The sequence below is a fragment of the Rhinolophus ferrumequinum genome, chromosome 5 (assembly GCF_004115265.2).
Source record: "Rhinolophus ferrumequinum isolate MPI-CBG mRhiFer1 chromosome 5, mRhiFer1_v1.p, whole genome shotgun sequence".
Lineage (NCBI taxonomy): Eukaryota > Metazoa > Chordata > Mammalia > Chiroptera > Rhinolophidae > Rhinolophus > Rhinolophus ferrumequinum.
In genome coordinates, this window is record NC_046288.1 from 25,750,610 (window position 1) to 26,038,967 (window position 288,358).

The window sequence follows — 288,358 nt, forward strand, 5'->3', positions numbered from 1 at the left end:
TCCTGAATTGTCTTTGATTCATTTGTAAATCTCTGACATTCTTTCTCTGAAGACAACCCATACACAAATTCTAAATACTTGACTTAAAGGTGGGATGCTTTGGGAGAGAAAAAGAGAAAAAAAAAAAAAAAAACAATAGAAAGGGAAAATAGTTTATATTTAAAAAATTCTTTCCATATGGCCATAATTCAAGCAAAAATTACTCAAATTGAGGAAGGGGAAATCAGTACAATGTCTACTTATTTGGTAAAAATGAAACACTTTCCCTATTTATGCTCCTTAGTCTCTTCTACCTAATTTGTGTGACATGGCTAGTTGTCACTAAACCCAGAATATTATTTTTTTGATAGTCTCACCTGACCAACTTAATGTTAGAGAGGTTTAACCTGAACTTCATAGACAGAAGTGAGGAAGTCCGTTATTTAGGATGGGGAAATATTAGCTACACCTATATTTTCTCTCACCATTAACTGAAAATTAATATTCTCCTGCATTATGAATATAGATAACAGAATATAGTAGTATTACTATCTGTGGATTTCTAACAATATAAATTACGGATATAGTCATGTAAGATTATAGTTTATGCAAAACTTAAAATATTAGCATTTATTATAATAGAATTTCATTAGTTATTGAAACCACTACTATAGCTTATTATTTAATACATTAATAAAGAAACAGATATATTACTCTCTCCCACTGATTGCGTCTTAAATATTCAGATAACTAAATTTCAGTATAACTGATTTCCTTTATAATGGCACGTAATTTATTGTCTTCATTTAAAAACATTATTTGGAAAAGGAGCACATAATCTTCACCAGATGGCCAAAGGGATACATAGCACACACACTAAAGTTTACAAACCGATGTGGGACTTTTTGTTGGTGCCAGGTATATTTCTATATTAACATCATTAGGAGGGCAGAATTAGCAGGCCTTTTAGTGATTTGATGTTTTCTGATCCTTGATTTAAAATTTCCATATGTGGAAATTTGATTTAACAAGACAAAAAAATTTCCATATGTGGAAATTTGATTTATATTTATTTGACGAAAAACAAAAAAAGAAATGATGCTTCACTAATAGTCAATGGGTGGAATGGCACGGGCACCCTCATGAGGTTCATGTATTTGACAGTCACTTGTTACAATAGGGAAGAATTCCCAAAGGAAGCCTGTGTAATTATAAAGGGTTGATAATGATGAACTCATTATTCTTTCACTAGCAGAACACTACAATATGTTACAGATTTTATGCTATACTACGTCCCTAATATAGTTAAATATTTTTTTTGGAAAAAATACCTTTAAGTAGTAAATTATATAATAATTTGCAATGTAAGGGGATTGAGTTTAAAGAGAAGTCGCTTAACTTCCATTTTTCCACTCATTTTTCTCATTTTAAAAAGAAATAAGTGTTTCAAATTTGTGGAACTTATCTGTAACAAGTCAGTAGTTTGATATCAAACAAATACATTTAAAAAAGAATAAAGACACAATCTGTCACTTCAACTGTATAAAGGTGGCATTTTATTAAGGGAGAAAAGTGACTGCTATTCTAAGGAAATTTGTCCTATAGAGACAATGGTTTAAAAGAGATGCTTGGAAACGTTTTATCTTTATGTGATTTTTGTTGCCAAAAATGATATGTGCCACCTATATTTGACAGTTTCAAGACTCTGAACCAAGATTTAGAAGCTAAAAACGCTCAAAATTAAAATGTTCAGTGGGTTTTAACTTGTTTGGTAAAAATATAAAATACAACATCATAATTTGAAGAAACTGTCTAGGATCAGAGAAAATGGAAAATTTCTATCTGTATTTCAATAAAAGTATGTATATAATTAGAAAATGAGATTGAAAATTATCATAATAGTTTAATAAGTATAGTCAATGATGTATTTTTCCATTTTTATATGTGGATTTTTATAAGGTATTTTTCTTAGTCTATGATCATTAAAAATATTATAAATAAAATAAACTGAACTTTGCAAAAGGTCCCTAAATTGGTAAACTCCAATTTTAAAAAAATCGTGAACACATTATTTGCTTTCAACAGAAATATTAATTTTAGTGAAAGCAAATATTTTGTATTAATAAAAACATAGATGTTTTATATCACATATATCTTATCTCATTAACTTTCTATGTTTAATGTATTTTACAATATAAATATTCTATTAGTTTGGCGGTATAGGTATACAATTTATTAGAGTTAACAAACATATATTGGCATACAGATTTTTAATTTTTTTCACTGATAAACTGCATAATATCAAGAGTTGTTACATTACTAGAATAAACATGTAAGAATTTCTATGAATGAATAATATTGATTTAATCCTTTGTCAACGGATTTTTTAAAAATTCATTTACTCTTATATTGACTGCTTTTAATATCCTAAGTGGTCATTTGAAAACCATTTCCTCCTGAAGGTCACTTGAAATGGCTTTTACTAGTAAGGCTATCTGTTTCATGTTTCAATTAATTTATGAGCTCTTGTAATTGTGCACATATTCTGGACACTCTATATTCTATGACGTGGAAATATGGTCTCGTAAGTAACTATTTCAGCTACATATGAAGGTTTTATTAACTCTTGTTATTCTCCTATTCTCTCTCCACTATCAATGCCTTAAGGTCTGCTTATTCAGATCTTGTGCTCAAAATACTGCAAGAATCTCCTAAAAAGTCTCCCTAACCCTTGTTCCAGCCTTTTCAACATTGCTGCCAGAATATTTCCCAAAAGTAACACATGCTTGAAACTCTTCAAGGGCTTGCCTCCAGCTTCACAGTAAGATGCTAATTCCTGAGCCTTGTCACAAAGTTCTAGATGGATCGCCTCAGCCTCTTTTACACCACTTGTACCACCATACGTGTGCCCACTTGTCACCACACTATTGCACATGCAGTTTCCTTTGCTGAAAACCTCGTTTTCTCACACCTAACACATTCTTCCTTAATTCTGACATCTCTTCTTATGTATATGACTGATGTTCATCCCTTGTCTATTTCATTTCATTTTGTTAAACATACCTGGTCTGTACTTTCCTTGCTCCCACATCAATGTTTGTCAACTCATTTATCATATTTTAAAATAAGTTATTAATTAACAAGAACACCTAAAAAAAGTCTTTAACAAGAAATTCTAAAATGTGACAATTCCCTGAATTTACTCACAGAACTGGAATGTTAAAAGCTTCTGTGAAATGACATCAAAGATTTTTTTTTTAACTCTGTATTATGCTATCCATTAAAGTTAGAGGAGAGAAAAAGGTACCTGAGAACAAGGACTTAGACTAACTGAAGAATGTGCATGTATTTTTAATATTCAAAAATTTTACCTTTTATTATTTTAACAAAGATAATTGACTATCTTGTGTTTACATGAGAGTCAATATTCTTATTTTTAACTATGAGGTGACATATTAATCACACTCATTAAACAGAATAAAAGCTCCACAAATTAGATAAAATTGTATCAAATTTAAAATAAAATGCAACAGAAAAAGAAGAAAATGCCCTCCATTAAGAAGATAAATTCATACTCTCCATTCAGAATGATTTAACAAATGTAAAATGTTAGTATATTTTTACAATATGGGTGTACTGAAGGAACAAGATTAATAAATTCATTCAGATGGTAATTGGCAAACTAAAATTATTCTTAAAATTTATTCTCATTAAAGCTCTCATATTAAAGCTAAAAGTATCTTCAAAAGTTAGAGTGATATGTGATCCTGCTAAAGTGGCTCTACTTCTGGCCAATTTCAACTTCTAAGTATTTATTTTCAGAATGGAATACATTCCATTCTAAAATGCAATTTCAGTCGAAATGCCAACTTATTTTTTCCACAAATGTTTTCAACTATCATCACATGAAAACTGATTATTCTATAAATAAATATTTCTTGTCAATGGTACTTTTATTATGCATGTGGGTAGGTATTTATTTTTTAAATTAATATTTGTTTACTATAATAAAGATTAAATTGTTTAATGGAAATAAAGCACTTTTAATGTATAATTTCTACTTTGCTTTTTATTCTTGGTTTGAGTCAATGGTGTGTCTATGTATTTCTTTTTCAAAACATTTATTCCCCCTTCCTTTGTCCCATTATGACTGGCCACTTCCTACTGGTTCCCTTTGTGTAGGAGAATTAGCCTTTCTGGTCTCTCAAAGTAAGTTAGCTGACTTGCATTGACCAATGTAACATGAGTGGCAGTGATGTGTGCTAGTTTTCAGTGGAAGTTTTAAAGCCATTGCCTGGTTCTACTATAGCTCTTTTACCCCCAACATGAGGCCAGCATGTCCAGATATGACCTTCAACTTCACATTCATGCTAGAATAAATATCTGTAGCCTACAAAGAATAATACTATGAGAGAAAAATAACCTTTATTATAGAAGGCTATTGAGATATGGGAACTGTTGTTACTGCAACCTAACTTTGTAAACACTGACCAATTCAGGAGGATGCATCAATGGCCTAATTATGGTAGATGTCCCCTAAGAATAATGCCTTCTTAGAATTTTCTTCTCTTCGGCACATTTTATCTTGTACCTTTGGTATATTATGTAACTAATTTATTCTTATATATGGCTCCCCTTACTAGTCTATGGAAGTTCCTTAAGAACAAGATCCATGTTTTATTAATCTCTGTTTCCCTTGTGCCTAGCCTGACCCTCTAACAATAATAATGCCTTATAATTTTTAGTACTTTCTATGTACCAGCTTTGGTACTAACCACTTAATGAACATTATCTCATACAATTATCACAACAATCATATGAGTTAGGTACTAAATGAAGGAACAGAGGCACATAAGCTTTATGCAGCATCCCCAAGTTGATACAGCCAGTCAATGTACAAACAAGATTCATTCAGACTCCAGTTTTGTTTTAAATCACTAAGTCATAGTGTCTCCCCCTTAAGATATATCTCTTAATGACATTATTTCTATAGAACGTGATGTGTAAAAGTAGTGTTATAAAGATGGAGGTAGAACTTAGTGGCTGAAAGATCTGCAGTATGTGAGTTTAAGGAAAAATATGGGAAACAGGTAACAAGGAATAAAGAAATGGAGGGAGGAAGAAAAGGGAGGGAGGGAGGGAGGCAGGCTAGATTACTGAGCTCTTTAGTTTTGTTTCTATCTCTGAGCTTTTGTTGGTGTCCCACTTCTCTCCTTCCCACTCCTACCTGCTCATACTCCCTACCATGTTATTGTCTGGGGTATCACAATGGGGTTCCCAGAGCAGGAATGAGCCAGCAGAAGCCAGCATCCTCAGATGAGAACAAGGAGCATTTCTGGATCTCATGGTCCAGGAGGCCAAGGTGGAGGCTGAGGTTCTGTGCAGGGAGCCCAGATCTAATGTTCTGTGATCACAGAAGCAGGGTTTCAAGCTCTGGTTCCAGACCAGCTCCAACTAAGGCCCCAGAGCTCAGGCTTCAAGGGACAATATCTCATATCACAAAACCTACTTTTAACTTCACCTTTTGAACCTCAATTTCCCTAGCTTTAAAGGGGATATTAATAGTAGCAAGCTTTTTTGCTTTTATAAAATTTAAATGTGGAACATAGCAAACTCTCATTAAATGATCAAATTATATTTGGCTAAATGGCCAAAATATAGTTTGGGTTGGGCCGAAATATAACTAGGGTCTACAAGAAACTCATGTATTTACTCTCTAAGCAATAATTAAACATTTCTTGTCTGAAAAGCCTATGGATTCATCTTTAGTACTCTTTGAAAGTATTGAAAGCATTTCTGGGAAATGCTTAAACGTTATTAGAAAATATTTTTGTAAATATTTTCACAAACCAGGTAGTGGCAGTTTATAGACAAAACTCCTTTTCCTGTATTTCAGAAAACACTATTCAGGCAAATTACTTCATACATTTAGAAACATAGACATTTGAGAACTTTCTTTACATTGTTTTTAAAATTCTTAAGAAAAATCACAAGACATGGAAACAACCAAAATATCCTTTGATAGATGAATGGATAAAGAAATTATGATATATATACACAATGGAATACTATTTGGCGGTAAGATGAAATAGGACCATTTGTGACAACATGGATGGATCTTGAAATTATAATGCTAAGCGAAATAAGTCAGACAGAAAAAGCAGATAACTATATGATTTTACTGATTTGTAGTATATAAACCAAAAACAACAATACAACAAAACGAACAAATAAGAAACAAAAACTCATAGACACAGAAAATAGTTTAATGATTACAAGAGGGTAAAGGGGATAGGTGAGGGTAAACGGGATCAAATATATGGCGATGGAAGGAGAACTGACTCTGGGTGGTGAACACACAATGTAATTTATAGATGATGTAATACAGAATTGTATACCTGAAATCTATAACTTTACTAACAATTGTCACCCCAATAAACTTTAATTTAAAAAAAAGAAAAAGAAAAATCACAAAATTTCCTATAGATTTAAAGATCAGTATCTAAATCTATCAAAGGTAGATTAAAATGTTTTGCACTTTCTAACAACATATATATGTAAATAGAGATTATTGGTGCTAAAAAAAATAAATATGTTATTTGCATTTCATTAATTTTTTTATTTTAATTTAACTAATTTATTTTCTTTGAAACTGACCTATGCATTGCAAGTGTTAAAGGTTTTTCAGTTAGGATGTAATAATTGAAATATATTTAAGTCAGTTTATAAAGATATATCAATAAAATAATGAAGGTAATATCAGGACACACCAAACACATAGGAGGTATTGTATGAATAACTATAAATTAGAAAATACTATCATATGAAATAGAGGAAATGATTAATATATTATTTTATTTTACAGAGTCAATCTTACTAATACCTCTTCTCTAATCCAACTAACCTAATTCACTCTTTTAAGAACACATTTCAGAATCATTTTCCTTGCCCTTGATTCTCAAAATTATTCAAATCTGTCTCATCCTTTTCTTTTCCACCAGAGAAATTAATATAAAATAAATGTGTTTTTCTGTCTCTGTTTCTTCTCAAACCACTTCAGCTTGCAGAAACCACTATTTTAAAATACAACAGTGGCTTGTAAAAGAACTATGAATATCTTTGAAATAGTTTTGAATTGTTCTTCAATCTTCTCCACTTTTCACATATTTGCCTTATATCCTTAAGTAGCGAATGTAGTTTTTGGTAAATAAAGATTGTATTGCCATAGTCTACAGAACACTGGACTACCGTCTGTGATTTTGAATTTCTACACCCCAGTTAGCTATTAACTAATGAATAAGTAAATCACATACTGTGACTATCAATTTTCCATTCTTCAAAATGAATAAATGAATTTGTCTAATAGTCTTCTCAGATCTCTACTGAAAGGAAATGTGTCTTTAAATATTGGCATTGCCTGATTTCATACAAATTCATTTTACAGATACAAGCATTTTTAGTTTAGACCTCCTAAATGGTTATCATTGGCCATTTTTGACCAATATTATGTTTATCAGGAATTAGTCACAAAAATCAATAATAATCATACCTCTGAATCATGAGGTCTGTATATTAGAGTTCCAAATTTTAATAAGTTTGATGAATCATTCTGTCTTCCCTACTAAACTGTGAGTATCTTAAAAGCATAATTCTTGAATAGTTAATCTTTGTAATTTTATAGCACATAAAACAAACTGCCTTGCATGTTAGGGTCTTAAAAGTGTTTATTGAATATAAGAAAAAAAACAATTCACTTAATTGGAACAATGTTTGGGTTTCTGCCTGAATCAGTGCTTTCAGAATAGCTATTCTTTGATCTCAAATAAACGCTTGTTTTGTCTCATTTTCTCTCTTATTTTTATGTTAACATATACTAAAACTAAAACCGAAGAAATCATTTATGTCATCGACTTTTAGGCTTATTTTCATCAGGGAAAGCCAGACTTTACATTTAGAAAAAGAGATGAACTGGAGCATAAAAAGAAAGAAAGAAAAAAAGAGTAAAGGACATAAAAGAATGGAGAAACACAGGTATTACAGGTGGAAGGTGATCTAGTTGACATATGAGATATCCAACATTTCACCTAGCCATAAAAAGATTTACATTTTACATTACCTTAAGTTTATTTTTCCTACTTCTATTGCAAGTTATCGTTCATGTAGATGATGTCCTTATAAAATCACAATCCAAGAATTCACTGCATAATTGGGCAACCCCTTTCCCACCACTGCTGATGTTTTCAATGTGACTGGTACTGGGAGCCTTCACCGCATCGTTGACTCATGTCGCTTGTATGCATGGAGCAGATGTAATCTCAGGTGATCAGGTATCTATTATTCCTGTGAGGAAATATCTGCAACAGGCTATTCATTGTGTTTCAGATCCCAGTTAGTCATTTATAGAAAATCTAACAATACTGTTCATGGACATTCTAATGATCTGTGCATGTGGTTAATTTATGTTTCCTTCCCTGCAACTGAATATAAAGTGGATCAAACTTTTTTTTCCTTCCAACAAATGACCATATACTAGATTTTTTTCTCCTTAAAATGTTATTGGATTTATTTATAAAATCCAGAATTTATATGTATGTGAAAGTCTTAATTCTTATCACATAAAAGCATTTATAAAAATACAGTGTTGAGCTTTATTTAATAAGTAAAAGCAAGCTGCAGTGCCTCTGAAGTTCTTTCTTGAAGTGCTCATAGTTGGTCCTCCTAAGACAAAGTACAAAGGCTGCAAGGACATGCAGCTTACCTTTCCATTTCTGTGTCCTCAGTACACACAAACACGTACACAAAAGTGCTATAGAGGCTTAAGATTATCCAGTGCTGCCTTTCTAGGATTCATTACAGTCTAAAATTAATTTGTGACTAAGAAAAATAGGGCCACCAGTACAGGAATAGAGAAGGGGACTCAAATAATTTATTATCTTTATTTTCAAACATAATCCACCTCAGAAAATGATGGATGGCCTAAGGTTGAGGGAGTCAGGAGTTTGCATAAATCCTCTTAAGCTTTTTCCTCCAATGGCAATGGAGAATATTTAGATAGAAACAGAAAGACCCAGAAAATAAACATGATCTTCACTATTTAGGAATCATAGTTTAAACTATAACCAGTTTTTGGAAGCATCCTCCAAAATTCATCTTTCTAGTTTTCATGGGGAATTTTTTTCCCACTTAATATCCATCATAATGAGTTTTAAAAATAAACACCAATTCATACATATTCATGCTAAAAGCAGAAGGAAAAACAACAACAACAACAACAACAAAATACAGCTTTACTTCCCAGTTAAATCACAACTTGAGTTTCTGGAGTTTTATTTCTTATTCCTCTCTTTTACCTTATCTCAAAGTATACTTCTTAGTATTCCAAAGAACCCCCAAGATTTGCATATTAATCTAATTGTGTGTATTCATGCAATACTTTTCAATTCATGACAAATTATCCATAAGTATTAAAATCAATTTGTGAGGGAAGAGACATTGTGTTCAGAGATACAAAGTGCCAAGCTTCCTGCTCTTCTACATTTTACTGCCACTTAGCTGTCCACAGTGTGGACTTATGAGAAGTGCTAAATTGTTACCTAAGAAGAGACCTACATGTCTGAGACAGGTGTACATAGGAACTTGGTCTTGTAGATCAATGTGCTTTTGGATATATACTTTTTCCTTTTATTATTATTGAAGAGAAATGTAAGACTTTACATACTGAGAGGAGATTGATCCAAATAAGAAGTCACTAAACCTTGAGACAATTGGACGTTATTTTTATCAGTTGCATTATACAACGAGCCACAAAGCTATTTAGCAATAGACGAGCTATTTATGTATTTCCTGGGTGTAATTAATTTTACTAGCCAAAATCAAGAATATTGAATTCTGTGATTTTTAAATTAAAAATTTAACTTGGTTGAATTCAATAGATATATTTATTCAGTTATGTCTCATCAGAGGCATGTTGCTTATTTTCCTTCTGATCTAAGTCATAGAGCTCTCTATACTTTATAGAGACAGAATGTAATATTTTCAGTAAACATAATGGAATCTTACTATTTTTACAGCAACTTATTCGTTTCCCACTAATTCTCTCTGATTGTGAAATCCCAAGGTTCAGTGTACTTCTTGGAAGTCCATCACACTATTTTTATAGTTGAATTTACCAAGGGGAAAAAATTAGTTTGAACAAGTATCTACTGATGCATTTGGAGTCATAATATCAAAATTGGAAAAGGGTATTTTGCAATTAAACATATAAGAGAAAAAAATGTCAAAGTCACCAGTTCTCATATTTATAGCTTTCTCAAAGCTACTTACCATGTTTCCCTGAAAATAAGACCAGGTCTTATATAAAGTTTTGCTCCAAAAGGCGTATTAGGACTTACGTTCAGGGAATGTCATACTGAAAAATCATGCTAGGGCTTATTTTCTCTTTAGGTCTTATTTTTAGGGAAACACAGTATCAGGCACATAACTTTTATCATAGAGGAAGGAGAGAGAAGTTTAAGACAACAATCCTGTTCATAGCTTAATAGTAGAAATGATATCCTGGACAGTACTTTATCGTATTTCCCATCTTCTTGTTAGAAATTTTATAGATTATGGGCTTATGTAATCTACCATACCATGATGGACATACATGATTTTATCCAGTGTAATGTAGTTGACATCATAAAGATAGGAGGTAAAGAGTTGATATGTTTAACCTAAAAGTTCAAGTGAAAAATTTTAAAACACCAGTTGACCTCAAAGGGACTCCAACTATTTAACTTTGTTATTAACAACAACAACAAAAAAGACATTGAGATATATATAAAGAAAATGTAGAGACAATGTAATTAATGGATGGTTATAATACATATATGGGTAATTAAGCTTACTGTGCTTATTTCATTCAAACACCCTATTTTCCAGCTGGTCATGACAAATATCAAATCCTCTTAAAAAATTATCAGTTAATAGCCTACAATTAATATATTTTGCATATGTCCATTCAAGCATGGAATTTAATTTTTGAAATTCAGGATGATAGCCACTTCTTAAGTGCTGGTACTTTTACATATAACTTTTTACTGTGACATTTGCATTACAGCTAAATATTCTGCTCTTGAAGTCAATGAGAGTTCTGTTCACAAATGTGACCACAAGGGGTCTTACTCTGATACTATAGATCTTATTATTAATATTTAGTTATGCGGCCTCTCTCATGCACATTAGAATATGACTTCAGAGTTTGTGAATGGGAGAATAATTATTTACTAAATGTAATACATTGGTTTCAAAAGGTTTGCTTTCCAATTGATGGCTTCATGATGAATATGTCATTAATATAACATGATAATTTATCTTTTTGATGTTGTTAATCTGAAAACCATTAAGGCTATATACAATCTAAATTCAAATTGTTTAACAATGATCCTATGAAGTCTGATGGAAACTTTATGTTACACTAATGAGATTTATATATTAAATCACTTTTTTTTATTTCAAGTGGAGAAGAATAAAATTTTTAATATCTATGTCTGTGAAAGTAAATCCATTTCAATATATATTGTATCACATTTTCATGGCTTTTTAAAAATAATCAACTATGAAGTATTAAAGGAGTATTATAACATGATACTCATCCAATAAACAAGCCCTAGTTATTATTAGAATTATAGTCATTAGAATATGTTCCCCTTGGAAGGTCATGTGATAACCAGAAACATTATTTGACTAATCCAAATTTAAAAAGATATGGAAATTCATACAAATACAATTAGATTTTTTCTAAAGCTACATTTGTTATTGTTGTTGTTTGGAAAGCAGCCAAATGTACAATAAATCAGAATTTTTATATTTTATGTAAATTTTTCAAAGAGACAAATAAAATACATTATGACATAAGCCACAAAATGTAAAATCTAGTTTGTTTGCTTGATTCTGGACTAAAACATACAGGCAAGATCACATGCAAAGTCACATATTCACAAAGCGGAAATCATAAACATACGTTAAATAACACTGTCAAGAATTTAACCCTTAAAGTAAAACTACCAGAATAATTCTAAATTACTTCAACTTAATTGGAAATTAGCACCAATTTCATACACAATTTCATTAAAGAAAGATATCTAGATGATAGCAACATATAAAAACAACAACTGAAATAAAGCTTGCTGGGCTACAGTTAATAGTATAATGACTGATATTCAAGTCCTGCCCTTGAGGAATGTACAGTCTAGAAAGTAAGATAGTTATACATATGAAGCAATGGAAGGAATCGTCTGCCACTAAGAGAAGGAAGAGGAGATAATTAATGTAGGAAAAAGTTCTGTGAAGCTCAGAGCCTTCCATCTCCAGAAACTGAAGTGGTAATAAAAGCTGACATTACAAATGAATGAACTTTTCCACGGTAAATCACTTAAAAGCCCTCCTTTAGTGTTAGAAGTACCATGTTGCTCTTGACAATAGTCGCTTCCCTGAGAAGGTAAAGAAATATTGTTTTTCTGCCACACTGAAAGCACAGATTGTGATATACACCAGAGTGACCGTGGCACATTGAAAGTAAGTTTCAAATGTGTTGACCGGTGTTTTGCCTGTAAGTGGGGAAACTGTTAAATTCCTAGACTTTTAATTTGCCTGCTTCTACATCTGTTCAAAAGAAATGAGACTTGATCTAAGGAAACTTATAAATAATATACGTAAAAGAAATGAGAATGATTGTTAAAGGGATAAGAATTGAATCCCATATTTATTAATACATATTATTGTATAATAAAATATAATAATGCAGACTATCATACTCAAAGGGTCCTTCCCCCAATTACTGTGGTAGAAGATAAGGCATATTAGAGCAAACATTCCTAATGACTTTATATGTTAAATTATGACCTAAAATTAGCAAAAAAACCCCACAGTAATTTGGGTAAAAGATATGGATAAAATGTTACATTATCATTTCTAATGGAATTAATTGTTTTGTTGACCATTTGACATAACCATGGAATAAAAAAATCTGTAGTTTATATTATAAAAAGATTTAAACTTTCAACCTATTACTTTTAATAAAAGTATGTATTCAAGAACCACCCAAGAAGACTTTCTCTTCTAAGGAGCAAAAACAAACAAACAAACAAAACCAAGAACAAAACAAAACAAAAAAAGATACTATTACATGAAATGGACTTTGTAATAAATAAAAATTTACTGTTAACATGATGTTCTTATAATTTTTTTTAACTTTTTGCCGTTTAAAATAAAAAATGACATTTCCAGACAGTTGGTAAAGTCATCCAAAAATGATTTCAGATTCAGTTTTATTGTTTATTTATCTTATCTCCTGCCTGAACTGTAAAGACATAGCACACAAAGTAATATATTTTAGGACAAATGTGAACATCGTGATGTGTACAAATGAAAAAGTGCTTTTGTGAATTCATTAGTGTGCAAACCATTTAAATGTCAGAGTGATCATACAAAACAAAGACTATTGAGATTTGGTTTTGCTTTTTGACCCTATGTCCATACACTGTAATCCAAACATAATTTAAAAAAAAAAAATGCATTCAGAAGACAGTACTCAAAGAAGTAGAAATCAGCACAGTGAAACCTTTTTCTTATTCCTCAATCACCTCACTCAAATAAATCCTGCTAAAACAATTCTGTTTGTTAGTTTTTTCATATAATTTCTTGAAGTTCATTAGCTATCAGTAATTTCCTAAAGAGGGGCTTTGTCTGTGGGATTAGAATGTGCATTATTTTGAGTCACTATTACGCCAGTAATCTTCAAACCTTAACTCTAGGGCAATTAGTTTAAATGGACTCTAATTTCCAGGTAATGCTCCCTTCCAGTGCAAAACAGTATTATTTTTCAAAATTACCTAGTTAACAAGTACTTATTGCCTGCATATTTTAGATTGTACAGAAAACAAACATCACACATCTTCTGATATATGAAGTAGCCTAGCTCTTTTGTTGCTACCATATAACACTTATTATTATGTTTTCTTCGGAAGGTTTGTTCATTTTTCAAATACGCCAAGTTTAATTTCTTTTCTTTTAGGTGTGTTACAATCCAGTAGGAGAAATTATACTCAAGTGGACACTGTAATATTTTTCTGCATATTTAAAAGACAAAAGTAAAAGAAAATATAAAAACTACAACTTTAGAGTAGTTAAATTCTTTTAAAATGACTTACGCTTAATGAATCCATTTGCACAACTACAACAAAGTTGATAATGTAAGGAAATTCAGGAGAGATCACGTCTATATTATCCTAAGTTATATCATTCTGCATAATTGTGCAGTCTATGATATTTAAGAATCCTTCATCATACTGTATATAATTAAGTATAATAAAGTAACTCAGAGCCTAAAAATAATTGCATCTTTTTTATTACTATAAATGTATCATATAATTATTTTTCATTGTTCTCGTTAATTTTAAAGTCTCATTGTAGGACACGTTTACTTTTCAGAATTTATCTTATGTTACACAAATCTTTGAATTTTAAATAAAAGATGCACAGAAAAATTAAGATCTTGCTTCCTTTGACTTTGATTTTAAGTCTCTTTATTATGTACTTAGAAATATTTATTTGCTATATTTTACTTCCTAAGAAATATGGGTGATTATCTATTTTCCTGTCCATTCCACTGGATAGTATCATAAAAATCAGGAGGGATTTCTTAGCATTTTATGGCTACTGACCTTAGAATTTCGAAAGCCTCAATTATTTTTCACAGAAAGTTGATATAGATAAATGGCCAAAGAAGGCCATATTTTTATTTGAAGCATGGAAGATATTTGCTTTATGACAAATACCAACTCTTTAATGACTTACACCTGAAATGTATTTTATAATTTACCTCCTATAAGTACTTTTGCTTCCTTGACTAACTGGTAAAAGTCTCTCTCTCTCTCCCATGCATATATAGGGCAAAAAAAAAAAAAAATGTGTACAAGTGGACACTTTGGTCAACATTGCTCAAGCAGTAGTTCACCATAATCTGAACTGTCTGAATGCTGATGGTAACCACTCTAAGCACCTCTTGCAATTGCAGAAGTTAAATGTGACTTCTATTCATCTTTTGTTGTTGGTATATATTGAGTATTACCATTTTAATACGCTTTTCCTTTCTTAAAATGTGTGTATATTTTTTGGCACCCTCTGTATATATAGTGTATATATATATACACACACACACACACACACATAGGGAGATATAATGTTAAATATGCTATATTTTATAAACATGTTTTTAATAAACATATATTAATGTTTATTATAACATGTTATTTTAATAAATATATTATTAAAGTTCAGTTATTATATTATGTATAATGTAATAAATATATATGATAAATATAAATATTTATAAAATATATATATTTAACATATGTATTTAAAACTTGTTTCCATAAGAGGGTGAAACGTCACTTTTAACACATGTATTCCTTTTGTGAAACACAAAGTTAAAATAAAAAGCTACCTATACGCACATGAGCTACTATTCTGTATCTTTGTTGTACCTAACACTCACAAAATGTATCAAAATAAATTGTTCTTTCCAAAGCTCAGGATACATTTTGTCAAATCAAAATCAAAGTCCATGCAAGCAAACTATTGGAGGCTATTTTCATTTCACCCTCCTTCATTCCTCTTCATGTGTAATCTGCAACCAAATAATTTTTTAAATCATTATTTTGATTAAAGGGTTTCCTCTCTCCCATAATTATTAATAATTGCAAGGCACTTCTCTGTAAATATTTGATTGAAAGAGCTCAATTTTTCTTGAATATGTTTGAACTCTCTTAAAATAATGGTACTCTCTTTAATGTGTTTGAGATGAGTGAATTTTGCCAGATTTAGTAAAGAAAGCACTTAGCCATTTTATAAAAATAAATGTTATTAAGAAGGATAGAGGGGAGAATTTAAAATAAAAAAGTACTGAGGTCTCTCTGCCATTTTTTTTTATTGGTATTCCACTGGTTTTCATATCTACTATTAACAAAGACTTAATAGAATTTTGTTGCTGAATACAATTAAGTGAGAAGTAAAACTTAGAAAGTGAAAGAAAATTTAGGATACAGATAGGGAAAAGAGAACTCTGATTTGAAAGATAAATATCGATAATGGCAGTTTAACATTCTTGTCACTTACTTTGTACTCGGAACTACTCTAAGTATTTATGTGTATTAACTCAAACTTCTCAATAAGTTAATGAGAAGGTAAAATTGTATGCCTATTTTATAGTTAGGTTACTGATGCCAAAAGAGGTTAACTAATTCACTTATGGAAACAAGATTAGAAGTGGTAGAGCTATGACAGGAATTTAACCAGCTCTACTGAATTACCCACACTCTTACACTGAACCACACTGACCACACTGAAGAAATATAGTGTTCATAAAATTAGTAAAAATAATATCTCAAGACAGGAAAAAACTAACTATGGGAAGCAAAAACTGTAATAAAACTGTAAAAACTGTAATAAAACTGTGCAAAATCTGTAATAAAATGAAGAGTAAAAAAGAAAAATAGTTAATAAATGGAACATATATCATTACTGGAACAGTAACATATAAAGCACACATATCTATCTCCCCTGCCTTTCCAATACTGCACAATGTAGACAAATATGTATTAAATAGAGTAAAACCATGATAAACCAATGATGTGCACCCATTAGAACCTTTGACAAAATAGTGGAATACAGAGAGCATATGGAGTACAAGTGATTGATGAGCTGCAGTAGGGAACGACAGGCAAAAGAGGTACAAGGCAAGACTATAATTAAATTTGGAGTTTTCTACCAGATGGGACTTGGCAGGGATTTCAAACTCAGAGTCACAATCTACAACAAACAAAAGTGGAATATAAAGAAATGCTTCAGGTTTTTAATTTAATGGTCATCAATACTTTCTCAGTCCTATCCATACTCCTCATGTAGAGAACACTTGTCAGTGGAGATATTTACCATCAGACATAAAATGTCAGTGAATCTATTGAATCCATAAGGAATATGCATGATCTGCCAATGAGTAGTTAAAGTCTGAGCATCAGGTTTGGCACACCAGATTAAAACCTTCCATTTTCTGTCGTATATGATAAGTAGTTCAGTTTGTCAAGATTTTGACCACTACTTCTAAAATGAAAAGTGTAATTAGACTTGATAATATACCAAAAGCTCATAATTAGTTCAAGAAAACACATAGGAAAAGTAAATCCTTATATTAATCAAGCTAATTATGCACAAATATGAATAGTAAAAAAACCAAAAACTAGCGGTCAACATATGTTTAAGAAAAAAAATGAACAGGAATGAAGCATCGTACTAAAAATAAACAAATTACACCAGAGAAAAGAAATTAAAGAAACAAAAGAGTATTTTAAAATAATCTTTGGCAACTTTGGAAAATGTAAGAAACATTGCTTCAATAAATCAAATTAGGCTGCTACAGGAAAATTGAGAGAACTACAAAGACATTTTAAAATTATGTGTGGAAAATGAAAATTTTAAAATAGGAAATTTGTAGAATGTTGAGCAAAATGTCAAAATAAGAAACAAAATTTAATAAGCATGGATATTCTATTCTAATGATATGTGCAATTGCAAAAAAATACAGAAGAGTAAAGTGGGTAAGAAATGAATAAACAAATGTTAGAGAAAAAACACAGAGAGGAGAAATATTCAAATCAAAAAAGTTAATAGTAACTGCTAACTTTTAATTTTATCTATATTTGAAATAGTGGCCAAAGTTATTAATTTCAGTATAATGAAAATTATACTGAAACATCTATGGAAAGTTTTTCAAAAAATATGACAGAGAAATGGACCAAAATATTTTAAATGTTGAAAATTACAAGATGGGGCAGTAGGTAAATGCTGTGCTCTCTTCCTTCCATGACCATGTCAAAATTACAACTAAACTACAGAACAACCATCTCTGGGAATTGCCTTTTAAGTGTAACTGAACAAAAGTCCTGTTAACAAAGGACATACAGAAGAAGTAATGTGGAGACAGGCAGGAGCGGTGGAGACGCAGTCTGGTTCCACACCCACATATGGCAGTTAAAGATTGGGAGGGATATCAGGAAAGCAAAAATAAAGAAGCATCAAAAAAAAGCAAAAAACAAAATAACCCAATAAGGATAGTTTAAGGGGCCTCTGGGATAACATCAAGCAAACCAGTATTTGTTTCATTGAGATACTAGAAGGAGAAGAGAGAGAACAAGGAATTGAAACCTATTTGAAGAAATAATGATGGAAAACTTCCCTAACCTGGTGAAGGAAACAGACATACAAGCCTGGGCAACACAGAAAACCCCAAATAAGATGAAGCTCAAAGAGGCCCACACCAAGATTCATCGTAATTAAAATGCCAAAGGTTAAAGATAAAGAGAGAATCTTAAAATCAGCAAGAGAAAAACAGTTAGTTACCTACAAGGAACATCCTATATGACAGTCAGCTGACTACTCAACAGAAACTTTGCAGGCCAGAAGGGATTGCCAGGAAATTTTCAAAGTGATGAAAAGCAAGTAACTACCACCAAGATTACTCCACCCAGCAAAGCTATCATTTAGAATCAAAGGACAGATAAAGAGCTTCCCAGACAAGAAAAAGCTAAAGGAGTTCATCAACACCAAACCAGTACTGCAAAAAAAAATATTAAAGGAACTCATTGAAGAAGATGAAGAAGGAGAAGGAAAAGAAGAAAACTATGAACAATAAAATGGAAATAAATATCTATCAACAATTACTTCAAATGTAAATGGATTGAATGTTCTGATTGAAAGACATAAGGTGGCTGAATGGATAAGAAAATAACACCCTGACACATGCTGCCTATAAGAGACTCAGGTCAGATTGAAAGACACACACAGACTGAATGTAAAGGGATGGAAAAAGTGATTTCATGAAAATGGAAATGAAAAAAAAAAGCTGAGGTAACAATACTTATCCCAATCAAAATATACTTTAAAACAAAGGCTATAACAAGAGACAAAGAAAGACCCAGTAATTCCACTTGCGGATATTTATCTGAAGAAATGCAAAATACTAATTCAAAAAGACATATGCAACCAAATGTCAATTACAGCATTTTATACAATAACTATGATATGGAAACAACTTAAGTATTCATCAATAGATTAACAGATTAAAAATAAATGGTACAGGGGGCCAGCCTGGTGGCTCAGGCGGTTAGAGCTCTATGTTCCTAACTCCAAAGGCTGCTGGTTTGATTCCCACATTGGCCAATGGGCTCTCAAACACAAGGTTGACAGTTCAATTCCTCAAGTCATGCAAGGGATGGTGGGCTCTGCCCCCTGCAACTAAGATTGAACACGGCACCTTGAGCTGAGCTGCCGCTGAGCTCCCAGGTGGCTCAGTTGGTTGGAGTGCATCCTCTCAACCACAAGGTTGCCTGTTCGAGTCCCGCAAGGGATGGTGGGCTGCGCCCCCTGCAACTAGCAACGGCAACTGGACCTGGAGCTGTGCTGCACCCTCCACAACTAGGACTGAAAGGACAACAACTTGAAGCTGAACGGCACCCTCCACAACTAAGACTGAAAAGACAACAACTTGAAGCTGAACGGCACCCTCCACAACTGAGATTGAAAGGACAACAACTTGACTTGGGAAAAAAAAGTCCTGGAAGTACACACTGTTCCCCAATAAAGTCCTGTTCCCCTTCCCCAATAAAATCTTTAAAAAATAATAATAAATAAATAAATAAATAAATAAATAAATAAATGGTACAAACATACAATGAAATATTACTCAGCCATAAAAAAGAATGCAATCTTGCCATCTGAAATAACATGGATCAACATAAGGGTTATTTTGCTAGGTGAAATAAGTAAAAACAAGAACAAGACGAATGAACAAACAAAGCAGAAAAAAGCTCATATATACAGAAAACATTTTGAGGTTTACTAAATAGGAGGGGGTTGGGTGAATGAGTGAAAAAGGGGAAGGGAGCTTTTTCACAACGGGTTTGCCGCCAGAACACAGGTGTAGTGAAAACCACCGCTGAATCTAAGCCAAAATGGGAAAGGAAAAGACACACATCAACATCGTCGTCATTGGACATGTAGATTCCGGCAAGTCTACCACTACTGGTTATCTGATCCACAAATGTGGTGGGATCGACAAAAGAACCATTGAAAAATTTGAGAAGGAGGCTGCTGAGATGGGAAAGGGCTCCTTCAAGTATGCCTGGGTCTTGGATAAACTGAAAGCTGAACGAGAGCATGGGATCACCATTGATATCTCCCTGTGGAAATTCGAGACCAGCAAGTATTATTTGACCATCATCGATGCCCCAGGACACAGAGACTTTATCAAAAACATGATTACAGGCACATCTCAGGCTGACTGTGCTGTCCTGATTGTTGCTGCTGGTGCTGGTGAATTCGAAGCAGGTGTCTCCAAGAATGGGCAGACCCATGAGCACGCCCGTCTGGCTTACACACTGGGCGTGAAACAACTGATTGTTGGTGTGAACAAAATGGATTCCACTGAGCCGCCTTACAGCCAGAAGAGATACGAGGAAATCGTTAAGGAAGTCAGCACCTACATTAAGAAAATTGGCTACAACCCTGACACAGTCGCATTTGTGCCAATTTCTGGTTGGAATGGTGACAACATGCTGGAGCCAAGTGCTAACATGCCTGGATTCAAGGGATGGAAAGACACCCGTAAGGATGGCAGTGCCAGTGGAACCACGCTGCTTGAAGCTCTGGATTGCATCCTGCCACCAACTCGTCCAACGGACAAGCCTTTGGGTCTGCCCCTCCAGGATGTCTACAGAATTGGTGGTATTGGCACTGTCCCTGTGGGCCGAGTGGAGACTGGTGTTCTCACACCCGGCATGGTGGTCACCTTGGCTCCAGTCAATGTAACAACTGAAGTAAAGTCTGTTGAAATGCACCATGAAGCTTTGAGTGAAGCTCTTCCTGGGGACAATGTGGGCTTCAGTGTCAAGAATGTGTCTGTCGAAGATGTTCGTCGTGGCAATGTGGCTGGTGACAGCAAAAATGACCCACCAATGGAGGCAGCTGGCTTCACTGCTCAGGTGATTATCCTGAACCATCCAGGCCAAATCAGTGCCGGATATGCACCTGTGCTTGATTGTCACACAGCTCACATTGCTTGCAAATTTGCTGAGCTGAAGGAGAAGATTGATCGTCGTTCAGGGAAAAAGCTGGAAGATGGCCCCAAGTTTTTGAAATCTGGTGATGCTGCCATCGTTGACATGGTTCCTGGCAAACCCATGTGTGTTGAGAGCTTCTCTGACTACCCTCCTCTTGGTCGTTTTGCTGTTCGTGACATGAGACAGACAGTTGCCGTGGGTGTCATCAAAGCAGTGGACAAGAAAGCAGCTGGAGCTGGCAAGGTCACCAAGTCTGCCCAGAAAGCTCAGAAGGCTAAATGAATATTATCCCCTATACCTGCCACCCCAGTCTTAATCAGTGGTAGAAGAACGGTCTCAGAACTGTTTGTCTCAATTGGCCATTTAAGTGTAATAGTAAAAGACTGGTTAATGATTACAATGCATCGTAAAACCTTCAGAAGGAAAGGAGAATGTTTTGTGGACCATTTGCTTTTGTGTGGCAGTTTTTAAGTTATTAGTTTTTAAAATCAGTACTTTTTAATGGAAACAACTTGACCAAAAATCTGTCACAGAATTTTGAGACCCATTAAAACAAAGTTTAATGAGAAAAAAAAAGGGGGGGGAAGGGATTAAGAAGTATAAATTAGTAGCTACAAAATAGTCATGGGGATATAAACAGAGCATGGGAAAAATAGTCAGTAATGTTGTAATAACTACGTATGATGTCAGATGGGTACTAGTATTATCAGGGTGATCACTTCATGAGTTATATAAGTGTCCAAACACTATGTTGTACACTTGAAACTGATATGATAGTGTGTGTCAATTGCAATTAAAAATTAAAGAAAAATATGTAAAACAAGAATTATAACATCCATTGAGGTAGATTTCTCTTTGAACTATAATCATACTAAAAATATGAAATGCATACAAATAAATGTTAAATTTTATATTTCTGTTATGTTATTTAATAAATTTTCTAAATCATACATTTATTATATTGAAGTTTTCAGTATTTAAGTTTGAGGTTAATTAAAGTATACTTTTTAGAGAAAAATGTTATGTTCTGGAATTTTTTAAATTTTTAAATTATTTTCCACTGATATTTCTGAGAATTATAAAATAATTAACCTGGACAGCAAGGTAGATTGTAGGTATGAAATGGCAAAAAAGGATACAGGAAGGTTTCCATGTTGAAGAAAAAAAAATTGTCTCTCAGCAAATGACATCAACACATTTTTATTCCAACATGCAATACATTCCCTGACCTTCTTTAGGTAGCTTGATTTATGATAAATATTCTGTGTCCTCGTGATTCCTGCTAGGTTCATAGGCCTTCTAAAAGAACCAAAGGTATATATTTTAGTACTGATTTACATTAATTTCACTCATGATATAGCATCATGTGACAGGTTGGTACACATCAGTTCTATAATAAAATCAATTTGAGAAAGGGCAGCTGTGTACTATCATTACATTATTTTATATAGATAGATGACATATATATATATAGATATAGATGTAGATATCTCATAGATATTTCATACATGCACCCTACATATATATATTTCATATATATATATATATATATAATACACACACACACACACACAAAGTTGGACAAATAATCTCCCGAACTCATCCTAGAAAAAAATGCTACATACCTCATTTCTTAATATCACTATGGTCACCTTCAAAGTACTCCCTTTGGGAAACTACGTATGCACTGATGCCAGCACCTGGTCCACCCTTCAAAGCAATTTTGGAACTCTTTTTCTAGAATGGCCATCAGAGCTGTCGTCGTATTACACTTGATGTCCTGAATGTCATCAAAATGTCTTCCTTTCAATATTTCCTTTATCTTCGGGTAAAGAAAGAAGTTACTGGGGGCCAGATCACGTGAGTAAGGAGGGTGTTCCAATACAGTTATTTGTTTCCTGGCTAAAAACTCCCTCACAGACAATGCCTGGTGCATTGTTGTGATGCAAGAACCGTGAATTGGTGAAAAGTTCAGGTCGTCTAACTTTTTCACACAGCCTTTTCAGCACTTCCAAATAGTGAACTTGGTTAATTGTTTGTTCAGTTGGTACAAATCCATAATGAATAATCCCTCTGATATCAAAAACAGTTAGCAACATTGTTGCAACAGGTCCGTGAACTTAATTGTCAGACCTCGCATATAGGATATATGTGATATATTATATACAATATTTCCAAGCTTATTACTAGTGCTAGTCTTGCGATTTCCATGTCTAAACACAAACAATATACCAAAAGCACATATTTAAATCCAAAAGAGGAACTTTTTATTCTGTAAGAAATATCTCAAAACCACTTGAAGTGTTTTACAAATTAGTTCTTGTAAAATATAAGATTTCATTAGGTAGAAAGAAAAATTGGCAAAATGGTACTACTCTAGCACCATTTTGGCAATAGCAGTATCAGTAATGCATTATTTGTTTTACAGAAAGTGCTATAAAAATATAGAAGTAAAAGGGACAGTCATTTATTATCTTTCCCTTGAGCAAAGTAGACTAAGTATCTTTCAACATATTTCATCTTTTGGCATTTTCAGTTAATTTATTTACCTAGCACACTTCAGCTTAAAAGCAATATCTGCTTTCTTTCTTGCATTGTTACAATGTTGAGAGGTGAAGCAAAATAAGTATTATAAGGCAATCTACTCATATTTTCTGTATGGCACATGACATATAAAAATTACCTAAAAGTTGGATTGTATAGATAAAATTTCAAGTAAAAGTTCAAAGTTGTGCACATACATAATTGATGTATGTATCCATAGAGTAAAGTAACAAGATTATTCAGTATCTAATCCAGGATTGAAGATATCTGCAATCTTCAATTGTGTGGAGGAAGAAACAAGGGATAAAAAAATTGATTTAACATGCTAAACTCTTTGACACTGAACCATAATAAGAAAACTGAACATCTCTAATTTATACATGTGTAAAAGATACTTCTGAAAATGGACATTTATTAAACAAATATGTATAGACTGTATGCATACTGCCAGGCTATGTTGTAGGTAGAACAGACAAAAATCTCTACCATTATGGACCTTATCTTCTAATTGATGGTAACAGCTTTATATAGTTTATTGGAAGGTAATAAGTGTTTGAGAAGAAAGGAAAACACACAAGGGGAATAGGGAACACAGGCTCAATCTAAGATGTTGGGGGAAATGGCGATATTTAAATGATATGTGAAAAAGACTTTCAAAAGATCATTAAAAAGTCCATGAAAGGAAGCTAACATGCATCCTCTTGTTCAAAGTGTCTTCAAGACTGCCTTCTTCATCCTTTTCAGATATTTTCACAAAAGTCACTTTTTTGGTATGCTTTTCAGATTTGTCATCCTTCTGACCTTTACTCAAGTTTCACCTCCTCAGTGTGGTTTTCCTTGACTCTTATTTAAAATTAAAATGCTCCACACATACATTTAATTCTGCCCTACTCACACCGTTTCCTGAGTATATTTTTCTCCAGGTTTTTCACTATCGGAACAAGTATATATTTTAGTTACTAGTTTACTCACTATTAGTTTGTTATCTGTTTCCCCCATCTAGAATATAAATCCCTGAAGATATGAATTCTTCTTTGCTTTTGTTTTCCACACTACAGTTCTAGCCCTCAGTTATTACTCAGATTTAACAGGGACTCAATAAGTATTTATTGACTGTAATTTAATTAATCAAGTGATCATCCTTGACGCATCCATTCCCTTCACTTTTTATATCTCATCAATTATTATATTTTATTGATTTTCCCTCCTAAATATCTCTTTAGTCTGCACGATACATCTGTCCATTTCTAATGGCATCAAGGCACCCTCATCTTGACTGCTATATCTTCTACTTGGCTCAGTTTCTACCTTTGGCTTTTTCAAATCCATTCTCTTCCCTTTAGCTGGAAAGAACACGGTAAAATGAATGTCTGATAAAGCCATTTCCAGTTTAGAAATTCCTTAATACAGCCCTGTGATTCTGTAAAATAAAGTCCCAAATCCAGTATAATGTGGTTGCGCGAACATCTCCAGCCTCATGTTTTACCATTTCCCATTATTTCCTGATATGGCGGTTATACTACTCTTTCCCAGTTGATCAAACTCACATGGATTTTTTTTTTCCTCTCCCTAGAGTTAGGTACAAAACAAACCCAGCCGTAGAATATATACTCTTGTCTATACCCTACCCCATCCATTGTTTGCTGTTGGATCAATACCCTTTGCTCAGGGAAGGCAGTTTTCCCAAACCCCTAAAACTTCAGTTTGCAATATTGTACAGATCTTTACACTTCTCTTTCATAGCCCTTATCTCACCCTGTAAATACATATTTGAGGGATTCTTTTATTAATCTCTGCCTCCACCACTAGGTTGTATTCTCTGTGAGAATGGACATTGTTTCTGGTATGTTTACTAGGCCGTCCTTGTAACCTTACATACAGTAGATGATAAAAAATAAAACTAGAAAAATAAACAAGCAAAAATGGATGAAAGAAGACACATTATTTTAGAGGCCTCCCAAATACAGTGACTTATAATAAAAGGAAAATGTGATCTAATTGAGAGTGGCAAACTTAGAAATGAATATTCAGCTGAGTCAGTACCTTTGGATGTTGGTTCAATGCATTGATTTAGATAGACTAGCTGAACAAAGCTAAGGCTATTTGAGTAAACCAGAAATAAAGTGTATGAAACTTATGTAGATCTAAACACAAAGAATGTATAAATCCAATTGAGGACCTCTGCGTTTCTGTTATTTTTTTTTTCCTTTTTACATTATGTTTGACATTTTTGAAACTGAGTTTTGTTACAGTTCATTAGGTTATTGCTATGTGCTAATATAATGAGATTGCACTGAGATGCATAACATAACATTTTAGCATGAACAATTGAAATTACAAGGTTTTACAAACGTGTGTTGTGGAGATTGTTTCAGTGTGGCCTGCATGCTGAGTTTGTGAACAGGTAGCTTGTTGTGATGGAGTAAGATGAAATTGGTGCCCAATCATTGGAGAAAGTTGTAATGATGTATGGAATGAAAATTCCCTTCCCTCCCAGTGCAAAGAGAATACAAACCCTCTTTGCAATCATTGCTATGCTATTTTCTTTAACATATCATTCACCTCAAGAGAACACAATGTCCATGGCAAAGCCAAACTTGCAGTTTGTCAGAGGAAGTGAGAAATAAGATTCTTTAAGGGATTTGGGAAAATGAAGAATTGCAAAGTTTCTGATTATAAGAAAGACGTTTTCAACCATATATATATGACCCCTCTTATACAAATACACTCAAATGTCCTCAACACAATGTATAGACACACACACAGGCACATCATAGAAAACAATTTTTTAATCAACTTTTATATTATCCTATTTCTGAGGTTTTAGAAGAAGTAATGATAAGAAGATTCATTCATTCATTTATTCATCAATCATTTAGTGAAAATTGATTATGTGTCATGCACAGCACTCAGCACTGGGGATAAAGAGTGGGCACAACACAAACACTTCTCCTTTACTGAAATTTACATTCAAATTCAGACAATAAGGAGGATAAATAAGGAAAGTAGATAGTGTATTTGCATTAAGTGGTACGGAGAAGAATGAGGTGTAGAGGGAATCAAAAGAGTAGAATGGATGTTTCTATTATACTAGTAAATTAATTGGTCAAGGAAAATCTCACTGAGAAATCCTTCAGAACAGGCCTGAAGACAGCATGAAAGAAAGCCATTTTATGATTTGAGGAACGGGCATTACAAACACAAGAAAAACAACAACAACAAAAAAACAAAAAACAAAAAGTAAAGAAAATAGATATAAGAGTGCCTGGAATATTTGAAAAACACCAATAGATCAGTGTGGGTATGTAAAACAGCATTAGAGAGACGCTCGAAGATGAGGCAGTGCATAGAGACCCATGGGCTGTTGTAACTCTTTCTTTATTCTAAGGGAAATAGGAAGTCATTGAGAGTTTCATGACAAGGAATGACATAGTCGGGGGTATCTGAATAGGATCACTTTTGCTACTTTACTGAAAGGACGCATATTACTCAGCAATTACTGCATTAATCCAGCGCAGAAGTGATAGTTTGCACTAGGAAGATAACAGAAGTCAAGACATTACAAAATTTAAAATGGAATATGGAGACAAATAAACCTAAAGCTACTGCAACTGCATAACATAACCACACTGAAAGAGGAAGAGGATGAGGAGGAAAAGATGGGAAAAGGACTGATCCTTGTAACCTTTAAACAAGGGATTTTTGTAACATATGAGGTGTGATCAAGAAATACGATGAACATTGAAATATATATATATATATATATATATATATATATATTACAGTAAAAGACACATGGTCATTAATCCCTCTCCAAATACTCCCCCTCACTTGGAACACACTAATCCCACCTGTCTTGCCACTTTCTGAAGCAGTTCTGGAAGTCCTCTTCCATGAGTGTCTTTAGTTGCGCTGCTGTGGCTATAAGGACACACTGTAATGTTTTTATTTGACAGAAATTTATGTACCAGAAACGATGTGTGATCAAAAAATACAGTGAATGCTGCTGCTGTGTGCCATTCAACAGAAAGTCAGGGATCTTTAATATGGGAAGTGGTGAATTGAACCTTATTAAGAGTGTGCAACAAGTTTCAACCTGTTTGGTGCAATCCGTAGGGTGTGAGCTATGGTTGAGAGAAAGTGTGTTTGAAAGTGTGCCATAAATCATGGATCACAAACAACATATTGACATGAGTGGGCAAACAGTTTCATCCTCCATCATGGCACACTCCCTGTCACACATCTCTTCTGGGATATGGCAATTTCTGTCAAATAAAAACATTACAGTGTGTCCTTATCCACCTTACTCACCAGATCTGGCACTGTGTGACTTCTGGCTCGTCACTAAAGTCAAAATAAGCAAGAAAGGTAAACAGTTTGAATAAATTCAGGACATTGAGACAGCACAACTAAAGACATTCACGAAAGAGGACTTCCAGAACTGCTTCAGAAAGTGTCTAAAACGATGGGATAAATGTGTTCGAAGTGAGGAGGAGTATTTTGAGGGAGATTAATGGCAGTGTATCTTTTACTGTAACATTTTTTTTAATTTAAACTTCACTGTATTATTTGATCACACCTCATAGTCTCAAACTAATGACAAAAGAAATTAACATGATTAAATGTTAGTTACTAGGTTTCATAAGTTATTCTCTGCAGTAGTTTTAATTAGGAATTCTGAGTCCACATTCCGCACATTTTAGGAATAATGTGATAAGTAAATATATTGAAGATAATATAACAAGAGCCAGGTCTGTCTTTTTTGCAGAGGGTATTACAATAAAAGGGAGGATTTCTAGAATAAATCTTACGATATTGGATTAGAATTGGATGTATGAGTATAAATTTAAAAAAAGATATAGAAATAGATACGTATAAATGTACACACAGATATATCCAAGTTTTGTTTTCTCCCCCCTGTGAGAGGACATAGAAACAACGATACCTCTTGTAGCAATAAGCACTTCTTGTGCATAGATGTTGGTATTAAAATATCACTCTCCACTAAAGAGAACCATGTTTTGTGAAGGAAATGATTCCAAGGCTGAGTAATAAGAAGAAAATGTCAAAAGACTAATGGGAAAAAATGAATGGGCCTCTGCTGAACAAATTGATTTGAACATCAGAATAAATAATGAAAGTGATGTATCATAATATGTAGAATAAAATACAGTAGGTGCCAAAAATGTATACCTATTTTAAGAAAACTATTAAAATTGTAATACTCAATATATACTGATAACAAAAGATGACCACAAGTCACATTTGACTCCTGCAATTACAAGAGGTGCTCAAAGTGGTTACCATCAATGTCCAGACACTTCTGATTACAACAAAGTCCACTTGTATACATTATTTTTGGCATCCTCGGTATTAATCTATTAGCTCACAGTAATAGAAATAAAAAAATTCATTAATGGAGGAAAAGGATAAAGGCGTTTCTTTATAATAGACTTCCAATGAATAAAAACAAGCTATAATTAATTAATCATCATGTGGCAACAATCAAAATTATAACTGATTCACTAGGGAATCATCAATACATACTAAAAATAGCAAATGAAAGTTTAATAAAGAAGAGGGTATTTATATAGTCTAAAAATATGTCCCTACCAATTACTCACTAATTGTGAAGGGAAAAGTAGTAACTTTATAATAGAGAAAACAGAGCATAATCTTAAACCGGTGATCAACAATGTCAGCAATAACAGGATAAACTGACATTATGTATCTCCTTAAATTATGAATTGCTAAATTCACAACATCACTTGTATAGATTTTGTGACTAAAATGAACAACACGAATCTGAGGAAATGTTGAGAGAAATTTTACAAAATAACTGCCCTGTTATTTTGTTATTCTACAAAATAACTGCACTGTGAGAATCAAAACCATGAATGACAAAGAAAGACCAAGTAAGTGTTCCTGATTAAAGGAGACTAAAGTAACCAAGGAAATGCAATGCTATATTTCCTGATTTTAAGGTTATACTGTGGTTATGTCAAAGAATGTCACTGTCCTTAGGAAATACACACTGAATTATTTAGAATTACAGGCATAATGTCTGCAACTTTCAAATAGATAGTGGTTCATTAAGAGAGAGCAAGAGAGAAAATAAATCAAATGGGCCAAATTTTTTTAAGTGGTTGCATTTGTAAAAAGGCCTTACAATGGTTCTACTATGTATTATTCTTATAACTTTTCTGAAGTTTGAAATTAAATAAAAATAAAAAGTTAGAAAGACTTTATTGGAATTGTTTTCTTTTAGGAAGAAATAACATGTTTGTAGCATTGAATCTTCCAATGTACTCTACTTAACTGCTTTTTTTTTCCTTTTTTTTTTTAAATATCTTTGTCATGCAGTCAAGTTCTGTAGTTTTCTAGAAAGAGACCTTGTTCATACCATACAAATTATCTCCTAGCAGTTTTTAGTTGTTAATGCCTTTGTAAATGGATTTTTTCATTATCAAAACTTCATTTTATATTTATTTCCCCCTAAATGTAGCTATTCAACCAAAATATATCTTATTAGTTCTAATAGTTTGTCATTTAGCATTTTTATGAGTATATAATCATATTATCTGAATGCGGAAAAATACTGCTCTATTTTTGTTAGCTTCTTTATATATGAGCAAAACAAAAGATCTGTAATAATCTATTACAGGGGGACTAGGGAAAATTCATGCCACTGGTTATCTTAATTGTGGAAAATCAAATACTTATTATGATCACATATGCACATATATCTAGGTTTTTAAGAAATAGGAGATATAGGTGATCATTGGAATGTCCTAAATGTTTACAGAATTATTGTTATGGTTTCTTTTCCTTAAAAGAAAGTAATATGATAAATATTCTAGCTTTGACATTTTGTATATTTTGTTATAAAATATACGTAAATTTGAGTTACCGTTTTTTTATTTTTAGTACTACTTGGCCATACAGACTTTTTAATTAATAAGATTTATAAATCGTAGCTATTTTATGTAAGATATAAGTCTTAGGACTACATAAGCCAATAGTTATGTAACCAATGTTTCTATTGACACAGCATGGAAGAGATGGACCAGAGGGTAACAGCTCTTGTTCTGATAGAAAGTAACAAGCAGAAGAATCAGAATGAAAACGCCTGAACCTTAATCCAGCTGTGAGACTGCTAGCGTTGGCACACCCCCACTTTGGAAAGAAACCCTGAGGTCTAAACTGTCCCTCTGACAAACATGGTTGGAGTTTCTTGGCAAGATTTTTCTCCCTGATAAAAACATATAAAAATAAAACTATTTTAACCCTTGACACCCTTCTCTACTGCTTATGATTTCTTCATCTTGTAAGGATATCATGTTAAAAGCTACTGCAGCCATGATGGGTCCCTGAATGGAAAGATAAGCCAATTTTGCCACCTGACACTTTTGAATATAATCACCTCCAGATTCAGAAGTGATATAACTAATCCATCATTAGCTAGATTTATTACTACTAGAAGCTGAATGTAAATAAACTGATACTTTTCACAGTAAAGGTGGCAGAGACCAGAAGTAGTGAAATCACAACCAAATAGAGTCACTAACATGGCAGCTACCTCCAGCCACATCTATCCTGAGTAGGAGAATATTAAGACCACGAAAATACCCTTTGCTAGCTCTGGGAAAAATATATGGGGAATAGGATATTAGACAATGGATGCATTTTCTTTTATTGAAATGTTTTGGTTTTGTTTTTCTTTTTTTTTTTTTTTTTTACGTTCAATGAACACTCATTTTGATTTTAAGTGTTTAAGTGCCTGGAATGGAGGGTTCATGTCAATTGATGGAGCTTGATAGATTAAATAATATGCTGTCTTTAATTAATTGTTCTAGCCATATTATGAGGTACCTGCTGAATTCAACCCATTCATAGTTACTGGAAGTTACTGACACTGTTATGAGGAAGAGGAAGGACAAATCTAAGGAGAAATAAAGAAACAAGAATACAGCTATTTTGTGGACTGCGGTATTCTTGTGCCAGTGCAAGCTTAGATTAAGGAAAGGGAAAAGAAAGATACTAGGCTCTACTTTTAAGCAATTATTATATCATTTAATACTTAAACCATTTCTAATATAGACACTACTATTATCTTTTTTTTTTAGATGAGAGAAATCAAGGATTAGAGAAATCATATAAATTGTTTCCGGTCACACAACTAACACATCCTGGAATTGGGGCCAGAAACGTGATCTCCACAATATTACATCTGCAGTCTTAATTGCCATGTTACAAACAATTTACATTTTATGTTTTCTGATTCTTGGAAAGTCCACACAAAATATCTTCCTTGATTCTACTTAATATTGCAGAATTGTCAAATTGAAGAATGTCTTTGATAATATATTTGAGCTGGTCTATTAAATAAGCCTGTTTGAAGTTTTTAGAACTCTACTAACTCTCAGTTACTTTTAGATTTCATGTCTGTGATTCAATAATAAAACCGGTTTATTAGGGCTACAATTTCTTGTTATTCTTTGGAAGAAACAGACAGACAATTTTTTTCTGCTAAATGATTTTGTCTCCAGGCGTAAAATAACTATATACATATGTAGAGAAATAAACAAGGAGACCAGGGCAGAAGATGGAAGTTGTCTTTAGATGAAAATGAACAAACAACTCAAAAGGGATCAGAGATGAGTATCAGAATAATATACATCAATAGATGATATGTTCATAAATGGTATTTTTTTAAAAGAAAAAGTGTTATTGATAAGATTAAATTCACTAAAGAAACAGGTGACCTTTTAGGTTGGCATGCATTTAGTATGAATAATTATGCTAGAGCTAAACTGTTTGATTGGAAGAATATGTATATATAATATTTCATAATTTGATAAACAACACATTTTATGAAAATTATCATACGACCCAAAGTACAGGAAACTAGATTAGATTGTATACACACAAAGATTCTGGATTAAAGGATCCATGAACTATTTCTAAAGGCTCTACAACCTCTGACTTTGGACATAATAGATTCAACTATAAATCAACCATAGAATTCTAAGAGGTAGAGATAGCCCAATCTGTTAAATAACCTGAGCCAAATAGTTGAAAATATTTAATAAAAGTTTGTGTTGATTTAGTGATTCAATATTCAGAAAAACAAAATAGCTAGTCTGGAATTGTTGTGTGTAACAACAAAAATAATTTATGTAATTTAGTTAGAATTTGAATCATGTAAAAAAAGATACGACTGGTTACACTGATTTAATGCAATCTATTTGAAAGAGGCAAAGGGATTTCAAATAAATATAATATCAAAGTATATCGATATTGAGTTTTCTCTGCTTTCTATCCCAGGGACATTGCTCTCACCTGTAAATTGTGCCTTCTTAATTCTCAAATTGGTGGGTCCCTTTTCTTTCCTGTGTAGTCCCAGTAAGTGTGGGCCTGATGAGACATTATGAGTGAGACATGGGAGAGAAGCAAGAGCTATATGAGTACTTTATATGCTTGGAGGTCATTGCAGACAACCAGGTATGCCCACGCAGGTCATGCACATCGTCACTTATCTGCGGAGTAGCAGCGAGGCTTACGGCTTATTAACTTGTGGGCCTCTCTAACTCGTGGGCCTGATGTGTGTTTGGTGCTGTAATGAAAGGAACCACTGTCTCCTGCAAAACACTTACATCCCAGAAATTGGATACTTAAAGGTGGTAAGTGACCGACATGGGTTCCAATCCAACCTTGTAGGTTCCAGCTTGTTCTCTCAGGTTCCAGTTGATATGCATCTTCTCCCAGTCAACGTACCTTTCCTTACTAACTGCCTGATCCTTTGACTCTAAACCCCAGCATCATAAGCAGAAGAAGTAGATTTTCTTAGATAGTTTCACTGGTTTAACTATCTTCCTAATTGTGTAAGGGCACACACATATACACATACACACACACACACACACACATTTTTGCTCTTCTCATTGCAATATTAAGAATATTTGTCTTAATTCTTTATTAATTTTCCAAAAATTCAAATTGCTTGTTTTCAAATCAAAGTCTGTTTTTAATTTGTGCATGCATCATCGTCTGTTATCTTTTGGAGTCTTAATCATGCCTGTTTTTAATTCTCTTTCTTCTAATATAATTATGTGTTTTTTTCACATCATGTTGGATTCTTTCATGGTGAAATTAATATTGCTTATTTATTTGTTTTCTTTTAAACATTTGCTGATTTGTGGTTTTCTGTTACAAATCGTATGTACACTTCCCATATGCCTAATTGAGAACGCTTTTTTTCATCTTGAATGTGAGAGAGAGAGAGAGAGAGAGAGAGAGAGAGAGAGAGAGAGAGAGAGAGAAGAAAAAGGAAAAAAGAAAAAAGGATGGACAGGCTCTGGGCAAGGTATGTGGCTGTCCTGTTTCCGCTGTTATCTGTAGTGTCCACCCTTATTTCAGTCCTGCTTTCTCAGTCACCACTCCAGGCTCTGAGCAAATATTCCGGCTACCTACTGTTCAACAAGGGGTGGCAATGTTGTAGGGCCAGTGTACGCAGTTGACTCAAATTATTTCCTCGTCACACCCCCTTTGTATCAGTCACAGGTCCATCTCTTGATGCTCTTTCTACAACTTCCAGACTTGGAACATAGCTCCTTTCCATACAGGTTTTGGGCTATAGGGTTCTCCTCAATCCTCTGTCAACTACTTTCTTTCTCTTGGGGTGTTCCAGAATTTCTGGACCTTCGATAAAATTCTTTACACTTTTGGTATTTTTGTTTATTCCTTTCTCATTTGTTTTAAGGTAAATGATAAATGTCTGATTCATTCATTACTTTTATACATTTTTGTAATTAATTCATTTATATAACCATCTTACCCAGATTGTGAAATAAATCTTTCTCTCATTTATTTGTGCTTTTCAGTGCTTCTCCAGTGCCTAAATGCATAACAGATACATAGTAAATGTCCATGGAGTCACATGGGAAGTGTCCAAACAAACCCTGGCTGAGTATACAACACAGATATTACGGAAGAGCATTCTAAGCTGGGAGAAGATTTATGTTCCTGATTCCTCAGTGTCCTTTTAATGTTTAAATTATGATTTGACTCACTCTCTGTATTTATCTGCACATATTGCTTGCAACTGTCAAGATAACACCCCCCTTCCTGCTTTCTCTCTTAAACTTCCTGATAATTAAAGAAGAATGTAAATAAAGGAATGCACCCCCAGAACTTTTCATTATTAATGCTCTATAACTAAATTGGAAATCTACTACTGTGCCCCGAGGGAGTGATTAATTTAGCAAACTAGGAGTTTTTATTAAAAAGGAATGTAATGCCTGACAAGTAGTCTATTTATCAGTTATTATGATATTAAAATACTCTAATCATTATGGTGTCTAAATTAAGACTTCATAGCCTAAATATCACTTCATTTTGCTTCTTTTGATTTGGTGGTGTTTTATGAGCTTATTATCTGTGAATGTGTATGCATGTGTACATGTGAGTGGCACACATTCTCACTGATATTTAAAGAAAAATAATGCAGTAAGAAAGCCTTTGCCACAAGTCGTGTTGATCATTCTCCGAATTTAGAAGTGATTATAGAATATATTGGTCCTGAACAGCCAAAAATTTCAGTTATTAGAATTTATAATTTAAGATTTTCTTTTAATAAGAAATTGACTCCAGTAGACCCAAATATGAAAATAAAAATGTTATATCATTAATTTAAATATTACCTCTACTTAGAGATAAACATACTAAAAAAGAAAAAAAGGATATAAATTTCTCAGTGACCATAGCGTTAATTAACTATTCTAATCCTTTAAAATATGCTAAAAATTTCAAGTCCTAGTGAATGCATAAAGCAAATAGTGCAATGTAATCTGAAATGCTTATTTAAATATATTTTTATGAAAATGTTTACCATATTTTAGCTTTACTCTTCCTAGATATTCCACCACCCAATACCATTTGGAGAAATAAGTCAAAAACTATTTCCTTCACATAGTTCTCTCTTTCTCTCTCTCTGCTTTCTCTAAGGAAGGAAACACAATCAATCTGTTTTATGGATTTTTAAGCAACTTTTAAAACATGACCTAAGTAAGAGTGTTTGACTGGGTGGTCTTTCTCAATCTTATTTCTAGAACATTCATTCAAGTTTGAAAATGCTCAGACCTGGGACAAGACAGGTTGCATTTGGAGGAATTATGATCTAGCTTTTCCTTTCTCCATTCCACTCCCATCTATATTAAAAAATAATAATAATAATTTCATAGCTTGGGCTAAAGAAAGAAAGCAATGAGACACCAGAATAGAAATAAGGTCAGCAGAAAGAGACCACTTACTCAGCCTGAAATGCTTTCCGACTCTTTATGGACCCGTTTCCAAGGATCAAATTACTCAGAATCCCCCAAATGAAAGATAAGGCTAGAATACTGAATCAGATCTTAGTGATATAACAGGAAAAATAACCCAACCCTAAAAATTGCCGAAGGAGAACTATACAGAATCAACCAAGATCGCCTAACAACCCAGGGGAGATGGAAACCACTTCCAATTCCCTTCCAGCCCCACATAATGAAAAATCATTTGCATTTCCTTAATTTGTAAGGCTGAATAATATCCCGTTGTATGTCTGTGCAACATATTTTAAAAATCCACTCACCTGTCCATGGACATTAGGTTGTTTATATGTATTGGCCATTGCAAATAATGCTACAATAAACGCAGTAATGTAGATATCTCTTAGAGATCCTGATTTTAATTCTTTGGATATATACCCAGACATAGGATTGCTAGATCATATGGTAATTCTAGTTTTAATTTTTTGAGGAATCTACATACTGTTTTCTACAATGGCTGTATCATTTTACATTCCCACCAACAGTGTATAGTGTTCTAATTTCTCCACATCTGTGCCATCACTTGTTATCTTTTGTTTTATTGATGATGGCCACCCTAACAGGTGTGAGGTGATATCTCATTGTAGTTTTGATTTGCATTTCCCTAATGATTAGTGATGTTGAGCACCTTTTCGTGTACCTGCTGGTCATTTGTCTTTGGTAAAATGTCTATTCAAGTTTTTTGCCTTCCCATATGCAACAACATGGATGCATCTGGAGAACATTATGCTAAATAAAATAAGTCTATTATAGATGGGCAAATACTTTATGAATCCACTTTATATAAGATATCCAAAGTATTCAAATTCATAGAAATTAAGAACAGAATGGTAGTTTCCGGGGACTAGGGAGATGAGGAAATGGGGAGTTGTTCAATGGGTATAAAGTTTCAGTTGTGCAAGATGAATAAGATCTAGAGATCTACTTTACAACACTGTGCATATAGTTAATTCAGTTTTGTCACTAAAAGTTAGGCAGATAGATCTCACGTTAAGTGTTCCTATCATATAAACACGCAAATTAGGGTTGGGGGCACAGGAATCTTTCAGAGAAAATGCATAGATTTATTACCTTGATTATGGTGATATTTTTATAAGTTTATGCACATCTCCTAATTATGCAAATTGTATACATTAAATATGCCCATTTTTCGTATATCAGAAATACCTGAATAAAGATATTTAAAAGAAAAGTCATTTACGGCATGACGAAAAAATTAACTATTACAATAATATGATAACAACTAGCACTTGTTAATGTCTCACAATATTGTATCAGACACAACAATAAACAATTTATGTGTATTAGTAACAATTGTTAGAGAGGCTGTGGAGAAAAAGGAATCCTCATAGACTGTGGGAATGCAGATTGGTGCAGCTGCTATGGAAGGCAGTGTGGAGGTTCCTCAAAAAATTAAAAACAGAATCACCGTATGACCCAGCAATCCCTCTCCTAGGTATCTACCCAAAAAATCTGAAAACATTTATCCATAAAGACACGTGTGCTCCAATGTTCAATGCAGCTTTATTTATGGTGGCCAAGACATGGAAACAACCAAAATGTCCTTTGATAGATGAATGGGTTAAGAAGTTGTGGTATATATACACAATGGAAAACTATTTGGTGGTAAGAAAAGATGAAATAGTACCATTTGTGACAACATGGATGGATCTTGAGATTATAATGCTAAGTGAAATAAGTCAGACAGAAAAAGTTACAGTTGTATTCTGAATCACTTTTATCATACAAAACAGCTACTTGAGACTTTGACCAACCTCTTAAGCTGTCTTTTACTTTAGTTTCCTCTTGTATATTAGGTTGGTGCAAGAGTAACTGTAGTTTAAAAGGTTGAAAATAATCGTGAAAACTGTGATTAACTTTGCACTAACCTGATAAAACGAAGACATAAGACAATTGTCTTCTAAATTGATCTGTGAACATATAAGGTAACGAATGTAAAGTGGATAGTGCTATGATTGACATAGATCATGTAATCAAAAATGGTAGATAACATTACTAAGATTTCCAGTTTCTGAGGGATTGATGAGACTATCAGCCACTTAACTTGCTCTTCTTCTTCAACTCTGATTCTAGCTAGAATCCCAATCTAGCTACATTGACATATGTTTTCTCTTTTAATGTTCACCAGAGGATGAGCATAATGTTGGAAAAGGAGGCAGCTGAGGTTCAGAGAATTTACATGATTAAGCTGAAATGTAAGAGCCTCACCTCCTCTTCTCGTCTGCCCCATTGTACTTCACATTGCTTTCTGGTTCTCACTGCCCTTAGGCCACTCCCCTCCAAAAATGTTCCTCAGCATTCCAAGGCAATCTAGCTAAACAGCTCCCTCCACAGCTGCTGCATTGCTGAAGATGAAGAGAAGCTAAAAACGCAGACCTGGACACTGAAGATCCTAATAGCTACCTCAATTCTTGGCTCTGATTTCATCCTCACTCCTCTTCCCAAGAAAAAGATGAAAAAGCCTTCAGTGACCCAAGATATGCCATTTATCCTTCATTTAGCATGCATTACACTGGGTAACTTAAATGTGGTTATATAGCAGAGCCTGCTACATCAAGTGGGATTTAGTTGGATTGTTTTTCTCTATTTTTTTTTTCTTTTTTAAAACCTGAGACAATATCTAAGCATAGTAAATAAAACTAATTAATTTAAACACACACACACACACACACACACACACACACACACAAGAGGTGGTGCTGGAAGATATTTAACATATTATACACAAGTCCAGAACAAATAAAAAGAAGCAATTTTGAGGTGGTCAAGTGAAAAAGAGAAGCAGCAACTTTGTATATTATTGCCAGATACAGGGCTTCAGAAATAAGCCAAAACGGCTCAATCTTAGGAGCTACTTTTTTAGGTGAAGTTGCAGAGAAGCTGGTTAAAAGTATCCAGACCCATTAGATTCTCTTTACCTTGGGAAGAAGAAAGTAAAACATGAGGGACAGGGGGAGGTAATCTGTAAAGATAATTAATTCTGTAAGAAGGGAGTAGAATACCTTCCTGCCACGGACTGGCAAGGCTGACTCTGCTTCTAGCGTGGGCTTTCTAATATTATAAAGAATATTTTCAAGGAATTCTAAATTCTTCTCACCTTAAGGGTCCCCTGGGTTTATTTCCATCATTAGTTGAAACTGTAAAGCTAAGCCAATGATTCCAGTTATCCTTCCTGCCCTTCTTCTATGGGGTCTATCCTATGAGTAGGAGTTGGTGGTGGTCTGCTTGCATTTCTTTGCTTTCTCGGTCAAAAATTGGGATGAAGTCAAGTGTGACAAGAGCTTTGCATTGAAACTGAACAGGAATTTTAAATTCTATACACATATTGCCATTTCGTGTTTATTTAATGCACAGAAAGTTCAGCATTCAGAAGTAGTATGGGAATAGTATAAGGGTCATACTAATAAACGCTAGTTCTTTTCAGATGCTTGTGTTCAAATGAGACACAAAATCATACTGATAGCATTTTTTTTTTATTTTATGCTGATGCTATTTTGCTTTGTTGAGTGTCTTTCCCTTTTTTTTTTTTTTTTTTTTTTTTTTTTCCCTTCTCTAAGGGCAATGTTTCAGGGAAGAGGAGCATGGATAGCCTCAAAACAAATTAGTGAACATTTGATTGGATACACAGTTGGAATGAAATGAAAGGAAAGTGACTTATTGTGTGTGATTAGATATAAGCAGACAAGTGTGACACACAAAAGTAAGTATGATAGCACTAATGGGAAGAGGGGGGGAAGGATGTCGGGGATAATCAAAAAAGTAAACTTGTTTCTAGCTGAAAATTGAATTATGACCTGAGTATGCAAAGACAGAAAAGATGCTGAACTGGACAGCACTAATAGTACGGCTCCTGTTCTAAATCCATGGATAGCAGCTTATACTGTTTTGTAAACATAGTTTTTAGTTCCCTATGGAATAGACATGGGGAGATGATAGTGCTATTGTATAACTTTTATTTTCACCATAATCATATTGCTTTTTATGAAACATCATTTCTTCTCTCTGGAATACTCTGGAGGAAAGTTGTGCGAAATTACAGTCATCTGTGTTGACTGGGGCAGCAGGAGACACCTGCAACTGTCCATCTTCCACATATCTATTTAATTTTTATGTTACTAGGTAAAATCAACAGTATACACTTCCGTACATAATGAACACTCAATTCTTATCAGTAATGCTACAGATCATTTTCAGCAGGTTTTGGACATTGTGCATTTTTTCATACATTCTAACTTACTGCAAGGCACAGGACGAAAACCAGGTGTGTGTGTGCCTTCACTGAAAGGATGATCAGAGCTTTCATTTTTGTCTCAGTATTCTAATGTCATACGTGTCTAAATATTTTTGCAGGATTTCCGAAAAAACCTGTCACTTATTTAGGAAATAAAATAGGGAGAAAATATTAAAGCAGTGGGTTAAGTGTCAGGGATAAATTTAATTCAAAGTTTGTTGCAAACGTTTCCTCTGCCCCCTCAAAACTGGCGACCTACCTAGTTATATTCTGTTGAATATCACATTCACTATAAGCTTCTTAGTAAATAAGGGTTAGTGTATTCCAAGGGTTTGGTCCATTTCCCCCCAGAATCCTTTTATTTGTACTTTGATTAAATATAATAAACATAATTAATATTCTGGCAGCTTGTGTGGGAGATTGAGTTCTTAGGTTGAGAACAATATCATAGCAAGCAATAATGAGCTCTGTCTCTGGCATGTGAGTTAGAAACACACTCAAAAAGCTCCGGAAGGTGGGCATCTGTGGAAAGTTTTATAAGAGATAAATGTTTTCCTTTACCATGATTCACAGTGATGCTGCTAAACAGAAATGTGCATTTTGCCTAACTGCCAATACAGCTGCAACATTCTATGTGGGATTCTGACTTCAAGTAGATATGTAATGTGTATACCAGACAGACTCCAAATGCATAAACAGCCTCACTGAATTATTTCAAAAGCTTCTTAAGTGACCCTGAAAGCAATTTCAAATCTATGTGAATCAGGGCTTATTGTCTAATGGACCCAAGTGGGTACATCTTCATTGGAACCAGGCTCTCAGATTTAAAAGGGAGTTTTAGAGACACATTAAAGAAATATTTGGGTTTTCCTCATACCCCCAAAAGGGAAATAATTATTAAAAGTCCTTAACACATGATGTCTTTTACATCCATACACCCCTCAAATTAGAGGCATGCTTCTGAAGACCTAAGCTTTGTATCCAAAATAAAACCTATAATTATTCAACAAACAATTTGATGAATATCAATATCTGTTAATAAGACTATCATCAGAACCTGATGGAGGGAATTTTTTCCTGCATATGAACTTTCTCACTACATGCTTACTGCTGTTAATATCAAGGCAAGATGGATATATATACGGTGTTTCCCAGAAAATAAGACTTAGCTAGACCATCAGCTCTAACGCGTCTTTTGGACCAAAAATTAATATAAGACCCGGTCTTGTATCATATTATATTATACCCAGTCTTATATAATATAATGTAAGACCGGGTCTTATATTAATTTTTCCTCCAAAAGACGCATTCGAGTTGATGGTTCGGCTAGGTCTTATTTTCGGGGAAACACAGTAGATGATAGATAGATGATAGATAGATAGATAGATAGATAGATAGATAGATAGATAGATAGATAGATAGATAGATAGATAGATAGATAGATAGATAGATAGATGATGGATAGATAGATTAGATAGATAGATAGATAGATAGATAGATAGATAGATAGATAGATAGATAGATAGATAGATAGATGATGGATAGATAGATTAGATAGATAGATAGATAGATAGATAGATAGATAGATAGATAGATAGATAGATAGATAGATAGATAGATAGATGATGGATAGATAGATAGATGATGGATAGATAGATTAGATAGATAGATAGATAGATAGATAGATAGATAGATAGATAGATAGACCGATAGATACAGACACAATGATCAGAATACTTTGTGCAGCTCCTTCCAGACCTTACTGTATGTGTTTAATACTGCTCAATGGCTACATAGTGGAATAATTACCAGTTACAAGAGACATCATTTTCTTTATCTTTTTTTTTTTGGTACAATAAAGTATAATCACTTTATACACATTATAAAAATTTGGCATTGGGTTTTCACTATGACATCATTTTCTTTTTAACCAATAAAAATGTGTCTTTAAGATTTCCCCATGACACCCTTATATCTATTTCTTTCATTTTACACTGAGAAAATTCACTGCACTTGTTCTTGAATGAAGTGATGGTCTCTCACCTGGCCAACTAATACATTCAGTTTTAAATAAGTTACTTCAGTGGTCTTAGATTACTATTTAACAGTTGTTTTTTTTTAATTTTTGATCTTATTTGAAATTTTATACTCTTTGCAGTTTGTCCACGTGCCTTTCTCTCTTCTCTCTCTCTCTCTCTCTCTCTTTCTTTTCTTCCTTCCTTCCTTCCTTCCTTCCTTCCTTCCTCCCTTCCTTCCTTCCTTCCTTTTTTTTTTTCTTTTACTTTCTGCTAGACAAAGACAGTTTCTATTTTCTCCCTATTTTCCACACACTCACAGTAAGTCACAGAGGCCAACTGAAACCAAATTTTAAGACCAGACTTTGTTTAAACCAGGAAACCGCTACGTGATACTCCTTATACTTTTCACTTTCTTTTACCACCAGCTGTTTTATGATTTTGAGTTTTGCTCATAGTGAATGGACTTTGATTAAACACCATAAATTTCTGCCCAAGCCGACCATGGGACAAGCAGGTATGGGACCTGTAAGTCACTTGTCTTGTTCTGTGCAAATAGCTCCTCAATACAATTTTTGATTAAGGTAATTGAATAGTTTCCCTGAATCCTTGAATTAAAACCCTCATTAAAGGTGTCCTCACTTCCTTCATGGACTTTGTGCATACATATCTGTTTGTATATCTCAAGAAATTCTTTTTTTTTTTTTTTTTTAATTATAAGAACTATGTCTCTTTGACCCACACTGACTAGTGGCTGCCAGGATATTGGCAATGTAAATCCACTTACCTGATCAGAAGACATCCAAGATATACTACATACAATGAAAATGCAACTTTGGTCTCTTTCTTGGGGTTGCATATTTCGAAGCTTTAAATTTCTCCTAGGAACACTTCTGCCTTGTACATGTTTTCTCATTATAAAGCCAAGTCGTGTGCCTATGTTTCTCAATGAAATAACTTCAGAAAACATTACTTTCTGTTGCAACTGTTTTCTCTGGAACTTCTAATTTGACAAAATTGGTGTATTTAAAGGGAGTCTAAAAACAAAGAATAAATTCAAATGCCCACTGGTCAGTCTACCTAGATTGGTATGCGACCTCTGAGCAAACTCCTAACACTATTAGGAAGCTTTGAAAGATTTATTGACTAAAGCAAAAGAGAAAATATCTCTGAATGATCTCTCTGAGGTGTTCTTCTCTTATCCACTACCCCCATCTATCTTTTCTATACTATATCCATACTCCATATAACTCTTCCACAGATTGTACTGAAAGAAACATATTACATAAATTATCACTTCTTCACAATTATAATTTAGAGTCTTTAATTTATTCTACACACTGCCTAAGTTCATCAAGGTAAAGTTGCTTAATTTACAGTAAAAGTAACTCCTAGTTTATTACACAGCTACAATTAAGAACTTCTGAAAATCAAAGATGATAGGAAAATTTTAGACAAAAGTTTAGACTTATATTAGATACCAATGTCCTGGGTTTCCCAGACTTCTCCTAATTGATCTACTTGCTGTATTAATCAGATGGAGACAAACAGACAATGGATGTCAACTGGAATCTAAATAAAAGTCATGAGTAGCCTAAGATTTTTAATACATAAAAATGTCTTATAATAGCTAAAAGGTAGGAGCAAACCCTATTCAGGGTTCTCTTTTCTTAATGGGATATTGAACAAAAATTTAAAACTATAAACAGTATACGAAATTCTGAATGAAATTATGAGGTGTTTTCAAAACCAGAGGACATTAAATCTTTAGGTAATACTTGGATGTCTACCTAGCTGTAGGTAGCCAAAAACATGCCAGAAAGTTCAAAATAATAGAACCAACAATCATACAACTAGTAGATATATGTGTTATATATTATAGGTAATTTGAAAAGCTATGAAAAAAAAAATAGCTTAACCAATCCTCCCACTTGCCCTACAGTTCCTTCTCTATTTAGTACCATGCTGTTTGAAAGAAATATAGCAAAAGCCACAAATGGGAGCCTCATGTGTCATGTTAAACCTTTTGATACCCACATTTTAAAAAATAAATAGAAATAGATAAAATAAAATATAACCATATTTTATTCAGTGTATCCAACATAATTGTATTTCCAATATGTAATCAGTGTAAAATTATTAATTAGAAATCTTCCATTATTTTGTTCTTACTTAGCTCTCAAAATCTAGCATGTATTTTACACTTACTGAACATGTCAGTTAGGATGAGCCACATTGCAAATGCTCAATAGCCCTTGTAGTTGGTGTCTATTGTATTCTGTATTCTGTATTGGATAATTGTTTACTTACCACAGGTCATTTCCTTAAGCCATCAACTAAGAATGAATATAGCTGCTGTGCTACTAAACAAGAATAAATGTGCCATAATATATTCAAACTTTACTACAAAATAAATAAAATACAATAGAAACTGGCAGAAATTATAGAACTATCCTCCAAAACTATATTGTGTAACTTCTCGATGGAATGATTAATAGTGGGAAACTTCAATGCACTTCAATTTGGCAAGTATTAATTGAGTTCCTATGGGATATACAGTATTGATTGATTAATGAATTAATTACTTAATTAAGGAAATATGTCTTGAAGCCCTATTAAGTGGAACGTACTTTTCAGTTGTCAGTATTTAAGCAAAGAGCAAGAGAAATGAAATGCATGCCTATGAGTTTTGGCTACATGGAGGTAGTTATGCCATGGGAATTGAGAGAGAGAGAGAGAAAGGGGGAGGGAGGGAGGGAGAGAGGGAGGGAGGGAGGGAGAGAGAGAGAAAGACATTGCCCAAGCATGCAAGGAGTTACTTGCTATTTAAGGAAGAGTAAAACATGAATTACTATAAGACAGTATGAAATGTCGTAATAAGAGCACACATAAATGAATAGATTGAAAATAAAATGTCAGCTAGATAATAAAGTACAATAAAGGAAAATAAAAGTGGATGATTTGTTAGCTAATGATGTAATGAAAAGGTATAATCTATTTTTTTTTTCCTTTGATTGCTTTTTTTTTTTTAATTTATTGGGGTGACAATTGTTAGTAGAATTACATAGATTTCAGTTGTGCAATTCTGTATCACATCATCCATAAATCACACTGTGTGTTCACCACCCAGAGTCAGCTCCCCTTCCATCACCGTACATTTGATCCCCCTCACCCTCATCCCCCACCCCCCGGTATAATCTATTTTATATAGAGTGATCAGGAGAGGCAATTTTGATAAAAATTAAATAAATGAAGAACGAGTATGTGAATATTTGAGGGAAGGGTTTTCCAAGCCTAGGAAAATGCAATGGACATTCATTCCGAGTACAGAAAATGACACACTTTCCATATTTTAAAAAATTACTTTTATGTATGTATGTATGTATGTATGTATGTATGTATGTATGTATGTATTTTTTTGAGGGAAAGAATAGTTTGCAAAGATGGCTAGGGACCAGATCATTCATGTATACTATGTTAAACTTTGGATTTTTTTTCCTGAATATGATGGAAGCTACTAGAGCATTTTGATAAGAAACTGATGTTATCTTATATTTACATGTCAGAAATAGACAATGGGGAAGAATTCTAAGTTGGGACAATGATAGGACAATATTAAATATTACATTGAATTCAGGGACAGTTGTTTATAGTCTACCTTGGTTATTCACAGAAATATGATATTTGCTTTTCTAGGGTGACGGAGATGATATAATAATGGTTCAGAGTTGAAATACATTTAAAAGGTAGAGAAAATAGGGTACTTTCTAGGGGCTTGATACGGATAGCTTAATCAACAGGAAAGTAAAAGTTTGAAAATCCATAGATACAAAGAAAACATTGAGGCACCAAATCCCAGGCAGAGGAAGCACTATGAAGCTGAGCATGTGGCCAAAGTAGCATCCATACCTAGAGATGAGTACGTAGTCTGGTTGAAATAGCAAAGGAACTTTACAGTATTTGTTTGTGTTTCTAATATTTTTTTTGGTGGAGCCTTTAAGATTTTTTATTTCAAAACTCATGTCATCTGAAAAAAGTGACAATTTAACTTCTTCATTCTCAATTTAGATGCCTTTTGTTTCTTTCTCTTGCCTGACTGCACTGGCTAGAACTTTCAATGCTATGTTGAATAAAGATCATATATTATATTATATATGATATTTCATATATATATGTCATATATATGAAATAAAATAAGAAGTGTTATACCAATAAGTACTGATAATGGAAAAATAAAATGGAATAAAATGGCTAATAGAGTCACTTAAAATAGAGTCAAGCCACTATTAAGAAAGTGGGGTTTATGCCCATCTTGTGGCTCAGTTCTCAGAATTGCTATTAAGTTTCTAAACCTGTTGCTAAACTAAGCTAGAGACTGACTCATAAACACCCTGGAACAACAACTGTGGAATGGACACATATGGACTTTACTTCTTTCCATGTACTTCTCACTTCCCTCGTTTGCATATTGGACTAATCAGTCCTTGTTAACCTAGCCAGCTACCCTTCATTTGCATGAAATAATTACATTTGGTGGTTTATAAACTGCCTTTCTTTGTTCTTTCCAGAGAGCAGTCTGAATTGCTACCTGAATCTGCATCTCTTGGACTGGGATCCTTTAAGAGCCCCCCCCCAAAACTTTTAATTTGTTTTACAGCCTCAAATCTTTGTTGGTTAACACCAGAAAATGTACTACATTATCATAGTACAGAAAAATCAGTGCAAGAGTGCTCAGTGATGGCTGAGATAACACACTTATCAAACAAGGACAAAAAAAAGTTTTCATTACAAATATGGATTGAGTGGAGGAATTATAGGAATCAAGGCAACAGAAGGATAACTAGGCAATAATATGAATAACTTTAAGCCAACCAATAACATTTAATGAATATATAGAGTATACTGCAAGGATAATTCAGAGTTAATATGTCCAAAAGTGTCATTATTTCAAGGTTATGACTATTATAGATCACTTCAAATTCTACACAAATATAGAATGAGATTGGAATATTTACAAAATGACTTCTGAAATTTAAATTGCAATTCCATTGAATTTACAGATCACTTTTTAGACATTTTGCATTTTAATAATTTTTGAGCTCTTCAATCCATACACATGATCTATCTCTCCATTTATTTAAGTGTTCTTTAACTTTTTTCTGTAGCATTATGTAGTTTTTACTATGTAAATATTATGCATTTTTGTAACACATATTTCAAATTATTTTATTTTATTCTATTCTATTTATTTTATTCTATTTTATTCTATTTATTATATTCTATACTTATTATATTTTTATTCTATTTTATTTATTTTATTCTATTTTATTTCATGCAAATGAAGGATAGCTAGCTAGGTTAACAAGGACTGATTAATCCAATATGCACATTGTATTTACAAATTTCATTTTCTAATTACTTATCAAAGGTAGAAACAAAATGTATTATATATACACTATACTTTCTCAATTCACTAATAATTTTAGTATTTTTAAATTAATTATAATTTTCTACATGCAAATCAAGTAACTTGCAAATGAAGTTTTAAATCTCCTTTTCCAAACTTTATGCCTTTAATTTATTTCCTTTCCTTTCCTTTCCATTCCTTTACAATGGTTGTGACCTCCAGGGAAATTCTGATTAGAAGTGGTAAGAGAGGACATTATTGCTTTAACGACTTCTTCCTGATCCTAGGAGAATAATATTCCACATTTTAGTAAATATTATTTTAGCTATAAATTTTTATAGGTACTTTACATATTAAGAAAAGCCTTTCCTATTTATAGTCTTTGGAATTATTTTTATTCATGATTTTTTTTTAATTAAAGTTTATTGGGGTGACAATGGTTACATAGTTACATAGGTTTCAGGTATACAATTCTGTAATACGTTTGCAACATGGATGGATCTTGAGATTATTATGCTAAGTGAAATAAGTCAGAGAGAAAAAGTAGAGAACCACATGATTTCACTGATATGTGGTATATAAAACTGAAAACAACAGAAGAACAAGACAAATGAAATTTTTTATATCATGAATGGTGCTTAAATCTTTCAATAATTTTCATGTGTTGAGATGATCACTTATTTTTTCTTATTAATTAATTATATTACATTAATTGATTTTCAAATGTTAAAACCAACTACTGTTTAAGGAGTAAGTCCCTCTTGGTCATAATATATCACCTTTTATTTATTGCTGAATTCTATTTACTAACATCTTCTTTAAAGTTTTTGAAGCTATGTTTATGAGTTCTGCAACAGATTCAGGCAGCTGTATAAATGAGACTGATCTTTGGGTCATGACCTAGCAATCAAATGTTATTTGAAGTATTTGCAGCAGATAAGGAGGCTGTATGGAAACTTTGACAGGCCTCTAATGGAAAATGAAAGAACAGGCCCTTAGGATATTGGAGCAAAATCATACCATCTATGATAGATAACTATTCTCCATTGAAAAACAATTTCTGTTTGCTAATGGGCTCTGATAGACACTGAACATTTAAACATAATCCACTAAATTATCATGTAGTATGAGCTGTCTTTTATGAATATGGTATTTTGTAACCTAACAAGTTTGAAATTTGGGCATTGCAGCAGTACTCATCGAGTGAAATTCAATACAGAGATGGAATTGAGTTTGAGCAGGTCTTTTTTTTTTTAAGTGCATAATTTGTTAGGTTTGTTTGTTTGTTTATTATTAGTTTCAGGTGTACAAAACAATGTAATAGTTAGACATTTATACCCCTCACAAAGTGATAACCCCCCACCCCCAATCTACTACCCCTCTGACATCACACGCAGCCATTACATTTCCACTGTCTCTATTCCTTATGCTGTACTCCACTTCCTGTGACTATACATATACATATACATATATATATAAGTAATATACATATATATGACATATATATGTATGTATATTACATATATATGTATATGACATATATATATATATATATATATATATATATATATATATATATGGTCATAAGACGTGGAGTACAGTTGTCTTACTAGGGAGACCACTTCATGGATGATGTAGGTGCCTGACCACTGCAGTGTACACCTGAAGCTGAAGCTAAATAATAATGAATGTCAACTATAATTATATGCGTGTATGTGCGTGTGCATGTGTGTGTGTGTGTGTGTGTGTGTGTGTGTGTGTGTGTGTGTGTAGGCACCTACACCATCCCTGAAGTGGTCTCCCTAATAAGACGAGTGTCCATCGGATACCCTACAAAACCTTTACAACAACATTATTGATTATATTCCCCAAATTGTCTTTCGTATCTCCATGGCAATCTGTGGTTACCAATTTTGCTTTCTAATCCCCTCACCTTCTCCCTCATTCCCTCCCTCTTCCCATCTAGCAACTCTTAGTTTTTCTTGTGTATCTGTGAGACTGTTTCTGATTAGTTTGTTCATTTATTCTATCCTTTAGGTTCCACATATATGTGAGATCATATGGTATTTATCTTTCTCCATCTGACTTATTTCACTTAGCGTAATGTTCTCTAGTAGGTCTTGAAGGCACAAATAGCATGAAAAAATGGCTCAGTCTCATGAGCCTCTATTCCCTCTATATTAGCCATTTCTAATTTAACCCAAAAACATATAAAGCCACCTGAGAAAATTATCTATAATGAGTTGACCGAGGGGGAACAAAGAAGGGAGTGGTTTAGGGAAGATTAAGTATGGCTGTATCATAAAATCTGAAACAACTGATGCTGATCATCAAGAGGAAGGGCTGCTACTACAATTTATGCGGCAATGAGAGAGAATTTCTGATTTGCTTATTAGTACTCCTTTGTCCCATGGCATAAATCAATGGGAAACTACAGGAACAAAGGACCATTTATAGTGCAGACTGGGAACAGAGGTTTGGATCACCGATTCAAGAAAATAATCATGACCATTAGTTTGGGTATTCTTTGTTCCTTTAAAATAAGTATGTTCTCTAAATCTAATTATAAATACTCATAGGAACTTAAAATACATCAAATCACTTTGTATCCTGCTGAATTTTTGTGCAGTTTCTTGAAGTGATGACTTCTCTTTTGCTTCAAGTATGTACAAAAATCTTTTGGGTGGTTAATGACCAAATTCAATGAAGATGGAAATAATTGTTTAAAAAAATAAAAATGTGAAAATTTTCTGTAGGGTATGTTGGAGAGCTCACTCAACTTTAGGCACCGAGAAAATAAAAACACATTCTGGATCCTGAGAGCTGTACCTTTCCCCATCCTTAGTACAGAGGATAAAGTATACCATAATATCAAAGGAAAATATTCTAAATATCCCCACTGTTATTATTAGTAATTGAACAGATGTTATTTACTGTTCAAAAAATTTGAACATTCCTTAACCTGACAACTTTGAAGACCAAAGACAGAGAGAGAAAGAACATTCCATGAAGTTAATGTGGTTTCTCCTGAATTAATTTCAGTTTTCTTTTTCTTTTATTTTTAAGTAGATGTGGTAAGATGAATTTTTACTTTTTAGTTTCACACTATTTTGATAGCAAATTTATGTTATGTTTTCATATGCTCATACTTCCAAAATACATGAAAACAAAACACAAATGAAATTGAATTGGAAGATTCTGTCATGACTTACAGAAATATCTACTATTCGTGCAGCCATCTGTTGTGAATGATTCAGCTTTGAGACATATAATGAAACATGAAATCTTGAAGTTAGAAAGTGTGCATTGCTCTAATAAGAGTGCTTCTTGTCTTGTTTTATTTTTGAACTTAAATGTCTCATTTTATTCATTTTTTTTTAATTTGTATATATTATGTAATAGATTGAGGGATAAAGACAGATTAGATTTTTTAGGATACTTTTAGTTAGATTTAGTCATTCATTCCTTTTGTTCATTTTCAGTCTGTTTATGAGTCATCATTTCATTTGCTCATATTTCTATTCCAATTAATATAATTTTTAAAATTGGTAAAGAGGTTTAAATAAAATTATTTTGGAAGTCATAAGTAGCAATGTCCAATATGAAGGACCTACTTAATATTTAATCTATCCCTACTTTCCCATGTCCATTTCTGTTGCTTTCTAAATGTTATGACATACTCAAGGTCAGAAGTAGACTAATCCAGAGAATACTAAATTTTAAGAGGAAACATAAAGTGGTGGAGAAAAGACCAGAGTGAAATTAGACCTAGGTTCTAGGATTGGCTGTGTTTCAACTTAGTTAAATTCTATGTACTTCAATTTCTTATAAGAAAAATTGAGGAAATTGTTATATTCTTAAGCCTCAGCCTTTTTTGTCTCTGAATTTATGTGACTGATTTTGTTTCATCTAGTGGAGATAATCCAGGAATGTGGATATCCAGTGAAAATTTACAAAAATAGCATAAGTGAAGTTTGCACAGGAAAAAAACACCTAGGGTGATTGGCTCAGATTTCTAGCTATTTTAGTTGTCAGGCCTTCAAGTAAATTATAGATATTTCAAATAAAAGCAGTTATTTCCCTGAGAGCCACAGCTGAAGGAAGATGTATCACTTGTGTGTGTGTGTGTGTGTGTGTGTGTGTGTGTGTGTGTATCTGTAAATATTCATAAGACCTTCTTTATTTAAAAAGCTTGCATGCTACACTTTCTTTATTTGGGAAAATTTATAGTTTAGGAGAGTAAAGTGATAGTTGGACCCTTTAAGGATATTGAATTCAGTTTATATATACAAACTAAAATCAAATATTTTAAATGAATTCATTTTAAAGAAAAGGGGGGAAAGTCCTGGTATGTGGGATTTTTAAAAATAGTAAACAGGCATAGTTCAGATATTTTGTTCATATCTATACATATCCTCACTGTACACACCCAAGTAGCTAATGTAGAGGGTAAGTTACGTGAATGGAATGGACATCACTTAACAATACCAGTGGAAAAATCAAGATATCAACATAAACTGAGTATAAGACAAAGCTTTACTAGCAAAGAGAAAAGGTAAATCCATTAGGACAAGTACCATGTTTCCCCGAAAATACGAGCTAACTGGAAAATAAGCCCTAGCATGATTTTTCAGGATGACATCTCCTGAACATAAGCCCTAATGCACATTTTAAAGCAAAAATTAATATAAGACCCAGTCTTATTTTCGGGGAAACATGGTACCTATGACAAGGATAATGTGTTCAATACAGAACAGTTATTATTTTAATGTCATAAATTGTCTTTACCTTCCCCCCCATTTTTAAAAATGAAAACATGATGCTTTATGGCATGACACTTGGACCTCCAGCCACTAGCTTTCTCCTTTAAACATGCTATGGGGCTTTCTGTATTAGTAATACACAACAAATGCTCACATGGGTCATCAGCCAGCTGAAGAGGACTACCTTGGAAACAGTTTCTAATAATTTCATGTAACTTGTCTCTTTATTCGAAGGACTGCATCCTCTTTGTGTAAGTATGTGTGTTCTTTTGAGTACATTAGAGGGAGGTAGGCAGAGAATTGAGATAACAATTCTCTCCCTTCCAAATCTTTACTTTCCCTTTAATGTGATTCCTGGTACATAATTGTGGTATCAAAGACAAAGGGTTCTCTTCATAGACTTTTTCCACTTTGTTCTGGAGTCTAACTAGTGGAGATCAGTATCTTGGAAGTAGATTATGGTTGTTTGGGAAGCACTACAGAAGAAAATAAGTTATCTTTCATAGAGTTGTCATAGTATATTGTTTTAAAATTAAATTATGTACATCATATGATGTACATAGTGTCAATAATGGTAATCCTGGATATAGCATCTTTTCAAGAATTACAGAAACACAAACTATATGGCTTTACAAGAACCTTAAAAATTACATAATAATCTAATTTACCAACGTATCAGAAACTGAAAACATAGAGATCTCTGGTTCTTGTTGAACTGGGAAATATTTGCCGGCAAAATGTCATCTACAAGTGGAATTAAGATTCAATTTTACCATTCTCCTGTAACTTTAGAGTTCTTTTCAGGTTTTGTTTTTTTGTCTTCTTATTGACTATAGACAATAAAAAGTAGATACTGGACTTCACATTGTTCTAACTATACTAGAGTACTATAAAAATCTGTTCTTTGACCATTTTTTGTTCCCCCATTTATAATGCAAATTTATGCAAATAAAGAAAAGAAATTTTAGGTAATTATTGAGAAAACATCACAATTAATAGTATCACAAACATCAATAATTTTATTAACAGATAATACAGTCAAAGTAAACTAAAAATAAATGTTCACATGTGCATAATAATTCATTGCTTATTTTTGAAAGAACTGATATTTCTTTTGTTTTTCTACTTTTTCTGAGATGCACATTACAAATTGATTTCCTCTCTTCAGTTATGTTGGTCTTTTGTAATTAAGTATATGCACAGTGTTTTCGTTAGATTTTTAATGCCTGATTGTAGCTTAATTTTAATGGTCACTGTTCTGGTTGTCACTAATATCTGTGAAATATAAGGAGAACATTTTGCTTAGCAGCAGAAACACTGGTATATTGTCTTATAAAAAGTTCTGTTTTTATAAAACAATATTTGCAGATAAATATCATGCTGCTTTGAAAACATTTATTATTCCAAAGGACCAGCTGCAAAGGAAACTAATCAACATAAATGATTATGATCATTAAACTAATCTGCTTTCTATGGACTTAAGGTAAAAAATAACATTATTAAAATTCCTCATAAGGCCCAAAGTCTACATTTACAATCAACCTATCACCATACTATAATGTTTTTCCTTTTCAGATGTCATTCTAATACTTATCAATATGTATCATTTACAATTCTAATGTCTACACTTATTAGTAATAATACTGTTTTTCTTGGGAAGAATCCAAAAGATATTTTAATAATGCCATTCCCTTAGTTCTTCTATTTTTTTCTGTCCTTTACAATTTTAGAGAACATAAAGTATATTTTAAAGGTAACGGGATTATTTTTTATTGGAAAATTTTACAGGTGAAAATACTGGAAGTGCTGAAATTAGAAATATATACAGACAGAGATGAGAAAGGGAGATAAGAAAAGTTTTTTATTGAGAGATTTAAAAAGGAATTTTATTGTGAAAATCATGTACATGATTTTTCAAGTTTCTATGACAACTAGGCTATATTTTAATTTATATCTAAAATTAAAATAAGTTTCCTCGTAGATAAAGTTTTCCTCATTTACAAAATTTTAGTGCCTACTCTCTCTTAGGCATTTCTTTTTATTTTTTACTTTCTTTCTTTTTCTTTTTTTTTTTTTTTTTTTTAGGGGATAGAGTATTAGCAGTGAATAAAATAGGCAATTATTTTGCTCATTGAGAACTTCTTTTTCCAGGCAGAAAATAAACAGATATATTAGATATCACCATCATAAAAAAAAAAAAAATACATCCCATCAGGATAAGAGCTTTTCAGCGAATAGGCTGCTGTATACTAAGAGGCCATATTAGAGAGTGGTATAAGGGCAGCCTCTCTAAAAAAGTGACACATAATCTGAGACCTGAATGACAACAAGGAGAAAAATGTGAAAATTAGGGAAAAGAGTTTCCAAGCAGATGGGATAGGGTGAAAATGCTATATGACGGCAAAAGTCTTGGCAGTTTCAAGAGAGAGAGGCTAGAGTGGCTGGAGAGTAGACAGCAAAGAGGAGAGAACTGAAGATATACGCAGTTTTAGATCATGGAAGTTTTTTTTGTCTGTTTTTGTTTTTCTTTTTACGGAGAGGAACATAAAGAATTTACTTAAGTTTACAAAAGAAATTCTGAATAAATGGAAAGATAATTCATGTTCATAGAGGAGAAAATTTACATAATTTGAGGTATCTATTCTACCAACATCAATCAATAAATTTCATAAAATCTCAGTGTTTGGGTGACTTGCCTAATAAACTCAAAATTAAAATAAGATAATATATACACAAAATGGCCAAGACAATGCTCAAATAATGAGAAGTGTAATAATAAGAACAAAGAGGAAATTTGTCTCTTCTGGTTAAATACATTACAAAGCTACATACTTAGAAACAAGTGATATTGACAACAAAAAAAATAAATAGTTCACTGGAGTAAAATAAATTCTAGCATGTGTGGAAATGATAGAGATTACTGAGGAAAAAAAAACTATTCTATCATTATAGTGTTTGGAATAGTATTTATTCAGAAAGCAAATCAAGTTATATATTTGCTAGGTACAGTTCATAAAATTGAATTCAATAGGATTGCTAGCTTAACATCTGAATGAAAGTATCATGCATTATAAAAATAAAAATAGTAATTTCCACAGAAGTTTTGGATAAATCCTTTTGATATAATGTAAGACCCATTCACCATAAAAAACACTTGATAAAATAGAATTTGACCATGTATATGAGTGTGTATCTCAATTAATAGAAAGAAAGATGTGTTATGTGTATGTATGCAGGAGCTATATTTAGATAATATATATCTAGCAAATAAACAGGAAACTATTTTTTAAAAAACCTATTACAAACAAGATGATTTAATTGCATATTGCAATTTAGAAAAATTAACATTAAAATTAATATGTGTCATATATAAAAATAACCATTTAGATTATATGACAGAATGAAGATCCAAATTCCAACAGCAACAACATTGCTAAAATATCTTGGCATACAGTTAATAAGAAATAATAAAACCTCTATGACTATGTGAGGTTAAACTTTAAGACTTTAAAACACATGAAGAGACAAAAAAAATTGCAAGACATACTATATTTTTTAGACAAGAAGCCTCACATCCTAAAGATTTTATTTTCTCCTGTCTGTTTATAAAGTTATCATGATCACATTAAAAATAGTTACTTTTGTTTCTTCACCTGAAGCAAAATAAGATGATTATAAAATTTCCGTAGAAATTTAAACAATTATGATAAACCAGGAAAACAATATTTGGGAGTACGTACACCAGAGATTTGCAACATTTTTATAAAGCCTCTGTTATTAAGACCATATAGAATTTGCCTACAAATAGATAGAAAAACTAATAAAACAGAATAAGAAATCCAAAAAGACACCTAAGAGTTATAGAAATTTATTATTCAGTAAAGGTGGCATTTCAAATCATTAGAGAAAATATGGATGATGTAGTAATCGTTAATTAGCTTTTGGAGGAAAAAGTCTATTAGCTATTTTTTTTTTTTTTTTGCAAGGCAAAGCAAAATAAAACATAGGCAAAATGTAAATACCACAAACTGAGTCAAAATGACATGACAAAATAGGTGAAATTATTGAAAGCTACAATATTTAAACTTGGATATCACCAATACAAAAGTCTATGAAAAACTTAAATGGAAATGTACAACAATATAAAATAAAAATGGTTAAAATATATGAATAATCAAGTTTCAGGAATGAAAATTCAAATTAACATAAACATATAATTAGGCACTTAAAATCCTTCATAGAAAGAGAAATACAAATTAAAAATACATTGAAATAACATCCCTTATCTATTAGATTTGCAAAAATCCAATATTTGGTAACACACTTGTTAGCAAGGCTGTGATGATATAGAAAATCTAATACATTGACACAGAATGCAAAATGGTTGTCATCCATAGGGAGGGGAAATTAGCAAACTATAGCACGTTACACATTGTCTATATTACATTGTGACCAAATTTCTAGGACACAATATCAAACATAAACTTTAAATTATGAAATTATGTATCTACAAGATTGTCAATTTTGACAATAATTAAAACTAAAGATTAGATAATCCAAATTTGCATCCATAACGTCTCCATGAGTAACTAATGGTGCAGTAGCACAATCTAGTATTGTGTAGATTTACATAGAAGTGAAGTCATTTCTACGCAAAGTGTAAAATGTTATTGAAAAGCAATCTGAAAAACAAAGAGATGTACTATGTTCATAGATGGAAAAGTGTCATAAATATACCATTTTTTTTCAAAGTACTCTTTAAATTCTGCTCATGTCAATGACAAGCTTAACAAAAGTTTCCATACAATTTGTTAGAACACTGATTCAAAACCTCATAATACTGAGCAAAGTCACAGAATAGATAATAAGATTTTGAAAAAGCAAGCAAGGATGGGGTAATTGCCCTACCAGAAACCAGGGTTCATTATGAATCTATAAAAGTATGACACACAAAGAAACATTTAAAAATGTACCTTGAAAATCCATAGCAAAATAGGAACTTAATATTTTATATGGCACTAAAATAAAAGTAATGTTATTAGGGTAATTGATTTTCCATGTAAAAAAATGAAATAACTACATCATGCCATAGCAAGCAATTATTGATAGAGAACATACTTCAATGAAAAAAAGTTTAAAAGAAAACCTAGGATATGAATCTTTATAACTCTGACAGGAACTGCCTAGGTTTTTCTTCAACAGTACAAAGAATATAAGGTATAGATTAAAATGTTAGGAAGTTGGACTTTCATAAAAAAACAAAACAAAACAAAACCCAGAAACAAAAACCTTGTACAAATAAAGACACCATAAATAAAGTTAGAAGATACCAAAAACTGGAGTAAGACATTTTCTATATCTGTAAAGCAAAATTTTGTATCCAGATTATAAAAATATTAATACAGACTGAGAAAAAAAAAGTGAAAGTTCAGTACAAAGGATAGACTGGCAAACAGATATATATATACTCTTGAAAGAGTTATGAAGATTTTCTATGTTTGCACATTTTTCTTTTAAAAAATATTCAAGAATTTTATATCTCAGCTCCATCTTAACTAAGCACTTGTTTCAGCTTTGGAAAGTCATCAAGGTCTCCTGAATCTTCTCCTTTTTCAATTATCAGTAATTTAGCCAAGAAAGCTTACAACTAACTGTTCAGTAACCTCCATAATGGTGGTTCCAGAAATTTGATCACAAAAATGTAACTCATTCTTATGATCAAAAAAATATATATCTTCCAGGTACGCCATCCAGTGAAAAAAAAATCATTTTGTTTCAGAATGTTCCCAAAGTGCATTCTTTTCTTTTCAGATAAAAAGTAAAAATTTGGCTGCCCTTAGTTGAAACAAAGGCTTTAAGACTGTCCCCCTTTGAGAGTGAAAAGCTTTATGTGTGGTACAAAGAATGTTATATTTTAAAACCGTATCTTGAAAAATGTTTTTAAAATATTATTATTCATAGACTTGCTTCTGCTAATATTGATGATTTTTATAGCTGTTAAAATTTCTTTTAGAGATACTCTAAAAAAATTGTGCGTGATGACTGACTGAAGCAAAGGCAGATGTATTACCAAGTATCATACATCAAAACCATGCATGCACAGGGAAAAGTATGAAACATTTCTTTCCAGTTCTATCATTTTTCTGCAGCTACTGTAACAAATTACAACAAATTTAGTTTTTTAAAACCACAGAAATGTATTCCCTTACAGTTCTAAATACCAAAAGTCTGAAATCAGTGTCACCAGGCCAAAATCAAGGTTTTGGCAGGGCTACACTACCTCCAGAGGCCCTACAGGAGAATTCACATCTTGTCTCTTCCAGCTTCTAGTGGCCTCAGCGTCCCTTGGCCTGTGACTGTGTCGTTCTAATTTTTAAGGCCAGGAACTTCAAATCTCTCTGTTCCATTTTTATGTTGCTTTCTCCTTTGTATGGGTGTCAACTCTTCCTGTGTCTGTCTCTTACAAGGATACTTGTGATTTTATGTTGAGCCCACCCAGATAACCCAAGATAATTTCTCCATCTGTCAATCCTTAAATAATCATACCTTCAAAGACCTCCTCTCCTTTTTTGTTTGTTTGTTTGTTTGTTAGTGATTAGGACACAGTATCTCTGTGGCGGGGTTGAGGTAGGGGTTGGGCTATCATTATTCCATTATTCTGCCTAGCATGACAACCATACTTTTATTTGGGAGAAAAATAAAGAACTTTTCTATTACTTAAATAATAACCTCTTTTTATTTATTTTTTTATTTTTTTTATTTTTTTGGTTTCCAAAAGTGATTCATAATCACAACTTAATTAATTCTTCTTTGATGGATACTACAGGAAAAGAGGTAGGTATTTATTTCTATTTTAGCTTAATCAAGCAAGAGGTTTAGGGTAACAGCTAGGAGGAATTAATTACTGTCTCTTGAAATTATGGGGGGCTCAGTGGACTGTTTTATTACTCTTCTCTGAAAGATCCAAAGAACAAGCAAATGGGAGAGAAAAGTGAAGAAGTGTTTGCTACCAGGTAGAATCATCCAGTACACTCACCTTTTTTAGGGCAGAGAATGAAGAAATAGTTTTTCATAGACAAAATGTATATATAGACATTTTCATAGACAACCATATATACAGGATGGCTGACTGAAGGGACCCTGAAAATAGGGAGATCTTTTGTAATTGGACCCCAAGAACCAGAAACCAAATGACAAGTCTTAAGGACTCAAAAAGGAGAATGCACTCATTTATCTCAACTGTGGTGAGGGAGTTGTCATAGAATTTACAAAAATATCCCTTCAGAGAAAAGAGCCAAATTTCAACAACATTTAAGACCAGGATGTGCAATACCAGCACCTGAAAGCATAAACCAAAAAGGAACTTCTATATCCCTTTAGTTGCTTCCCTCTCCTTCAAACTCCAACCCTGGAAAGGTCAGAATCTGATGGCAGGCAGGAGGAAGAGGAGAAAAAAGAAAAGAACCCAAATAGTTCACAAAAGATAAGCTAATTGCGTAATTAATTTGGCTGGCTTTTATGACACTAAAGAAAAAATGAAGCAATTAACTGCAACAAATTCTTTTCAATTTCTAGTGGGAAAAAAAACACCTCTGTGTGCATAGATGATAAATTAGAAAAAAACTAAAAAACTTGTTCTTAGCTTAAATCGTGAATAAAAGATTGCATTCTGCTAAAAAGCAGTCTTTTTATAGTGGCCAATATATCACATTTGCATAGACTTAACAAGCAATCACTTAAAAATCATCATTTTTAAAAACACACATTATCTTTCACTCTCTACTAGTATTCAATTAATAAAAAATATCACTATCAATATTTTTGCCCAGCCAGTTTTAATCTGTTAAGAAAAATCAGAATTATACAGTTCAGAGGTTGTGGACTAAATTTGAACACTGACACAGGTGAAATTTCCATACAACTAATGTGTATACCATTCAAGATCAGATATATTTATTTTTGATTTCTAAGGGAATGTATTTCATCATCTGTATTTCTAATAAGAGTGTGGCAGTTATTTCACAAATAAGATCTTAGACAAACATGATCAACTGCTTTTCTATCCATACACCATCTCAAGGACATAATTTATTTCCACCAATAACCATGTGAAATAATAGTACAACACATCACGTGTTAACCATCACAAGCCCAGAGGCTCTGGCTATTTAAATTGAGTTGCTCCCCAGCTGCTCACTTGAAATTTCATAAGATATATGCATATCTTATGAAATATATATATGAAATCTCAAAATATGGTTATTTTCGGGTGCTATTTTTTCCTGTGGCACTGTATTATATAGTACAACTTGTGTTTAGCATTTAAGAAGTTGCAGCTACATCCCTTTATCAAAGGCATATTTGTTAGAACATGCATATAAAAGGCTTTGTAAGTGAAGCACAGCTTTGATGTATTTAATAGGATGTAAAGCTGTCATCCTATTTTAATGGGCAATGTTTTATGTGCAGTAGCAGTAATATAATAATGCCTCTTCTGTGTGCTCTTGCCATTAGCACTTTTCCACTCCTTTTTTTTTAGTTAATCTTTAAACTTTAATGTAATCCAAACACATTAACATCTTTTTCTCCCCGTCGGTTCCTGACCAGAAGGAAGAGCTTTGCAATAAACTTTCCTTAACCGAAGGACAGTAACCATACAACTTGATCATCAGTACATTTCCTTCAATTCTGCCTCCCTGTCGGTTCATGCACACTCTTTCTAGCCTTGGAAATGCTTACCAGCACTGAAAGTGTTGGACTGGAGCAATACTGGAGATCAAAGTGAGTTAGAATGAAGAAAATAAACGGGGAATGAATTTAATGCATTGAAGAGCAACAGCATTCTTTTATTCGTTATTAGGCCAAGCTACTTCATATGGCATTGAATTAAAATGAGAAAACAGTGGGTGAACCATCTATGACTTCATACTGGCAGAGTTATTGGCATTATTACAAAAACTCTTTCATTGGTATTATCTCACGAGGTTTTTAAAATTTTTCTCTGATTCACAAGATACAGATTATAATTTTGCTGTATATTTCAGTATGACTTCTAACATTGTCCTTGAAGAGTATGGCATATAGGAATATGTCAAGAAAAGTTAATCAAACTAATGGAAACTACCTGATTGAATTTCCCCAAAGTAGTCTTACCTGGATTGCAGCTAAATATACACACACAGATCAATAACAGCAGTATGGCAGACAAAGCTTGTCTTCAAACAGCAGGAGAAATCTGAATGGTTTAATGGTCTAGAACTCTTAGCTTTAATATATTACATCTTAAATTTAATATTTTCATAATTTTCAGGAGAATTTTGGGTACTTATTTAATTATTTTCATGATATATAAACTGGAAATGCTGAACCCAAATACAATTGGCACGTTCTTCTGTTCAACGCCATCAAATCTTAGGTGACTTGGGGTTTCTGGAACCAGGTAAGTTAATCTAAAATTCTTACAGAAGTTAAACAAGATCTTAGACTTCTGCACTGAGCCTGCTTTAAGGGGACCCAATAACGTACCTAAAAATATCCCAGGACACCTGAATGATTTTGCTGCTCTAGAAGCTTCCTATGTCAGGAGCTTATTAAAGCATAAGGTTACCTTTCAACCTAGTATTTACCTCATGATTTTTCTATTAACTTAAGCTGCTGTTGTTTGTATAAAATTAAGTTGCTAATCAGTATCAACCAAAAGTTTTCTTGATGTAAAATCGAAAGTCAAAAGCTATTTTATCTATATATTATCATACATGAGCTTTAGGGAAGGGATGTCTAAGTTAATTTTGTGTCCATTATATACAATGTATATATTTCTCACATTCACATCTTAGACAGATATATGTGTTTCAAAAAGCAGCTTAAACAAAGAATAAAGATGATGTTGCAGGCTTATTTCTTTTAAAGTACACATCAGAAACTCTTTCACAAGACTAACGTTGGCTTTTAATCAAAAGATATCTCTCCAATGTATTGACCTCATTTCATGGGTTAATCACTTAATTCACTTGTTTCAATATCTTGAGCATAAATTATGTGTGTGTATTGTCTGTGCTATAGTCTCTTATTCAATAATTTGTGGATGCCCTTTGTATTTGTTAATGTTTGGGGGATAAGGGAATTATATTATGTGAATTCTAATCCTGTTACTTTTAGGATATATACTTTTGGGATGGAGAAGGGAAGGGAGAGAGAAAAAGAGAAAGGTTTCCTGAAAAGATTACTTACTGAACATTTGGAAAGACAACATTAAACATTATATAAAAGTTCTGACTTTTATACATAGAAAGTGCTTAACAAAAATACTTGTTTCAGAGAGTAAACATATTGTCCCTTACATCTTATTTCTCATAACACACCTATAATAGAAAGCATTCTTTTAAATGCTAATTCCTAAAATTTTTAATAAATTAAGGAAAAACAATGTTAAATAACAAGGTACATATGAAAGATCAGAAAACATGTAATCTATAAATTAAAACTGATATATATATTAAGTAGACTTAACCCTTTACCTTACTGTTTTGACCATTTCAACAAGGTCAGTAAACACTAAATTATCATCAAATCAAATTCAGTGAAATGAATTTAGCAATATATCACTATGACAAATCAATTCCAAAAATGTTTAAAAATTATAATACATCATGATCAAGAAGGGTTTATTTCAACAATTCAGGTGTGGCTTAACATTCAATAATTAACTAAGGTAATGCACCACATTAAAAGAATTAAAAAGTTATGGTCATTTACATAGATGCAGAAAATGTTTTTGATAAAATTCACCAAATATTCATTATAAAATGTCTCATCAAACTAAGTATAGAAGTAAACTTCCTCAGGCTGATGAAGAAACTATGAGAAATACCTACGGATAACAACTAACTGCATGTTGAAAGACTAGATGTTTTACTCCTCACATTTAAAAAAACCTATGTATGCTTACCTTAAATATTCCCAATAAATAGTCTAAAGGAGATCAAAATCAGTGTCATAAGGCATGTAAAACAGCCTACAAACTGGAAAGCAAGAAGCAATAGAGACTTATTTTTAGACCACCTAATAACCTTAGTAGAAAATCTTAAGGAATTCACAAAAATAGCTATGGAACTAAAGCATGAATAGAGCAAGTTCACAGAATACACAATCATTACATGAGTCGATTTTATTTCTATATGCTAAGCAGTAAACAATTAAAATTTTAAAAATCATTTGCAAAAGTATAAAAAATGAAATGATCAGTGATTAACTTAACAAAGTGTATATAAAACATGTATGCTACAAAACATCATGAAAAGACTTAAGGAAAACTAAATAAAGGAAGAGGTGCTATGTTCATGATCAGAAGATACCATTTAAAAGAGAAAAATTCTTATTAAACTGATCTATCATGCCAATGCAATCCCAATCAAAATCCAGTAAGGTTGCTGTAAAAACAAACTTTCTAAAATTTATGTGGAAATGAAACATTATATGAAATAGCCAATGGGATTTTAAAAAGAAGAACAAATATGGAGGAATAGCAGGACCAGATTTCAAGATTTAGCATACAGCTACAGTAATCAAGTAAATATTGGCATTAACATAAACATGTTGACCAATAGAACAGAAGACAATGTCTAGAAAGAGAACTACACATGGACGGTCAACTAGTTTTTGACAAACATGCCAAAGTAACTCAATAAGTTACTAATAATCTTTTTAACAGATGGTGCTAAGAAGTTGGCTATTTATATTTTCAAAAGGGATATAAATCTTTATACCATACATAACATTTAACATTAAATGGATCACAAACCTAAAAATAAGAGTTTAAATTATACAACTTCTGGAAGAAATCATTTAAAAATTCTGTATGAACTTGGTTTAGGCAAATAATTGGTAGGCCACAAAAAGCAGAAACTATAAAAGACAAAAATGAATAAACAGGATTCCATCAAAATTATAAACTTTTTCTCTTCAAAACTACTCTTAAGAAAATGAAAATGCCAGACACAAATGTATAGGAAATATTTGGGAAACATCTATTTCAAAAAAATTACATCCATAATTTGTTGAGAACTTTATAACTAAAAAATAAGAATACAGACAATCCAGTTTAAACATAGGCAAAAGATTTAAATAGACCTTTTATCAAAGAAGCACATTTATAGACACTCACTATCACTAGTGACTAGGGAATTGCAAATAAAAACTCCAAAGATACCACTACATATCCACTGGGATCACTCAAATTAAGAAGATTGCTGATACCAAGTTGTTGGCAAGGTTTTGGAGTAAAATGAACTCTCAAATATTGACAAAAATGCAATAGTGAAGTTACTTTGGAAAACAGTTTGGCAGTTTCTTAAAAGGTAACATATGAGTACACCTACGATATCATCCAGTGATTCTAATCCTACATATTTAGTCATGAGAAATGAAAACATATGCTTATTCAAAGACTTGCATCTGAAGGTTAACGGCAATTTTATTCATTATAACTCAAACCTGAAAACTACCCATATGTCTATCAACTGGTGAATAGATAAACAAAATATGGTATATTGGTATAATCAAATGCTGTTCAGCAACGAAAAGGAGTAAGCCAGCAATAGATGAGAAGTATGGATGAATTGAAAGCACATTAGGCTAAGTGAAAGAAGGTACAAAAGACTATATATTGTATGGTTCCTCTTATATGACAGTTGGAAAAGGCAAAATTATGACAGAAAGCAATTCAGAGATTGCCAGAGGCAGAGTGTGGTGGGAGGCAATTGATTATAAAAAGGTACAAGGGAACTTTTTTAGGTAATAAAAATATTCTACATCAAATTGTGCTAGTGATAGCAGTACTGTTATATAAAATTGTAAAAACTCAGCAGTGTACAATTAAAATGGGTGAATTTTACTGTACCTAAATCACACCATGATAAAACAGACAAAAATATTATGTGTTAGATAGCAATATATAGGTAATACCCCCTACTCATAGTAGAGAGAATACAATCTTCAAATAAAAGTTTACTTTAAATAAACTGAGCTTAATTAAACACTTACTGTATTATTCTTTTAAAAATGTAGTCTTTTACAAAAACAACTAAAAACTTGATCACCATTGTGTTTCTGGGAAAAGTGTTCTAAAGCCCTTTTGCATTAGTGCCTTATGAGTTTTGTGCTCCCTCTCTGGGATCACACTCCCTCCTGGGATCTGGGCTATCCAGATTCTCTTGGAACTCTGGGATCACTCTGGGTTCTATTATCTCTGATCTCAAGTCATGTTTTCTTAACATTCCATAAAGTGAAACCAGATTGATATTAAGATACTGATAATTCTCAATAGATAAATGTGTCTCCAAGGGCTATCTGCATTCACAAATTTTTAAGTAAGTTATATGTATATAATACATTAAGGTGTACAAAACACTTTCACAAGAATTATCACATTTGATCTTTATAACCCTGTGAAACAAATGGCAAGCTATCACATTATCTTTGTTTCAGAAATGACACAGCAGAGACTCATAAAAGATTACAATACTTTTTTTCTATGAAAACATTGTAGTTTACCTAAACTGATAATATTTCAGTGATTGTCTGCGGCTCTTGTTGAAGAGTGATATTTAGGGGCAATCTGCCAAATGGTTCTAAAATCTCGTTTCATAGACAAACATACATATTCTCTTTTTATAGTTAAGTCAGCCTAAATAATAGATATATATTATCTGACAGTGTTTATGTCAAAGGTCTAAGTTTCAGATATTAATAAAAATTTTACAAATAAATAATGCCTTTATATTAAAAATGAATAGTCTATGATGTTTCCCCATTTCTCCTAAACTCACCAGCACAACAAGATCTCATAAGACGTCTGTAAGATTTAGCAGTTCATAAAGTTATGTCTAAAAAGTTATAGCATATCAAACTATGCTAATTTTATGACTGTGTTCATTTCCTAAGTGACAGATATTACAGAAGTACTGAACAGAATAGACTGTGATTATAACAACAATGATTTTAATGAAAAAAAGGTCAGCAGCTGAATAAAATTGAATAAAAGCACAATGTAAGTGGAGAGAGAGATGCCAGAAGTGATACACCATCTGCCATGAAGATAAATTGTCTAATGATGGGGCCAGACAAGAGAAAGCAGAGTGTTCTGGTCCTGACCCTCCACTGACCTTTCTTATTACCACTCTAAATAAGGCAATATCCAACTGCCACACGACTTTAGTGTTCAATTATAAAAATCAAGTAATTTACCTGACTAGAGTATCACTTCATGCCTGAATCACTCTACAAACTTTACATACAGTCTGCCTTTCCTGAGACTCAACACCCACTAAGGCATTGTGTTTGGGTTTCACTCGGTTTGCAAATGTGCAGAAAAAAAGTTTAAAAAAGTTGTTTCTCAATAACTTCTAGCACTTTTGTTGTTCTTGTTATTCCCTCCACAAAATATATAATGCAGTCCCTCTTTTATAGGATAGCTATTCTAATAGTCAAAGAAAACAGTTCTGTCCAGGCCTCTGTCCATTTTTATCATGTAATGCTAAAGGTTAATGGACTCTTGGTAATAGAATCCAACAACCTTCTTTTTTATTTTTTTAACTAAATTTTATTGAGGTGACAATTGTTAGTAAAATTACATATATTTCAGGTGTACACTTCTATAATACATCATCTATATATATATATATACCACATTGTATGATAACCACCCAGAGTCAGTTCTCCTTCCATCACCATATATTTGATCCCCCTTACCCTCATTTCCCACCCTCTCCCCCCTTACCCTCTGGTAACCACTAAACTACTGTCTGAGTCTATGACTTTTTGTTTCTTCATTTGTTTGTATTGTTCTTTTGTTGTTTTCAGTTTTATATACCACATACCATGTTTCCCTGAAAATAAGACCTAGCCGGAAAATCAGCTCAAATGTGTCTTTTGGAGCAAAAATTAATATAAGACCTGGTATTACATTAATTCTATTCTATTCTATTCTATTGTATAAGACCAGGTCTTATAGTAAAATAAGGTCTGGTCTTATATTAACGTTTGCTCCAAAAGACTCATTAAAGCTGACTGTCCGTCTAGGTCTTATTTTCAGGGATACACAGTATCAGTGAAATAATATAGTTCTCGACTTTTTCTGTCTGACTTATTACACTTAGCACTATATTCTCAAGATCCATCCATGTTGTCTCAAATAGTACTATTCCATCTTTTCTTATGACAGAATAGTATTCCATTGTTTATATATACCACATCTTCTTTATCCAATCATCTATCAAAGGACACTGGTTGTTTCCATGTCTTGGCCACCGTAGATAAAGTTGCAATGAACATTGGAGAACATATGTCTTTACGAATAAATGTTTTAAGATTTTTTGGGTAGGTACCATGGAGAGGGATTGCTGGGTCATATGGTAATTCTATTCTTAATTTTTTGAGGAACCTCCACACTGACTTCCATCTATATATATATCACATGTGGCTGTATGTGGCTGTACCAGTCTGCATTCCCACCAACAGTGTATGAGGGTTCCTTTTTCTCCACAGCCTCTCCAACATTTATTATTATTTGTCTTGTTGATGATAGCCATTCTAACTGGGGTGAGGTGATATTCCATCGTGGTTTTTATTTGCATTTCTCTGATGATTAGTGATGCTGAACATTTTTTCATGTCACTGGCCATTTGTATGTCCTTTTGGAGAAATGTCTATTCAGGTCCTCTGCCCATTTTTTAATTGAATTGTTTGTTTGTTTTGTTGTTGTTGAGTTGTATGAGTTCCTTATGTATTTTGGATATTAGCCCCTTATCACAGGCATTGTTTGCAAAAATCTTCCCCTATTCAGTTGGTTGCCTCTTTATTTTGTTGATGGTTTCTTTTGCTGTGCAGAAGCTTTTAAGTTTGATATACTCCCATTCATTTATATTAGCTTTTACTTCCCTTGCCTTTGGAGTCAAATTCATAAAAGGTTCTTTGAACCCAACGTCCATAAGTTTAGTACCTATGCTTTCTTCTACGCAGTTAATTGTTTCAGATCTTATGTTTAGGTCTTTGATCCATTTTGAATTAATTTTGGTGTATGGTGACAGATAACAGTCTAGTTTCATTCTCCCAGCACCATTTATTTAAGAGGCTGTCTTTTCTCCATTGTATGTTTTTGGTTTCTTTGTCAAAAATTATCGGTCCATATTTATGTGGGTTTATTTCTGGGTTCTCAATTCTATTCCATTGGTCTGTGTGTCTATTTTTCTGTCAATACCATGCTGTTTGATTATTGTTGCTCTGTAGTACAAGCTGAACTCAGGGAGTGCGATACCTCCAACATTGTTCTTTTTTCTTAGAATTGCTTTGGCTATTCAGAGTCTTTTGTGGTTCCATACATATCTGATTATTTTTTGTTCTATTTCTTTAAAAACTGCCATTGGCTGTATGCGATGTCAGAGGGGTAGTAGTTTGGGGGAATGGGGTTATCACTTTGTGAGGGATATAAATAATGAATGTCTAACTATTATATTGTTTTGTACACCTGAAACTAATAAAAAAAAGTAAATAAAATAAAAACAAACAGGGACTCATACAAAAAAAAAAAAAAAAAAAAGAAATGCCATTGGGGTTTTAATGGGGATTGCACTAAATCTGTTTATTGTTTTGGATAATATGGCTATTTTAACTATGTTGATTCTTCCAATCCATGAACACAGAATGTCTTTCCATTTCTTTGTGTCTTCAATGTCTTTTAAAAATGTCTTATAGTCAGTCAGTCATAAGTCTTTCACATCCTTGGTTGTTTATTACTAGGAATTTTATTCTTTTTGTTGTAATTGCAAAACAATTTTTTTTTTTTTTTGTTTTTTTTTTTTTTTTTTTCTTTCTTAGATTTCATTGTTAGTATGTGGGAAATGGCCTTCTCCTTAAACATATTCTTTGGTTTCCCTGGCAGTTGTTCGATCACTATTGGCATTGAATCTAGAAACTTTCTCCTCCCTTGATTTCCGGGACACTATTACCTTCTCCTGCCTCTTATGAAATTGCTGTCTCTCTTCTCTGGCTCCCAAAATAAAGGTAAGCTCAAAGAGTCTCTTTCCCTTTGTTTATAATTTGTTCCAACTCCTATCTCTCTATTACACTGGAAGAAGTATTCTTATTTCTGAAAGCACTGTGTATACTTTGTGGTATTTCATAATATGTATTAATAGCCCAGTCATATTTTCTTAATTCTATTCCGATATTTCACCTACAGCTTGCTGTATGTTTCAATATCAATATACTTTCAAATTTATAAATGTAACATATCAAAAATAGAAAGTATAATTTTCCTTCTTATATACACTCATAAATGACTTCACCAAATTCCTTGTCATCCTGGCTTAAAACCTTGATTTGTTTCTTTCTTTACTTGCTATTTTCAGTGAACTGGTATGTTCTGTAAATCTGATTTCTTCAATACTATGTTTCCCTGAAAATAAGACCGGGTCTTATATTAATTTTTGCTCCAAAAGATGCATTAGGGCTTATGTTCAGGGGATGTCATCCTGAAAAATCATGCTAGGGCTTAATTTCGGTTAGGTCCTATTTTTGGGGAAACATGGTATCTGTTGCAGTTGTACCATCTCTCCATTCTGACAATGGCTTAATGCTACATGTAAACCTCTGTCTCCAATTTTGTTCAGAGTTCCTAAAATATTCTTACTAAAACTCAAATCTTCTCTTGTCATTTTGATACATATATATTTTCAATATTCCATTCATTGCCTACAGGATTCGAAGTAAAGCATACACTGTATGCTATGGCTACAGCCTATGATTTTTTTTTTTTTTTTTTTTTGGCCATTTCACATATAAGCCTTTTGCTCTAATTGAAATTCACCATCCACAGATCCTCTTAAATATTTTTCACTTCCAAATTTCTCTGGCTTCTTTATGGTTCTCTTTTCTGTTTTCTAGAATACTTCCACTTCATTTTCCTTGCATGTACCAAATCTTGCTCCTTTTTCACAAATGTCATCTTCACATTAATGCCTTTTTATATTCCTCAGATAGACCTACCCTTTGAATGCTAATATCCCAAAGTATTTTACTTACAAATATCTTTTGGCTTGGTTACTATTTTTTGATACTTTTGTAAACCTCTTTTACCAAAGTATGGTTCATCTTTTAGTGAGTTTCAGGAACAGACAGTCATTTCTCAACTATGTTTCTATGTTTAAATACACACACAAAAAATGTGATGTCTCTCAATAGACATTTTATGCCCTTATCAAAAAAAAAAAAAAAAAAAGAAAAAAAGAAAAAAAGAAAAAAAGAAAAAAATAAATAAAAAAAGAAAGAAAGAAAGAAAGAAAGAAAGAAAGAAAGAAAAGAAAGAAAAAGAAAGGCAGGAAGGAAGGCAGGAAGGCAGGAAGGCAGGAAGGCAGGAAGGAAGGAAGGAAGGAAGGAAGGAAGGAAGGAAGGAAGGAAGGAAGGAAGAAAACACTAACAAAAATCATGTCCCATGTCATAACATTTAAAGAAATTTCTAGAAGTGCCTATACTTTTGTCACCAGTTTTCAGCCCTTTGTTCTTCTGGAAATCTACTCCCTACTGAGATTAAAATAAACATAACAACCAGTGCAATTCCTAGCCTAGAAGGTATGACTGAACACAGACATTGTCTGGTCTTTCTCTGTGAACCCCATTGAAGTGCTATAAGAGTGCTGAGGATTCGAAAAAATGAGGACGCCGTTAGTTAGATAATATACTTTGAGGAAGAAAATTGGGGAAGAGAGAAATAGATGAGATGGTTTTGATAAATAATCTGAAAAGGGCAAAAAAGAATACAGGCAAGAGAAGGCAGTAGTAAAAGCAGGAGTTGTTTTTCAAAAAGAAGTTTTGGAGAGAATTCTAATGCAGGATCTTCAGAATCACAAAGTGGAATAGGGAAGTGGAACAAAATCCACATGAATAATTGAGGTTCAGCTATAAAGAGAACATTTCCATGTATGCTCCTTAGTCTCCTTCACCTCCCAAATATGCAAAAACCTGGCAACTGTGATGTTTTCATCACAATAAACTTGATTCACAGAATACATTTTAAAAAAGATTTTATAATTAAGGACATAAGAGAATTTAGAGGTATTACAAAGAAGGCATAAGCGTCCTGCCTTATTAAGAATATATCAAGGCTTTTTGAAATTCAAAAAAAAAAAAAAAATTTTAAAACCTGTCCTAGAAAACCTATTTACACACTGTAGCAGGGTGCTTTTACTTTTAATTACCTGAACCTTACCTATTAAAATATTGCCAAAATTATGACCCATTCAAAGAGAAGACACATGAAAGGAGAAACCACAGAAGGCACAAAAGAAACTACACACACATTTTTTTTCCAGTACACAGAACATTTGGAAATTAAAATTGAGACCATATTTCGGAAAGTTGATGAAAAGTGAATAAAAATAAAGAAAACCAGAGGATTAATCTAAACATCCCAAGATTTTAATAATAGGAGTTTCTGAAGGAGAAAACAAATAAAATAGTAGGAGAGAAATTACCAAAGAAGTACAATATCATTCCACAGAACCGAAAACAACATGTTTTCAAGATTAACAGTATCTGCTGAGTGCTCAATTTAATGAATTTAAAAAAGCCTCATGCTGAGACAGAATATAATGAAATTTTGTAGCACTGAGGATATAAAGAAAAGATTCTAAAATCTTCCAGAGAAGAAAACAATCCAAGTTTCATCAAAATATTCAGAATCAGGTGGCCTCAGGCTCCTGAGCTGCAAGACTAATGGCTATGACAGAACAAAGCATTGGGATACTGCCAAGAGGTAATTTTCAAGAAACAATTCTATGCTCAGTCAAAAAGTATGGGGATAAAATATTTAAATTCTAATATGAAAGGTCTTTATACATTTACCATTCATACACTCATTATCAAAAAACAAAAACTACATCCATATTTTAGAAAATACAATAAGATAAAGGAAATTGTGGCAGAATGTTAGTTGCACAATTAATAACTAAACCTCGATTATAATTGAAAGCCCAGATACTAATCTAACGCACATGCTCCAGTTGCCTATTGCTTCATAATAAACCACTCTAAAACTTAATAGCATAAAACAACCATTTTATTAGGCTCATAGAATTTAAGAGCCATTAATTTGAACAAGTCACAGTGAGGGGGTCTTGTCTCTGTTCTATGATTTTGACCCTCTTCGAGGAAGACCCAATAGATGGAGGCTGTTATGACATGGAGGAGTTTCACTCAGATCTGCTGTTTAATGCTGACTTTCACCTGAGACGTCAGCAAGCTCTGTTGCCAGAACACCTGTACATGGCCTTTTAACACAGCCTGGGCTCCCCCACACCATGGTAACTGGGTACAGGAGCAAATGAAACAAAGGAAATGGAAAGGCATTGCACTGCCTTTTATGAGCTAGGTTTGGAACTTATACAATTTTGATTCTGCTGTAATCACGAGCCCTCCCAGGTACAAGGGGAGGGCAATTCTATGGTGTTTATTGATAGAAGGAATGACCAATGATATAAAAGTGAATGCTTTCCTGTAAAATTTTTGGGAGAGTTCCTTTAAGTAAGGACAGTCATTGGGCAAAGGCCATTGTGTTATGCCTTTTTTTCTTGTTCTTCATCAAGTCGAGAATGTGGATATGATGATTAGAGTAATAGCAGCTATTGTAGACCATGAGGCAACCCAAAGATGCATGGGACATCTGCATTCACTTATTTAACAACAACAACAAAATCTAAGCACCTGTAATACACAAAACCCTATTCTAGCATCATACAGACAAAGAGAATTGAGCAAAGGAGTGGCATAATGCATTTGATTTTTTTAAAGAAAAATTTCATTAGATTTTGTGTTGAGCATGGACTGCAGGATGGGAGAAAATGTGCAGGGAGGACAGTTAGTAGAGTATTGGTAGGTGATGATGATGTCTTAAAATTGGAGTTGGTAGTAGTGGAGGTAGCAAGAAGTGTTACACTTTTATATATAGTTTTGAAGGAAAAGCAAAGAGATTTTGTTGAAAAATTGAATGTGGAAATGGGAAAGCAAGAAAAGAGCATACTTCCAGATTTTTAATATAAGTAACTAGGAATAATAGGGTTACTATTTTCTGTAGTGGAGAAGATTGCAGGAGGAACAGGAACATTTCCAACAAGAAAATTCAAACTAGAAAGGATATTTTATGTTAGAAAAGTAATTTGCTAACAAGTTCTATATAAGACCTTTTAAATTTGAAATGCTTATTAGATTTTTGAGAGAGATAACACATTTGTACTTGGGTGTATTAATCAGGATTTCAGAGTTGGAGTTATAAATAAGGAATTCATCACTTACATGTGTTATTTAAATGTAAGGAATACAATAAATTGTTAAGAGAGTGAACGTAGATAGAGTTGATCTCAAGTTATTCCAATGTTCTGAATTTGGGGAAATGAGAGGAACAAGCAAAGAACACTGAAGAAGAACAGCATATAAAGTAGAAATAAATCATTGTATTGTTGAAGTCAAGCAAAGAATGTGTTTCAAGGAGGTAGTAATAATAAACTTCGTGCAACACCAATGATTCCTTAAGAAAGAGGAGTGATGAGAGTTTTCCATTATGTTCTAGTAATGTGAAAAGATTATTCGAGACACTAACAAAAGCAGTTTCAATGAAGTGAAAAGGGCAAAAGCCTGATTAAGATAGATTCAAAAAATTGGATCAACAAGAAAAAAAAATTCAAAAGTTTGCTGTGAAAAGTAACAGAAAAAAGTGATGTGATGAGAATTTTTCTGTAATGGGAAATTGTAAACGGTTTCTATACTGATGGGAATAATGAATAGAAAAATAAAAAGTAATTATGTTGGAGATGGTACAACTATTGGCACAATACATATAAGAATGTTAGCAGTGATGGGATTAATAAAAAAGGGAAGCCAGCCTTGAGAGCTTGAAAACGTCATCCACAGCAACAGGAAGAAGGCTGGGTATGTGTGAAAGTTGTTGAGTAGGTGAGAGTAAATATTGTAGCACTTCTCTTGATTTTTATATCTCTCAGAAAAATAAAAAGTAGGGTCATTAACTGAAAATGATGGAGGAGAAGGTACTGGGGGAGGATTGAGAACAAGAAACAAAGTATGAATTATTCATCTAGGATAATGAAAGAGTGAATGAAGCAGCAAAACATAGTAGAATGGAGGCAGCATCACAGTCCAACTTGAGGTTCATGATCATGGTTTTTAAGTGAGAAAAATCAGAGTGAGTTTTTCTTCACCCTTGTTCAGCATCATGGGTGTTGTCAAAAATGTGAATTTCCCCAGAGTTGGAGTTTTGCCTGTGAGTGTGGTGTGACAAAGTAAAGAGAAATGCAGTGAGTTGAATGTTGAAGTTGGTATGGCAAATGGTCTTGACCAATGTTTGTATCAGTGACCTCCTAGGAGCTTTCTGATATTGATATAGCTGAAAACTTAAACTACATTTCCCAGAGGCCCGTGGATCTAAGTTCCAGATGCAAATTAGGATCTAGAGTAAATCCATTTCTGAGAGAGTTTAGAGCATTCTTCCTACTACTTTTGTCTGTTCTCTGCTGGCAGGTAAGGTTATGGAGTTTGGGGATTTTCAGCAGCAACACTGCAGGATTTAATTAGGGCTGCGAGGAACTTTCAGCAGATATGGTGACCAGACTGTGTCAATGCACCTCCTTAACAAATTTGTATGTGTATCGAGAAGCATGTGGGATAGCCAAAGAGGTGTCCTCATCTTGGATTCCTAAACTTTTGTTCACGGTTAAAAATCACAATTTATATTCTTGAACTATGTAATCCAATATTACCTCAAAATTCCCTTCTTCCTGATTGTAGAAGAGTTAGTAGGTATCCAGTGGATTAGTCAGATACTATTTCAAGTGACAACCACTGCACAGTGGCTGTGTACACTTAGGGTGACATCATATACCAGCTGTCCAGAACAGTTTTGTGTTGCAGACCTTTGTCTTATCATCAGCATCGCAGTTTACTCTCTAAAGTATTCTGATAAAAATAATAAAATTTATAGTTCTTGTAACCCTTTTGAAGCACTAGACAATGTGAATAATGTTTTAATCAATGCCATAAGTCAAGAAGAATTTGAAGATATATTTTAGATATAAAGGGCTCAATAAAAATAAAGTTGACACTGTTGTCCCTATGTTTTTTTTGCAGATTTTGTCCGAATTGATTTTGTAAACCTCTTGAGTAAAAAATAATATAAATGTATGTTCTATATAATTTGTGATGATAAGATAACATTGGCAATTGTTTGGTTGCATGGCAAATTTGAAAACATTTACTATATTTGAGGATGACTTCATTTTGGGATTCTTAGTGGACAAAAGAAGTCATATCAGAAGATCAATACCTTTTTCAGCCTCCCTTGTTGATAGGTGGAGATGAATAATTCAGGCTTCACTGATCAGCTGCATCTACCTAAGACCATTATATCTTAGATGAGTTGAATAAAGAAAGAAACAACTCATGAAATCCATTCCAAGGAGAATGGCAGCTGCTTCAGAGGTTTTCAGAAACACTGGTGACATTACACTAGACAAGACTGGCTTTGGGAACTTCTACCTAACTCCACAGAATATAAATCTGTTTATCTGTCCATTTTAGAGATGCAAATTTCCTTTAGCTTAAAGCAGTCAGAATTGTTTTCTGTTTTAGCAACAGAAAATGATATAACTTTTATGACAACTATACTAAATATCTATGGTAATACTGTTTTCTTATTTCTGTTTTCTAAAAATAAATGAGATAGATTACAAAATGGTCTGACAGAAAAGGGAGAAGAAAATATAGTCAAGGTCAAATTTGAAATTTGGAAACAAATTTTTAAAGAAAGTAACAGAGCATGTAACAGTATAAGACAGTAAATTGTAGTTTAGAGTGGTATATTATTTATTATTCATTGATATCTTTAATTATCAGATACATTTTCCCAACTCCAGACATCTGAAGAAAAGCATGTGTTTATGTATTGATTGGTTAATTGTAACATCTAGTAGGGCAAAGAAGATAAGTTTTTAAATCACATTTCTATTTGAAATTTGAAACTCCTCCACCAATTAGATTTTTTTAAGGATCTGACTCTCTGAACTTCTGTTTCCTTTTCTACTAAGTATTGTAATAATACTCACTGAAGAAAATTAATGAGATGAACTGAGCCATGTTCTTAATCTATATAGTGCCTCATTTGTTAATTTCCCTTCCTCTTGCTTTTTTTCAAAAGCAGATTTTAAGCAATTTTAATTTAACAACAAATCTGAGAGTTATTCTGGTTTCATTTTAAATGCTAATTAAAGTTTTGTATTCACAATTAACATCATATTAATATTTTATTTTGATGACACTAGAGTCAGCCTGAGTCATTACCTCTATGTTTCAACTTGTCAGGATAAAATTTAAAATTTTAAATAGGTGTAATATTTCAATTATATAATTTGTTTATTTGTTCATTTATCTTTACTCAAACAATGTTTCTTGTTATCATCCTTTATAAATAAACTTATGTTCTACTGACTTCAGCAATATATTCATTAAGCAATTTAATGTCTGTTTTTCCCAAATCAACTATCTATTTCTGTTAATGAATTCAGTATCTTTTTTTCAAATTTGATTGACTCAATTGCAAAACCCAGTTTTTGTCATGTCCAAAATCATAGATTGGTCAGTTTTGAAACTCGGAAATTTTTATTATGACTTATTCTCAGAATCTTTCTTCAGATAACTAACTTTTGCCTTTTCTACATAATTTGGAAGAGTTTATTCCATTTTCCACTGGATTAAGGAAAGATATATCATAATATTAATAACTGAGTCATGTTTAGGAGGTATATTTCAAGCTTTGCCTATATCCTTTATAAATGAAAGTCTGCATAAATATGATCATGTATACCAGTGCACCAACCAGCAGGGTCAATTCAAATGGTTAGAAAATTTTTGGCTAAAACTTATATTCACTTCAAGAATGTGAAATAAAACCTAATTTTTACATTTATGCTTACTTTAAGCTATTTGACTTTTTAAAGTTTTTCATACAATTTTAGTTTATGTAAGTGATCTCCCTTAAATATTATTTACCAACTATTTGAACTACATGCATGTGGAAAAATTCCTCTGTTATTACTGGACTCAGACAAGCAAACTGGACCTGGCTACTCATACAAATACTTGGGAAGTCACTGAAAAGAAAGATGTCTTTATAGACCTATTTTACACTTTAGATGTTTTTCTCTCCTTTCTCTTCAACGGAATGTTATAAATTGAAGAAAATACACCAAAAACATAAAATAATATTTTGAATTTTTGTCCTGAAGAACAAGTGAGCTATTACATCATCTACTCATAATGCTATTACATCAACTCAAAATAGCCATGGACTCTGGCTAAATTTATCATATATATGTATAGATTTAATATGTAAATATAATTGTATTGTGATTTTCAACTAACGTTGTTCATTTTAATTTTGTTTATATAGATAAATTCAAAGGCTTTTGTTAAATGTGTATGATGGATTTTAAATATAAGAAAATCTGCATTTATGGCATCATTGTTGGAAAATGTATTTGTATCTATTTAAAGTATTAAATAAAATTAAAACATTTTAAGGGTTAATAAGTAAAGCAGGCAATCATAATTTGGTAGATAAAATTTTAAGAAAACAATTCTTCCCAACAGAAATTGCTTTTATATACCAATTCTTAAAGATTGATCTTTGGATAAAAAAAAATAATTAAAAAAAAAATAGAGGCTAAACCCACAAGTATAAAAACCTTGATGCAAAAATTAGGTACACAGGCAAGTCTTCTAGCACAAGCAAAATTGAGACACAGCAACACAGAACATCAATGGACTCCATTTCCAAAGTCCTCAGAAAAGAGGAAGATGAATCATAAATAGTCCCTTAGTTTTCCTGGTGAAGATTTATTACCAATGTCTGAGTAATAGGAAAGTAGAAACTATGTAAAGATCCCTGTATACCTTCCAAGGTTCATTTTATAAAATTATGTGTAGTATGACTGTCTAATGAGTGGAAGCTCATTCGTTCTCAACACATCCACTAAGGACTTCACAAAGTCCCAAATTAGACACATCTCCATTTTTTAAGTAGGTACGGACCAGGTAGAAATCTTGTGCTACAGGTTCCTTGGTACTATTTATCATTGTAGGCTATGCTGAGATGTTTGCTTTCTTATAGGCTATTTGCAGATCCATTTGGTATGGGCATGTGCCCATGTTTAAAGTTCACTTAATATACAGACTAGTTATCATTTGAACATTAAGAAAGCTTGCTTTCCTATAGCAGTCAAATAAGTGATTTTTCTCCTGATTTGTGTCCTGTTGCTGTTCTTTGGGATTTTTATCTCTGATTTGTACAGTATTTTGTATTTGATTTGTGCAGGATTCTGTATCTAAATATTCTATCCAAATAGTATGCATATTTCCATAAGAAAGGGCTATTATATCTCTTTTCTTGATAGAGCGATTTCCCAAATAGAGACAAATCTAAGAATGGAGCGCACTTATCTGACTATGCAGAAACAGAGATCTTTGACTCTTCTATAATACCATCAAACATTCTTTGGAGAATAGCGTTTCCTTTCTAATTATCTTTTGATCACATAGTTCATAATAGAGAGAGAATGCATTCATCTAGTACCTTTCTAGATCAGTTTCCTCATTTACAAGTTGGGGAGAACACTGTATTTCAATGACTTGAATATACTTTTACTGTAAGATGCATTGTGATGTACCACAGGGAAAGGAGAAAGTGACCAATTAAATTATTACATTACACATCAGCAACAGTGCAGGATAAAATGCTAAACACTCCCATAAATCTATTGTTGCTTTAAAATTCCTTTCAAATATCCAAGGCATTTGGCTATTTCTCCTGTCTTTAGTGGCGTTGCTTTGTTCATAATAGGAGTCCTTCCTTTCATATGCACTACAGGAATAAAGTATTATACAGTCTCAAATCTGTGATTCTCACATTTTAAACATACAAGTCATCCAGGGAACTTGTTAAAAGTAGATTCTAATTTAGTAGGTCTGGATTGAAACCTAAGACTCTATATTTATAACGAGCACCCAGCTATTCAGGACCACACCTTGAGTAGAAAAGGCATAAAACGCTTGGTTGAGGCTTCCGATGAAATAGAGAATTGTGTTATTTTTCAAATGAAAGATATTTGCTTCCCTATTATTCACAACTTATTCTATTTCATTATCTTTCTGGGTATAAAGTAGCTTTCTGTTTCAATGTTAAACCAGAGGTTATTGTTTATGAAGACACTTTAAACACATGTAGTACCAATAACATCCCAAGCTCAATTAAAATGAAAACAGCTTGGAGAGCTGTGACCAAAGGTGTGTATGGAATGACAATGCTGAACTGAACCTGAGCCTTGTGCAGGAATAGTGACAGTTGACAAATGCTCAAGCCATTTTGTGTTCCACAAAACAGATAAATGGTATTGTTAAACTTAAGGAAATAAACAGGCCAAAGGACCACCATTGCCTCTCGTATTCCAATATGAAACCTACCTCCTTTCTTTCCCAAGATGGCCTTGTTTCCTTGCCTTCTTTTATTTTGAGGCATTCCTCAATGATAAGTATTCTCCACTATTGCAGTAGATAGAACAAAATTATCTGTTTAATTGCTCAGATCATACTTAATCTTTCACAGTAAGCAGTGTCTATATTCAGAGTACAACATAGTGGATACATGTGGGGACCCTAGAGGCAGATGAATTAGTTTTTAGCCCTGGCTCTCCTGCTTATTAGCTGTGTAACTTTAAAAAAGAGATCAAAACTTCCTAAATCTCCAACCCTCCACTACAACATAACTAAAATAGGAAGGGTTAAGTATTTTTATCCAATCATATCACTTCCATCTTCAAAACATGGGCATTCCCATTCCACTTAGGTGAAAATTGAAAATCCATTCCTACGGCTTTGCTGCTCCTTAAAACTGGCTCTTCTCTTCTCTGCTCTCCTCTCTTCTCCTCTCCACTCTCCTCTCCTCCCGTCCCTCCTTTCCAAGTCTGCTTCTGCTCACTCTGCTGGGGCCACAATGACCGTTTTTTTTTTCCCCCAGAACTCATCAAGCTGTTTCCCATATCTAGGATTTTCCTTATGCTAGTCCCTTCTTCCTAGGTTTACCACAGGTATTATCATGTCGAGCTCCTTCCCATCATCCAGGTCTGTGTTATAATATCACCTTCCCAAAAAGATGGAATCTCCTTCCCTGCCTGAAATCCTTATGTGAAATGCCCTTCCCCTCATCACTACCCATTCCCTTCTTGTGTTATAACCATCCATGTCAGTCATGTTAATGGTTTGTTTACTGTCTGCTTCCTCATTAGAATATAAGCTCCATATAGGGCAAGCTACAAACTTTATGAGTTCCAGCAAAAAATGAAAATGTGAGGCTCCTTGCTCAAAAACAGGTGCTAAAATATAAAGGTTTCTTTTCACCATGGTCTTTCTTTCTCAACTTATGGTGTTTTTATTCACTATTTAATGTAATTATAAGTAAAGAAATATTTTAATTTTAAAGTACTAACAATGAATTACTGTTCACCATTTTATTATGCAATGCTAGTTTAAATGAAGATGCAAGAGACTTTAATTTATGGAAAAATCACAGAAATTATTCAGGCATATTATACTAAACAGAACAGTTGGAGACACTACACGATTCCACTCTTTTTATGTGACTTCTTGAACGTGCACAGTTTATCACTACTCTCTACCTCTGACTTACCGATGAGTAAAGGAGAACTGAAAGGATAAGGAACTATGAGTTTCACCATCTTTCTCTTTCGTTCTATGTAATCATTTTCTGCATAGGTGGTTGGCAGCTACAATAAGTTACTTATCCTGTATTTGCTTTGCATCCCACTGAATTCTTTTTCATCAATGGTCCACCGGAATTCTGTTGTCATGGAGCATCATAAATGCTATATGTGAAAGGTGCAGGAAGGAAACATGCATATTGTATATATGTACCTCTTTTGGCCATGCTCTTTGTCTTTTCTTACATCAGGCTTCACATACAGAACACAAATTTAAAATAAAATTTAAAAAATTCAAGATAATGAAAGCAAACATTAATCCAAGAGAGGAGTTTCTCTGAACACAGAGCAGAGGTCACATGCCCATGAAGAGAATCTGGCTCTGTTAGCTCAGGAACTCTCAGACTGGTTCATGTATGTGTTACTAATGATCAGAACAATGCCTGAGCATGCAGAAAATGAGGGACTGTTTGTGAATAAATAAAAGAATACATGAATATTTGGTGAGGGTTACATATTACATGAATCATTTACAAAATACCTGCCACACAGTAAGTTACGTATTAACAGTGCTGCTATGATCAATATCACATGTTAATACTTTGTAAGTTACTTCTGGAAAATGAACAATATCTCTTGGATAGAATTTCTAATTGTGCATTCATTTTAATCATAGAATTAGTTGATGTGTGTTAAATAAGGGAAAATAGAAATAAATTAATTTGACTTCTGGCTAGCTTCTCAAGTAAAAGTTTTGAAGAAATAGTAGGTTGAATTTAATGGTTAAAAAACAAACAAACATACTTTTGGCTTTGCCTTAAATACCATATATATATATATACATATATATATATATATATATATATATATATATATATATATATTCATATACCATTCAGATATATATATATCTGAATAAAGTGCTCAGTGGAATACTATGCACTGTCTATAGTGCACCCATCAGAGTTATCTGATTCTGAATCTGTGGTAGCTATTTTACAACTCTGTTAATTTATATATATATATATATATATATATATATATATAAATATCCTAACTTAGGTATATTTGGTTTCTGAAAAACATTAGCACTTTAATTTTACACTTAATAAAAGACATAGAATAAGCAATGGGAGCTTACTTTCGAGATCTTCCAATTCTGTTTCCACATGGCTTAACTATCAAAAGTCTCCTTCTTTTATGGAAATGGCTCAACGCTCTAAGTACTAGTGTAGTTAATGTTAACATTAGATAGAGAGGAGCTATGCTAGCATCTTCCATTTTTAAATAATTTTAGAGCCTAGATTCATTTTTAAGCTTGTTTCATAGAAGCTCAAGTTAAATACCTAGATTTCTCTGGTCAGATTATTTTTCTACAATAATGTCAAATTAGGTTCTAAATAATCCACCTACAAATATTTTCAGAGACTTTCTATGGAGGAGTCAGAGTAATTGGAGTGAGGGTGAGTAAAGAAGAAATAAGACATTGTAACTGCATTGACATATTTTTAAAAGACTATAATCTTTCAAGACAGTATATATTTAATAACCAGCAAAAAGTATTTAGCCTAAGATTTGGCCACTGTATCAAAGGATAAAGCCTTGAAAAAACAAAACAAAAAAAATACAGCTGCTTAAAATATAGTATATATGTTCATACTTCTCTCACATGACAGTCTGAGTATAGTCACCCCAATAATGATGTGGTAGCTGCACAAAGTTGGGAAGTGTGGGCAGAAATAGGAAAAAAAATAAAGTGCTCAGTGGAATACTATGCACTGTCTATAGTGCACCCAATCAGAGTTATCTGATTCTGAATCTGTGGTAGCTATTTTACAACTCTGTTAATTGTAGATAATTGATGCGAATGTAACTTTATTCTTCTTTAAACATATACAAATGGATTTCATATAAAGAGACAAACTTTACTGCCCCACCTTTGCCTCTAGTTTCACATTCACTGGAATATTCTGGATCAATACATATTCTATTCTTCATATTCTCCTTGAACTGATTATTAACACCTTACCAGTTTCCTCATTCATGATTTAAATATAATCTTTAATACAGGTTAATTTTTATATCTGTAAGAGAGTCATAATTTTACCTTTAGAAAGTATTATCTTTTAATAGGATTCAGGCTATCAATTTACTCTCCCATCCACATGTGGCAATCTAAGATGTCTGTTGCAGCTCTTACTGCCCTGTCCACATTCCATCCAGTAGGGCAGGAAGGCCAAGGAGAGGCCAAGCCTCTTTCCTTTCTAGAGGTACCACGCTTCATGTCCATTCACTTCTCATTATCCAGAATGAAGCCAAGTGGCATACTTATTGGCAATAAAGGCTGGGATATATTGTATTATATAATATTTACCAGGTCAGTAATGTGCCCAGCATCAAACTTTGAATTCTAATTAACAAAGGAAAAGGGCACAACAGACACTGACCAATAACTGGCAGTCTTTGCCACAGTAATTACGTGGGGTAACCAAGACTGCCTTAATCTTCCCTTCAGTTTCACTAATCTTTAGAGAGTCTTGTAACTCTAGAAACATGACCTTCCTTGTCTTAGAACATTTATTTTGGAAAACTTGCAATTGTAAATTCTTTCTTTACCCCTTTGAGATATAAGCTTCTTTAAAAGCATCTTGCCTGATTTATAATCCAGACATGTCTTTCTCAAGGACCTAGGAGCCATCCCTTTTTAATGTAATCATCAAGGAAGATAGCAGCCCTATATCTCAGTCTCTGTGGGAAGGTAGGGGCATTCAATGGTCAGTGAAAATAATCAACCACAGATAGCCAAATCACAGAGAAAAACATTTGCAGACTCAGAAATAACTCAATGGGATCCACATGTCCCATTGATCAACCTCTCTCCTGTCATCCTCCAGCACTTTTGCATTAGTTCAACCTCTGCCGTTTGTTTAGCAGAGGTGAGCTAAGACTATGTTCTGGTCTCTCTCCTCTATTGCAGTAGCCTTGAATAAAGTCTCCCTTGCCTTTTTGACACTGTCCAGTTTAACTTTTGCTTTGATAGGGGATTTGTAGACAGCAGGTATAAAAAATGTGCTAAAATTATCTGGGAAAACATCTTCATGGAGAAGAGACTGATTTGTGTCTTAAATGATTTCAATTCATAAATGCAGGGCTACAGAAATTCACATTCCAGTTAAAAGAAATAGTGTGTAATCTAGTAAAGAGAAAGTTTCTTCTGACACAAAAATTCAACTATACAAGATTCAACTAAACTCAGATGGCAGGAAACTTAATGAGTGATGTAGCTCCAGTGTAAAACAAATGGAATGATGGGGACTATGAACTAGACAGATCATGTGACTTCTGAGAGGAGGCAGCCCTATTCAGTCCCATCTCTTTGGCACTATGTGGTCAGATTTCATAAACTTTCTAAATAAACTGGAATGTGGAATTTTATTTTAATCCTCAATTTTATTTATATATGACTAATAAAAAGTTAGAGAAAGCTGTGAACCTACAACAAACCACTAGACTACATAATATTTGCTTCATTTTGTGCCTTGTTAAATAAAAATGACTAATTTATTATTTTAAATAAAATGACTATTAAGTGACAAATAATAGAGGCGTGTTTAGTTGGGAAGTGAATTACTTCCTCATTTTGTCATTGTGGCAACTTAATTTTTCTGCATCTTGGTTCTCTCATCTGAAATCTAGATAATAACTATTATATAGGGTCGGTTTGTTGATATTGAGACAATGCACATAAAAGCATTTGGAAAATTGTAAAATGTGATACAAAATATGAGTTACATAAGTTTATAACACAGAAATTAAACATAGAGGTACAGCCACTTGTCCAATGGCCTTAAAAAAGCCATGTAATATCCTATTTGCAAAATGAATATAAAAATACTGTTTATTTCATAGGATTGTGCTGAAATTAAACAAGATAATCCATAGAAGATTTTCAGCATGGTTTGTATTAAGCACATAATAAAACCCTGATTATCAGTAGGAATACCAGTAGCACATGGCATAAACCGTGATCCCTCTCAGTCAGCCAGAAATAATAGCACCTTCTTGAGAATACCTAAAGCGGGGGAGGGGGGGACAAACTAAAAAAAAACATCACACCACAAAGGTTGCCGATTATCCTGTGGAATATTAATGCTCATTTTATGCTGATGCTGCTTTAATGTTAATTGAAAATCCAGAGCCTTTCCTTGTGCACATAATGAATATTCTTTCTTGTGCTCTACTTATTCATCCCTGACAATTATTAAATTAATTACTTCAAATCTGAGCTCATACCAGTTTTTAACCCTTTAGGTTTGTATAAACTGCAGAATTTAAATTTGGCCCTCCGAAGTATTTTCACTATTGATTTAAGTATGTAAATAAAATGTCTATAAAATATTACATGATTAAAGGCCTTTTGAACATAATTACATAGCAGACATAGGAAGATTTGAAAATGCAAGTACTACCAAATGCTTAGTTTAATCAAAAGCTGTCAGTGCAGTTTACTGGATATTGACATTCCTTGGCCTCTGTATTCATGCAACATGTACACTTGAAAAACATATCTATATATAACTCTGAGGAATATGAAATCTACTACTTACTTGACTGAAAACTAGTAAACTCCATGAAATTAATATGAAGATATAAAACAATGTGCAGACACATATATTTTGGCATTACTTAGCGACTTTCATCTTGGATGTCAACTGACCAGGGAGAGTACATATATGAAGCAAATGGCTATGAAAACAAAATACATGAACTTTTGGTGGTTGATAACAAAATCAGCAGGAAATTTTAATAACTTTGTTAAAAAAACATCAAACAACATTTCCAAAATAGTTTGGTTAATAACTTTCCAACTACATATGCTGACTCTGACTATAAATATTAAATGTTTATTTTGTTACCTATTGTTGACACATAGTGATTCTACTTATGCTTTGGAGTAAATTAATTTCTGATTTTATGCTTTGGTATTGGTATAGACTATGCTAGTTTTATATATTTTACTCAGTGATTAATAAATAGCTGTCTTTATTTTGCTGACATTGAGGGCACGATTATATGCATTAACAAAACAGCATCACAAAAAGCTACTGCACCACTCTAAGAGATAAACAAAAACATAGAGAAGCAGTTATTTGTTTTTAAAAACATATTCCACACAATGGAAAAAAGGAATGAAAGTCTGACACATGCTACAACACAGATGAACCTTAAAAATACATTATGTTAAGTGAAATAAGGCACAAAAGGATATAAATGTATGATTCCACTTCCATGTGGTACCTAGAGTAGCCTAATTCATAGAAACAGAAAGTAGAATCATGGTTGCTAAGGGCTGGGAGGAGAGGAAAATAGGGATTTATTGTTTAATGGGTACAGAGGTTCAGTTTGGGAAAGTGAAAATTTTCTGAAAATGGACAGTTGTTGTTTCTGAAAATGGACAGACAACAGTGTTGAATCTGCTTAATGCCATTGATATATACTCTTCAAACATGATTAAAATGGTAAATTCTGTTACATATATTTTATCACAATTAAAAAAAAAAGCATACTCCAATGTCTTTTTAGAGTAAATGTAACTTGTCAATGATAGTGGCAAGAAGATACACACTTTAAATCATTAAGCTATAATGTGAGAGTAGATAAAAGCACAACAAACCCTATTTCCCCATTCAAGGTTTTCTTCAAAGTATTTTTGCTTTGGTTTAAAATACATTTACTCTAAAGAAATTATTTTTTAAACGTCTCACTTTTTCATTCTTCAATGTTGACCAAGGTGACTACTCTAGTCATATAATAGTTGCTACATTTTCTGAGCAAAGAAATAAACTCTCTAGCTTGAAACAATTTTTTAAAACTGGAAGAACTAAATAAATGTAAAGGATAACATTAAACTCCTAAAGGAACTTTAGTACTCACACAAATTCTATTTAAATATGGTAAAATTGGAAAAACTGAATAAAAAAATTCTTTCCAAATTATCTAAAGTCCAAATTATCTTAGACTTTATTAAAGATTTGTTAGTCAGTGTAATGGTCTTTAAAGAGTCAAGATTATCATTGAAGTTTGCCTGGCACCTTGTAGAAGCACAACGCATTTCCAGAATCACCAGATCCAGGTATTTTTATGTGTATGGCATCTAGAAGAGAAGTATGCCAATTTTTGGTAATTTCCTTCTTACTGTTAAAATTATACTGATTCAAAAAAACAAATTAATATGACTTGCCAATATCTGAAGGACTTTAGTAACAGACATAAGACTAAAATAAAAATCTAACTTTCAGTCCTGTGTTTTCCTCATTATAATACTAAATATGTTCTTAATTAGTTCCCATCCCAGATCTATTTAGTAAACATTTATTAAAACATCTATCATGAAAAGGTGAAGGGATTAAGAAGTACAAATTGGTAGTTATGAAATAGTCATGGGGATGTAAAGTAAAGCATAGGGAATATAGTCAATAATATGGTAACAACTATGTATAGTGTCAGGTGGATACTAGATTAGCCAGGGGGATCACTTCTTAAATTATATAAATGTCTAACCCCTATGCTGCACACCTGAAACTAATATAAAATAATATTGAATGTGAACTATAATTGAAAATTTTTAAAAGAGGAGGAAAAAGGTGAAGGAGAATAAAAAGCTCAAATTTCCAAGTATAAAACAAATAAATCATGGGGATGTAATAAACAGCACAAGTAGTATAGTCAATAATATTGTGACAACATTGTACAGTGTTCAGATAGTTGCTGGACTTATCATGGTGATCAATTCTTTAGGTATGTAAATGTTGAATAATATGGTATACAACTGAAAGTAATATAACATTATATATTAGCTATATTTTAATAAAAATGTTTTAAAAGTATATCTATCACAAGGTACATATTAAACCAAATACAGCTTTTACATCCTTTATTCACAATTCCATTACCAAAATATGTGAAAATGGAAAGATTTTTTTCAGATGTTCACGATAAACATTTGTTGCCAAACCCTGATCTGAAATGAAAAGAGGCTATTTATAGTCCCACACATTGTGAATATTTATATTTTCCACTGAATAAATATGAATGATTATGGGGTACTGCCCCAGATTTTGATGGGAGTGTTACATAATAAATATGTACATCATCTTTTCTTTGTAAAAGAAAAATGGAATTTTGAAATACATTTCATTCTATGTTTTAAATAAAGGCATTTGAATTTAAACTAAAACCAATTTTTAATTGTTAGTGGTTATCGAGAAAACAAGTATATTCATGGGGGGAGAGCCACACAAACTGTACCTATGTAAATGATCTCTTTTAGCTTAGACACGAAATTACATTCTATTTATTGCATAAATAATACATTGTTTCTAGATTGTTGTGCTGTTTAGGTAAGTACTTATATTGTTGTTTTATTCTGTCACTGTTTTGGGTTTGACAATGTAAGGGATTCCATTTCTTCGTTCACGTATATTCTCAAGTGGCCATCCAATCTAATCTCGATATATATAAACGACAGAAATGCAGCCTATTTTTGATGAAGAGAAAGGACTAGTTTGTTTTTCCAATTACAACAGATTAAAGGCAATAGATTTAATAAAAAGTGTTATGAAAATATAGCCTGGTATTAAGAAAGACTCTAATAGTCCCCATTTCCCAATTGCTTGGATAAGAAAACAGGTGTAACTAAAGTTAATATGGTCATTATCTTAGAACAACAAAAACCTCTTAAAGTACTTTCTCATGTTTTACATCTCCCCAAACAATACCATCTTTATTATGTACCATGAGGAAATTGAAAAGGTAAATAAATGGAATAATGTGCTCAGCTTCACAGAATTACCCTGAGACCTCTTGGGAAAATGTGCCCTTGTAATAAATATCCCTCCTTCCATGTACAGACAGGTCGTCAATTCCCTAAAATTGATTAAATTAAAGAAGTATGTTCCCACATGATGACTACTAAAATGTAATCAACGAAAACTCAGTTGGACATATTAATTATGAATTTTTCCCACATTAAAGAAGCAATAAAATGGACAATATACTAGCAGTAATCTCTCTGGATTTGAGGAAAGCTTTTGTTCTCTCACACAAAGCTATTGATCTGCAAGGACAGCACTGGGGTAGAAGGAGCAGAGACCTATTGAAATGGATGGGAAATAGGCTCAAGAGTGGATATAGACATTGTCGATAAAAGGATTAAAAAGCAAGCAAACAACCTTCGCCCCCACCCCCCAAAACCTTGATAGATCAGGTAGCAGAGGACACCCAAGGTGAAGATGCAGAATTTAGTAGAATCATCTTTGCTATTTGATTTTGAGAAATACCTTTCAAAAGGAAGGAATGTACTGTATAATTAGATTAAATCAAAACATTGGTTACATATATTCATTATATATATATATATATATATATATATATATATATATATATATAAATTTAGGTAATTTTAACAATGTACGTATTTTTTCTTGATTGTCTTTATAAGTAAGGAATTAGTTGACAGACTTTTACATTTAAAACTCTGTTTTTATACATCAAGATGTTTTAAACAGGAATAATCAGAAACCTCACTTAAATACAGCTAAAACACCAAGAAAATTTATTTCCTCACTTGAAGTTCCCAACTTTAGCATATACACTCAGATATAATGTGGTCAGCAATTCAAATCCATCATCAAAGATCTAGATCCTTTCCCTCTTCCTAGTCTAACTTTCTCACCATCAGCTTCTTTCTTTCTAACATCTTTTCCCTCATGGTTGTGCAATATCTACTATAACAGTTAGGGGTAACAGCCATACACAAGCAACAGATACAATAATGGTCAAGAAGCTGTCCCTTTCTGTGTATTTAAATTAGGAATGAGAAAATCTTTCTGGGAACATCAGGCATATTTTAGTTTATGATTCCTTGGACAGAACTAGAACAATGTCCATTCCTACCATAAGTCACTATCAAGAAAAAAGAGATTTATTTGACTGGCTACTAATAACCATCTGAGATCACATGGATGCTTGGAGGTCTACTGTCATGACCCCTAAGTAAATGTTTACATATAAATACAATTTAGGTAGCTTCAAACTATTGTATAGCAAACTCCAGATTGTTTTATGTGTTGTTAGAGATATAAAATAGCTGGGGTTAATTATTTTATCATGTAGAACGGTCATTTAATTTTTCACTTGTCATGGGAAGACTAAAGTAGTCCAGAATCCCCATTTTATTTGTTTTTTATCTTCTTTATGTTTACTCTTATTCACCTGAATCAGTTATTTATTTTTTTCAACTTTTAATCAACACTGAACTCTATCTATGATCCTCACTGTGTTGACCCAGTAAGCCTTCCTTCACCTGACATTTTTCTTTGCAGTTCTACATCCCAACTTTACTTTTTCTTTCTGTAATCCTAATTCTTTCTATAGTTCCTACATTGTGGAATCATTTCTATAAGGATATTCTTTAAAGTTATAACCAAGAAGTAAATCACTATGTCTGAAAACCACATTCTTTATAAAAACAATTTTGTATCTATACCAAGAATAATGTACAGATTTATTATTATAGTATTTTCCGTAATTATTCTTAATTATGTTTACTTTCTGATGTTTTGGAGAAATAAAATGCATTATGTCTGTAGATTTAGCTATAGTCAATGATTACCAAGAGAAATTGCTTTTCATTTTCCACTTGCAATGTACTCTGAGGGGATCCCCTGATTTTTCATTTGTTTCTAAAAAAGTAAAGCTCTTGGAACCTCACATAGCCTACAGCATATTCATTATGCACTTACTAATAATCCACTAACATTTGCTTCACAAAAATTAAACAAGGTTTTCCCTATAAAATAGAGAATCTGGGATTAGCATTGAAAAATTCCAGACATCTAGACATAGGCTTTTGGGTCTGGTATTTCAGTGATTCTTGTGAAGCCAGTAAAGCTGCAATTTAATCTCGTTGTGTCCTTATTTAATGCAAGGCTGATACAGGACGAGCTACTATTAAATTGTAAAGCAGTGCACTAGGTAAAGGATCTATGAGTCTTTCTGAGGCCTGTCAGAATCAAGCAGCCAATAATCCTATAGACAGCCTGGAAAGCATGTGTATGTGAGCCCCGGGTGAAGACTTTATCTTTATTACCCTTTTAAAAATATCTTTCTATCTTGTTGAATTGCAGAAGTCAGATAACCCTCTGGCCACATGATCTATGCTTAGGATCGAGAAAAATAAGTAGTATTTGTAAGACTATTTATTGTTGTTGAAAAAGCTAAACTTCCCCAAAATACAGCACTTATTTTAGTGTAAACAGCACCGAAATGAAAATCAAAATATCTGAAGTTTGAGAAGAGTCTTTTCCACTTGCTCACTTTGTGACTGTGGCATGCATATTTGCTAGCTATTAATTGGTTGCAAGGAAAAGACATTAACTGGTTGCATGCACATAAGTTTGGGTTAAAAGGGAGATAATAGTTTATTAGTGTAAATCAGATGTAAAAAAGTCTGCTAAACTTTGGGATTATCCTTTCTCTTAATACTGAAAAAAAAAACGTAACTTCATTTTCCTTCTCAAGTCCTGTGGGAAGTCCAACACTAGGGCCATGCTTAGAACATATGGATTCCTTGGGAAAAGGTCTTTTTTTGTGGGCTTCATATTCTTTACAGTCAAATATGCTGTTCCTGGATAATTTCACATCTACCATCATAAGAAAAAGGTAACAATGCTGTTGTTATTTGCTGTGGCATGGCTCATTGGAATTTGTTTATAATGAAATCATATAGATTGTCTTCTCTCTGAAATATCCTCATTCCACGTATTCATGCTGGTTATATCACTACTCCTGACACTGTTTCGCCTTTGTCATTCATGCCTGCCATGAAACTCGCTTCTACTAATGCCTTCAAAGGTCGTTACTGCTCTCCATTAACAATGACCACACATACAAGTCTTCTGCAGAGTATGCAGACAAATGTGAACAAGAGTCTGTTTTCTGATCATCTTAAATTCAGTTTCAAATTTTACAGTGTAAGCACAGAACAGTGAATCTTTCAACTATGTATCTCTTAAACTTGTTATATATATTTTTTTCAGATTTACAATATCCTATTATTATCCTATTATTTAGTTGCTGCGGAGGGGGGGAAGCAATAAATTCAAACTAACATTTTATTTAATCTGCAGAGTAAAGAGAATAACAATCTTGCATGGTGTTTAGAATGTTCATTGCTTGTTAAGAACTACTTCTAACCTAAGCCTTATGAGGCAATGCTCCATGATAACGGCATTTTATTCCCAGTTTGTAAAGGAGAAAAAAACTGAAGCTTAGAGAAGCTTTAGGAAGAAAAATGATGCCATCAAAATGGAATAACTTTAATTCACCTGATAATAATTTATTTGAAAATAATTTAGGATAAATTATATGACATTGAATGTCAAAACTTATCTTGCAGTCCCATACCAAATTACCAGATGTCAGTATATGTGATTAACCTATTCAGCATATTTCATTAAATGTATAACGTTGATAGTTGAAAAGAAAAATGTTAAATGTGACCATGTTATGGACTGAATTGTTTCTCTCCAAAATTCATTTGTTGAAGCTCTAACTCCCATTGTGACTCTATTTGGAAGTATGTCCTTAAAAGCCATCAAGGTTAAATTAGGTCATAATAGTGTGGCCGTAATCCAGTATAACTAATGTTCATATAAGAGAAAGAAAGGCCATGTGAGGATACAGCCAGAAAGCAGCTATCTGTAAGCCAGGAAGAGAGGTCTCACCAGAAATCAACGCTGATGGCATAGAGACGTTGGACTTCTAGCCTCCAGAACTGTGAGAAAACAAATTCCTGTTCTTTAAGCCACCCACTCTGTGGTACTTTCTTATGGCAGCCGAGCTGATACAAACAATAAAAATGCCCTTGCAATACTTCACACATTTTGATATTTTTATTGCTAAAGGTTTTTAAAGACTGTATGAAAATAAATCTAAAGTTTCAAATTTTAGTAAAATAATTTAATATTTTTGTTCTTATAAATGAGTTTGGTCTTCATGGTAATTATGAGCCATATCTTAAGAATAAAAATAGCACAAAGTAAAACAATACTCTTAGTGTAGTGTTAGAGTATTTTTACTATCTTACCATGTGCAAGTAAAATCCCTTTTTCTCTAATTGAGGTTAAATGAAGTCATAAGGGTGGGGCCCTGATTCAGTTGGACTGGTGTTCTCATAAGAGACACCAGAGGGCTTGCTCTCTCATGCTCTCTCTCTCTATATGCACACAAAAAAGAAGTCATATGGGCACACTGTAAAACGATGGATGTCTACAGGCCAATAGAAGAGGATTCAGAAAGAAACCTATTTGTCAGTACCTTGATCATGGACTTCGCAGCCTCAAGAAATAGGCTAAATTAATTTCCTTTTTTTAGCCACCCAGTCAATGTTATGACAGGTTGGGCAGACTAATGCATGGGTATAATGAACAGTTGGTTAAGTCGTCGCTCTCCTTTTTCTTTTTTTTTTGTTATTATTGTTGTTGTTGTTGTTGTTGTTTTAGTTTATGATCTCCTTCTCCATATTGGAAATCAGATGCAAAGCAGACCATATGCTTTGATTAGAAATTTCCTTTGTCAAGAGCAAATTGCCATAATTGCACTTTTGCTTTTAGAGAAATTTTGTATACTATGGATGGGACTTTGGATGAGGAGAGCCAGTACAGTTTATTGGCTAAGATCACGGGCTATGAAAGCAATCTGTCTGGATTTGAATTATAGCTTTACCACCTTGCACCTGAATGACCTTGGAAAAATCACCTGGCTTCTTTGTTACATCACTTTTTTCACCTGTAAAGTACTGATAAAAATTCACCTAAGTTAGAGGGTTGTTATGAAAATTAAATGAGTTAATATTTGAAAAGTGTGTAGAATAATGCGTGGCACAGAGTAAAGTCTATTTATATGTTAGTTACTAAATACAATTAAATAATGGATTTGTCAGAGAAATGTAGAGTTAGAAAACTACTTTATAGGTTGACAAAAGGTACAAAAGCAACTCAGTGCTTAATATTAGAGTCTTATTAGCTCAATTTTGAATTTTGAATCCCTGAACATTGATTTGTAACATCTTAGTAAAGTCTCATGATGTGCTTCACATACAAAAGTGTTTGATACCCAAGCAAATTGGAGGAATTCTGTATGTTAAAGCAGTTGACAAAAACATCATTCAGAAGAGGAACTGTTTAAATTTGTTTAGCCAAAAGATCTTCTAACTTATTTTTAACATGGATCCATTTAGCAACACATTTGAACATCCTGGGAAACTAATGTCCCATGAAAAAAAAATCCTGTCACAGAAAAAGTCTAGTATGGATTAGAAAACAATGAAACATGGCTCAATTAACTAGAATGTCAAGAAGTAGACAGCAAGTTCCTGGGACCTGAAGCTACTCTAGCCACTGAATTTGGAGAATATGAAAAAGCAGTAGGAAGCTCTAACTAGTGGCAGATGCTTAGAGGAATCTTGTTCTGTAGCTATTTATAACTGAAACACATGGTCAGGAGTCAGACTAAACATAAAGGCAATGATATTGAGCTAGATAGAAGATTGGGTTATTGTATTTTAAATACTTCCTGCATAAAGTGAATATTGGCCCTAGGAATCGAACTGAGGTCACGTACTGAAGCCTTAAGGTTTCACCCACCAGCACTGTGCTTGGCAAACTTTTTCTTTAAAGGATCATATAGTAAATATTGTTGGCTTTGTGGCTATATGTTTTTTAGCACACCTGCCCAACATTGCTGTTGTGGTAGTGAAAGAAGCCACAGATAATACATAGCTGAATGAGCATGACTATGTTCTACTGTTTTTTAAATACTGAAATATTACTTGTGATCACTGAAGTTTGAATTTCATACAATTTTCATGTCACAAAGCGTTATTCCTCTTCTGACTTTTTTTCAAAAAATTATAAATATAAAAAAATATTCTATGAGTTTTCGATTTTTCATTTGGCTTGTTCCTTTATTGTTTTCACTTTTATATTCCACATAGACACAGACAATAGTTTAGTGGTTACCAGAGGGTGGGGGAGGGAGGTGGTAGAGGAGGGTAAACGAGTTCAAATATATGGTGATGGAAGGAGAACTGACTCTGGGTGGTGAACACACAATGGGATTTATAGATGATGTAATACAGAATTGTACACCTGAAACCTATGTAACTTTACTAACAATTGTCACCCCAATGAACTTTAATTTAAATATATATATTTCTTAGTTCTCAGAATGTACAAAAAAAAAAAAGTGGGTAGGACTTACCCTACACTTTGCAGAACCCTTTTTCAGAAGATAAAAGTTGAGTTACATGAGCATGTAAAAAGTATTTTAGCAGAAATTTTTATCAGAACTAATTTTAACATTAAGAGGCTCAACTTTAGAGCAAACAATATAACTGGCTTATATCATGAACATCACATACGATTCAGTCATTTTTTTTTTTAAAGAGAAGATAACCCTGTGGATGAGGACAGTATTCATACTCACACAGATTCTTAAAAAAGAATCTAGGGGGATAATGGAGTGAATGGTGTATTATTTGTAAAAGACATACTAGTTTCTGCATGTGTAAAGTTTACTGGAATTTTCACAGTAGTGTCAACAGGGAGAAACTTACCCCCTAAGAAGAGTTGTTTATGATATTAAAAGTGCTCTTTAAATATCACTTGGGACCACTAAAATACTAGCTTGAAATATACATCATTGTTGTGCATCTAAATGGGCTTAATTGAAGAGTTTAATAAATTTAGAACCTGCAGAAGTAATTGAAAAAGTGATTGATAATGCTAATAATATGACGAAAGCATTAAAGAGTTAGAAGTAGCTAATTCTATGGAAACCTCAGGAGGTTGTAAATAATTATGACAGTAGTTATGCCAGCTCAAAGCCAAACATCTGGATGCAAAGTGAGAAGTTCAGTCAATTATTCCAAAGCTTCCTTCCATGTTCAGGACAAACATCAGAGTGATTCAGGGGAATAGTCACTTTTTATTTGAACTGATAATACCTGTGAACTGCATTACAATGGAAGCCCTATTAAAGGAATGAAAATGAGTTGGATTCTCTGAGCTGCCTTTCATGATAAACATAAATCAATTTTATCCTAAATATTTATCAGTTTGCATGATAAAAACTCACAAAGATGAATATAATACATACTAGAAGTAGCAGCATTGATAGGAAAAATGGACACACTGTGATCTATATCCTCCTGCTCTATGTTCATCAACTCACAACCTTGATCTAGGTGAACAAACAATGCCACTTGAAAACTGAGGCATCAAGTTGCTCTCTCAATGTTACCCTAAATAACAGGGAGAGGAAGAATTAGTCTTTAAATTTCTGATTCCTAAATAGACCATATTCTCTCATTATTTGCCATGACTTGTACCATGACTTACAAACAGATTGACTTATTATAACTTAGTATTTTACAGTGTTTTTATTTTTCATACCAATGACAGATGACAGAATTTAGAGAAACTGAGTAATTCAAGGTTACAGAGCTAGGAAATAGAAGGTGCTAGACTCAAACATAAGTTTTTCTGACCTTTATTTAAAATGCCATGTTGTGTAAAATACATGAGGAAAGTGGGTGACAGAATTCATGTAATTAATTAATCTGCATTAAAATAAAGCTCTAAATTGAAAAGTAAAATAATGAAACTATTCATAACAATATATTAAATAACGTACACTAGAAATGACTTAGTATAAAGACATAATCTGTATATGGCCTATATTTGGAGACAGTGAAAACACTATAAAATGCTAAATATACACAGTTTTCAATCAAATATATGATTTCCCATAAATTATACTAGCAGCATTTATATTTTCAAAAGAATATGACCTTGCAAAATTGGCACAGTTATTTCATTCAGCCAAACAGCTACAGAAACTCTACTTTTGAGTTCAGAATCATCATTTAGCAAGGCATTTACTATAGTGTAGGTGTTTAATACATGCTTATTGAAATCAACCAGTAACAAGTTATAGAGGAACAACTGTCATTTATTAAGGAATATTGTTCTTTATAACTATACACTTATTACTTTTGGAGAGCAATCATTTTAAGTTAATTCTCCAATCTTGCCTTAATTCAAAATGTTACCAAATTAGATTAACTAGTATATTAATCAGAAAAGATGCAATTAAATTTCATCCGTTCTCTAAAACCAATTCTATTTCCACAAAACAAGTATTTGCTACCATAAAAGGGATGTGATTCACGAAGCCCAAAATCTATGTCATCCATGATGATTATTGTGATACAGAAAGGGGAAAAAAAAAAATCCTGCCACTTGAAAGATCAAAAATGGTTGTAAAACTATCTGTAGTGTCATTAGGGTTTAGTCCTGAACCATGAATAGATGCAGAGACAATTAAAGGAAAAGAGCAGGCTACCCTTATAAAGGATACACCAACTGTATAATCTATTAAAAACTAACGTGAAAATGTTTTTGTTAAGGATTTATTTATTGATTTATTCTTTAGTTTGGGTTGACAGACAAATTCTTACATTCATATGTCCAACTGCATCTAATGTACATTGCAATTTCCATATGTCCAATGTTGAACCATTCATATTATCCCAAAATTACTCTTCCAAGAGTGTACCTCACCTCAGTCGAAGGGCACTGTATTCTTCCAGTTGCCAAGTCTAAAATCCTTGCAGCCATGCTTGATTTCTTTTATTATCTCACATGCTACATTTAATTCATCAGTAAATCTAGTTGGATCTATTTTCAAAATAGGATTTCACCATTTCTCAGTAAATTAATGGTCACAACCCTTGTCGGCGGTACCATTATCTCTTATGTAGGTTAAGATTTTAGCTTTCTAAAGGTCTCTATTTTTTACTGTTATAGTCTAATTTCTACACAGCAGACAAAGTGATCTCTTAGGAGTAAACAGTGGCAAAGGATTTTTGTTCTTGGGAGGGCCAAACAAAACAGCACATTTAGATATTTCAATGTAACCCTGTTACACGTCATTGCCTGAGGTGATGATAAATAATAAGACATGTTATAACTTATGGAAAAAACACTTATGAGTAAGAGAAAATATAGCAAGAACAGAAAATGGGAATCAGATTATGCATAAGACAAAAATGAACAATCTTGGAAGAATCTCACTGACTCCCTTAATATTAATCTGTTGATACAGCAGGATAATTAATTGTGGTTTTATTGTGATTTTTCTATATCCTTCAAAGAATTAGGAAGATTGAGGCAATTTCTTCCTTTTCTCTACACCCCCATCCCTATGAAGGTGGGGTTCTTAATTAAGCAGGGTCATAAAGAATTGGGGTTCCCAAATCTCCCAGGGTAGATATAACAGCCTTTCTTTTCTAAAAGAAAAGGGCAATTTAAGTCCAAGAGAAAGGGTTGGTGCTCTGAAACTTTAGAATCAGGGGATTTCATACTATCTGATTTGGGAAATTTCTCCAGGACTGATGGGAGAGGTAATGTGTGCAGGTCCCTGGAATCATGGGAAATGATTCTTTGGTATACTAAAGAACCCAGGGTAGGTGACAGAAACTCAAGAGATTAATTTTAAGATTTATATAAGAAAAAATATATATCTGGGAAAGACTGGGTGACTACCTTGACATGGGAGCACAGAAGTAGTGGAGGAATTCTTATACCTCCCTTTTTGGGGAACTCTGCAGACTTGGACAAATAAGTAAATGGCCCATTAAATACTGATACTTAATTTCTCATCCACATGTAAAGTGGAGACTCAGGATAATTTTAATTTGTCTTAGATAATAAAATAAACACAACTTTCCTACTCCTCGGTATTATAGTAGAATCACTATGACAACCACCACAGTAGATCCAGTCCATGAAGAAGAGATTAACATCCAAAGGAATAGATCAACTTTGGACATCTGATATTGGACACACCAAAAATAGAAAAATAAATAATAATAATAATAATAATAATAATAATAATAATAATAATGTAAGAATGTGCCCTAGATATAAGAATTTGCTTTCTCAATGAAAGTCTCTGCAAGCACAATGTCTATTGTAATGGTTTAGTACAGATTCTAGAGGGAAAAGTGAGAAAATACATACAACTTTCAGAAAAAAAAAAAGACACTAGTCTTTAACTAGAGAATTGTCATTAGAAGAAGAAAAAAATAACTTTGGGCTCTTAATTGGTGAGTATGCAACCATTTTGTAAAAAGCATATATCAGGGAAAATTCCATTCCAATGTAGAAAGAAATATTCCAACTGATATAAAACTGACATAAAAGTTAAATGAAGCTAAATATCCATTTTTCAGCATACTACACAGCATTTATGTCAAACAGATGTCATAATTTATCTGAATAATTAAGTGACCTTCAAACTACTGCTTTAATTATAAAGAAATTAATTTAAAACGCATTTACTCAGATTGAACTGTATCCTATGAGTTATCCCTGCGTGTTGATCACCATGATGTTTCTCACTGTATTTTACAAAATTTTCTGTGGCAATACCATAATGTAAAGCTTGATTACCCATACTGGTAAATACTTATGTCTCTTTTTTCCTTACGGAAATTTAAATTGTATATCATGAATCCAGATGTAAATAATAAATGTAATCCTATGTTACAATGCTTTCCAGGTAGCCTCAAACTGATGTAAATGTAACAAATAGTACAAAAGAGTAAGACTTTTCATTTGTTATCAATAAAACTAATTTTGGTGACATCAGCAAGGCAGAATGGGAAGCCCTGTCCTTCATTCTCCCACAACGATACCAGCTTAAAACAATATATGCGCATGTACACACACACACACACACACACACACACACACACCCCTTATGAGGACTCCAAAACCAGTTAAGAGGTTGCAATGTTCTAGGTAAGTTCAAAGCCAAGAATAAGTGCATTTGAATAGCTTAGAAAAGTCATTTCATTACAACTGTGATAGACCTTCCCGTAAGACAGCACAAATTGGTGCAAGTGGAAAGAAAAACTCTAATCACAGACTCTACCTTGGAAGGAAACAAAGAGAACAGTGTACATTCAAAGCACACTGGAAATGTACATCCAATATTTCAGCTTTTGGGGGGATTGGATTCTGTGTCTCATGATTTGGAGTGCTGATGGGGAACTGGCATACTTTTGATGCCTGGGGGCCACTAAGAATAAAAGAGAGCTCAACTTTTTCAGTGCCAGAGAGCCTGCAGTACAGTGGACAGATACCAGAAAGAGCAAGAGATTACAAACTAAAAAGGATACTGACAAACCTCTCTAATTAGGAAATAATAAGCACAAACCCAGAGAAGACACATTCCCAGAAATAGTTTGAGAGTCCTTGAGAATTTTTAGGTGGGCTGATTGCTGAAGTTCATTCCCTGCATAAAGACAGTCTATAAAGATTGGGAGGGGGAACTGTTTTTCAAATGCACATATCACAGCACAAAATAACAAAGAACTTGAAGAAAGCGAGAAACAGAGCCCAATCAAAGAAACAAAATAAATCTCCAGAAAGTGACCCTAAATACACAGAGATGTATGAATTACCTGACGAAGAATTCAAAATAGTCTTAAAGAAGTTCAGCATACTACAAGAGAACACAGATAGAAAACTAAACAAAATTAGGAAAATAATTCATGATAAAATAAGAATAACAATAAAAAGGTAGAAACTATAAAAAAGTAACAAATTCTAAAGCTGATGAACACAATAAATGAATTGAAAATTCACTAGAGGGGTTCAAAATCAGACTTCATCTATCAAAAGAATGCATCAGCAAACTCAGAGATAGGACATTTGAAATTATCCAGTCAGAGGAATGAAAAGAAAGGGAAATGAAGAAAAGTGAAGAAAGCCTAAGGAATTTATAGTATATCATCAAGCAAACTAATAGTTACATTAGTGAAATTCCAGAAGGAAAAACGAGAAAAAGGAAGGAAATTTGAAAAAAATATGCCCCCTGAATTCCCAAATATGAGAAAAGAAATGGACTTCCAAATTTAAGAAGTTCAAAGAATTACAATAAAAATCAATTTTGAGGAAGAAAACAAAGATTCAGTCATCACAGTTCCTAAATTCAAAACATATTACAAATCGACAGTAATTAAAACATTGTGGTACTGGTATAAAGACAATACATAGACCAATGGAACAGACTAGAAAGCTCAGAAATAAACCTTCACTTTTATGGTCAAAATTTCTTTGACAAGGTTGCCAATAATAAACAAAGGATATTCTTTCCCTTGAACAAAAGGTGTTTGGAAAGCTAAATAATAACCACATGTAATATAATGAAGTTGGACCCTATGTCACACCATATACAAAAAAGTAACTGAAATAGATTAAAAAACTAAACATAAGACTTGAAACTATCAAATTCCAAAAAAGACAAAACAAAACAAAACAAAACAAAACCAAAAAAAACATAGGGAAAAACCTCCATGACATCGGATTTGGAAAAGATTTCTTGGATATTACACCAAACACACAGGCAACAACAGCGATTTTGCAATCTTTGGTAAGCAAAGGAAACGATTTGCTTAAAGATTTCTTGGATATTACACCAAACACACAGGCAACAACAGCAATTTTGCAATCTTTGGTAAGCAAAGGAAACAATGAACAAAGTGACAAGGCAAACTACTGAATGAGAGAATATTTGCAAACCATAAATCTGATAAAAGTTAATATACAGAACATATAAATGCTATACAATTCAACAACCAAAATAACATCATTTAAAAATGGGCATTTCTCCAAATAAAATATATAAATGGCCAAAAAGCATATAAAAGATGCGATGTTCAACATGACTAAATATCTGGGAAATTAAAACCACAATGAGTTATCAAAGCCATTAGGATGGCCACTATTACAAAAATAGAAAACACAAGTGTTGGCAGGAACATGGAAGAATTGGAACCCTTGTGCTCTATTGAGAGGCATGTAAGACGGTGAAGTTACCGTGGATATCAGTATGGAGGTTTTTCAATAAAGTAAAATTAAAGCTGCTATGATTCACTAATCCCTCTTCCGGGTATATATTCAAAGAGACTGAAATCAGGATAGTGAAGTAAAATTTGCACCCCTATGCTCACTGCAGCATTATTCACAATAGCCAAGATATGGAAGTGACATGCATGTTCATTTATAGACAAATGGGTAAAGAAAATGTGGTATATACATAAAGTGGAATATTACTCAGCCTTAAAAATTGAGGGGATGCTGTCACATTATATAACATAGATGAATGCTGACTATATAGTGTTAAGTAAAATAAGACGATCACAAAAAGATAAATACTGCATGATTTCAATTATATGAGGTGATCCAACTCCTGGGAATACAAAGTAGAATGAAGGTTGCAGTGAGCTAGAATAGAGGGAAATGGAGAGCCGTTGTTCAATGGGCACAGAGTTTCTGTTTTGAAAGATGAAAACATCTAGAAATGTTTCACAACAAGGTATACACAGTTAACACTACTATATTGTATGATTAAAAATTGTTAAGACAGTAAATTTTATGTGTTTTTTTTCCCACAAAAAAACAAAGAATGAGAGAGCACTCTATGTAGTCATATGGAAAATTTTCCAACAGGTATACTTGAAGTAAATGTGAATAAAACATGGTATCATTCGAGTTAAACATAGGAGAAAGGTCAAATATTTCTTTTGTATGTATATACATTAAGAAAATGTTTGGAAGGATAAAAAAATATTTTTCCTAGGTATTAAGTAAAACAATTACCTATTATAGTGGAGTTGAAAGATTTCAATGCTATGAAACTCGAGCTCTCAAACGCTGTGTTTCTAAGAAAGAGCAAAGAAACTGCAAGGAAAGCTTAGCTATCATTTGCATTGGGTAAAGGGAAACACAAATATTTTGATACAAGCTATAAAGCTCCTTATGCATGGAAATATGACAATATTTCTTTCTTATCCAGAGACACTGAGAAAAGCAAAAGTTGGATCTGGAGATCACAGAAAATTAAATAGTATCAAGTATATGAATATAAAATAACAAAGAAGCATCAAAAATACAACTCTTGAGGTAAGTAATTTTTGTCTCATTTAATCTGAGTTCTTTATTCAGTTCATTTTTTAGTCATTTCCTGAAATCATCTATAATGCAGTTGGCAGTCATGACATTTCAAAAAAATATATGAAGGGGCATATCAAGCATGCTTGGTATTCTTTCCTACTTTATTTTTTTCTTTTCTGTGAAAGCATCCCTCAAATATTGCTTTAGATACAGCACTAAAAACATCACACACACACACACACACACACACACACACACACACACACACACACACACACACACAAACTGGCTTGGCAAAATACCTGTTTTTTTCATTCCAGACAAAAATGAAAAGATCCGGTGGTCATAAATCTGTGAATACAATTTATTGAATACATTTTTCAAGTCATTGCAGTGAGACAGACCATATTGAAATGAGTCTATATGCATGTCTGTTTTATTCCATTTTATGTGAAAAGGGTCCATCTTGGACTGTGTCCAAACTGACAGAAGAGCTTTAGATGAGTGATAAATTTTAATACATCTTTTAGCTGATAATGATTAATGGCCATATCTCAACCTCTTTAAGAAGTCTGAGATTTAAAGTGTCTCACCACTTCTGAGTAGATTTATCAGAGACAGTTAAGTGGTGTTTCCACAAGGAAAATTACCAATACTAAAAAGACTCTCTGTTAGAAGTAGATTGGAGACATAACTAGTAGAATAAAGATTTTTCACATTACCCAGGCTCTGTGCTTATGGAAAACACTAGTTTATATGAAATATAATTTGATTAGTTTAACCTAATGGCCAAAGTAATGAAAATTAATTTAATTTAGTTGACAAGGTCATTAAAATTATGTAATTCAGATTTCTTTTATCCAGTTAGCTTATTCCAAAAGTGTTTTCTTTTCGAAAGTCATCATTGTATATATAAGAAAGTTTTACATTAACTCAACCTTCTCCAAAGTAATGGTATGAATGTAGACCAAAATCTCCAAAGCCACTAAAGCTCAACATATTAATGTTGTTTCCATAAAAAAGTTGATGTCATCATATATCACGCTACATGTTTTTTTTTTCCCTTAAACTATCTTTGTAGTAGTTGGCAGCTGCTAAGTTTTTGTAAAAATAATTTATGACCACATAAAAGATTATTTTCATTCAATCTGATGTTAGTAAACATAAAATCACTTTAAAAATGTAAGCATTATTTAATGTAGAATTTTATATGCCCATAGATAATTACAATAGACTCATCTGAGTGTGAGAACTTTCCTACACACTAGTTATGATCTTGATCGATAAATATTTTCATCTTGGAATCACCTGCTAAGTACTTTATATTTCACTGATTACAATTATGTTGAGTTTTTTTCACTTGAAAATTTAATTAGGCTTATAAGGTAACTTTGTTTGCTGCAGATGTTATAATAATGCAATGGTAAATAAGGCTGGGTTTGTAACAGAAAAGTGCCTTGATTGATTCTAACAAAATCCATTCTGAGTTTAATTAAAATTGTCAAATATTGCCTCAAGCCATACAATACTACTATACCCAGTATTTATGAAGATATTAAGTTTACTTTCAGTATTAAATTGTTGGAAGTCATATCGAAATTCTTATCAGTATATTCTTGTTAACACTGATTAGACTGAAAATGTATCTCTCCCTTTGGTATAGTGGACATTGTTCTTTTCATTCTTTTTTAATTTTTTCAAGCTTCCTTTTTCTTCTTTTACTTCCCACAAAGCCTCACTTTCTCTTTTTCTCTGTTGATTTGCTCCCTCAAATGATTCACTCTGTTATAGCTTTCATTACTTCCTCTCTCCTGAGAAACTTGAAACTAATATTTCATGCCAAGACTGATCATTTTTACCAGTTCAGTCAAAACCTTGACAAAAATTCAGAGAATTATTTTACAATATTAAATATAATTAAAAGTAAAAGTTTAAATGACTATCTAATGTAATAGTGTATGTACTAATAATCAATAATTTCAGTCAATAATTTGATTTAACAACAGCATGCAAATTGGTGCCAAATTGTATTAGGTCTGTCCTTATAGAATTATCCCTAATTATATACAATATTGTGAAGATAACACATTGTTATTAACATGGTTCAATACAGCAATAATATTCACTATTGTAAAAAAGTAGATATTGAGTAATTTTAGGAAAGAAATGAAATTTTATTTTTATTGAAATCGTAGTATGGTTGTCTTAAGATGCAGTGCAATGCTGAAAATGCTTTTACCATAATGATAGATCTAATAATACAACATTGAATTTTAAATTTTCTTTACATGTTTGTAAATGTAAGGCTCTTTTAGAAGAGAACAAAAGAGTGAAGTATACTGAGTTTGAAAATTATCTGAGACAATAGTTCTCAAAGCATAATCAAAATGTATTACTCTGTTCAAATGTTTGCCTATCTCTCTATGTAACTGGAATAATGTATTAGTCCTAACATGACCATGCTTAATTTACCCATGCGTAGGAAGTAAAGCAAAATAAAGTTCTTGATCATTCTTATGCTGAGAGAATCTTGAATTTAAAGCTTTTAACCTCTAAGAGAGAAAGGATATTATTATTACATTTACTTCCATGAAGCATAAGAATATAATATAGATTTTTGTAAACCAGAGAGTGATATTGAAAGTATTACATGTTACAGAATGTTGGGTATATTAAAAGAAGAAAAAGGACTCTAGAAATTTCTAAAAATATCAAATGGTATGTTTGATATTAAAAATAAATATGCACCTTATTTCATTCATAAATACCAAAAATTAATTGTAAGAACTTAAAGAAAAATATTATTTTTGATATAAAAAATATGGTAAATTACAAGCTAACATGTTCAAGGAAAAATAATGTTTGTTATTTGGGGAGTGTGTGTGTGTGTGTGTGTGTGTGTGTGTGCGAGAGAGATTGATAGATAGCCAAAGAACTGATATGTGTGGGAAAAGTCTAACATCAACAATTCAATCTTTTTCTGTGGGTACCAGAGAAGGAAATAGGATAGAAAATTGAGCCACACCTGTAACTCAAAAATTCAAATAAAACATTAGATAAAAACCAGAGATCTTAGGTTAGCAATTACTTTTCATGTTTATTCATACCAAATCTTCTACAAATTTAAAACATATCTGTTGCATAGTGTTTTAGTTCCCTTTCTACATTTCAGGTTAAGGTGCTAATGAGCTATGAAATGAATAGTTAGTACCGGAGAGAACTAAAGCTCATGAAATATTCCAAATTGGAATAATCAGCTATCAAAATCACTGAGATTTTACATAATAAAGAGCTGGCATAACCCTATGTCAAGATTACAAGCTTTAGAAACAGAATGAAAGGTGTTCAAATCTTGGCTTTAAAATTTTTATCTATCATAGATATAGATATTAACATTTATATATAACAATACTTTGGCAACTTTTCTTTTTAAATTTTACAGAAGGAGAAAAGAAGTTCAAGAAGGCATACTACTGTAAGGTTTGTTTGTTTTTAATTAAATGGAATAATCTATGCAATCTTCCTAGCATAGGTCTGGTATCTAGTAAGTATTCAAGAAAAGGAAATTATTTTTATTAGACATCTGCATTATTGTTACCTTCACAGTTCAGAATCACTAAGCTCTTTATAATACAGTATCATTTACCACTAAAGAAAATCCCAAAACTTATTTTGCCTTTTCATCATTTTCTCTATCTTATTATTATTGTCTTTCATCTGAAAGTATCTTATTGAGCAAGAGGAATCAATAGTATGAGGATGAGTCATATTACCAAATAACTTACTTTCCATTGGATATTTTGATCTACTGGATATTACAATGTTACTGATTATTGCAGGGCTTCATAACACTTGATAGGCTGATAGCCTTAGATTAGATTTCATAAAATTTGTCATTAAGTTATGAAATTTGCATTATTAAATCAGATCAATGAAGACTATCATCTCGCAATAACTCTACACAGAGTTTTCCTTTTCTTTTTTTCTTTTTGTATGAATCTACTGTTTGAGAGAAATAGTTTGGAAGCATCAAAACATTTCCTTTCATCATCTCCCAGCTTGTTCAGTCTTTCTCTATTCATACTCAGGTAAAAATGTTTCTGTATTTATCTACAATGTAATTTCAAATATTTTAAAATATCACAGCAATGAATGAAAATATTATTGGTACTGATGACAAAGGGGAAACAGTGTAAACTTACTAATATTTAATAAAAAATATATTTTTAAATACACATGCTAATGACATCGGTTGTCATTATTTTAAGACTAAATGTTGTGTGCTGTTTATCTTTAAATTGGTTTCTTTAGTTTCAGTGCTATAACTTTGAGTTTTTAAAAAATCATAAAGATAATTTAGTCATAAAATTCAATATATAATTTCCCCAAATTTGAAGAGAAACTTCCTTTTGCTTTGAATTTCCTATGGAAAGATTAAAGTCCAAAGGAAATCAAGTCCAAACAACATCTTTTACATCTTGTCTATTAAAATTTAAAAAATAGAAGGACTGGAATTTACCCTCCTCACATCTTAACTCTGTTCAGTCTTAGTGGTACCATACATAAACAAAAGAAAGGCACACTCCGTTGGCAGGATATTTGATTATAGATCATCACATGCTGTTTGTGATGCTTTTCTTTCCTTTCTAGCATATTGGAAAGCTTGACTTTTATTTGAAAGTAAGTGACTTCTTGTCACTGAATCTGACAACTGGATACTTTACTCACTATGTTAGATCCCTAGGGTTACCACAACAAAATACCACAAACTGGGAGGCTTAAAACAATAGAAATTTCTGACCTCATAGTTCTGGAGGTCAGAAGCCTGACATCAATGCATCCACAGGACCATGGCCCCTCTGAAAGCTCTAGAGAATGATCTATCCCATGCCTCTTTCCTACCTTCTGTAGCCCTAGGGGTTCCTTGGCCTGTAGATATAGCCCTCCAATTTTCTGTCTTCTATTGGTATTCTCTCTGTGTGTCTTCACATCATTTTCCCTCTGGGTGTGTCTGTCTCTGTACCCAGGTTTTCCCTTTTATACGACACAATCATAGTGGAGTAGTGCCCAACCGAATGATCTCATTTTCACTTGATTATCTCTGTAAAAATACCATTTGCAAATAAGGTCACATTCTGAGGTACTGAGCTGAAGACTTCAACATACCTTTTTGGATGAGATACAATTCAACACATAACACTCATCCATTACAAGTAACACTGAAATATCACATGTAAAACTTGGACTATAGATAGGAGAACATATGCATATACCATGTAGTAGATTAATTTCTAAAGCAGAAAAGAATAAGAGGCTGAGATACACTTTATTACCCTGTGGAGTAGTGAGGATTGGGGCAAAATGCCAAAAAAACATTTTTTTTTAATAAAATATTTTCTTTGAAAACAAATAGAATGGGACAGAAACATTATCCATTAATATATTTATTATTATTTGAAAAGTTATCTACTTTACGTTTTTTGTTTTTCTAATCCACAAAATGATTCCACATTATCTGTCTCGTTGCTGCAGCACTTCCAGTTTTTAGCACATGACACGTACTGAATGAACATGTGTTAGTTATTGGATGAAACTTTCTATCTGAAAGATGGATCATTGACTATTTTAAAAAAATATGTTACATATTTTAGTATATTTTATCTACTCTTTTCACTGAAGACATAGCACAGTAAAATTAGATTTTTGCATGTAGAAAATGTCTTCAAAATATTAAGTCATTATCTCCTTCAACCTGACATATCATTTGATGTTAAAAATTTATTATACAAATGGTAACAAAACACATTCATGTAATTGTGGCTTTCTCTCAAGTGCAGTCTCAAATAAGGGTATCTCAAGATACAACTTGGGTTCCCAAAGTATTCACAGGTACCAAATGTAAGGAGAAATTTGCTTCCACATTTTTAGGAGAATGACATCAAAGTGTGCTGATAACAGCATCAATTTTGATGTTAAAAGCTTGGTCTCAATTAGAGGACTAGTTTTGTAAACTTCAAGAAACCACATATTCTTACTAATCTTGTTCTGTGCTTATGAAAACAGTGATGGCAAGAGTAATAGACACATCACAGATTTGCATGAGAATCAAATAAAATGACTTATACCAAAAAATGATTTCATTAGCATTACAAATAGCAGTTAATATTTATTTTATCAGAGCTCTTTGTGAACATTGTTGAAATTCATGTATTTAAAAAACATATTGAAAATTAACATCTCTAGAAATTGGACTGTGACTATGAAGTACACTTCATTAATAAAAAAAGTCATATTGTTATCACAAAGAGGTAAAAAAAAACACCTTATTTATAAAATAAAAAATTAGGCTCTGAAAATCTAATCTTCAAAACACTTACACACTTAAAATATTACGAATAAAAAGTTACCAAATATTTCCCCCAGTATTTGGGGAAAGAGCTTAAAAGAGAGAACTAATGTCATTCACTTGGATCTACCACATAAAATAATTCATATGAATTCTAAAATATTATACATTTTCAGAATTAGAAGTTTTGGGCTTCAATTTATGAAAGTTCTCTTAGAATGTTTTTAAGTTATGCAGATTCTTTGTCTCATAAATAATGACTGACTGTGGGTAGTCCAGAGTTGGCACACTGGTTCATTAGCATATCTTTTTGTTCTTCTGAAGCTTTCAATGTCATACTGTAAACATATAAAAACCTATGAATGCTGTAATTCTAGGTGCAAAGAAGGGGAAGAAGAAAATGGCAAAGAGGAAAAGGCAGAAAGACAAATAGTCTTTTTTTAAATGAATCTCTGCATTTGAAGGAACACATTCTCTATGAATATTAAAACGTTAATTGAAAAGAATAGTGTTACCTACGCAGACCTGGTGGCAAAGGGTTTTGGAACACTTTGGTTTAGAAGCAGTTAAAGGGAAGATGTATTGAGAACGGACTTGAAGCAATTCTCTGAGAAAGTCAGCAGCATGTTCATAATTAATGATTCAACATAGAATTGATGTGTTCTCATAGCAGTTACATTTCTGTTAGAATACATAGTTTTGCTGTGTATTCTAAAATAAGTAAAATAAGTAAAATAAGTAAAAAAAATAAGTAAATAAGTAAAATAAGTAAAATAAGTAAAAAAAATAAGTAAAAAACAAAAAAAAAATCTCTACCTTAAGACTCTATCTTAAGAGCAAAATTATGTATACCAAAGATAGCAAGGTGATTTTGAATTAGACAAAGATAAAAATTACATCATTTTCAAAAGACCAACCATTATTCAATACCTGAATTCTTAGTAACTTCTCAAGAACACCAAAGCAAACCTGAAGACACTGGGAAATACCACCAAAGAACTGAGAAAAATATAATGCTACCTATGAATTACACACACTGAGAAAATATTTCAAGGATTACAGTATTTTAAGAAAACTTTCAGACAAACAAAGCAGAATTTGTAACTGGTAACTCTTCTCTAGGAAAATTTCTAAGAACAGTAGAAGGATAGCTATCCCATGTGGAAGTTCAGTGGTAGAAGAGGAAACAGTGCAAACAATAAGAAAAATGAGAAAAAAATTAGGTGAAGGGAAAATGAAATGAAAAATAAATATGTATTCAAAAGAAAGAAAAAAAAACACAGGGGGGAGGGAAAAGATAAACATAACCAAATGATGTCTTAGAATACAATCCAAATATATCAATAGTAACAATAAATGGAAATGATGTCTCTATTCCAGTCAAAGAAAATATGACACTGGATAAAAATATAAAATTCAGCTTGATACTGCATACAAGAAGCACAATAAAAATGTAAGCAAATAGAAGGAGTGAAAGGAAAAGAATGGAAAAAATTGTAAGAATTTATAATTTTATAAAATTAATTTATAAAATTAAAAGAATGGAAATAAATTATAATAGAGAGAATGCTAGAATAGTTACATTCATTTTAGAAAAATAAAAATAAATGTTATGAAACATTACTAGAGGTAAAGACAGTAGTTTCCCAATTATAATTGCTCACTTCATCAAAAGATATAATAATTCCAATTATGTACACTCTCAGTAAAAAATTTTACACCACCCCCCTCCCACACACACACCAAAACTATTAGAACAAATAATAAAATCCCCAAAATATTGGAACATTTTAAAGTATATCATCCTTAAAATATGAGAGATTATGCAGTAAAAAATTTCAATAAGCATATAAAATATTTGAACAAGACTGTGGATGTAAGCTTCATTAATTAGACATACTGGAACACTCTACTGGCTAGTTGCTTTGGATAAGGATTTCAAAAAGTGGTACAAGGGAGATGATGTATTTTTGCTCCAGAATTTCTGCGGGCCTCACCTGTAAGATTAGCCCACACAGCCATCCCAATGTTTTGCTATTTGTCTGGTATGGTATTTATTAGCAGACTGAAATTATCTCATTCATTCAACTAACATATCTTGAAGTTGATCGTATCTAGGGGTCTAACTGCAGCTGTCAGAGGGAAAACCCATATGTCATCTCCATGTCGTTAGAATTTCCTCAAACTACAGTGCCTGGGTTACAGATAAATTACCCAGACATGGGAAGGAGAGACAGAGAGAGAGAGAGAGAGAGAAAGAGAGAGAGAGAGAGAGAGAAGCTTTATTGTCTTTTGTGACCTAGCCTAAGCATTATTTCTACCACATACTATTGGTCAAAGAAGTTACAAAGACAGCCTAGAATCAAAGAGATGGAACATAAACCCAGCTTTGATGGAGGAATGTAAATATTGCATTATACAATCATGCGGGACTATATATATGTGTATGTGTGTGTGAGTGTGTGTGTGTGTGTGTGTGTGTATATATATATTACATACTGTGGGTGCCAAAAAAAAAAATGTATACATTTTAAGAGATGTTATCTATGTATGACTTTTTCAAGTTGAATTGAATTATGGTAGCAATGTGTAGAATGACATTCACTCAAAAGATGGTATTAATCAAATGAATGCTAGTGTCATTCATTGTATTACAATTTTAATACACGTGTCCCCTTTCTTAAAAACGTGTATACAATTTTCTGGCACCCTCTGTACATATGTGTATAAATATACATATATCTGCATATATCAGTGTGCTTGATAGAAAGGAAAAAATAAACAAAAAAGCTAGTAGACTATATATGTTTTGATATTAAGTAAAATAATTCAAAATACATCTTTACGAATTGACAAAGTGAATTCCTTTTGAATATAAGAAAATTTGTAGACTTGATTGTTAATAAAATATTATTTCTCGGTGTAACTATCGCAATAACCACAGATATATCCTCCCTACACATATCTCTTTTGTGTCACGCTGGTTCAAAGTTTTCAGTGGTTCCCATGCCACTGAAAAATGAAAAAATGAAATCCCTATGTCTTATAAAAATTCAAGAGTCTTCAATAATTTTGACTTAAACTCTTTATTTAATATGGCTTCTCTCTTACTCCTCTTTTCTTATGCATCTTATTTATACAGAATTTACAGAGATCTATAAGCACAGGTCAAACTTTCTTGTTTTTGTGTTTCTAACCATACACTCCTCTCTATGGAATATCCATATATCTTTCCACCACATCTATCTACTAAATTCTACTCATCTTTCAAGATCTATTTCAAATTCCACTTCCTCAATGAAATGTTCTGTGGTTCCTCCAACCCTCAAGTAAAGTGACTTTTCAGCCTGTGTGTACATGAACAAGGATACGTATTTTTAAAAAACAGTTCAATAGCATATATGACTTTCTACTTTGTTTTACTGTTTTTGTGTGGTTGTCTTTGATGACAATGTTTCAAGATCAGAGAACATGTGATATTCAATTTATATTTTACATAACATATAGCATCTATTGGAAGTTCAGGTATATAAAACAAAATCAACTAATATTTGTTAAATTAAATTTGTTTTACTTACAAGTATACTCAATATGTACTCTCAGTGCTTAGAAACACAATCAATATTCTTTACAAAGTACAATTCTAGCTTTCCCAACATCAAAATATATACAGATCTCTTTAGTTTGAAGGTTTTATTATTCTCCCCTCTACTTGTTATCTTCCATTATAATTCACTGTTTGTCTTTTGATCACTCACAAAATGTGGGTTGTAACTATAAGAGGAATGAACACATATGCAACATATTGCATATGTAACGTGATTTAAATATATGTTAAATTTTATAGGGTAAATAACTGTCTCTGATGTACAAAACTTACAAGAATAGTAAAACTGAAAGGGATGGGTTTTGACCAGTTTAATTTCTAATTGGCATGCAAATGACCCACGCTTATACACCTTTTGAAACTCTTCTTATTGCTGCTAGATTCCTTCTCCCAGTGGCATATGAACCTACATAGAATACTTAACAAAAAATGCTAAACAATGCAAAAGTTCCCACCACATTCTTTGTAAAATGTCGTCTAATATTCAAATTTCCTCTAGGAAGAAAAGCTACATTTAGCCCTACCCAGCCATCCCATGTTTTGCGCTTTGCCTGGTATGGTCTTTCTTAGCAGGCAGAAAAAACTGTGCGCTGTCTAGTAGGGGGTGTTAATTTCAGGAGTTTCCAGTAGATTTATCACAGTAACTGGAAGAAAGAAACCTATTTGTTTTCTATAGATGTGATCTAATGTCAGGGGTCTGTGATGTGAAGCATCAGAGGGTGGTCAAGTTAGCTGAATGGACTTTAGCACTATGTATCTTTTCATTCAAATGTGGAGGACAATTATTCCCTCAGGTTATAAACTCTTTATTTTCACCTTCATTGATTCACCGTCACTGGTGCACATCAAAAGCAGAATATCTGGCTGCTTCTGAGTTCTGCATTCTCTGTTTCCATCACGCTGTTTAAAAATGTCATTCTCTAGAGAGCAGTTTGTCTTTGAGGGTGTGCAAAAAATTTAACTTAATACCCCATGTGGGTATTGAACCATACTTAGTGGAATTACATTGTAGTTCCCTATTGAATTTGATAGCTTCTATTATTATTAACGATGTAAAATAATACATTGCATCAATAATAGCTATACATTCAATATCAGTTATTTATTAACTATTAAATGGGACATAGGGAAGAGACGAAAGCATTGGCTGGGTCTACAACTGAGATGACAGGAATCTTCCATGTTTCTTCTGACTTACTTTTGGTTGAAGCAATTTATCAATACATATGTAAATGGAAGTTGTATGTATAAATTGGAATACAAAGAATAACCAAAAACTTATTTTTTACCAACTGTCCAGTCTAAGGGATTTACACATATTAATTCATTAATAGAAATGTTAGATTATAGGAGCTATCATCAATGTCACCATTATCATTTACAGACGAGGAAATAAAACGATATAACTGTTAAACACTTTTCCTTAAAAGCATACACATAATACGTGGTAGCACCTAAAATGGAAGCCCAGTCTTTCTGTTTCTAGCGCTTGTGCTCTTGACCACTGACTGTGTTTTACTCGGTCCTTTGGTCTCTTCCTCTCACCCTGTCATTTAACTACATAGTTGGGTAAACCCTTTCCTATCTTCTCAGTGATGCCTCTAGATGAAAAATTATACACTGATCAATTTCACTGGCTTGCAGGTAATAATGTGCACATTGTAAAATATATATTAGAGTCCCTCAATCTGATATTGGATCAACCTCTTTTTCTTTCATCAAACTTTAAGATGAGATTCTGTTTTATTCACAATTACTGCAATATATATGCATACATATTTGTATGACATATAAATGGTTGACAATGTTTTTATTGGAATAGGTTTTCTTCCATAGATTCTTAATTGATGACATACTATCAGGAAGGGCAAGGAACGGAAACGATGAGCTCAAAAATTAGGATTATTCTTCACTGATTGTTGTTTTTTTGTTGTTGGTTGGAAGAACTTAGGAAATTACTGTACAGCAGGAAACTCTCTTCTTTGTTGCTGGGAAACAGTCATTTGTGATTATTTCAAGGCTTTGCCACCTGGAGTAAAAAACACTTTCCTTTGCCAAGATGCCAGATTAGATAGATCACATCACTTCAAGTCCAAACATCTGCTGAGACAAGGTTGAGTGTGCTGTGAAGTTCTATTGGCTGTATTTTTAAGGACACACATTTCAAAATTTCATGTGCCAATTAGTCCATAAAATATTTATTGAGTCTCTAATATATTCAGAACACTGCAATAGTAACTATGGATAAACCAAGGATAATGGATAGTTTATAATTTTTCTACCTCTCTAAAGAGTATTTATAATCTAAGGCTAGAAATAGTTGCAAACATAACACAGATGTGACAGTGTCCCTGAGGCACTTACAGATAGGCTCTTCTGAATGAGAAGCTGAGTGAAGTACAAAATCAAAGACACACCCAATGCAGTTGTCCCTTCTGCAATATGTTATTATCTAACTTCAGTTTCAATAAATCCAATAATATCTCTATGTATCTATCTAAGAGGCAACCACCTTATTCTTTTGAGAAGGTCTAATTATTAAGAATTCTTTACACCATTTGTCCTTATTGGTCCAATCATAGCAAGAAAGGAGAGATACCATCTCTTCAAACATTTAAAGATCTATCCTCCCTAAATATGTGTCATTTCTCTGTTCTGTAATCCCAGCTCCCTAGTTCCTCCACAATATTCTAAGGTGCAGCTTTATTTTCAGTACAGATTTCTTTTCTTTTTATTTAATTCTCTTTCTATCCTTAAAGCTCAACCTATCCAACACACATCATGTTTAATTTCAAACAACTACCTGTCTGGCTTTCTCATTTTCAGTGAGGTAAATGCAGGATTCATGAGACAACTAAGATTCACTTTGTTGTTGTTTTTTTGTTTGTTTGTTTGTTTGTTTTCCCTGAGATGTGTTTTCTGAATGAGGCTAGTTTATAAAACAAACCTGGAGGCACACTCAAAGATTTTGCTCAATTCGCACAAAAGGGAATGGGGGCCACTGAGACTCAAACTAATTTGAAGCCAAACGATGCTTCACCATGACAAAACTAAGGGAATGGAGTGGAGTTGGACTTGAAAGAAAAGTAAAACTAACAAGACATGACCAAAATTTTCTTTAATAGTTTCAGTTGTACAAAACAATGTAATAGTTATACATTTCACCCCTCACAAATCTATTTCACCCCCTCCCCCAACCTATTGCCCCTCTGACATTGTATACATCTATTACAATTCCATTGACTCTATTCCCTATCCTGTACTCCATATCCCATGACTACATATATTTTAAATTATAGTTGACATACAATATTATTCAGCTTCAGGTATACAGTGCAGTGGTCAGACGTGACCAAATTTTTTGATAGTTTTGGCCTAAGTAGATGTGGCTTGAAGTGCCACTTTAAAGGAAAGACAGAGACTACAATATGGTGAACTAAAGCAAGATAATTCACTTAATGTAATTCAGACTGTTTGTGGCACCTTGCCTTTTTTTTATTAAACCAAAGTTTAGTAGGATTGGATGACCACTACCGTGCTGACCAGGAGCAGTTTCAAAGAATTAGGCAGTTTGCCTAGACAGGATGGGAGGCTATTACTGTCTAACCTGCAATGAACAGGTACAAACAATTGCCAGTGTCCTGACAAGTCACTGTCCCAATGATCAATTGCTTTCTGATGCAGTTTGTTATTGCCCTGTAAAGACATGGTATGCTATGAGAAAGAAAGAAAAACAATGAAGCCTAGATCTGTAACTTCAGTTTTTCTCTGACGAAATGTTTAACATCTATTGATGTGATTTTCACAGGCCTACAAATTCAACAAATTTTTAAGTGATCTCTTTTTAGTTTATTGAATTCTATAGTTTTCTACTATAACATTTAAATGTTATGTTTTAAGTTCCAAGATTGCAAAATATATTATCTAAAAAATCACTATTTCATCAGCAAGTCCTAACTTTAAATATGTTTTCTACTTTTAGCATAGTGTAAGTCTTGTGATGTGATTTTCTACTTGAAAAAATAAAATTTTAACATCATAAAAATTCATTGAGTTCCTTATGGTTTCATTCTGCTTAAGAATGATAGAAAATACCTCATGATACAGAAAACAAAGACTATAGTATTTTGATCTGAATCTATACCTGCAGGTCTGACAGTGTTTTTATTCTCTCTGAATGTTTTCTTCTTGAGAAAAGAGACTGACAGGTCTATTTAATCTTTAATATGGGCCCACAGTTATAACTTCCTATTAAATATTTCATATTGTTTTACTGATAAAGACATTATGCAAAACTTGGCCAAAATATGACCCAGGAGAGCATCTGCTGAAAAATAAAATACTTGAGAACCTGGAACTTAGCACATAGCAGTGCTCCTGAGAAGATAAGCCAGACAACTCATGTATTCAATAATGTAATGTGGGCTTCTTTAATGATATTCTGCTCTTATCCATATAATGAAGCTCTGTGTCCCAGCTGCTGGATGATAGTTAGAGTGATGTGGCAAATCTCCCACAAATCTGTTCTAAGGACATTGCTCCATTTATGGATGTTGAATGAATGAATGAATGAACTAATAGTTTCTCTTAGTCTTAGACCATCAAAGCAAAGTCAACTTTAAATGTTTATCAATCACTCTCTTAACAGGTCTCATATATCATATTTACATGACAGTGGATGGAACTTAATTGGGAAAAATTTATCTGGCTGTATCAATGTGATTTTTCACCAAGACCAAAATACAGCCTTTGAAATAAGTTAGACATTCATAAGAACATCACTTCTACTGGGAGTTCCAACCACTACTTGATTATGATTTTTCATTATTTAGAGATGGCAAAAATTAACGGTTTGAGTGTTTGTTTTAGAAGTTAAAAATTATATTGCAAATCTCTTGTAGTAGATTGTGATTGTTTTCTTTTTTTTTTTTTCTTACAACCTTTTACAGGTTTTTTTCCTGGAGAAATTCAATCAAGGTGAATTAAGCCATTCTTCTGGTACCATAACTTCCTATCTATAAAAACATGATAAAGAAGTTACTTTTTCCCTTACAGATATTGGAAAATATCTCAATATTTTCCAATGCTTAATTTAAATATTTAATTTGGTCAGTTGTTCTCATGAAATTAGGATATTTTATAATAAGGAGTACAAAAAATATTGCACACAGAACATGACAGAAGAAATTACGTTGCATAAAGAAAAAAAAATGTTAAGTGTGGAAAAAAAACATTACCAGAGCTAGAATAAAAAAGAATTGTGTGTTGAAATTAAAATTTAAAATATAGCTGGAACTTGATATTTATTAAAGTTGAGATTAATTTCTAGAGGGAGTGCCCATGTAAGAGGATTATACTTATTATACAGGGATATGCTCAAAATGGTGAGTAAGAGGAAGCTCCAATTATTTAAAAATCCATTTAATGATTACACACGCACGCACACACACACACACACACACACACACAATACAGGTTAAAAGCAAAATTTAGACTAATTTACTAAAGAAAAATAATGATCGATTAATAAAATAGCGTATTTTTTTATATTCAATAAAGCTTAGACTTAGAGCACTGAATATATCATTAGCTTCTTCAGTGTATCCAAAATTACCTCACAGGGCATGTGCTGTGCAATCAGACAGAGTTGGGTTCAAATTCAAGCCCAGCCTCTTACTAAGAGTGCAATTTTACCTACTGGAAACTCAACTGCCTTATCTGCAAAATGGCAAAAATTATATAGAGAGTAACATACTCTGACAGAACTCTTTTTCAGAGCACATTATTTGGTGCTTTGAAGTAATAATCACTAAGTGACCTCGATATGTGTAGTGTTTATAAATTTCAACAAGTCTTTCTGGCTATCATCTTTGTCACTTATACACAAAAAATGATGGAATTATATGATATGATTTGCACACTCAGCATTCTTTCTATACATTTTTATTTTAAATATCTACAAATGTAATATATTTTTCCATGGGCAAAGACTGAAATAGTCATTCATAGCGATAATATTTCAACAAAATTTAAAAATTTATTAACTCCTAACAGCCTTTCAAAAATTTCCTTTCACAGCTTAAATTTCTTGGAAATAGATTTAAAAAAATAGTTTATTTTTCTTTTTTAATTTTCATTACATTTATTGGGGTGACATTGGCTAGTAAAATTATATGGGTTTCAAGAGTACAATTCTATAATACATCATCTATATATTACATTGTGTGCTCACCATCCAGTCAGTTCTTCTATCATCATGTATTTGACCCCCTTTACCATCTTCTGCCTTCCCCCATCCCCCTTTACCCTCTCATAACCACTAAACTGTTGTCTGTGTCTATAAGTTTTTGTTGTTTGTCTTCTTCATTTGTTGCTTTCAGTAATAAGAAAAGATATATACTATAATTACTAGGATTTTTCTTCTATGCAGTAGATAAATGAAATTAGCAACCTCAAGATTTACTAAGCCAAATCAAATAAAACCAGTGTTAGCCTCTACTGAATGTTGGGGTGAGTAAATCTTGTCTTTAGTAATCCTAGAATTTAAAGAAATATGCACATATATATTTGTACATCAACAGATTTCTACTTCAATATATCTTGAATTTATTGCACATTTTAATAAAGGTAATAAATTTCAAATAACCAAATTGTAGTTTAACCCCCTAAGTGTGGTTGATTTCATCTATATAAAGGTAAAGAGGCCTATAGCCTTATTATGTGAAAGACAATTTATCTGCTCTTTTAAATGGGACCAGATGATAGAAAAATAGTTTAGTTGTTTGTGGGTCAGGGAGAAGGACTAGAGCTAAATTAAATCTAACAGAAGAAAACAGAGGTCTCAGAAATAAACCAAAAGGAATTTCCAGGAGGGGAAAAAAAATATATATATATATATGGAACAAGTATGAGCCCTCCTAAAATTGCAGGTAGGTAGCCAATAAGAAATATTTCAGAACCAGCCCCTAAAGACTAGGACAGATATATTTCATTAACATATAGGACAGATATATTTCATTAACATATAGTTAGGTTTGAAGATAATGTGGTGAGAACAGTGAATAGAACAGCATAGCTTAATTCAATCATTAACAGAGGACTGTCAATATAACAGTGTAATTGGGGGTGTTGCAGATTAGTCTATGAAGTAAAGGGACATGACATGTAGTATTGTAGAACATATGACTAAGGGAATGTTCAAAGAAAATGAGAATCACTAAATGGTGCTAGGCAGTAAAGAATATACAGTTGAAGTTCAAGGAAGTATAGGTATTGGACCCATCAAATGTTACGTTCCAGGTGGCAGTACACAATGCTGGGTGAGCTGGGATGGCAAATGCTTCCTACAAAGATAGAAGGAATTGGCTCCCTGTACGGAACCCTGCAAGACAATATCAAAGCCAGGTATTAGAAGCTAAAATGTCTACTCCAAAAAACAAAGGTACAAGAAAAGAAAAAAAAAAAAAATACTGGCTCTCTGAAACCTCAAATAGTGGTAGCCCAAGACATATTGGAAGAGTAAAGGAGCTAACATCTACAGAGATTAATTTTTTAAAAAATCTTGTCTGAACTTGCTTGAAAGGAGAAAGGAAACAAGAAAAAACGGAACACTCTGCTGAAGAAAACACATAACAGCAAGAAATATTTCTGCTGTCATTAAAATAACACAGGTCCCTCAAGGGCTGGAATATTCAAATTTCTGAAAAGGTAGGAGTGGGTGCGGAGAGACCGAACCCACTTAGGTATTGCTTGGATAGCAGACTTTGTAAACATCAAAGCTCCAAACACCTTTAGGTCAGGTCAGAAACCTACAAATAAAGAATTTCCAACTGAGAAAAAACTGGGGACAAAAAACAAAACAAAAAAAATCCTTCCATTGAAAGTGTGACTTTTCAAGAAAAAAGCGAGTCTCAGTATTTGTGATGCAGTACTAAAAGACCAGAAGGTTGAGTGAAAACTGGAAATTTCATGGAGATGAGACAAAAAAAAAAAGAAAGAAAGAAAGAAAGAAAGAAAGAAAGAAAGAAAGAAAGAAAGAAAGAAAGAAAGAAAGAAAGAAAGAAAGAAAAAGGAACTGTGAATGAATACACTTAATTTGAGGGTTACCTATTTTAGTTAATGGTTGACTGTAATCAGAAAACCACAGTCATATTGCCATTTAGGAAGAAAAGGCTCAAGAGCAAAATAAATTAAAAGTGGACTGGACACTAAAAGAAGAAAGCCTCCAGAAAGCAGTGTGCCTGGAATGCCAGCAAAATTATCTGGTTATATAATTATTTAATTTTACTCTTTTAAGAACATCCATCTTGACCTTGTCTGAGAAAGCAGTATGATAAAGGGATTTACCTCTTACCATCTCCACTTCAACATGGTACATGTGGTGTTATCCTAAACTCTTATTCAAGATTTCTCCTAACGAAGTTTAAGTTTGTAGGTTGTGGATTCTGAAAAAGTAGTTCAGACTGACTGGCATTCTGGTGAGACTAACAGCATTAATTCATACAATAGATATTTGCTGATGTCTTTTAAATGACTTATTCATACATTACATGAGTATTGAATGGCTCCCATTTGCTGGCTCTGTCTAGGCATTAAGGATTCAACTCTGAGCTATACAGTAAAGGTATCCCCACTTTTCAAAAGTTTTCTCTACACCACTTTGCTTTTTCAAAACACCTGGATCAATATCTATTCTCTAAAAGAAATCCGAAGAGGATTTTCACATTTATAAAAAGTAAAAATAAGGTGAGAATCAAAAAAAGTGTTCAGCGTTTGTTTTGGAGGGAAACATGATAGAGGCAGTGCTCACACCTAGCAGCGAGAGTGGCCCCGCCAAGCTCCTTCCCTGGGAACTCCTCCCAGCATCTCAGCATCAAGCCACCATAGCTTTGAACTGTGTCGGTGAGCATCTGTGCTTTCTCTCGATTTAGTTTGTGCCAGTCATGTCCTAAGGTAATCGCTCATTTGCTTTATGCCATTTTAGTTTACAATAGTTTTCATAGGAATACTCGGTGTTCAGATAGCAGGGAAAACCTGTATTCAAATTTATAAAACATACATTGGAGTGTGTAAGATAGGCAAATTATTCCCTATTTTTGTGAGCATCTGAAGAAGGACAGAAGACAAGCTCTTTGTAGGAGAGGACCTGGTCATAGAATTGATAGGCAAGCTATTAGACCAATAATCCATAAAACTATTGAAAGCAATACAATTGGGTGATGAGACTTTTTAGAGCAGGTGACAGTGATTCAGATGCTAAATCTTCATGGAATGAGGTAGAGTGCTTAAAGGGCTGGAAGATGTCTGAAGCAAGGAGAGGTGGTAGGTAGTAGAGTTTGATGAGCTGATGTTCAAAATCAATGCTTTTATGGACAAAGAAGGGAGATTAATATAAAAGACACAGTACAAAGTAAACGGTGCCATACACCAATTCCAAGGCCAGTGATTCTGAAGGGTGGGGAAAGAAAACAAGCATCCCTTGAAAAGGCTGCAAAAAAAGTAGAAAAGAACCAGACTTCAGGTAAAGGAAGAAGATAAAAGGAACATCTAAGAAGCTGAGAAGAGAGAGGTATTGAGTGATGACTAACCATGTATTCCAGAGGGAAAATTGAAAAAGAGTTGCAGAAAACATGAAGGAGTTTGTTAGCATTACAATTTTTTATTTAGAGTTTGTCTGGGGAATAGAGTGTGTGGGATGATAAATGACCTAGGAGACCCCTAGGTCATATCTTGTGACAGACAGAACTAAGAAAGGCCTGACTGGGTTAGTACTGAAGGCCTTGATGCGTAAGTGACTGTGTCACTGTGAGCGTTAGAAGGGAGGAGAGGTAAGGTGCAGGTATTTCAAAGAACAGTAGAATTCCGGTTTCCCACTTGACCCTGGACAAAGGAAGCTTGCAGATAGGAGACTGATTGTGTGGACACTTTAACCTCTCTATCAATACAATCATACGTGCAACGGATTATGAAACATTGGTAAATTATATTTGTTATAAAAAAGAAAACAGAGAGTAAAGTTTGGTCCTAAGGTGAAGTGTTACTGGAGTTACTGTTTTTTTGTTGTTGTTGTTTGTTTGGTTGGTTGGTTTGTTTTGTTTTGTTTGATTGTTTGAATTTCAGAGTCTTCTTCAGCAAAAAGGTGAGCCTTCCTCCAGTTTTTCCAAGAGGAGATACAATGGAACAGTAGTTCACTTACTGGAAGGACCCTTAGAAAGGAGGAAACAATACTGTTCTTATAACTACTATCTACTCCCTGAAGAAGGGCAGCTACCAGCTTAGAAACTACATCCAGTAAGAAGCCAAAATTAGAAAATTTAAAAGTTTATATTTCCTCTACTCATATTCTTGCCTCAATCAGTAAAATAGGAACTTAAATCATTTTACTAGTAATGAGAAAAACTGTTTCCCTTCCCCCGCCACCACCACCCAAATCAGTTCTCACTTACTCCTCTACAAGAGGGAAGCTCCTTATTGACAAGAGAAGAAACAACCCTGCATACTCATAGCCTTTGACCTTTCCTGGCACCTTACTGCCTGCGTGCCTCATGCTTTCTTCTGTCTTCCTTGTGATGCCAGCAATATATAGGACATTGGGTGTCCCATTTGGTTATCCAGCTCTCAGTTCCTTCAAATACTGAGAAGGGAAGATAATCGATTGGCTTCTTATCTAGCCCACATCCCGATTCAAGTATCATACTTTTGAGGTAGAGAGCAGAAATAGCAGATTGTAGAACTTAAATGTTACATTAATGTCTTTTTATTTCAAATCCATTCCTCTCTCTACTATATTTTTTATATTTTCAGCCATAAAAAAGATTCAATTACATAATTATATATTGCATTAAGTAACTGTCAACATCCTTCAAGGTGCTACTAGTGAATCACCTGACGAGTAGAGCAAATATAGAAATAGACTACCTTTTATGTTTCCCACTATTTTGTCTCCTGTCTTCCATTCCCATCAAAAGGCAATTTGTTCTGAAGATATTTAGGTAATGATTCTAGTGGCCATTTTTATGCAGGCCAAGTTACTCCCGGGAATTAAGATTCAATACTATAAATTACCAGTAAGACTTTTAGTGTACCCCTGCCAGGATTCATGTCTTTCCATATGAAGTCTCAAAGAACTTTATTTGCATCTTTTTGGTTAAGAGCAGACTCTAGAACCAACTGAATTCAAATCCCATATTGACCATGAGTACTGAATAAACTTGGGGACATTATTTCATCTCTCTACACGTTTTTATCTTTAAAAAAATAGGATTAATGATGTGATCCACCTCAGAGGATTGTTTTGAAGATTGAATGAATTGAGTATATGTAAAATGCATAGAAAACTGCCTGGCATATAAAAAACACTGTGGAAGTATTGCTATTATCACTATCTTCCTTGTTGATTTTGCCTTAAGTTTCTTTGGATATACACACGTGGTATTGCTCTCAACAGTTTACACAAAGGACCTTTGCTATTTGGAATTTTAGCATTCCTGAGGCTAACATTGTGATCTCATTAAGGTACTATTAACATTAATACATATATTAACTCAGCAAATATTAGTTGAGTGACTCCTACGTGCCATAATTTATGACTCTACTAGTGAACAGGAGTGTCTACCCTTACAGAGCATATGTTCAAGTAAGAAAGATGCTTAGTAATCAGCAAGTTTTTGGAAATGGAAATTTGAATTACACAGATGATAAGGTAGATGCATAAAAGCTTAATTAGAAGTCAAATGTCTGATATATTTAGTTAAATTTCACTTTTTAAGAAATGATCACTCATTAATACCTAAATACTTTATGAAAAGAATATTAGATGTGATCTAATCTGATTAGATGTTTATCTAATATTAGATAAAATTAGATTCCTAATTTTATCAAAATTATTTGATTTACAAGGATTTACACTATTAAAGTCTCTCCTTGTCCTCTGATCCTTTCTTTGGGTCCAAAATTGTCACTGGTCAGTCAACTATGTTGAATGAATAAATGGTTATTTTGCTTGTCTTATTAGCATTGTGGAGCCTACATTGAAAACAGCAATTAGCTTGATTCACAGTGTTACAATGAGTCTAACTAAACCAATTTTCTCCATTGCAATTATAGATCCCAGAGTACACCAGACACTCCTAAGGTATTTCCCATATTCTGAAGAGTAAACAGTATTTACTTTTTCTTTGCTGCTCTGGTAGTGATAAATAACAGAAATGAGAGAGAAGAAAAAGCAAAACAAAGTTACAACAATGCTTGTCTGAAATGGTTATAGGACAGTGAGCACAGAGGAATTGTCTTTAGTTGCAAACATACTATATTTACAGTATTATAATAAAATCGTAAAGTAGCCAACATACTCTTAAGTAGCTAACACACTAGTTCAATATAATCAGCATATATGTAAACTCTAAGATACATGTCACATTTTTTCCTAGAAAAATCTCACCAAAAAAATCTCACATTCTAAAGACTTTCTGAAATCTTTGAGGACACATCAAATAACAGAAGAACTCTGAATGTACAAAAGTAATAATGTTAAGTTCAGTGAAGGCTACTGTTTTGTGTGCTGAAGTTAAGTTTACATAATAGATGTCAAAACCAAAGACTTACACAGTATTTGGGCGCAGAGCTGGATGTTTCTTGGACTTTGGAGTTCTGTGAAAGAGGTAATCTTTTCCAGGTATGACTCAAAATGGGCACTGATTGCCAAAACCCACCCCCATCTCAAAAGCTGGTGATGGAAAAGCCATTCAGCAGCCATAGCACAAGTCAGAGAGAGACCAACAAGTGTCAAAAAAATGACCTACAGAGAGAAAAGTCAGTATCATGTAAAGTCTGTGAACATTCTGTAGAAGCTGCACTGGGAAAAGCAAAACAAATGAAAAAAACTTTACTTTAGAAATACTACTGATGAAGAGAGAATGTATAATGTGAACTGCAATCAGTTGTGAACTGACTAAACATTTCCAAAGCTTGATCTCAAAGCTCAGAGACAAGGAGATAGTCCATCTGATATAGCAATTGTGGGTGACTCAGGCAGGAACTGAGCAGAAGTGGAAATAGCTAGAACCATGAGAATAAATAATTAAATTTAAGGACTGTTTGTGTATTTCAATTATTTTTGCTATTGTCACCACCATAATAAAAAATTGATAATAATAAGTACAAGTATTTTTATAAGACAAACTTTCACTAACAATACAAATTATTTAAGTTTTGTAATGTTCTACGTATAATTTTTTTAAAGATTTTAGCAAGGAGCTGATAGTTTGTCATTTCCAAAAGAATACTTATTTTTGTTTTGTTTTCTATTTGTTAAAGAAGTCACAAACTCTCTGCATTTGCTTTCAATTTCTTTCATTGGTATTTAAAACATACGCAGAAATTAGTCATCATGGAGAAAAGGGCCTTTATCAAAAGGCATTTATGATTTCTATTAATATCAATTAGTTAGTACTGCTATATGTACTTTTAGCTAGTTAATAGCTTCCTGGATATTTCCTCTTTCATACCTTCATGTACTATGCCAAAGTCTATTCCAGGGGATGCGGTTGATGAAAAGAGATCCAAGAAAGAAGTGTAATGTGTTTTATATATCCAATATATGATTGTATAAATGTTATATATAGTGTATAAAAGTCAGTCTCATGAATGTATGCTTAGAAATTGTTCAAAGATACCAGTTATACATCACTATGACAATTTATTGAACTAAGAAATCCTTTTGTAACCAGAATATATTTTCTCTGCAATTTTAATATTTCTCAATCATAAAATACATCACTTATTTTATTATTATTATTATTATTATTATTATTATTATTATTTCCTGGAGTAGATTGAAATACTGATCTTAATTCTTACTCTCATACCATGCCATGACCTCATCGTGGAAAAAGTATACTTTCCTACTTCTTGATTTTTGGGCTTGGCCAGCGGGATGTTAGTGGATATGATATAAACAGACGTCTGAACTGACACTGTGTGGTGGAGCTTGGCTTCTTGAACTCCAGGAAAAGCATGTACGTATTAAAGAAGCAGAGAGAGGTTTACCAAGAATGGAGCACTTCCCCCTTCAAAAAAATATTTTGTTGGACTAAAGTTCAAAATAATTATTGCAGTTACAGTTAGCCATCAGCACAGCAGACTAAGCTATATGCACTTCTTTTGAAAGTAAATTCATAATTTCTCAGGATCACTCACGTTCACATAAGAAGCAGTTTGAGTCTCCCACCCCTTGAGCATCACATTTTTAATCAGTAGCTTTTTTAAAAAAAGATAGATTCACAGTGATTATAAAGATGTAGAAACAGAACTTGAGTTACTTCTGCCATTTTAAGTGATTGCTTAGAGTTCGTATTTGTGTTCAAAAAGTTTTAAAGTGAAAAAGCAAATTTTGAGGGGTAATTTTTTTTCTTTGTAAATACTAATTTTAGTTTTAATTTAAATTGATTTATTCAATTTGAACATTATTCAATTCAATTTTTAAAATAAAATACTGATATTATTTATTAATGCATTTTTATCTCATGGTTATTACTAAAAATTATTTTGTATTTTAAAGAAAGGAGTGAGTTAACAAAGAAGACTTTTGTTCATCAAACATGATAGTTAAGCTCCTGAGGAAAGAAATTCCCCACACAGAGCTCCTTCAGCCTGGACCCAAAATGAAGCACCTGTAGAACTGATCCAATCTGGACTAAGCCACAGCCTGAAGCTGAAGAACAGTCAATTCACACAACAATGAGTATGAGAACAAAGGCTTTACCTTTACAAGCCCTGAGTGTTGTGGTGGTGTGTTAGTTAGAATCGTTGGGGCATTAGTATACCAAGACATGTACTGTCTTTTGAGACTATCATTTATTCACTGCTCAAATTGTTTTATCCACCATTTCACCTTACACAATGTGTCAATCATCGAAAGTTTAAGTGACTATCTGTTGATTGATTGATACTAAGTTTTAGACTGAAGGACTTAACAATCCCACAGAAGAGAGAAAAGCCCACATAAAAAGCTATAGCAATGAAGGATGCTATGTGATTGTCCAAGTGATGTGCACACGATGAATGCTACAGGGGTTTGAGGATAGAAAGTATAGTGTTATTGGTGACTACTGTGGAAGAAAATATAGAAGAATTGGTGAAGTCTTAAAGAAACAAGTTTCGGGCTCTATTTAAAGAATTCATTGAATGTAGCATGCTTAGAGAATGGGGAAAGGTATGTGAGAAAATGAAGTGCATGACAAAGCATGATTGAACAGAGCATTCCTGGGGATAAGAGTGTAATGGAAGGGATATCTTTGCAAACAGACTACAGTGAGCTCAAGTCTTGCCTCTTGCCCACTTGAGTAACTGAAGGAATATTATTTAACATTTTTCTCTTTGTTCTCTTTTCTGTGAACTAAATGATACTTTCTTAGTGAGATGATTTCAAAGATCAAGAGAGGTAAATTACAAACTGACAGACCCCATATATACATTAAAAAAGCTATTAATTCTCATCCCTCACTTTGTTTTTTCTTTATGTCCCCACATATTTATTTTTGCTTCATTGTCTTATTTCCATTTCTGTGTGCAAAACATACCTATATTTCTAATGTTCACTTTATGTTTGGGAACATGAAAGAGAGAAATAGAGCCATAAAACTGGGAGATCAGAACAAGTATACCTTGTTTTATTGTGTTTTACTATATTGCACTTCACAGATATTGTGACTATTTTTATTTTTATTTTTTCTTTTTATTTATTTTTATTTTTTTAAATTGAAGATCTATGGCAACCATGCATGAAGCATTCTATTGGCATTGGCCGAAAGCATTTGCTCACTTTGTGTTTGTGTCACATTTTTTTAATTCTCACAATATTTCCAACATTTTCATTATTAGGACATTTGTAATAGTTATTTATAATCAGTGATCTTTAATGTAATCATTACATTGTTTTGGGAACCATGAACTGCACCCATATAACACAGAAAACCTAATTGATAAATGTCTGTGTTCTGATTGCTCCACCAACCAGCCTTTCCCCCATCTCTTTCCCTCTCATCCTCTCTATTCCCCGAGACACAACAATATCAAAATTATACCAATTAATAACAGTACAATAGCCTCTAACTGTTCAGTGTAAGGAAGTTTCACAGACCTCTCACTCTAAATCAAAAGTTAGAAATGGAAAAAAATTGAACAACTATAATTCTACAAAGGACTCCCTGTGCGGCAGACAGGTAACACTAAGACTCTCACTACTGAATTCACCTAAAGGTGGGCAAATTGCACGAGCGGAGAGGAGGGAAGGGAGAAGTGCTGAGACAGGACTGTGTGGGCACAGGATGCAGACCTAGCTTGGTGCTCCAAGCTCGGTGCATCCCGGAACTGCCGCAGCTGCAGGAGAGGAAAGAACTCCAACTGCTAGAGCTCCGCTTATGGTCCACAGGGCTGAGGGCACAGCATATAGCACAGGTGAACCCAACGCTCATGGCAGAGACCTCAGAGTAAAGACTGAGGGAAGAAGGCTGAAAACAGGGGTTTAAGCCCTCACTGCTGAGCAGACAACAGAAGCCTTAAGCACTGAGTCTAGACACCCCTTCCTTACCTTCCCAGAGCTCACCCCGCCCTCACCTGCACAGTGATAGAAACAGAAGAGTAGAAGTATCAGATCAAAAGAGCAGAATAATTGCAGTTCTGAGAACTGCGGTCCGCAGACACGGACTCGCAACACAACTAGTTCTGGACAAGGGGAGGAAGCCATGGAAACAGGACTGGCTATGGTAGTGGTCGGCGCCATTGCTCTGGGCCACCTCTCACAACCCACCCCACCTGTGTCCCCACCTATCTGGGTGGATCCTTGCAGGACTAAACAGAGCTACTGAAATACACACGTTCTGAATCTGGTGCAGAAAGAGCTTTGGAACTTCAGAAGCTTTCCACAGCCCCCCTGGAGGCAGTGGCCTATAATGGAGGTGAACTGTTCACAAAGGAGAAGCCCACCTTCCAGGGAATCCACCCCCATTATGTGAGAAGCCAGAATAGTGCAGAAAAATATAACACTACAGTGTAAGAAAGAATAAAAGGCTGCAGTTGGAGAGAAAATAAAATATTCTACCATTAGATTCTCATCAGATTTTGCAGCAGAAACTCTACAAGCCAGGAGGGAGTGGAATCAAATATTCAAGCTATTGAAAGAGAGAAAATATGAGCCAAGAATAATATACCCAGCAAAGATATCTTTTAGATATGGAGGAAGAATAAAGACCTTTCCAGACATAAAGAAGCTGAGGGAATTTTCTAACACATGACCAACACTACAAAAAATACTGAAGGAGGCTATTTGACCAACATCATTTTTGAAATAGGCATAATTTTTGAAAACCAAAATGTCAAAGGGGGAAGAGTAAAGGTATGAACCAGAATATGGAAATGGAGAAAGTAAGCATGCTGAAGAAAATGGAATACTCTAAATATGAAACTTTCTTTTACATAAACTGAACGGTAAACACGCAAAAAAAAAAAAAAATCCAGAACTGAAATAGATAATGTAATAAAAGAAGAAACAGGGAAAAAGCATAGAATACCACCACACAGAAATAGTAGACAACAACAAAAAAGGCAAAGGAACAATGGAGACACAGTATTACCAAAAAAACAAAGATAGAATGATGGGAAATCCTCACGTATCAATAATCACCCTAAATATAAATGGACTGAACTCACCAATAATAGGACACAGAGTAGCAGACTGGATCAAAACACAAAACACAACCATATGCTGCCTCCAAGAGACACATCTCAGCTACAAGGACAAACATAGACTCAAAGTGAAAGGGTGGAAACTGACACTCCAAGCAAATGGTATCCAGAGAAAATCAAGTGTAGTCATACTGATATCAGATGAAACAGATTTCAGGATAAAAATGGTAACAAGAGACAAAGATGGGCATTTCATAATGATAAAGGGGACTATATAACAAGAAGACGTAACAGTCATCAATATTTATGTCCCTAATCAGGGAGCACCGAAATATACCAAGCAACTACTAACAGAACTAAAGAGAGAAACTGACCAAAACACAATTATAGTAGGGGACCTAAATACATCATTGACAGCTACGGATACATCATCCAAACAGAAAATAAATAAATAAACAGCAGCCCTAAAGGACACATTAGATGAAACGGACATTATTGACATTTATAGAGCACGTCATCCTAGAACATCAGACTACATTTTTTTCTAGTATACATGGAACATTCTCAAGGATAGACCATATATTGGGACATAAAACTAGCCTCAGCAAATTTAAGAAGATTGAAATCATACCAAGCATATTCTCTGATCACAAGGCTTTGGAATTGTATATCAACTGCAAAAAGAAAGCAAGAAAAACCACAAACATGTGGAGATTAAATAACATACTTTTAAAGAACAACTGGGTCAATGAAAAAATAAAAGGAAAGATCAATGATAGATAGAAACAAATGAGAATGAACATACATTCTACCAAAATTTGGGTGATACACCAAAGACAGTTTTAAAAGGGAAATTTTTACCATTACAGGCCTATTTCAAGAAACAAGAAAAATCCCAGATAAACAACCTCATGTTACACCTTAAAGAATTAGAAAAAGAAGAAAAAATGATACTCAAGGTCAACAGAAGAAAGGAAATAGTAAAAATCAGAGCTGAACTAAATGAAATAGAGAACAAAAAGACAATAGAAAAAATTAATCTGACGAAGAGCTGTTTCTTTGAAAAGATTAACAGAATTGACAAACCCTTGGCTAGGATCACTAAGATAAAAAGAGAGAAGACACTAATAAACAAAATCAGAAATGAAAAACGGGAAGTTATCACAGGTGCAACAGAAATACAAAGGATCATCCAAGAATACTATGAAGGACAATATGCCACCAAATTCAATAACCTAGAAGAAAAGGAGAAGTTCTTAAAAACATATAGCCTTCCTAGGCTGAATCACGAAGAACTGGAAAATCTAAATAGACTGATCACCAGTAATGAAATTGAATCAGCCATCCAAAACCTTCCCAAAAGCAAAAGTCTGGGACCAGATGACTTCACTAGTAAATTCTACCAAACCTTCAAAGAAGATCTAATACCTGTCCTACTCAAACTCTTCCAAAAAATTGAAGAGACAGTACTCCGTAACTCATTTTTTGAGGCCCACATTACCCTGATACCAAAACCTGGTTAGAATAAGATAAAAAACAAACAAACAAACAAGAAAAAATACAGATCAATATCTCTGATATATACAGATGCAAAAATCCTAAACAAAATTCTAGCAAATCGAATGCAACAATGCATTAAAAAGATCGTTCATCACGACCAAGTGGGGTTCATCCCAGGGGCACAAGGATGAACACACACAAATCCTTCAATGTGATACATCACATAAACAAAATAAAAGATAAAAATCATACGATTATATCAATTGATGCAGGAAAAGCATTTGACAAGATGCAAAATGCATTTATGATTAAAACACTTAATAAAGTAGGTGTAGATGGAAATTAGCTTAACATAATTAACATAATAAATGCCATATATGACAAACCCTCAGGTAATATCATAATTAACAGTAAAAAACTGAAGCCCTTTGCTCTATGTTCAGGAACACGACAGGACTGTCCCCTAACACCTCTGCTTTTCAACATATGTTGGTAGTCCTAGCCAGAGCAATCAGGCAAGAGAAAAAAAAAAAGAGGCATCCAAATTGGGAATGAAGAAGTTAAATTGTCACTCTCTGCAGATGACATGACGCTATATATAGAAAACCCTAAAGATACCATCAAAATCTACTAGAGGCAATAAACGAATACAGTAAAGTTGTCGGCTACAAAATCAATGTACAAAAGTTCATTGCATTCCTATATACTAACTATGAAATGTCAGAAAAAGAAATACAAAAAACAACTCACTTTGCAATAGAAACAAAAAGAATAAAATACGTAGGAATAAACTTAACCAAGGATTGAAAGACTTGCATACTGAAAACAGTAAGACATTTGTAAAAGACGTTGAAGAAGACACAAAGAAATGAAAAGATATTGTATGTTCATGGAGTAGAAGAATCAACATAGTTAAAATAGCCATATTACCCAAAACAATATACAGATTTAATGAATCCCTATCAAAATCCCAATGGCATTTTTTTTTTACTTTATTCCATTTTTTATTTATGACATACCATGTAAATTTTCCTCTGAATACAGTTTTGTTTTGTTTTTTTAATTTATTGGGGTAAAAATTGTTAGTAAAATTACAGATTTCAGGTGTACAATCCTGTATTACATCATCTATAAATCCCATTGTGTGTTCACCACCCACAGTCAGTTCTCCTTTCATCACCATATATTTGATCCCCCTTACCCTCATCTCCCACTCCCCACGCCCCTTACCCTCTGGTAACCACTAAACTATTGTCTGTGTCTATGAGTTTTTGTTAAAGAAATAGAACAAAAAATCATCAGATTTGTATGGAACCACAAAAGACCATGAATAGCCAAGGCAATTCTAAGAAAAAAGAACAATGCTGGAGGTATCACATTCCCTGACGTTAGCTTGTACTACAGGGCAACAATAATCAAAACAGCAATGATGTTGGCAGAAAAACAGACAGAAAGACCAGTGGAATAGAATTGAGAACCCAAAAATAAACCCACATAAATATGGACAGATAATTTTTGACAATGAAGCAAAAAACACACAATGGAGAAAAGACAGCCTGTTCAATAAATGGTGCTGGGAGAACTGGAAAGTCACGTGCAAAAGAATGAAACTGGACTGCTATTTGTTACCATATACCAAAATTAATTAAAAATGGATCAAAGGTCTAAGTATAAGACCTGAAAAAATAAACTGAATAGAAGAAATCATAGGTACTAAACTTATGGACCTTGGGTTCAAAGAGCATTTTATGAATTTGACTCTAAAGGGAAGGATAGTAAAAGCTAAAATAAATGAGTGGGACTTTATTAAACTTAAAAGCTTCTGCACAGCAAAAGAAACCATCAACAAAATAAAGAGGCAAACAACTAAATGGGAGAATATTTTTGCAAACAGTGCCTCCGTTAAGGGGCTATATCCAAAATACACAAGGAACACATGCAACTCAACAACAAAAAAACAAACAACCCAACTGAAAAATGGGCAGAGGACCTGAAGAGACAGTCCTCAAAAGAGGACATACAAATGGCAAATAGACATATGAAAAAAATGCTCAACATCACCTGATCATCAGGGAAATGCAAATAAAAACCACAATGAGATATCACCTCAGTCAGAATGGTTATCATCAACAAGAAAAATAGTAACAAGTGTTGGAGAGGCTTGTGGAGAGAAAGAAATCCTCATACACCGTTGGTGGGAATGCAGACTGGTGCAGCTGTTATGGAAGGCAGTGTGGAGGTTCCTCAAAAAATTAAAAATAGAATTACCATATGACCCAGCAATCCCTCTCCTGGGTATTTACCCAAAAAATCTGAAAACATTTATCCATAAAGACATGATTGCTCCTTTATTTACAGTGGCCAAGACATGGAAACAACCAAAACATCCTTCGATAGATGAATGGATAAAGAAGTTGTGGTATATATACACAATGAAATACTATTTGGCTGTAAGAAAAGATGAAGTAGTACCATTTGTGACAACATGGATGGATCTTGAGATTATAATGCTAAGCAAAATAAGTCAGACAGAAAAAGTAGAGAACCATATGATTTCACTGATGTGTGGTATATAAAATTGAAAACAACAAAAGGACAACACAAATAAATGAAGGAACAAAATCTCATAAACCTAGACAATATTTTAGGGGTTACTAGAGGGTAAGAGGGGAGGGGGCTCTAGAAGAGGGTAAATGGGGCCTTATATATGGTGATGGAAAGAGAACTGACTCTGGGTGATGAACACACAATTTGAGATATAGATAATATATTACAGAATTGTACACCTGAAATCTATGTAACTTTACTAACAATTATCACCCCAATAAACTTTAATTAAAAAGAAAAAAGCTAGAAATTATTTAGCTTTGTTAAAAAGGCATGTTGAAAACAATCAGTAACCACAAGATGGCCACGGGGTTTTGAAAATTAATCTGGGGAACGTAATTTAGTGGTTACCAGAGGGTAAGGGGGGTGGGGGGTGGGAGATGAGGGTAAGGGGGATCAAATATATGGTGATGGAAGGAGAACTGACTGGGTGGTGAACACACAATGTAATTTATAGATGATGTGATACAGAATTGTACACCTGAAATCTATGTAATTTTACTAACAATTGTCACACCGATAAATTAAAATAATAATAATAATAATAATAATAATAATAATAATAATAATAATAATAAAAAGGCGTGTTGAACGATAAGACAGCCCAAAAGCTAGGACTTTTGCACCAAAAAGTTAGCCAAGTTCTGAGTGCAAAGGAGAAGCTCTTGAAGGAAATTGAGAGTGCTACTCAAGTGAATACATGAATGTTAAGAAAGCAAAACAGCTTTATTGCTGATATGGAGAAAGTTTTAGTGTCTGGATAGAAGATCAAACAGCCCATAACCATAAGCCAAAGTTTGACTCTTGCTACAGAGGAAGGCCCTAAGTCTGTTCAATTCTATGAAGGCTAGGAGAGGTGAGGAAGCTGCAGAAGAAAAGTTTGAATCTAGCAGAGGTTGGTTCATGAAGTTTAAGGAAAGAAGCCATCACCATAACATGAAAGTACAAGGTGAAGCAGCAAGAGCTGATTTACCCAGAAGCTCTAGATAAGATAACTAACGAAGGTGGCTACATGAAACAACAGATTTCCATTGTGCACAAAATGGCCTTATATTGGAGGAAGATGCCATCTAAGGCTTTCACAGCTACAGAAAAGCCAACGCCTGTGGCTTCAAAGCTTCAAAAGACTGGCTGATTGATTCTTTTTAGTGGCTACTGCAGCTGGTGATTTTAAGTTGAAGCCAATGCTCATTTACCATTCTGAAAGTCCTAGCGCCCTTAAGAATTATGCTAAATCTAGTCTGCCTGTGCTCTATAAATGGAACAATAAAGTCAGTACATCTGTTGACAACTTGGTTTACTGAGTATTGTAAGCCCACTGTTGAAACCTAATGCTCAGAGGAAAAAAGATTGTTTCAAAATATCACTGCTTATTAAAAATGTTCCTTGTTACCCAAGAGCGCCAATAAAGATGTACAATGAGATTAAAGTTGTTTTCATGCCTGCTAATGCAGCATCCATTCTGTAGCCCAGGAATCAAGGAATAATTTTGACTTTTTATGTCGTATTATTTAAGAAATAGATTTTGTAAGGTTATAGCTGCTATAGATAGTGATTCTGCTAATGGATCTGGGCAAAGTGAATTGAAAACCTTCTGGAAAAGATTCACCGTTCTAAACACCATTAAGAACATTCGTGATTCATGGAAAGAGGTCCAAATATCAACACTAACAGGAGTTTGGAAGAAGTTGATTCCAACCCTCACGGATAACTTTGGGGGGTTTGAGACTTCATTGGAGAAAGTAGCTACAGATGTGGTGGAAATAGTAAGAGAATTAGAAGTAGAGCCTTAAGATGTGATCGAATTGCTGTGATCTCATGATAAAATTTTAATGAATGAGGAGTTGCTTCTTATAGATGAGCAAAAAAAAGGGGCGGGGTTGAGATGGAATCTACGTCTGGTGATGATGCTGTGAAGATTGTTGAAATGACAACAAAGGATTTAAAATATTATATAATCTTAATAGATAAAGTAGTGGTAGGGTTTGAGAGGATTGACTATCATTTTTTTTTCTGTGCACTTTATACATATTTAATATAATTTTATTTATTTCTTTTTTTTTTAATTTTATTTTTTAAATTTATTGGGGTGACAATTGTTAGTAAAATTACATAGATTTCAGGTGTGCAATTCTGTATCACATCATCCATAAATCACACTGTGTGTTCACCACCCAGAGTCAGCTCCCCTTCCATCACCGTACATTTGATCCCTCTCACCTTCATCCCCCACCCCCCAACCCCCTTACTCTCTGGTAACCACCAAATTACGTTCCCCAGATTAATTTTCAAACCCGTGGCCATCCTGTGGTCACCGACTGCCCTCCAATCCCCTCCCCCTCCCCCCCCCCCCCCCCCCCCCGCCCATCTAGCAACCCTCAGTTCTTACTATCATTTTGAAAGAAGTTCTGCTGTGTGTAAAATGCTACCAAACAGCATCGCATGCTACAGAGAACTCATTCTGAAAGGAAGAGTTAATCAATGCAGTAAACTCTATTGTTGTTGTCTGTTTTTAAGAAATTGTCACACCCATCCACATGCAGTAACCACCTCCCTGATCAGTCAGCGGACATCCATGTTGAGGCAAAACCCACCACTGACGAAAGGATTATGACTCCCTGAAGGCTCAAATGATGGTTAGCATCTTTTAGCAATAAATCATTTTAATTGAGTTATGTACGTGTTTTAAGGCATAATGCTATTGCTCGTTTAGTAGACTATGGTACGGTGGAAATTCGACTTTTATCTGCAATGGGAAACAAAAAATCCATGTGACTTGCTTTATTATGATACTTGCGGATTGCAGTGGTCTGGAACTGAACCTGCTATATCTATGAGATATGCCTATAAATAGAATGAGAATCTAGTATTCTTTTTTAAAATTTGACCAATGTAGTTAATAACCATCATCTAAATGGCCATACCAGGAAAGTCAGTCTATGACTTTCCATGTTTTGTCAGGTGTGAATGATTCAGGATGAATAATCATTGGCAAGAAATGAAAAAGCCCTCTGTGTTCCAAATTTTTCTTCTTGAGTAGCTCAGTAAAATGGAAGCAAAGGGCAGCAGTAGAGAGTGAACAGAGATCAGGCAGCAGAGCTGTGCATACATACACACCCTGACATTAGCACAGTATCTCATCACAAGAATTTCGGAGGTTTAAAGGTGTAGTGCTGAACATGCTCAATGTTGCACTGAAAAAATTTCTGTAGCACAGAACGTGTCCTTAGAGACAGACACATTTACTGCTTGATTCTAGGTCAAGAACAAATGCTTTGAAAGAAAATGCTTTTGAAATCCATGTCTTTATTTGCTATGATTGTTGCTGTTTGCATTTCTCTGAGATATTATATTTATTAAATCCTTTATAATGAAAATAATTTTTAACAGAGCAAAGTACTTGTGTCTGACAGAAGCAGTAATTTTCATTGGAAGACCCTGAATTCAGAAATAATTTTGTTAATCAACACAGTTCAAATTGTAAAAGCACATACATATTTATAATGTTTGTAATAAAACTAAGAAATATCTAATAAAAGTCACTCTACTGAGGAATACTGCTAAGCCATGGAAGGGAATGGGTTCTCATCATCAGCTGTGGCATGAATGGACCTGAAGGGCGTTGTGCTGAGTGGAGTATGTCAATCAAAGACAGCTTCAATGTGATTTCACTTGTATGTGGAAATAACAAAATAAACAAACAGACAAACAGGAAAAAAAAAAGTCACTTTATTGAGATCACCCTTCACATGTTTTTTAAAGACACTCTGGTGGAATTGGGGAAACTCACTTTTGGGGCCCAGTGGAGATAGAAAAACCAATAAGGCCAATAGAGATAAAAGGCCAGAGAGAACAGGGTTTGGGGAGATGAACAAGCTATAGAGTGTCCTCCCTCAGAGTTATAACAATCAGTGAGCCCTAAGGTTTCAAAGGAAAATAGCAAATTGGGCTTAATTAAACTAGTCTTAGAAGCAAGAGGGCTCAAAGCCATTACTGGGTGCAACAGAGAAGCACACATCGAGATATCAAGCAATAGTCAAAGCTAAATGCAGAATTATTATATTTTCAGGTTAGGAAATAATACCCAATTTCTACTGAGAAGCTGGAATAAATGAGTCAAAGTGTAAGCATTTTGTTGAGAGTATTACAGGACTTTTTAGACAATATGTTTTATATTGGAGAGACTAGCGATTTAGTGAGAGTCACAGTCGGTTGATGTTTTTGGTGGGAAGTAAAGCCACTCTCCACACTTACACCTCAGAATGAACCACCTCTTTGATACCAATCAAATAATCTAAGATTGAGGTACCAGTTGCAGTTCCAGCAGGAGAAAATTAGAGAGGAAAAACTTAGTGAATGTAGTGGGGACCAGAAGAAGCCTAAAGCATAACGTATACAGACTAGCACAGCTTGCCTCAGGGACACTGGATCCCTCAGTAGCAGAAAAATTGCAGATTGTACCTATTTGGAGAATGGAGGTTTATAATGTACAGTAGGATTAGTTCCTGTATTGGTCCTAAATGAGCACCTAGATGAAAGGATGAACAGGGTTGTACGAAGAATGTGCTAGATAAACATTAATTGTAACTACCCACACCGTATGTGCTTTGGGGTCATCTGAAAAATTAAGGCTAAAACACAATATAATTAAATCAAAATAAAAAGATAAAAACAAAAGGCAGGAATCAATATAGCAGGTCCTCAAGTAATGCTGTTTCATTAAACATCTGCTCATTATAACGCTGATGAGATGTGGTAAGAACTTACTAGATCTTTTTTATATCAATTAGCCCATGGTAAAAATGCTTTTGTGATATGTTGTTCCAGCACAGTTCCAAGAACCTATCAACGACATTAAATGAGAACTTACTGTATATTTAATATATTTTACTTCTGTTAACTTTACTGAGGGAAGAAAAATAATCTCAATCTTAAAATTTTTTGCTTCTTTTATTTAAAACAAATGATGAGACATTTAAATCTTGTCTCAGGGATGTACCTATTATACAGATGAGATTTATTATATACTCATTTATACTTACTTAGTGCCCTGCAATGGTCTCTCCATATCTTTTCGTGAGGTTGCAGGCATATAACCAGCCTGCAGTGCTACATTCGAGTTCCTTAAAAGTTTTTTCTTTTAGGTTTTACCTCCTACCCTTATGCCCTGAATCCAATTTGTTCTCTTCTTGTATATCTTTTTTTTTCCCCTGCTGCTTTATTCCCATTTTTTCTCTTCACATGTGACTTCACTTAGATTGTTTGTTTGACTTTTGATTTGTATGACCTTGTCTTTGAGTTTTTCTTGCTGATGTGCAAACTGAAGACTTGTGAAATCTTGCCCAAATGCCAGAGGCCCAGTGTCTTCAGCCCCTCCTTCCCATCCAGCTCACTGGCCTCCAGCCGCCTATTTATGTAGGAGGGCAGTTTAAACCCGAAAACGATCATATTAGGAAGACCCTAATTACTGAAGATATACCTTGGTCTAATTTTCTTCAAACACTCTAAAATCAATTGTTGAAATGAAAATAAAAAGTTGTCTAAGTCACTGCACTAGATGGAAAGCTTTCTGAAGGCAGGGACTTTGTTTTACCACCAGCACCTAATACAAAACCCAGCACATAGGTACATACAGGCAGTGACTGTAGCAAGTACTGGACTCATCGACTGACTTATTGGTTGATACAATGAATAAATGGCATCAAATGCCTTTGGGATATCTTACACAACATACATTAACCATCAAGTTCAGAGTGAGTAGAGGTTGTTGAAGTTTGGTGACAGTAATACACATGCCATTAAACTTCTCCCGAGAAGATTTGTGAAATCCAACTCTAACTATTAAACTCCTGATTGCATTTTATTCTAATTCTCTCTCCCATAAACATATTTATTTTGGCCGCCAACCTCCATAGGGATGTGAACAATAACTGAAAACAGTAATCTGCATTCTCTGGTATCACCTAAATTTTAACTTTGCATTTCTCACAAAGAGTTTCATTTTAAACTGTAGCACTTTGAGAACTGATTTCTAATAATTGATAATGCTGAGTTTTCCAATTTCTTTTCCTCCCTGGAATTCTCACGCTGGAACAAGCAACCCGAATTTATCACTGACATCATCATTTATTACAGAACTTCACCGAACAATCCATTGCCTTTTACTGTACTTTCTTTTTACTTATTTATCGTGATGGCCTGCTTAGCTCTGAGTTTGCCTTGCATTCCCGATTTGCCTTTCAGCCAAGTGGCTAGTGCTGACTGAAGGGCTATCATCATCCATCACCATCAGCAGACTGCACGTTATTCACTGCATTTCAAATGGATGGTGCACTTCACTTTTTACATCCCCAATGTCTGGCCTTTCTGCCAATAATTCTTCTACTTTAATATTTAAGGAGCACCCAAAAGGTTGGGTATTTGAATATGTGGCTTCACAAATACATAGGCTGCAGCAGGAGAACAAATTCTAACTTTGTGTCTCATTGTCTCCTTTTGACGGATAAGTGCAGGAATGGGTTGGAAATACTTTGTCCTTTAGTAGTGTATCACCACCCCTATACTCATATCAATCTCCTTAGTGTGGAAATTTGTGTTTTTTATGAAGAGGAAAAGTTTTAAATCTTTCAGGTGAAAGGACTTTTAGAGTTCTATTAATTACTTTGTTCTTTTATATACAACAGTTACTTCAAATAGCTGAAGTGCAACCTCATTATTCTACACACAAGGTGATCATATTTTGTATGTAGAACGGAGTTCAGATCATGAAATAAGCGTTAGTTATTTTAAACATATGGTGCTTTCTATTTTTATTTTTCACTGTTGCAGTCCCAGTCTGCATAGATAAATTCAAAGAGGGGAAAGTGGTATCTTTTGTATTTGATAACCTAGAGAAATTATAAAGAAAAGTGTGTTGAGCTCAAGAGAATACACATTGAATAGTAGGAGACAAATTTTAATTGACAAAGATTGCTATGTAATCTATGCTTCCTAATAGCTTCATATGACTAACTATTATAGCCCAACAAAAAATGATTTTCAAATACATTTTTAGATGCCGCTTTTTAGAATTCATTGTATATGTCTTCAATAAATAATTACATAACTTATTATACAAACACTTTAGATAGTGGAAAGAGCACCACAAATAGTAAAAATTGCATTTTTCTAAATATTTATTTACTTGGTTGATTGATTATGTTGGTAATCTATAAAATAACTCTATCAAAAGCCTAATTCAAAAACTAAAATTTATTTTAAAGATAGTAAGTTCATGTACATTAAATAAATTTTTAAACTTCATATAATTTGTTGGGCATTAAAAATAATCTAGACCAAAAAGTGTTCTAATTACATATTCACACACGTGAATCATTTCTTAGTCATAGTTGTCTCTATTACTATTAATTTTCAAAAAAGTTTCTGAAAAATGTAGTGTATTTTTTTTTTTTTTTTGGACAGTGAGTTTTTATGGTGTGGTTTTTCCCCAAAATGTGTTTATAATCTTCTTCAAAGTAGCATTTAACAGATAACCAAAAGTGTACATCTTCAATTACACATCCTGTAGATCATAACATTTTAATTGAAAAAACATTGCTTATCTAGGAGCTAACATAGTTGATAAGCTCAGGAAAAAAGAACGAAAAAAAATAAGCTAAATCGAGGATTTTTTTCTAAGCTCATTTATTTCAAATAAAAATATTTAAATATTTCATCTCAGATATTTATGCAAGTATTATAGTCTATCTCCATTAAGAGTATCTTCCTTTGATGAATAATTCCTAATAAAAGTCGTCAAAGTTATCTTTATTTAGGATACGCATATTGTTACACCAAATTTAGATGCTGCCAAACTGTAGGACTTCTTAATTTATTATATTCTGGTTCAGTAAAAACTATTTAATTGTACCTCTGAAAAAGTATATTATTATATCACTTGGCCAAGAAACACTTTCTGTTTAGATTGTAAGATATCTTCTTAATTAATTTCACATATATTTGTTCCAAATCATACAGTAACTATTAATTCCTACTCCATTAGCAGATAAAAAAACTTCACAAAGTTTCAAACGATACCAGTATTACATCAGAGTTTATCAGAGCCTTGAAATGGAAACTTAGTTATTACCAATAATGGTTTGATTTTTTTTTTCTCCCATCCCACTCATGAACTCAAAGTAAAGCTCTGGAAGTTTGTTGCTGCCCCCTCTTGTCTTCTGGTATCACCAAAAGGGTGGAAGTGGAGAGCTAAGAAACACTTGTGATGGTCACAACCCAGGAATACAAGCTCACAAAAGACTGATATTTAATCACAAGAATATAGAATACTGTCTTTTCTCTATACTTTACTATCACACCAGTAACACTCCAGTATAATAACAGTAGATTGCAGCTTAAAGAGATGCATGACACACAAGATCCCTCAGCAGGAGGAGTTAAGGAAGTCTATATTTTTAAAAAATGATTCAATAATTACAAAACAATAAAAAATAAAGCATTGAGCCCAAATGGTTTCACAGGTGAATTCTACCAAAATTTGAAGAAGAAATGATACCAATTCTCCATAGTCTTTTCTAGGAATAGAAGCAAATGAAACACTTCTTAACTCTTTTATGAGGCTAGCATTACCCTTATACCAAAATCAGATAAATATAGGAAAGGAAACAACAGAAAAATACTCTCAGAAACATAGATGCAAAAATCCTCAAAAAATACTAGCAAAGCAAATCCAACAATGTATAAAATGAATTACACACCATAACCAAGTACTAAGTGGGATTTATTCCAGGTATGCAAGTCTGGGTCAACACAAAAACCAGTCAATGTAATACAACTTTTCCAACAGAGTAAAGAATTAAAAGAAAAGAAAAACAAATGAATCAATTGATAAAGAGCATTTAACAAAACCCAAAACCCATACAAGGTAAAAATTCATCAAACTGCAAATTAAAGGGTACTTTTTCAATTTGCTAAAGAACATCTGCAAAAACTATACAGCTAATATCACACTTCATACTGAGAGACTTACGTTTTTTTCTCAGAGACTGGGAACAAGGCAAGGATGTCTCTCTCAACACTCTGTTCAACATCGTATCGGAAGTCCTTTGTAACTGCAACACGACAAGGAAAGAAAATAAATGCTGTACAAACTGGAAAGAAAAAATAATAATGTCTTTATTTATAGGTAGCATAATTATCTATGTAAAAATCCCTTAAAAATTTACAAAAGAATTTGTTGAACTAATATGGCAGTATAACATGGTGGCAAGATACAAAGTCAATACAAACAAACAAAAAATATCAGTAGCTTTACTATATACCATCAATAAACAATTAGAATTTGAACTAAAAAAATAACATATAAGAGCACCAAAAAATGAACTAATTAAGTATAAATCTAACAAACTATCTATAGGATCTCTATGCAGGAAACAACAAAACACACAGGACAGAAATAAAAGATCTACATAAAAAGGGAGATATTCTGTGTTCATGGATTGGAAGACTTGATATTATTAAGATGTCAGTTCTTCCAACTTCATCAATGGATTTTACCAAAAATCCAGCAAGCTTATATATACATATCTGTATATACAGATGGAGATATATACAAAGTCGTATATACGCACATATATACATACATACATGCATATATAATTTTTAATACATAATATATAAATACTTATAGATATGTATATGTAAATACATTAGTATACAAACATATATTTTCTTACTCTAAGAAGGCCTACAAGCAACAATGCTGCAGAAGCAGTGAACATACCTAGCAACTAGATCTTGGTTTCTAACACCATTGTCCAACAAAAGGAATCAGAGTTTTCTGAAGAAATATCTGATTCCAATACTGGGCTGGGAAATACGTCGAATGAGCCTAAAGTGTCTTGTAATGCCAGAAAGTAAGGAAGCCCTCAAAATAAACATAACGATGGGGACCTGCCATTGGAAAATGGAGCTCTCATGGCCAAAGGTAGAACAATTTGACCCACTAAGTAAAGTAATATCGAATTATAACCAAACACATAAATCAAATATTCATGAGCCCATACTCATAGAAATAATTGAATACATAAAGAGGGGAGAACAGACAAATCCCTCATGCAGAAAAATCACCCCAAATTGATAAACTCTGTCCTCAATGTGGTGGAACATAGCTTTTCACTCCTAAGTGTGTGGTGTCCATAGTAACTTCCCTCCAAAGAGAAGAGCACAGAAAGGCAGAAAAAGGAGAAAATTACAGTGGATAAGTGTGGCTTTAGCTATCTCATGATCATGACTAACACTAACAGAGAGAAGTCAGTTGATTGTATGTACTCTATATGATGTTATGAAAATGGAACTTTGTATTATTTGTCTTACAAACTATATCCCCTAATCTAATCAAGAGGGGAAAAAAAGATAATCCCAATTAAGGACCATTCTACAGAAGATCAGTACTCCTGAAAAAATGTCAAGGCCATCAAAACAAAAAGAGTCAGAGAAACTACCACAGCAAAGAAAAGACTTAGGAGACATAATTACTAAATGTATTATGATATCCTAGATGGGATCTTGGAATAGAAAAATGACATTATTTAAAAACTAAGAAAATGTGAAAGTATGGATTTTAGTTAAAATAATGTGTCAATATAATTTTGTTAATTGTGTGCTTTATACTAATATAAGATGCTGACAATAGAGGAAACTGAGTTTGAGGTAGCTACAAACTTTCTGTATTACCTTTACAACTTTTTTGCAAATCTAAATCTACCCTAAAACAAATGTTTGTTTTAAAAAGTAAAGTCAAACAAAACCAAAATAGTATAGTGTCCCCAAACAAGAAAACGAACAGAGGTGAGATTTTCACCATGCATACACTGGTAAAAGCACTATAGCAAAAGCATTCAGACCATACAATTTAGGGCAAAACTGTTTACCCTCTATTTCACTCATGTATTTTATTCACCCCTAATATCATCGTCTGTTTCCACTGACCCTGCCAAGAAGCACCGTGTGGTTTTTGTATCTCACAGGCCTTACCACACAGCACAGCTGGCTTGTACTTCAGGTGGCTGACACAAGCCATGCTGTCCTGCTACTAGCCTAGACTGATCACATGAACCAGAAAGCGCTTATTTTAAAGGCGAGCACCTGCACTGCCTATCTTGAAGGAGACGTTTCAATTACTTTGTCCCTGGGACTCTTGGGGAAAGAGAGAGAGGCTATTGTTTATTCATATGACAAAAGTAAAAATTCTGTCCAGAGCACAGGGGTCATACACACCACCAGACGAGACTATGGAAGAAGTTATAATGGAGATCTGTTCTGATCAGAATGGAGATTATCCATTCTGACTTATACAATTATTACTACCAATACTTTATTTACTTAAAACAAATACAGGCAAAATTCTAAACCATATGTGATACACGATAGACGCATAAATGAGGACGGTCTGTAAAAAGTCAGGATATGTGGTCATTTAACTAGATAAATTTCCCCAGAAATCTCAGTTGGGTGGATCTTTATTTTGCTATAGCTTTGTTCACATATTAAAGGTTTAAAATGCAGATGCTTTGGTTTGTTTTATTCATAACTAAAATTGCCACATTGAGACTGAGCAGGACTTTGGCAAGTGATTTCATCCATTGTCCAATTTTTAGCAAAGAAGACACACAAACCAAGGCAAAGTAAGTGACATCGAGTTTACCAGGATCACTTATTTCAGAGCCAGAATTCCAGACTAAATTTCAGAGCCCAGGCTTGCTGTTTTATTTCATTACCCTGATAGTTTATGCTGAAATTTTGTTTATCTTAATACTGAGGTCCCTTTGGTGCTTTGTTTCAGAGCAGTCTGAATGGCATTTACAGAAATAAAGGCATTTATGGAATGGTTTTTAAATGCTTTTTGAAATATTTAAGCTGTGCTTTGATAAAACTAGCAGGCTGAGTAAGAAATCAAAGGTATAATTCAATTTGGTCAACCTCCTTCTTACTTATGAGATGATTCCAGTGATATGACTTCAGTGATTCAATCAACATATACACAGGGTGCCAAAAAAATGTATACACATTTTAAAAAGGGAAAAATCTGTATTAATATTTACTGGTATCAAAAGATGAATACTAGTCATGTTTGACTTCTGCAATTACAAGAGGTGTTCAAAGTGGTTACCATCAGCATCCAGACACTTCTGATTAAGGCAATCTACTGCTTGAGTAACGTTGACCAAAGTGTTAATATCTCTTAAAATGTATATACATATTTTTGGCACTCCTGGTATTTAAGGAGCATTTACCTCTGTGCTAGTTGCCAGAATAAGGAGTGGGACGGAGTATAAAATGTACAATCAGCTTACCTACCCTGGAAGGCTCACAACTGGGTATGATTCAGGGCAACATATATTATATTTTAATAGAGAATATTTATAGGAAAACCAACAGGAGTAATGTTAATTCTGACTTGGTGATCAGGTGAAGAATCATGAAGACTAATATTTGAACTTTCTAGTTGGAGTCATGAATAATAGGAAAAAAGAAAGAACATCAATGCGAATGGTAACTGCAGAATAACAACTGTCCCGATTGTCATTTAAGATGTTTCTTTAATAGAATGGTATGTTATAGGCGTCAGATAACACAGTTTTTCCAAAGTCATCTAACAGGGGAGACATTTTTACTGAATGCCATTCAAGCACTCTGTAACAAATAGTAGGTAGCTGTACACACACCATCTTAGAAGTCCAAAATATTTAAATTTTGTCCATGATGTTCTGTATCCAAGAATTATAGGTCAGTACTATGAAAGCCTAAAAGATAAATAAATGTCAGCATGGTCACTGCAGGTTGAAAGTCAAAGTAAAGCAATATTGAGCACTGGAAAGCTTCCATCTGGTAAAATAGCATAGTAAAGGCAGCCACGGTGAACACAGCCTGGGTTGCTACAAAAAAGGTTTTTGTATCAATGATGGGACATCTATGGCCTTGCTTAGTTTTGCCATCTGGGCCTTTGCTGAGATTGTGTGGCCCTGACTCCCTGAAGCCGACAAACTGTGTCTAACAGATTTTTCATGAAGCCAACTTAACTTGGTATACACTGGAAGAAATACTCATATGTTCCATACAAACTACAATTTACCTTAATAGCTATAACATACATGATAACTTTATTTCAAGGATAACAACTAGTTATATTATAAATATGCAATAATGCATCTGGGCTTAGGTGACAGGGAAGAGGATTACAAAATCATTTATATATAATTCCTGCAAAGGCTTGGTCAATATATATTGCCTGATTTTTATATATTAATGGTAATGCCAACATACACATAGATTTTTAAGCCCTGCTAATTTTCCAGAAATTGCAAGAAATATTGATTTCATTTGCCCAGCCATGCTAGTCAATATACTCTTTTAAAGGAAATATTGCACAGAAGATAATTTCATTTCTTTTAAATGCAAATAACCAAAAATGTAAATTTTATTATTCAGTTATAGTAGTAAATTCTGAGAGTAAATCAGCCAAAGAAAATTGGAATTTAAAAGTAATTATAAGGCATGTAAACTTACAATAGTTTATAATATAGGAAAAATGTGTGAAACACTTGAATTACTTCTACAAATTAAATATACTTTCATAAACAGAACTTGCCTTAAAATTATTAAATAATCTGCCCATGTAGTATAAGACAACATATATTAAAACAAATTAGAAATGTTAAATTATTAAGGTAATATTCAATCAATACTATAGATTATATAATTGATAGTATATATTATATATATCCCACATGCAACAATTCTGGGAGAATATATGACAGAATATAAATACTGTTTTATTATGCTTAGAGAATTCAATTAGTAACAGGAGAAAATTTTATTTGCAACTAAATCATGACTGCGAGTTTTAGGAGGCTTTCAATAAAACTGATATTTTCAGATGTGCCACAAGAATTAATTGTAATATCCAGATATGTATGAAGTTTTGATATTTGCAGATTGAAAGAAACACAAGCTGCAGGGAATAAATAAGAAACTTATACATCTAGCTCCAGGGCAGAAATTGTTCCTGTTTATGTATTGTGGTTCACTGATCATGAATCAGATGAAAATTTAAGGAAATATGTACTTGTCTCTTAATGTTACCATGGCTGCAAAATAAAAAAAATAAAAAAGACAAACAAAAAGAATTTTGAAAAATATTTACATATGCAATATGCTGAAGAAAAGAAGTAACACCACAGTGCAGACTTCCATGACAACAAAGCGATCACGCTCACAGTGTAAAAGCCCCATCTCACTCTACCAACACCACACATGCACACGCACAGACCCCACAGCAAACTCAGCTCCCCACACATCTCACAGCTTCAAAACTTGTGAGCAGAAACCTTTTGAATTGATTGTTGCACCACCAAGGAAATAACCAGTCCACTCTGGAAATTATCTGGTCAGCAGAGGCTTTATTGCTCTAAAATTGCAGGAAGGAGTCAATGAGCAGGTAAATCTGAGAACAGGTGCTCTGCCTTCAGTTTTCTCCAAAGTTGGGCCAGAAATCGATTACCATTATGATTATTTTGCAACAAAGTTTTTTTTTTAATAGTTAAATAAACACAAAGAAATTGTCTAGCTTTCTGAGCTAGCTAAATTTCTGCAGTTTTTTTTTCTCCAAATAAGAATTACATTTCTTCCTAAAGTGACATGTTGCTGAAGTAACTGAAGCTAGAAAATGAAGTTCTATGCTTTGCTTCTCACCCCCCTGCCCCCCCAAAAAAGTACTTCCAAAAAGGAGCAATGATTTTTAAAATTCACATGCTTGTTTTGGGAGGAATCAATCAAGTAATTTTACTTCTATTTTAAAAATGTATTTGCTATAATTAGCAAATGATATGTATACATCTGCCAGTAAATATATAATCAGGGTAGTCATATATATATAGGACAAGAATCCTCCATTATCACAAATATGAATGATATTTTTCAAGTTTTCACAAAGTTCTTCCCTTTTCTATTAATTTCCTGCTTTTATTTAACTTACTGGCTGAGCTATGCATCACTCTCTCATTCTCTATTTAGTCTAATTTACTTCCAAAAATCTTAAAGTTTCTCAAATTTATTAGTACTAGAAATGTAGTTCTCAGCAAGCAGAAGGTTGCCTGTATCTTTCTATGGACAGTTAAAATAAGTTATTGCTATGAGGCATGTAAATTCTAAGTCCTAAATATTGGCTCCTGTCAGTTAAATTTCCCTGGATTCTGTTTTAGACTACTCAAATCAATATAAAATAAAAAAACTTACATAGGTATTAACTGCAATGCATATTTTCTACTTCTTTCAACTATGGTTTTAAGAACTTATATTTGTCAGATAATAATATTTTTGTTAAATAAGATACACACACACACACACACACACACACACACACACACACACACACAGAGGGTGCCAAAAAATGTATACAAGTTTTAAAAAAGGAAAAAATTGTATTAAAATTGTAATAATAAATACCGATAACAAAAGATGAATACAAATCATGTGAATACATTTTTTGAACCATATATATGTGTGTGTGTATATATATAGATACACACCACATATATATACATATATATAAATATATACATATATAAATATACAACTTTGCACATTTCTTTTAACATGTGAATTTGCAAATCTTGATTTGCAAATTCACATGTTAAAAGAAATGTGCAAAGTTGTATATTTATAAGTGTAAGAATCTATATTTTCTATATTTTTAATGATAAATAAAAATATATCATAAAATGACAAACAATATTAAAATAGTCATTTTATTTTTGTTTTAAAATTTTTGTCATTGCTATATTACAGAAATAAAAGATTTAAGCAATCACCATATTAATGTGTTTATTACTTACTAAAATAAACTGTTTTAAATAAATCTTTCTTCAACATTTTTTGTTTGTAAATTAGTTTAATTTACAGTAATTAATCAAATTAGTTTAATTTGAATTTGTTTAATTTTTAAAGCAGAGAAACATTAGTGAAAAAAGTCTGAAATCTAGTTTCAACTTTACTACTATCAAAATTTGGAATTTTATGTCAGAAGTATGCTAAAAGTGACCTCTGAGCTTCTCTCTAGTTCTGAGATATGATAATTATATTTTAATATTATTTTAATTATAAAAATGAATTTAACTAAATTAAGTGACATATATGTATAGATGTTAATATGATCAAAAGTGAAAAAATGCACAAAAAAATGACACTAAAACTTCCTGAGTACTACCCAAACTCTCTCCTCCTGAGATTTACCTTCTGTAATATTTCTTATTCCTCCAAATATTTTATGTATTTTATGTGCATAAACACATCATCATGAAATTTTACAATCTTGTATGTATTAATATTCAAATTTAGGAATGCTCATACATTGTTGGTGGGAATGCAGATTGGTGCAGCCACTATGAAAGGCAGTGTGGAGTACCTCAGAAAATTAAGAATAGAATTACCATATGACCCAACAATCCCTTTCCTTGTTATATACCCAAAAAAATTGAAAACATTTATCTGTAAAGATATATGTGCTCCGATGTTCATTGCAGCTTTATTTATGGTGGCCAAGACATAGAAACAACCAAAGCGTCCTTCGAAAGAAGATTGGATAAAGAAGATGTGGTATATATACACGATGGAATACTACTCTGCCATAAGAAAAGATGAAATAGTGCCATTTGGGACAACATGGATGGATCTTGAGATTATTATGCTAAACAAAATAAATCAGACAGCAAAAGTCACAACCCATATGATTTCACTGATATGTGTGATATAAAATTGAAAGTAACAAAGGAACAAGAAACAAAAACTCAGACATAGACAATAGTTTAGTGGTTAACAGAGGAAAAGGGGGAGAGGGTTGGCCAATAAGGGTAAACGGGATGGAACATATGGTGATGGAAGGAGAACTAACTCTGGGTGGTAAACACACAATATGATATATAGATGATGCATTACAGAATTGTACACCTGAAACCTATGTAACTTGACTAACTATTGTCACCTCAATAAACTTTAATTAAAAAAACATGTATTCAAATTGTATTTCACTTTATAGGAAAGATAAAACTATGCATTTGGAATAATTGAAAGAGGGTTTAAAAATAAAACAGAGGAGTGGTAATTACTTTATGATGAATGCCTACATAAGTTTGGGGTAAGAAATAATATCAATGCCTCTACAACTGATATATTTTGTATTCACTGTATCCTCAGGCCTGAGCTCTGGCAGTTTCTCTAGGATTTGGCCTCTCTAGATTATCTTGATGTTAGAGTTGATAATGTCACAGCTGATGTCATCAATGCAGTACACTATTCTTTACTTTGTAAGTGACTCAGTTAGGTAATGGATATAAATTTAAACAACCTTCTTAAACATAGTTTCCACATATGCTTTTAAACATAGACACAGAAATGAACCTTTAACCCAGATCAAACTCTAGGGTATTGTTAAGCCAAAAGCTAACACTACAAATATTTTTTTTCTAAAATTCAAGAGACAGCCTCCCACCTGCCTGAACACTTTCAGTTAGGATGTTGGTATGTTTCAAGGATAAACTAAGGTCAGGTTCTAACCTGAACTTCACAAATCTCTGAGTAAAGATTTCCAGTGACTCTGAAGAACAGAAAGTCTTTTTTTGTTTCCCAATCTGGGCAGTCCTTCCATTTCTGAGGTACTAACAAATGCAGTAAAAAGATATATAATAATTCTAGTTTAGTACGTTATCTAGTTGACCAGAGATAGAGTGATGGGTCTGTATGATATCAACCTTAAGATCAAGCTAAAGATATGAAGAAGAACAGCTAAAATTTATCTAGGATCAGTGAACTTGGTCAATGTTTCTGACTTTTTTGTTAAAGGCCACCATATTTTTTAATCCACTTTTCCTGCACTTAGGAAGGTACTGAAAATCAATTTTGGTGTGATGTGCAATCTAATATTTTGGGGCTATGGTAAAATCACTTTATCTCTCCACATGTTGTTGTTATAAATGGGTTTAAAATGTGACATTGTAGTATGAAAAGATATTTGATTCTGCCTCTAAACTCATATGAGGACCTGCCTATGTAAACTAATCAGTAAGACTATTCTACTCTCAATAGTTTCATGGTTCAAAAAGTCAGGTTCTTGAATACCTAGAGTTGATGAAAAGATAGAGACTGGAAGCTAGTGAAGGACATCAAGAAAATTCAGAAGAGGTGGGAAATGGAAGTAAAAAAGGGAGAGAAGGAAACACAAAGCGAAGAGAGGAGAAGGGAGGGAAGAGGGAGGGAGGAAGTCACTTCAGAAAAGGAAAGACTTTATCTGGAAAACGACAACTGCAAGTTCCTACTTGTTGAAGTTATTCAAGGACAGAAATCATGCACAAAACTCCTTTAATATCAAAAAAGAAGGATCAGATTTATTCATGTTTGCAGACAACCTGGGTTTGTTCACCCTTTCATGAATTTACACATCATTTAAAAATATTTATTTAGAATTTTCTATATTTTCAATTATCTGATAGACCCTGGGGATATTTTGGGCACGTAGAAATTCCTTCTTCCATGGAATTTTATAGTCTGCCAGGGTTAGTAACCTAAGATTTGAGAGATCCATAAATAGCAGTCAATATTTAAAGCATGGGTTTTTTTTTCATAGTATTATTAAATACTATCAATAAGGGTATCTAGGGGAACTACTAAGTATCTTATGTTTCATATATCTGAAAGTTCATCTTCAGAATTTAAGTTTAGATTAACCAAGTTCTTTATATACTTAATGCATTGTGTTCTTCCACAGGAATTACTTAAGAAGATAGAAGTTAAGGATCATACTTCACTGTGAGTAAAGGTTCCTAAAAAGGAGTGACTCAAATAAAAGTAATGATGAATCTATCATATTATGATAAATTTTCAGACAGACAGCTTAGAGCTGGTGAAGTCACCAAGATTCCAATAACATGCCAACCTCCTTTTGTCTTTCTGCTCTGAATACCTCAGGGAAAATCATGCAGTCACATGATGACAGCTGCATGTGTGGCAGCTGTAACCTGGAAGGAGGAAGCAGAAATGTGAGTGGCCAATAGTTAATGTTTGTCAGCCATGTGTGGTTTTTTTTTTTTTTTTTTTTTTAAGTGCTTCCCCAGAAACAACTTCATATCACAACTCATTGGTGTAGATAGTGTCAAATAACCTGAACTGCCAAGGAGGATAGCAGTTGTATTTCATTTTTTGAGCTCAGTGATATCCTTCTTCCCCCAATATCTGATTCTCTGAGCAACAAATTCATAATAACAGTTGAGGAGTGAGCAGTCTGTGCACCACAGAGAAACCCATTTTACACAGTTACACCTTAGTGTTGATGGTTGGATGAAGGCAAGGAAATCATTTGCTGAAATATGAGAACCTAAAAGTGCATTTTTCTTCCTACTTTGGCTGGGACTTGGTAGGGACACACACACATACACATGCACGTTGGCTGACGTACCCATTCATTATGCAGTATACACTTACCTCTGTCCTAAGGAGTCTGTAAAAAGTGCTAAAGTAAATGCAATAGGTCTTCTATTAATATATTGATAACAGAAAGATATTTCCAAACCAAGAGGATTCATGGCTTTAAGCTATTCTTATTTTTACTACCAAATCAAGTGTCAAGGAATAAAATGAGGAAGAGGTAAGAGGATGAACAAAGTACAGAGCGTGATTACTGTCTGACATTGTGGGAAATGGAAATGCTGAAGATTCACTGCACCTAATGCTTTGGGCATCTTTACTGGGCAACAGATTACTCGTAAATAATCTACATGCAGTGTAATGCTAGCTACCACCATTTTAGGTAAAAGATGCTAAAGGCTTATTAGATAACAATCTATTTCTTGGCTTTTGCAGGCAAGAGTCCCGAGAGACAACACGTATAGACAACACATGTAACACTTGATCTCAGCCCAAAGGCCAAGAGGAAATAGTAATGATACATTAGAAAATATATTATAGGTCTATGACATTTAATTACAAGGAGATAGAATAAGAAAAAATCGTAGATATGTCCAACTGAAATTTATTTTAGTATCTGTAGGAGAATAAATACCACTAAGCTTATAATTCATATTTCAACTTTATTTTCTTGTGTTCTTCAGTGCTTTATTGTTTACTGCATAGTTCAATAAATGAGATCTCATTTGCCTCACAGAGAGAAATTACCTTAATGGATAAACTTAGATGTTTCTAGTAAAATATGAATTCTATGTCATTATTAATCTAATTGTTAAAGAACTACAATTTTCAAAAAGTTCATGGAGGAAACATTAGTGTTTTTGTGTTTTTGTTTTTATTTCTTTCTAGAAACAAAGGTTCTTGAATTTCAAAAATATGGGTGGCAAAATTCCAAGGAGGATACATTATTTTTTTTGAATACAACAAAAGCTGTTTTTAGTTATTAAGATTTTTTTAGCTACAATTTGTATTTTCAAAAACCTTCCAGAGTTTTAGCTGCAATTTCCAAGTAACATTTTTCTCATTTATGAGAAAAGTATACGTACATCCATTTATTTTGGTGAAGGTAACTGTACAATATAAAATGCTACCCTGACTATATCAAACTTAAAAGCTTCTGCACAGCAAAAGAAACCATTGACAAAATAAAAAGGCAACCAACTGAATGAGAGAAGATTTTTGCAAACAGTGCCTCCGATAAGGGGCTAATGTCCAAAATATACAAGAAACTCATGCAACTCAACAACAAAACAAACAACCCAACTGAAAAGTGGGCAGAGGACCTGAAGAGACATTTCTCCAAAGAGGACATACAAAGGGCAAAGAGACATATGAAAAAAATGCTCAACAACACTAATCATCAGAGAAATGCAAATAAAAACCACAATGAGATATCACCTCACCCCAGTCAGAATGGCTATCATCAACAAGACGAACGGTAACAAGTGTTGGAGAGGCTGTGGAGAAAAAGGAAGCCTCATACACTGTTGGGAATGCAGATTGGTGCAGCCTCTATGGAAGGCAGTGTGGAGGTTCCTCAAAAAATTACAAATAGAACAGACCCAGCAATCCCTCTCCTGGGTATCTACTCAAAAAAATCTGAAAACATTTATACATAAAGACACGTGTGTTCCAATGTTCATTGCAGCTTTATTTATGGTGGCCAAGACATGGAAACAACCAAAATGTCCTTCGATAGATGAATGGATAAAGAAGTTGTGGTGTATATACACAATGGAATACTATTTGTCAGTAAGAAAAGATGAAATGGGACCATTTGTGACAACATGGATGAATCTTGAGATTATAATGCTAAGTGAAATAAGTCAGACAGAAAAAGCAGGGAACCATATGATTTCACTGCTATGTGGTATATAAACCAAAAACAAAAAAGGAACAAGACAAACAAATGAAGAAGAAAAAAACTCATAGACACATACAATAGTTTAGTGGTTACCAGAGGGTAAAGGGGGAGAGGTGTTGTAGATGAGGGAAAAAGGGATCAAATATATGGTGAGGAAGGAGAACTGACTCTGGGTGGTGAACACACCGTGGGATTTACAGATGATGTGATACAGAATGTACACCTGAAACCTATGTAACTTTACTAACAACTGTCACCCCAATAAACTTGAATTAAAAAAAAAATTGCTACTCTTAAAAAAAAAAATGCTACCCTTGAGTAGTGAGGGAACAGAGACAGCATCAGAGCTGGAGCTGGATTTCTCTGGAAGAACACATTGTTTTCTCTACCTTCCCCATGTAGTGGGCATTTGATTTGAGTTGATTCATTAGAAGAAATCCTAGTTCCTCAGTACACACTTTTCTTTTCATTTTTATAATTCCCATCTAAAGGTGAAAATATTATTCCTACTCTTCATACAAGTGTGGCATGCATGTTTAACAACATTTGGCTTCTGTTGATAAGCAGTAAAAACAATTGTAATAACAGATTAAGGAGCAATATCTATGTGACAGGTACTGTTCAAGGACCTTTACATCTATTCTCTCCCTTAAATCCTGCATCAAGACTCTGCAGTAGGTATACTTATTTTTATCATCATGTCACAGATGGAAAACTGAGGCACTGAGAGCTTACGTGACAATCTTTAGTAACACAAGCTCTGAAACCTGGAAATGTGACTACAGAGCCTAGGTTCTCCGCCAGTGTGCAATACTGCCCTCTTAAAAATCCAATCCAGTCTAATTTAGGAAATATTCTGCATGAGTTTTTAATGTGCAAAAATTGCTGTAAAGAGTGCTGAGTCTTCAGTAATGAGTTAAAGAAAGCAATCCCCATGGAAACTAACAATAAAAGGTGTAAGAAGATGAACAATAAGATATAAATGGAGTGATTAGGTAAGGTCCAGTGATAAAGCAGTTTGCAGCCATATTTTAAAGAAACGTGATTAAAAATCAAGAGGTGCATTAAATTTACAAGAAGCAGATTTTAAGTAATGAAATTAGTTCTATACAAGGACTCATAAGACATGAGCTCAAAATTTATTTCTGCCATTCATTTCTAATTTTAAGAATATTATTTATCTTCTCTGAATCTCAGTTTCTTGTGAGATTTAGAAACTGAGTGTATAATACTTTAGAAGGTATAATAAGGATTACATGTTTAATGCATGAATATTTTATGCTGCTTATTACAATATATTAAAAGCATTATCTTTCAGATAATATATTTTGTCTATTATTTGATTCCCCACATTAATGTATCAGTTAATTATTCACTTCTATTTTACATATGAAGTTAAATCTGAAAGGATTAATAGCAAAGACAGGAGTCACAGAAATGTTTTTGATGCCACATTTCAAAATTTATCCACTAGCCAGAAAAGTCAGAATAAACATTGTCTATACCACCCTACATTTCCACATTTGAAAAAAAATTAAAAATCTATATTTCTCTAGTTTCAAAGAGAAAATTTTTCTACATAACCATAGTAAACTATGATTTTTTTCTTGTTATAGTCCTTTATAAAATAGCCATATATATGACATATAAATCAATTTATTTTTCTCCCTCTTTCAAAAGTGGTTTATTCACTAAATTACTATGTCTTCATTTGAGATTATTGAAGTCTGGTTCTGCTATTATTTTTATGAATATTTCATTTTAAAATTACACTATAAAAGAATAGCTTTTATTAATCGAAGATCCAAATCTTGCCTTATGAAAAAAATTATAACATCCTTTCAATTACAAAAATGTTGGAGTGTGGAATGATCACATTACCAGCCACAGTTCATAATTCAGCTGTTTTCTACTACTGCTATATAAAGCAAGTTGAATGACCTACCATAAATATTGAATCATCCCTGTCCTCTCTGGGGAATTTGAGTCTTACACTTCCCAGTATGAGATTGGAAAAGCATTGCAAAGAAGCTTAAACAAGTTTATTTTTGACAATTTGAAACATCAGATGTTCTAACACTGATCACTCATATGTCCGTGATCGGAATAGATGAGTGATCTTCTTTAATGTGCATTTACCAATCTAATTATTTCCACAATTATGCCCGTTTATTTGTTTCTAATAACAAATACATGTTTTTTTTCCTATTTGATTTACATATTCATGCCTCTCCATGACTAATAACCTTATAGTTTTTAAAATAAAACTAAAAACAATACATTTTTCCAATTTGTTATGAAAAGAAATAACACAAAGTGAATTTCATATTGTTGGTCCCCTCTCTAACAATTAGAAACGTATCTCTTCTATCAGCTAAATGTTAGTCCTTGCTATATAATGTGCAATGGGTTTGGGGTGGGGGTTTGGGGTTTCAATGGATCTCAGAACTGATTTAAATTGGTTGGACTGATTTAAATTGGAGAGAGTAAAGAGTCAGTTGAGAAGAGAAAGAATAAGTGTGAAGAGAAAGAAGGAAGGGGAGAAAGGTAGGAGTTAGCAGAGACTAAGCAGTAGGGGATCAGTAACCATAATATCATGGGTACGATTTGGAAGAGAAAAATGGATAAAGTATATACTAGAACAGTATTACTTTGTGTTATGGATGGGAATGTCGACTTCAAGTTTTTTTTTAAGACCTTGCAGTTAAGATTTATGCCATTTTTCAGTTTTTTGAAGGTGTATTTTGGTATGCAAGGCAATGAGATATGTTACCTCAACATACTGAAATAAAAGGCCATTATCTATAATATTTTCCAAAAAGAAAAACAAAAATATCAAGAAAAGCTTTTAGTAAGTATAAATATAGTATTGTCAAAACGATAAGAAAATGTTTACATTAGAACTCAATACTTTGAAACTTGTAACAAACTTTTTTTCTTAGAGTCTTTTTCTCCCCTGCTTCTCTACGACACAGTAGTATACAAATATATTTAATGCTAAATATGTGTTTTTTGTAGATACCTGGGTTATTATCTCACTTCTATTTTGAAGAATGTCTAGGCAAAATATAATAGATATGATGCTTCTTTATTTTATTCAAATTAAATTCTGTCTGTATAGTAGGCCTCTTAATTGCCTTCTCCTTTATATTCAGAGTTCTTGAAAATCTCTGAGTGTTTATAAATATTGACATCTTGGGCCATCCCTCACAAAAAAGGTGGCCTGGTAATCAAAATTTTTCTTTTGTATTTTCAGTTTCTTCATACTGATTTCTTGCCCATATGTAATCCAGTTTTTACCATTTTAGGCACACAACCTACATGCTCTTTTTCCTCAACGCACGTAAAGCCCATTCATAGTGTTTTTTCATTTCTTTTCTTTTTTCTTTTTTTTTTTTTTTTTTTCATTCCCATGAGTTACAAAACCCATTCTACTGACACATATTAAAAACATATTCTGGTTCACCAATATGCAATAACCCCATTCCTCCTAATCCTTTTTCTTACAACTGCATTGCATAAGAAACAAGCATAGGAAAACTTTGCAAGGTAGAAAGAAGGAGGAAGACTCCCTAGAGAACTCAGGACATGAGGAAGACATAGCAGTGTGCCACTTATGTTTCTTCAATGCTCCATACCTCCTAGACATGGCACTGCACAAACTGCCAACCTGGAAGTTCCAACATGCACAGACCAAAAGAAGCTCCCAGAAAAGCCATTTGTCCCTAGCAAAAGGACCAGAACAGAGTGGCCTAACAACATCTGTTTGTCAATACTTCCCCTATTCCATCTAAAGACCAACAGAAAAAACATAGTTTTACAAGATGTCGCCATTAGGGAAAACTTTGCAAAGGGCACTGAGGATCTCTCTATATCATTTCTTAAAACTGCATGTGACTCTCCAATTTTCTCCACATAAAATTTTAATTAAAAATACACTCTACACATGTCTTTTTGAATTAGTGTTTTTGTTTTCTTCAGATAAATACTCAGAATTGGAATTGCTGGGCTGCATATTAGTTCTATTTTTAATTTTTTGAAGACACTTCATGCTGTATTCCATGGTGGCTGCACCAATTTACAATTTCACCAATAGTACATGAGGTTCCCTTTTCTTCACACGTTTGCTAACACTTGTTGTTTGTTCACTTTTCTATAATAGGTATTCAAACAAGTGTGTGGTGATACCTCATGATGGTTTTGATTTGCATTTCTCTGATGATTAGTGATGTTGAGTGTCTTTTCATGGGCCATCTGTATATCTATGCACCCCTATGTTCACTGCAACATGATTCACAATAGCCAAAATATGGAAGCTGCCGAGGTGTCCATCAATGGATGAATGGATAAAGAAAATGTTATATATATATATACATATATATATATGTATATATATATGTATATATATATATATATATATATATATATATATATTGCATTATTACTCAGCAATTAAAAAGAAGGAAACCTTTCCATTTGTAACAACTTGGATGAAATAGAAATACTGTATGATTTCACTTATATGTGGAATCTGAAAAAAAAGAATAAAAAACAAAACAGAAACAGACTCATAGATACAATGCCAGAGGGGAGAGGGGTTGGAGGATAGGTGAAAAAGGTAAATGGGAATAAGAGGTACAAACTTTCAGTTATAAAATAAATGAGCTACAGGAATGTAATGTACAGCATAGGGAATACAGTCAGTGATGTCATAATAACTTTGTACAATGACAGAGGGTTACTAGAATTGAGGTGACCACATCATAAGTTATATAAACGTTGAATCACAATATTGTACACCCAAAACTAATATAGCATTGTATGTCAAATATATTGTAATAATAAATATATGTGTGTGTGTGTGTGTGTGTGTGTGTGTGTATATATATATATATATATATATATATATATATATGCTGTTTCAAATTCTGTGGTATCTACAGATTAACACATTATATCTAAGTGTCTTTTGTATTTCAACAGCTATCTAAGTTTTAGAACAAAAGTTTAAAGTGCTCATAGAAGCTCTACAATCAACCAATAGGTCAGGGAGGGCCCTTTTCACACAGAGCCAAGTTACTTCTGAAATCCTATAATGTATTTGCTTATTCAATTCACTGTTTTATGAGTTTATATTATGTTATGTGCCGGGCTTCAGGAGCACAGAGATAACTATATGATGGTTCTTATCTATTAAACACTGAGCACCTCGTAGTGAGTACACACATAAACTGAAGTGATAAGTACAAACTCAGGTGAGGAAAACCACAACTATGAGAACAGAACATAGGGAAGGAATGACATAGGCAGAAGTCAATTCTACTTACAGGTAGTTGACTCTAACCAAAAAACATATGTACAAGAACAATTGATCTCTGTGCTTTTTGCACAGTTCTTCTGCTAAGTTTATGCTTTACCCAAGGTATCCATTCAACAGGACTACACTGATGTCTCATGGCATTTTGAAATGGTGTAGATATGACCGATGGCATACATTAGCAGCTTCTAACCATGTTCCTTTTCCATCTTATACACGGTTTGTCAAAGTGTGCCTGGCAGTCATTAAACTAAAACATGTTAATGTAATATATTTTTTTAAAAGATGTAGAAACAATTTGGAAGATACTAACATTGAAGATAATTGTGGGGAAAACTAAAGTAATATTTTTTTCAGTCAAATGAAATACCTATAAGTTTACCATATGAAAAACATTCATACGCATTAAAATAAAAAATTATAAGATGGAAAATTAATATTAAAGAGTACTCTTTCTAAGTTTCACAGCATTCATACATTTTCAGTTTTCATCAACTTCATACGACCACTGTGTTCAATCAAATTTTCCTTATTTCATTATTTCACTTTTATGTTGTTTACTTAAAATGATTACGTTACCCTGAAGGGAACAGAGATTATTGTGAGAGGAGCTTGAGAGGAGTTGTTTGCTTGTTTGTATTATGAGGAAGAGTATAGTACCCAAAAATAAAGTTTCAAACATTTTAATTTTCAGATATCTGTTAGACTCCATAGTAATATACTACATAGGTAATTTGATATATGTCTAAATTTCAAGAAAGAGATGCAGGATATGATTTTATTTGGGAGTTCTCAGTGAGTAGAAGATAACAAAAGTTCTGGAGAGTAGATAACATTATCCTAGGGGTCAATGTATAGAGAAAAAGACATGACAAGTAGTCCTCAGATCTTCAACTTATTTGGGCCCTATTTAATGAGAAATGAATTCTTATTTGAATCACTTTTAATGGATAATTATTTTACAACACTTTTTTTGGCTGTTTCGATAGGACACAGTAGCAGAATTTTTTCTTTTTGTTTACCTTTGAAATTGGTGTTCAAAGGGACACCAACGGCACAATTATGGGGTGCAGGGAGAGAAAAGACTGAAAAAATTTAAATAGATGTTATTGAGAAAGTGGGTTCAGATGTGTTATTTTTCTTCTACCATATTAGATTATAAGCCCCTCAAGGGAAAGAGCACTTTTCTCTATTTGTCTCTTTACATGCCAGTTTATGATTAGTTTGGTTCAGTAAATAAGAGCTAACGTTTACGGGACACATGCCAGCAGCTAGGTGTTCATTCTAAGTGCTTTGCTATACCATATTTCATCACACAGAGAAGACACTTATAAGGTTCACCATTATTGGTTGACCACTAAGAAACACTGCTAATTAAACTATTGGAAGGGTGACACTTAGAAAATCAATACCTTAGCCTATAGATTGATTCACCTCATAGTTTACTATGCAGTTGTTATCTCTTTGTTTCTCCCCCTCATTGCTTGATTTAATGACTTTGTTCCCTTTTTCAAGGCTACACATACTTTGCTAATCCAGTTAATCAGCAGAGCACTAAGGGAAAAAAAGTAATCCCTTAGTTCTCAGGCATCCAGGAAATGAATCCATTTTGCAACACCCTTGCAGTTTTTCCAGGTGACATATAAAGCCCCTGGCCACGGTTGCCCAGTCTGGAAGATAACATTATCTTAAAACAGACCAGACCCCAGGAAGAGACAGTCAGCCCTTGCATCTGCCTGACTGATCTGCTTTCCTTTGTTCTGCTTCTTCTGTGTACCTATAAAGCCTAACCATTCCAGGAACGGGAGATGGCCTTTGGACAGGAGTCCACCATCCTCCCGGAATGATGGCATTCTGAATAAACTTGCTTTTCTTTTCACCAACTTTGTCTCTCAAATTTTTAACTTTTTTCAAGCATCAGGAAGCCAGACCTTAACTCGGTACACCATGATATATAAACAAATCTTAAAAAATGTTAATGAGTTTTAAAAAAATGAATGGTTCACCTTTCCATTTCTATACAAAATAAGAACTCATGAGAGGATACTTCCTGGAAAAGTGGGGCAAGTATAATTTTGAATTCAGTAATATGTAACTCTTGGAATACATCAAGAAAAATAAAATTATTCTGTTTCATTGCATTTAGCTCCATCTTGGTTTCAAGTTAATTCATACTGCAGATAATGTTACTTTTAAGCCATGGACAAAAGTGATTTTCTGTTTGGTTCCATACCAAACTAATGTTAGCTTTTTAATAATTGAATTTGAAATTGCTTTCTTTTGTTTACTGAAGCAGTAGTGGTTACATCACAAGACTATAAATCACTTAGGTAGTAATAAAGATGCTTCTATAGTATTATAGAAAATCTCCAGAACTGTCTAAGTACTTTGTGAGGTCATTTAAATTTTAATGTATGTAATTGTATAATTAATTTAATTAACTCATATAATTAATTATAATATATAATTCATAATTGATATGTGATTATAATATATAGTCAATTTAATTATATTTTAAATGTATAATAGTATTTTAATTTATGTGTAATCTTTGAAAAAATTATTTTTGCACAATCCCTGGTACTTAATGAGTGAATGTTTGTGTCCCCTCAAAATTCACGTTAAAGCTCTAATTCCCAATTCATGATGGTATTTGAACATAGGACTTTAGAATGTAATGAGGTTTACAAAAGTTCACGAGGGTAGGATGACTAGAGTTTCCTCTCTGTCTCTGTCTCTGATGCCCAGTTAGAGACTTTGCAAGCAAAACTCCTTAGCTATCCATATTTCTAACTTCCTTCCAATAGGATGGGAACAGAAGTGGTGAATACAACTTTATATTCTTTCCTGTAAAAGGAAAATGCAAACCATTCAAGTCAGCTTTCTGAGACTTACCTTTCTGAGAGGAAGGTACCTCTCTCCTTCCAGGTCACCTGGCATTTTAAGATGATAGATGATAGATAGATAGATAGATAGATAGATAGATAGATAGATAGATAGATAGATAATAGATTGACGATAGATAGATAACACAATTTAAATTTTAAAAAATAAACCAAATATTTTTTATAAATGGACAGAATTTATTGAATGGGTGTTTTTTTACTGCTAAAAGCCAATGGTTTTTTAGATATTTGGGTGCCTAAGAATTTATTATGAATTATCACTACAAAATATTATTTTATATGTAAAAAATATGCATAGTATTTTGACTTTAAATAAATGGTTGCCTCATCTATTCAACATGTGAATATCACAGAATTAGGGGAAAGGTAAAATGGCAGTCTTATTGAATTATCAAAAGACTTTCTAAAATTAGAAAACAGGTAGAGGGTTAGCATAATTTCTCCAAGAGAAACCCTGAATTTTAGCATCTTTTTGAATAAAAATATTCATAGTCATAGAATATAGTCATAATCATAAATTTGGATTATCTTCCGAGCCACAATCCCTCTGAAGGGACTTATCATGGTTAAGGCTCAGTTGTAGAGTTAGAGTATCTGAGCTCATATCTAACTAATGTTATTTGGGTAAATTTCTTAATCTGTGCACGGTTCAATTCCATCACTTGTAAAGTAAGCACTAAGCACGACAATACAACCTAACTCATTAGGTTGGATGAGGATTAAAAGGTAATTTAGCACTGTAACTGGCAAACAGTTGGAGCTCCATAAAGATTAGTTTTTATTATGATAATGACAATTTAGAGATGGTTACTAAGATTAAATGACAAAATAGAAAATGTATACCTGGGTTCCTCTTAATGGGCTTCAAGGATATAAATTTAATGTGGAGTAATTGAAAAGAACTAGATGGTAGGTAATAACTTTTCACTTATTCAGTTAGTCAGTAATACAAAGTTGGAGAAGTGCCTTTGGATAAAGATATAATGAAAATGCACATTTTAAGATAATAAGCTATGTCAAATTACACTTAACATGTGTATTTAAAATACATTGTGCTGTGACATTTTTATTGGCACATTTAACTAATATCCTCTAATGATGGTATAAGGCTAAGTGTTATCATAGATTGTTTTTAGAGAGAGTATTTGGACTCAATAAAGAATAATTCTTTCATTTCTAGTGTCATTCTGTATCACAAGACTTATTAATAACAGATTGTTGATAAACAAATGCAACTGCTGTCTGAGTGTCATTGCACACACTTATAAAATGCCTTTCAGACTAAAAATATACAGAAGATTTTGTTTCAGAATTCTTCCATACTATTCTATGGAAATTTAATATGTTTTACAGGTGGGAGGAGGGGGTAGAGGTGGGATAAGGTAGAATGTATGAGTAAATCCAATAGGAATAAATTTAAGCTATATTTTTAATTATGCATTGTTCTAATTCCTAAATATTTAGGAAACGATGTGTATAGTATAACAATTTATGTTACTGAAAATCATAGATTTGTGTAAAAATGCCCATTTTTTCTTTTTGACTAAGCATGACTTTGATGCCTTCAGATATTGTTTGTGCCCATCATTATTTTACCCTAATTTTCATTACCAGTATTCCCATTAGAATGTAACCTCTTTAGCAGAGGGATCTACGTCTTTTTGTTCAATATTAATACTCAACCTGTAACAAACTGCTTTGCAATAAGAATGTCATATTATTTTTTACACAAATAAAAATTAAAAAATACATAACTTTTAATGAAATAATAAAATCAGAAATCTTAGAAAAGGGAAGAAACTTAGGGATCATCTAGTCTGTCCAAATCAGTTTATAAATTAAAAAATAAGGCAAAGAGAGGGCAGATACAATGCTGAACATCACAGAGCAATTCTGTGGTAGAGATTATACATGGTCATGAGAGTATCGGTAATGTTAGGGACTTTTTGTAAGCATTAATTATCCCACTATCCAGTCTGTCTTCATTCCTTTTAGTCATGGAGCATTTCACATTAATATTTCAAATCACTTCCCTCTTTGATGATAAAAAATAATCTCCTTAATGAGAATGAGTTTTGGTAAAATGAATGCGCATAAGGTGAAATTCTAGTTTCAGCTATGAAAAATGAAGCTCAGAATATGTCATGTGCAAAATCCAACGTTTTTAAATAATTGTGCAAGGACACAATTGCAGGACTTCCTAGTGCAAGTGTGGAATTTCCTACTAAATAACTGGATGACTATACACTAAATTAGTGTGGTTTTAGAATAATTCACAAATAAGTATAGCAAACACTACAGATGAGCTTTTAGTTTCTAGTTTCTTTCTTCCCCATCTCACATTCTAACAAGTGACTACATTTCACAATCTACCTTGCAGTTTGGTATCATCATATAACTGTGCCCACATGGAGATGTGAAAAGAAGTGGAACTTTTGACATGTCATTACATTGCAGTTTGTGTTTCCCCAGACAAAAGGTAAGAACACAGACTTTATCTGGTAGTACTTTATCTTGGACCATGCAGACCCTGGGACAACAGATCTATAAAAGATCATGGCTTCTGAATGACATCCTAGAAATGAGCCAAAATAGCCTTAGATATATGTGAAAGATAAGCAAGCACCTATCTTATTTTAGCCACTAAACGTCCAGATCTCATTGTTACTATATAGATAACCCTAATAGCCTATATACTACCTTACATAGTAATCAAGAAAGACACAAGGAATGTAACTCTAACTTAAGCAGTAGATCAGAACTCAGACCCCAGAAGCCAAGAGAACTAAGTGACAAATAGAAGATAATGAATTTGAGAGGAAATTAATTGAAAACATCTATGAGGACTAGAGATTAGGAGACACACACTGCTTGTGGATACAAATTGCCCAGCTTGATTATGGTTAAGAATAAGAAATAGAGAACTTTAGAAGGTCTATTTCTTTTCAGGTTAGCTCATAGAAATAGTGCAGAAATAAGGTTAAAAAATATGAAGAAGGAAGAATGTCTTCTTGGGTAGATAGAAAGATAAGCAAATGGATGAGAAGTAGCAGGGCTAAAAAAAAACAAAGTATTGTGAACAGAATTGATGTATATGTAAACATGAAGAATTCTTTACAAATCCACTCATTCAGTGACTTATTTCTTCAAAGAGCTTTTTAAAGGGTTAAGTAGTAGGGCCTCCGCTTACATTATCTTAGCTGAATTAAGTAATATTTCTGAACCTCAGCTTTATCACCTGTAAAGAAGTGGTTTTAAGAATTTGATAAAATCATGATGGGAAGTAAATGACACATAAAAGGCTGTGATTACTCTTGTTGATATCATTGTTAGAGAAAATGAGGCAAATAATTATCTGTAGGATCAGACGTTATCAAAGTAGAATATGAGAATTTATTTATGCTTTGAAAAATAAGTAGGTATCTTTCAGGCAAAGAGCAAGATAGTGTTTTTTGAATAGAAGAAAGGATGTACTCAAAGGCAAAGAATCATGTAAGAACACCATGTGTAAAGAAAATTAAGAGAGATTTACTAAGCTTAGAACATAGGTCACAAAATAGGAAATAGCTGAACAGGTGGGTAGGGACAAGTCCCAAAAGATTTGATAACCAAGTTAGATACATTAAACATAATCCTATATATTACATAAGCATTTTTTTAAACCAAAGAGTGATATGAAAGATGTTTTATACATGAAATTCAAGCTTTATTATGGCAGAAGAAAGAGTAAAGAGAAAGGCCAGCTACCGGGAAATTGGAGAAAAGGATGTTACAAATGATTAGGCCAGAGAAAATTGATGTCAAAGCTAAGTCAGTGGAAGCAGGTGTATATAAATGGTTGAACTGAAGAGATAATCCTGAAATAAAATCAATATCACTTGGTAAACAACTAGATGTGGGATCCTATGTTTGTAGCTCCAGAAATCTGTGATTCTAGTCACTAAAATTTCAAAGAGTGAGGATGGAATAAGTTTGTAGAAGAGAAATGAGCTGAGGAAGTTTTATAATAGTAAGTTGTTGCCAAGAATATTGGGATATATGAATACCTCGGGTATACATACTCAAGATAAAATGCAGCATTTGTAAATAAAACAAGTTTCTCTTGAATTTTTGCTGTCAGTGACTTCATATATCTGCATATCTCTTCATAAGGAGTTTGTTTATGGAACAGCTGCTCACTCCCAAGAGAGTATTTGAATTTCAGTGGGAAGGAACTCATTGCATGAAAAAAGAGAAGCTCCAACAATGTGCGAGGGATAGAAGTAGGAACACACTGAACATGTTCCCTGTACTCATAGAACTGAGTCTTAGTGGAGAAGCAGACAAACTGTGACAGCTAATTTGATGTGTCAACCTGCCTGAGCAAAGGGATGTATTTGTGAGATTGTTTCTGGGTGAGACTAGCATTAGAATGAGTGGACTTATAAAATAGACAGCCCTCCAAAAGTGGGTGGTCACCATCAGTCCTTGGGAGCCTCAATGGACCAAAAAGGTGAATAAAAGAAAGAATTCACCCTTTTTTGGTTTCCTTTCTTCTATCTTGATCTGGAATATTTGTCTTCGCCTGCCCTTGGAAAGTGTTTAACACAATTATTTCCCCTGGTTTTTAGGCCTTTGGACTTGGAATGAATCACACCACTGGCTTTTCCTGGTCTTCATCTTGCAGGTGGCAGATCATGGAACTTCTCAGCCTCCATAATTCAATCATGTGAATGAGCCAATTCTTCATGGTAAATCTCTTCATATATATATATATATATATATATATATATATACACACACACACACACACACATATGTATATATGTATACATATGTATGTGTGTGTGTATATGTGTGTGTGTGTGTGTGTGTGTGTGTGTGTATATATATATATATATATATATATATATATATATATATATATATATAAATGCATATATGTTTCTCTGGAGAATCCTGACTAATAGACAAACTAAGAAGAATTTGTCTGTCAAGGTACTACCACAAACAGTAATGAGGATGGTAAGGTCTAGTTCATGGAGTTACCCTCATGTGGTAAATGGGATCATATACCTATTTTGTTCAGTCATGCTCTCTGTCAAAGGGATTCCAGTGAATTCACAATTTTATGTTATTTGGGAAAATTAAAAATCAGAAAGCATAAAGTTACTGAGTTATCCTCAGTTTTAAACCTCAGCATTTTCAGATAGACAAAAGACCAGGTAGTTGTTGATGTCATTACAGAAAAAAGGTGTCCAAAATATACCACAATGTGGCCTTTCTTATCCACCTCATCTCTCATAGAAATGGAGTGCGCACCTTCCAGCAGAAAGGGTCTTCAATTCACAGGGGCCTAATCCTGAAAATTTCTGAGGCAACTCAGGCTAATACCAATTGATATCCCATATAAAATCCTAAGATAAATATAACATAACTAAATAAAAACTAAGAAAAAATAAACCGTCACTCAACTCGTAAATTAATAAAAATGGTTATCCTTGGGGGAGGGAAAGAACAAGGTGACGGAGCGACAATAGAAGGAAGTCTTCTCTGAATATACCTTGTTATATAGCTTTGGTTTAGAAAGCATATGTCTTTTACATATTCACAAAGGAAATTTAAATTCACAGAACCCCCTAATTGACAAGAGATATAAACAAATAAATATCATCTAGTACTCTCAGCATTGGAGCATAATTAGTACTGCTATTTTAAACTAATGCATTATGTAGAATAATGCAAATGATTATGTTAATGTGGTTATGAACCAAAATTTTCAGTAAAAAGAAACAAGATCAAAATCAAGTAATTTAACTTTAAATTCTGTAATATTAAATTTGATTCAGAAATATTTGGGCCATAATTTTTCTTATAAAAATTATATATGTGTAATTATATATTATATATTAATATATATAATATATATGTTATATTATTATAACATATATATATTGTTATATATAATATATTATATATATATATACATACATACACATATCAACTATCCATGGCATGGAAAAGCAGAAAGATTTAGAAACTGATCCAGATGAAGTGAGAATCAAGAGATATAACAGAAGCATTTACTGAAATTTATAGATGGATCTTGAGATTATTATGCTAAGCAAAATAAGACAGAAAAATTCAAGGACCATAAGATTTCACTCATATATGGGATATAAACCTAAAGCAACAAAGGAGTAAGACAAAGAAACAAAAACTCATAGACACAAACAACAGTTCAGTGGTTACCAGAGGGTAAGGGGTGAGGGGGATGGTAGAAGAAGGTAAAGGCCGTCAAATACATAGTGATGGAAGGAGAACTGACTGCATGTTGAGCACACATGTGATATATAGATGATGTATTATAGAAATGTACACTGGAAACCTATGTAATTTTACTAACCAGTGTCACCTCAATAAATTTAATTTAAAAAAAGAAAAAATACATCTAGAGTATTTCAAATCCAATATTTAGAAATTCTTAAGCAATGTTACTTTAAATTTTAATGTTAAAAATAAAAAAGACATAAAAATAAGAAACTTTCTTGTAATATAAACCAAAAATTGGGCATATAATTTTAAGTCAAATTAGGGTTTTGCAAACATAAAACATTCTATATCTTAAAAGTTAGTTCTTTTAAAATTCCCAGATAAGTTTTACTCAACATTTTCAGAAATTAATGACCAAGATCTAATTCATAAAAAGGTACAAAATAGAGTTAATTACTTAAGATTTATACTCAATTGTTTCTTAGAATTCTAGTTTAGCCTGTTTTCATTTAGTTAGGTTTTTTTTAGATATTAGTTACATTAATCTTTCTTTCCTGGACATAAGATGGGCTTTGATATACCTATTTGCGTGGTGTTGTTTTGTACATTATTATAACAATGTTAGGTTTATTTATCTAAAGTTTGAAAGGACCTGAAGTCTTTACTCCTAAAACATTCTTATATTTAAGATTTTAAAAATTAAGATTGCAGGCACAAAAATTGAATGGTTAAATAAAAAATGTATTTCTATTAATGTGCTGCCTGTATAATAACTGAACACCTCAGAAATGCAGAATGATATTTAAACTTAACTGGAAATCATGAATACCAGAGCTACAAGATGACTGAAGCATTGTTGAAAAGTTTTTTTGTTTTGTTTTTTTAATATACTAGCAAATACAATTAACAGAATGCAGGATGATTTTCAGTATGTCTTTCAATCTTAGTACTTCACGTGAACTGCAGGCACCTGTGAAGCAATCATTTTGCTTTCACTTTTTTCCCAATTCACATTGTCTAAATGACTTGACACAGCACACATTTACTTTATTTCACTTACAAATATAAAAAGAAAATTCTTAAAACTGAAGCTGAAGCTGAATAATAATGAATGTCAACTATAATTTTATATATATATATATATATATATATATATATATATATATATATATATAGTCACAGGATGTGGAGTACAGCATAGGGAATAGAGTCAATGGAATTGTAATAGCTGTACACCATGTCAGAGGGGTAGTAGCTTGGGGGTGGGAGGTAATCACTTTGTGAGGGGTATAAATGTCTAACTATTACATTTGTTTTGTACACCTGAAACTAATTTAAAAAAAAAAAGTCTTTTTTTGTTTTATGAAATAGTTTCCTTTCTTCCATATAACTTTCCAAACTGACAAAAATAATGCATATTAGAGTCGGTGTTAATCTCATATTCTTCTAGACTTTTAGTCAGGTAAACATAAAATCTGCATATTATAATTACCACAAATCTTTAAAGGTTAATTTGGACATAATTTTTCAATACATCTTCTGCTAAACTTGGAAAACAATGACGATTTTTCATCGTCTCATGTTCTCTCTCCAAAAACCTCCTACCAAAATTTTTCCAAATTCTGCCTCTTAGAAATCAGGAAATTTCATGCTCTAAGAATATATTTAAAACTAATCAATTTTATGTGACAAAATAGACTTATTCTTAACATTATTAAACAAGGTTTGATATAATTGGCATGAATGTATATGTTGCTATATCACCTACTTGTTTTCCTTATTTTACAAAAAGACCTTACAAAAACTCTCTGAGGATTTAATTTAACTAAAAATATGTAAAATTATTTGACAAAAATATTTCTCTCTTTGTAGCTATATTCATATTTATTATTATGAACAATTTATAAGGCATTGTGCTATATTTTCAATCTACTAAAGCAGTATTGTTATTTATGGTTAAAACATTTTAAATAGCTGTGTTCCTATATTCTTAATCTCTTTAATAAATTATTAATGAATATCAGTATTACTTTTTAATTGATAGACTTCTATAAAACTACTAATTGTATATTCTGAATTTCCCTTTAAGTATGTTTAGTTTCTGAATATATGTCAATTTTTATGTTGATGTTTTGAAACAGATATGTTTCTGTCTGACATTTGTTACCAAAAAATATTGAGATAATGATCGAGTCGATCTTTTCTTTTGAAAGAATTTTCTTGAGATAATTAGAACACAAATCAAATAAGACACCAAATTTTTATTATTTGCCAAAATTGTGACAAAAGTCACAGTTTCTCAAGAGTTTCAATTTCCACAAATAAAAAATGAATTTAAACCTTTTGGACTGTTACAATTCTAGAAAAGTATAATCTTGTTGATAAGAGCACCTATATTATGCTGAGTGAATATTACAAAGTTGGACTTCAGTTTAAATATTACAATAATTATACAACCATTTATTTACCTACCTTTCAGACTTTTGTTGCAGTTATTCTAGATAGGACTTAAAGCAAAATCCTTCTGTTTTTTGACTCAGGTATGAAAAAGTGTTAAGGTGTGTTGTTTTGTTATTTCTTTTTAGAAAATTGGATATTACTGTTCCTTTTCTCATATTTGAAAGTGATTTTAGTAAGTATGGTTGTCTTATGTGTTTTGAAGTACTGATCACTAAGAAAATATTAAGACATTAGTAGCATTTAGAGAAAACCAGAAAAATATAAGTAATATTTTTAGAACAAATGTGTCCGATTCGTATCTTTGCGATGCACAGTGCTCATGGCAGGCATTACGTGCATGTTTAATAAATGATGTCATTAATGTGGTATTGCTTGCTTCTCTTGCAGGGTACATTTTTTTTAAAAAAAAGAAGAAGACTCTCACATATCTTCAAACTATATCTTTTTCTTTTCCTCAAGTTCAATTCTTTCTGAACCGGGAAAACTAAGGTAAACAAAAATATACCTTCACCTGGAGAGCTTTAAACAAATTAGCCACCCCCTGAATCCCTCACACAGAAAAAATTGATCTGGGAAGGGACATCAGTACTATTTTATGTAGCCATTTTGACAATTTCTATCAAACTTGTGAGCTATGCAGAATAGGTGCTCAAAAAAATGACGAAATAATATGAAGACAACAACGAAAAAAATATATCTAAACCTCATTACCTTCCTCCTTACCTTATTCCAGTATGAATGGGCATGATTTACGGGCATGATTTTTTTTATTTTCTTAGTGACCTATTTTCAAAGTTTGACAACTGTTATCTACAGGATGTTGAAAGATATGAATTTAATCAGCAATAACTGTCTGAACTACTGCAAGAAGAATGTGGCTGTTTGAGGGATGGTACACATGGTTACACAAGTACTATCTCATGTGCATGCTTTATTCAATAGAATCTATTTTCATCTCAGATTCCTTTCATCAAAGACAACCTAATACATCCTTCTCTATCATTGCTTTATGGTTAAGAAAGCAGAATATAAGACATTGGAGAATACAGTAAGTCCTCACTTAACATTATCCATAGGTTCATGACTTTAAGTGAAATGACATATAATGAAACCAGTTTTACCTTAGGCTAATTGCTTTAACCAAAAGTTCTAATGACATCTCATTAATGTTATTACAAAACGACGTTGAATGAAACATTATTTGAGGACCTGCTATACATTGTCCTGTGGTTGGGAAAAAATCAAGTAAATACACAGAAATAGTCTTTCTTCCCTTATCTTTTCTACTGCATGTTTTTTTAAAAGTACATACACCTGCATAGGTTTACCTCAGTCTTCCTACTCTTATTTGTAACAAAAGATCTGTTCAACTGAATATTTTCCAATCATGTGAGTTTAAGATTATAGTCCCATAATTGTAGAATGGCTATTGTTATATATAATCCAAAGGTAAAATGTATTTTTTTCTGTCATATTTGTTTGTGTTTCCAAATTTTCACTAACTAGTCATGACTGCTAAGCCCAAAACTTAATCTATATTTTTAAAACTATGATACATAAGCACATTAAAAAAATAAAAATAGAACCTGATATTTTTCTGTACAGGACACTCACTTGACAAGTTTTCCTGTTTTTATTTCAATGACTTTTTTAAAAGTAATAGTTCTGTTAGTATTTATTGACTATATTATCTGTCTGCTCAGGTTAATTTATATGATACATCACCATACTTTTATTAGTAAAATTTCCTTCTCAAAAAGTTGAAAACTGTTGTATATGAACAGATTTATCACTGGATCCTAATAAAATAAAGGAGCTCCAATGTGCGTTCTAAGCGCACTGAGTTTGTTCATTAAGTCAATCAGTCCATCAGTCAGTTGGTCAATAAATGTTAACTGAGTACCAGATTCTGCATATGATTAGGGTTAGGGCCAGAAAAACTAATACCGCGTTTCCCGAAAATAAGAACTAACCAGAAAATAAGCCCTAGCATGATTTTTCAGGATGGCATCCGCTGAACATAAACCCTAATGTGTCTTTTGGAGCAAAGATTAATATAAGACCCAGTCTTATTTTCGGGGAAACACGGTACTAACGATGCATTCAAGAATGCAGTACACCTATCGTAATTGTAAACTGTTAAATTTAAGGCCCAATTAAACATTTTAAATTAGTAATTAATTCAAGCTCTACCTTTTAATACTAAAAGTCAAATATGCAAACCCCGTTTTTCTGCACAGCCTGGCATGTAACAATGTTTGGTTATAATTATAAATTTCTCTCTCTCTCTCTCTCTCTCTCTCTCTCTATATATATATATATATATATATATATATATATATATATATATAATATATATACAAACACATGCATATATATACACATACATACATATATATGTATACATACATACATACATACATATATATACACATATATGTATATATGTAATATACATACATATATATGAACTACTGCAAGAAGTCCATATATATATATTTAGAGAAACATACTTAAAATTTAAATATATGTATATATCTGTATATATATATATGTGTGTGTGTATATATATATACATATATAGCTCCATGTTTGACTAATATAGAGAAATGAGAGATCAATTTTCCTAATGCACACAAGTCAAAATCAGTTTTATTGTGAAAATCATCCAAAATTGTTTCCTGTTACTGAGTGTATATTGTATAGACCATGTACATCAAACTTTCAAGAGGTCAAAACACACCATATACACTGCTAGAAACAAGACAGCATACCCGAAAAAGAGTTGCATACGCTAAGCCCTATGTCACCAAACAGACTTAGTTTCCACACTTCCAGAAATAGAACCTTAAACCAGTCAAACAGGAATCGCCATACAAGTATAGCATTAGTTAATCAGATCCCTGCCATCCATAAAAAGAAAGTAACCTTGACATAATCCATTTTTTTTCTAGAACTTCTTTGCTTCTTGTCCCTTCTACATGCAACAGTGTTTCATTTGTACAGCTCCGTGGAGCTCCTTTCTATCAGATTGGATACTACCCTATTTGTGAATCATTGAATAAAGCTAATAAGATCTTTAAAATTTGCTCAGTTGAATTTTGTTTTATAACAACATACAAAGAGGAATATTAAAAAAAATGTATTCCCAGATACAGAATTGATCGTATCTAGAAACCAGACAAGGAGCAGTAGAAATATGTTTCAATATGTTAGGTAACTCAGAAATAATCTCTAAAATGCTAACAGGATCAGTGTGGTGAAAATTTCCTCAGTTCCAAAAATGGAAATAAAGGTCCTACATCCTGAGTAAGAGGGTTTATATATGTAGAAATCAGTTTTTATAAATACCAGGAGTGACAAAAAAAAATTTATACACATGAATTGTATTCATCCTGTTATCGGTATATATTGAGTATTACAATTTTAATAGAGTTTTTTTCCTTTCTTAAAATGTGTACACATTTTTTTGGCACCCTCTGTATATTTTTGGTCAAAGACAAAAGGAAGGTTAGTAGATTATGCAGAGCTTTAGCCTTTAGTTTTCTATTCTACTTTGATTCAAAGAGATGTGTTTGAAAGAGTTGGCTTCTGATTAAAGTGACCATCCAATTTATCATCCAAAACAGACAATTTTGAGAACAAAAAAGGAACTATGCATCATTAGTCTGGACAATATACAAAAACGCTTTGCCTACCAGTTCATATGGCCATTCCTACTGTAGACATACCTGAAGTTCTAATCCTAATTTTATCACTTTACTAGTTATAAAAATTTGAGACAATACACAACTTGCATCTCAGTTTTCTCATTTATAAAAAGATGAATTTCAATGCCTAGAATTAAGCCAGAAAATATATGCAAGGTGCCTGTCACTTATTAAGCATTCAAAAAATGATAGCTATTCTGATCTATATATACTTGGATCTTTGATCTAACTTCTGTCAGACATAAGCTATTTCAATTTTTTTCATTGCCAAAATGTTCTCTATATGTGCATTCCAGAATATCATCACGATATATATATACGTATATATATATATATACTCTATATATCACCTCTCTCCCTCTTGCATGTCATTGCCAGAAGAACTTGCCCATTAGCTCCAAGGAAAGTATGAGAGACATGTGAAAAAGAGCCATCCAGGCACGCTTAAGCTAAATCAGCCAACTTTTTAGCTCAGGGCCCTAGAGAACTTTTCCTCCATAGAGGAAAAGACACTAAATATTTTCTGCTTTGGGATCATATAGCCTCTGTACCAACGATCAACAATGTCATTGTACCACAAAAACAGCCATAGATAACATAAACCAATAGTCATGACTATATTCTAATAAGACTTTACTTCTGGAGATTGAAATTTGAGTATCTCATTTTTTTTTATGTGTCACAAAATATAAATATCCTTTTAATTTTGTCAAGCATTTAAAAATGTAAAAACCACTCTTAGCTCATTAAATGCACAGTAGTTTGCAGGCCTTATTTGTTCATCAGGATGTAAATTGCCAAGCCTTGTATTCGCTTCTTTATCTTATGACAACAACCAATTTTTAAGGCCTTTACAGTTCAATCAGCCTGGCTCCTTGAGTGACCATGTTAGAGATCCACTGTTGCTGTTTGCTAATGACATAAAGCATGAATGCAAATTGTTGAATTAAAGGATATTTGACTGATGTGGCTTTAATGCCTTACAGCCTACATAAGCAAACCAAAACTTAAGGTTATAAATGCCTCAAGGTTAAGAAATCAAAACCTAAGGAAAACCAATCACAAATACCCAAATAGGCTTTTCCAAATAAGGCAAATGCTTAAGCCATAGCCAGTCAAATCATTTCCTAGCTTTGCTTCTGCATCTCTCTATAAAAGTCTTTCCTTTAGCTCCTGTCAGTGGAGAGCTCTTTACCACTTCCAGATTGGTGCTGCTGGACTACAATTGATTTTTGCTCAAATAAACTGTTAAAAACTTTTAATATGTCTCAGTTTATCTTTTAACAGAATTAAACATGTTGAGTCCCATGGATTTTGGGTTGCGTGCTGTCACTATGTGACATGATATGATGTGTGTATACATAAATGATCAAGATTTGGTTTCCAGTGTTGCATTTAATTTTAAAGAAAAACATATATTGGAAAATAATTAGTGCAATATAATTTTAAAAATAATTATTGTGGTCTTCTTACTTGAAAGTCAAACATTATTTACTTTTCATGACCATATCATTAATCTATAAATTTTACAGGGCTTAAAATTTTCTCCACACGAGGTTAAATATAAAACTCCAGGAAATAAATGTAAATGTCAAATACCATATTTAGGCAGATATGTTTGGCTGACACCGTCAATCTTTAAGTTGCTAATGTGGACCAAAGCAATTCCGTTATTACACGAAGCCTCCATCAGAAAGTCTAACACGTTAATTATGTCTGTAAAGAAATATCATAAATTGTTCCTTCATACAAACAAATGCAAATAAATGACACTTTAAATGAAGTTTTCTTTTCTGCAAGTAATTCTTATACAGTTGAAAAGGAGTTGAGGTCTGGGGCCTTGAAATAATGCAATTGTTAATCTATAAATTGTTTTGTCTTTTTTTGTGCCCTAAATTGTTACTTAAAGTACTTTGACATAAATTTGAATTGCAAGGATCCTCACTTGATTTAAGGAAATGAAAGGGCAAATGAAGAACCATCACAGACTTTTCTTACCTTTTACCACACAATCAATAGCATTCAATCTGTTGCTAGAAATCTCTAGTTCTGCTTAGCCCTAAATCACTGGTATTCAAAAGGTTTATTGCACATTCATGCTCATTTGTCATTTTCAGGAAGTCTAATTGAGAGAATTTACAGTTCGTTGAGTGCTTCATTTAAATTGTACATGTTTAATAAAAGCTTTTTAAGTTACTAATCTTAGCTCTGGAAACAACAAAAGTGCTTGAGGGTTAAAGAATAAAACATAGCAGGTAAATGTTATGGTGTGACATTTCCTTATGATGTTTCCAAGTAACTGCATTTACTGGCTTTGAATTGTTTTTACACAGCTAACATGCTCTGCTGGAAAAATGTAGCCTATTAGTTATACCATGTGACAGAAATGTGATGGTAGAATTACTCCTCAGTCAAAATGCTGTGGTTAGCTGAAAATAGTGTCAATAATTATTGCACTGTAGGAGAAAGCCTTAAATCATATCTCAAATGGAATAATCTTGAGCATATTCTCATAAAAATAAATCTAATTAAATAGCAGAGAGACTGACTTTAGTCTATTACTCTGAAGTCATTTTAAAATGTGATTCTGATTTTCACTTGCATTATTGAACCATGTGCATTGTTTACAGGATGGTACTGTGAGAAAGAACTCACTTTACACAAATAATCCTTGTTGCTATTTAACCTTGTATTTCAAAGAAAATGTGAAACTATGTAGAAAAGGAGATCAAAATGTGGCAAGAATAAACTTCAAAGAACCCAGATATGTCAACATGTGAATTCTTCCCTTGGGCTTGATGTGCTGCAACTGTTTAGCCACATAGCAGTAAGAAAAATTAGACAGTGCTAATGAATGATGCTACAGGACAAAAATGGAACCTGTGGACCAGCTCTTTTAGTAGAAAGTTGATAAGAACCTGACTTCCTTTTCATTACTCACCAGATGTTAGTGCCTCGCTATTTTCCATAGTTTGGTGGAATAAATGCTAGTTCCACTGCATGACAGGAAACAGCTTCTTAAATTCAATTACTTCTAAGTAAACTCTTTTCTTATATGAAGGTGATAATCGACTGTTAACACCCAGCTTAGTTGGATTAAAAATTAAGTAAAAAAATATAATATATATGTAATATAATATATAAAATATAATACATATATATAAATTCTTTGTAAATGATGATAAAATGAGGCATGAAACACATTAGTGTATTATGACAGAACCATTTATTCTTTCCTTAGAATTGAATTTGCAGTGGATGAAATAAAGAAAAGCATTCTTTAAACAGATGGCCAAAGTTACTAATATCAAAAACATTAATGTAAATATTCTCACCGCTTAGATTGTTGGACAACATTTCCCTAAATAAAAACATGTTAGTTGAGTTTTGATTGAAACTGAGTATGTTCCAGAGTCCCTTGTCCTGCATACATTTTGGAAAGCTTGAAGAGGAACGATGGAGGGAAGTACTTCTGTAGCATGGAGGAGAATATTCCAAACAGGGATCAAATGTTTGGATTTCTCTTTCATCCATGTAACAAACAATTAATGAACCTCTTATATCATTTTCTAGATGCCAGAGATAAAGCAGCGAGCAAACATGCTTTCTGTATTCATGAAGCATACATTCAAGTGGGAGAAGAGATAATTAACAAGCAAACAAGTACATGTTTTCTTTGTGAGTTTTATGGAGAAAAGTAAAGCTTACAAAGAAAGGTCAGAAGCAGTGTGTGGGGGGATCTTTTACACTTTTATAGTGCCAGGAAAGGTCTCGCTGACAAAGTCAGAGTTGATCAGAAACTAGGGAGAAGAGATAGAGTGAACCACGTGGGTCGCGAGGGAGAGAAATGATCAACACTTTAAGTCTAGTTTTATATTAAGTCAAAATCAGCAATGTATTGTGAAATTGTTTCTTGAGTCATTAATTCCTTGAAAGCTTTATTCAATACAGCACAAAACTGCAGTTTTTATCTACATTTACCCTCCCCTTAACTTCTTTTCTAAGCTGGGTTTCATAACACTAGGTTGTGAATGCAATCGGCTTGACTACTACACTAGGGCACATCAACCAGCTCGCACAACTGCATACTCATCCCTCCCTGTTTTTATTTGTATGATCATCGCATGTGTAAGAGAGATAAGGAATTCATCCACTCCTTCTGAAAATTGAGTTTCACTGTTTTTCACATTATTATTCCATCATTAGTTTCTTCAATATGTGTTTATTATCTTATAATGCATTCATTTCTTCACTATTTGTGTATTATTCATATATATCGGCAAAGGCATCTTGCACCCAGTGATGGTACCCGTGCCATTACTTCAGCTTAGAAAATAAGTGCATATCAGTTTTCTATTGCTGCTGTAACAAATTCCTACAAGCTTAGTGGATTAAACAATATTTATTATCTCATATTTTCTGTGGGTCAGAAGCTCAGGCAAAGTGCTATCCAGTTTAGAGTTCTCGGCTCAGAGTCTTACAAGACTAAAATCAACATGCTGGCAAGGCTGCTTTCTTTTAAGGAGTTTCTGGGGGTAAATCTGCTTCCAAGCTTACTCATATCGTCTGCTAAATTCGGTTCCTTGCAGTTAGAGGAAAGACTGTTTCACTGCTGACTGTCAGCTCTGGGGCCTGGTTTTGCTCTTAGAGTCTACCCACATCCCCTGTCATGTTTGATACGTGGTCTCCTCCAGCAACAACAGGTCTAGTCCACATACTCCAGGTCTTTCTGATCTCCCCTTCTCCTTCATTTCTCTTTCGCCACTGCCCTTCCCCCATGTATTGCATTTCTCTGATCCCAACTAGAGAAACCTTATCTATGTTAAAGGATGCAGGTGTTTAAGCTGGGCCTACCCAGATAATCAAGAATAATCACCCTATTTTAAAATCAGTTAATTAGTAATTTTGATTTTAGCTGTAAAATCCTTTCACACCTAGCATCACCTAGATTAGTGTTTGATTTAATAACCAATGGACAGGAATCTTGAGAGGACAGATTTAGAGTTCTGTCTACCATTAAGTGCTAACTCCTTATGTCAGTATGTATTGTCATAAGAAGAATAGTTGTTCAGTCATCATAATTTTATAAAGCAGAGGCTATAATTATCTTTATGTCGTAGATGGAAAAATTGAATGTAGTTTAAGTAACTTACCCAGCATTCTTTATGCAGAGAGACATGGAACAGAAATTAAAACTATATCTGTATAATTCCAGAGATATTCCTCAAATACAGGCATACCTCAGAAATACAGAGGGTTCAGTTCCAGATCACCACAACAAAGAGAGCATCACGATAAAACAAGTCATAATCTTTTTGCTGCAAGGAAGTCTTGCTTTGCATTTGTGAAAAACACAACCTCTATGAAGCACAATAAAGTGAAGTGCAATTAAATGAGGTATGCCTGTAATGACATGAGTTGCAGTATTAGATGGTGTTTGTTACCTGTTGATGTGCAGGAATCAAGATGATGGTTCTACAGTAACTATGTTAAACAACTATTTTTGAGTTCAGATTATGGATAAGGCACCTGAACCAACCCTACAGAACAGTAAATATTAGTCTTCCACATGGAAATGCATTGCATTCGAAACTATTGCTGGTCCTTTCAAAAGTACAATATTCTTTTTTTGCTGTTTAGATAACAAAATAATTGTCCATTTATAAGGGAAATAACAAAAATTAATTTGTTTATATCTAGACACATATTAAATAGATTTTAAAGCACTGATTAGCAGAAAAATTTTTTAAAAATGTTTTCCAATACAAGAATTACATTATGATTCTTTAAAAGGCATATATTATTTTAACAATATAGTGACAATGAGAAAGACAACCACTTCAATGCCACTAAATATAGTAGTGACTGCATATTTCATTAATTCTACATCACTGAAGTAAAGTTAATCAAGTTTCTTTTAAGGCAATTTCATATCCGTAATTGGGTCAAACATGAACTGCAGCTTATACATATCCTTTATTTATTTATTCTAGAAATTATGATCAGATATGATTAAATCAAAACACAGAATGAGGAATATCATAAATAAAGATCTTTAAAACACAAATTAAAAAGAGGGAGAGTTTGACAATATGCATTTAATGAACATACATAGTCAAACCCCCAAACTTGCAAACATAAATATGTGCAGCCAAACTAAATAATTCAAGACCATAAGGATTTTAAACAATAATAGTACCTAAATTTTCTTTTTTTTATGATGCAATGAATATACTGGATATCAGAGAAAGTGTCCCCTAACTTAGATTAGGGATTATGGATGTATACAGTCTTTAGAGATTAAAAACCAAGATTCCAAATTTTTTCAGAGAAAATTAAACTCAACATTTTTAACTTTTCAAATTTAGAGCTGACTATATATATTTATTTTTCACCCAAGTCTTTGTACTATACTCTCAAAAAAGAAAAAAAAAGATAAAAGTTTATTTTTCCTAAGATTTGCAAAAAAAAAAACCTAGTCAGATTTAATATACAAAAATCCATTGATCAACATGCCATTTGTCGTTATTTGTAATACAGAATTTTTATCTCTGCTCTTTTAAACTGTAGGTCTTGTCAAAGTTAAGGGGAAAAAATCACAATTGAGGCAATAAATGTACAAATAGAGGTAAATTATATTAATGGAGGTTAAACAGTAAGAATTCTCCTCTTAAGTGTTGATAGACTTAATTTTTAAATTCTTTTAATTCACAAAAAAAAACATTCTTTGTATAATAGTATTTTAGGTACAGAAAATAAAATAAAATTTAAAAGTTTTTTCTAAAACATAATAAACTTAAAGAGTTTGGCTTTTAACACCTGTTATAACTTTAAGGATTTGGCATTTTTTATATTTAAAAAAAAAAATCGACCACAGGAAAATCAAATGGGGGTAAAGTTAAACCTGAGTATGAGCCCAAACCTCTCTACTTTAGCTGATTGTGATTTTTAACTTATTTCCAGGCCACCCATCTAGTTTTCTGACTAGTGAGACTTATTTCCCACTGTGCTAGAGCTAGAGGAAGTATTCCAAAACCTTAATTCTAGTATTCCACTTGGCATGCACAGGGTTCCCGAGGGGAGCAACTCTGCCGTGTTTTCATAGCACAGCATAGAAATGGAGGTTTGCATGCATCAAATCCTTGACAAATGTTCCAGCAGTTAAGTAAAACTTTGTTTATATTGCGTGTCTCTCAACAGAAATTAAGAACTGTGGAAACAATTCCCACAAGTGGTTGGCAATCTCCTCTCGTTCCCTCTTAGTGAATATGACAAGCTCACCTGCTGTGGGAGGCTGAAAATAAAGGACAATCTCACCACATTAATAAAACATGAGCCACAACTGAAACTGAGGCCAACTGAACCACCAGAGACCTAGTGTGATGCTTAACTTTGTCGGTGATGGAAGTACTTTAGCCCGAGATAACTTTCACGGAGGCCGTTATTTGCGTGCAAAACTTCACTTAAAACACTGCGGCCAGGCAGAGTTAATGTTCATGGGAGTGTACACTTACAGTACCAGGCAGGAGCCACATCAGATGTTACATCACTAAAGCCAGTCCACTTTGGTAGTAGCCTAATATTTTATTGAAACTCTTCCTTCTCACAGGAGATCTGAAAACCCACTTAGTGCCCTCAGAAAATTGTCTGTTTTAGCTGTATGAACTGGTTTCTCATCACAGAAAGATAAAAACATCAAAATAAGTGAATAGAGTTTTGCCATGAAATACAATCCCGGGAGAGCTAGAAGTAAAGGGGGAGGTTTTTTGGAGAACCATTAAGGGTTTACTGAAGTTAAGGGAACATAATCCAGTAAAAAGAAGAGAGTGGGCAGAGAGAACATATAAAACTGAAGGAAAGGGAAGAAAAAAAAGAAGAAGAAAGAAAAAGGAAGTTATTGTCTAGAAAATGGAAAAAAGCATGACACAATAAGTGAAATAAAATCATCTTTAAATTTTATATCAGTCAGACAATATTTGAAAATAATGCTGAGGCACTGACTCAGAATCACAGAAAAGGCTCATATGAAAATTTTCCTTGGAAATTTCTTTTAAATGATAAAATCTCATAACGTAATGCCACCAGAGAAAATACATTTTGTGAAAGAATTTTTCTTCTTTTCAATTATATAATCTCAGGCAAAGATACCAAAATTATGTTTTCATTTATTCCCATCCTTGTTCCTTGAGACTGAGAAGATCTGATTTCTTTAATTAATAGTAACAATTTATATTCTTAAACAGAGAGTATGTGAAAATGAAACGATAAAGAGAATATGAAGCACATAAAACTATTGATTATTGGAGACTCCTGAGATTTATTGTTCATCTGATCTTCAGTTATTTGTGGGATTTTAACCAAAGGCATTTAGAAAGAAGTCTAAAACAAAAGTCGTGCAACTTGCAGAAGAGTTCATTCTTTTCTCGGCACGGCATGCTTCTGTTTATTGTGAACAGACCAAGACCATGGTTTGGAAAGTGTTTTATCATCTTTTGTGTAACTGCAAAATTTTGTATCTAACAACACACAGAAATTCTTTATGGGACGTAATGGCACCCACTAACTGGTTCACAAATTTGTTAATAGGGCACTGATGTTTATGGTAAAGGTATTAGAGCACAGATTTAGAATCACATATTCTCATATTTGCAAAAGCATGTATGTGATTCTCTGCTCTTTCTTACTTGCATAGCAAGAAAGAGTTTTAAGGAAGAAATAGATTATATAAATGCGTGTCACTCTGACAGTTCTTGTCTTATATTGTATTAACTGTGAACCTAAGCCAAATAAACTTTTAGAAATGATCATCATTGAGGTAAAAATTCCTACTATTCTTTCAAAACCTCAACAAAACATTACCTCAGGGAATAATTGCATATCGTTTCCTCCTCTAGCTGAATTCAGCCAGCACATGCATCTTGTGTGGCCCAGACTTTTTTTTTAATTTTTAATAACTTGATCCAATTTTAAAAATGAAGATTTTTAAACTCAAAGCCTGAACCCAGCTTCTCTTAAAAGTCAGAAGGTCTGGCACTATTGGCGCTACAATATCTGTTGGCACCTATTGCTAGATCACTGCCAAGACTGGACCCTGTACCCAGCCTTCTCCAACCCACTATTACCTCCATCCTCCTTTTTAATTTTTTAAAATTATATATCTCTGTATCCTTGCCTGCATCAAAGATTGAAAAATGTGTATAAAATAGGGAGCCTTATAGTTTAAAAAAATAAGAGTATATTCTTTGGGGGCATGAAGAATGGGTCTGCCTTTAGCATACAGTGTATGCCTGTATCTTCCACCTAGACTATTTTACTCATTTACTTTACCAATCTGTCCCCCATAGGCATTTACATTTCAGCCTGTGCTCTTAAGCCCTATATAATACTGCCAATATTTACTATATTATATGAAGCAATTGTGAGTTTTAATAGTTAATTCTGCCTGATTTTAAAGATATAATATCTCATGAACACAACAAAGCTACTTTGTTAAATTTTAAGACAAATGTGACTATAAAGAAAATTTTGGTTGCAAAAAGGGATTGCTTAGTGATTCTTCAAAGTATAAATTTAAACTAGTAATAAAATACACTTATACATTGTCCTTTATGAAATCAGGCATATTCTTTAGCACATATATAAGGGTCAATGTGTAAGCTGTTGGCTCTGTGAATCTCTTCCTTCTCTTCTTTGTAGAGCTGACCCCTTTGCAAAATTTAGGCACCAGCTTAAACATTTCCTCCCTTGATGTGCAAAGGCATTAATTTTTCTCAGAGGATTTATCTAAACTCATGCTTGCTTACATATTTGTGTATGTGTATCAAGATTCTTTCACAAATTAGAGGATAAACTTCAGGCAGATGGATACCATGGGCAATGCATTCACTGTGACATCTCCATTATCTACCACAGGGACTGGCATGAAAAAATGTGTTGATTAAAGATTTTCAATGAGTTATAATTAGTTTGGTACTATATAAATACAGAGGGTTGGCAGCTGAGAGTTAGTGAGAGCCCAATAAGAGATGAATTGGAGAGAAAGCCAAAAGGTGTTTCATAGACTCTTTTATGCCATCATAGTTTCACTAATACCCTTTAGTACTTTCGAAACCATTTTTCTTATATACCCCAATCAATAAAACTTTCTGAGTATACCCTTCCAATATAAAAATCGTCATTTATTTGAAATACATTTTCACCTTCACTACTACAACCTTGGTTCAAGCCTCCATCATGTATCACTTAGACTCTAGCAATAGTGTCCTAATTGGTCTTCCTACTTTTGGACTTACTCTTCTGTACTATCTCAGCCAAAGTAAGTGAGATTATGTGACTTTTATGATCAAACAGCACCATGGATCCTCGACTTACTCAGTAGAAGAAAATGCCCTGACAACAGGTTAATAGCCCTAAGGATCAGCCCTCTAGTTACTTCCCTGACTCCTATCCTACTTCATTCTACCTCTCTTTCTCTACTCCAACCACACTGTTCACTCATTTCTTGAAATGATACAGACATACTTCCTCAGCTTCTTCAGGTCTGTGCTTAAATGTTATCTTACTGTGGACAACTCAGACTATACTATTTCAATTGAAACCCAGTCTCCCCAAATCCTCAATAGCCTTTCCCCTACTCTACATTTGTTCAATAGAATTTATCACCTTATCAAGCATTTCAATGTATTATAACTTTGTCAATCAAATATTCATTTCCTCCCCCTTTCACTTTAAGGAGGAATGTATATTACTAACCACATGACTTGATTTGGCCAATGAAATGTGAATGAATGTGATGTAAGCAGAGGCTTTGTACAAGCCTATGATGTTTGGTTTGTCCTAGGGACTCCCTTGTTCTGATGTGAGGAGTTGCTGGTCGAAAAGGAATGAAGAATCCTATGTAACAGAACAAAGTCTGCAGGCTTGATCCAACCCCCAGGCTACTTACTATCTGAAACAGATATATGAACCCACCCACACACCCAGGAACACGAAAAACAAGTGTTTATTGTTATAAGCCATGGATATTGTAGAAATTTGTTATGAATCTTTATTATATGGCAATAGCTGACTACTGCACCTAGAATAAATCTACATTTTATTTCCTATCTCTCTTCTTCTGCTAAAATGTAAGTTCCATGAAAGCAGGGGATTTGATTAATTTTTGTATCCCAAATGCCTAAAACAGGGAATGGCACATTGTAGGCAGTTAATTAATAATTGTTGAATGACTAAATACATATTAGCTAATTTCTAAACCCGTAATTCACAATTAGGATGAATCCTCATTTAAACACATAGGATGCAATCTGTATTTTGAAAATGATCTAAAGTTCCAACAGGAATTATCATTGTTTTTTTAATTATTATTTGAACTTGTAAAAAATGACTCTAAAATATTTTTTCAAGACTAACACATAAGAATGACTAGAATATCCCAAACAGCTGAATAATGGTCGGAGTTACTTATTTTACTAAATTTTATACCATGTCATAAAGTTATTAGGTTTAAAACACTGGTACATGAATGAGCAGAAATTTCACAAGGGAAAAAATTATAATCAAGGAGCATGACATCATCAACATGGAAAAGTAGGAGACCCCAGCCATCCTCTACAATGCCTACAAAGATAAACACTTAGACAGCTGTCTAAAAAAACAAAACAAAACAAACAAATTTAAAAAAATAATTCTGGGTGAGCTTAAGAATTCACTTAAGCAATTTTAGCAACACAGTGGAACAAGAAACCTGAAAAAAATTTTTAAAAAAAGAGCGGAAGAAAGAAAGCTTCATTTTGCCTGCATCATCCCATCCCCCAGGCTCCTACTGCTTAGCACCAAAAGGGAACTATCCAGCTAGAAAGGGTTTCCATCAGCAGGAAAGGAAGAGTGAGGTGAGCTACCAGCTTCTCGAGATTTCAGGGCACTGCAGGAATGACCTGCTTAGGTTTCACCCTACTCAGAGACCAGCAAAGCTGAGATTTATAGAGATAGCTAGGAACAAGGAAGAACTGGGGCTTTAGGAGCAATCGGTATCAAACAAACAGTAAGACAGAGCAGTTTCAGTGAACTTCTCTATGGAGGACCCAACAGCTATTGCCAGTAAAGAAACCAACAGCCAGCACAGCTGCCACTGAATCCCCGCAGATTTCACCAGTTTTAGCCCCATAGGTATTCATATTCAGATGCCACCACCTTATTCCCTCCCCGAACCTTCCCCCCACCACACCACCAGAGGCCAAGATCTTCACTGGCCGTCAGTGCAGGCCTCTGTGGTTGGGTAAATGCAAGGCACCAGCCTAGACCCCCACGGCTGACCACCACAACCATGGGCAGACAGGCTAGTCCCTCCAGCTCTGCACCTGCATACTGCTGGCCTGATTTCTCTCATTGGCCTCCACTGCTGTTTGTGTACCTGGAGCAAAATCTTGCAGTGACAGAAGTACATGCAGGTAGCCAAGGCTCTCACAGCTCCTTGTGACCTGCATTTGGCCCCATCATCACTCATTGGCCTGCACTACTGGTCTCACCTGCAGCTAGCCCCTTCAGCTGTGCACCTGTATGAACACCCATAAAACTATCAGCAGATTTCTCAGCAGAGACCTTTCAGGCCAGGTGAGTAGGAAGATGTATTCAAAGTTCTAAAAGAAATAAAACTGTAGAGCAACTTTACCCAGGAAAAGTGTCCTTCAAAATTAAAGGCAATAAAAATTTTCCAAAACAAAAGGTGAGGGAGTTCATTAGCACTAGATCTGACTTACAAGAAATGTTTAAAAAAAGTTCTTTGGCTGAAATGATAGGACACCAATTAGTAACATAAAAATGTGTGAAACTTACACAACATTGGTAAAGGTGCATATTGTAATCAAACAATATGGTAAACGTTTCAATAAAAAAAATATTACAGTAAAAGACCCACGTCATTAATCCCTCTCAAAATACCTCCCCTTACTTCGAACACACTTATCTCATCATTCTTGTCACTTTCTGAAGCAATTCTGGAAGTCCTCTTTCGTGAGTGTCTTTAGTTGCACTGTTGTGGCTGCCTCGATGCCCTGAATCATTTTGACTTTGGGGAAGAGCCAGAAGTAGCACATTGCCAGATCTGATGAATAAGGTGGATGAAGACACACCAAATGTTTTTATTTGACAGAAATTGCCGTAAACCAGAAGCTATGTGTGACACGGAGTGTTGTCATGATGGAGGATGATTTACAGCACACTTTACAACACACTTCTCTCAACCATAGCTCACACCCGACTGACTGCACTGCATAGATGAAACTTGTCACACATTGTTACTAAGGTTCAATACACCTCTTCCCATATGGAAGATCCTTGCCTTTCAGTTGGATAGCACTCAGCAGCAGTATTCACCATATTTTGTGGTCACAACAGAAAGGCTCTGTGTCACACATCACTTCTGTCAATTTCTATCAAATATGTCAATTTCTATCAAATAAAATAGAAATGTCAATTTCTATCAAGTAAAAACATTATGGTGTGTCCTCATCCACCTTATTCACCAGATCTGGCACCATGTAACTTCTGGCTCTTCACCAAAATCAAAATGACCACGAAATGTAAATGTTTTGAATCAATTCAGGACATCAAGGCAGCCACTGACAGTGCAACTAAAGACACTCACGAAAAAGGACTTCCAGAACTGCTTTAGAAAGTGGCACGAATGATGGGGTAAGTGTGTTGGAAGCGAGGGTGAGTATTTGGGGTGGGGGGGATTAATGGCAATGTATCTTTCACTGTAATTTTTTTTATTTAAACATTCACAGTATGTCTTGATCACACCTTGTATTCAGAATCAGAATAATCCAACACTAAAATACGGTGGTGTGTTAAACACTTAATTTGAAAGTTAAAGAACAAAAGCAAGAGGTCTGACAAATAAGTTTGCAAATTCATCCTAGAATAAAATGCTACATACCTCATTGCTGAATATCACTACTGTCACCTTCAAAGTACTCCCCTTGGCAAGCTATGCACCTATGCCAGCACGAAGTTCACCCTTCAAAGCAATTTTGGAACTCTTTTTTGGAATGGCCATCAGAGCTGTCGTCATATTACATTTGATGTCCTGAAGGTCATCAAAATGTCTTACTTTCAATATTTCCTTTACCTTCAGGTAAAAAAAGAAGTCAGAGGGGGCCAAGTCAGGTGAGTAGGGAGGGTGTTCCAATACAGTTATTTGTTTGCTGGCTAAAAACTCCCTCACAACCAGTGCCCTATGAGCTGGTGCATTGTTTTGATGCAAGAGCCATGAATTGTTGGTGAAAAGTTCAAGTTGTCTAACTTTTTCACTCAGCCTTTTCAGCACTTCCAAATAGTAAACTTGGTTAACTGTTTGCCCAGTTAATACAAATTCATAATGAATAATCCCTCAGATATTAAAAAAAAAAGGGAGCAACATCGTTGCAACAGGTTCACGAACTTAATTGTCACACATTATATCTGAATCATGAAGAAATAAAACTCTGAATAGACCAATAACAACTAAGAAAATTGAATCAGCAATCAAAAATCTCCCAACAAAGTAAAATCCAGGAACAAATGGATTCACTGATGAGTGCTACCAAACATTTAAAGATAATTAGCCAATAATTCTCAAATTCTTCCAAAGAATAAAAGAGACTGGGACACTTTCAAATCAATTCATGAGGTCAGCTTTACCATGACACCTAAGCCAGACAAAGACACCACAAGAAAACTACACACAAACATCCCTCATGAATACAGATGCAAAAATCTCAATAAAATACTAGCAAACCAAATTTAGCAATACATTAAAAGGATCATACACATTGATAAATGGAATTTGTCCCTGGGATGCAAGGATGATTCAACATATACAAGTAATTAAATGATACACCAAACTAATAGAATGAAAAACAAACGTATGTGTGTGTGTGTGTGTGTGTGTGTGTGTGTGTGTGTATATATATATAAACATATCTATAGATACATAAAAAGCATCTGGCAAAATTTAACATCTTTTCATGATAAAACAAAACAAACAAAAAACCTCTTAAATTGGTTATAGAAGTAACATACCTCAACATATATGGCCCTTGACATATATGGCCATACATGATCTTTTTCTGCCATATATGACCCTTTGACAAGCCCATAGCTAACATCATACTCAATATGAAAGCTTTCTTTCTAAGAACAGGAATAAGACAAGGGTGTCCATTCCTGCCACTTTTATTTAACATAGTACTGGAAGTCCTAGTCAGAGCAATTAGGCAAGAAAATGAAATAAAAGAAATTCAATTTGGAAAGGAAAAAGTAAAACTATGTTTGCTGATGACATAATCTTGCATGTGGAAATCATAAAGACTCCACCAAGAACTGTATGAAATAATAACTAATCAGTAAAATTCCAGAATACAAAATCAACATATAAAAATCGGTTGTATTTCTATATACTGACAATGAAATATCTGAAAAAGAACTATACAGACTACCTTATTTACAATAGCATCAAAAACAATAAAATACTTAAGAACAACATTAACCAAGGAGTTACAAGATCTATACACTGAAAACTACAAGGCTTTGATGAAAGAAATTGAAGAAAACACAAATAAATGGAACAATATTCTGTGTTCATAAATCAGAAGTGTTAATATTGTTAAAAGGTACACATCACCTAAAGTGATCTACATATTCAATACAGTCACTATCAAAATACCAATGGCATTTTTCACAGAAACAGAAAAAAAAAATCCTAAAATTTGTATAGAACCATAAAATACTTCAAAGAGCCAAACCAATGAAGAAAGAACAAATCTGGAAGAATGACACTGCTTAATTTTAAATTATATTTCAAAATTACAGTAATTAAAACAGTATGGTACTGGAATAAAAACAGACACAAAGACCAATAGAACAGAATTGATTGCCCAGAAATAAACTTGCATAATATGGTCAATTAATACTTGACAAGGGAGCCAAGAATACTCAATGAGAAAGGATAATCTCTTCAATAAATGGTGCTGAGAAAACAAATAATGAAATTGTACCCCTATCAACACTGACACAAATTAACTTGAAGTGGATTAAGAACTTGAAGATAAGAACTGAAGTCATAACATTCCTAGAAGAAAACATAGGAAAATGTTCCCTGACATTGGTCTTGACAATGATTTTTTGGATATGACACCAAAAGCACAATCAACAAAAGTGAAAATAAGCAACTGGAACTACATCAAACTAAAAAGCTTCTATACAGCAAAACAAATCATCAACAAAATGAAAAGTCAAACTATGGAATGGGAGAAAATATTTGCAAGTTATGTACCAGATAAGGGGTTAATATCCAAAATATGTAAGAAACTTACATAACTCAACAGCACAAAATAAACAGTGCAATTGCACAATGGTCAGAGAACTTGAATAGATCAGTAACAAAGAAGACATTCAAATGGCCATCAAGTACACGAAAAGGTACAAAACATGACTAACCATCAGAGAAATGCAAATCAAAAACAGAATGAGATATTATCTCACATTGTTAGAAAGTCTATCATCAAAAAGATAGGGAATTACATGTACTGGTGAGGGTGTGGAGAAAACAGAACCATTGTGCACTATTGATTGGAATGTAAATTGGTTGAGCAACTATGGGAAATAACAGAGAGGTGCCTCAAAAAATTCCAAACAGAACTACTATATGACCCAGAAATCTCATTTCTAGGTACACATTAAAAGGAAACGAATTTGAAATGTTATCTATACTCCAATGTTTATTGCAGCATTATTCACAATAACTGAGACATGGAAAAAGGCCTAAGTGTCAATCAGTTAATAAATGGATGAAAAAAAAATGTTGTGTGTGTACACACAAACACATATGTGCACGTACGTACATACACACATACACACACACACACACACACACACACACACACACACACACAGAGAAATGGACTATATTATTACCCCATGAGAAAGAAGGAAATCCCACCATTTGAGAAAACATGGTTGGACCATGAGGTCATTATTCTAAGCGTAATCCGTCAGACAGAGAAAGATAAATACTGTCTGATCCCACTTATATGTGGAATCCAAAAACATCAATCTCATGGAAACAGTAAAATGGTTAGTGCTGAGGGATGAAAGAAATTGGAAGATATTGGTCAGAAAGTACAAATTTTCAGTTGTAAAATGAATATGTTCTGGGCATTTAAGTATACCTCTGTGACTACAGAAATGATACTATATTGTATACTTGGAAGTTGCTATGAGAATAGAGCTTTAATATTCTTATCATAATAACAAAATGATTATTATGGTGGTGAAGGATGTGTTAACTAACCTCATTGTGGTGAACATTTTATAATAGATATGAGTATGAAATCATCTTATTTTCTACCTTAATTTACATAATATGTCAATTATATTTCAATAAAGCTGGAAAAACAAAATAAAAAACATAATCAAGTAAATAGTCCTTAGAAAATATTTGGTGATTTCTCTATCTTTTTTAACTGCTACACACTCATTATCAGCAGCAAGGAAGATTAAGAAAAATCAGGACAAGTGTCTGACATGTGTAAAAGCCAGAGCCAATCTAAAATAACCAAAATCAGAATGAACACCAATGCTTCCTCTTCCAGGTTCCTTTTACTTGGATTCATGGACACAGTTTATTGTCACTGTAAGAACATCACTGGGAGAAAGTACAGGCTGGTACCCTACTTTCAGTTATTTCATGTTCTGTGCATCTTTTTTTGTTTCCCATACAAGATCCTTCACTTCAATTTTTTCCCCCAAAATTGAGATTATAAAGCCTTTGTCCTATTCAGTGTGTGCTTTGTGTATAAATGATACTGTTTATTTAAAAATCAATATCAGGCAGTGGAAGCTCCATCACATACTCAGCGACATGCTTTGTTTGTGTAGTTGGTTCTCTGAGAGTTCTCGTGTTTTATCCTTGTCGTTCATCTTCATGATTATAAGATGCCTTCACAGGGATCTCCTTCTATAGTATCTGTGTCTCACATGAATTGTTCACTGTACTGTTTTTCTACTGTTACCATAACAAATCACCACAAATTTAGCAGCTTAAACAATACAAATTATCTTAAATTTCTGTAAGGCAGAAATCCCACACAGATCTCAGGGGTCCACAGGGCAGTGTTCTTTCTGATTGCTCTAGGAGAGAATCTATTTCCTTGTCATTTCCAGTCTAGAGGTTGTCCACATCCTTCCTACCTTTAAAGTCAGCACCACTGCATTACTCAGACCATTCTTCCAATTGTCACATCTGTCTCTCACCTCAGGCAGGCAAGTTTCTTGCTTTGATGGACTCATGTGATTAGATTTCGCCCAACTGGATAATCCAGGATGACATCCTATCTCAAAATTCATATCCCTGTATACATCTCCAAAGATTGTTTGATCCTTCTGCCATGTAAGGTAACAATACACATGTTCCGGTGATTTTGTTTGGACAATCTTAGGGGTTTATTATTCTGCCTAAAACAATCACTATGACATCTTCGCTCACATTTGGAAATTTATGAGATCTTAAGTAGTTTAAAATGCAGATGCAGAATTCTACTCATATATTACAAAAAGGAAAAAAAAGAAAAAATAATCATTCTCAACTTATATATTTATTAATAATCCCATAAATTTCTATATACCAATATAACAAATTTCCCTGTGATCAATATACACTCAATATAACATATTTAATTTAAAATAAATTAATATTGTATAAGAAAGGTAAAAATTGTTCAACTGGTGTTATAAAAATGGATTACTTGGAAACGGATACATCTATATTCTCTTTTTACAAATCATTAGAATGAATGAAGCTGTAAATTATAATAAAATGATCAAAGGGAAGGCTGGCTGCATCTGACTGTCTGCTTTGGAAGCTCAGGGATGCCCTTCTTCCCATTTTCGGGGATAATCAGTCCCTAAGGGACCATCTTCTGCTCACTAAACAGTTGAGACTGAAGGGAAAAAACAGATTGCAATTTTATTAATTAAAGTGAGAAATAAAGTTGTCACAAGACCTGAAATTCAGAACTTATGTCAGATCAAGCAGCAGATCATCATACTGTAGTTTTGCAACATGGAAGTCATATTATTATCAGCTGTCACTTTATTGTAGCAACTTAAGGAATAATTTTCACAGTGGTGTACTCATGGACTATGTAAGCAGCGCTTCTTAGTTTTACTGTATGATACCCACCTAAGATTCCCCACACCAACATTGGTGAGCTTAAAATGAAAAAAAGAGGCTTAAAAATAATTAAAACCTTTGTCTCCAAAGTATCCCTCAGTTCAAATTCTGCTGAATGATACATATTCAGATGGTCTCTAAAGAAGGCCTGACAAGTTCGTGAACTTGTTGCAATGATGCTGCTCACATTTTTTTGACATCAGAGGGATTATTGATTATTAATCTGTACCAACTGGACAGTTAACCAAGTTTACTATTTAGAAGTGCTGAAAAGACTGCATGAAAAAATTAGACGACCTGAACTTTTCGCCAACAATTCATGGCTCTTGCATCACAATAACGCACCAGCTCACAGGGCAGTGTCTGTGAGTAAGTTTTTAGCTACTAAACAAATAACTGTATTGGAACATCCTCCTGTTCACCTGATCTGGCCCCCAATGACTTCTTTCTTTATTCTAAGGTGAAGAAAACATTGAAAGGAAGGCATTTTGGTGGCATTCAGGACATCAAATGTAATCTGATGACAGCTCTGAGGGTAATTCCAGAAAAAGAGTTCCAAAATTGCTTTGAAGGGTGGACTAGGCACCAGCATCGGTGCATAGCTTCCCAAGAGGAGTATTTCGAAGGTGATCATAGTGATATTCAGCAATGAGTTCTGTCACACTTTTTCTAGGATGAGTTCGTGAACTTAAGTATAGGATCTTCATATGTATGGAGGAGTAAGAAAATTAGTTTTTGGCGGGGCACAGCATGTTAGAATCAACATGGAGAAGAAGAAACATGGAAAGGAAGATACATAAATTAATCAAGCAGAGTCTGAAAACCCTGCCTGGTATGTATAGTCTTTTTAATCTTCATTTTTGTCAGTCAGACTGAAGAGTTCAAGACCTCTGTGTCATAACAGTTTCCACATAAACATCCCATAAACATTCCTGGCACATTTTAATGCACAATATTTGAAAATAGATGGTTAAGATGCATTTTTAATTTTTCATCTTCTAATTTTTCTAAAAACAATCTCTTCCTCCCTCCCTACCCTCTCACATGTCAGAAAATGCAAATGACTTACCCAATTCATCTACGTCTATTATTGAAATTACAGCTTAATTGATCTAATACTACTTTTTAGTGTTAAGGAGAAAATCACAAGTTCCAAATGGTGTTATTCCTGTTCAGAGCACACGACGCCAATTCTAGATTCAATACCTTATCTATTATCATAACATGATCTTTAATACCTATTACAGTTTCAGCCTTTCCCAGAAACAAAATCTTAATCAACCAGTCTGTTATTTTCTGATCAAGCACCAGTAAAATAATCTGTCACATGGGTGCTCTCCACCTCTCATAGAAAGAAGAGGCAATCTGCACAAAAGAACTCTCCCTTCTTTGCACTCTCAAAGAAAAGATGTCAGGTCCCCAAATAATCCTTTTTTTTTTTCTTCTGTTAATAGCTGCCTTGCCTCACCCTACTTCCTATAAAACCCTTCTATTTTGTACAAGTCCTTGGAGCACACTTCTAGTTGACGGATGCTGCGTGATTCATGAATTGCTTAATAACACCAATCAGAACTTCAAATTTACTTGGTTGAATGTTTCTTCTTTTAACACTAGGAAGAAAACTAAGGACTGTTTTCCATTTTTAAATACCCACAGATATTAGCATCTTTCTTCGGTTTTCATGGTATGCAGCTACTCAGAGTTGTTAAAATCTCAAGGGTTTCTTTCCCTTGAAGGCCTTTCTCTGCTCTTCCTCCCTTTGGATTAGTAATAGTTGAATAAATGTTAACTTTCCAGGACCTTGAGCTTTTCTTTGTAAAAGATCTTTCATTCAGCCCTTAAAATTGCAGAAATAGAATTTCCAAGCATTATAAGGTGGTCCTTTCCTTTTTCTAGGTGCTCACACTTTGTTGGAATTAGTGTTTAAAATACGTATGTCCAAATGTAAGCAGGTGATACACTGTATCTGATGCTACAATTGGCAGAGCTTTCAATACAGGTCTAAGCAGGCCTCTAATTTTTGCAAAGTATTGTGCTCATCAGAGATAAAAAAATGTTCAGGTATTTTTTAATAAAGGTATTTTCTTAATTAGATTGTGCGCTCTTTTGGATTAAGATCTGGAAATGTGAGAGGCACTAGGGAAATTTAATATTTGTACCTAAGAGACACTAGAATAGTACAGGACACAAAAATGTTTTTATAAAATTGTTTTTAATCTCACTTTGGGGAATATAAGTACACACTTGGGAAGCTCAGTAGAAAAGGGAAATGTTCCAGATGATGGTGTGCTTTTCTATTCAGCATGATTGCTTGGGGGAATAAGTTATTTTGAAGCACATAAAGGCATCATTTTGTCTAATCCTGGAAAACTTCTAAAAATAAATGACCATTATTTTGGTTCAGATGTTCATCCTAAATAATAAAATTGGATCAAAAACTTCTATAGTGTTCAAATAAATATTTTTTTTTAAATGAGCAATTTCTTTCTTTTTTTAAATGTCCTCTTTCTCCATGGCCAAATGTCTTTCTTCTGGAATCTCAGTTTATTCTCATTATCCAAACAAGAAATAATCTTCTTTGTTTCTAGTGTCTTCAGATTTCCACACATTCTGTCTCTTTAGCATTACCTAAGGTTTGTTTTAGAAACTAAATAGAAAGGTGGAAGAAACATGAATCAAATAATAAAAGTCACATTGTCAGAAGAAACGAGATGATTTTATACTTCCTGAAATCTAACAGCAGTTTATAGCTTTTTCTCCCGTAGCAGCCTGAATTTGATCACTTAATTACAATCCAATGTTCTTATAAAAGACACATTAACCTAAAGAGGAAAACCAAAAGAGTTTGAGTAGTATTTATTGAAAACTTTGGAAAGATAATTAAAATGAATGAGTCACCATAAATCATTCTAACCCTGAAGTTGTTCAGAGCCTTCTCTTGACATATTAACAGTGTAGCAGGAAAAATGGCCTTTTCCAAAGAGATTTTTTTCTCTTCCCTTTAGATTTTCTATTTACATTCTCACATTTAACTTGTCAAATCAAATGGATTAGAATTAAATTGTAAATAAGCCTTTTTTTTATTTTCCTCATAAAGAAGGATGAGCACGGTTTAAAACATGTTCCCTACTTTAGCACATTATGTAATAAAATTGGCTTAAAAGTAAATTTATGTATATTATAAAACTAATGTTTTTAGACAAAAAGTTCTCTTCTTCCTCTAATAAAATTCTTAATTTTTAATACCTTTCTTCCAATTTATGTTCCTCAATTTCATTTGTACAATAAAGAATGAAGCTGCACATGCTCAGAAAACATATATAATTAATAATTGATCAATTTCCTTCAAAGACATAGATGTAACGACGAACTAAGAAACAAAACATTAATATATTATCTGACCCACACTCTTCACTAATATAACCATTTACACTTGGGATTATTATTGACCCTATTCATAAAAAAATTAGTTTATTTATAATAAATCCAGAAAATTTAGACTGATATTCCAAAGAATTAAACATTTCTTCCCTACAGTTGAACAGTAACAGAAATTTTTGTATCTGCGACTTCCCTTAAGTAATGTGGAATGTTAAATTAGCTACTAAATATTTAGAACATTTCATGCTTTATTTTTAATTTTATATAAGGATTGTCCACACAAAGACTGACAAAGAACAGTAATGACTGTCACTCCACACCTATTGGAGTAAATTGTAAAAGGGGACAATCTTATGTAAAAAGATATTAACACTGTAGAGCTAAATGTTACTATACCAGCATCTTCATTTTCAAGATAATAACACAATGACCCACAGAATTTAATGATTATACCAAAATCATAAAACTTCATTATGTACATCTCAAGTCTCTTACTTCTTACCAAGGCTGAAAACATTTAGCTGTTCTGCCATAATACCCCTTAGGAAACTGGAAATAGCATTTGTGTTCCTTACATATGTTTTCTGGTGCTTTCTATAAGTTAGGCAAACTACACATTGGTGATCAACTATTTCTCATAGATCCTCTAGTTTATAAATATCATTCTCTTGTGAGGTGATGTCAAAGATGCGTGACACCACCTTTCAAGGACCTTAGAAATAAAAAAGCTATTGACAATAGAAAAGGCCAAAAAAAAAAAAAAAAAAGATGTTTGAATGACAAAGCCATATTCTTCAAAGTTATGATGCTATCTCTTTCCTACTGCAAAGAATGCCTTGACAAAGATAAAGGACCATGTCTACCAAAGTCATGTGCGGTCTGACAGTCACATTCACGAACTCATCCTAGAAAAATGCTACAGACCTCATTGCTGAATATCACTATGGTCACCTTTGAAGCACTCCCCTTGGGAAGCTATGTACCAAAACCAGCACCTAGTCTACCATTCAAAGCAATTTTGGAACTCTTTCTGGAGTAGCCATCAGATCTGTCATCATATTACCCTTGATGTCCTGAATGTCATCAATATTTCTTTTATCTTCAGGTCAAGAAGGAAATCACTGGGGCCAGATCAGGTGAGTAGAGAGAGTGCTCCATTACAGTTGTTTGTTTACTGGCTAAAAATTCCTTCATAGACAGTGCTGTGTGAGCTGGTGCCGTGATGTGATAGCTAGGAATTGTTGACAAAAAGTTCAGGTCGTCTCACTTTTTCACGCAGCCTTTCAGAATTTCCAAATAGTAAACATTCTTAACTGTTTGTCCAGTGGGTATAAATTCAAAATGAATAATCCCTCTGATATAAAAAAAGGTTAGCAATATCATTGCAACAAGTTCATAAACTTAATTGTCTGACTTCATATTATTTTGTATAAAAAATATTCTAATCTCTGGTAAATATTTATCTTTTTCCCCTCAAATACTATCTAATAAACTAAAATAGCTTCGTCAAAACCTCAGATTTGGTATAAGAGGACTTAACCTGACCTGATCATCTCAATCACACAAAAAGGTTTAGCTTGTTATCTATACATTTAACACACATTCAGTGCTTGCTAAGTGGTAGGCATTTTTTTAAGAACTCTTTTTGTATTACCTCATTTCATCTTCCTAACAACCTTATTAAGTAGGACTATTATTGTTTCTATTTTATAAATGAGAGGAAACTGAGACACAATTAGCTGAAGCTCACATACCACACATTAGCAGCTGTCTTGGACACAGCTTAAACTCCCTGAATATTTGCTGAAGAAATAAAATAATCTGACAACAGTTGCACAGGTTTACCCACCATTTACAATGCTCAACAATATTAATAAGCATTCTATAAATGCTGACTGATTAGTGTTGCTAGGGGAATAATATACATTTTCCTTCATAATGAAATACTAAAAATCAAAATTAAAAAAAAAAAAAGAAGGGCTGCATCCAGTGTACCCAGCCTAGCTAATTCTATTTAGAACATCTTAACTTTTGAAGAAGCCATATAGAAATATAAAGAGATGGGTGACTGGTAAGCTCAGTTGGTTAGAGAGTGGTGCTAATAACACCAAGGTTGCTGGTTCGATCCCCACATGGGCCACTGTGAGCTGCGCTTTCCTTAAAAAAAAAAAAAAGAAAAAGATATATTTACGTCTGTCTATATAGATAGGTATGCATGTTTCCATGTAGATAGGTACATCTGTATATATAGATATTTCCATATATGCAAGCAGAGAGAGAAAGAGAAAGGGAGAGAGAAATCCCAACTATTTAATCAGTATCACAGCCTTATGAGTAAGTAACTTGTACTACTGTACTCTTTTTCCCTCTATGTCTGAATAATCGTGTATTATAGAATAAGAGACTGACTTGGCTGGAGTTCGACAAACCCAGGTGGCGCCTTGATGCTTATTGTCTGCACATATTGCCTAGCACCCGTTGAATATTACTTAATTCTTTTCTTTTCTATAATAGCCCTTTAACCACAAAATTAATATTACGCTCATAGGTAGACACATGGAGACTAAGCACACATCATTCCAAATTGCTATTATTTCTCTCAGATTGACTTTAAGGCATTTCACCCTCTTAGGACCCAGAAGTGGCACATTTGTCTAGTAACACATGGTCAAGCAGAGTCATAATTTTCTCTCTACTATCTGGTGTTGTGACAGTTTCCTTATAAAATATGCAAGCCTTTGAGTGGAGAGATTCTATACAGTAAATAGCAATGACTTTTTGTGTGATTTACTCTTTCTTTTTATGATTCTTTTAAAGTGCTCTATTATAAATTCACTAATATGATATGGACTGGGTCCACAGAAATGAAACTTGACTGCACTTCAGAATAAATACAAAAACATTATGGAAAATGTAATCAGTGTTTCAAGTATGTGTTGTGTATGTGATTCACTGAAAACCCACAGCAATATAGGATATACAACAGATTCTGGGTGACGTATAACAGTGCATTTTAAATGCAACACATAAAGAAATTAACATATTTAAGCTTCAACTTATATAATCTGTTAATAATAAACTACAATAAAAATACAAATTACAAGTTGAAGTATGCAATTTGCAATTTATGTATATAGTCTGTTATTAATTTCCTTCTATATTCAATGAGTATCATTTATAAGTGTTCTGATTCTAGTGATAGATATAAACATAAAAGATAGCTGTCCTCAAGGAGGTAGTGGTGTAGTGGAAAGGCGGGAGTGTAGACACAGATGAAAAGGAACACATAAACAGATTAAAATCCAGACCAGACAATGTAGCAATGCATTACTAGGGAATCACTGGGTAGTTCCCAGAACTCTGAGACCTTAGTATCAGGATAATTGTAACTCAGATTATTCAGCCTTTCAAAAAATAAATAAATAAAATTCAGCAAGGAACTAATGATATTCAGACAAAGCTAACTACACAATATATCAACCCTTTAACCACAAGACTGGGAATTTAGGAAACCATCGTCTATTAGATTTATTTTGGGCTGCTTCTTGTGAGATAGAGTTTTGTATCTTTGGTTCCCATGTGTGCTACTTCTGCTCATTTTAAGTGAAATTTTGAAAGAAATAAACACAGTGCTTGCGTGAGTTAATACTACCTTCATTAATAAATATTTGCATGTTACTCCAGTGTTATCTCATGCTAATTTTCCTAAACACTGAATAGCAAATTATTCAAGTAAGTTCATAACCAATCATCCAGCATGATCCTAATTAGTTTGTGAACTTACCTACAACTGAGATATAACACTTGGGATGGAAGCACCTGCTGAACCCTGTGATGAGGAGGTATCTGTGTTTTGGCGCATCTCCAATATTTAATTAACCTGTCATCTTTTATTATACTTCTACAAGGCATCTAAATCTTGTGCAAGTTAAACATGCTAAAAATATTTTGAAGCCAAACCTATGACTAATTTAAAGTTAGTCAAATATGGGTACCATATAATTTTGTAATTTATGATGTTTTCCAGCTTGTGAGGGTGTTTTGTCCTTTTTATGGTTAAAGTTTGATCAAGTAATAGTCATTTTAAATAGGCTAAGGAAAGCAACACTCAGAAGGATGTGATTCTACTTCACCTCTGCATTACATTTTAAGTATTCTTTATAGTTGGGTCCAAAACTTGGAAATTTAAGTACTTTGAACAATGATATGTCTATTAGAGCCAGAACCAAAATGCAAGTTTATTCAGTATAATGACAAAGCACACTGTAATTATATAATTTGCGGTCCTATACAGCATTCTACTTCACTAGAATATTTATCACTAGTGTGTGTGTGTGTGTGTGTGTGTGTGTGTGTGACATTACCAATTATAGAAAATACTCTATTTCAGGAGTTGCTCATGAGCATAAAACACTAATGTAGGATTGGATTCAGGATTGTCTACTCTGAGTGATATGGTATTTATCTCACATATGACACTTTTAACTAAAGTTAAATTCACAAAGCATATCTATGGGTAATTTTTATTAACATCTCTGTTTACTTGTTGATGACTATGTTTGCTATAAAGCTGAATGTTTAGAACAAAATAATATATAATATTTTCTTAGCCACTATTTTCTTGGCCAACGATTCTTTTTATTTACTGAAATGTCTGTCAATTGTTCTATGGTAATAGGTCCCTGAAAATAATTACCATTTGCTATCCCAGACTGGGTGGTGACAAGGACAACAAAGTGGCTACAGCTTTTTTCTGGAAGATGAGACAGGAAGTCTGAACATTTTATAGAAGACATGTACATAAATCATGAATGTGCAAATTTTCTCAATACAGAATATACTGTGTTAAATAAAGCACTTGTAGATGATATTTGTGGCAGGTGAAAAGCTCATGGTTTTCAAAATGTAAAAGATACCCTATTTTGATCAGAACTTTTAGACATACATTGTCCACTTTTCCTTTCTGTAAAGGTAGAGTAATGACTGCTATATAGTTAAAAGTATACTGAAAACTGTATTACCTAACTTGATGTTACATATAAAAGAAAAATGACAGAAAACAATGAATAAATCTGTTACTTGTATAAATTGCACAAGAATATAAAATTTCCTAAATCCCATAAATACCAGTGCCAACATATTATAAATATAACGTTCAATTGTATTTCTGGCTTAGAAAGAGCCTGACTTTTCCAGATATGAGATGTGACTCTGTAGGACTGGTACTCTCAGAAGTTATACACTTCAGTAGTAAAGCAGTAAATTGTTAGAGTACTGCTCTGAAATGACTGGAAAATTATGGAACTGTTCCAACTTCAACTTGCCTCTATAAAGGACAATCTGCAGCTTTAATACCTTGGAAATTTGACAAAAATTTGAACTGTAAATTTAACACCACTTGTCTGAAATCTTTGTTTATAGTATCATTTGTTTAGGGCAAGAGTATGAATGAGATGCCACCACAAATTATTCATACTACAATGCTTTGCTCATCAGTGTTTCTAGATGTAGAGTATTTTTATAAATCAGAATAGGTGACAAAATAAATGAATAAATAATATAAATTATGTGGCACTAAATAATACTTACATAAGTATATGTAATTCAATTTATTATTATTTTTTATTTTCTACATGATAATGAATAACTAATGTGGATCTTCAATAAAGTAAATCTATTTGGTATCTATTTGGTATCAGTTCCACTGATCTTTCTGAGATATAGAATTGCACAGTAGACTTTCAAAGTTCCAGAAGCTTGGGACCAAATGCAATGTACATAATACGTGAATAATAAATATTTTTGAGTGAATACATGCAAGATTTAAGGATGACTGAACAGTCAGGGTTTATACTTACTTCAGTGAAACCTATACCATGTCTATTTCATTACAAATGATGAAGTCTCTATTCTTATTTTGAGGTAGAAATCTTCTCATTTGGTTATAGGAATTCAGGAAGAGAAAAGTAACATGGTATAAATCAAAATTATGCTAAAAAAATGTGTGGCTATCTTAGATTTCCTCACTTTATCACAATAGATCTTAAAATAGACACCAGTGATGGTATATTTCAGCTAATGAGAATGCAATCAAAACAACAATTTTGATTGAAAATTATAATGAAATTTTAATTGTCATGTTGGGTTTATAAAATTCCCAAGAATAAACCATGGTTTATGTATCCTGCTATAATATAGTAGCTTTCCCATATTTTGTTCCAATTAAATATTTCTCAGGTAGAAAACAATGATTCCTCTTATTTAAATATATTATTTACAATTAATATAATTAATGGTGAGCTATAAATAATATTTAAAACTTTCTTATTTTAGATTTTACATCTCCTAAGTATCAGGTCAAAGCAGCGTATTAAAATGCATTTTAATATAATACTTAGTTGATCAAATAACATTTGAGGACAAAACACATAATTAAGAAAAAAGTCACCTACTTTGCACATGATCCAATTTAATGTTATTTAGTTATTGGCTATAACCTGAATTTTGGAATTCCTTTCAAAATGCCAGCATTAAATGCATATCCACATTTGACCCATCAGAAGTGAGAGTAAAAAGCGCCAGACTCCTGCCTCAATTTGAGAAACTTCTGATGGGTCGTTCCAACTTGAGTTCCCTGGGGATATGCTGAGACCACTCTTGGCTTTACCTTGCAGTTCTCCTCCTTCCTACAATCCCGCTTCCTTCTCTGACTCACAGATTTTATTTCTAAGAATAACCCCCATAAACTTTCTGCATACAAATCACTGCCTCAGAGTCTCTTAACACATAAGATGGGAAACTAAGATGTCCTCTGTGTTGGAAGAGGAATATAGAAGTAGACATGGGGGTGAGTGTAGATATTTGATCCTAACACAGCTTTCCTTACTGGAGAAATAACTGCGAGGAGAAAGGCTTACATTTTCCTTTAGGCAGAACAGTTAAGTTGGAACCAGCCATAGAGACACTAGGTAGAATTATTTCTCTTGACTCTGTAATGGCTAGAACATAAATCAGCATTCTGGAGGGAAGAAATGTGAGTCAAATGAAGAGACTGAGGAAGTGTCAAATTAAAAGCTTAGTGCAGAAATTCTGTTCATGTGGCCGAACATGTTGAAGACAGAGTGCTCTTTGCTGAACATCAGGAAATATTGATATATTGGATTTCATCATTCAAAATAGAAATCATTTTTACCAGAAGAAAGTGCTTGTACATAAAAGCAAATGGAAATCACACTTGGTTTAACAAAAATACTCTCTAGTCCTGAACGTGCTTTCAAGTTTTTCTGTTAGCATTTGTTACTCTGCTATTTATTGCGTAGTTGTAAGATCCCATAGCAGATGACAAAGGGTTAAGAAAAAATAACAGAACACATACTTTAGGAAATGTTATATCTTATATTATTGTCTTCTCAGTGAATTTAGAAAACTATTCCCCATGTAAATTTAACAGCAGAACATCTATATGCAGCAGAAGCATAGTTTGAGAGCTTCTGGCTTGGTGTATACAAACTTCCAAACGAGGAAAAGCAGTGAGAAGACTTAGAATACTTTGAATGTATGGTTTAAAGATTATGAGGAAGAAGCTTCAATTTCATGGAGTCCATCCCAATTATTGACAGGGTCGATGACATATCCACACACACACACACACACATACACACACACATACATGCACACACTTTCAAATTTCTCAACTGTTTTTAACTATGTTGACTAATTTTTTTCACAGACATCTAAATGTATGTGTATGTGTATTGTTCAATTATATAATCTTCATAAATAATCTCAAAAAGGAGCTATTTGACAAATAAACTATTATATACAGCAAGAAATGTCTCCACAGAAAATGCTGATGAGAAACCAAAAAAAGAAAAATAGTTCAGAAAAATGAACAAATGATTCTCACATTTGATAGAAGCTCTAAAAACTATTGTTGCTATCAAATACATGTTTTGTTTTTCATCATTTTAGTAAGACTTAAATATATTTAGGATGAGGATAATGTTCCTTTGAATTACATGTCAGATGAACACACTGGCAATTTAATTTATATTTTCCATGGTAGTAACAGGAACTTTTGGTATGTTTAATCCTGATTCTTAAAAGAAAAAATAAAAGTTTCAGTATATAATGATGCCATTCCTTAAATATTTCTTGTAAAATGCTGTAAATTCTTTAGAAATAATTATCTTGGCCGGTCCCCTTGTAATGAATGGCTTCTGCTATTGAAACCATCAATATATTCTATTTAATACTTTCTAGAAAGAAAAAAATAGTATTTATTACTATTATGTTTTACCTGAATCCATCTTACTTGGAGATTATGTATGTCTTTTTCTTAATCCATATTTTTTACTTTCAATGAACATTGAAGACTAAATAAAATCAGACATATTTTGTGACTTTGACCCAAATGATCTATTAATTACAATACAGTCTTGTATTGATGGAAGTATTACATTACAAGCTTCTCTTAAAAAGGAAAAACTCTTATTGTTTCTTTAAATAAAACAGATAAAAATATCTGTGAAACATTTAAATAAAGAAAATTTGCATATGAGTTTCAAACTACTAAAAACTAGGATTTTAAATGCAACATCTTCAGACATAGTCTGTTTATCCTGCTTATTGGAGACTTAACAATTTAGCAAAAAGAAAACCATGAATATACATAACAAATATCACAGCACAAAATGTTTTTCCATAACCACACACTAAATTACTTCAATTAACTATTGGCTTTCTATCCCTTTTCCACCTATACTCATTTGAGAATATAGTGTGACCATTTACTTGAACAAGGAATGTCACACCACCAAAATAACAGAGATTGGTGTGTTAGGCCTGATTTTATGATGCATCAACATGTTCTACAGACAGATTCACACACATTGAAACAAACAAACAACGAAAAAAAGAAATTATTTTCAAAACTCTATCATAAGGAATTGTGACTATATAATTTCTATTTAAATGTATCTTAAATGTATAGGACCATCATAAATTAGGGACTTGGGAGGGACCTGGATTTCCTGAGGAAGTTGGAATTGTTCTGTGAAAGTCCTATAGAAACATTTCTCAAATCAAAGATCATGATATGTAGAAGACAGTGTGTTAAGGGACATAGGTAGGGTAAACTGGGGACACAAAAAGCAACTAATTGTAGTAGCTGCAGAGAATGACAGGTCCTATGAAAGGGAGAAAGATCATTTGCTTCCTCTCTGAATTATTTCTCTGCTTGAAAAGACTCATTGAAAATTTAATAGCGATCACCATATTGTTAAAGCATTCTTTGACAGTGACTTAAAAAAAAAAAATTATGTGCAATCAATTTGCCACCACTATTTTGTTTTATGCAAATTAAATGCCTAGAAATTTTTCTTGTATGAGATTAGACTATCAGCATCAGTTCAACTCTATCCTAGAAGACTGCAATATGGTGTTTATTACTTATGTAAATTTGGTTAATTACACACCAACTCAGTTATCTTATTTATTGCATTTCAATTAGTATCCTTTTAATAGTCACTAACTCTTTAATTAACTCACAAGAATAAGAGGTGTCTTGTTAAATGTAAATTAAATAGATTTAAGTAGACATAGACTGCAAATGGTAGATTTACTGCTAATGATATAGAAAACTGTTCCTGGAAGAACTAAATGTACGCCATACCATCTGCCTTTATCTCTAGAAGAAAGGAAGAAAATTTCATTTTCCTCAGAATTATTTTTAGCCTAAAGATAAGACCAAGGCAAAACAAAAGTATGGCAATTTTTTCTTCTGTTTTTGCAAGAGTGGGTTAAATGTAATGTAGGGTTTTGTTTTATTGGCAATGAAAAACTCCAACAGTACAAACAATATAAAATCAAATCATTTTTGAGTGTGGAATTACTTCTGAAATGAATGTTAAAAGGTTTTAAAATAATCCATAATCACTGATTTATCTGTTCAGGGTAGAAGGGAGCAAATTATTATACCTTTTCCCTAAAAGCTCCCTCATGACCTAACCAGGAAATTAATTAGCAGGGCACCACTATGTGGCAATAAGCATGACTGCAGGGAAGCCTGAAAGTCAGTGGGCTGATACTGTAACCCAGTTTTGTTAGCATAAATGTCTCTGCTTTAGCCAGTTTATTTCTCAGAGGTGAAATAAAAGCTTAGCTAAGATGTAGAGAGTCTACTTTCATTTAAGAGCAAGTTTTATTCCTTGCAAAGCAGTGCAAAACACTTCTAGGTTCTGTTATTTATGTTTTAGGACTGACAGAGTCTGTCAACTGTGAACACCGGAAATAGATGGAATGGAGGTTCATACATATTGGTACATATATTCTCTACACTTCGGCTGTGAAACAGTTTAACATGGAGGAAAAAAGCTTTTAAAATATGTTGTATCAAGGTTCGGGATATTTATTTTAACAGAATAACACAATGTAATGTCACATTGCCATAAAGCCCTGAAATTTTAAAACCAAGTATTTAGCTTTCTCTTTCAAGATTATAGTAGTCCTCCATTACCATGGGTATTATGGTCCAAGACCTCCTGTGGATGTCAGAAACTGTGGATATCACTGAACCCTATATATGTTTGCAAGAACTAAACAAACTTTTTTTCTATATACGAGATCAGACAATGAAATTCCTTAACTCATCCTAGAAAAAGTGTTATTAATACATACCTCATTGCTGAATATCACTACTGTCACCTTCAAAGTATTCCCCTTGGGAAGCTATGCACCGATTCCAGTGCCTAATCCACCCTTCAAAGCAATTTTGAAACTCTTTCTGGAATGGCCATCAGAGCTGTCACCGTATTAACCTTAATGTCCTGAATGTCATCAAAATGTCTTCCTTTCAACATTTCCTGTATCTTCAGATCAAGAAAGAAGTCACTGGGGGGCAGATCAGTGAATAGGGAGTGTGTTCCAATACAGTTATTTATTTGTTTACTGACTAAAAACACCCTCACAGACAGTGCCGTGTGAACTGGTGCATTGTCGTGATGCAAGAACTATGAATTGTTGGTGAAAAGTTCAGGTTGTCTAACTTTTTCATGCAGCTTTTTCAGCACTTCCAAATAGCACGTTTGGTTAACTGTTTGTCCAGTTGGTACAAATTCATAATGAATAATCCCTCTGATATCAAAAAATGGTTAGCAATATCGTTGCAATAAGTTCGCAAACTTAATTGTCAGGCCTCATATACATATCTATAATAAAGTTTCACTTATAAATTAGGCAAAGTAAGAAATTAACAATGATAACAATAAATAATAATAAAACAAAATGATTATAACAATACACTGTAATAAAAGTTATGTGAATATGTTCTGTGTAATCATCAATTTGATTACTGAGATGGCTAATAAGTGACTAGTGGGAAGGGAGCATATTTCCATGGACACGCCGGGCAAAGAGATGATTCAGGTCCCAGGCAGGATGGAGAAAGACAGAAAAAAATTTTAATTGTTTATTTCTAAACTTTTCCATTTAATATTTTTGGACTGTGACTGACCACATATAACTGAAATCACAGAAGGTGAAACCATGGATAAAATAGTTATAACCACAGTATAATAGTTCAGAATTGATGATAAAAATTAAAGCTTTTTAAACAATAAAATTATCAAATGTGAAATAGAAAAAAGAAAACAAAAAATATTATTAGAACACATTGTATCTTTGGAAATCCCCAAATTATATTTTTTTAAATTGTCACTTTAAACATGGCATTCTCAGATTTTTTTCTTTTTCTTTGAACTTCTAAGATACTGTTTTTCTCCAGGATTGAGTGAGCTAGAATGGACCCAATGTAAAAAAAAATAATAATCTGATTGCAAACAATGTTTTCCTGTGAATATCATGTGAGACTACTTAATGTATTACATTTTCCCTTTTTATTATAATTCTTCAGAACATTTCAATAAATACTTCGAGGCTAAATTTTTCTATCATGTGTTCATTCAAAATTCTTCCTTAAAAAATTTCTGTATCCAAATTCTTTTGAAGAGCTCAGAGTATCTGTAGGAAATGACTGAACATTTCCTAAAGTAATTAATCTTGGTAATATAATGGAAAGAATATGAATATTGCTTTTTCCATGAAACTCTCTAGGAAAGCATCCTGAGGGTCTATTCTTAGCATCACTGTTCTAACCAGCAGAGCACACAGTACAATGCTCACATTCTAGAGTGAGGAGTCTTAGCTCGGGTCTTGGCTCCAACATTCAGCAGCTATATGACCTCTGTAAATTTCTTAACTTCTCCAAAATCCAACTGTTCATTTTTTCAATGTGAATAATAATTGTTAACTTATTAAGTTTAATATGAAGATCGATTGATATTTTATATGAGGATTATGTGCAAGATGTTTAATACAGCGTCTGATACTTAGAGATTTCTCATAAGTAGTAAGTCTACCTATTAAAACATTAAAAGGTTACATTAGCTTCAGGGACAGAAATATTTTGCTTGATGCAAATGATAAAATATATTCTATTATTTTTTAAAAAATTAAGAAATAGTTCCAAATTTAAACTACAATTATTTGAAAAAAAAAATTTTTTTAGATTATGTAGCAAAAAAAACCCACAAAACAATAAACAGTGCTTGTAGGAACTCTACCTAAAAGTTATGCAAAGATCTTTATAAACTATTCTTATTATTAACATAGACAACTTCAACAACTACTTTAGGCAATTTAATTCCATTAACTTAAAAGTTATTTTACTTCCTTGATATCATTACTGTCTATATATATATATATATATATATATATATATATATATATATATAGACAGACAGTAATATATATATATATATATATTTTTAAGATTTTTTTTTTTAATTGGGGAAGGGGAACAGGACTTTATTGGGGAACAGTGTGTACTTCCAGGACTTTTTTTTTCCCCCAAGTTAAATTGTTGTCCTTTTTATTTAGCTAAACAATACATAGCAGTACCCTGGGCCCCGTCTTCTAGAATGGCTCTACCTCTGGAGTCCTAAAATCTATTAATCACAGGACATATTCCAGACCTGCACCACTCCTCTCAAAGTACCTACCAACCCACTGTCCCTTTTTTAAGCGAAACTGATCTCTGGCTTGGCACATATAAGGTATGGAATCTCTCAATCTCTTACCACCACAGTTTCAAATGTTTCTGAATCTCCTCTTACCCTCACTTGTTTTTTTGTGTGTTTTTTTTTGCCCCCATTTCAAAGGATGAGAAATACTTCAATTGTTCATGTGTAATCCCACCGCTTGATGTCATGTGTAATGTGTAATCCAACAACTTGATGTCTGATTTTTTTTCCCACCTTTTCTGAGACCTTCTTCCATTTCTTATAACTAAATAAAGAAACATACCCATTATCTGTCTAGGACCTGAGTACCCCATTTAGCTCCTGTTATATCTCTTTCATTCCATTTCAATTAAGTGTATGAATGAAATCACCACCAAGGGTAATATCCACTTTGTATGTCCTTTCCTTCAAATAAGCAATCTTGCCCTCACCTTTTCTCTGAATCATCTGGTAAAGCTCACCGGTATCATCTTTGTGACTTAGTCCAATGATCAGTGCTTTACATATTTGGTATCTCCACTGAAATTGACACAATGGCCATTTCTCCTTGAAAACATCCTCTTTCATTTCTCATGTATTTATCTCTGGTTCTTATCTGAATTCCTTTTATACTCCTACCCGTGACCATTTGCTAGCTCCACTGTTTTAGAAAACACTTAAATTATGATGTTTCCAAGGGTGCAGTTCTTGGTTTACTTTGTTTCTGACTTTCCTATGTTCATATCATCTCATCCATTCTCTTAATTCAGCTAATACTCAAGCTAAAAATTATCAAAGGTGTGTCTCTAGAGTTTTCCTGAAATCAATATCACTATGTATTGCCACACAAACTGTACTTTAGACATGCAATGACAGGTATGAAACAAAATACAAAATTAAAATTTCTATCTTCTCCAAAATATTCTACCAGTAAACAATGAGAAGCCTAAAAGCACAAAAATCAAAGAGAGTCCAAGATGGTGGATTAGGTAAATATTATGCCTACTGCATCCCAGGATCACATCAGAATCACAAATCAATTATAGAACAATTAACCTCAAGAATCATCTGAAAACTAGCTGAACAGAGCCCCTATAAATAAGGATATAAAGAAGAGGCCACATCGAGGCTGGTAGGAGAGCAGAGACATGAAACGGACTGACCCCAAACCTATAGATAGCGGTTAAACGTTAAACACCAAGAGGGACCCCTTGGTGGCAGAGGTCACCTGGAAGAAGGAAGAGTCCCAGCCCCACACCAGGCTCCCCAGCTGAGGGGTCCTGTGCCACAAAGAGGTGGCAATGAAAATAATAGACACTGCCTGCCAGTCCTGGTAGAGAGAAGGCAGCTAGAAATGCACACGCCCTCTTAAAGAGCCAGCACACAGATTCACTCACTTGCAAACACTCACCTGGTATCTGTTGGAGAGGTGACAACTCAAGAGGTGCCAGAGATATCGGGGGAAAGACTGAGTTGTGTGGCTTTGAGATGAGACTGGAGGGACAGCCACCATCATCCCTGGATAGAACCTGCTTCACATGTAGCCTACAGGAGAGCGCCGTCATTTCTATGTTGACCCCCTCCCCCAAAGGGCCAAATCTAAGACCACATTGGTCTGGCAAAACCTGCATGTGCACACCACCTTGGTGATATCCTGGGTCCCTGCCCCACACAGCTAGTGCTACATCACCCAGGGCACTCTCGACTAGTGAGCGACCAGCCCCTTCCCACAACCTCCAGAAGCCTTTTACAGCATCAGACAGCCCATGGCAGCCTGGAGAACTTTTGGTGGTGGGTACTGAGTCACATCCTGTGTTGCAGCCTCTTTTGGGCTGCCTCTTTTTGGCCTCTGCGGGATTAAGGCAAGCGGTGTTTGTCCTTGGTGTTCTCAGGACACATTTGCAAAGTGGTCACAGGTCCGGCACCAGTGCAAGAACTAAAACTATATTAACTGTGTAAAAACCACCACACCATATCATCTTGGAACCCTGACTTGCCCACCTAGAGCTGCATTGCCAGATGTACTCTCAGCACCTGGGAAGCTGGCCCCACCCCACAAGTCATGGAAGCCTTTTACAGCTGTGGAAAGCCCATAGCTACCTGGGAAATTTTGGTGGTGTGCAGGAAGCCAAAACTTGCACCACAGCTGTTCTTGAGTAGCTTTCAAGGATGTGTAGTGGCTGGCTCTTGTGCACTCAGGGCATTTTGGAGGCAGGCTGTGGCTGGCTGCAGTGTTTTCAGCATGTATTGCAAAATGGTCAAAAGCAAGGCACTGGTACAAGATTGATTCTGCATTAACCTTGTAAAAACCACCGGTTGTACCTTCTGATTCCCTTTCATCCCATCCTGCCCTGCTAGTGCTACATCTCCAAAGGCACTTTCAACATGTGGTCAACCAGCCTGGACCACAAACCAAAGGAGATTTCTTCAACGACTGAACCTTATGGGCAGGTGGCAACAGGGGTTCTGGGCCATTTGCTAAGCTGCCTCAGGTCCAATACTCGTGGCAGTCAAACTTGGTTCACAGCAAGGCCACACACACACACACACCTCCAGATCTATCATAGGCAGCACCCAATCACATATAGCTTTGTAGTTTGTTCAAGGTAGCTGCAGACCAGTGACAGGCAAGGCTGAAATTGGCCTACACAGGAGCCCCACCCAAAAGATACCAGAAACAACACACCCAGAATCCAGATTCAGACCACAACAGAGTACTACCTGGTTATCCCCACAAGCAGCACATGCAGAGTGGGGTCTCAATGGGAACAAGAACCCATGGGTGCAAATCCCCCTCTAAGGGGTCAATATTCACACAGCAGCTCAAACACTGTGGATGTGGCCAATCCTCACAGTAAGTCAGCCTGAGAGTCACTCAAACCACTGATGTGCCAAAAGCAACCAAGGCTCTACTACAACAGAAGAACACACACAACACACTCAAGGGACACTCCTGGAACACATGCACAGGAGATCAGAGAGATTGCACCATTGAACCACAAAGGAGAAATACTATACAAGGCCACCCAGAAAAGACAAAGAGACATAGGCGATCTATCTAATACATAGAAGTAATCTCAGAGAGACAGCCAGAATGAGGAAACAAAGAAACATTTTCCAAATAAAAGAACAGGAGAAACCTCCAGAAATAGAATTAAATGGAATGGAGCAACCAACAGCAAAGGAAACCATCAACAGAACAAAAAAGCATCCTATTGAATGCGAGAAGATATTTGCCAAATGATACATCTGCTAAGGGGTTAATATTCAAAATTTATAAAAAACTCACAACTCAATACCAAAAAAAAGAAAGAAAAACAAGCCAATTAAAATTAAGCAGAGGACCTGAAAAGATATTTCTCCAAAGAGGACATACAGATGGCCAACAGACATATGCAGAGATGCTCAATGTCACCAATCAAAGAAATGTGAATAAAAACCATAATGAGATACCACTGCACTCCGGTCAGAATGGCTATCATCACGAAATCAACAAAGTAGTGCTGGCAAGGATGTGGAGAAAAGGGAATTCTGTTCACTTTGGTGGGATTGCAGATTGGTGCAGCCACTATGGAAAACAGTATGGAGAGTCTTTAGAAAATTAAAAACAGAACAACCTTATGACCCAGCAATTCCATTTTTGGGTATTTATCTAAAGAAATCCAAAACCCTAATTTGAAAAAAATATATATATATATGCATCCCTATGTTTACTACAGCGCTATTCACAATAGCCAAGATATGGAAACAACTGAAATGCCCATCAATAGATGATTGAATATGAAATTGTGGTGCATTTATACAATGGAGTGTTACTCTACCATAAAATAAAATGAAATCTTACCATTTGCAACAACATGACGGACCTAGAGGGTGTTATGCTAAGTGAAATAAGTCAGACAGAGAAAGTCAAATACCATATAATCTCACTTATATGTGGAATCTAACAGAACAGAATAAACAACAACAACAAAACAGAAATAGACTCAGAGATACAGAGAACGAATAAATGGTTGCTAGATGGGAGGAGTTTTAGAGGCATGGGTGAGAAAGGTGACAGGATTAGGAAGTACAAATCGATAGTCACAAAATAGTCACAGGGATGTAATAGTCACAGGGAATATAATCAATTATGTTGTACAAAGTATGTAGACTTATTAGGGGGATCACTTCATAAATTACATAAAAGCCTAAGCACTGCACTGTGCACCTGATACAAAATAATACTGAATGTCAACTATAATTAAAACATGCATATATGATGTGATCAAAAAATATGATGAATGTTTAAATTTGAAAGAATTTATTACAGTAAAAGATACATGGCCATTAATCCACCTCAAAATATTCCCCCTTGCTTTGATAGCACTTTTTCCATCATTCTTGCCAGTTTCTGAAGCAGTTCTGGAAGTCCTCTTTAATGAGTGTCTTTAGTTGCACTGTCGTGGCTGACGTTATGTCCAGAACTGATTCAAAACGTTCACCTTTCATGGTCATTGTGACTTTAGGGAAGAGCCAGAAGTCACACAGTGCCAGATGAATTAGGTGAATTAGGTGGCTGAGGACACACCATAATGTTTTTATTTGGCAGAAATTGCTGTACCAGAAGCAGTGTGTGACAGGGAATATTGACATGATAGAGGATGAAGTAAAGACACTCATGAAAGAGGACTTCCAGAACTCCTTCAGAAAGTGGCAAGAACGATGGGATAAGTATGTTCAAAGTAAGGGGGGATAATTTGAGGGGGGATTAATGGCAATGTGTGTTTTACTGTAATACATTTTTTTATGTAAATGTTCACCATATTTTTTTATCATAACTTATATATAGTCATGGATGGTAAAGTACGTCAATGGTATTTTAACAGCTATGTTCAGTGTCAGATAGGTAGTAGACTTGTTGGGGTTATCATTTTATGAGGTGTGTAAATGTCTAATCATGTTATTTTACACACCTGAAACTAATAACAATTTTTAAAAGATATATATTATAAAGAGTGAAAATAGCACAAAAAACAATATATCACATGTACATTATTTAAAATATATCCACAGAAATATGCCATACATTTCATCAGTATTTTGAAAACTGTATTAAATGTGATGGTTTTTAATTAATGACAAATTTTAATTCAAATGCCTCAAGCAAAATACTGAAATGGAAGTTTTAGCCTTTACTCCTGATAGGGTCTTCTTCCGTAACTTCCAAACAATTAGAAAACTTCTTTAATACAGTGTAATGAAGAGAGGATTTAAATGATTTTATTGTTAATAATCTGTGTTAAAATGTGTTTTAAATTGTGTTATTGTGTTAATGTATTAATAATTATATTGATGTTAGCTCATCAAATCACTTATAATAAAAAAAAAAAAAAATCCCAAGTGTTATTTTTTTCCCTATTCAGAATTAACCACCTATTTTAAAGAAGACTCTTCAATGACAGGGTAATGCAAAACTCAAGACAAATTTTACCTAAGAATTCATTTAAAAATATTTTCACTTGTAATTTTTGAGGACACAATTAAAATAATGGTGTTTGAAAGTCTTACAATTTATATCACGCTATCCCAAACATATTTTTTTTAAGAAAATGTTTATGATCGGTTACTTCTTTAACTTTTTTCTTTTTTTCTTTTTTTTTTTTCTTTTCTTTTTACCTTAATTGAGTCTCTAAATTTTCAATAACATTGCTGGTCAGTATAAAAGAAGAGTGATTTCCTTAAGTTATGTAGCCAGAAGTTCTGCTAGAAAAGAAGAAAGTAAGTTGTATTGTCATGCTCATCTCAGTGTAGGATGCAGAATAGTAGCTAAATTTTCAGGAAAAAATTAATATACTCAGTCAAGATTTGATACTTCTTTACATATCCTTTTAAGAGAAGAAGAAACAAATGTATTCTGTTTTACAAAATTATACAGCTATTGTACATGGTATCTTCACAGGGTCTGAGAAAACTAGCCCAGGAAATTACAAAATTGCAGACATCTCTAATGTTGTTGCTAAAACCATCTTAACTTGTAAAGTGACACTTTAAACACTTGCTAAATATCTGTTTCCTACATTTTGAAAGTTAATGTGTCAAATGATAGTGGATTTAATAACACATTTAATAAACTGTCTTTCATTTCCAGTCCCTCTAATAGAATCTCAGTGTTTTTCTAAGAGCAACTGCTCTTGCTTTCTTAGTTTAGTAATTCTGAGAATAGACATAATAGAAAAATTTGGCTAAATACCTTCCATCTTACTGATTGCCACCCAGTGATTTACTTGCTTTGGTGAACAGGCGGGCTTCTTTCTCATTCCAACTGATATGGGCCAAGTGAGTAGTCCCCCCTCTGACCCCCCCCACTGAAAAACTTTTAAGTTTTCTTTCCTATAGGAATTTTAAGTTTCCCTTTCCTTTCCCGCAGTTTCTTAGTTCCCTAGTTCTTGATCTTAATCACCTTTAAAAACAGGTTTTTAATTTTAAACAAAAAATTGTTCCTAGCCTAAATCACAGGAAGTCCCCTGCCCTCTGCTCGAGGTTATTCCAGGCCCAGCTCCTGGGTGAACACAGCTGCCTGAATGACCAGATTAACCAGAAGAGAAAACCACAGGCTCCACTAAGCTAAACAGAATTTCTATCACACAGCCACCTTGTGTCCATGGCTTCGGGTCCTGCTTCTTGGGCCAATACTTTTAACTCTATTTAACCAAAATCTATTTTTCCTCATTTAGGGGCTTTGGGGATACAGATGATACTCCAGCAAGCTTACAAGTCCCAACAAAAGAAGCCAACATGGCGTTCAAAACAGATCTCGGTCTTCCAAGCAGATCTCAAGACCCCTTCCTCTCATCTGAGATCAGATAGGGCGAGAGTTCTGTGATTCCCCCAATAGGTAGGAACAGCTCTATGCCCCTGCCCAGCAGGAAGCAGATACAGAAGAAAAGACCTCCTGTCCCTCAACTTCCCATAGAGATTTTATGGGGATCATATCTCTCAAGGGGAAAACAAGGCAGGTAATTAGAGATAGGCATCGGGTCTCTGCATTCCTGCACATCCAACATCACCCACAGAATGCAACTGCCCAAAAGACTTCCCCTCTCTGTCTAAAACTTCCCCTTCTAACTATAATTATCTACCCCATGAGGAAACAAACAGGTCCAAAATACTCAATTGGATTAAACCAGTCACTCACACCAGCACAGTAAAGGCCACAATGACCTTCATTTCACCTGGGCCTCATTATACCATCATTATAATATCATACATATGCATGAAAGCTCATTAATATCATTATAACAGACTGAATTCTGGGAAAGAACGTACACAGTCTAAAAAAATGAGGTAATAGCCCCTTGTCAAGCACAGGTGTCAATCAAGTGGTTCCATGCTCTGAAAGGAACAGCCCATTCTAGAGAAAAAAAAGGATTAAAAACTCCAGGTCCTCACCAGTCAGCACCTCTTAAGCTTTGCCTTTGCTCGGGGCTCGCTCCAATCCCCTTAGAGTGTACTTCTCTTCCAATAATGGCCCTTGAGCCACCCTCTGCTGCTTGGGCCTGCTTCAATCTCTTTGAATTGTACTCTTTCTTTTAATACACTACTCTTTCACCACTTTACTTTCATGTCTCATTCAATTCTTTGCTCGAGACACCAAGAACCTGGACACGGCACTAAGGAGGGCCCACTCTCTGGTAATACAACTGCATCCTTGTAAAGCTGTGGGTTCCACTTGTCAATGTGGGTAAACTTTTGAGATGGAAGGAAAAGAGGATGCTGGACTCACACATACATGATGGAGAAGATTATAGTGGTAAAGAAGACATCTTGTGGAAAGTAATTTTGTTAAATCATATTACAACTGTAATTATTGATATATCCATCTCTAGTAATCAGAGTAGTACAAACCACTGGAAAGATCACTACAGTAAATTTAAAACATCTGCTATTTTCTTAGTTTACCATTTGATTCTACACACATCAAGAGGACCATCAGATATGGACCTCAATTTTCCCATCTATGATGTATGTAACTACTAACTAAAGAGTCATAGGGGCAGTTTAGAAAAAAAAAAAATATATATATATATATATATATGTATGTATACTATGATTGTTCTCTTCTTTCCCTGGTATTTATCAACATTTATTTAACTAGATTTGTTTATTCTATCTCCATGGAGACAAGGGACAAAAGTCATGGCTCCACAAATCATTTCCTGAGGTAATTGCTCAATTTTCATACCTCTCAAGCCGTTTCTAGTGAATACTTAAGTTTTGTCCCCTCAGGCTATCTATCATAGATAACTCATCCATTTCAAAATGACCTTAGAGAAGCTTTAGAAATTGGAAGCTATCGAAAATTCTATAGTTTCATATGTGAGTAAAATAGAAAAAGGGAATTTCTTTAGCATAATGTTAATATGCAAATAAAATAATAATCCTAATGACAAGGCCCATTTACTATTTATTTCAGCAAATAGTCACCAGCAGAAACAGATGGTATTCTATTAACTCCGGGTAGCATAATCACACATGGATTTCTTTTAATGGGAAACGTGTCATGAAGTTAGTTCTGGCACAGAAAGGGTGATGGAAAGATCCCAAAAATTATTTCCTCATCTCTGCAAGTGATTATTGTGACACATTCACATAGTTCTCTTAATTTTTCTATACCAACGTATAGGCCATAATTCCTATTCACATAATTCACATTCATGGATGTAAAATGTTCTATACTTCAAATGAAACGGTTGTTTATAGATAATAAACTTTGAAAGCTTTCTGTTCAGCGTAGTGTAACTGTAGAACCAGCTCAAATTTGTCCTATTCTGTTTCTAACAAGACGTTGAGCTGCTTTTCAGAGACAACATGTTCACAGAGATCGAAAGGGTCCTGGTATCATCACAGGAAGGCATTCCAGCATGTACGAACAAAGATATGTGAACAAAGGCAAGCAGGCTGAGGATTTGCTAAATAAAATTAAAAAAAAAAAAAAAATACTACAGTACACTCTCAACATGACGTGAGAGTGAACAGGCCAGGAAAAAGGCAACTACCCTGAAGAACAAATTGAGGATTATATTTGAATGAGGGTGCAAAATATTCAGAGATGGGGTTGCAGGCATTCCCAGTGCATTTCCAGTCCAGGTCCTTGCTGTGGATGACCACTCCTTCCCATCGGGAGGTGGGATTCCTCTTGTAGGGACTGTCATGGTGGCATGGGGCGGGGAGAATATTTTTCCCTGCCTGCAATTCTAATAGCATTATAATCCATTACAAGTAGCTGTAGCTACACCTTTTCTTCAGAATAATCTCATTTCCTCTCTTTTCTTTGTGTCCCCTCACATCTTCCTCCTTCCCTGCCCCTATCTTCCTGCAGCTCTGTTCTTTCTGCCTGTGGTAACAAACAGACCAAAACTACAAGTCATGCAGCTGAAGCATGTGTAGAGGAGAGAATTCTGACCCCCAGCTGCATCCAGAACCGAAGTCTCACCCCCCTGGCGGGAACCAAAGGACTGGGATATGACAGGAACTTGAACATCAGAACCCTTTCAGAAGCAAGGGTCCATTGTCCTGGAATATCCAGTGATGAAGCACCTGAGCATATCTTACCAAATGGTCAAATTCCCAAAAGGCTCCACTTGAAACCTCCCTCACCATCATTTGTACATACCAGCCTGTTCTCCCAACCCCTTCAAGTCACCAAACCCTGGATCAGGGAGACAGAATTGTGCCTTGCCTCCTGCCTCTTTGCTGGTTGACTTCATAATAAAAGCCTTTCTTTTCTCAAAAGCCAGTGCCATAGTTCTGGCTTCTATGTGCATCGGCAGGAAGCTCTTGCAGGGGAATACTAGTGTACCCCCAGATATTTTTTTACCCTAAGGTGTAACTAACATGGGAAATATTCCTTGGTCACTTCTCAAGGTCAGAGAGGTCTTCTGTTGGTAGTTAAATCAATTAGTGATTTACTGATGACTTTTCATTAAAAAGTGACTTAATTAAGGTCCATAGAAACATAATACAGAGACCAACCTCATTTGTTTGAAAATAAACTAGTATTTGAAAATAAAAATTATGATGAAGGCATTGGAACATTTCCTTCACACCATGAGACTCACTGCAAAACAACTAGCCTCTGGCTATGAGCCCTAGTTAATGATATTTTTGTGTACCATTGTTTACCTTTAAAATTACCTAGAGTAAGAAAATTGTCATTTCTAGATGAGAAAGGTAAAGCCATATTCTTTAATGTTACATAAATTAAATTCCTGACAAATCAAACTTCTTTGACCACTCCCTCTCCAACTTACATTAACAGAATAAAATGTCCTATAAGTGCAGTGTATGCACCAAATGTATTTTTGGATGAAATACTTTTTCACTAAATGATGCACTTTGATACAATAAATGTGGCTAATCAATTGGACCAATAAATCATATATTTTACAGAGATAATTATTCATTTGCATTCTTCTTCCTTTAAGTACTTCTTTTAAATAGAGGTTTATCTTTATGATTTTGTGGTATCTTTCTTTGAATTTAGCAATGTAAACCATTTATCTTTAAATAAACTTTGTGAATTAAAACAAAGAAGTTATAAAAATATTTTAATGTGAAGGTCAGGATTACATTTTTTTCCAAAAGGAAATATTTGCTATATTTATATTTATTTGTACCTAAAATTTCAATTAAAATTTTCAGGATGTACACATTGTTAATAGTGCTTTCCTTTGCTTTTTGTCAATTTAAAAATTCCATTCATTCCTATTTTATTCTAGGTTCTCTCTTTCAATTTTCAAGTATAAAACAAATAAACAAACAAAAAAAAAAGGATTTTTTTTAATTGTCCTTACATTTATTATCAGATAGAAATTATATCGGTGAATCTACATGACACAAGAAAGCTATCCATTTGCATTATCTTTTCCATGTTAAGAAAGTCTGTAAAGAGATTTTCAATGTCTATAACCCTAGCAAGATAAAATCAGCTACTTTCAAATTAAATTTAACCTTTTGGAGCCTTAAATATTTATGCAACAATTTCCTTTCTGAGTATTCAAGTACACTGTTCATTATATGCTTTGACTTTCATGACAATGAATAATTACAAGACGGGGGCTGAAGGAATTGAATCCTCTTGTTTGAATAGGTTTTAAGGAGTTTCTATTTTAGTTCTTTTTTAACTATATGGCACTAACAAAAAGTCGTGTTTTCAGCATTAGAAATTTCTAATCAAATGGGGTTTTTGCATGAAAATTATAATAATATAAAATGATAATGATATCTGAAATGTTAATCTGTGTTTAATACTCTTTTCTTAAACACGGGGTAACAAAATTAAACTTAATAAGTCAAATGTAAAGTTAAAATGGGAAGGAAAGTATGATAGCTTTTACGAAGTAAACTATTACTGTCAATTTTTGTTTTTAGAATCCTCACAGTTTGCTCAATTTACTGAAGCTAATTTTCTTATTGGCCCAGAGTGCAACCACTTCAGTGGGAAAAGAATGAAACTTGGTAATTTGCTGTCTAAATTACAAATTCCTGGATCTCAAGGAATCCCCTTACTGGGGCCTCATACCCATATTCTGAATAGATTAGTCTGGGGAGGGAATCAAGGCATCAAGTAGGCCATCAAATCTCCCAGGTGATTGTAAGATGCAATCAGTTCTTGAAGTTCCCGGCTGTACTGCACTTTGGAAAGATCTGGGAAACTTCTTTAAAAAATGTTGATGCCTGGGTCATGGGTCTAAACATTCTAATTTAGTTTTACTGGACTGTGGACTGGGCATCATGGTTTTTAAAGATCCCCTAGATGAGTCCATGGGCTGAAATGGCTGCCTGCATCAGTCACCAGCAAATTCGAGCACAATCTTTGTGTTGTTCCAGATATGAGCCAATTGTTCCAGTCTAGTATTGCTACTGCATCTAGATGTTGCTGCTCAGTCTTTTTGGTATCATCACCTGCTCTCTGCCTTGTCTTCACATTTTCATTTTGACACCTCTTAACTGTGACTCACATTTTTCCCTTGATATCTTGGGAAACATCCTGCCCTTTTGACTTAGGCTGGAGTTTCTTTTCACGTGACTCTTGCCTCCCACATATCCACATAAGTAGTACATAGGGCATACACCTTGGAGATATTGTGGGTTTGGTGCCAAACCATTGCAATGAAGTATCACAATAAAGCAAGTTGTAATCAGTTAGCTGGTGGAGGGTCACACCTTCAATTTATAAAGAACACAATATGTGTGAAGTGCAATAAAATGAAAAAAGTGAGGAACTATAAAATCAAGCTTGCCTATACTCCATCAGATTCTGCAAGTTTCCAACAAACATGAACAGGACAAAAATAGAGGCTGGTCTTGAATCATGAAAACTTAGTGTGGTAGGCTTGAGAGATTGCTGAGGAATTCCCATAGAAACTCAGCTCTCCAAGAATAATACCTGAACTGATTATATACTCCTGAGCCAAAGTTTTTCATTAACTCCTCAGCAAAACTTGATAAATACATCCATGTATCTGGTAGACAATCCTTCACTTTCCAGTTCTATAGCCACTACCGCAACGTAGGGGGAGAAAAAAAAAAAAAAAAGCCTTCTTAAATTTGGTAAATTTATCTTGTACTGTCTATTTTCTCCAGGTGTTTCCTTCTGCTCTTCATTGTTCTCTATCAAACCCAGCATCTAATTGACATTCTGTCCCTTTTAGACACAGATATAAATTTCATCAACTGGTTAGGATAACCTGTTTCAGTTTTAATTTCAGTTTACTTCAACAATACATTACCAAGTTACTTTTAGATTTTGTTGTTTTCAACTTTTTCTTTTGTTACATTCTGTAGTTACAGTTAAGAAAACTGAAATTCACTTCCATTAAAATATCAAAACCTAATTTCTGAAATACATTCTAGAATAGCAGACTCACAATTGAACTGCAAGGGAGTCATTCAACAACTGAAATACTCATCATGTAAGCTTTGTAGGTTCATGCTGAATATAAAATTTTTTGAAATGCTGTATTATACTGCTCTAGATTATAGTCTGTTTCCTTCAATTTCCTTCAATGAATGTAAAATTATTGACACCACCTGGAGTCCTAACAAGTTAAGGAAATATTCAGTCTTTATAGTGAAAAACTATTAATGAGGTGATTTTTGTTTGAGAAATGAATAGAATAAACCTTGCTTCTTGATTATAGAGGATAATTATTTTGTTTTTGTTCTTTGTTTGTTTGTTATTTTACATAAGAACATACACTAAACAGTGACTCCCAGGCTATTTATACCTTTTATGTTAGCCATTAATGGTTAAATAAAAGAAAGAAGGTATTAAATTATTCTTTAAAAAAACAAGTCTAAAATAGGTGCCTTTCTAGACACAATAGGACCAATATATTGAAGGTGTAGCAAACTTAGTAATATGATTTTTTTCTGCACAGTTGCAATAGATGGAATATCTTATTGACAGTGTACTTATCAAGGACTTTCTGTATGTAAATTTTGCCAATATTTTAATTCCAAATTTTCCAATTCTCCAAATACCTTTGAGACTAAATTCATATAATGCCAATTTGTAAATTATTTGGTAACTAACACAGAAATAGTTAATACACAATAAAACTACGCTTTATATTAGGTGTTTGTATAGTATCTTTTATTGTATAATTAAATAATAATTAATGTAACTAGAGACCTCTAAAGTAGTTTTAAGGCAGGTAAATGCACATAGCTTTAAGTAGTAGTGTTCTGATAAATGAAAATCACTAGCACTTCATAAAAACATATACATATATGCTTATTATAAACTTTACAGGTAAAAAGGATTGCAGTGCACAATATACAAATAAAACATACAGTAGTTTTTTTTTTTCTAAATTCCATATAGCCAATTGATTTTCCCAACAGGTTTTTGTTAATTTTTGCTGAACTCTTGTATCCATAACAACTATAGTTGCAAGTGATAAATAAATGTAATTCTGACAAATGTTGATGGATATTTTTATTTACCTTAATGAACAAGATGAAAATGAAGCAAAGAAAACATGCCTTGGAACTTCATTCTTCTATCGATGATGTTAGAAACTTGTTTGCTGAATTGGGTAATAGTTTTTGAATAATGAAAGAAGAGTTTCTCTTTTTTTTTTTTGGTTTGTGTGCTATTCACAATTCAATGGTTAAAGTCACAACACATAAGTTTCAACTACATTACTGACATTTTTTTTCCACTGCTTTCTGAAGTCCAGACCAGGGTTTTGCAAACTTCTTAAAGGGACAGATAGTATATAATTCAGGCTCGCAGACTATATAATCTTTGTTGTAACTACTCAATTCTGCCATTACAGCACAAAATCAGCCAGCCATGACTAGGTTCTAACAACACTCTGTTTATAAGAACAGGCAGCTAACCTACAGGTGATACTTTCCTAACCCCTGGTTTAGACAATGAATAAAATAATAAATCAAACCCCAATTTGTAGATTTCCATGGTGTAAATACTCCCACTATAGCTGATTTCAAGCTACCAAAGTGACTTTTCTGAAAGAGGAGTCAGAAAGAAATTCCCAGTAGCAGAATGCCACATATCAAGCATCCAAATATAAAAGGTACAGAGCACAGAAAATAAGACCTAGCCAGACAATCATCTCTAATGTGTCTTTTGGAGCAAACATTAGTATAAGACCCGGTCTTATTTTAATAATATAATATAATATAATACAATACAATACAATATAATATAATATAATAGTACAATATAATACCGGGTCTTATATTAATTTTTGCTTCAAAAGACGTATTAGAGCTGGTTGTCCAACTAGGTCTTATTTTCGGGGAAACATGGTAGTAAACTGTAGTAACATAAGCAAAATATAAGTTTTGAGTACTTATTACCTTTGTTTATAATAAAATTTATTCAAAGATATATGTATGTTTATATGCATATATACTGTCCTAACAAGTAGTAAATTTTTGAATATTTAATCATCTGCTCTGTGAGCCAATGTGAGCCAGCTCCAAAAAGCATTGTTTTATACTTTATGATGTATGATTTAAATAGCAAGTGTTTAAATATTCCAACTCTCTAAAATTATAAATATTCCTTAGAGATTATCCTTAAAGTTTTGACAAGACATCTGTTCACTAGTTTACCTTAATAACTTTTATGTAAAAAACTATTATCAATGTTAGTTGCAGTGACAGTGTGTAGACAAAAAATGGATACATGCATACAGAGTCAAACATTAAGCATCATGTATGGATTATGACCTTTGTCCTTCCAAACTGAAAGTCAACTATAGGGCAAGAGCATTGATCATGAATGAATATTCTCATGGATTATATTTTCAGCTTTCCATTGATAAATATTAGGAGTCCTTTCATTTTTGACAACTTTTCTATTCACATAGTAAGGATTATGAGCCTTGCCATTTACCTTCCTCACAAGAATATCATAAGTGAAATAATATTTCAAAACTGTGCTTAGCTATTCAGTGGAAATAATTTTTGCCAAAAACAAAGAGGTGTTTAAACTTCATACACAATATGACTTAGTGTTACAGTTAAATTGTGGCATTGAATAGGCCAGTTGGTTTATTGTGAATACACAACAGGTATATCAGGTCCTGACCTGTACTGGCAATTCCACTGACTCTACCCCAGTCTCTTAATGCTACCCCTTTGAGTGCAGCCTTGTGACGACAGTAAGCACGGTTTGACAGAGGGTCCAGCAGGGAAGCTGCATGCTCTTTGACTCCCATATGCTAAGCTTTGCCTTAGATAATCCTTCATGGACTGACCTTTTAGATTAACTGTTGTTAACTGTGACTTTACAGTGAAAATATAAATGTGCCAGTAATAGCCTGAGATAGGGTAATATTCCCATGTGTGGGGAAAATGAAAATATAAACACAAAGTCCTATGTTTGCTAGCTAAAGAAGAAAGATGATAGTCTAATAGCATTTGCAAAATGATTTCTAGCTTATTTGAAAATACATGAAAATCTAAAAGGCAAGGGATGTTCAATTTTCAAAAGTGAAGTGCTTGGTAGAGAAGAGTTTACTAAGAAAAAAGACTGAAACATTTTGGCTTCTAAATAATTTTGAGTCAGCCTTTATTTAATGATTTATGGAAAAATCCCCTCCATTCCAAATTCTAGTAGGTTTTGCAGGAGAAAGCATAAAAAGCAAAGCAGAGACCCTGGAAGGAATTAAGAGAATTTCAAGAAGGAAACATGCATAGAATCACCTCTTTTTACCATTCTTTTTCTTGTTTTAGTCTCTTGGTCCCTGCTAGAAAAACCCCATTGTAATCTGATTTATAATGAATTTCCTATATCAGCATTGTCAACCCCAGAAGTACATTATTGTTTAAAGGACAGTTAATAGATTAATATGATCAATAAGGCAGTCCCATTTATTAAAAAATAATAAGTTTATAATGTACTGGTGGAATAGAGGGGGTACTATAAAAGGACTTCTTTTTAATAAAGGTCTAGAACAATGTTGTGAGCTATCTTTCTATCACCTGGAAAAAGAAGATTCTGACAGAAATGAATGACAAATGACATAGGGTATTGAATGAAAACATTTTTTAACCACCTTTGGTTGGGATAAATTTATGTTCTCTATTACTGATAACAAGACAAAACTGCTTAATCATGGTATTGTTTGAACTAAAGTTTTTATCTTTTATAGAACTTCCACAAGTCTTAAATCTAAAAGTTTCTATTGGTGCTGTCTTAATCTGTTTGGGCTGCTATAATAAAATACCACAAAAGTTTGGGTAGCTTATAATAAGCAGAAATCTCTCACATTTCTGGAGGTTGGGAAGTCTAAGCACAGGGCACTCATAAAGTCACAACATGGTGAGTGCCCTCTTTCTGGTTCATAGCCAGAGTTTTTTGCTGTGTCTTCACATGATGGAAGGGACCATGGATCTTTCTGGAGCATCTATTAAAAGGCACTATTCCATTAATGAGGGTTTCATCCTCATAACCTAAATACTTCCCAAAGGCATCTTCTACTAATACCATCACATTTGGGTGTTAAAATTTCAACATATGAAATTGGGTGGTGGGGGCAGGCGCAGAACACTCAGACCGTAGCGCATTCTATAAAACACAAAAGTATGGCACTTTATTCTTGTTTCTTCAAATTAAAAAAATGTCTTTACCTCTGGATGCATGACCTTCCTATACTTTCATGAAGAATGTTTCTTGCAGTGTAGGTGAATGGATACTGCATAGACCAACCTGTTTACATGTGCTCCCTCTACCTTGGATCTATTTTCAGGCTATTTTCTTGGAAGAAATATTGTTAGAGCAGCTGCATATGTGCAAAGATGTTCTCAGAGTTGTTCTTTTCAGGTAGAAAAAATGGGGCAAAATGAAAACTGTACACTTGAATGAGAAGGCTATTTCTACACTCAATTTGTATAAACCCAATTCATTTAGAAAATCTAGATGGTTTTATGATACATCTTGTTTTTGTGCCTCTGGAAGAGATTTTGGGTGTATATATCTATTGTATATATCTAAAATAGTTAGGTCATAAGTTTATACAATATTATTTCATCTAAAGATATAAAATAGTTTATTTATATTGCTATTCTGATTATGTACTAGTTCTATCTTTTATTATGGCCTTCATCCCTTAAATTACAAATTATCATTATAACTTACTATCTGGTAGGCAGTTATTTGATGTCTCTCAATATCGCTGAATGGAATCATATTGATAATGAAGTTTAATTAGGTCAAAATGTGTCTGAAACAAGCTGAGTTACTTTCCATGCCTACCCACATGTTCTAGTCAGATCCTCAAATCTACATGGTAACAGTAAGAGTGATGAAAGACTAACACACACTCAACATTTTTATTTAGGTGTTCTTTATGCTACTGTACATTAATATTTTCTTAGGTTATCAATGCTAAAGCCATGCTTCAGTCAACTGAAGCAAAATTTCTGATGGAGAAGCCCAGACATCTGCCTTTTTGAAATACTCTAAATGATTATAATACATAACCAGTGTTGAAAAACTACTATGTTGGTCCTATCAACAGTAAGTTAATATTCATGTAACAAATAGCATGCAGCATAAAATATGACTATTTTCAGAAGTGAATGAATTAAGATTCCAATTTTAAAATGTGTGACATTTTAATATTTCTATCAATAATATCAGTGATTATGAAATGCTGTTTGATTTTTCTGATGTTGCTTCTTAATTATACTATGTGTAATAAAAGTACAAATATTTTTGAAAAGTTCCACAAATCAATACAGTTCCTGAGGCAGCGATGACTAACTTTCCACCAACTGTGTGTGTACAGTTCTATACTACACAATTGTTGTTGGAAAATGAATGCCCAGTTAGGGACCACATTCCCTAGCGCCTTTCCTTTCCTCACAACCTTGAATCTAGAAGAAGACATATGACTAGTGTCTAGCAATAGAATGAAAGTGAAAGTAATATGTGCCACTTCTGGCCCAAAGTGGCTAAGCAAGGGGTTAGCTTTCCAGACTTCCTCTTTCCCCATCTGTAGTCAGATACGGAGGGCCTAGAAGATTAAAGCCTCACAGTACAGAAGGAATGTGGATCCCTAAATCACAGCTAAGGATCCCTAAATCATAGCTACCCACAGAACTGGATAGTCATTTGGATTTTAACTGAACAAAAAATAAACATATCCATTTAAGCTACTGAGATTTGGACATTTACTTATTAAAGCAGCTCACATTCCCTTAATGAATAGAGCCTCTAATGGAGATTAAAGAGCCATTATTTATCCACACTTGGATCTCCTTTGTCAACCAGCAATTGTATTAAATACAGTTAAGAAGTTCATAAAATCTAAATCTTGACCTGATTTAAAAAAGCAATTAAAGTTGTATACACAAAGTACATTAATATTCCCTAATTTTGTTGAGGAATGCTAAGTGATTTTACAGTATATAAACTGTATAACTTTCATAATTATATCTATGCTCTAATTATGTCACACATGCATATATAATACGCATATTATGCTTCTCATAAGTTTCTTGGAGTTTTTTTAATTTTTAAAGTATTTTTTTTAATTTATAAAAGAAATATGTTAGATAAAACAGAATATACTGATGAATATACAAACAGTTTTAGGTTTTGATAGGTTAAGATACCAAAATTTTGAAAGCACCAAAAGAAAAACAACTTCTTATGTACAAGGGAACCCCATAGACTATCAGTGGATTTTCCAGGAGAAACTCTGCAGGTCAGAAGGGAGTGGTATGACATATTCCAAGTACTAAAAAAAAAGAAAAAAAAATCAACCAAGAATTTTCTATATGGCAAATTGTCCTTCAGGATTGAGAAGGATATAAACAGTTTTCCAGATAAGCAAAGCACTGAAAGAGTTCAACACTACTAGACCACCCTTACAAGAAATGTTAAAGGGACTTCTTTAAGCTAAAACAAAAAGGTGCTAATTCATAAGAAGAATTATATGAAAGTATAAATTTTTTTTGGTAAAGGTAAATATATAGTTAAATTCAGAATAATCTAATGTAATGATGGTGGGTTAATAACATGAATCTAGTACAAATGTTAAAAGGAAAACGCAATAAAAAACTATAACTACAATAATTTGTTAATGGACACACAAGATAAAAAGATGTAAATTGTGACAACAAAAACCATAAAACATAAGGTGGAGGGGGGTATAAAATGTAGAGCTTTAAAATGTATTAAACTTAAGATGTTATCAACTTAAATTAGACTGTTAAAAACATAAGCTATTTCATGCAATCCTCATGGTGACCATAAAGCAAAACCTAGTGTAAATACAGAAAAGGTAAAGAGAAAGACTCTAACTAGACCACTACAGAAAGTCATCCAATCACAAAGGAGGAGAGCAAGAGAAGAAGGAAAAATAAATAAACAAATAAATAAATAAATAAGCAGACAATTAACAAAATAACCAGAAACACATGTTTATCAATAATTAATTTAAATATGAATGGACTCAGGACTTATGTCCAAGATGGTGGAGTAGAAAAACACTGCAATTGCCTCCTACAATGACCACATCAAAATTACAAGTGAATTATAGAAAAACCACCCTGGAGAACCACCTGAAGATAAGCTGAACAGAATTCCTGTAAGGAAGGATATAAAGAAGTCACATCAAGACTGAAAGGAGGGGCAGAGATGTGAAACAGGTTGGTCCCACACCCACTTGTGGCAATTAAGAGTTAGGAGGGATATCTCTGCTGTGGATGTCCCCGCTGAGAAGCGAGGATCCCAGGTCCACACCAGGCTCCTCAACCTAAAGTACCAGTGCCAGGAAGAGGAGTCCCCACAACGTGTGGCTATGAAAATCAGTGGGGATTCCATCCTAGTGAGACAGAAATCTCCTATAGACTCAGACATCCAAGTACTGACTCACTCACTCACAGACACTCACCCTGATCTCAAGCAAGGGTACAACAGTTTGAGGAGTGCCAGGGACAAACAGGGAGAATTGTCTGCCTTCAGGACAAAGGGTAGAGTGGCAGCTCTTCCCAAACAAAAGTGCTGGCAAGCACCATTGTTCCTTTGCTGAGCCCTCCCTCCCCATAGTGAGTAGGTGCAGGCAGGCTCCAATCTGAAAGCTCTATTAACTTGGTTGACACCACTCACCCAACCCAGGGGATTCCCTGAAACCCCACCCCACTCAGCTTACAAACAGGACTGAACCTCTTTCAGAGACTGTTTCCCACAAGTAACCACCATTGGCCCATGCTGCAGATATCCCTAAAATCTCTCAAAAGTCTACAAACACCAAACAAACAATAATTGGCTTTGACTTGCCCTGTACCACTTGCTAAGGAGCCCTGATCCTGGCACTAGAGGTAGCCAGCCTCAGTTTGTAGCACAGCTTCTCACAGATACCTCCAAGTCCAGCACAGGCAACTACCAATTACAGATCACTTTGTAGCTCCTACTAGGTGGTCCTGGACTGGGCATATGCACTTGCTGACCTTGGTCTGCACTAAAGCCCCTCTCAAGAGGCTTCAGAACCAATATAACTTGTGGCCAGATTCAGACCACAACAGAGAACCACCAAATTAACTCCACAAACAACATACCATGAGGGTGGACTCGGGAGGCACCTGAATACCCCTAAAGCAAATGGAAGTTAAAAAAAAAAAAAAAAAAAAAAAAAAGCTGGGGTAGCAACGTTTATCATTTTAAATCTATTTAAATCTATTTTAAAATAGATTTTTTTAAAAAAAGCCTATAACAAGAGATAAAGGAGAACATATCATATACATCAGCCAAGATATGGAATCAACCTAAGTGTCTATAAATAGGAAGGATAAAGTACATGTGATACATACACAATGGAACATTACTTGGAAATAATTAAGAATAAAATATTACTATTTTCAACAACATGGATACACATAGAGGGCATTATGCTAAGTGGAATAAGTATGGCAGAGAAAGAAAAACACCATATGATTTCACTCATATGGGTATAGATTGGAATCTAAAAAACAAAATAAACAAAACAAACTCATAGAGAGAAAAAGATTGATGCTTGCCAGATAAGAGGGGGTGTTAGGGGGCTGGTGAAAAAGTGGAAGGGATTAAGAAGTACAAACTGCCAGTTATAAAAACAGTCACAGGAATGTAAAATACAGCATAGAGAATATAGTCAATAATAATGTAATAAGGACGTATGGTACCAACCAAGTACTAGATTTATTGGGGGGAATCATTGTTATATAATGCCTAACCACTATGCTGTACACCAGAAACTAATAGAATATTGAATGTAAATTGTAATTGAAAAGTAAAATAATTTAAATAAATACATATGAATGTACTAAATTCTCTAATGAAAAGGCATAGAGAGGCTGAACAGATAAAAATCAGGACCCTGCTATATACTGCCTATGACTTCCTTTCTTTGGGTAAAGATACACACAGACTGGAATTGAAGGGAAGAAAAAAGACATTCCATGCAAATAAAAGCAAACAAACAAAATCTGTAGTAGCTATACTTATATCAGACAAATGGACTGTAAGACAAAAGATGGTAATAGAAAACAAAAATGGGACAGACGTCATCAAAATGGCGGCATGATGTGAGCCTCTGGAAATATCCCCTGGAATTTACAACAAATAGCTATAAATCCACAAAGAACTCCCTGCACAGCAGACAGGCAAGACGAAGAGTCTCACTACTGAGTTCACCTAAAGGTGGGCAAATCGCACGAGCAGCAGAGGGGGAAGGGAGAAGTGCGGAGACGGAGCCAAGTGGGTGCAGGACGCAGACCTAGCTCAGTGCTCTGAGCTCGCTGCATGCCAGAACTACCACAGTTGTGGGAAAGGGAAGAACTCGGACTGCTAGGGCTCTGTTTATGGCCCACAGGGCTGAGGGGATGGCATATAACATAGCTGAACCCAACACTCAGGGCAGAGACCTCGGAGCAAAGACTGAGGGCAGAAGGCTCAAAATGGTGGTTTAAGCCCTCACTGCTGCAGAGAACGAAAGCCTTAGGCACTGAGACCTGTCGCCCCCTCCCTACCTTTCCAAAGCTCTCCCCGCCCCCATCTGCCCAGTGCTAGAAGTGGAAGAGTAGCAGTGTCAGATCAAAAGAACAGAATATTTGCAGTTCTGAGAACTGTGGTCTGCAGACACAGATTTGCAGCCCAACTAGTTCCAGCAAAAGGGAGGAAGCTGTGGAGGCAGGACTGGCTATTGTGGTGGTAACCACCATTGCTCTGGGCCACTTCTCACAACTAACCCCGCCCCTGTCCCCACCTATCTGGGCATATCCCTGCAGGAGTAAACAGAACTGCTGAAACACACAGACTCTGAATCTGGTCAGGAAGAGCTTTGGAACTTCAAAAGCTCTCTGCATCCCCATAGGGATGCGACTCCCTATAACCCAGGCAAACTGTTAACAGAGGAGAAGCCCACCTTCCAGGGAATCCCCCATTGTGTGAGAAGCTGGAATAGTGCAGAGAAAACATAACACTACAGTGTGAGACAGAAAAAAAGGGCTGCAGTCAGAGAGAAAATAAAACATTCTACCAAAACTTAGTGGAAAACAAAAGAAAGACCTCTTCCTATCAACCTGTTGGAGAACCCACTCCTGTAGATGTCTAGAAAGAGAAATAATAAATCATTAATTGCCATGAATAACCAAGGCAACAAGACAGTTCAGAAAGAAAGTTAAAAGTCTCCAGAAAATGAACTTAAAGATATGGAAATATGTGACTTAAATGACAGACAATTCAAGATTGCAGTTCCAAAAAAACTCAATGAGATGCAAGAAAACACAGAAAGGCAGTTTAACGAATTCAGAAACACAATCAAAGAACAATATGAGAATTTTACCAAAGAGAACAAAATTAAAAAAAAAAAAAATTCTGCAGATTAAGAGCTCATAGAAGAAATTAAGAATGAAACAGCCAGCTTAGGTAGTAGAGTTGACCAGATGGAGGAAAGAATCAGTGACGTTGAAGATAGAAACCTGGAAATGACACAGATGGAAGAAGAAAGAGACTTGAGACTTAAAAGAAATGAAAGAACTCTACAAGAACTTTCTGACTCAATCAGAAAGAGCAACATAAGAATAATGGGCATACCAGAAGGAGAAGAAAGAGAGAAGGGAACAGAGAATATATTCAAACAAATTGTCGAAGAGAACTTCCCAAACTTGTGAACAGAACTGGATCCTCGAATCCAAGAAGCAAATAGAACACCTAATTACCTCAATCCCAACAGGCCTTCTCCAAAGCACATTGCATTGAAGCTGTCTAAAATCAACGACAAAGAAAGAATCCTCAAGGCAGCCAGGGAAAGGAACACGGTAACCTACAAAGGAAAGACCATTAGATTATGATCAGATTTCTCAGCAGAAACTCTACAAGCCAGGAGGGAGTGGAACCAAATATTCAAACTATTGAAAGAGAGAAATTATGAGCCAAAAATAATACACCCGGCAAAGATATACTTTAAATATCAAGGAGGAATAAAGACCTTTCCAGACATATAGAAGCTGAGGTAATTTTCTAATACACAGCCTGCACTACAAGAAATTCTAAAGGAAGCTATTCAACCACCATCAAGAGGGACAATTTGTGGTAACCAAAACATAAAAAGGGGGAGAGTAAAGGGAATATGGGAATGGAGAAAGTAACCATGCTGAAGAAAATGGAATACTCTAAATATCAAACTTTCTTTTACATAAACTTAATGGTAACCACTCAAAATAAATTCAGAACTAAAATACATACTGTAATAAAAGAAGAAACAGAGAGAAACAGCATAGAATACCATCACACAGAAATAATAGACAACAAAAAGGCAAAGAAACAATGGAGACACAATCTTACCTGGACACTAAAGAGAGAATGATAGGAAATCCTCACATATCAATAATCACCCGAAATAGAAATGGACTGAACTCACCAATAAAAAGACACAGAGTAGCAGATTGGATCAGAAAACTAAACCCAACCATATACTGTCTCGAAGAGACACATCTCAGCTACAAGGACAGGCACAGACTCAAAGTGAAAGGGTGGAAATTGACACTCCAAGCAAATGGTATTCAGAGAAAAATCAGGTGTAGCCATACTGATATCAGATAAGACAGACTTCAGGGTGAAAAAGGTAACAAGAGACAAAGATGAACATTTCATAATGGTAAAGGGGACTATACAACAAGAAGACATAACGTTCATCAATATTTATGCCCCCAATCAGGGAGCACCAAAATATACTAAGCAACTACTAACAGATCTAAAGGGAGAAATTGACCAAAACACAATTATACTAGGGGACCTCAATCCAAAGAGAAAATAAATAATGAAATAGCAGCCCTAAATGACACATTCGATGAAATGGACATAATTAACATATATAGAGCATTTCATCCTAAAACATCAGACTATACATTTTTTTCTAGTGTTCATGGTACATTCTCAAGGATAGACCATATATCGGGACATAAAACTAACCTCAGCAAATTTCAGAACATTGAAATCATACTAAGCATATTCTCTGATCACAAGGCTTTGAAATTGGATATGAACTGCAAAAAGAAAGCAGGAAAAAACACAAATACATGGAGATTAAACAACATACTTTTAAAGAATGACCAGGTCAAAGAAGAAATTAGAGGAGAGATCAAAATATACATAAAAACAAATGAGAATGAAAATACATCCTACCAAAATTTTCGGAATGACACAAGAGCAGTTAAAGAGGGCAATTTATATCATTACAGGCCTATCTCAAGAAAGAAGAAAAATCTGAAATAAATAACCTTACATTAACCTTAAAGAACTAAAAAAAGAACAACAAATGAAACCAAAGGTAAGCACAAGAAAGGAAATAATAAAAATCAGAGCAGAACTAAATGAAATAGAGAACAAAAAGACAATAGAAAAAAATCTGACAAAGAGCTGTTTTTTTGAAAAGATTAACAAAATTGACAAATCCTTGGCTAGGTTCACTAAGATAAAAAGAGAGAAGACACTAATAAACAAAATCAGAAATGAAAAAGGGGAAGTTATCACAGATGCCACAGAAATACAAAGGATCATCCAAGAATACTATGAAGGACTATATGCCAATAAATTCAATAATCTTAGAAGAAATGGACAAGTTCTTAGAAACAATAGCCTTCCTAGGCTGAACCATGAAGAAATGGAAAATCTAAACAGAGCAATCATCAGTAATCAACATGAATCAGTCATCCAAAACCTTCCCAAAAGCAAAAATCTGGGACCAGATGGCTTCACTAGTGAATTCTACCAAACCTTCAAAGAGGATCTAATGCTAATCCTGCTCAAACTCTTCCAAAACATTGAAGAGACAGCACTCCCTAACTCATTTTATGAGGCCAGCATTACCTTGATACCAAAACCAGGTAAGGACAACAACAAAAAAAGAAAACTACCGACCAATATCGCCGATGAATAGAGATGCAAAAATCCTAAACACAATTCTAGCAAATCGAATGCAACAAAGCATTAAAAAAATTATTAAATATGACCAAGTGGGGTTCATTCCCAGGGCACAAGGATGGTTCAACATATGCAAATCCATCAATGTGATACATCACATAAATAAAATAAAGGACAAAAATCATAGGATTATATCAATTGATGCAGAAAAAGCATTTGACAAGATACAACATCCATTTATGATTAAAACACTTAATAAAATAGGTATAGAAGGAAAATACCTTAACATAATAAAGGCCATATATGACAAACCGTCAGCTAATCTCATAATTAATGGTGAAAAACTTTGCTCTACGTTCAGCAACACGACAGGGCTGTCCCCTATCACCTCTGCTTTTCAACATAGTGTTGGTAGTCATCACCAGAGCAATCAGGCAAAAGAAAGAAATAAAAGGCAATCAAGCTGGGAATGAAGAAGTTAAATTGTCACTCTTTGAGGATGACATGATGCTATATATAGAAAATCCTAAAGACTCCATCAAAAAGCTATTAGAAACAATCAACAAATACAGTAATGTGGCCGGCAACAAAATCAACGTACAAAAGCCCATTGCATACAAAGGATGCAATTATACTAACAATGAAATCTCAGAAAAAGAAATACAAAAAAAATTCCTTTTGCAATTGCAGCAAAAAAGAATAAAATACCTAGGAATAAACTTAACCAAGGATGTGAAAGACCTATATGCTGAAAACTATAAGACATTTTTAAAAGAAATTGAAGAAGACACAAAAAATGGAAAAACATTCCGTGCTCATGGATTGGAAGAATCAACATCGTTATAATGGCCATATTACCCAAAGCAATATACAGATTTAATGCAATTCCCATCAAAATCCCAATGGCATTTCTTAAAGAAATAGAACAAAAAATCATCAGATTTGTTTGGAACCACAAAAGACCCCAAACAGCCAAAGCAAACTTAAGAAAAAAGAACAATGCTGGAGGTATCACACTCCCTGACTTTATCTTGTACTACAGGGCAATAATAATCAAAACAGCATGGTATTGGCAGAAAAACAGACACATAAACCAATGGAATAGAATTGAGAACTCAGAAATAAAACCCCATAAATATGGACAGATAATTTTTGACCAAGAAACAAATAACATACAATGGAGAAAAGACAGCCTCTTCAATAAATGGTGCTGAGAGAATTGGAAAGCCACGTGCAAAAGAATGAAACTGGACAGCTATCTATCACCATGTACCAAAATTAATTCAAAATGGATCAAAGACTTAAGCATAAGACCTGGCACAATAAACTGCATAGAAGAAAACATAGGTATTAAACTTATGGACCTTGGGTTCAAGGAGCATTTTATGAATTTGACTCCAAAGGCAAGGGAAGTAAAAGCTAAAATAAATGAATGGGACTATACGAAACTTAAAAGCTTTTGCACAGCAAAAGAAACCATTGACAAAATAAAGAGGCAACGAACTGAATGGGAGAAGTTTTGCAAACAGTGCCTCCAATAAGGAGTTAATATCCAAAATATACAAGGAACTCATGCAACTCAACAACAAAAAAACAAACAATCCAACTGAAAAATGGGCAGAGGACCTGAAGAGACATTCTCCAAAGAGGACATACAAATGGCAAATAGAAATATGAAAAAATGCTCAACATCACTAATCATCAGAGAAATGCAAATAAAAACCACAATGAGATGTCACTTCACCCCAGTTAGAATGGCTATCATCAACAAGACAAACAGTAACAAGTGTTGGAGAGGCTGTGGAGAAAAAGGAACCCTCATACACTGTTGATGGGAATGCCGATTGGTGCAGCCGCTATGGAAGGCAGTGTGGAGGTTCCTCAAAAAAATTACAAATAGAATTACCGTATGACCCAGCAATACCTCTCCTGGGTATCTACCCAAATAATCTGAAAACGTTTATACATAAAGACACGTGTGCTCCAATGTTCATATCGCTTTATTTACAGTGGCCAAGACATGGAAACAGCCAAAATGTCCTTCGATAGATGAATGGATAAAGAAGTTGTGTTATATATACACAATGGAATATTATTCGGCGGTAAGAAAAGATGAAATAAGACCGTTTGTGACAACATGGATGGATCTTGAGATTATAAGGCTAAGTGAAATAAATCAGAAAGAAAAAGCAGAGAACCATACAATTTCACTGGTATGTGGTATATAAACCAAAAACAACAAAAGAACAAGAGAAACAAATGAGAAACAAAAACTCATGGACACAGACAATAGTTTAGTGGCTCCAGAGGGTAAGGGGAGTAGTAGATGAGGGTAAAGGGGAAGAAATATATGGTGATGGAAGGAGAACTGATTCTGGTTGTTGAACACACCATGAGATTTATAGATGATGTAATACAGAATTGTACACCTGTAATCTTGTAACTTTACTAACAATTGTCACCCCAATAAACTTTAATTAAAACAAGGAAAAAGAAAACAAAGATGGTCATTATATAAGACATCAATCTGACAAGAGGATATAACAATTGTAAATATCTATGCACCCAACATAGGAGCACCTCAATACATAAAGGAAATATTAACAAAATTAAGGTGGGAAACAGCAATGAAATAAAAGGGGACTTTAAACCTCATTAATGGATAGAACATCCAGGGAGAAAATCAGTAAAGAAACATTGGAATTTAGGGACATATTAAACCAAAGGGACTTAACAGTTTTTGCAGAGCATTCCACTCAAAAGCAGTAGAATACACATTCTTCTCAAGTGCATATGGAACATTCTCCAGGATAGATTACATATACAAAAAGCAAAATAAAAAATCCATTGCATTTCCATACACTAATAATGAATTATCAGAAAGAGAAATTAACAATACCATTTATAATTGCATCAAAAAGTATAAAATACCTAGGAGTAAAGGTTAACCTATATATTGAAAACTACAAGATATTAAAGAAATTCAGGAAGACACAAATAAATGGAACGGTATTCTATATTCATGGATTAGCAGAAATAATATTGTTAAATTCCCCATACTACCTAAGGCAATCCACAGCTTCAATGCAATTCCTGTTAAAATTCTGATGGCATTCTTCCCCACAATAAAGCAATCATAAAATGTGTGGGGAACCACAAAAGACATAGAATAGCCGAAGCAATCTTGGGAAACAAGAACAAACGGAGGCATCACAGTCCTTGATTTCAAATTATATTACAAAGTTATACTAATAAAAACTGTATGATATTGGCATAAAATCAGACACATAGATCAACAGAACAAAAGAGTCCATATATAAATGCATGTGTATATATATATATATATATATATATATATATATATATATATATTAGTCAGTTGATTTATGATGAAGGAGCCAAGAATATACAGTGGGGAAATGATAGTCTCTTCAATAGTGGTTTTGGAAAAACTGGACAATCTCATAAAAAAAAACAAAAAGAAAAAAACTATCCAAATCTTATACCCTACACGAAATTAACTCAAGATGGGTTAAACACTAGAATGTATTACCTGAAACCATGAAACTTCCAGAAGAAAACCTAGGAGTGAAGCTCCTTGACATCAGCTCTGGCGATGATTTTTGGATTTGGCATTAAAAGAAAGGTAACAAAAGCAAAAAAATCAAGTGGCCCAACATCAAACTAAAATGTTTTTGTAAGAAAAGAAAACTGTCAACAAAATGAAAATGCAATCTATGGATAGAAGAAAATATGAAAATATTTGCAAATCACATATCTCATGAAGAGGTGGTATTCAAAATACATAAGGGACTCTTACAACTCAGTAGTAAAAGAAGAAAAGAAAAAAAGGAGGAGGAGGAGGAGGAAGAAGAAAGAAAGAAAAGAAAAAATACAATTAAGAAAATACACTGAGGATCTGAATAGACATTTTTCCAAAGAAGAACCACAAATGGCTAAAATGTACATGGAATGGTGCTTAATATCACTAATCATCAGGGAAATGCAAGTCAAAATCACAATGAGATATCACCTCACACCTATTAGAATGACTATCATAAACATGACAAGTAATAACAAGTGTTGGCGAGTCTGTGGAGAGTAGAGAACCCATGAACACGGTTGGTAGGTATGTAACACAGTACAGCCACTATGAAAAACAGTATAGAGATTCCTCAAAAAATTCAAACTAGGACTACCATATGATCCACCAATTCCACTTTTGGATATTTATCCATAGAAAATGAAAATGAAAATACTAACTTGAAAAGATATCTGCATCCTCATGCTCACTGCAGCATTATTTATATAGCCAAGACATAGAAACAACCTAACTGTCCATCAACAGACGAATGGAGAAAGAAATTGTGGTACATATATATAATGGAATATTTTTCAGCCATAAAAAAAAGAATGAAATCCAGCCATTTGTGACAACATGGATGGATCTTGAGGACATTATGCTAAGTTAAATAAGTCAAACAGTGAATGACAATACTATCTTATCTCATTTATATGTGGAAACTTTAAAAAGTTAAAAAGTAAAAATAAACTCATGGATACAGAGAATGGATTGGTGGTTGCCAGAGGCAGGAGGTGGGAAGTGGGTGAAATGGGTAAAGGTAGTCAAAAGGTACAACTCCACCCCACAATAAAATATATATATATATATATATATATATATATATATAATTTCAAATGTATTTGTGAGTGTAATAACAGAAAGAAAATAGTAAAAAAAAAAGTACGGAAGTTCTAAAGTAGTAGAAGCTTAAACAAATAGAATGAGGAAAAGAACTGAATTAATATAAAATTTGAAATGATAAGAAAAAGAAAAATATAACATATAGGACAAATATTTTATTCATACTTGTATAACACTTATTTTTGGCCAGGAACTTATCTAGAAACTTTACAAATATAAAAATAGAAAATAAAGTAGGTGCAATAGATCGATATATACCAATAATTTTAATAAGTGTTCATAAGCTAAATGCTTCCATTAAGAGGTCATCTATGTTTAGAAATTAAGAATTACATTTAATAACACAATGGTCAAAAAAGAGAAAATATTAATAATAGATTCTTATAAAAATATAATATGCCTCCATGTGTAGAAGGTGAGAAAAGCAGTGCCTTCAGGAAAATTTATAACCTCAAATAATTTTTCTGAAAAACAGAGGGTAAACGTAATAAAAAAAAAATACATCACGAAAAGTTAGAAAAAAGAATAGCAAAACAAGCTCAAAGAATATAAGATGCAAAAAATAATGAAGATAGGAGAAGAAATTACTAATTTTTTTTTTCTTTTAAAAAGCAAATTTACATTAGAAAGGATCAACAAAACCAAAATTTGGTTCTTTGAAAAGACCAATAAGTGACAAATCTTAGTTAAATTTGATAATATGAAGAAAGAGGAGGTATAATATCAGAAATAAAAAGGAGATTGCATTGAACATGTAACCAAAATTGGAAACACTATAAAATATCATTTATAGTTTAATGACCCAAAATTGACAATTTAGAAGCAATATCGGAAAAAAATCCTGGAAAAAAACTGACAATATTTACTCAAAAAGAAAGAGACCACCTGAATATTCTCAATCATTATATGTTTTGACTCGGTGGGCGAATATCTTCCTCAAAGAAAATGAAAGACCCTCCCTTTACTTGCAGTAGTACCCCTGATGGTCATGTACTCACATGGCGTTCTAGAAGATAGAAAGTGGCTGTAGAGCAGCATCAGAATTTATGAGAGTGATAAATCAATTTTTATTTTATTAAATCACTAAGAGTTGAGGATTCACTTATCTGAGAAAAATAACCCTGAATCTTCCTTAAGCTACTGATATTTTGGGTTCTGTTGCATGTAGCAATTCAACCTCTGCGTGAGGCAGTAGTAGTATGGGTGAGCACGTGGTGCCATAGAAGCTCAACATTATTTTCAGAGATCCACATTCCTAGTTGATTTGTGCTTTTCCATCCTTAAAAGTCATTCTCATTGTCATGTTTGCAAGATGACTGCTGGTGTTCCAGCTGTAATATCTGCATCTACGACATAAAGAATAGGAAATAAAAAGGGGATAAGGAACATAGGGACAAGCCAATGAGTCTGTGCTCCTTTAAAGAGGTTTTGAGGAAGTTCCACCCAATGACTTCCTTTTAAACTTCAATAGCCTGGGCTCTGTCACGTGGCCACATGACATACAAGTGCTATATTTTAGCTGGGCACATTTTCCAACCAAAACAAAAAAAAAAATGTGGTAGTTAACATGAAGAAGGGGAAGATGAATTCTGGAGAGGCCAATTAGCAGTCCGTGCCAAATGGCACTTTGTAACATGCATCGAAATGTGTGAAAGAAGTCCTTTAAAAAGAACTGTGTATTAATTATCTTTGCATCATCAGCAATTGGCAAATGGCACACACTAAAAACAAAATATATGATTTTTATCTATTCACGGCAGCAGAAGCATATATATTTGAAGATACTATAATCATGTCTTCAACTCATGATATTTATTTTCTATTATCAATTCCTTCTCAGAGTCAAAAGTGGTATCAGTAAGATCTACTTTCAAATCTGGATTTTAATACTTTTTATATTTATTTTTAGCTAAGCAAAATAAGGCAAGCTAAAGAACCTCCGAGCTGTATTTTTTCCTCCTACAAACCAGTATGATAAGACCTACCTAAAATGGCTGTTGAAATGATTAAATATGATAATACATGTAAATAAAGTGCTTAAAAATTCCTGACACATAATCATGCTAAGTAATAGTATTTATCTTCAGCATTATTCCCATATTAGAGAACAGAAGATGTTTAGCTTCCTGCACTCATTTTTTTGATTCAAAATTTTTGAATAAGAATAAAACATTTAACATTATTATTATAAAAAAATAAATAGGTGAGTAAAAACATATTTTTCATCTTTGATATATTTTTTTTCGTAAATTTTTTCCATTAAAATGAAGACAATCATTGAGAGTCATTTAGTCCATATTTCTTCCTCCAGACTGAAGCCAATTAAAATGCCAGCAATGGAGAGTAAAATATGTAATATATAAAATCACTCAGACAAAATAACCACAAATAAGGCTATTATTTAACAGTGTCCACTGTGAAGAAAATTCTTATTTGTTTCTAATTTAAATCCCGCATTCTACAGTTTAAACTTATTTCCTCTCTGTATATTCTCAGTGGAGCGAGTAAAAAGGTGATCTTCCTGTTGGAGAGAAAAAAACCAAAAACATCATTTGGATAAAACAAGAAATATTTGTATTCTAGTAACCTTAATTTTGTATATAAAGTGTTGAATAACATATTAATAGGAAGACAATAGCTACCTGCGCACTATATTTAAATTTTTTAAAAAATGCTTATTAATTGACTTAATAAAAATTCTAAAGCTGTTAAGCAAACACCAATAAAAATAGGTTCATGTAGTGGAAAGGTAGGCACAATCATTCCTAATAAGGTAAGAGAGTCAGCGATCTTTGAAAACTTATTCATCCTCTTAGACCCAGGGGATGTTCAGGTAATTGAAAAAGAACACAATAATACTGAGTTTCTAATGGCTCAGCAATGCTGCATACATGAAAACATTGAAACTGTAGTTAAATAATTATGGTGCACTGCTTAGTGAGCATAAATATAATGGCAATGCTTCACAGCTTCTAAAGATTTTTTGCCATGCTTTTACACAAAGTGAAGGAGAATTTTATGTATAGTTTAGAAATTAAAATTCACCATTTAATTTATGTGTTTGCCTACTGCCAGAAAATCAAGTTAATCAATTTAGCTTTTGACAAAATAATCTATTTTCCATATTCTTGCATTTCTTTTTCTAGAATTTATTTTAATATATGAGTTACATTAATTGAAATCCATATGAGCAATCACAAGAGATCCCTGGACACTTGCTAGCTTTGGTGACATTCTACAGCAAAAAGAAAAATAATAATAAAGCTCATTCTTAGGTGGTTGTTTCTAACCATTGTGGGTATTTTCATTCCAAATGTTTTTGAAGGGAATTTTTTGGGGGGGAAAAAAGTCACTAATGTCCAATTAAAAATGATACAAAAATTGGAAATTGTTTAGAGTGATGTCTATACAAAAAATTTAAGAACCTATAAGAGAAAGAGAGAAGAAACCATGAAAAAACAAGATGTAAAAATGTGGAAGCAAAAAGTAAATGAAAAAATACCTAGGAAAGGTCTGTGCCTATAAGATCTGGAGAAGCAGCAGTAGCATTAGAGAAAATGAATGGAGAGAGAAAATACAGAGAAATTAAATTGAATATTATCCTACAGTCTTTAGAGAATGAAGGTGGCTACAACGTACAGAATTGAGAGAGTTTTAGAATGGAGCGGAGTACACTTAATTGAATACGAGTAAAGTAGTAAAGAACTTTTTGAAAGTGCTCAGCATATCTGAGAATAGAATATGGGGTCAGTAAAGTTCAAAGAAGAAAATATTAGAGCTGTTGGAAGTCCTAGAAGTGATAGTCACAGACAAGTGGAGGCTTGAAAGGAGAGTTGAAGTCAAGAGTGGTGGTGACAACTACAGAGAGGCACTGAAAAACAGAATCTACCCAGATGACAAAGAGGTGGAAAAGTTTACCTGCTCGCCGAAGAGATTTTGTTCTTTAACACTCAGTGGAAAAAAATAACATTTTTCAACAAATATAATTGTAAAAACATATCTTAGTTCATTAATACATTATTCTGAAAAGTGTTAAAAATGAATCTTCTTAGAACCATTGATAAGCTAAGAGATTATGTTTGAAATGTGAACAGGAATAGAATGCATGTGGCTAAATTAATGAGTACATTATGTATGTATATACGTGTATGTACGTATATGTATTAATACATACATGCAAACAGACAAATGTGTGTGTGTGTGACTCTATAGTCTCATTTGGACCATTGTTGAAAGTACTCAGTCATTTTACTTCTTGAAATGTTTAACCTTAAATTTCAAGGGTGATAATTTGGAGAAAGCATACTTGCCTGAGACATTAGTGCTGGTTCTGTTGCCACTTAACTATGTACCTTTAATTAATTTAACTAAAGAAATCTCTATATTTCTACTTGTAAAAGCTGAATTAATAGGATAGTGTTCAAGATCATAGATAGATAGATAGATAGATAGATAGATAGATAGATAGATAGATAGATTGATAGATAGATGGATAGATACATGATGCTCTAAACCTATTTTTTATATATATATATATATATATGTATATATATATATATATATATATATATACATATATATATATATATATTCTCAGGGTTTTACTTTAAAAAGTTGCAAAAAATTAAGATCTACATTCATAGTTACCTCAGTACTTAGTGGAATCAGTATATTACAAATGTTTTTAAACTTATAGTAACCTTTTGTAATCACTCATTTTAAGGAAGGCTTCAAAAATGATGACGGATCATACTGCCTTTTATATTTATTGGATATAAAGTTGTAGCCCACATTAAATGCTCTTAATGGCATTAATGCATGCATAGCATTTTTTCTATGTGTCACATATAATTTTTGTGCCATGGATAATATATGTAGCAACTAAAAATATAAAACACCTGTTGTTCAGATTTTCACTGATGAGAGTACTGCATTGTTTAGCTTTTCCTACAGTGTGCTGCGTGTGTCAATATTGATTTCAGAAAAAGTAATAAAGGATCCTGTCAAAATAAAATTAAAACCTAAGGCAATTTACTTTGCTGAAGGGGGTCAGCTTTAATAACCATCACCATCTTACCAGAACCGCTGTGAAATTTCATTAACACTGTACTCCAGTCACATATCAGCTAGGCTTACAATTACTACTGATTATACGTCTGTATAGATCGTTAGGCACAAGTCTCCTTTGTGTGCCCTGTGTTGTTCTATGCATGGGGTTTCTTTTCAATTCAGTGAAAACTCTATTCAAAGAAAGAAAACGATAATAAAGGAAAGGTTGTTACTGGAACTGTTCCTCAACTCTGCACAAAAGTACTGAACACACTGCAATTTCAGGACATTTGGCATTTTAATCTTTCACCCTTCTTAAGCCAGTTATCTACTTGAGATCAAAACAGATTATATATGTAAATGTAGAGAACAAATATGCAAGAGTTTGGGAGACTCAGGGTTGTGTACCAGGAACAACATGTAACTGCCTTTTTTCCTAGCTCTGAGTTGGAGAATATTTTCAGCTTCACTTCTTATTTATCAGTACATGTTAACCCATCCAATGCATTAGAGAATAAATCTGAATAGAAATAAAACTACAAAGGCACTGAAATGGCAAGAAATATAAATATGTGATCCCTCTCATTCAATGTAATGGTTGGTACTGCTGTGTAATTCTTTTCAACTATAGATTGGAATATTTTTGCTAAATTTTGAATAAAACTATTTTACAAGTTTTTGTTTTATGCTTCAGTAAATAATATTGTCTTTCATAGTATCCAAAAACAGGCCAACTCAACACTTTATGCATCTCAGTAATAATAATGCATTGAGTTGAGGTTTCAGAATACTTACAGGTATGTGTATTTGAAAGACAAGCTATACATTATAAATATGTAATCCATAGTTCCTTGGCCCACACTGAGGCAACCCTGACCAAATGGGCATTATGTTAGAAGGCCATATTCACCACCAATGTGTGGTTTCTCAATAACCATGTAGCACTGAACCCAATATCAAGTGCCCGTCAGACTTCACAAAGTCTCTGAGGAACAGTATTTCTAATTAATCCTGTCTTGAATCGCACAGTAGTTCATTTATAAGTCAGCTTTTCTCTAGGAGTAGGATCCTGCATAGAACCCTCATGCTCAGGGTTAAGCCATTCTCAGCCCTCAGTCTTGTAGGTTGAGCCTTGGTCCTACCTAAACTCTTCTGCTTCAGTTGGAGGGCAGTTATAAGCAGTTGAATCACCCTCCTTTGATCTTCGAACTATTTGGCTACATCTTCTCTATAATTACTATCATTGCTACCTAGAGGTTATTTTAGTATACTGATTATAAGCTCTGGATTTGAAGCAAAATAGATCTTGTTTCAAATCTAGGCCCTATCTCCTGTTAACTATAGGTAAATATATTTTTCTGACAATGATTTCTTATTAAAAAAGGGATAATAGTATATACCTCATAGGAATTTCGCAATGATTTTAACAGACAATATTCCTAAACAGTTAGAATATCATATTTTGTAGTGAATACTTAGTAAATGTGAGAAATATTAACTGTGTTCTCTCATCAGACACATAGACTATTAGGACAATTCCACACTAATATAGAAGTTGGATGCCTCCTTGAATATTGTAAAGTAAATTAGCAAAATCTCTTTTCAGTGCCAGTTCTATAACTGGACTCAAGTGCCTTCTTTGTCCGTTAGAGATGACAGTAACAAGAATTATGATACTTCCCTTTCCATAAGAGTTTTGCCTGCCTGCCTCAAACATTTTCATGGTGGCCCTGCTGGGGAAATAATCCATTCTGTGGCTTAATATCTGCAGTCAGCAAGAGGTGCCTCCGTTACGGCTACCATTTTAACATGGAGACATTGGTGCTGATGGAGGTGTTAAACACTGATCTTTTACTTCACCCAGCCATCCATGATGTGCACAACAGAGCTTGAGATGAACACAGATATCCCACGTATTAAAATTACTGGATTCATTTTCCGAAAGGGTGAATTCATTCTTTCAGTTTTGGGATCAGTCTCATCTTAACAAACAGCATATTAGGCAGTGGGCTAGATTGTATTTGAATAGCAGCATTTTGGTATCACATTTACAGCACTCTCACTCTGGTGTTCGCTCTCTAATAAGAGGCTAGTATTATTATTATTATGACTATTATTTTACTATTACTACCCTAGCTTCATTTAGGATATGTCCCAGGCAACTTGATTCATTGCTAAGCAAAAGCCTACACCATAACTTAACACTCTGAAACTTTTCTGGTTTATGAGAAAATAAAGAAAGAGTTTTGGGTACGCTATCTTCAATTTCTTATTTCCCATTCACTTTTCAATGCAAATATTCTGTCTTATACCCCTAAATTGCTTTGAATAACCAAATAAAAGAACTCATTTAGTCCTCATCCTATTTGATATTCCTGTACCTTATACAGAGCCTGAATATTGATTATTCGTTTGATATCCTGTGCACCAGAATTCCAAATCCTTAACTTGCCACTGAGTATTGCACTGGCTTTTTACTGTATATCTATAGAAAATTCTTCTTATTACAAATGTAATCATTATTTGAAACCCACATGACTCACAGGACAAAACGGACATATTATTTTCTCATGACTGTTCATATGCATTTTGTGTCCTGCTTCTTCACCATTCCCTTGGGTTAATCAAGGGTGGGCCCTATGATTTCGGGTCATTCTCAGATCCTAAAAAATTCTCAGGTCACAATAATCCCCAAAAAGGTCAGGAACAAAATGTTCAGTCTTATGAAATATTGTTTTTAAACCTTCCAAATTTTACTCAAAGTTAAACTTCTTTCTTCATTCGGTTTTAGAAGCCTGAAGCCAGGAAAGGGTACCAGGTTTGTTGACTTTTTAATTCTTCGTTTGCTAGCACCCACATCCAGAATTGAAAAAGGGGAGAAGAAGGAGTGTTACAAGAATTAGAAGTATCTTTCCTGACAGGTACTTTCATGAGCTGATGTCAGAGATCGCATGCCTGGGCAGCTGTGAAAAACTGAATCTTGCTTCCATGTTTATTTTGCTAAACACTGTGCAGACTTACTACGAGGTAAGTCATTCATTGTTCCCTTTATTGGGAAGAATGCTTTACTTCTGGGTATACTTAATTCCTCACTTAGCACCTGGATATTTGGTAGTAGTACTACTGGATTCTTTTCTGGCAAGCTCTCTGAAACTTAGATGGGGTCCTCTAGGACAAAGCTTTAAAACAACTTCTGCTTCCAAAACTTGTGTTCCACATACAATCCACAGAAAAGTAGTCTTTGACTCATCATTTATACGGATTAATCAAGTCAAATGCAGGCTCTTTCTGTTTAGTGCCCTGTAGGGTGCCCCATGTGCAGCCTGTTGTTCTTTAGATTTTCCAGGCATGAGTTTGCATCCCCATGGGCATAAGGGCAGGGCATACAGAGGTGGCACTCTAAGCATACCAAAAAGGTTCTCAAAAGAATATACGCTCTCATTGACCACTGACATTTTTAACTTTATCACTGCATGTTTTTAATATAAGTGAGTGACTAAGAGCCCATTGTTGGATGGGAGGCTCAGAACTTTACTTTGAATAGTGGGACTGGTTTATCCCTCCAATTTTAAGACTCCAAAGATGTTAAGAATAAAATAGCTCCCTTTTTATCATCTCATTAACCTAGCCAGCGTTTTTTTTGTTTGTTTGTTTTGTTTTTCCTCAAATCTCTATATATTCTAGTATTATGTAAACTTGTTGGGTGACATAAAAATTACTGACTCCTTTAAGAAGACGTACAGATGGTTTAGCCATCTTTTTCTTGCCTTACACTCATGCCTTACTCTGGCTTCTAATTGGCTTTTTAGAAAAAGCTAATTATTTTTTTCAGTTTTATATCCCACATGTCACTGAAATTATACGGTTCTTCCCTTTTTCTGTCAGTCTTATTTTGCTTAGCCTAATAATCTCAAATTATGTTGTTGCAAATGGCACTATTTCATCTTATGGCAGAATAGAATTTCATTGTGTGTATATATACCACATGCTCTTTACCCAACCATCTATTGAAGGATACTGGCTGTTTCCATGTCTTGGCCACCATAAATACAAACAAATAGAGAAACAAAAACTCATAGACAGTTTAGTGGTTAACAGAGTAAGGGAACAAGGGGGTGGTAAATGAGGGTAAACGAGATCAAATATACAGTGATGGAAGGAAAACTGACTCTGGGTGGTGAACACACAATGTGATATATAGATGATGTATTACAGAATTGTATACCTGAAACCTATGTAACTTTACCAACCGCTGTCACCCCAATAAATGTAAATAAATAAATAAATAAATAAATAAATAAATAAATAAACTTTTCAAACATTTTTAAAAAACAAGAACTTTTTTAAATCTTAAATGTTTGTTAATAGTTAAAAATTATGTCCTGATTAAAAAAGAGAAAAGAAAAAGAAAAAGGCTAATTATTCCCAATTAACACATCAGATTTTAGGAAAGAAGAGGTAGAAGGGACTATCCAAAACAGATCACTCACTTGCAAAGTGGCACTACCTGTTTATTCCAGCTATACTGTACCAAGCCATCTCGCAAACATAGTGAGAGCTCTCATTTATCTGAACTTTATTTACACAAGTCTTTGGGAATTTCTTCCCTTACTATTATGCCTATTTGGGGAAACACTACTCATTCTTTAGGATTCAGGAAACATATATACCTTCTATATTTCTTTCCTTATTTTTCTTGCAAGAAGAACTTTCTTCTTAAAATGTAGTCCAACAATATTTTAAGCATATTTATTTTATTATACTTATTGTACTCTTGTATTATACTTGTTTGACATAATCTCATTGCCTTATAGACAGTTAGATTCTGGAGGCTGCAAGTCATGTATAATATCTATTTGTTTTCCCATTTCCCATCACATTGACTAACATGTCACAAATATTTATTGGAAATTTGGATGTTAAAGTAATTACATCTCTTGAAAATGTGCATAACAATATTGTGATATTTTACAAATTATGTTTCACTCTAAAATGTAATGACAGTTGAATATAGTGAGATGAGCATTCAGAAATAACTTAAATGTAATTTGGTTCATTATATGTGACATAGGCTCTTTTGACTTTTATTGGTCTTTTAAATTCAACAAATGACTACATTCTGACCATTCATGATCCTCACTCTGTGTGAGTCACTAACATTTATTAGGGGAAAAAAATATCCACTGATTTTTCATTGTTTTTACCCTAAAGAATCCAGTTCTTTTCTTAAAATAGATTGACAATGGCTAAAATAGATTGACAATATAAAATATATTGACAATAGTGGCAATTCACTATGCTCTGAAGGCCTTGAGTCAGCAGACAGATATTCCCAAATGCAGTCATTCTTATTGCAGAAGAAATAAGCTGTAGGGGACTCCTGATTGCAAATGGTTCTAGTTTACTAAAGAAACACTGTGGTCATTAGTGAGCATGTTTTATTGAAAACCGTCATTATGTTGAACAAGACATTCTATTTAAGAAGTTCAAGTCAGATGTTATATTTGGTAAAGGCTTTTCAAAAGCCAAATAAAAAGACAAATCTAAAAAAAATAACCCATTTTTGTTTATGATTTATACCAGCATGCATTACTGAAGGACCATACAACCACTAGCTTAATATTTTGCCTTGGATATCTTCTGTAACAATCTTGTAATTCCCAAATTTTTTATCTCAGTCTCAATCCTTTCAACAAAGTAGTATTTATTACATTCCTATTATACAAAAAACAAATTTGCAATGCATTGTAGAAGCAATAGATGAAGTATAAAATAAAGCCTTTGTTTTTGAGAGTACAAAACAAAGTAAAATAAAATAGGTAATTAAGTATTTAACAAATGGCAGTTATAGGTGTGAAGAGTCAATAAGGAGTAGTAAAGGAATACTTCAATTATAGAAAGTTACGTAAGAAACTAAAAGAATAACTTAAATAGAAGACTTAGGGAAGGATGAGGAATACCTTGTACACAACCACAAAATAGTACTTTATTCATCTAAGTCCACAGTGTAATCAGAAGAAAATTAATTTCTCTTGTCACTAGACAGGTGGAATATTTCATCTATTACAAAAGTAACTGGTAGAATTTTAACTTTTGACAATATAAAATCTGTTTAAATTAACCTTATTGTTAAAAAAAAAAAAAAACTCACATGATGTACAAACCACAGAGCTCTTTCATGGCTACTATTACCAGAATTCTGGCATCATCAACTTTGTTGTCATGCCAATAAACCCCCCTAAAGAAAATTGTTCCACTACAGCCCTGCTGCAGGATTTAGCCTTAAGCAGCTAGACTCCCAATAATGTCCAGTGAGTCTTTTTCATATCCTACCCTATTGCTGTTTCCAATTTATGTGAGCAAGGAAGGATATCTGATCTAATTAACGAATACAAATTTGTGACTTGGATTGCTATAAAAGCTGCAATTGAGTGTTTGGTTATGCTTAAATGATCATGTTTCTTCTCTTGAAAGACTTGTAAGAGTTGTCTGGTATATGTAAAGAAGAGAACTAAACAGGTAGAGAAGACTAAGGGATGTAGTTGAGCTGAATTATTGCAAAGCTTTTGAGTAAATCATCATATATTTCTCTCGCTGAGCCACTGGAATTGACTTCTGTCACGAATGATGCTTCTTGTTTCATAATCAATGAGGTCTTTTCATATTAGAGCCCCTATACTTGGATTTTATTCCAAGACTTTGATCTAGTATGCACTAGAGGTCCTTGAGGGCCTTTGTGTATGGTTTTCTCTCTGCCTGAAATTCTTTTGAGTCTCGTAATCTTACCTTCAATTAGCTGATATGTATTTATCCTTTAAGACTTAGTTGAGATGCACATTCCTCGTGAAGCCTTTCTAACCATTCCAAAGTTGCTTAACATGCCATCTTATAGACTCCTTTTTTACTCTAGGTCACATCCATTCCGTCACATTTATTCACTATTATATGGTCCAGGAAATATCTTTTCTGTCAGACATCAAGCATTTTTTAAAACAAGTACTCTACTAAACTAATTGTTAAATCTCTGGGACTTATAAAACAGTGACTGGCTTACTGTAGAAACTCCAGTTATTTCATGAATAAAAATGGCAATGCCTTTAGAAATTGAAATATTTGAGAGCTGAGGAGTTTCAAGACATGAAAAATATTTGTTTATGATTCTACAAGAAATAATTAATTTCATCTAGAGGAGTTTGACAATGAAAAGGGTAATTAATACCAAGATAAATAAAATTATTAAAATAATTCATCTCATAGAGATTTTCAAATATGTACTAAGTTAAAGTGGGGGATTATATGAATTATTGAAATAACTAGAATAAATTCAGTGATACAGAATTAATGGAGATAATACACATGTTATATTGAAATAACAAGTGTATTATTTTGAAAGTTATTTTGAGTTATGTTAACTTAGTGTCCACTAAGTTATCACTGCAAATTTACATTCTGCTAGAATTTATCAAAGTGTAAATTAGATTTACAACAAGAAAAGAATAGATAACAGATTCACTAGACTCTGTCAGATGATATAGATATCTCTTGCCCATTTCTAAATTGTTCTAAAAATAGCATATTTCTGAATCACAGTCTTAAAATATTCTGCCTACAAGATTTTTTTATGAAAATGTCAGTGGATTTAAGCTGTTTCTGTGACTAAAGTATCCATTTTATATTGAGAGCATTTTTTTTAACATTTTAATAAAAAAATGTCTTTAATATCAAATGGATTCTTTACAGCTATATAGAGAGAATTTTGTGGTCTCTGGGTTTTTTACCCCTAACGTTTAGGAAATCAAAATGCTGAACAGTCAAGTTAACATGTGCCTAAATTCCTTAACTCTTCATTCAGCCGCTTCAAATGCTCTCAAAAGCCTTCTTCATCTAATCTTGTCTCATATTTCATTGCAATGCTTGCCAATCAGTTACAGTCTTTGGCCCCTTGTCACTTTTATCCCATTGGATGACTGTCGTGGGAGCTGCCCAATGGTGCGCTGCTAATGAGGCAGCTTAAAGAGCAGCTGGGGATGTGCAATTGCTGGATTAGGGTCAAGGCCAAGAGAGAAAATGGATGAGAGAGATAGAGTCTGAATGACTGCCAACAAGCCGGGATTCTATTATCCTGCTAAAGTAGGACATTCATTACCATCTATTGTTAACATAATTTGGGTTCAGTCAAGCTGTCTTTCCCTTCTTTGGATTTACAATTCATAAACCACAAATGGTCCAAAGGGTGCATTGTCCCTTGTGGCCATGTAACCCTGGGTGAGGGGGAAGCATGGCAGAAACGAGTGAGCTATGAAGTTCCTAGTGTGAGCACCATCAGCGCCAACACCTTGTTCCTCGGATCTGTGACACCCTTTGTAGGCACAATGCCAAAATAGTTTTGCATCTCTTTGGAGCCAGTTTGCTCACTAAGCAAAGATAAAGTAAAAAGCCCTTGTTTATCCTTTGCGAAAATCAGATCCTAGTACTAACAGCCGGTATCTCGATGCTGAATTTTTTCTAGTTACTGGTAAGATTCCTCTAGTTACTGCACAGGAACAGAAAAGAAGTTTATTTTTCCATAAGGATGCAAACTTTTGGTTTTTTAGACTGAGTTCTTCCATGTGTCAGAGAATAATCTGTTCTCCTATTTTTCGGCAGGTTTGTGTTGTTTCTATTCTTGAAAAATGCCATGTACTATAAAACTGTCTTTCTTTTTACTTTCCTCACAAAGCTTCCTTTTCAATGGAACAAACGTGCCTCTCCTTCTTTCTCTTGCCCTCTCCTTGGGCCCCTACTGATCTTTTTTGATTATACTACTTATCACCGTTTGGATTCAGTGCTAAAACCTACCTGCCATCTAAACTAACGGGAACAAGTGGTATTGTTATGTGCCTTACTCAGCTAGGAAGGCAAATGAGCTTGGTGAAAAGAAAGCAAGTACAGTAATTCAGAGGAAATTAACCAAGGCACGTGGAAATAATCACTGTCATAAAGTAAGGGGGGGAGGGGAAGAAGCATGAATCACCTTTGTTCTAGCCTGATTGATAATGGAACACTGGTTACCTTAGTCTGTGGTGATGAAAGTACTGGAAATACAACTATAGTCCTTATACATCTTTTTAAAATGGCTTTAACAAAGGTGATTTTTAAATTGTTCTTGCATTTTCTGGGTTATGTATGTTTCAGTCTAGGTTGGCTTCCTTTTCTCAGGTGCTACAACTTCATCTTGTATCTATGACTGTTTCATATGCGATTGCCGGGTGCAAATTTGCTATAATTCATCTGAATTATTTCCATGTATGCTTTATAGAAATATTGTCTATTAGAATTTTAGTGTTTTGACTTTAAATGCTCACCAACATAGGTATTTCAAACTGCCTACACAAACCACAGTAAATAGGCAATTAGCAAAGCCTGCCAGGGATTCTTCCAAAGAATCACTTTATAACTGTGTTTACAAATTTCAAAATACACATTGCCTTATTTAATTCTTAGAAACAGAGAGATGTGCTTCTTAATGGATTCAGATCATTTAATAGTATGATTTAGCATATTATCATAATAATAACTCGGATACCTAACAGTAAAAAGCCACATTTTAATCAACAATCTCTGCAAACTCTTAACAAAGCCATCTTTACTGAAGGCATAAAGTGCAAAACACTGATTTGTGTGCATGTATTAATGTTCCCGGTAGTTTAAGAGAGTTGATTAAGTATAATATTTCCTTTTATTGAAGATAATATAAAACATATCTATGGATCATTGGTTTAATAAAACATTTATTTTTAAGGTTATACAACCTATACGAATGATGTGTTAGGTAGATCTCTTGAGGATGTGAACGCTAGGTACTAAAATCTGCGAAATCCAAACTTATTATAACATATCGAATGATACACAAGTGATATGAGTGATAATTTTGTCCTGTGTTTTAGAAATAGTACTTGTGTCAGATTTATAAAGATTGCTTTATTGAGGTGAAGTTTCCATTCTTTAATTTCTTCATGAAACAAAGTCCTACCCTGATTCATGTTTAATTGTTCTTTAACACATATGGAGTCTATGAATTAAAGGTTGGAGACATAATATTCTCAGGAAATATTTGCCTATAGAAATTGACAAAAATCGAAGAATGGGAGCGAGGGGGAGAGGGAGAAAGAGGGAGATGGAAAAAAAAAGATATTTTCACAGCTGTGAATGAATTCTAAATGATTCTGTTATTGGAAGTTTCTTTTGTTTGGGGGGAAATGATTAGTAGAGTATGAAAATTTAAAGGTAGATATTCTGGTTCTCTGGGGTAAGTTCAAAGGGAAGGAAAAAGTTGCCAGTGATGCTGGGTTGCGTAAACCTTTCCTGCAGGGAAAGTTCAAAGATAGGCTTGGAAAAGAGGTGAGCAAAGTTTTTAAATATGATTTCGCCACAGTATCTTTAAAATCTTCAATGAAATTACAAAAACCATGTACTTAGTAAACTTGTAGACTTTGAGTGAAGGGGCTGACTATAGCAAAGGGCAGAAACAATATCAGCTCTAGATGAGAAGACACATGGATTATTACAACCATAGCTCTCAGGTGCAATAACATGTCTGAAAGATCACGTGCCCTTGAAATGTCACCAAGACACTTGCTCAGCTACTGTTCACAGGTTTGCCACATACCATCACATTTAAGTATTTATAATAATTGCTTATATTTAGTCGTTTTACTATGAGACAGGTAGTACGCTGTTACAATCCTCACCACATACCTCTTCTATAAAGGAAGTATTTTCCCTTTTTTTCCCCCTAAAGGAAATGAATGCTTAGAGAGAGTTTAAGTAATTTGCCTTAAATTACCCAGCTATTACGTTGTGAAGCTAAAATTCCAATCCAGGCAGTCTGGCTCCACATCCCATACCCTTAACCACTGAACTAGACTAGGAGGGAAGGAAATGCTAATGTGTTCCCCTAAGCACTGCATTTCTGCCAGGGAGTTACTTTAATACCAAGGGAGAACTGGTCTTTTGGAATGAAGCCCTACGGGGTAAAGAACAAATAGAAATTCTGAAATAAAAAGAATGATGACCACAAATAGAAGCATGTTTTAACATTATAATTCATTCATCAGATACATTTACCCACTTAGCTTCTCGGAGAGGAACAGTACTACTCTATTGACTTCTGGAAAACATGCTTATTAATTTAACATATATTTAAACAGATCTAATATTCCTTTTCCAAACCATCCCTTCATTTATTTCTACTGGATTATAAAGGAATAAATACATACACAAAATATTTCCCTAAAGAGTTTAGAATCTTCTAGAAATTAATGGTCAGGTTTTTCTACTAAGTTGCTATTAATGAGACACCTTCTCAGTTGAAACTTATTAGCAGGTGCATACAATTATAAATCAAATATCATGTCGTAAAATTTTAATTTAATATTACAATTTAGATAATGTTTAATGGATCAGGAATGTACCCGTATCTCTACCACCATTCCACCACCCACACCCATACATAAAACGATCATTTTTTGGTAGGTAAATGCAAAGTTTGTATTCTTAAAATAGTTAACAAATGAATAGGGACAGCTGTTAACCCACAACAGCTTAACAACATATGCCTTTAATTCTGTTAGTGAAAAAGAAAATATTTTAATAACTGTTTTCTTCCTTACCTCATTAAAATATATTCCTAGAGGTTTTTAGAACACAATTAATATTTGCAAACTTTCCAAAAATTCTCACTAATGGTGACATTAGTGGCACTGGTAATCAGCTGAAGTGGGCACCATAAAAGAGAAGCGCTGTATAAATCAGCCCCGATATTATTCTGCTTTTATCTGTCCACTGTGGGTTGGGTTCATTGCTGCTGGAAGCTCATCCTGGCTGGATAAAAACCATAATCAAGTTGCACACCAAAACAAATGACTCACAAAGGAATGCTGACAAAATTGGGAATTATGGAAACTTCTATAGCTTATCTGCTTAAACAAGTCCATAATTTGCAGTCATGTCCTTGATGGCATGTACATTTTAATTTTAGTAAATACTAGGTCTATATGCAGATCAGTGTTCTGAAATAACTGGTGCTCAACAAGTTAATGCTCTCACCCTCTGGTTGGCTAGATTCCCCTACAATTCACTAACTTGTTAACACTTTTTGGCTACAATGGCTTATTTTCTCCCTCTTGTTCTTGGCAAGTTTCTCAGGAATAAGAATGTGGAAAGATTATCAGAATTGTGAATGGAAAAGCATTTTGAAACATCAGCTGAAAGACTATATAAAATCCAAGTTTTCTGAAAGATCATCTCACGTTAAAAAGCCCATTTTGCTTTTGAGCTTAGACAGCTAGTGGGTATTTTTGCTTTCTTTTTTAAACCAATGGAGAGGAGATGTTCCTTAGGGATTAAGCTTTTCTTTGTAGAATATATGTTATATTTATATACACACACGCACATATATATATATTACATATATAATACATACATTATATAATATATATTATATTACATATTATATAATGTATGTATTATATTATATAATGTATGTATTATATATATATATATATATATCATAGCTAGTTTGGACCTTAGTCATTATCTGAGTTATTTTATTAATGCAAAATGAAGGATTTTTTTCTGAACCAAGCTAATAAAAAGTATTTGTTGAACACTGATTCTGTCATCAGCAGACACAAATACAGAAATATTAAGATGTGAAGATAATGGCAACCACATCAACCTCCAAATGAGGAGTATAAGGGAGAGGATTTTGAAAAATAGGTGAAAGAATTTAGAAATTATAAGGTAGAAAATGCGGAGACAGGCTAGTTGGGTTGGAATTTGTACTTAATAAGCTGAGTCTTCTCAAACTATGACAGGTGACTTGCTGGAGTGAAGGTGGTAGAGTTAGGAGCCATGATTCTATTGCAGTAATTTGCGTGAGACAGTAAGGGTTCAATTAGAATAGTGACACCATAGTGCTATCCCTACTGGACTCTTTATTTTACTATTTAGTTTTGCTTTATTGTGCTTTTTAAAAATTTTAGGCCTTTTACCAGTTCCACTCTCACTTTGTTATTTAATACAGTTGTAATGGAAAGCAAAACGTACATGTGATAATAAATTACTCAGGCTAAGTCTAATCAAACCTTTGGTAGTAACTTGTGTGAATTTAGGATGAAACACTGTGGGCTGTACGAGTCAGGTTTCTCAGCTTTCCATTAGAGATCAGTAATTTCCTTCAATGCTACAAAGGTTCTTCAGGCAATAAAATTGAATGAAGTTATGCAATTGACTCCTACTTTTACACATCCCTCTCCGCCAACATTGCCAAGAAAATGTCGCCATTTTTCATCATGTGCCCCTTAATAGTTATTATTTTCATCATTTAGTGTTCTTAGATGCAGTCTTTACAAAACACTCAACAATCACCTCATGGTGATGATACCAGTTTTCCCCATTTTCTAGATTAATCTTAATTCCTGATTTGTTAGCATTTGGGGCTCTCTCACTAGTTTCTAAGAATGTGGATTCAATGTGTCATGTGATTGACACACCTACTTCAGAATTACAAGTCTCATGCAGATTTACAAAGTGGTTAACGAAAAAAAATGTGACACAGTTTTCAGGGACAGACTGAACTAGAGAAGGGAGTACGAGATATATAGGCAATTTAACACAAGAAAGCTTAAGTAATAGAATAAGAATATTCATCTTTTATTACTTCCTTTTCCTCCATACCTAATCAGCTATTTTCCCCAGTGCCCTTATCCTTTTAAATGCCTACATATTCTTTTGGGCCACTCCCATAATCACAAACTCAAATGAAAATCTGAACATGATTACAATAGTCATATTATTTACTAACTCTTACATTTCTCTCTTTTTCTTAAAAGAAAGTTTATTGGGGTGTCAATTGTTAGCAAAGTTACAATACATCACAGGTGTGTTCACCACCCAGAGTCTGTTCTCTTTCCATCACCATATATTGAATCCCCTTTACCCTCATCTATAGTCCTCCTCCCCACCCTTACCTTCTGGTACCCACTAAACTATTGCCTATGTCTATGAGTTTTACTTCTTCATTTGTTTTTATTGTTCTTTTGTTATTTTCAATTTTATATACCACATACCAGTGAAATGATATGGTTCTCGACTTTTTGTGTCTGACTTATTTCGCTTTGCATTATAATCTCAAGATCCATCCATGTTATCATAAATGGTACTATTTCATCTTGCCCCTTAAGGCACAGTAGTATTCCATTGTGTATATATAACACAACACATCTTCTCTATCCAATCTTCTACCGAAGGGCACTTTGGTTGTTTCCATGTCTTGGCCACCATAAGTAGAACTGCATGAACATTGGAGCACATATATCTTTACAGATAAATGTTTTCAGATTTTTTTGGGGTACATACCCAGAAGATGGATTGCTAGGTCATATGGTAATTCTATTCCTAATTTTTTAAGGAATCTCCACACTGCCTTCTATAGTGGCTGCACTAATCTGCATTCCCACCAACAGTGTATGTGGGTTCCTGTTCCTCCAAAGCCTCTCCAGCACTTGTTGCTATTTGTCTTGTTGATGATAACCATTCTAACTAGGGTGAGGTAATATATTACTGTGGTTTTTAATGTGCATTTCTTTGATGATTAGTGATGTTGAGCATTTTTTCATGTGTCCATTGGTCATTTGGAGAAATGTCTGTTCAGGTCCTCCACCGATTTTTAAATTGGAATGTTTGTTTTTCTGTTGTTGAGTTGTATGAGTTCCTTATATATTTTGAATATTAGCCCCTTATCGGAGGCATTGTTTGCAAAACTCTCTCATTCAATTGGTTGACTCTTTATTTTGTTGATGGTTTCTTTTGCTGTGCAGAAGTTTTTTAGTTTGATATAGTCCCATTCATTTCTTTTAGCTTTTACTTCCCTTGCCTTTGGAGTCAAATTCGTAAAATCCTCTGAATCCAAGGTCTATAAACTTAGTACCTATGTTTTCTTCTATGCAGTTTATTGTTTCAAGTCTTATGTTTAGGTCTCTGATCTATTTTGAATTAATTTTAGTACATGGTGACAGTGGTCTAATTTCATTCTTATGCATGTGGCTTTCCAATTCTCCCAGCACCATTCTTTGAAAAGGCTGTCTTTTCCCCACTTGTTTTGTATGTTTTTGGATTCTTTGTCGAAAATTATCCTTCCATATTTATGTGGGTTTATTTCTGGGTTCTCCATTCTATTCCATTGGTCTGTCTGTCTGTTTTTCTGCCAATACCATGCTGTTTGGATTATTGTTGCCCTATAGTACAAGCTGAAATCAGGGAGTGTGATACCTCCAGCATTGCTTTGTTTTGTTTTCTTTTTCCTTAGGGTTGCTTTTGATATTCGGGGTCTTTTGTGGTTCCATACAAATCTGATAATTTTATGTCCTATTTCTTTACAAAATACCATTGGGATTTTGATGGGGATTGCATTAAATCTGTATATTGCTTTGGGTAATATGGCCATTTTAACTATGTTGATTCTTTCATGAACATGGAAGGTCTTTCCATTTCTTTCTGTTTTCTTCAATTTCTTTTAAAAATATCTTGTAGTTTTCAGTGTATAGGTCTTTCACACCCTTAGTTAAGTTTATTACTAGGTATTTTATTCTTTTTGTCGCAATTGCAAAGGAATTTTTTCTTAATTTCTTTTCCTGAGGTTTCATTGTTGCTATTTATGAACGTAATGGACTTTTGTATGTTGATTTTGTAGTCAGCAACATTACTGGAATCATTTATTGTTTCTAATAGCTTTGTGGTGGAGTCTTTTAGGTTTATAACTTCATGTCATCTGCAAAAAGTGACAATTTAACTTCTTCATTCCCTATTTGGATGCCTTTTATTCCTTTCTCTTGCCTGATTGCTCTGGCTAGGACTTCCAATACTATGTTGAAAAGCAGATGTGTATCTTGTCAAATGCTTTTTCTGCGTCTATTGATACAATCATATGATTTTTGTCCTTTATTTTGTTTAGGTGGTGTATGACATTGATTGATTTGAGTATGTTCAACCATCCTTGTGTCCCTGGGATGAACCCCACTTGGTCACGATGTATATTTTTTTTAATGTATTGTTGCATTCGAATTGCTAGAACTTTGTTTAGGATTTTTGCATCTGTATTCATCAGAGATATCGGTCTGTAATTTTCTTTTTTGTGTGTTATCCTTACCACGTTTTGGTATCAGGGTAACGTGGGCCTCATAAAATAAGTTAGGAAGTATCGTCTCTTCCTCAATTTTTTGGAAGAGTTTGAGTAGGACAGGTATTAGATCCTCTTTGAAGGTTTGGTAGAATTCACTAGTGAAGCCAACTGGTCCCAGACTTTTGCTTTTGGGAAAGTTTCAGATGACTGATTCAATTTCCTTACTGTTGATCAGTCTATTTAGATTTTCCAGTTCTTTGTGATTCAGCCTAGGAAGGCTATGTGTTACTAAGAACGTGTCTATTTCTTCTAGGTTATTGAATTTGGTGGCATATAACCCTTCATAGTATTCTTGGATAATCCTTTGAATTCCTGTGGCATCCATGGTAACTTCTACTCTTTCATTTCTGATTCTGTTTATTTGTGTCTTTTCTCTTTTGTCTTAATAAGTCTAGCCAAGTGTTTGTCAATTTTATTAATCTTTTCAAAGTATCAGCTCTCCGCCACATTAATTTTTTCTGTTGTCTTTTTGTTCTCTATTTCATTTAGTTCTGCTCTGATTTTTATTATTGCCTTTCTTCTATTGACTTTGGGTTCCATTTATTCTTCTTTTTCTAGTTCTCTATGGTGTAAATTGAGGTTATTTATCTGGGTTTTTTTTTGTTTCTTGAGATAGGCCTGTAATGATATAAATTTCCCTCTTAAAACTATCTTTGGTGCATCGCCCAAATTTTGGTAGGATGTATTTTCATTCTCATTTGTTTCTGTGTATCTTTTGATCTCTCCTGTTATTTCTTCTTTCATCCAGTTGTTCTTTAAAAGTATGTTGTTTAATCTCCACATATTTATGGTTTTCCTGCTTTCTTTTTGCAGTTGATATCCAATTTCAAAGCCTTGTGATCAGAGAATATGCTTGGTATGATTTCAATCTTCTTAAATTGGCTGAGGCTAGTTTTTTGTCCCAATATATGGTCTATCCTTGAGAATGTTCCATGTATACTAGAATAGAATTTATAGTCTGATGTTTTATGATGAAGTGCTCTATAAATGTCAATTAAGTCAATTTCATCTAATGTGTCATTTAGGACTGCTGTTTCTTTATTTATTTTCTGTTTAGATGATCTATCCATAGCTGTCGTGAGGTATTTAGGTCCCCTACTATAAGTGTGTTTTGCTCAATTTCTCCCTTTAGTTCTGTTAGTAGTTGCTTTGTGTATTTTGGTGCTCCCTGATTGGGCGCATAAATACTGATGACTGTTATGTTCTTGTTGTACGGTTCCCTTTATCATTATAAAATGCCCATCTTTGTCTCTTGTTACCTTTTTAATCCTGAAGTCTGTTTCATCTGATATCAGTTTGGCTACACCTTATTTTCTCTGGGTACCATTTGCTTTGAATGTAATTTCCAATCTTTCACTTTGAGTCTACATTTGTCCTTGTAGCTGAGATGTGCCTCTTGGAAGCAGCATATGGTTAGGTTTAGTTTTTTGATCCCATCTGCTATTCTGTGCCTTTTTATTTGAGTTCAGTCCACTTACATTTAGGGTGATTATTGATAATATGAGGATTTCCTATCATTCTATCTTTCGTTTTCTGGTAGGACAGTGTCTCCATTGTTTCTTTGCCTTTTTGTTGTCTGTTATTTCAGTGTGGTGGTATTCTATGATTTTCCCCTCGGTTTCTTCTTTTTTTATGTTACATATTTCTGTTTTGGATTTTTTTTGTGTGTGTGTGTTTACCATTAAGTTTATGTAAAAGAAAGTTTAATATTTAGAGTATTCCATTTTCTTCAGCATGCTTACTTTCTCCATTCCCTTGTGCTGGTTCAGACCTTTACTCTATCCCCTTTTATGTTTTTGTTGTCAAAATTAATCCCTATTTATGCTGTAAATTGATTTCTGCGCTGCCATAGCAAGTTGTTTTTTCCCCCCTTTTTTTAAGTGTTTTTTTTTTCTTCTGTACCCTGTATGCTATGTTTAAGTGTACAGTGACTTATTTGGTGTACGGGTTGCCATTTCCTGCTTCAGTCTGTCTGTTCATAATACTACTCATAGATTTTGTATTCATTGTTTTTTTGTTTTGTTTTTTTCCAGGTCAAATAGTTTCCTTCAGTATTTCTTGTAGTGCAGGTCATGTATTAGAAAATTCCCTCCACTTCTGTATGTCTGGAAAGGTCTTTAGTCCTCCTGCGTATCTAAAGGATATCTTTGCTGGATATATTATTCTTGGATCATAGTTTTTTTCTCTTTCAATAGTTTGAATATTTGATTCCACTCCCTCCTGGCTTGTAGAGTTTCTGCTGAAAAATCTGATGGTAATCTAATGGGCTTTCCTTTGTAAGTCACCATCTTCTTTTCCCTGGCTGCCTTGAGGATTCTTTCTTTGTCATTAATTTTTGACAACTTCAATACAATGTGCCTTGGAGAAGGCCTATTGGGATAGAGGTAATTAGGTATTCTATTTGCTTCTTGGATTTGAGTATCCAGTTTTTTCCACAAGTTTGGGAAGTCCTCATCAACTATTTGTTTGAATATACTCTCTGTTCTCTTCTCCCTTTTTTCTCTTTCTGGTATGCCCATTATTTTTATATTGCTCTCTCTGATGAATTCAGAAAGTTCACGTAGAGTTCTTTCAATTTTTTTAACTCTCAAGTCTCTCTCTTCCTCCATCTGTGTTATTTCCAGATTTCTATCTTCAATGTCACTGATTCTTTCCTCTATCTGGTGAGTGATATTACCTAAGTTGGCTGTTTCATTCTTCATGTCTTTTACTGTGTTCTTAATCTCCAGAAATTCTATTTGGTTCTTTTTGAAAATGTCAATCTATTTGGTAAAATGTTCATTTTGTTCTTTGATTGTGTTTCTGAGCTCATTAAACTGCCTGCCTGTGTTTTCTTGCATCTTGTTGAGTTTTTTCAAAACTGCAATCTTGAATTATCTGTCATTTAAACGACATATTTCCATGTCTTTAAGTTCATTTTCTGGAGACTTTTCAATTTCTTTCTAAGCTGCCTTGTTACCTTGGTTATTCATGGCAATTAATGATTTATTAGTTCTTTTCCTAGACATCTACAGGTGTGGGTTCTGCAGCAGGTTGATGGTAAGAGGTCTTTCTTTTGCTTTCCAGTAGGTGTTTGTAGAATGCTTTATTTTCTCTCTGACTACCTTTTATTCTCTCTCTTACTGTAGTGTTATATTTCCTCTGCACTATTCCAGCTTCTCATACAATGGGGGGGGATTCCCTGGAAGGTGGGCTTCTCCTCTGTGAGCAGGTTCCCTAGTTCAGGGCACCATCTCCGTGGGTGGATGTGGAGAGCTTCTGAAGTTTCAAAGCTCTTCATGCACCAGATTCAGGGCCTGTGTGTTTCAGCGGCTCTGTTTACTCCTGCAGGGATCTGCCCAGATGGGTGGGGACAGGGGTGAGGTGGGTTGTGAGAGGTGTCCCAGAGCAATGGTGGTGACCACCAGCACAACCAGTCCTGCACCCAAGCGTCCCTCCCCTTTGCTGGAACTAGTTGGGCTGTGAGTCCATGGCCTTTGGAGGTAGTTCTCAGAACTGCAAATATTCTGTTCTTTTGATCTGACACTGCTACTGTTCCGCTTCTAGCACTGGACAGGTGGGGTGGAGCAAGCTCTTGATGGGTGGGGAGGGGGCGGCTAGGCTCAGTGCCTAAGGCTTCTGTCCTCTGCTCTGCTGTGAGGTCTTAAACCACCATTTTCACCCTTCTTCTTTCACTTTTTCTCCGAGGTCTCTGCCATGAGCGTTGGGTTCATCCATGTTATGTCCTGATCTCTCAGGTGAGACTGTAAACCATAAGGGAAGTGCTAGCAGTAAGAATTATTTCCTCTCACGTGGTTGTGGTAGCTCCGGAATGCAGGGAGCTCAGAGCGCCAGTCTGTGTCCTGAGGCCCACATGGCCTGTGTCTCCGCACTTCCCCCTTCTCTCCTCTCCCACGTGCCCAATTTGCCCACTTTTAGATGATTTTAGTTGCGTGTCTCTTAGTGTTGCCTGCCTGCTGCGCAGGGAGTCCTTTGTTGCATCATGGTTGTTCAATTTGTTGTAAATTCCAGGGGAGATTTCAAGAGGCTCACCTCATGCCGCCATTTCTATGATGCCATCAGCTTTTAAATGTCAATGTAGTTCTATTAAATAAAGAATAGAATTCGCTCTCCTAAATAGTGAAATTTAAGCATCGGTCTGATCCCTGGATTCAGTTTGGTGGAGTCATGGAGACAATGGTGTGTATCTTTTCCTTCCTCCATGTTCAGTGATATCATTGGTAGCTCGATATCTGCCATGGTAGGAATATTTACATCAAGGAAATTGGCAAACACTACAAATCAGGTGGGTTTTTTTGTTTGTTTTGTTTGTTTGTTTGTTTTTTCACTAGAAAGGCTGTTTTAAAACATTTATCTGCATACTACTGGTTGTGTTCCAAATTTCACTGTCACCATGTTTGTTACATACATTTGATAGTCCTTAAATCTGTCCTAAGCATGGCCTCTTCATCATCCTGTGATGCACTTTCTCCCCATTTTGACTAGATGAAAAAATATCATGAATTTCGATGGGATAGCAATACTTTTCTTGGGTAGATTTTTCTTTTCTTTCTTTCTTTTTTTTTTTTTTTCTGTTTAGAGTTTGAGAAGCATGTCTTAAACCTCTAAGTAAAAAAAAAAAAAAAAAAAAAAAAAGTACTACCTGTCCTTCCACGTCAGCCTATAGTACCATCTCCTCCCAAGGCATGCCTTATTACTTTTAAACAAAAATTTAAATTTTTAGAGCAGTTTTAGGTTCACAGAAAAATGGTGAGGAAAGTGTACAGGTATCCCATACAGGCATGTCTTGGATATATTGCAGGTTCAGTTTTAGACCACTGAAATAAAGGAGAATTACAATAAAACAAATTGTAATCTTTTGCTGGTGGAGGGTCTTACCTTCAATTTGTAAAAAAGCACAACATCTGTGAAACATCATAAAGTGAAATACAGTAAAATGAGATATACCTGTGTGGTCCCTGCCTCCACACATGCTTAGCCTTCCCCATTATCAACATCCCCCCCAGGGTGGTGCTTTTGTCACAACTGATGAACCTACACTGATACATAATAGTCACCGGAACTCCATAGTGCATCTTTGGGTTCACGCTTGGTGTTGTATGTTCTATGGGTTTGGACAAATTTATAACATGTATACATCATTATAGTATCATACAGATACTATAAGTCCCTTGTGCTCCACCTATTTATCCCTTCACCTCCAAACCCTGGCAACCTTTGATCATTTTACCATTTCTATAGTTTTGCCTTTTCCAGAATGCCATCTAGTTGGAATCATACAATATGGAAAAGCCTTTACAGACTGACTTCTTTCACTTAGTAATGTACATTTAAGTCTCCCCCATGTCCTTTCATGACCTGATAGATCATGTCTTTTTAGAACTAAATAATACTCCATTGCTTATATATACCACAGTTTAACCATTTACCTCCTGAAGGGCATATGCCCCATTTTTCACAGCTGAAGAATAATTCTGCTTTTCTCTGTGTTCTAACAAGATTTTATTTATATCTTCTTTATAACACGTAAATATTACTCAGCATTATTTACTTTTAATATCCCCTACTATCCTATAAGTTATGAGGAAAAATCTGCATCTGGTTCATATTTATTCCCACATTGCTTAATGTGTTTCAGTAAATAAATTTTAATGGATAAATAACAGGGAACATTTTCCTGGCCACATATTTCCCTAGTTCTTCCATTTATTCTCACTAAATCTGGTAACTTTTATCAAATAGCTATAGAAAGTGTCTTTAAAAGAGAAATAAAAACCTGCCCCTCTTATCACCACTTCATAATCAAACATGAATATACTAAATTCCAAATGACTCACAGACCTTGCTTTTGAATGACACTTAAGAAAGCAATGAATTGAGAACAAAGTGCTAAAATAGCTGTTGCATTTCAGATATCTTTCTAAAGAAAATAATGCAAACCAACATGGTTTTTACAACACATTCCCTTAAAGGTCAGTGGGAGAATAAAACAGCAGTTGGAAAAACATGTTCTGTAGAAACATTTACTTAAATGTTGCTTGTGGGGAAGGGAGGAAATATTTGAGTGATAAAATAGCTTTATTAACAGCATACTGGGCCTCACTTTCTTGGTTTGAAAACAAGCTAAGGATTCCCAATATTATTTGCTTTGTTTTGTTTTCCACTAGGACAAATATAGACAACTTCAGAATTTAATGAATAATTGTATCACTCCCCCAAATGCTCAAACCCATTTGTTCAGATTCAGAAAGTTACCTGTGCCAGCTCAAATTCAGTAGTTTTACAGCTCCAAAATATATATATATACACTTATTCACAATTTCCTTATGCAGATAGATTTTTGTCACTTCCAACATCTTAATTTCTTTTTTAAAAATTCCATAAATATATTCAATCAGCAGCCAGTTAAAAGAACGAATTCACTGGGCAGGAGAGCAGGTGATGCTGACTTTCCATTTGGAAGCAGCTGGCTTTTTTTTTTTTTTACCAAAATGAACTTGGTTAGCTCCAGTGTTAAGTGGGCCAGGGTATAGTGGTCAAGGCTTTGATCTCTTCACTTATGTGTCCTGTTCCCAACCACACATTAGTCTTAACCTCCATAAGCATTACAAGAGCCCTTGCTGACAAAGGAAATGAACTGAGAGAGATTCCATCTGGATCTGTACAAAACCACCGACATGACTGGAAAAAAGTAATCTGAAATGTATACACACTACTAATGGTATTCTGTAATACCATTCTTGAATAGGAAGGACAGTCGTGTTAACACTTAGGATTTTACATACTTAACATTAATAGACACAGGAAGCCCTGTAGATTGCTTTTAGGAGAGGGAATGGTAAACTTTTAAATCTAGGTTAAGAGTGTTGATATTTGGTTGATGTAATTATACAAGGAAAAACAATTTCTAGAGGCCTCCTCTTTTGTGGGAAAGAACAGTCTCCTTAGTACTATCCCAGATTATAAGAATCAGCAGATGTTAGCTCCATGTCATGGAAAATCTTCCTGGGAAAATGTCACTCCTTACAAGAACAGCAAGCACTGAGGGATCTGTACAATGGCATACCGAATAGCTGAGGTAATTAATATTCTGTGTTCTGTTCCACAGTTTAATACTAATAATTCCAAATATGTTATTTAGTTTATAGGTGATTTAGTTTAAATATAGATTATATATATTTAAGAAATTATATATAACATATGAATATATTATATTACATATAATATGTTATATGTAATATAATGTGACAATACTATTAATTGAGAAAGTATCAGTGCTTTTAATAGGACGTGTCAGTACTCTAAAAGTAATTATTAAAGCAAAGATGAAATCACTAGTAATAGAAACAACTTAATTTCTGAGTAACTGTTATGTCAAGCATTATATGATACATAGTTTTTCTATTGTCTCATTTGTCTTCACAACTACTACACTGATATAGATATTGTTTCTCCTCAATTATACAACTGAGGAAACCAGGCTCACAGAGACTTAGTATTTTTCTCAAAAATCCCACTAGGAACTAGTGTCATTAGTTTTTCTGCCATGGTTTTCTGCCACCAAATCTTTGCTTCTTGACCACTACACTAAATTAAATGTGGTAAAATATCAAGATATTTAAAATTAAAATATCATAACAATAAATTTATTAAATAATAAACATATCTACATATTTATGCAATATGGGCATTAACTTTCATTTTATATTCAGACATTTGAATATTTAGATCATCATTTTCAAGACGTGCCCCTTACATAATAATTATGCATGTTATTCATAACCATTCCATTAAAAACTTGTACCATAGTTAAATGAGCCTGGGTTAGACAAGTTTAAGTAGAGTTATTGTACTGCAAAATCCACTTCTCAGATCACAATGTGCATTTTGATTCTCCAAATAGAGGAATAACACAGGTTTGCCAATTTTTCTTGCTTGTTTGTCATGTTTCAGGCACAAACATTACTTCATTTACCATATTTTGCCATGTATAATGCACACTTTTTTGCCCAAATTTGTGAGGGAAAACATAAGCATGTGCATTATACACGGGTAGTACTAAATCCATATCTACATAAATGTTTTTAATTCTTTTATTTATGCTTATGAGTTAAAAGAAATCAATAACGATATCCGTATGCAAAATAATACCCTGGAATATGATAATCAGGTTTGCTGAACTTACAACGAACTTGCAATGATGAAGAGTTCTTGGCCTTCTATGATGCATAAATATCGTAAATTTCTTACCAGTACTTTGTATCTTCTTGTGTTTTATAATTATTTGTTCCATAAAATTTATTTTACCATAATGTTAAAAAATAAATGTTATAATTCCTTTATAATACAAAAATCAAGGACCTAAATGTAAACAAATAAAAATTTAAATTAAAAATTTAAAACAAAATTTTTTTCCCCTGAAAGTTTGGGCTAAAAAGGTGGGTGCGCATTACACGTGGCAAAACATGGTAATTCTAGCAGTCTTATGAGTTCAGTTTATTATAATTTAACAGATGAGGAAATAGAGGCTTATAAATGTGAAATAAATTGTCCAAGTTCCCAAAACTAGATTGAAAATTCAGAACATAGCTATCTTAACTACTAGGATATTCTATACTGCTGCCTTTTTAATTATGAGTCTTTTTGTATTTTTTTCTTATCTAGAACACATTTGGAATCACCAATTAATACATAGTAAAGATACAGTTTTGCAAACCATGACACACTTTGTGTAATTATTTTGTCAGTATCTGCTTCTTCTCTCTGTGCCTTTTGAGCTCCTTGGAGATAAGAACTCAAAGAACATATGTTGTAGATCCTAAGAAGAATACTCTCAACAGGCATTCAATAAATAGTTATTGAATTTTGTCTGTAGATTTATTGACCTCACTCTTCTTGATTGCCAAAATCTACATAAACACTGTTGGAAGTGACAGCATATAAGTAAAAGGAAATCGCAGTTCTATCACAACCAGGGTTTTGAGGACACAATATATTTAATAATACAAATTGTTAGATAACATGTAATCAGAAACTGGACTACAGAATTAAAAACACATATTGTAATTCCTACCTATAATCATTTCAAAATTATATTTATGTTCAAAGTAAACAAATCATTAGTGTTAAAAAATGTGAGATAGTGAGGAGGCCATGTTAAGCACAGAAATAGTTATGGCAGAGGCTGGAATTCTGTATCTTCCATATTACCTCTCTGGGCAAGTAAGCACAGTGTTGAACCTCACTTTCCTGATTTCCAGATGGTTCTGTTATCTTTCTTACAGAATGTTGGAAAAATTAAGTGAGATAAACCATCCAGAGTAGTATGTAGAACATAAATAATCACCAAATAAACGGTAACAATTACTTTTACTCTAGCTGACTTTAAATCAATTCAGACTATTGATTTTTTAAGAACTCATTTACTTATAAGGGAATTGAGCCCATATAAGTAGCCTGGTCATAACATGCTACACTGAGTTTACTTCTGAACCTGTCCATTCCCAATAGGTTCATTTCTTATTTTTAAAATGTGCTGATGGTAGAAGAAACTAACAGATGCATTTTCAGACAAGGCCTAGGTACCCTAACCATGCATCAGCATAACTCACCAACTTCTCTAACAATTTGAAAATTGACTTTGGATGTTTCTTCCATCTAGATATAAACTTAAGCATTTTGAGATGTATTAGATTGTCATATATGAGACAAAAGAGACTGGCAATTCTGCGTAAATGAGATAAATGCTAAATTGAATCTGTTGCCATTTCTAATAGAGCATAGGCCTTTTTGACACGTCATTGCTAAATGTTCTACTTTACAAGATTGAAATTGTCCAAAGTCACTCATTATTCCAAACAGGATCAATACTAAAAGGGATTTACTAGTCAGCTCAGTGCATAAATCTACTATGATTAAAGATGGTTCTAGAGAATATAGTACTAACACTGGCAATTTTCCTTTTCTGGTTCAAAGGAAGTAATGAAATACATTCATTTAAAGGATGACATAGAAATCAATTTGTTTTATCCCACCATACCTATCATTGTTAGTCAGTTACTCGTTTATTAATTTCTCAGATATGTATTGAGTATTTACTGTGTACAGGCATTTTGGGGGATGCAAAGGATACACAAGGATCCTTCCCGTGAGGAGCTTATAATTCATTGGAGAAATAAAAATATGAATGAAATAAATTAATTCAGTGTTGCAGCTGAATAATTTCAGTTATGTAGGGTATCATAAGTACACTAAGATAATTTAAATAGGGAGAATTTACACTTGGTTTGGAAATCATAAAAAGGCTTTTGTAAGTTCTGTGCATTAAAGTTGGGACTTGAAGAATGGATAAATTTGAATGTACAGAGATAGAGGGGAAACAGCATATTTTTAACTTCTTACAATACATTTTAAGCTTTTATAATAGAATAAATGGTAGGAGATGGTCATAAAGTCATTTAATTAGACTTTTCAGTTCAATTAAAAAGACAGGTAATTGGGGGAGGGGGTTGACACAGTGTGAGAGATATAAATGATAAATGCCTAACTATTACTTTGTTTTGTGCACCTAAAACTAATAAAAAGAAAGAAAAAGAGAGAGTGAGAGAGAGAGAAAGAAAAGAAAAAAAAAAACAGGCATTAAATGCCTAGGAAGAAAGTGTTATGCTTAATGCTAGAGGCATCAAAGCGTAATCCTGAAAAACATAGAGTTGGGAGTCAGACTGTTTGTATGTATATTCTAGGCCAGATATTTATAATCAAGTTACTTAATCTCTCTGTACCTTAGTTTCCTCATCCATAATGGAGATGATAATCTGATAATAGAATCTACGCCCCATAGTATTCTGAGGACTAAATAATTGAAGAAATATGAAGTTCTTAAAACCATTTCAGCCACACAGTAAATATTATATATGAATTAGTTAATGTAATAGCCACTAAAATGTAATAATTTAAAAAGATTCTTGAGCTTCTTATAAAGATTCTTTAGCTTCTTATAAAGATTTATTAAACATTCCTATCCATGGTTGCAGTCATAGTTTAATTATTTACCAGCTGTGCTTCTTTGACCAAGTTACGTAATTTATTTGAGTTTATTTTGTTCATTTGTCACATGGTGGGGAGGGTGATAATGACTTCATCTTGCTAGCAGCTGTACCTTTGCTTTGCCTACTGACATCCCTTAAATACAGAAGCAATTGTCTCCGTAAAACTAAAACTGGAACTTTGGTCCTCCGATGTAGACTCGGACTTCAGTGGAATGTATGCCTACGTTATCAAACCAGACAAATATATAAGATTACTTCATGCTCAGTTTCAGAATCTAGATCATATGGCCCCACAATAGAATGACATATTTTGGGATCTTTTTCTTGCACTTTTAATAGGACAAATCAAGTCGACACAATTTTGACTGCCAAATAGACCACTCCTTCTATTTTTTTTAATAACAGCTTGGAGCTATAATTGTCATATAATTTACCCCTTTTAAAATGTATAATTCAGTGGTTTTTGGTATACTCAGGGTTGTGCAACCACCATCTAATTTAAGGACATTCTTATTGCTCCAAAAGAAATTCTATGCCTATTATCAATCACTAGTCAATCCACTCCATCCCAGTCCTTGGAAACCACTAAACTACTTTCCGTCTCTATGGATCTACCTATTATGGATAGTTTATACACATGGAATCATACAATACACTGTCTTTTTGACTGGGTCCTTTCACTTAGCATAATGTTTTCAAGGTTAATCCAGGCTGTAGCATGTATCAGGGCTGCATTCCTTGTGATTGCCAAATAATATTCTATTGTACAAATATACTACATTTTGTTTATCCATTCAACAGTTGATGAGTATTTGGATTGTTTTCACTTCATGGCTATTATGAATAATGCTGCTATGAATGCATATTTTTGCATGGATATATGTTTTCCATTCTCTTGGTTATAAATCTAGAAGTGGAATTGCTGGGTCAAAGGCTAACTCTACGTTCAACATTTTGAGTAACTGCTAAAGTATTTTCCAACATGGCTGAACTACTAAAAAAAAAGGCAATATATAAATGTTACAATTTTTCAACATTCTCTCTAACATTGTTTTATTTTGGTCATTCTAGTGGGTATGCAGTGGTATCTTTTTGTGTTTTCAGATCATTCATATAGGGCTGAAAATATAAATAAATTTCGAGTGGTTATCATCAAATTACTTACCTATAATGCTATAATGCAGAATGAGAAAATAAAAGAATTAAAAGTCTTATAAATAACTAGCTACAAACACATTGCCCTTTTAATAAATGATCAAGAATGTATTCAACTCCATGAAGACATACTCTAAACTGTAGGGAACTAGAGAAAGTTCTGAAATGTTGCTATTTTTCTCATTTTAGAAACTGTAGAGAAAGTATGGCCTACTTCAGTTAAACCAAGCTTTTTAATACATTATACTTAAAATATGAATCTTTTCACAAAATTACAATTTTACATTGGAAGTAGCCTCAGACACAAACAATTACTTCAATTACAGTTAGGACATTTAAATTAAAAAAAAGAAAAAAAGAAAAGGGTAAGTTTAAGTTACCACATCTTAAGTACTTTGTAGAGTATACAAGATTTATCCTTATCTGTATTAGCTTCCTATGGCTGCTGTAACAGATTATTAAACTTGGTAGATAAAAGATATTTATTCTCTTACAGTTCTGTAGCCCAGAGTTCTGAAATCAGTTTCACTAGGTGGAAATTTTTGTCCTACTGACAAAAGTCAGTAGGACAGCATTCCCTCCAGAGACTCTAGAGGTGAATCTGTCCCTTGTCTCATCCAGCACCTGGTGGCTGTCAGCATTCCTTGGTTTGTGGCCACATCACTCTAATCTCTGCCTCCGTGGCTACATATAACTATCTGCATGACTGTAGATTCAGATACACTATTTTGTACCTAGAGATACAAATGTTATGTTTTAAACTTCATTTAAATGGCAATGATAAATCACTTCATATTTCTATGAGCTGGTTTTCTTAATAACAACAAACTTCTTATGAGAGCTAATGTAAATTATTGTCTATGGAAGTTATTATGAAACCCTACTGAAAAATGAGACTAAAGTATAATAATTAATATTATTTCAAAAGACACTTATTGTATACCTACTCTGTGCAAAATATTATAGTCAGTGCTGATGATATAAAATCACTAGTGAATTAGTATCCAATGGAGAGACAGATGTGGAAACATGTATGTAGACTATAATGTAACAAGGAAACTCTGGATAGAGCTCAAAGAGGCTCACATAAGATTAACTAACTGGAAGCTTAGCAGCTGGTACCAGGACTGACACACCGCAGACAAGCAGATCAAATTTCTAAGAAAAAGAAAAACACTGGCAAAGTCAATAATCTTTGTTGATTCAAATAGAAGGAGATATATTTCAACCAATTAAATTGTTTGATAGAATTAGGATAACTTAACACCTTAAAAAGTTTTCTGTGGGTTACAGCTATTAGTATTTACCATATTACAAATTCAAAGTGAGAATTCTAGAAAATATTTACTCATTCATTTTAAACAATAAACTCATTGCATATTAATATGTCACATATTTTAATAAAAAAGGATATTTTACAAAACAAAAGACTTAAAAGAGAAATTTCTTTAATGTATGACTAAAATAGCTGAGCTCTCAAATCTGCTTCTGGATTTAATCTGATGTGATTTCTTTTCAGTTAAAGTGGGTAAGGAAAATCCATACAGATATTTAGTTGGAAAATAATTATATTATTTCATATAGTTCTGGAATACTTTGATAGTACACTAAAATGTGCAAGTGAGAGTTCCTTTAAGAGTAGTTGCCAGGCTAGTGGCCAGTTCACCTTGCAAATTAAACAAGTGCACAAGTGCCTTTCCTCCACACGTGGCTTGTACTTTGCTATTCAGGAGAAATTCTTTGTTGTGTCCTTTCCATTCCATTATGTAGAATACTAGAAAGAAGTATATTTAAGTGTGGAGATTTAATAAAATAAAATTTTCATAGTTCATCAAGGACCTTCTTAAGTGATTTTTTCCCCCCTGAAAATATGTAGCAGTGAAGAATACAATGATTGTTAGTATGGTTTGGTGCTATTGCAATGAGATTGGAGTTCCTCTAGGATTACTTAGAGAACTGCTGGATTTGTACATGAATTGTTAATTGAATTACCAAATTATAACAATATCACTTAAGGGAACATTGAAACATCTCTTTTATGTAAAAACTACAATATTTTGCTATGTATAACGCACTCCCATGTATAATGTACACCCACGTTTTTTGCCCAAACTCTCAGGGAAAAGAAAAAAATCTTTCATTTTAATTTTTTAATTCAAATTTTTATTTGTTTACATTTAGGTACTTGTTTTTTTAAGTATTATAAAGGAATGTTAGCATTTATTTTTTAACATATTATGGTACAAGAAATTTTATGTAACAAATAATTACAAAACACAAGAACAAGGTACAAGAAAGTTTGTGTACTGGTGACAAATTTACGATATTTATGCATCATATAGAAGGCCAAAAACTCTTCCTCATTGCAAGTTTGTCATAAGTCCAACAAAACCGATTATTGCATTCCAGGGTATTATTTTGCAAATGGATATCATTATTGATTTCTAGGGTTACACTTTAACTCATAAGCATAAACAAAAGAATAAAAAACATTTAGATAGATGTGGAATTAGTACTAGCCATGTATAATGCATTTTCTTATTTTTCCCTCACAAATTTGGGCAAAAAAGTGTACATTATACACGGCAAAATATGGTATTATGTGGCTACACTTCTGTCAAGAAAATAAATACTTATGTTTTTACATCCCCCAAACTGATGTTACCAAAGTAAGCCTTTTACTCCTAAAATAGCCCTCAGTTACTTGAAACCCATTTCAGGCAGTGAACAGTATCTTCCACACACTAATGAGTCAATAAATACTTGTTGAATGCACGAAAAAACAAATCAACAAAAATGTAAAATTAGAATTGAAAAATAAACTCCTTGAGAAGGAAACTGACAAAATTATGAAATAATAGCTCATAAATCTATAAACAGAAAAGAGAAAGATTTAGGAAATAATTGGAAGAACTTTAAATGTATACTTGGGAGTCTATTATGCTGGACTAATAAATTATTAACTTTGGGGACTATGCTTTATTTAAAGAGAATAATCCTTTTTTATTCCTCTGGATATCTTGTTGTCAAAAAATACTAAACATTACTAATTGTACTGAAAATATTGTCATTCGCAATCCTTGACATGAAAGCAAATATGAAAATGGTAAGCAATCCCTTTAAATGTAAACATTTAGCCTTCAGTGCTATTTTGATTCTTCAGGGAAGTTTGAGGAAAGAAAAAAAAATTAAGGAAGTTAGTGTTTTGCTTGATACAGATTTAAATAATGGAGCACAGAACTGAATATTTGCATGAGAAAAAAATTAAACTATTTATCAGTTCTTTATAATGAAGTTGTTTTAATACTTTAATGTGAATCATATACATTAAAATGTAAACTATAAAAAAATGTTTAAAACCGATTATAAATGCTCTATGATCACATACCATTTAAAATATCTATGTCCTTTTTCAAATTAATTTAATACAAATAGTTGAAAGTTTATGTTAGATTAAGAATCTGAGAGTCGATGTAAAGAAAGGCTAAAATGACCGACCACTAAAAGACAAAATTAGAGACCATGTTGAATTTCACGTGGTCTGAGACCCAGATGTAAGTACAAATTATCAAACAACAGAAAGTGTTCTTACTTGATTTAGTGCTCAATGGTCTCTCGTATATTAAGTGAATACATTTTCTCTAAGTTGTCATTAGATTTTTATACATCCTCTTCAACTTCTACGAGGAAAATTTATCAAAATGCCCAGCAAGTGCAAATATAATGTAAACTAAAATATAAGACAAAATATTAAGCATTACTAAGATTTAGAATGCTAATACAAATCATGTTAAAATTTCTAATTTAATGTCTTTATAACTCAAATACCCCAAATATTATTGAATTAATATCTTCCGTAAAGCATACATTTTATAATTATTTAATGTTGAGGAATCAGTCCTATAAACAGGATCGACAGGAATGATTGTCAATGTAAGAAGTATGACTCTATAAAGACCATTTTTAATTTTATGGTCAAGGGTGAGTACACTAGTACTGTACTCTGGGAAATAGAAAATGAGATCGATTGCTAACCATACCACCTGAATATTTCTGTTATTTCACATTTTTGTATATCTCCTCTCAGTTAAATTTAATTGACTGAATATTTTCTATGAATATTTCTCAAAAACTGTACTTTCACCATTATAAGTCTTCATCTTTTATAATGTGAAGACAACAATAACAACATGACTTTTCTTTCTCATGTGATATAGACTGACTCTTGTATGTTGACATTAGCAGGATCAGATATTCCCCAAATTAAAACTGCGATTTCCCAAGTCATTGTTAAAGTTTAGCCTCACAAATATCCCTGTTGCACACATGTTCAAACATTCTTCTCAGAGGACCTTGAAGCCAAGGCTTAGTTTCCCTTCAACCATGTCAATAGTGATGTGTAAAGTTATGTGGTCGCAAAGAGTGTCTCACCAGGAAAAAGTGGTTCAAAAAGCCTTCTACACATTTTTCTACACACAGCAATTTGTGGATTATCGGTAAGAACATTCAAGGTGACTTTCACTGAAGAGCTTTTTGAAACATGAGAAACGGCATGAGAATCAGCCAGAGTTTTGCAGCCTGAGGTATTTAATCCCTTAAAGCACATTAGAAAAAGCAGATACAAATATTCCATTGTGGCAGTTATATTTTCACTCCTCCTGTTCTGTGACTAAAATGCTGTATTATGCCCTATTCTCTGACTCTTGGGTGTAATTGTTAGATAATCTATAGTCATGCAAACATGTGTGCTGTAGCCAGCAGGAACCCAGTTTAAAGTACATAATCTTCAGTGTTAAGAATCCTAAAATTAAGGACCAGATTTGTTTTTATTCTGAAATGCTATTGTTGATGATATAGATTTTTTTAGAATATTTTTAATCTAATCTTTAACATAGACAATGGTAGAAATAAACTTATGATCACCTTCTTAAAAAAAAACAAACCTTAGAATTTAAACTACATGTACAAGTTCTCATAACTAATAATATAGTCCAATGCCTAAGAAATTACACTGAACTAGTGCATTCTATAATGGACCAATATAAATTCAATGACTAAGGTCCATCATGAAGTTAGAAAGGTGAAGCTATATTATAAAAGTGATAATTCAACTGTCTATAATAACAAGTGTCAAACAAGTTACGGCAATCACCAACTAGAGAATTAATAAAGTTACAGCTATAGATTGGAATTTATTAATAGAAAAGATTTATTTTGTGCCTGGCATGGTGTTACTTGCTGAGAACACACTGCTGAGCAAAATAGGGTGGATCTTTGTATTCACAGAATTTGCTATCCAGAGAAGTCTTCAGTGTGGCATAAGCTGTGATAAAGAGAATTTAAAAACAGAGTATCTGTGGGTTAGTAAAAGAGGCAAGTTTCTACATTCTCAAGTTTTCTTGTTTTCCGGAGCCATGTACGTGTGTAGGAATAGCTGTTATTGATCAGTAACTGCCCAAGGTTCAGTAAATTCCCTGGGATTGCAGGGCCAATTTTCCAATTTATATATCATGTGGACCAATTTATTCTTCACTCTGCAACTACCTGTCTTCAGGCCATTTTCCTAATAATGCTTATCTACAACAAAAATAAAATTGAAGGTCAATCAACAAAGCTGTCTTCTTTTGTGACAGAGCTAGTGAAGCACTGATGGGAAAAAGAATTAGAAATATTGCTTGAAAGAGTTTGAGAATTTCTAACGTTTTTGTAGATTATACTTAGCCATGATATCATTGTTTCTCTTGCCAATATTAAGAAAGTATTGGATAAAGAGAGTGAGCATCCTTTACCCGAGATAAAGGATAGTATGTCCAATGCTATGATACTCAAAAGATCAAATGAGGATTAGGATCTAATTTGTAGCTATATAAACTACTATCTGAAAAAAAGGAGAGCTCAGAAGAATGTCAGTTAGTATAACCAGACCAATCTTGAATCACTAGACAACGCTGTGTAATGTGAACATTCAACAAAATTCTGATCATAGAGACTAATAACCAGCAAGATGAGGAGAAAAATATCCATACTTTCTCAAAAGATTACTGTATGGTCATGACTTAAAAAGTGAGAGAAATACCAAATGAGACACAGGTGTCACAGTTTTTATGACTTTTACTGAGGGCATCATACTGGAATAGTTAGTGCTAGAACTATGTTGGTGATATAGTTCATATACTTCCCTGCATTTAACTTGCAGTTTCTTCTGTAATAGCTGTAATTTTTAGTACATCAAGTGCTATTCAAGGGACAAGGGGATTGTGAGCTAAAGTATGCACATTTCTAAAATGATGCAAGATTTTTTTTTTAACCTTTAGAGTTTTCAAATATTTGGGAGCACACAGCGTTTATAAACCTACTGAAATAAGTTACGTACTTTAATTGCTCCTGAAAACACTCCTATCTAAAGCACCAACCATGTCTGTTATGTATTCCTCCACCACAGTTTCCTCAGCAACAATACATAGCTCTACAAGGTCTTAAGGATAAGAATGTGATGCCATTTGGGTGAAAAGGGGGTGGAGAGGTTTGAATCCAGTAAGGTCTCAACATTTTCCAACAAAACACTATAAAAACATTTGAGGTGGGAGGAATAACACTCATTAACCTCTTAAGAGTTTTTTAAATGGAAGGATATTAGTCTTTTTCAATTTCTGAGGGAACAACATACATCTCAAAGTGGATATTTCTTTACTATCAGCAATAATTTGGCATTTATGGAGCTATCTTATTTTCAACATATACAAACAGCTGTGTGTACCTTTAAAACTATTAAAAGTTAACAACATTACTCATTCAAATTACAGCTACAGTACACTCACCTACCAGAAAGAATTCTTGATTTCTCCCTCTCTCATACCCTACAATTAATCCATCAAGTCCTGTCTATTCTACCTCCAAATAATGTCTCTAATCCATTTACTTTTCTCCACTTCTAATTCCACAACCCCCCAATGGTTAAGCTATTCATCATACCTAAGTATCTGGGTAACATCTAAGTGATCGCCATCTTTTCATTCTTACCTTGCTCCTATGCAGTTATCATATCAGTAAGAGGAATGTCAAAGAGAATCATATGCACAACTGCTTAAAGCCTTTAATTTCCCTCCTTATATCTAGAATAAATACAAATTCTTTCCATAACATGCAAATAAATCCCCGAATAGCTTTTCTCTAGCCTTTCTTACAAAACTCCTATCATGCCACAGTCCTTCAACTCATTATGCTCCAGAATAATGGCCTTCTGAAATGTCTTAGAACAAACACAAATGTCTTAGAACAAAATTTGTCTTAGAATCGATCCCAAATTAAGGCATTTGCCCTTGTTGCTCAAGAATTTTCTTTCTTTACCTATAAGCATAACAATTCTTCTCCTCTTTTATAAATAAGTCTGTCAATTTCTCAGACACTGTGTTTCAAAACAAAGTGTTTTAAATAATCTGATCTAAAATTATCTCTTCTTAATATTTAAAATATTTTGTCTGTGTCCTTTGCCAGAATAAACATCACCATGAAAGCAAAGGCCATATCTGTGTTTTTCCCTCTGTGACAAAACTGTATCAGTCATAGTGTTTAATACACAGTATACACTCAAATAAGTATTTGTTAAAATAATAAATGAATTAGTGAGCCAACTAGTACTCACAGCCTTCAAGTACTGTGTTTTTCTTTGTAAACAAACAGGAAGAGTTATAATCAACGTGATAAAAAAACACTCAAGGAAAAAAACCCAACTTTCAAAAAAGTCCTTTAATTATTTTGTTAAATACCTGAAGAAAATCTGGAATAGTAATAATAATAATAACATAGTTCATATATTTTATGTTACTATTTTAATTCTAAAAAATAAAATAATAAAATAATAAAAATTATGTTAGAAAAATATTATCATCACTCACATCTTGTTGATGAGTAAAGCAAGGTCCCCAAAAGGTCTCAAAACTTACCGAAAGTCACAGGACCAGTAAGTGTTAGAATCAGTCCTTAAATGCAGGTTTAATATCTGAATCTCTACTCTTGAAGTTTTAAAAAAGTAAATGCCTTAATTTTTAAACACTAGCGCTTCTTTCAAGAATTGCTATAATTTGTTTTAGAGACGATCTCCTGATCATTTAAAAGTCAAATAATGCCGACCAATATATCTGGATATATTTTATTTCATAAAACATAGGCAATTCTTTTACATTTACTATTTATGTTTAATCAACTTCTTCACTCATTAACAGTCTAAATGAAAGAACAAAGCCTATGTTCTAACAAAATATTAAATATCTTGCCATATATATATATATACACACACACACACACACATATATATATATATACACATATATATATCTCGACTTCTCCATTTCTAATTTCAGCGCCCTCCAGCCTAAGTCATTCCAATATACACATATATATGAGCTCAAATTAATGATTTTTGAAATAATTATTCTGTTGTGCATTATACTCTGAATATTCATGTCACATCAACAATGCCAAAATTATAGAATAGAATTGAAAGGGATTTCTGTATTTCATTGTAAAACTTTCTATTGTAGCAATTTTACACATCATAAATATAAAACATATACCCACCGGATAAATTTCAACAAAACCTTATAAAAAAGTACAAACACCTATTTTAAAAAATTACCTTTACAAATAAGTGCTATATTTATGTGCATAAATATCGTAACAGAACTTTTTGTCTCGAAAAGATTTTTAAAATATTGTTTCATAATTTGAGTCTACTGTCCACAACTAATCTCACCATAAATTTATATGTAAACTATTCACAACAGCACATCCTACATAACAGCATGAGGATATTTCTCTACGTTATGTACATTTACTTCACAGGACTTTGGGGAAATTTATTGTCAGCTCTCCTATGAAAGACTCCTCTGAGCTGTTTTATTCTGGGCAATAAAATAAGATATTAATTAGCTGTTCAAAGCTCAGGTAGTGATGTGACCACACAGAGTACAGCCTTTTGAAATGTGTTTATAGTTTTTAAATGCAAGAAAATCAATAATCGCATTTTTTTTAAAAATTCAATTATAGCTCGAAGATTAGTTATATAAGATCTTTAAATAAAAATGCTAATTAGTTGAATTAGTTTCTTTATCTTTAAGACTAAACCCATGACTTCTACCAGGTGTATTTTTATCCTCACAAGTGAGCCATCAGACGGCCAGCCAGTGGTGAGGAGGTTAAAAGCAAAGGGTATTTTTTGGAACAATCTGCCTAGCATTAATGCAAGAGTGACTGTTTTTGCCAATAAGTAAAATCAATTCTCCACCTTGTCTGCCACTGGTATGGAGTTGCTGCATCCATTTAGTCCATCAACTGTTTATCTCACAGGAATGCTGGACTAAATGTTTTTGTTCAAGGGAAAATAACAAATGAAACCACAGCCAGTACTTAAGTTTAAAGTTTTAAAATCCTGAACCCAGCCTTAAACAGAGATGATAAGAAGAGTACTCATTTTGAGATATTTCTCATTGATTTGGTTATCAACACTTAGGTCTTTCTGGATATGTTAAAAGTCTAGCTACTCCTTCAGCGACTCAGAGAGAGTGAATCAAACATAATGAGAAACTCCCCCCCGCCCCCCTGCAAAGTCCATGGGCTATACGAGTATATGTTAGTTAATACTGAGTTACTTCAATAATCAGTTTGTTATATAAACTCAATGCTTATTCAAGGGTGAAAAACATTGCATTCCTACTATCTTTTGTATTTTGAGTATATAATGTTATACAAATTGACATTGTGAGTTGTTCCATTTAACTGACTTATTATTAATAAAAGACAACACTCTTCCACTCAATTCTTTGCACGCACGTAGGTTCGTTTTTGTCTTTTGTAAGTGGAGTGAGAATTTAAGTGGCTCTGAAAAGACCTGGCCCAGAGAACTCTCAGCAGTATTTCCTGAATTGGTTAACTTCATTTATGTCTTAGTAGCCTTACATAAACAAAACTCCAGCCATAATGGATGAGCAGATAGAGAAATTCACTGGAAAACTCAGAAAGGATAGCAATCAGGAAGGGCGCATCATTGAGAATCTGGGCACTTTGTTTTACATAATTCTTATTTGTATGCCATGTCACATGGTACAATTTTTTCCCCCATTTCTCTCTGTTCTATTTTTCTTTTCTAAATGCAGCTCCAACTCACCCATAATTTCCCCCAAAATTTTGTTCTTAGCACCAAGTCTTTATCATGTTAACAGCACAGTTACCACATATAAAAAAATCCATATTCTGCTTGAAATTTTCCAGAAAATCTGATTGTCTCAGTCAAAACTTCGGATACTTCTAGGGTGACAAAAGCAAAGCAAAATAAAACAAACAAAAAAATAAAACAAAAACCACTCCTTTTTCAATTGTCATCTCTCATCCACTTACCTTGGCCATTTTGTTGACCTGGGATATCAAGAGTGTTCCATCCAATAAGATTCTTACAATTATAAGATGAACATAAGAAATAGGTATTACATATTAAAAACTAGACTGTACAACAGTTATGATAGGATTTTGTCAGTATTCCATTTAATATTAAGAAGTGATTGGTTATAAACTTTAAAATTATCCGTTTTGTGGGAAAGAAAAGCAAATAATGGGGGAACTTTTATTTGAAGTGGAAGACTATCCTATAATACATATTTTTGAGGGTGCTAAGTGACCTTTTGGCATGGTACAGACATGGAATTCTAATTCCATGTCTATTACTTTTTGAAGAGGCATGATGCCTACAAAAATTTAATGAATGCTGATATGTATACTTACATGGCATGTTATGTTTGTAACTATAAACTCCAAAAGTTTAACTCACCTCAAAATAATCAACTACCAATAGCAATAACATATGTTAAAGTATAATAATTACAGCAAATGCATTAAATACAAAATGAGGTTTATAACAAAATGTATTATTTAAAATCCTTATAAGGATGAATAATTTGGCTCTGAGTTTATTTTAACCAATGGGGGGAAAATGGGGGCAGAAATATCTTCTTGATTTAGACTATACATAATATTACAAATATGCTAGCTACTCAATGGAAGCATCACTATTCCTAGGCCCTGGGTCCTAAGAAATTACTCACTTGCATTACCAGAAAACAAAATAGTTCAAAATAAAAAGTATCTTCAAAAAAAATCTTCACAGTGGCTACAGTTAAGGGAGACATGGGGCTGCTTCTTCTAACATACCTTAGTGCAGGCTGTTACATATGCCAAAGTACAATTCATTAAAAGCAACTGTATTCTGGGGGAAGGCAAAGGAGAGTAAGGATTCCAAGAACAAAAGATTAAGACTCAGCTATGTGATGTTCAGAGTAAATCCAAGAATAGATACATTGGAGAGTATTAAAAACCTCACCTCATAACTCCTAGACAATTTGCTATAATTCAGTGTTTACTAGTGTTTATATTTCAGCATAATGCATAA

At 33.5% G+C, this 288,358-nt stretch overlaps 1 protein-coding gene across 1 annotated transcript; it reads left to right on the top strand.

Moving 5' to 3' along the window:
• Positions 1-20,009: 20,009 nt before the first annotated feature.
• Positions 20,010-21,570, top strand: LOC117021948 (elongation factor 1-alpha 1-like). Its single transcript, XM_033105370.1, has one exon. The coding sequence runs from the start codon at positions 20,025-20,027 to the stop codon at positions 21,411-21,413; it is 1,389 nt and encodes a 462-aa protein (XP_032961261.1). The 5' UTR covers positions 20,010-20,024; the 3' UTR covers positions 21,414-21,570.
• The last annotated feature ends 266,788 nt before the right edge of the window (positions 21,571-288,358 follow it).

Bases quoted from the DNA above. Each gene is read 5' to 3' on its own strand.
- LOC117021948 (XM_033105370.1), top strand. From the start codon at position 20,025: ATGGGAAAGGAAAAGACACACATCAACATCGTCGTCATTGGACATGTA.